This window comes from Paroedura picta, chromosome 13 (assembly GCF_049243985.1).
Source record: "Paroedura picta isolate Pp20150507F chromosome 13, Ppicta_v3.0, whole genome shotgun sequence".
In the NCBI taxonomy this organism is placed as follows: domain Eukaryota; kingdom Metazoa; phylum Chordata; class Lepidosauria; order Squamata; family Gekkonidae; genus Paroedura; species Paroedura picta.
In genome coordinates, this window is record NC_135381.1 from 47,080,577 (window position 1) to 47,368,934 (window position 288,358).

Below are 288,358 nucleotides of genomic sequence, written 5' to 3' on the forward strand. Positions count from 1 at the left end.
TGTGATTTTGATGTGATGCCTCTGTTGATACAGCCCAAAATGGGCTTTGCCTTTTTTACCGCTGCATCACACTGCCTGCTCATGTTTAGTTTACAATCCACAAGTACCCCAAGGTCTCGTTCACACACAATGTTACCTAGAAGCATATACCCTATCCAGTAGGATGCTTTTAATTTTTCTGACCCAGATGCAGAACTTATCTTTATTAAATTGCATCTTGTTCTCATTTGCCCATTTTTCCATTGTGTTCAGATCTCGTTGAACTCTGTCTCTATCTTCTGGAGTATTTGCTACTCCTCCCAATTTGGTGTCATCTGCAAACTTGATGAGTAGTCCCTCCACCCCCTCATCTAGATCATTAATAAATATGTTAAAAAGTACCGGGCCGAGCACCGAGCCCTGCGGTACCCCGCTACTCACCTCCCTCCAGGCTGATGAAACACCATTGACAACAACTCTTTGAGTGCGGTTCTCTAACCAATTCCCTATCCACCTAACTATCTGAAAATCCGGATTGCAGTCCTTCAATTTATCTATCAGAACATTATGGGGAACCTTATCAAAAGCTTTACTAAAATCCAAGTAAACGACATCAACTGAATTTCTACGATCCAGCAAACCTGTTACTTGGTCAAGAAAGGATAACAGGTTGGTCTTACAGGAACTGTTAGAGACAAATCCATGCTGACTTCCTTGGATCACCAAATTGTCCTCCAGATGTTTGCAGATCGCTCCCTTTAATATCTGCTCCATTATCTTACCCACAACAGAGGTCAGACTCACTGGTCTGTAGTTTCCCGGGTCATCCTTCCTCCCTTTTTTTGAAGATCGGAATAACGTTTGCTCTCTTCCAGTCCTCTGGGACATCTCCAGTCCTTAAAGAGGTCCCGAAGATGATGGACAAGGGTTGTGCAAGTTCTCCAGAAAGTTCTTTGAGCACTCTTGGGTGCATTTCATCCGGCCCAGGGGATTTGAACTCATCCAGTGCAGCTAAATGCCTCTTGACAACCTCTCTGTCCATGTCAACCTGCTACCCAGACACTATCCCTTGGCTACTGCCATCTCTAGATGTGCCTAAACACTTTGACCTGTGGGAAAAAACAGATGTAAAATAGGCACTAAGCCTATCTGCTTTCTCTGCATCTTTCGTTAGAGTTTGTCCATCCGCACCCAACAGTGGGCCTATTGCCTCCTTTACTTTACGTTTGCTCCTCACATAACTGAAAAATCTTTTCTTGTTACAATGGGCTTCTCTGGCCAATCTTAGCTCACTCTCAGCTTTGGCCTTTCTGATGATTGATCTACAGTGCCTAGTAACCTGTTGGTACTCTTCTTTAGAGCTCTGTCCTTCCCTCCATTTCCTGAACATTTTCCTTTTCTTTCTTAGTTCCTCTTGAAGTTCTCTGTTCATCCAAATAGGCTTCTTAGAGCTCCTGCAGTGTTTTCGTCTTTCTGGGATAGTCATTGATTGAGCATGCAGTAGCTCTTGTTTGAGTAGCGCCCACCCTTCACATGCTCCCTTCCCTTCCAGCATTCTCGTCCATGGTATGACACTCATCATGTCTCTGAGTTTATTAAAGTTTGCCCTACGAAAATCCAACATCCGCGTCTGGCTACAAGCTTCCTTGGCTCCCCATCTCAAAAGGAATTCTATGAGGACATGGTCACTTCCCCCTAGGGTCCCCACCTCCTTCACCCCATCCACCAACTCTTTGCCTTTTGGTCAGTATTAAGTCCAGTTTGGCTGAGTACATCAGTGTTTTACCATTCCCATAGTTGGTTGGTTCCAGTGTTTGCTTCTTGGGGGCCCCACACGTGTTAGTATTGGTCGCGTGCCAGAAGAGCTCCTTTTTGTAGACCCTGCAGAATTGATCTAGCTCTGCCAGTGCCCTGGTCTCCTCTGGGAGCCCATTCCCCTAGGTGGGGACCAGGTCAGAGAATGCTCTGGCCCTCGTTGAGTTTAGACGAGCTTCCTTGGGGCTTGGGATTTGCAGCTAGTTGGAGGTGGCGGAGCATAAAGCTCTTTGAGCAGTGCAGCAGGGAGGGAGTCCCTCAGGCACAATGGGCCCTGACCACGTATGGCCTTGAAGGTGATTACCAAAACCTTGAGCCTGATCCAGAATTTGACTGGCAACCAGTGCAGTTGTTTGGAGAATGTGCTGTATGTGGGGCCTCCATGGTGTATTCATGAGGACCCTGGCCACTGCATTCTGGACCAGCTGTAGTTTCTGGGTCAAAGTTAAGAGTAGGCCTATGTAGAGTGAGTTGCAGAAGTCCAGTCTAGAGGTGACCGTCACATGGATCACTGTGGCTAGGTGTTACAGGGCCAAGTAGGGCGCTGGTAGTTTGGCTTGGCAAAGGTGGTAGAATGCCAAATGCACTTCTCCTGTGACCTGGGCCTTCATAGAGAGAGGCATTGAGGATCACACCCAGGTTCCTGGCAGAACAAGCCACTGATAGCTGTACACCACCCAGGTTGGGCAAGTGTGCTTCTTTGCTTGGATCCTTCCCAGCCACAGGGTTGAGCTTCAGATGACTCTGCTTCAGCCATTTTGTCACTGCTCCCTGATATCTGGCTGATACTTCTGGGGGAGGATCAAGGCAGCCATGCATCAAGAGGAAGAGCTGGGTGTCATCTGCATATTGATGACATCCCAGCCTGAACTTCTGCACCAGTTGTGCAAGAGGGCACATGAAGATGTTGAATAAGATTGGAGAGAGGACATCTCCTTGCAGGACTCCTCATGTGAGCTTATGGCAGCTTGATAATCTCTCTTCTATTGCTACCTCTCTCTGAGAAAGGAGATCAGCCATTGGAGGGCTGTCTCCCATATCGTGGCGTCAGTGGTGGTGAACTAAAAGCTCATGTCTGACTGTATCAAAAGCTGTTGAAAGATTTCATATTACAAACAGCACTGACCCATCTCGGTCCAGCTGGCAATGAAGGTCATCCATCAGGGCAACTAGCACTGTCTCTACCCCATGGCCAGGCCAGAAGCCTGACTGGGATGGGTCTAGGACTGAAGCTTCTTCCAGGAAGGCTGATGTTTGGTCTGCCTTGGCCCTTCCCACCATTGCCCCCAGAAACGCTAAGTGCAAGACAGGCCAGTATTTGTCAGGCTCTTGAGGGTCCAGAGATGGTATTTTCAGCAAGGGGCATTTCACTGCCTTTTTCAGCCCTTCCAGCAATTCTCCCATTGAGAGGGAGAGACTGATCATTACCCGGAGGGGGGGGGAGTCCAAAGAAAAGGAACCAATCAGTTGCATTCTGACCCTAGCCCTGCCCTGGAGGGTCCAGGGCTGAATCTGCACGGAGCTTTTATTCCAATCCCAGGTCGATTAAATCCTTGCCGTCTCCAGTGAATGCGATTTCCATTTTGATTTTGTCTGATTTAAATTTTCCCTCTGCAACAAGCACGATTGATCTGGAGTGACCCTACCTTTCCCCTGCAATATCCTAGAGTGGATATGACCCTCGCTATTTGAAAAATCAGCATAAGAAATCGTGCAGCTCTCTGCTTGCCGCTGAGCCTCCTGAAGGATAGTAATACCTCCGACTTAGGAAAGCCCCAATGGGCCAAAGCTTCAGTTCAAAGGCTTCCTCAAGGGCCCAATTCGTTCCTTGCAGGCATGTGATAGAGCGGCCAAAGGGCTGGGGAAGGGCAGCATTTAGCTCAGCCAGGCAGTGCCTGGGGTGCCTTTGGGGAGGGGGGGGGTGCAGGGAGGCATGGGGCAGCCCCCTCATAAGGAGCAGTCTGGCCTAAGGCCTGCCAGACGCATCAGTGATCACGGAAGGCTGTGGGGCGGGAGACTCATCGGCCTGGCTCTGAAACACGTCTGCCAGGCAGATGGCAGGACCAAGGGGGCAGACAGCAAACTGCCTCTGTGGAGGTACCCAGGGCGCAAATCTAGATAAAGGGTCTGAGGAAAACCACAATGGAAGCGGCCACACCGAGCTGGACATCTATTAAGTCAAAAGGACAAAGTCAGCTGCTGTAGCTCACTGAGGACTATTTCCAGTCAGTGTCTTGGTTAAAATATGCCGCTTAACATGTTGCCCCCCCCCCTGCTCCCCCACCCCACCCCACGATACTTTGGTGCTGAAAGGAGAGAAGAAGGCATGTCGCTGAAAACAGAAGAAGAAATGGTTTTTTTATACCCTTCATTTTCCTACTTGAAGGAGTTTCTAAGTGGTTTACATTCGCCTTCTGTTCATCTCCCCACAACTGACACCCTGTGAGGCAAGTGGGACTGAAAGAGCTCTGAGAGAACTGCATCACGAGAACAACTCTAACAGGGCTGTGACTGGCCCAAGGTTGGCTTGGCTGCATGTGGAGAAGTGGGGAATCAAACCCGGCTTGCCAGATTAGGACCGCTGCTCTTAACCATGATGCCCGCTGGCTGTAAAGACAAGGGATTCACTGGAGGTAGATAAGAGCAGCATCAACATCAGGGAGAAGAGCTGAGCAGAGTCAGACAGGCAGTTCCCTGCAGACCCAGTCAGGAAGTAGTCCAGCACAATGGTGTTTATAGAAGTCGGGGGCGACAGAGCCTCCAGAAGCAAGTAGTGGACAGACGTTGTCACACGCAACCATTTCTGTCTTCTGGTATCAGGTATTGGAAGAAGTGAGCTGTGACCCATGAAAACTGTGACTGTGCCACAAATGTTTGTGGTCTTCAAGGTGTTCCTGGACTCTTGCTGGTCTCTACTTCTAGAGAGAGACCAACATGTCCACCCACCCTGTTCCCTTTCTTGAAGTCTGAGTCCTGACATTACTCTCTTCCTGTTTGTAAAATGCAAAGGATTATTTCATGGAATGTTTTGGGTACTTTGAAGCCGAGGCGACCTCAGGAGCCTTTCTCCAAGGTAAGCGGTTTTCCCTTTTCCTTGGAGGAAGGCTTCAAAGGTTCAAGCCAGAGGAGGGGCAGCAGTTGCATCAAAGCAGAAGGCAATAAGCGCTGTCATCTCTTCTGCACAGTCAGATGTGGCTTGTATTCAACTTTTGGCTTCTGGTAAGAGAACCTGCAAAGCTGGACATGAGCCAAACCAACAAGTGATTGAACAACCCTGAGCATTACCATAACATTTTTGAATGTTGATGTCTAGAATTTATAGCCATAAATTAGAGTAGTAATTAAAAGGCATTCCTTTTTATTTGAAAAAGGAACTTACAGCTGGCATTGGAAGGTCTATAGCAGGATTTCTCAGCCAGGGTTTCTTGACCGCCCTGGAAGGGTTTCCTGAATGGATGGGAGTTAATTAGTTATATCTTAGCCATTAGTAGCCCTATAATAATTCAGAAAAGCCCCACTGGGTGGAGCATGTTCGGGGCCTAGATAGTGTCTGGCCTTGTTTTCTGGCCAGCCGGACATGCTCCACGGGCCAATCAGGGTGTGGCCAGCTTGAATAAATGGCACAGAATGCAACCATCAGTCTTTAAAATAGTAAAGAATTCATTAAAAGCAAAAAACCCCACAAAAACTATGCAAACTCAAACTCTGTATGGGCCTTAGCTGGTCTTATTTAAAGGCAAGCTCTTTGAGCAGAAGTTCTAATGATCTAAAAGATCCTCATGACTTTGCCTGGGCAGCCTGTTCTTTGTGGAGCTTAGGTGAGAATCAGGCAAAAGGGACCACGCTCCCTCTGTGCCAAGGGATTGTGCCTTTTCTTCCTGCCCATCCCCTGTGGGGGTGGAATTTTTCTTTTTGGGGGTTGCCAGATCTATTCTCTCTTCCTGCACCCCAAGTCTCTCTGGCCACATGGTTATTTGCATGTGCAAAGTTTTGATGACTCCATTGGCATACTTGGGAGCAATTAACTTTCCCCTTCTGGCTTGTCTTCTGCTGAGAAAAACCTTTAAAACCAAGTGTGAGTGTTTTTCAAAGCCAAAACATCAAAATGCAGCTCTCCAAATACCCCCCACAAATACACTTCTGCTCGTATGGATTCTATCCACAATGCGTCCTCAGTGGGCATTTATGGGCGGAGACCGTCTTTCAAGTACTTTGCAACCAAACTATTTAGGGTTTTAAACATAAAAAAACAAACAAACATAAACTAATATGTTTTATTGGGCTTGGAAAGCCAATATAGTGAAAAGTTTCCTGCTCATTAGGGATAGCCCTTTAATGTTCAGAGTGCTGCAAGATGGACCAGCTGACGTTCCTGGCCCGTCTTCAAAGGCAGTCCCACACAGACTGGTAGTTGAGCCTGGATGCTGTTACTGAGGCATGTATGACTATGACCAGGCTCATCTTCTCCTTTGCCTATGATGGTCAAAATCTCTTCTAGCCTCTTCCACAATCTGACTATCAAGGGTCAGAAAATAATCTGTTTTATGTAGATTAAACTATGGTTTGTTGACATATAATCTCTCCCTGCTGCTTCGAACTGCTGCTTAAAACCACATCTGCCATCTCTCTGGAGTTCTATGGAAACGAGAGAGTTGTGAGTTGTCATTTTCATATTTATGACAACTCACTCCAAATTTCTACATAATGCCTCCTGGTGGTTTCACATAGATGTTACAGTCCAGGAGGAAGGTAAGCCATGTCTTTCACAAGAGTCAGCCTTTCATTGTCAGAAAAGGGGTTAACTGTTTGTTGACATTAATTGCTAATGGGAACTGGCAAAGAGGGCCTTGTGATTTGTTTATTGGTATATAAAGTGTTTGCACCATTGTCTACATGTCTACCTATTCACAGGTAAGCAACTGTAAATGGGGGAGGGGGGAGGGGAAATCTACTTCCTCCCTTTATACTCTGAAACTGCCTTAGGGTGGGGAGAGAGAGAAAGAGAGAGCCAATCTTGGAGTTTAACCATGAAACAGCCAGGGTTAAGAACTCCACCATGAGCTGTTGGAAGCTATGCATTTTGGTGTTTTGTATGCCAGTTCCCCTCCCCTAGTAGTTCTAGTAAAATACTTCATTGTACTTTAATACGGCCATGTCTGGTCTCCTCATTTGTATAGAATCATAGAATCATAGAGTTGGAAGGGGCCATACAGGCCATCAACCCCCTGCTCAACACAGGATCAGCCCTAAGCATCCTAAAGCATCCAAGAAAAGTGTGTATCCAGCCTTTGCTTGAAGACTTCCAGTGAGGGGGAGCTCACCACCTCCTTAGGCAGCCTATTCCACTGCTGAACTACTCTGACTGTGAAAAACTTTTTCCTGATATCTAGCCTATATCGTTGTACTTGAAGTTTAAACCCATTACTGCGTGTCCTCTCCTCTGCAGCCAACAGAAACAGCATCCTGCCCTCCTCCAAGTGACAACCTTTCAAATACTTAAAGAGGGCTATCATGTCCCCTCTCAACCTCCTTTTCTCCAGGCTGAACATTCCCAAGTCCCTCAACCTATCTTCATAGGGCTGGGTCCCTTGGCCCCAGATCATCTTCGTCGCTCTCCTCTGTACCCTTTCAATTTTATCTATGTCCTTCTTGAAGTGAGGCCTCCAGAACTGCACACAGTACTCCAGGTGTGGTCTGACCATTGCCGTATACAATGGGACTATGACATCTTGTGATTTTGATGTGATGCCCCTGTTGATACAGCCCAAAATGGCATTCCCCTTTTTTACCGCTGCATCACACTGCCTGCTCATGTTTAGTTTACAATCCACAAGTACCCCAAGGTCTGGTTCACACACAGTGTTACCTAGAAGCGTATCCCCCATCCAGTAGGCATGCTTTTCATTTTTCGTTTTTCTGACCCAGATGCAGAACTTTACACTTATCTTTATTAAATTGCATCATGTTCTCACTTGCCCATTTTTCCATTGTGTTCAGATCTCGTTGAACTCTGTCTCTATCTTCCGGAGTATTTGCCAGTCCTCCCAATTTGGTGTCATCTGCAAACTTGATGAGTAGTCCCTCCACCCCCTCATCTAGATCATTAATAAATATGTTAAAAAGTACCGGGCCGAGCACCGAGCCCTGAGGTACCCCGCTACTCACCTCTCTCCAGTCTGATGAAACACCATTGACAACAACTCTTTGAGTGCGGTTCTCTAACCAATTCCCTATCCACCTAACTATCTGAAAACCCAGATTGCAGTCTGCTCCATTATCTTCCCCACAACAGAGGTCAGACTCACTGGTCTCTAGTTTCCTGGGTCATCCTTCCTCCCTTTTTTGAAGATTGGAATAACGTTTGCTCTCTTCCAGTCCTCCGGGAGATCTCCAGTCCTTAAAGAGGTCCCAAACATGACGGACAAGGTTTGTGAAAGTTCTCTGGAAAGTTCTGTGAGCACTCTCGGGTACATTTCATCCGGCCCAGGGGATTTCAACTCATCCAGTGCAGCTAAATGCCTCTCGACAACCTCTCTATCCATGTTAACCTGCCACCCAGACACTATCCTTTGGCTATTGCCATATCTAGATGTGCCTAAACCCTTTGACCTGTGGGGAAAAACAGATGTAAAATAGGCACTAAGCCTTTCTGCTTTCTCTGCATCTTCCGTTAGAGTTTGTCCATCCGCACCGAACAGTGGTCCTATTGCCTCCTTTACTTTATGTTTGCTCCTCACGTAACTGAAAAATCGTTTCTTGTTACAATGGGCTTCTCTGGCCAATCTTAGCTCACTCTCAGCTTTGGCCTTTCTGATGACTGATCTACAGTGCCTAGTAACCTGTTGGTACTCTTCTTTAGAGCTCTGTCCTTCCCTCCATTTCCTGAACATTTCCCTTTTCTTTCTTAGTTCCTCTTGAAGTTCTCCGTTCATCCAAATAGGCTTCTTAGAGCTCCTGCAGTGTTTTCATCTTTCTGGGATAGTCATTGATTGAGCATGCAATAGCTCTTGTTTGAGTAGCGCCCACCCTTCACATGCTCCCTTCCCTTCCAGCATTCTCGTCCATGGTATGACACTCATCATGTCTCTGAGTTTATTAATGTTTGCTCTACGAAAATCTAACATCCGCATCTGGCTACAAGCTTCCTTGGCTCCCCATCTCAAAAGGAATTCTATGAGGACATGGTCACTTCCCCCTAGGGTCCCCACCTCCTTCACCTCATCCACCAACTCTTGCCTGTTAGTCAGTATTGAGTCCAGTATGGCTGAACCTCTTGTGGGTTCATCTACCATTTGATAAATGAAATTGTCAGCCAGGCAGGTCAGAAAGTTGCATGACTGAGGACGCTTTGCAGAGTTTGTTTCCCAGAACACATCTGGGAAATTGAAGTCTCCCTTCATGACAAGGTCCTGCCGCTTGGATATTTTCTCAAGCTGCTCACAAAGTGCAGCATCCACAGCCTCTCGTTGGTCAGGCGGTCGGTAGCAGATACCAACCACCACACTGTTTGTTTTCCCCTCGCTTATTTTCACCCAGATGCTTTCCACTGTAGATATGCTCTCCTTCACTAGAATTTCCTGACAGGTAAGCCCTTTCCTCACATACAGTGCCACTCCTCTACCTCTTCGATCTATTCTGTTTTTTCTGAACAGTTCATATCCATCCACCATTACATTCCAGTCATGAGAATCATTCCACCAAGTTTCTGTGATGCCTACTAGATTATACCTTTCCATCAGCATGAGAAGTTCTAGCTCTTCCTTTTTATTGCCCATGCTTCGGGCGTTAGTATAAAGACATCTGAATCCTTTTACTTTTGGTTCCCTATGAGCTGGCCTTGCCGGTTGGGCTGCCCCCGATAGTTTTCCTTCCATACACTCCCTATGTTGATCGTCTCCTTCCCCTTGTGGCTTCAGTTTAAAGCTCTCCTGATGAATCTCCCCAGGTTCCTGCCAAACACATTCTTCCCCAGCTTTGATAAGTGCAGTCCATCAGGTGCTAGTAGGCCTTCCTCAAGAAAGCCTATCCCATGGTCCCAGAAACCAAATCTCTCCTGCCGGCACCAGCTACGCAGCCAGTGATTCACCTCCATTATCTTCCTCTCCCGACGCATTCCTCTTCCCTTGACAGGCAAAATTGAAGAGAATACCACTTGTGCCCCCATTTGCTTGAGCTTCCTCCCCAGATCTTGACAGTCTTTTTTAATAGGAGTGATGGTATTCAGGGACATGTCATTCGTTCCCACATGGACCATTACAAATGGGTAGTGATCCGTAGATTTGAGGAGTTTGGGCAGCCGTTCTGAAATGTCTTTAATTTTTGCCCCTGGCAAGCAACACACCTCTCAGGTTAGGGGGTCGGGCCCAGCCACATGGCGATCCATTCCTCTTAGCAGGGAGTCTCCAATTACCAGTACTCTCCTTTTTTTTTTCTTCTCAACTCCATTTCCTTCTGTCCCCGTGGCCTCTTCCCTTTGTCTTAGAGTTTGTTTTGGGACCTCTTCCCTCGTTGACCCTTGCACCTCCTCTGCAAGGGCCTGAAATCTATTCTGGAGCTCCAAAGGCCCTGAGAACCGTCTCGCTCTACGCTGTTGAGTCTTTTTCCGAACTTTCTGCAGAGGCTCCGTAGTGAGGTCAATCTCTTTATCCTCTTCAGGACTGGTTGCATCCTCTTTATTCCGAGTTGCACGGCTGTGGTCTATGAACTCCTCCCCTTTCTTACTTTGGATCAGAGTAATTATGCTGTCTTGTAATCCCCTAATCCTTTCCTCCAAATGTTTTACCAGCTTACACTTGGGGCAGATGTAGTCAATCTTGTCTTCTGGGAGGAAGGCAATCATGTCACTCACTGCAGATGATGGGATCACTGTCCTGGAGGTCCATTGTATGTTCTAGGCAGTGCAAGTACTAGGGAAATTGTATCAACAGGGGCATCACATCAAAATCACAAGATGTCAGTCCCATTGTATACGGCACTGGTCAGACCACACCTGGAGTACTGTGTGCAGTTCTGGAGGCCTCACTTCAAGAAGGACATAGATAAAATTGAAAGGATACAGAGGAGAGCGACGAAGTTGATCTGGGGCTAAGGGACCAAGCCCTATGAAGATAGGTTGAGGGACTTGGGAATGTTCAGCCTGGAGAAAAGAAGGTTGAGAGGGGACAAGACAGCCCTCTTTAAGTATTTGAAAGGTTGTCACTTGGAGGAAGGCAGGATGCTGTTTCCATTGGCTGCAGAGGAGAGGAGACGCAGTAATGGGTTTAAACTTCAAGTACAACGATATAGGCTAGATATCAGGGGAAAAAATGTCACAGAGTAGTTCAGCAGTGGAATAGGCTGCCTAAGGAGGTGGTGAGCTCCCCCTCACTGGCAGTCTTCAAGCAAAGGTTGGATACACACTTTTCCTGGATGCTTTAGGATGCTTAGGGCTGATCCTGCGTTGAGCAGGGGGTTGGACTAGATGGCCTGTATGGCACCTTCCAACTCTATGATTCTATGATTCTATGAAATATAATCTACTGATTCTCAGTAGATTCTCAGGCCAAGAGCCCTTTGTCTTTTAGCTCGCGCCAAAGGCTTGCGCCTCTGGCCAGGAGCCGCCTTTTTTAATCCTCCCAGCAATCACCCAGCAATCACCTCACCCAGTCAGCACAACAGCCTCACCTGGTCAGCAGCAACTCTCCCCAGTAGCTCTCTCCACGTGCTCTCAGTTGTCTGAGCTCTGCCTCTGGCGAGGAGCAGCCCTTTTTAATCCTCCCAGCAATTACCCAGCAATCACCTCGCCCAGGCAGCACAATAGCTTCACCTGGTCAGCAGCAACTCTCCCCAGTAGCTCTCTCCACGTGCTCTCAGTTGTCTGAGCTCTGCCTCTGGTGAGGAGCAGCCCTTTTTAATCCTCCCAGCAATTACCCAGCAATCACCTCGCCCAGGCAGCACAATAGCCTCACCTGGTCAGCAGCAACTCTCCCCAGTAGCTCTCTCCACGTGCTCTCAGTTGTCTGAGCTCTGCCTCTGGCGAGGAGCAGCCCTTTTTAATCCTCCCAGCAATTACCCAGCAATCACCTCGCCCAGGCAGCACAATAGCCTCACCTGGTCAGCAGCAACTCTCCCCAGTAGCTCTCTCCACGTGCTCTCAGTTGTCTGAGCTCTGCCTCTGGTGAGGAGCAGCCCTTTTTAATCCTCCCAGCAATTACCCAGCAATCACCTCACCCAGGCAGCACAATAGCCTCACCTGGTCAGCAGCAACTCTCCCCAGTAGCTCTCTCCACGTGCTCTCAGTTGTCTGAGCTCTGCCTCTGGTGAGGAGCAGCCCTTTTTAATCCTCCCAGCAATTACCCAGCAATCACCTCGCCCAGGCAGCACAATAGCCTCACCTGGTCAGCAGCAACTCTCCCCAGTAGCTCTCTCCACGTGCTCTCAGTTGTCTGAGCTCTGCCTCTGGCGAGGAGCAGCCCTTTTTAATCCTCCCAGCAATTACCCAGCAATCACCTCGCCCAGGCAGCACAATAGCTTCACCTGGTCAGCAGCAACTCTCCCCAGTAGCTCTCTCCACGTGCTCTCAGTTGTCTGAGCTCTGCCTCTGGTGAGGAGCAGCCCTTTTTAATCCTCCCAGCAATTACCCAGCAATCACCTCGCCCAGGCAGCACAATAGCTTCACCTGGTCAGCAGTAACTCTCCCCAGTAGCTCTCTCCACGTGCTCTCAGTTGTCTGAGCTCTGCCTCTGGCGAGGAGTAGCCCTTTTTAATCCTCCCAACAATTACCCAGCAATCACCTCACCCAGGCAGCACAATAGCCTCACCTGGTCAGCAGCAACTCTCCCCAGTAGCTCTCTCCACGTGCTCTCAGTTGTCTGAGATCTGCCTCTGGCGAGGAGCAGCCCTTTTTAAGCCTCCCAACAATTACCCAGCAATCACCTCACCCAGGCAGCACAATAGCCTCACCTGGTCAGCAGCAACTCTCCCCAGTAGCTCTCTCCACGTGCTCTCAGTTGTCTGAGATCTGCCTCTGGCGAGGAGCAGCCCTTTTTAAGCCTCCCAACAATTACCCAGCAATCACCTCACCCAGGCAGCACAATAGCCTCACCTGGTCAGCAGCAACTCTCCCCAGTAGCTCTCTCCACGTGTTCTCAGTTGTCTGAGCTCTGCCTCTGGCGAGGAGCAGCCCTTTTTAAGCCTCCCAACAATTACCCAGCAATCACCTCACCCAGGCAGAACAATAGCCTCACCTGGTCAGCAGCAACTCTCCCCAGTAGCTCTCTCCACGTGCTCTCAGTTGTCTGAGCTCTGCCTCTGGCGAGGAGCAGCCCTTTTTAAACCTCCCAACAATTACCCAGCAATCACCTCACCCAGGCAGCACAATAGCCTCACCTGGTCAGCAGCAACTCTCCCCAGTAGCTCTCTCCACGTGCTCTCAGTTGTCTGAGCTCTGCCTCTGGTGAGGAGCAGCCCTTTTTAAGCCTCCCAACAATTACCCAGCAATCACTTCACCCAGGCAGCACAACAGCCTCACCTGGTCAGCAGCAACTCTCCCCAGTAGCTCTCTCCACTTGTTCTCAGTTGTCTGTTTTTCAAAGGGCTGCCTTCAGGAACCTTCCCTGGTTTTGAACAAAACCCTCAGAGTGTTCTTTTTTAATTGTTTTTAATGCTTTTGTACATTTGACATCCATAAATAAAATGCCACTTTCTCAACCTTTTAAGGTTGTCAACTCTATTCCAGTTGGGCTTCCCCTCCCCTTTTTTGTTTATTGCAAGTCCTAACCCTAACCCACAGGAGCCGTCTGCTCCTCCTGCCAGTAGATAAGGGTAGATCCTCGCAGCACAAATGGAGGACCCATTCAGGCAGGGAGACAGGTAGGAGAACGGGCGGAACTGCAACAGGCTCTGTCACAGGGGCCAAACACAAGGCATAAGCGGTCAGTGGACACGGGACTGGCTGCCTGGTCTGGGCGGTGAAATCATGGCAGACAGAGAGACCCACCTCCCTCCAGGCAGCTGGGCCGAACCTGCTGTTGTGCTGAGAAATCTGGCAGGCGCTCCTTCCTGGGGCAGTTCGAGTGCACTGCACCACTCGTGTCCATCCAGGTATCGGTAACGTGTGCCAGGTCAGCTTGTTCATTCGCGGTTGTCCTCGATGATGGATGTTCTACTATTTACTGACCTGGCTCTCAGCAACACAATTTTCAGGTCTGGTGACTCACTGTTACGGCACTCAGACCGGCTGCGGTGGGCCAGGGGATCAGTGGGGAAGAAACCCCATAACTGGCTTCAGTTTCCTTCTCCTCATTGGGCCTGTCTGATCCTGCCTCACCATCTCTGTGTCAGCTCGAACCTCGGTCCACGTTGGTAGAAGCACTGCCCCATCGTCCTTGGTGCATTATCTCCTCAAGAAGATAAGCAGCGGGAATACAAAATCCAATGGTTAAATATGTTTGTTTAACCTCCCCCCTACAACAACCACTACAAATTCACCCAACTCTCTGGGCCTCAGCATGAGTTGAATTCAATGCTCTTCCCTGTATTCCACCGCTCTATAATGTTGTTATTGTAATTACTATGTTAATGTTATCACCATGTTATTACTACAAATGGAGTTACTTGTATCATTCTTGTTTCATGTAAACCACCCTGATCCTTCAGGGAGGGAGGTATATAAAAACAACAATCAATCAATCAATCATTAAATAAATGTTTATCAGAAGAGATATAACAGCCTAACCTTCAAATAGAAAGGGGGGGGCCCCGCTAGCCAGAGGCCAATGCCTTACAAAATAAAGTCTATAGTTGAATGAGGATTCATAGAAATATAGAGTTGGAAGGGACCACACAGGCCATCTAGTCCAACCCCCTGCTCAATGCAGGATCAGCCCAAAGCATCCTAAAGCATCCAAGAAAAGATACTGACAGAGCGGTTTCTCAGTGGAACAGGCTTCCTCGGGAGGTGGTGGATTCTTCATCTTTGGAAATTTTAAAACAGAGGCTAGATAGCTATCTGATAGAGAGGCTGATTCTGTGAAGGCAAAGAGGTGGCAGGTTACAGTAGATGAGCGATTGGGATGGGAGTGTCCTGCATAGTGGTTGGATTAGAATCTATGGACTAGAATGGCCCCAGATCATCTTGTCGCTCTCCTCTGTACCCTTTCAATTTTATCTACGTCCTTCTTGAAATGCAGCTAAATGCTTCTCGACAACCTCTCTGTCCATGTTAACCTGCCACCCAGACACTGTCCTTTGGCTATGGCCATCTCTAGATGTGCCTAAACCCTTTGACCTGTGGGGAAAAAACAGATGTAAAATAGGCGCTGAGCCTTTCTGCTTTCTCTGCATCATCCGTTAGAGTTTGTCCATCCGCACCCAACAGTGGGCCTATTGCCTCCTTTACTTTACGTTTGTTCGTCACATAACTGAAAAATCTTTTCTTGTTACAATGGGTTTCCCTGGCCAATCTTAGGTCACTCTCAGCATTGGCCTTTCTGTCCAGGTTTCTCTCAATCCACTGAGCCTGGCTGTTTGGTGGTACCAGGTGTTATACCAGGAGAGCCAGTTTGGTGTAGTTTGGTGTAGTGGTTAGGAGTGCCGGGTTCGATTCTGCACTCCCCCACATGCAGCCAGCTGGGTGACCTTGGGCTTGCCACGGCAATGATAAAACTTCTGACCGAGCAGTGATATCAGGGCTCTCTCAGCCTCACCTACCTCACAGGGTGTCTGTTGTGGGGAGATGAAAGGGAAGGTGACTGTAAGCCGCTTTGAGTCTCCTTTGGGTAAAGAAAAGCGGCATATAAGAACCAACTCTTCTTCTTCTTGTGCTGTCCTTCCTGACCCCAATTTTGTTTCACAGGCAAGAGAAATCTGCTTCCTCTTCTATGTGCTGCCAAAAGGCACCGACAAGCCACCGAGTAAAAACTATTTTTTATTGGTCAACAGCTTTTGTTTAGACATATATATAGGGAAAGTTGTGCCTCGTGTATCAGCCAGAAAGGGTTCCAAGAAAGTTAATTATAATAATCTCAACTATAACCCACTCATCATTAAAACAAGAGCAGAAATATCAGTTTAGCAGAAGGTGCTTTCAGGGGGAAGCCATATTGGTCTACACCACAACACCTGGATTTGACCTGAGCCCCAGAAGACTGTCTGGAAGGAGGAGCTTTCAAGAGTCAAGTTCACATTCCCACCACCAAATCTTGTCTGACTCTAAAGTTGTACTAGACTCAAATATAAACACGTTTTTGCTGAATATCCAACCAACAGAACAACCATGGATGTAAACACTTTAAGCACTGCAAAATGAAAAAAAATGAAAACATTAGAAATGAGGGGAAAATCTTTCAAATATTAAAACCCACAGTCACCCACCCCACCCGCTGCCAGCCTGGATTATCAGGATCAATTTCACTTATATGTTTTAATCCAGCCCTCGACATGAGGGACATGAGAATATTCTGGGCTTTGGCATGACTGCGGTGTTTGGCATAACCTTCAGCAAACCAAAAAGTGATCAAAACTATTATGAAACACAGTCATAGTTTGCTCAATTAATTATTGTGGTTTGTTCTGAAAGTCTTGTGATATGTAGCATAACATTCTTTGTGTCTTAAAAACATTTGAAACAGTCTTGATAAATGCTGGATCATAAAAACCTCCAGTTACGCCGAAAAAAGCTCAATTGTGAGAGTCAGCTCAAATGAAGGAGAGAAGCTCTCTGCACGTCGGAGGGTTCCCAGTTTAATCCAAGGCTGCTTCAAGCAACAAGGCTAGGACAGAACTCCCTTTCAGATCTGGCAAGCTATGGTTATGAAGAAGAAGAAACAATTTGGTGCAGAAAGAAAATAGTCTTTAATTCTTTAACAACCTCTATGCGCATTAATGATTCTTTTCCTTCTCTGCCAATTGTTTCTTCTTCCTTTTGCCTTGGTACAGCCCCCTTCTCTCTTCAGCAGGCTGTTATTACCCCCTGACCTTGTTATAGCATAGAACAGCCTCTGCCCCAAACAGGTTAGTGTGAATGGCAGCCCCTCCAGGGTCAGCACCCAAGCTATAGCTCATGGCTGCTGCAGTGATTGTCAGGTCTCTTAACAAGATCTTTGTTTCCCACCCTTTGTTTCCGTCTCCTTCCACCCAGATCCGTAGTTTTTCCCATTCAACCAGATCTTGAAAAGGGGCAGTCCTGTTTGTGTGTTATAGAAAAGAAAACTACCTTTAATTTTTTCTTAATTTCTCTGTCTGTTTTCCACACTTTTCTCCTCCTCAATTTTGGCCCATTCTTATCATGATTCCCTCATTCTGCTCCCACTTTTCTTATTTTTGTTCCCAATTTCGCATTTGTCAATCGTGGCCATTCCCAGGTTGGCAATTTAAAATGTACTTAATAGCAATAGAAGTTCAGTATCTGTACATATTATCAGCTGAAGCATTTTTTGAGGGGTGATGATTCAGTAACCCACTGAATGCTCACAATAACTTTGAGGTCTTCTGCACTCCATTTTTTATTTGTACAAAAAAACCTATCAGACTCAATATTACTGTGCGTTCTGGGAATGATTTGGTATGTTTTAAGTCTGCAACACTCTGGCCACTTGATAAGATTTATTTCTGAGCAAATGAAGATTACCCTTTAAACCCGCAGTCTTATTCACGCTTCATCGACTGTAAGTTTCTTGGAAACTAACTACAATCAATAGGCGGGAGGTGTGCACAGACCAGCCCCAGTCTTCTGACTGTGAGGACTTTTTCTGCTCGAAGGCAAGAACGTTGCATGGCATGTTAAGATGTGGGTCCATCCCGCATTTAACTTTCAAGGGTCCAGGACTTGGGAGAGAAACATACAAGAGCCTCCTTCCCACAAACCTCTCTGCTAAAAAGACGTTTCTGGATCAAACTAAAGCAGCAGGGCCAAGCAGTTTCCTCAGTCTGTTTCTTTACCCAACAAACTTTGCTCCGGTCTTAGAAGAGCCTTAGAAGATCCTGTCAGGAGCAGAGGATCAGGTAAAGGGATCTTCTCTATGACTTTTGTGGTAGTTAACAGGACGAGATGCTAAGTTACTGGTAGAAGTCAATTAACACACCTTTTTCATAACCAGTGCTTTGCATAATCAATGCACCGAGGCTGCTTGCAGTAGGGCAGATTTCAATAGGGGCAATGGCCGTGGGAAGAAAGAAATGTTGCCCGTTCAAGGGGGGGAGAGGAGGGGCCTTTGCTCAGGGTGCAGAAGTTCATTCCCTGCTATCTCCATTAAAAAAAATAAATCTGGCAGGAGATATGAAAGGGCCCCACCGAAGACCCTGGACAGCTGCTGACAGAGGTGAAAGTGACTCCGTGACACTCACCAGCACGTTAAAACAAGTCCAGACCAAGGAAATAATTGAAGCCTGAATCCATCCCCAGCATCCTGCATTTCATGGGCTGGTTGAAGAGGAAGAGTCTGGTATGGGCTTGAATTCTGTATGTGGGTCCAGAAAAAACACATGTTGTAGGAAGGCAGGAAGACTCTCTCCCTTGACATTCTCTCTTCACCCCAAAGGAGAGCTGGAAGTTGTTTTGAAAGATCTTTTTTATGGCATTGTATTTTCTGAACACATGACTTAATTCTATATATTGCTTCCATAAACTTTTACTGTGGTATTCCCCATGTGTAGCTGATAAAAGGCAGACAGGGATGCAAACCAGTCGGACTGAATCTCTGCTAAAAGGAAGTTCAGTGTTTCCCTGCGATTTGTGCACAATAATCAACAAGGAAATGGCAGAACACTTCCTGCTAAAGTCTGTTATATTCTCCCATCTGAAATTCAATCTCACTCATTGTTTACCTTTCAGCATTTACAACATCTTCCTCGAGACCCAGCAGAGATGGTCCCAGTATCCTGAGGAGCTAGTTTAAAAGCAAGGGTTTCTAATTAGGGGGGAAATCCTTGCTATTAACAGTTAGCAGTTAAGGCACAGCATAGCCAGTTATTACTTTGGTTAACCCGGGGTTTGCCCAAACAGGGTATTTTGGGGCAGTAACTGAATGACGTTTTCCCCTGGAATTGCTTTGAGCTTTGGAGATTGGGCCGCTGTTGGATGTGAGGCTTCCCCACTTCAAGTCCCCCTCTAAAGGCCACCAGGCAGCTCTTGCTGGTTCTCACAGGTGCAATCCAGCTGTGCTGTTCGGTGCCTACACCTGCTGCTCCTGCCCTCCTTGCAGCAGTTTCGGTTGTGGCAAACTGACTCTCAAAGATTGCTTCCCTCTGGCCACTAGAGGGAGGCCCAGGAAATATATAAGCCTGGAGAGGGGGGGGGGGGAGCCTGAGGAAATTGGAGGATGAATTCTCTCCAGATGTGTACAGCTGCATTCCAACCGAGCAGAGCAGCTGTGGCTGGCCTTTCGAAGGAGGGTGCTTTCAGCATCATAGCAATGTTTTTACAAGATGGAAAAACAGGCTGCTTACCTGTAAGTGGGGGTCTTATTACTACTAGTGGCATCTACCGCAGCAGCGACACGCAGGACTGTGGGTGAGAGCATTGCAAATGTGCTTTCCCAAGTGCCTGGCCCCAAATTCAGCAGTCAGCTAGCTGTTCTGTATACCCCAAGGTTAGCGCTACCCTTCTTTCTGTGGTGGCTCAGTCAGAGGAGCCTGTTAAGGGGCCCCACTTTCCACAAATCGCTTTGCGTGACGTTGACAACAGGTGCGTCACTTTGGGGGTGGGGTGCACATTGCCAGGGACAGTCAGTGAGTCAGGCCGGGAATCAGAGAGCGGGTGCAAGGCGCATCAATAGACTGGTGACTCTGGCTTTTCCTTCAGTCAAGTTCAGATGGTGGTGGAAAATATCCATGGGCTATACTGACAAGCTCATTCATCTACCCTGTGTAACCTTGCATGCAATCTGTGGGCACAGTGCATGCAATACAATGACGAGGGAAACAGAACACCTTAGCACATGCTTTAAGCAGACAGGGGTATATGGTTCACACACTATACTGGCCTAAATGGCTGTAATGAACTCCTCTCTCTCTCCCCCTCCCTCTGTCTCCTGAGTCCTGACAAAATCTGCTCTGTTGGGACTGTCAGTTTGCCAATGAATTACAAATATCCCATGTCTTACACAAGAGGGGAACCAGGGATGCATTCCCAGGGAAGTGAGCAGGGGAATTGTTTTCCATGTTCCCGCCTCTGCCCATGGTGTTAAAAGTGCCTTACAAAATAAGAGCAGACAGGAACAATTGCATCCTAGTTGCAGTGTTCTGGCCAAGACCGTGAGATTGTTCAAAGATGGAGGCTTTGTACTGTGCGTGGTTCAGAAACATTCCACAGGGGGTATTGCAGGAGATGTATCGTTAGCATAGATTGAATAAGAACCTACTGATGTTTTTCCAAATAATATCCTGGCCCATTTGGAGACTTCCTGCTCCTCTGAGCCCACTTCCTCCCTGCTTGCCTCCATGACAGAGAGAATGCATGCAGAACAACAGTTAGACAGTTAGGACTTTCTCTTCTTTTTCTATACAAAGGTTTGTTTTTTTCTAAATGAAGCTATTTTATTATTTTAAGCAGTTTGGGGCTTCAAACTCTTTGCATATTTAAACTCTGCCAGCAGTGGTTTCTGACTCTACTACACTTGGTTGAGGGGACAGTATCTGCCTCTTCTAAGAATCAGGGATTTACCATTTCAGGACAGAAGAAAGTTATTGCACCCAGACATGGCCAAAGTACATCTGTCAGCATAGAAAATCACTTAGCTTTTGCCCCAGTTCACATGGAGAAAGTGCTGGCTGATGCAAGAAAGCTATTGACTAAGAAACTGTATGATGCTAAATGGATGTATTTGAAAGAAGGTCAAGGTTTGGGTCTCCTGGCCTGCTCTGTGGTGAACCCGTGTGAGCACCTCCTGGACCCCCAAACAGAAGGTTAGGCATTTCCTCAATGCGGGTTCATTCAGTCATCATTTTATCTTCTGTTTTTTCCTCATTTGTTGATTACACAGGTTTTATAGGTTTAGCTTAAATTTACCCCCAACTCAAAATCTGGGGCCTTTCCGCACAAGGACCAATGTTGCTAAATGTTTGCAGTATGCAGAAACGCTATATTAAGTAGTGGAAATTTGTCATTCCGCATACCTTTAATTATAGTGGAATATTGAAGTCCCAGTAGTGTTGTATTCATTCCCCACAGGTTTCCGGTCTCGCTGGAATCGCAACGGATATTTTTCCATGCTTCTTCCTGCCCCTGGCCATCAATCAAACTGAACAGCCAATGAACTGTTGTGTTCGTGCTCGCAGAAATCCCCTTTCCCATTAAAATCTGTTTTTAAAAACCCAAACACATCAGTTGCATAGGAGCTGGCGCTTAATCGTTTACACGCTCTTCAAGTAAAAAAAAAAAAAATCCCCCCCCATAGGCACGATTTGTGGCTGAAATTATGGGCAGTGTTGAACAGGGGGCTGTATTGTGCTCAGAAAGTTTAAAAACAATTGCAGAAGGGAGCTTTGCTTTACTGTTAAGTACTTCTGTGGAGGGACTTTAGCTAGAGGAGCCTCGCTTGTTCGTTGCTTTCCCCGGTCTAAGGGGAAAAAATGGCGATTGCTTCTCCGGAAGCTCAGGGGCGAGAGTGAGGGAGGGACATTCTTTGTACCGCTACATTGAGAACGCACATGTCTTTCGTTGATGTGTTGCGGCTTGTGCTCAGAAGTGTAGCGTTTTTTTCGGTGGGAATCCACTTTTCTGGATTTCCCCCTAAGCGCTATAAAATTCCGATTGTTGCTGGAGTTTGGCGGGAGTTTTGCGGTTTATTTACGATGTCATGCGGAACGTTTAATTAATGGCGTTTACGAAAGGTAAGACTTTGGCTACATTTAAGTCGTGTGGAATGGCCCCTGGTTTCCCCTTAGAGTTTACAGTTGGTGTTTATCAGTTTTAATGAAACCACCCTTTGGCCTTTGGCTATTTGTAACATAAAGTTGCTGTCTCTAACTCTGTCATTTTTTTTAGTTGCAATAACTTCTGCAAGAAGGGGAGGAGAATTGTAGGCATTGCAAGCAGATACTGTTTACATGCAGATAAAATAACTTCCAGATCAGACCTGTTCTGGTCTGAAGAAGCAAGCGGGGTGGGGGGGGAGTAGACCCCCCTCCCCCTGGATCATTTGCAGGGTGCTGCTCACTGTTTCTGAACCTCAGCCTGAGACCAAGCAATATGCTACAGGGAACTGCCGTGGCGTCAGCCAGCCTGCATCTTTGCATGGGACCTGTGCATGAAGTGATGACCTGGCATTAGCTAGTCTCTTTCTCCTCCCCAGCTAGTGGCATTCAACAAGAGGGAATGGGGTGGGGGGAAAGCTACCAGTTGGGCATGTCTACCTTTCCCCCAGGCAGACTCTTTGGGTCTTTAGTCTGGAGATCAGTTGTAATTCTGGGAGAGACTGTCAACCTCTCCCTGGCTTCAGGGGAATTCCCAGAGGTGCTAAAGGAGGCAGTGATTCATTCCTTGCAGAAAAAAAAACATTGCTGGATCCGTGGGACCCGGCTAGCTACTGTCCAGTTTCGCACCTTGCATTCCTGGGAAAGGTAATTGAAAGGGCTGCAGCAGACCAGCTCCTGGCACTCAATCCATACCAGTTGGGCTTCTGTCCTGGCCATGGGGTGGAGATGTTGCTGGGTGGTTAGAGCAGAGCTGCATGAAACTGAACCCCTCCAAGACGGAGGTCCTGTGGCTGAGCAGGAAACGGGCAGGATGGGAAGCACCTCTCCCCACCTTTGCGGGGGGCTAAACTTAACATCTTGCCCACAGCAAGGCATTTGGGGGTGATCCTGCTCCCATACTCTTGACAAAGCTCTCCCATACCTGCGAGCTGAAGTCTGGTATTATACGTATAGAGTTCATGCTACAACCTTGAGTTGGATATATAGTAAAAAGACGTGATTGTCAGCAATATAGAATAGGAGAAATATTGGAAACGTGCAAGGATAATTTCCACAAACACAAGAGGAAACAACCACTGATGAAAATTCAACATTGAAAACGGCACAAATCTAGAGTCCGTTTTGTTTGCTTCATTCATGATTAAGAGATAAGACACATTTTGATGTTTGAGTCAACATCTTATTAATGTGCATTGTATCAATATTATACTGTATGACCTGGGACGGGTTCTCTCTCTTTTCTGTTGGCACGTTTATTCAGAACTGTATGTTCTTTCATGTTGCCATCGCGACACTGACAAAATAGGATTCACGGAATCACAGAATTGGAGCGTACTCTAGGGTAATCTAGTCCACCCCCCTCTTCAGCATAGGCCTATATGTTTATTTTTTAAAATTCTATGCTGCCTCTCCAAACAATACAAATGCATTCAAAATAAAGTATGCCTAAGGTAATTAAGCAATCGACTAAAGCAGATGAAGACAAACCTGCAGCCACACAAGTTTAGGATTGCTCACTGTCCACCTCCCAGGCCTCACGTTAGAACACCCCTGAGAACTGGCCAAGGAGATAGCTGGAGATTCACAGACAACCATGACTGGACAACTGTTTAATGTTGATTATTTTAAATGTTTTAATATTGTTTTAGAGTTACAATGTTAATTTTATGTGAATAATTTTTATGTACTGTATTGTTTGTACTGTTGGTCACCACCCTGAGCCAGCAATGAGGAGGGGGGAGTACATAAATTTAATTAAATAATAATAATAATAATAATAATAATAATAATAATAATAATAATAATAATAATAATAATAATAATAATAATAGTTGGGCATGTCTCATCCCCATGAATGAGTAAGCACGTCAATTTTTGGAATGGAACTGTTTAGAAACTGCCCGTTTTCATCTTGTATTGATAAGGCCTGCTGCGTTTTCATTCCAATTCATCTGCTGAAGTGAACACCTTCTCATAAAACCTTATATTAAAATTAATTTTGTTGGTCTCTGAAGTGTGTTTACACTTCTATTTATACCAGGGGTAGTCAAACTGCGGCCCTCCAGATGTCCATGGACTACAATTCCCAGGAGCCCTTGCCAGCATTTGGCAGCGAATGCTGGCAAGGGCTCCTGGGAATTGTAGTCCATGGACATCTGGAGGGCCGCAGTTTGACTACCCCTGGTTTATACCCTTACGTCAATGGTCTTGACTACAAACTTAAATATAAGCAAAAAAATCATTCCTGTCTCTTGCGAGTCCCTTGGACTGCAAGGCGAACAAGCCAGATCCTGAAGATGAAACTCAAATACTTTGGCCACCTCATGAGAAGGAAGGACTCCCTGGAGAAGAGCCTAATGCTAGGAGCGATCGAGGGCAAAAGAAGAAGGGGACGACAGAGAATGAGGTGGCTGGATGGAGTCACTGAAGCAGTCGGTGCAAACTTAAATGGACTCCGGGGAATGGTAGCGGACAGGAAGGCCTGGAGGATCATTGTCCATGGGGTCGCGATGGGTCGGAAACGACTTTGCACCTAACAACAACATATAAGCTGTAAGAGCCTCTTGTGGCGCAGGATGCTAAGGCAGGAGAAATGCAGTCTGAAGCTCTGCCCATGAGGCTGGGAGTTCGATCCCAGCAGCCGGCTCAAGGTTGACTCAGCCTTCCATCCTTCCGAGGTCGGTCAAATGAGTACCCAGCTTGCTGGGGGGTAAACGGTAATGACTGGGGAAGGCACTGGCAAACCACCCCATATTGAGTCTGCCATGAAAACGCTGGAGGGCGTCACCCCAAGGGTCAGACATGACTCGGTGCTTGCACAGGGGATACCTTTACCTTTACCTTTTTATCACTTTCATTATAAACAATACTGTTTGTTTCTGTACATCATTTGCAATACGTTCGAAGACAATTAAAGCAAAAGAATGGGACCATTGCCTTTATATGAACCACACAGGAAAATTATTCTGCATTTTTCCAAAATACAAAGCATTTCCCCCTACCCTGTTGGGCAGAAATTTGGCACTGAGAATATCCTTGGTATTTTTGTTCCTTTTGAATGTGGTTAATTGCTAACCACTCCCTCTTTTTGCATAAATACAGGTGCAGGCACCGAGTCATGTCTGACCCTTGGGGTGATGCCCTCCAGCGTTTTCATGGCAGACTCAATACGGGGTGGTTTGACAGTGCCTTTCCCGGTCGTTACCATCTACCCCCCAGCAAGCTGGGTCCTCATTTTACTGACCTCGGAAGGATGGAAGGCTGAGTCAAGCTTGAGCCGGCTGCTGGGATCCAACTCCCAGCCTCATGGTCAGAGTTTCAGACCGCACGTCGGCTGCCTTACGACTCTACACCACAAGAGGCTCTTGCATAAACATAGCACACCCTAAATACCTTATTCCTCCAGTTTCAGTTAACTCAGAATTGTTCCAGAGATGGTGCCATGGATGGTCCTGTTAAAAGCTGTTGCATATTAATAAAGTTATGAAGCTTCAGTCACGGCAAGCTAACAATGGCCGAAGTAAAAGTCTTTTATATGGAATGGATACCCTAAAGAAAAATGGAAAAAGAAGAGCTTGGGTTTTTGTACCCCAGTTTGTACTACAAGAAGGAGTCCCCAAGCGGCTTGTGAGCACCTTCACTTCATCTCCACACAACAGCCACCCTGTGAGGCAGTTCAGGCTGAAAGTGCTCTGAGAGAACTGCTCTGCAAGAACAGCTACAAGAGACTTGTGACTAGCCCAACATCACCCAGCTGGCTGCAATTGGAGGTAGAGTGGAGAATCGAACCCAGTTCTCCAGATTCAAGGTTTCCATTCTTTACCACTACACCAAGCTGCTGCTAGACTCTAGAGAAGACAACTCCCAGCATAGTAGTTGAACCGTTCCCCTCCCTTATTATTATTATTATTATTATTATTATTATTATTATTATTATTATTATTATTATTATTATTATTATTATTTGTGAGTGCCTCCCATCAGCATCTGCAGTGATATCATAAAATCTCCATTTTGGAGCCTTAGCTGGCCCAGATTCTGCATTCCTTACAGGGTGTGGTTTCTATTACTAAAATCAGTTTATATGAAACCAGGACGGCCAAGTCTGGTGCCAAATCATAATAGGTATTTTCAGATACAAGATTTGAGTTGGAAAAAGGCAGACAGTGTTATTTGTATAGGACATTTCCGCCCTAGATATGGAGTCCTTGGGGAGAGATCTCTGCCCACCCTGTGTGTGTGTCCAGGCCAGAGTGAGAATTCCCTGGCAGAGACCCGGTGCCTCTGGCCAGCTACTTATTGTGGCTCACGGAACCTCAGGCAGACGTTCATTAGCAATGTATGTGCAATTGATGATGATTGGTAAAGCTTTCTGGGATATTTTTTCTTTCTTTTGTGTGTCCTCTGGGGTGATGTGTGCCATGCTGCCTCGTCACCAGCCTTGTTTTCACTCCCATCAGAGTGAAATTGCATTAGAATTTTTAGCTGGACCCAAAGAATAGGATGACGTCTTTGTAGATGGAAGAAGGATCGGAGCATGGGGGTGGCTCTGAAGTAAAAGGGGATCCTTTAATCATTGTGAATTTTTCACTTCATCGTTATTAGACTCTGTTTGTAAGTTAAGCAGCATCATGATTTCTGTCTGGTTGATAAACGTGACGTCCCTTAAAGGGACCTCCCCATGCAGACTTATCTTCCTGAGTTGCCACTCAGGTCCAGACTCCCACGCAGACTAGTTTTCTTCACTTGCCCCTGCGTTCCCATTGCCTGAGTCAAGGTGGGCAGTGGTCATGGAGTGTGGTGCTTGGGGGCGAAGTGGCAGGGCATTGCTTCAGTCCGTGTGAGTTCTGTGAATGGCGGTCCAGCAGTGATGGCATCTTCCAGCTTCTTTGAAAAAGTGACCTTTCTTGGTGAAAAGACAGTGCTGGGTCTGCCATCCCGGAGTCCGCAGACTGGGCGGTCTCACAGCGTCTCTTCTAGGTTCATGGACATGAAGCTATGTTGTGGAGAGCAGTGATGAAGTCAGCAATGGACTACTGGATCCTCACTGCTTGCCTCCAGCTTTGGACTTCAAGCTTGACTGTGGGCAGACCCACATACACAACACCCACATATACAACACCTTGCTTCAGGAGTCTGAGTATGATCCTGGGTGCTGGATCCAATCAGGGGAAGCCCCTATCAAGAGCGTCGCTCGCCTGGCATATTCCCGTTGGCACCAGGAGTGACAACTTGCATCCCATCTCTTGGCATCAGACCTTGCCAGGGTGATCCATGCAATGGTCGCCTCTAGATTAGACTTCTGCAACTCCCTCTATGCGGGGCTTCCCTTGAGGCTGCTCCAGAAACTTCAGCTGGTTCAAAATTTGGCAGTGGATGACCCTGTTGCTCTCCCAGCTGCATTGGCTCCCGATTGGAGACGAGTCCGGATCACATTAAGATTTTGCTGTTAACCTTTAAGGCCCTAAACAGTCTGGGATTGGCGTACCTAAAGAACTATGTCCCCCAAAGGTCTCTGGGATGACCTGACCCAAAGCTGCTCAGGAGGCCCAAGGGAGGTGAGACTGGCCTCAAGACAGGTGAGGTATGGAAACCAGTCTTCATCCTGAGCAGTATTTTGTGTTAAGACTCTGCAATTCATTCAGCCAGGATTTCCATCTCTGGATTCGTATGTCAAGCACTACATAAAAAGGGGAGGCAGACAGGGGGAAAAAATTGTTTTGTCTGGTGGTAAGTGTATCTTACAATAAATCCAGAAGTCTTTTCCCCCCTGAATGCAAATAGCATAGAAAATTAGCACATTTCCTCTGCCTTTTTTACAACCTTACTATAGACAGTAAAGTTTATTGCACGTAATCATAGTTGGAATTGCAAGTCATTCCAGTATGAAATCTTCATGCCTCTAACTAAAACGGAGAAACTATAAGGCAACTAAATTTTGTCCACATATCTGTTGTAAACTGCCTCGTTGCCACTGTTATATGGTCCCACCAGACATTTCCTCACAGCTTCGACTTATCAGGATGTCAAAAGGTGACCATCTGAGGCACATGACATTTAAACAACACTGACCATCACCAGAGGCATATGTGTGTCTGCCTAGGCCAGCCCCCCCCCCCACTCTGGAACTCCTGCATAGTGTGGTGTGTGCAGCAACAAGTTGGATGCCAAGAATGGCTGGCCCAGGACATAGAGCCAGCCACAAATTACTACTGTAGCTTACCTTCAGTTATACAGTTAAAATCCTCCTGCTATGGGGGATGCTACTACTAAAACAACATTTCAAAAAATCTGCACGGCCGATTTGAAGCCTTGATAGGCAAAATTGGGTGGTAGATAGATGGGTAGTTTACCATCCACCCAATGCTCCCCCAGATAGTCTGCTGGAGGCGGTAATGGCTTGGGTGATTCAGGACCCCAAGGATCTAATCCTGGGGGACTTCAACATCTATGCTTATTTCCCATCCTCAGGGTCTGGTTTGGACCTGGTGTTGACCACGGTGGCACTAGGGTTTTTCCACCAGGGCAGCCAGATGCTCGATTTGATCTTTGGTGCCAGGGTAGAGGTGGGTCAGGTGACAGTTGACCCCATCCCATAGTCCAACCACCATTTTAGCCTGCCCACAGAGACTTATGGATTCGAAGGGATTCCTGAATGCTCTGCAGGATCTGTTGCCTCCTGGAGGCTCTCTGGTGGTGTCTCTAGTGGAGGACTTGCCGTCCCAACTGACTGCCGCCATTGATGAGTTCACTCCCAAGCACCCTCTTGAGTTTCTGGGAAAGGTAGTTGAAAGGGCCACGGCAGACCAGCTGCTGGCATACTTGGAGGAAACTTCAGTGCTTGATCCGTACCAGTCAGGCGTCCATCCTGGCCATGGGGCAAAGACAGAGTTGGTCATCTTGGTGGATGATCTCTGGTGCCAACTGGATTGGGGCGGATGGGCCATACTCGTATTGCCGTGGTGCCAGCTTTTTTTTTTTTTTTAAGTAAAACTTCTCAGTTGAGATGCCTATGCGTCTGTTCATAGATGCATAGTGCTTTTGGAATTATGCCTTGAAAATTTTAAAAATTAATCTTGAGTCTGATTTTTTTTGGGGGGGGGGTACTTTAGAGAGGCATGCATTGCATTTTAACTGGGAGAGGGGATTTTTTTTTTTTGCTTAAATGATTTAACACCTATTCCTTGCTCAAGGCAGTTTGCTTCAAAAAGAAAAAAAACGTCCCTGGGAGAAGGGAAATGGAGGCAGTTGTGAGGGCGGGAACTGGAGGCAGAGATAGCGCTACTTCAGCTCCGCACATTTCCTTGGCGTGTGGCTTGCTGGTTGCTCTCCTCTGGCTACCAATGCAGTTTGGGGAATCCACTTCATATGATTCCTCAGCTAGTGCTTTAAAATAGAGGATGTAGCTACCAGTTTGCTGCTGGGTCACTGAATGTTGGTGATATGCAAAATGCCAAAAATATGGCATCTGCAGAAGCTAAGCATTTCACTATGTTTAACAGGTGCGGAATAGCCCTCCTGAATGAGTTTGGCGACTCCTGTATGAGTGGAAAAGGGGCGTCATGCCCTACTAGGTCCAGGCCAGGAAGGCCTCCGTGCTTCCATCATTCTGCAGAAGATGTAAATTAGGACTGTTCAAGATGGCATTTTTATAAAGGTTTGTAAGTTTATTTATTTAGTTATTATATTTATACCCCACCCTTCCCTGGAGGCTCAGGGCTGCTTACAAATAACTAAGATACAGCGACGAAAGCTGATAAGAATGCTGAGGAAAGAACTGGGGGGCCCAAAACAAAAAGGCCAGCCTCCAGGTGGGCCCTGGGGATGGATGCTTTGGAGGGGGACTCAACATTGCACCCCACTGGGGTCTAGGGTTCCCAACCTCCAGGTGGGCCCTGGGGCCCCCCAGAATTACACGTCATCCCCATGGCACAGAGATCCGTTCCCATGAAGAAAATGGGTGCTTTGGAGTGTGGATTCTATGGAATTATGGTCCTTCCCCTCCCTAAACCCAGGTTTCCACTTCAAAATCTCTAGGAATTTCCAAGACAGAAACTGGTCCCTGTCCTTCCCAGACTCCACCCCAATCATAGAATCATAGACTAATATATCTGGAAGGGACCTCCTGGGTCATCTAGTCCAGTGGTCCCCAACCCCCGGTCCGGGGACTGGTACCGGTCCATGGACCAGTTGATACCGGGCCGCGGCTCCTCCTCGTCCTCCTCTTCAGCTGCTGCCTCGGGGGCTGCCCTGCCATTCTCACCTTTGGTGCTCTCCAGCGGCCGCCATGGCTGGGGCTCCTCCTCGGCGCGGCACTGTACAGCTGCTGCTGGCAGCACCCCCCAGCAGGCGGTGGGAAGTCAGGGGCACCGGCGGGAAAGCAAGTGGAGCAGGGGCTCAGGCGGCGGTGACATCCCCCGGCAAAAGACTACCCCCCTCCCCGGGCCTCAGTAAAATTGTCAAGTGTTGACCGGTCCCCGGTGATAAAAAGGTTGGAGACCACTGGTCTAGTCCAATCCCCCTGCACTATGCAGGACATACACACAACCCTATCGCTCACCCACTGTCACCTGCCACCCCCTTGAACCTTCACAGAATCAGCCTCTCCGTCAGATGACTATCCAGCCTCTGTTTAAAAATTTCCAAAGATGGAGAACCCACCACCTCCCGAGGAAGCCTGTTCCACTGAGAAACTGCTCTAACTGTCAGGAACTTCTTCTGGATGTGTAGATGGAATTTCTTTTGAATTGATTTCATCCCATTTGTTCTGGTCTGTCCCTCTGGGGCAAGAGAGAACAATTCTGCTCCATCCTCCATATGGCAGCCTTTTAAATATTTGAAGATGGTTATCAGGTCCCCTCTCAGTCCTCTCTAGCTAAACAGACCAAGCTCCCCCAGCCTTTCTTCATATGTCTTGGTCTCCAAACCCCTCCCCATCTTTGTTGCCCTCCTCTGGACACGTTCCAGTTTGTCAACATCCCTCTTCAATTGGGGTGCCCAAAGCTGAACACAGGACTCCAGGTGAGGCCGAACCGGAGCAGAGTAAAGTGGTACCATCACTTCCCGTGATCTGGACACGATGCTCCGTTTGATACAGCCCAAATCCCATTTGCCTTCTTAGCCACTGAGTCACACTGCTGACTCATGTTCCATGTTTAACAATGTTTTAAAAAATGATTTAACCCCCTCCCTCCCATTTGGGAATACCTTCCTAGATCCCCAAGAAGCCCCAGGGTTGAGAAAGCCTGACACAGACAAACACTGAACAATAAGTGTTTTTTAAAAAGTGTTTGTTTATAATCACTGACTGACTGGTTTGCTCAGTCTTTATGTTAATGGTTGCCAAGTAATTCCATGTTTGGAATGGGGGAGGAATAAGAGCTCCTACTGCTTGTATGCTGCACTGTACATTTTGAGTACTCAGAAAGGAACTCGCTGAACAATTGAACCACTTGAAAAATTGCTCAGGATCGGTGAGCAGACTGTGATCCGTACTTCAAATGAGCCCCTCTGCCAGCACAGGGGCTCATGGGAATTGTAGTCCATGGACATCTGGAGAGCCACAGTTTGGCTACCCTTGCCCTACTTATAAGTCAGCTGCAACTAGACAGCACCATACACCCCTTAGTACTGGGCTAAGGTTTAAGCCCCCTGCAATGAAAACTACTATGGGGAAACTGAACTGAAAGAATGGCGCCATAGGCAGTCTTGTTGCCTTGCGACCTGTAGCTGAGGTACAGCCACGGAGCCCCATGGGAAGGGCACAGAAAAGACAAGCATGGCTTTGGGTCAAAAAAAGTAATGCAATTACTGTCTGGTCAGCTTGTTAAACATCTCTTCTAGATCTATGGTAAATTTTTACTCAAAATACTGGAAGACCAGCTTGATAAAAATAATGTAATCTTTCTACATCAAATAGGGTTCAAAAAAGGACATTCCACAATAGACCACTGCCAAACTCTTTACCATCTTGCAGCTTCTGGAATGAATGGTCTAACCAAAGTTTCATATGTGGCCTTTATTGACTTAGCATCAGCTTTCGAGAGGCTCTGGCAGAGACTGGAAATGACAAATTTGGATAAGCCCCTCTTGTTCCTCTTGTGACAATTACATTCTGACACATTTGCAAAAATGAAAGTGGGGCCATCAGGATTGTTAACAAAGGATATACTAATCAGAAAAGCAGTTAAGCAAGGATGTGTCTTGGCTCCTTGGTTTTTAATTTGTATATTAATGACATCATGCAGAAATTAGGCAGCCTATAATTTGTGGCAAATTCTATAGGCCAGCAGAAAATCTCAGTCTGGCTTTATGCGGATGATATGGCTCTTTTTCCTCTGACTAGAGTAGGATTAAATAGGCTGCTGGATCGACTAGGCGATTACTGAAGGGAGGAAGCTTTATCATCATCATCATCATCATCATCATCATCATCATCATTAAAATTGTTACCCGCCACTCCCCAAAAGGCTAATGGTGGTTACCAGAAAGTCCAGCTAAAAATCCTAATTAAAACCCCATTAAAATGACAAGTAACAGTTCAATAGCATTGCAACAACAACATGGCAGAAACTCCAACCCCTCCCTGTCTTTACCTCTAGAGGGAGGAGGGAGGAGAGACAAAAATCACTGATGAAGTTTAACATCAGAGGGACCCATTGATCTTCCTCCACTGCCCCAGCCTCAACCATAGACCTGGCAGAAGAGCTCTGTTTTACAGGCCCTGCGGAATGCTGGAAGGTGTAGACAATCATTTTTGCCAGAGTTTTGAAGCTAAGCATTTGGAACCAAATGACAAAAAGCAACATTTGGAAAGCTGGCACTCAGCATCTACCAGTGCTTGGTGGGCTTTCCAAAGGGCCAAAAGCTAAACATTTTGCTGATGCAACCTGGACTGAATTTGATAGTCCTCTCAGAAACTCAAGGCCCATCTAACTGGGATTTTAGTGCACGCTCATTGCTCTTCAGTGCTTACAATCTCTATTGGGTCATTTTCAATTGACCGTATGCTGTTCTGCACAAAGTAAGACTTGGAAGAGTCTATGCCATTCTAAAGCTGTCCCTGACTACCCCCACCCACCCAGTGATGCATGAGGCAAAACAGTGTTTATATGACTTTCTGTAGCTTTTCTGGCTCCTCTGTTGTATGGACAGTAATAAAGACGGCTGCTGGCTCGCCTGCAGCCCAGCATTAACAGAGCGGCTGGACTGGGCCGCAAGGAACATTGGTGGCTGGGGATTTCCCACGCCCCGCCTCCCCAACTCTACCTGCAGCAGGCATGCCTTACCTGGTTGATGGGGGGGCGGGGCCAAGGCCTATTTAACTGGGAGCCGCATGTGGGATCCTTCTCTTCGGCGTGCGGCTCGCAGCTCGTCCACGTTTTCCCACCCTCCCTCCCTTGAATTGATAAAAAGGCTTCTTGTGGTTTGTTTTTGTCTTGCATTGTCACAGCTGGCGGTTTTGGAAGGGGCGGATCCTAGTTTTGGGGGAGACCGCGCCTGCGTGCCGGGCTCTGAGGTTATCGGGAGCCTCCGTAAGAGGCTGGGTGCACGCAAACAGCAACTCCAAAAGGGGGGGCGGATCTGATCGCCGTGCGGGTGAGGGTTGGAGCCCTAAGAGAGATGAACGTCCGTAGGGCCTCCACCAGCATCACCCTCCCGTGGGACCCGGCAGGCCTAGCGGAGGGGGAGCACAACCGCGGATGTCGTGGGCTCCCCAAGACAAGGGTTGGCCTGCTGGGTATTGGTGCGTGGGGCTTCGAATGGTTGGTGTGCCATTCATGCCCGGATCCGCCCCTTAGTATGCCTACGCTCACGTGTTAATAAAGCCGTGGCCATTTTATTTGCCAAAAGTATGGTGCCTTGTGTCAATTAATGGGTATGCTCCGCGCGGTCCAAAAGTTCCAGCCTGCTGGTTAATTCAATTTTTTAAAAAAGCAATCATGACTTAAATGACACAGGGGGTACTCTACCCAAAGCTAATTTTATAAAGATCTTGACCCAGAACCCACTGGAAAATGCTTACTGTCAAGTTTTAGAACTTTAAAAAGTACTCTTGGCAGCAAACACTTAAAAAATGTCTTTGATTGACCATATTGCAAGCCAGTGTGTTCTAAATTTTCTTTTGTTCCCCTGTCAATGAACCCACAAGTATATTTCCAGAAACACAGCTGTCCACTACTCATTACTGTTGGAGCATGCAAAGTCAGTAGTATGCATGATTCACAAACCTATGAAGAATGTCCTGCAGGGGGCATTGGAAAATATGTGTTTTTAATTTAAGAACTGAGCGTGTAAAGATTTGTAACACAGTCTACATTGACTATAAGGAAAGCCTACAATCCCAGAAAAGGTGAACATCAAAGAATCCACCTTGTTGGAGGAAAGCAGAGTGCCTTGGCAGAGGTCACAGTGGCAGAGCCATTGCCAAAACAAGAACAGCTGTTTTTTGTAGCCTGATTTTCTTAACCTGAAGCAGTCTCAAAGCGGCTTCCATTCGCCTTCCCTTTCCTCTCCCCACAACAGTCATCCTGTGAGGGAGGGAGGGGAGGGTGAGAGAGCCCAGAGATTACTGAAGAAGAAGAAGAAGAAGAAGAGGAAGAGTTGGTTCTTCTATGCCACTTTTCTCTACCCAAAGGAGTCTCCAAGCGGCTCCCAATGGCCTTCCCTTCCTCTCCCCGCAACAGACATGGTGAGGTAGGTAGGAATTCTGAGAGAACTGTGATTGGCTGAGAAAATTCTGAGAGAACTGTGATTGGCCCAAGGTCACCCAGCTGGCTGGATGTGGAGGAGGAGTGGGGAATCAAGCCTGGCTCTGAACCACTGCACCATGATGGCTCTCAAGAGCAAAAACAACAACAAAAAAATTCTATGTGCTGTTGCAAATGGAGCTTCAGGCAAGAGGCTTGTCTGCATTGATTTCTCTATTTAGTTGTGAGCCACCTGTTGTTGAGGAAGTGTGATCTCCACTGATAAAGATTTGGGTCACTGTGCATTTTCTTTGGCTTTAGAATGGTGGTTATGTATAAAGACCAGTTATCAAAGTCTGTGGCACTTCTGTTTGGTTTAGAGGCATGGCAGGCAAACTGCAGATACAGTCCGAGTCACAGGTCGATCTGCACAGGATGGGCTGCTGTGGGGTGTAGCAGGTGCTGCCAGTCTGCAAAGGGGGTGGCCTGGAAGGGATTGGCCTGTTGGTATCCAGGCAGCAGGACGTCATGAGAACTGGACGTGGTTCCGTGGGCTGGATCCACCACTTTGGCCAGCCTTTCCCATGCTGCGCTGCTTCCTGGGCGAGGAAAAGAGAAGAGAGAAGCACAAGGAGGAACAGAATACTGCATATGAACCAAGGAGGGAGGATGCTGGTGGCCACACTGGTCCATAGCAATCCATTTGAAACCTTCTGCTGAGGCCAGCCAAAACAGCACAACTCATTGTGAAAGGTTTTGAGAATCCAACTGAGTGGCACATAGCTGGGGAAATTGCAATGAGACCCCCCCCCCCAATTGATTGCAGGAGAACCTCCTGTGCAGGGTAAGCAGCAGCCACAGTGAGGGAGAGCAGCCTGGTAGGCATTGCACAAGCAGGGGGGACCTTATGCACAGCATGCTCAGGATATCAGACAAGTATGGGATGGGGCATTCTAGAAGCTGCCCTCTGGCTTTGACTGGGCACCATCTTCTGCTTTACTCGGAAAGAAAGCCATGGGTAGAGTAAAAACCTTAACATATCCAACCATTATAGCCAGGATGCTGCTGTGGGGCTCCTGCGTCCTAAATCGCCTGGTCTCTGCTGCCACGAGCTCCTCAGGGGAGTCCTGCAGCCCTCATCAATCAGAGGCAGATATTTTATTCTTCCAAAGCATCATGAAACCAGAGAAGGCAGAGAAAAAGAAAAATCACTTTCCCATTTTGAAGGCAGTGGGATTTCGCCCAGGCTGAAACTTAAGCATGTGCATAAGAGCTTTCCTGGACCTCTGCCCAACTGGACAATTTAACGATACAAATAGGACAGTGGAGGGGAGGGAAAAGGCTCTGTTGTTCCCAGCTAATTCCTCCCTCCCCACACACACACACACACACACACACCACACACGCTGCAGATTATTATTCTCAGACATGCCCAATCAAACATAACTGCAGCAGCTGCAAAACATTCAGTTAAAGGAAATTTAAGAACATGACTTGAGCACTGCTGGATCAGACCAAAGAAGGTCCATCTCACTCTGCATCCAATTGCTAATGGGGGCCAGGCAGATGCCTCCAAGAATTCTTCAAGAAAGATAAAAATACAACAGTCTTCCCCCACTGTATATCTCCAACATGTGATATTCAGAGGTATGCTACCCCTAAACATGGAGGTTCTGTTTAATTATACCTGATAGTCAGGGTCTGGAGTTCTTGGGGAATCTTGGCAAGTTGGAGGCTATCAGCACTCATAGCCAATGCAACAACAATACAATTTCCTAACAATCAAGAGTTCATAAATTGGACAGAATAGGATCCATTGAAATGGCTCTTCAAGGAAATAGTACTAGCATGCAAGAACCCACAGGGACTTGTGGGAGGCATCTAATTTACCCCCTCCCCACTCTTTCCTCTTTCCCTTTTCTGAAATTTCCTAACATGGAGCTGGCAACCCTAGTCAGGCGTAGTGATGAAGAATGGTGGACTCTAACCCTGAGCAGTGAGTTTGAATCCTCATTTCTCCTCCACATGCAAAAGATCTGTTTTTTGTACCCCGCTTTTCACTGCCCAAAGGAATCTCAAAGTGGCTTCCAAATACCTTCCTTCCTCTCCCCATAACAGACACATTGTGAAGTTGGAGGGGCTGAGAGAGCTATAAGAGAACTTCTCTGCAAGAACAGCTCTGAGAGAACTGTGACAAGCCCAAGGTCATCCAGCTGGCTGAATGTGGAGGAGGCTGCTGCTTTTAACCACAACACCACACTGGCTCTTGAAGCCTGCTGCGTGACCTTGGGCCGGCATAGCTCTTCTGTAAGAACTCCCTCAGCCCCACCTGCCTCACAAGGAGCCTGTTGTGGGGAAAGGGAGGGGATGAGATTGTAAGCCACTTGGAGACTCGCTAAAGTGGGGGGAAACAGGTTATAAAAATCTACCCTTCTTCTTCTCTGCTTTGCTTGGTGGCATGGTATTGCAGATTGGTCCTGCCTCTGGGAGAGGACTGAGCACCCCGTTGCAAGGCCTTTCTGTCGTGATGAGCAGACTCTGTACCCTCTACTGCTTGGACAAGGACAGATTGGTGTGTGTGAATTCCTATTTATGTGAGAGAATCCAACCCTTTGGCTAGTCAGTGAAAACCACTTTGCACCTGTGAAGAAATGCATTTTTTTCCTTTGGAGGCTTGAAATGAGCCAGCCTTGGCTCTGAGCTTAAGAGTTGTTTTCCTCTCTCCAGGCAGTGAGCAGGCAGGGAAGGGGGAAGTCCACTTAAATGCTTCCCACACTTGCCTCAGCCCATCTCCTTACAAATATTAACAGGTCTCGGCGGCTGGAATGGTCAAGCGCCTCTGCCCCAAGCAGGGAACAGAGCTCTGGAGAATTTAAATACTTTGATGAAAGCCCCCGTCTTGATATATTAATGTTATATATATTATAGTTATAGATTATGTTATAGTTACTGTTCTCATGTACTAACTGGAGAAGTACTGTTTTACTTCTGCATATGGTCATGTTTGTTTGTTTATGTTTGGAGTTATTTCCCACAATTCCCAGCCAAAGCTGGTGCATGACAGGTTACAGTCAATATCAAAAAGCATAATACATTCCAATTAAAACTTTCAAAAACCCAAATTACAATAATACCCAGTAGATAGCAGCAGAAATATAACCACAATATTCCCCTCTCATGGTAGACTCTGGCTCGACGATCTCCCTCATCACAGAGCCTGTAACATAGAGGGGACGAAGATGTCCAGTGTCTGATTATACTGACATTAGGAGGGCAGGAGGGGACCCAAGACCTCCCAGCCCTAGCCTCAACCAAATGCCTGGTGGAAGAACTCCCCCTCCCCCAAGAAAAGGCCAGTGATGGACCAGGAAGGGGTGGGAAGTGGAGGGGCCTTGTGTGGGCACGTGCACAGCTCTGCTTCCCAACCCTATTCTGCATGATTGCACCACTTCTGGGGTTCCTCAAAGCCTGAAGAATGTTTCAGAGGTTTCCAAAGGTAAAAAAGTTGAGAAAGGTTGATATAGACAGACGGTTTCAGTTGGGTTGCCCTGTTAGTCTGAAGTAGTACATTCAGGTCTGGTAACACCTTAAAGAGCAACACAGTTTCTCAGAGTATGAATGTTGTGAGTCAAAGCTCAATCCATCAAATATAAGTAGGTTTGAAGATCCTGTAGGCCTCATCTCCTGCTTGGAGGGTAGACAGGACTGAGAAGGGCCAGTTGGAGAGAAACAGGATGCAGAGGAACAATGCAAAATGTAATCAGTTGGATTAGAGCAAGGAGATAAAAACATATTTTCTGGCCCCAAGAACACCAGCCAGTCCTCACGCAAAGGAACAAATGAGTATAAATATGACATTAAAAATCCACAATATGCATAAGCAGGTGAGAGAACAGTTTTGTTGCTCCCTCAGGTGCTGCTAGACTAATCCATAGATAATATACATTGTAAGTACTAAAGACATCCGGATTGCAAAAGCTTGATATTTAAGTTTGGAAAGATATCAGCAAGTGAGGGTTGTCTGTCTTCAGGTTGGGCCGGGTGTCACCCCACACTGCAGAAACTCAGCTCCTCTGGGGAAAGTGGATGCCTTGGAGGCTAGATTGCATGGCCTGCTGAGAATCCTTTCCTCCCCAGCCCCAAGCTTCCCCAGGGGCTGCCCCTCGAACAGAGAGTAGGCACCCCAACCTTTCCCCCCACCCTGGTTAATGCTTCAGCCACTCCTGCCATTCCTGCCACAGACCCAAGGCTCCTTCTAGCACGGAATTCTATGGGTATAGATGTGGGGACGAAATGGTAGAGGATTCATCAGCTGGTTCCTTCTTTGGATGCAGTCAGACCGCATGGGATGGCCCTAAGCCCCAGACCAGACAGATGAGCAGAGGTAATGTGGCTCATGGCTGATCAATGTGGATAGTTCATGGGAGACGCACTTGTTTTGGCTCACACAAGATGAAGGTTCAGGGGTTCAAAAGAGGCCGGTCCTGCTTGCTGCCAGCAGCCTGCCCAGCCAGCAAAGCTAATGCAGCGTGAAGCCCTTCCTGAGGAACAGGCCGGCTGTGAGCTGTGAAAGGGAGCAGCTCTGGCTGAGTTTGTAATAGCTGGTTAAGTTTGGCCAGTTTTTATATCGTTTTATAACTGTACCATTATTTGATGTAGAAACGGCATCTTTCTGGAGCAGTAGCATGCATTTTTTTCATGTTTATTTATTTTGCTTTACTTTTTATTTTATATACAAAACCATTAGCATCCCTTCTAAGGCACTTTACAACCAGTGTTTCATTCTCTTAATAATACCCTTTTATTTTAAGTCTACCCGGGGTATACCTCTCGTTTTCAACAATTCAGATAATTTTACATGTAATGAAAGGGATTTAACTAACTTTTCCAACAAAATCTCTGCATTTCCCCCAAACCTTCACAAATTCTATTATCAGTGCAGTAAAAGGAAAAAGATTTGAGGTCCAATATTTCTTAGGACAAGACTCAACATTAACAGAAATAGTTCAGGAGATAACTCTACCATATGTTAGATCCCTCTTGAAAGCATTAATTTTAATCATGCTCCAATAAATTTTTTTGCCCATATACAATTCCACTACATGTGGATGTAATCAGCATTCCCTTTACCACACTACCAACAATTATGGTACTGTACAAGGTTGGCTGGAGAACAGTGCTGCAGAGGTAATATTTTAATTGCATTCTGATACAAGGTGAGGCTAGAAGAGAGGGTTAAACCAACTGGAAAAAAGAACCACATTGCCTGGGAGCTTTGCTCATGTCCTAAAGCCTGATATTTTTTGGCCAGGGCCTCAGACAAGACTATGTATTATTTTATACGATTTAAGAAGTGAACAGTTTTTTTTTTTAAAGAAACAAGAAATAATTTAAAGGGGTGTAGAGCTGTATCTAATTTGTGCTTCCTTCCTCTGGCAGTTATAAAGATCTTAATTTGTAAATTTTCGAACATTAAATTGCTCCCATTACAACACTCAGATATTGCAGTATATTGTATTTCTTGGTTTTTAACTCACAATATCTGTCTAAACCAGCCCTTTTCAACCTTTGGACATTGGGGGAACACCAGAAATACTTTTCAGGCTTTGGGGAACCCCGGAAGTGGTTACATGTCCCTTCAGAGAAATGGGCACAGAAGTAAGATGAAGGAGCCAGCCAATCAATTAATCATTTACCGTTTCCACAATTCCGCAGGGCCTGCAAAAAGGAACTCTTCCTCCAGGCATTTGGTGGGGCCGACTGAGCCATAACACCTACAGGTGCCCCCCACCCCCCAGACTGAGGGACCGGACCTACTGAAGGATTGTCAAGTTATTGTTGAAGTGCTGTTCTAATTGTTCCAGTTGGTGTGTTGTTGTCATTGTTATACTGTTATATTCTAGGTGAATGTTCAAAAATGTTTTATGTAAACCGCCCAGAGCCATAGGGAAGGGCGGTATAAAAATATAAATAAATAAAGTAAAATAAATAAATACATTTTTCCATTGTGGAAAATGCCTTCTTAAATGAACAGTGCAAACAGATAGAAGAAAACAATAGAATAGGGAGGACCAGAGATCTCTTCAAGAAAACTGGAGATATGAAGAGAACATTTCATGCAAAGATGGGTATGATAAAGGACAAAAATGGTAGGGACCTCACAGAAACAGAAGAGATTTTAAAAAGGTGGCAAAATTATGCAGAGGAACTATACAAGAGCAAGCTTAACATCCCTGATAACCACGATGGGGTAGTTACTGACCTGGAGCCAGACATCCTGGAATGTGAAGTCAAATTGGCCTTAGTAAGTCAGAGCAACAATAAAGCTAGTGGAGGTGACAGCATTCCAGTTGAACTATTCAAAATCTTAAAAGACAATGCAGTAAAAGTGCTACACTCAATATGCCAGCAAATTTGGAAAACTCAATAGTGGCCACAGGATTGGAAAAGGTCAGTTTACATTCCAATCCCAAAGAAGGGCAATGCCAAAGAATGTTCAAACTACCACAGAGGAACTAGAGATCAAATTGCCAACATATGTTGGATCATGGAGAAAGGTAGGGAGTTCCAGAAGAACATCTACTTCTGCTTCATTGACTATGCTAAAGCCTTTGATTGTGTGGATCACAACAAACTGTGGCCAGTTCTTGAAGTGATGGGAATACCAGAGCATCTTATCTGTCTCTTGAGAAACATATATGCAAGTCAAGAAGCAACAGTGAGAACCAGGCATGGAATAACTGATTGGTTCAAAATTGAGAAAGGAGTTCGGCAAGGCTATATACTGTTGCCTTGCCTATTTAACTTGTATGTGGAGCACATCATGAGAAAGGCGGGATTAGATGAGTCACAAATTGGGATCAAGATTGTAGGGAGAAATATCAACAACCTCAGATATGCAGATGATACCACTCTAATGGCAGAAAGTGAAGAGGAACTAAAGAGCCTGTTGATGTGGGTGCAGGAGGAGAGTGCAAAAGTTGGCTTGAAACTCAACATCAAGAAAACGAAGATCATGGCATCTGGCCCTCTCAATTCCTGACAAATAGATGGGGAAGAAATGGAGGTAGTGACAGATTTTATTTTCCTGTGCTCCAAGATCACTGCAGATGGGGACTGCAGCAAAGAAATTAAAAGACGCTTGCTCCTGGGGAGGAAAGCTATGGCAAATCTAGACAGCATCCTAAAAAGCAGAGGCATCACCCTGCCAACTAAAGTCCGTTTAGTCAAGGCTATGGTCTTCCCAGTTGCAATGTATGGCTGCGAAAGTTGGACCATAAGGAAGGCCGAGCGTCAAAGAATTGAGGCTTTTGAACTCTGGTGCTGGAGAAGACTCTTGCGAGTCCCTTGGACTGCAAGGCGAACAAACCGGTCAGTCCTAGAGGAGATCAGCCCTGACTGCTCTTTAGAAGGCCAGATCCTGAAGATGAAACTCAAATACTTTGGCCACCTCATGAGAAGGAAGGACTCCCTGGAGAAGAGCCTAATGCTGGGAGCGATCGAGGGCAAAAGAAGAAGGGGACGACAGAGAATGAGGTGGATGGATGGAGTCACTGAAGCAGTCGGTGCAAACTTAAATGGACTCCGGGGAATGGTGGAGGACAGGAAGGCCTGGAGGATCATTGTCCATGGGGTCGCGATGGGTCAGACACGACTTCGCACCTAACAACAACAACCTGGAGAGCAACAGAGGAAGTGGGCTCCAGTGATGTCAACGGCCATCTGAACTTGTGGGAAAGGCTGCATCATCTCTGGGGAGATCTCACATAATCTCAGGGTTCTCCAAAGCCCTTGTTGGGAGTCCCTAGTCTAAACCAGCTGATTTCCAATGCTTGTTGTTCTGATCACTCCATCCTATCCTAAAAGCCAATTGCCTTACTGCAGAGTTGAGGTGAAAAACCTAGGGATAATGTGTTACCATATTTATCTATATGACAATTGTTACTGTTGCAAAAAAATTGCACATTAAAGTCTTTGTACCATAAACGAACTCTTTATCAGTATCTCAATATAGCATTGCTATAACAACAACAACAAAATTTATTTATAACTTGTGCTTCCCCAATGACTCTGGGCAGATATTTCTGTGTTTCCCGGTATGCTGTGTGGGCCAACGGGACCTATCCTGGCGCAGGCCCATGTGGATGGGGAAGAGGAGACATTCCGGAGGGGATAGAAAATGCCCCACTGAGCTCTGCGGCATTTCACGGTGCCACAGGGCTGACTGGGGTATTTTAAAATTTTGCATTGTTGTCACCTCTCTGTATACAGCAGTCTTGGCCCATAGTCAGGTTTATGCACACCTAGGTTGTGTGGAATACCAGAACATGAGCCTACAGCAATCTGGCAACCCTCCCTCCTCTCTGCAATGTTTTCTTGACCTGAAAGAGGTCAGGGGGTGCTAGGGGGCCGTGGGGACATTACACACTTTTGAGGCCCCACTTCCTGACTTCAAGGTCTAGGTGGGGCCTGGAGATCTCCTGGAATTGCTGCTCCTCTCCTCCCCAAGCAAAAACGGCTGCTTCGGAGGGGTGACTGTGTAGCACTGTATCCCAGGGAGTTTTAGGGAGGCCAGCCTCCAGGTGAGGTCTGAGAATCCCCTGGAAGTACAGCTCATCTCCAGGAAGGTAGGCTGAAGGGAAAGTTCTTTCCCCTCACATTTCAAAAGGATCATCTCAATCTCTAAGGATTCTAGCTCCCATCTGGCCACCCTTAATTAATTAATGACACCTTGACTAGTTTTAGCTTGTAGCATTCTTTCAAAAGATTTTCTTATCTTTATCATCAATTATATGCTGCGGCTTTTCCCCTATATTAAGATTAACTAATATTCCTCTAATCTAAACATTGCTAGTCACCCAGACTGCTAATAAAGAAACTTGATGGATTGTGTTTATCCTAAAATAGTCATCTAATACTGCAACGAGCAAACAGAAACCCATTACTTAGTAGACTATTATCCAGCCTCCAACTCCGATCTCTGACTAGATGCTTGAACTATCAATGGTCTGAATCCTAACACCAATATTGGCTGACATATTCATTCTATACCCTGATTTTGATTAACAAATCTATTCTTCCATCTGACTGATGTACATGAGAAAAGTAGTCATAATCTTTTTCATCTGGATGTGTTTTACACCAAAAAAAAATCTTCTAACTTAAAGGCTCTGGCAAATAACTGCTTAGAATCATAGAATAGAATCATAGAGTTGGAAGGGGCCATACAGGTCCAACCCTCTGCTCAACGCAGGATTAGCCCAAAGCATCCTAAAGCATCCAAGAAAAGTGTGTATCCAACCTTTGCTTGAAGACTGCCAGTGAGGGGGAGCTCACCACCTCCTTAGGCAGCCTATTCCACTGCTGAACTACTCTGACTGTGAACATTTTTTTTCCTGATATCTAGCCTATATCGTTGTTCTTGAAGTTTAAACCCATTACTGCGTGTCCTCTAGTCTGCAGCCAACGGAAACAGCATCCTGCCCTCATCCAAGTGACAACCTTTCAAATACTTAAAGAGGGCTATCATGTCCCCTCTCAACCTCCTTTTCTCCAGGCTGAACATTCCCAAGTCCCTCAACCTATCTTCATAGGGCTTGGTCCCTTGGCCCCAGATCATCTTCGTCGCTTTCCTCTGTACCCTTTCAATTTTAGCTACGTCCTTCTTGAAGTGAGGCCTCCAGAACTGCACACAGTACTCTCCTTCCTTACACTCCCTATGTTGATCGTCTCCTTCCCCTTGTGGCTTCAGTTTAAAGCTCTCCTGATGAATCTCCCCAGGTTCCTGGCAAACACATTCTTCCCCAGCTTTGATAAGTGCAGTCCATCAGGTGCTAGTAGGCCTTCCTCAAGAAAGCCTATCACATGGTCCCAGAAACCAAATCTCTCCTGCCGGCACCAACTACGCAGCCAGTGATTCACCTCCATTATCTTCCTCTCCCGACGCATTCCTCTTCCCTTGACAGGCAAGATTGAAGAGAAAATAGTAACTGCTTTTTTCTTAGAGTAGACCTATCAAGTTAATTGGTCTTTACAGCCATTATAGCATTGAAGTCACCTCCAATATTCAACCTGTCATCTGAGAAAGATACCTGATTATAAAATCCTTTTTACATGAGTTTCTTGTAGAAGATGATATCAGCTTTTTGCTTCAAAAGGGAATGCAGCCGTTCTCTCATCCACAAGGCCCGTTCAGTCAATTAACACTCACACTTAGATACTTGATCACTTGAACAAACAGACTTCAGTTAAACATCCTACTATTCTAGTATGGGTATAAAATATCCTAATATGATTATTCAGAGTTATTTTTAAACAAAAACTTCAAATGTGCTTTCGTCTGTTCAACAAGTTTTAAAGAACAAGTTTTCACCTTAGCTGTGATGAATAATTCTTACGGAGTCTCTTTTCAGCTTGAAGCTTTTCCATAAGGAATTTTAAGCTCCTGCGCGTTTGTAAGGTTAGTGATGAAACATCAGGATAAATCTGAACCATCTCTCCCTCAGCTTTTGAAGGCCCATCCCACAAGTTCTTTAAATGTTAGAAATCACTGCTCTATCTGTAGACTTAGTGACTTCTGGCAATTTCAGAGTCAGCTCTGAAGACTTTGGCTGTGCTAATTGGCTCAGGAAAATCTGAGCAAAAAGGAGGGGGCACCTCTGAGTAGTGAAAAGTGCTCTCAATTGTCATCGCTGACTTGTGGAGCCCCCAGAGGGTTTTCAAGGCCAGAGAGGTTCCGAGGTGGCTTACCAGGGCCTGCCTCCGTGTCACAAGCCTGATATCCCTCAAATGGGGGTCCACTCAAACACTCATCAGGGCCACTCTGTTTAACTTCTGAGACCCGACAAGATTGGCCTCACCTGGGCTGTCCAGGTCAGTAGGAAACCATAGAAGGTGCTGAGTACAGAGGCCACACAAAAGGGTGTGGGGGGGGGAGCAGATGCTTAACTGTGTAACTGTGATGGTATGTACAGTGTACAGTGCAATTAATGAAAACAATCCCTTTACACCGTGCATGATAGAGCGAGGCATGGCCATTAAGTTATAAAAATTCAGTACATGATAGGATGACGTATCACAAGTAGTAATACCAGTTGACTGTCTGCTGGCTGAAGAAAACGCTGTGTTGACATCTTCGCCAAACCTGTTTCTGCTAAGAGTCCCCTTCCAGATTGGCCTTGTACAGGAGCTGCAGACGATCTGCAAAAGACAAGAGCCAAGACATCTTCATTAGGACGCAGTATCTCAGTGGACTTACAGCAGAAAAAAAATGCCACTTTCTGTTTATGTCTGGTCATCGTAGAAGGGGAAAGCCAGGGGTATTTGTAACACATAAAGTAGAAACCATTTAGTAGAAACAAGTAGAAACACTAGCCTGATCCAGCTCATTGTGAGAGCAGTATAAAAATTAAGCTAATGAATTAATAAATAAGCACAAAGAAAAAAGAAAGCATGGAACAAAAACAAGTTGAAGAGCTCACACTTAGAATTCTAAGAAATAACTGTGATCTGATTTCTAGTAAACAGATTAGAAAATCTTTCATATACAGCTCTGATTTTTAAAAAGGCCAACATGAATGAGAATGAAGTCAGACGCACTTATATGCAAGCAGTGGAATCAACATTTTAAAGGGACAGCAACATTGCCATGTCTTGGATCAAAAAACGAAAGATATTTCACACAAATGCCCATTGTGCTTGGCAGCAGCCATGCCGGACTGCTGCTGCGCATTACATCAGGGCAGCGTGCCCTGGTGCGTCCCATGTCTGCACGGGGGAGGGAATCCCCCGATGTATGCAAACTGCTCGGGCGTAGTATGCCCATAGAATCATAGAATCATAGAATCATAGAATCATAGAATCATAGAATCATAGAATCATAGAATCCTAGAGTTGGAAGGGGCCATACAGGCCATCTAGTCCAACCCCCTGCTCAACGCAGGATCAGCCCAGAGCATCCTAAAGCATCCAAGAAAAGTGTGTATCCAACCTTTGCTTGAAGACTGCCAGTGAGGGGGAACTCACCACCTCCTTAGGCAGCCTATTCCACTGCTGAACTACTCTGACTGTGAAAATTTTTTTCCTGATATCTAGCCTATATCGTTGTACTTGAAGTTTAAACCCATTACTGCGTGTCCTCTCCTCTGCAGCCAGCAGAAACAGCATCCTGCCCTCCTGCACGTGACAACCTTTCAAATACTTAAAGAGGGCTATCATGTCCCCTCTCAACCTCCTTTTCTCCAGGCTGAACATTCCCAAGTCCCTCAACGTATCTTCATAGGGCTTGGTCTTCGTCGTTCTCCTCTGTACCCTTTCAATTTTATCGACGTCCTTCTTGAAGTGAGGCCTCCAGAACTGCACACAGTACTCCAGGTGTGGTCTGACCAGTGCCGTATACAATGGGACTATGACATCTTGTGATTTTGATGTGATGCCTCTGTTGATACAGCCCAAAATGGCATTTGCCTTTTTTACCGCTGCATCACACTGCCTGCTCATGTTTAGTTTACAATCCACAAGTACCTCAAGGTCTCGTTCACACACAGTGCTACCTAGAAGCGTATCCCCCATCCAGTAGGCATGCTTTTCATTTTTCTGACCCAGATGCAGAACTTTACACTTATCTTTATTAAATTGCATCTTGTTCTCATTTGCCCATTTTTCCATTGTGTTCAGATCTCGTTGAACCCTGTCTCTATCTTCCGGAGTATTTGCCAGTCCTCCCAATTTGGTGTCATCTGAAAACTTGATGAGTAGTCCCTCCACCCCCTCATCTAGATCATTAATAAATATGTTAAAAAGTACCAGGCCGTGCACCGAGCCCTGAGGTACCCCGCTACTCACCTCTCTCCAGCCTGATGAAACACCATTGACAACTCTTTGAGTGCGGTTCTCTAACCAATTCCCTATCCACCTAACTATCTGAAAATCAAGATTGCAGTCCTTCAACTTATCCATCAGAACATCATGGGGAACCTTGTCAAAAGCTTTACTAAAATCCAAGTAAATGACATCAACCGAATTTCCCCGATCCAGCAAGCCTGTTACTTGGTCAAAAAAGGAAACTAGGTTGGTCTGGCAGGACCTGTTGGAGTCAAATCCATGCTGACTTCCTTGGATCACCAAATTGTCCTCCAGATGTTTGCAGATCGCACCCTTTAATATCTGCTCCATTATCTTCCCCACAACAGAGGTCAGATTCACTGGTCTGTAGTTTCCTGGGTCATCCTTCCTCCCTATTTTGAAGATCGGAATAACGTTTGCTCTTTTCCAGTCCTCCGGGACATCTCCAGTCCTTAAAGAGGTTCCGAAGATGATGGACAAGGGCTGTGCAAGTTCTCTGGAAAGTTCTTTGAGTACTCTCGGGTGCATTTCATCCGGACCGGGGGATTTGAACTCATCCAGTGCAGCTAAATGCCTCTCGACAACCTCTCTATCCATGTTAACCTGCCATCCAGACACTATCCTTTGGCTACGGCCATCTCTAGATGTGCCTAAACACTTTGACCTGTGGGAAAAAACAGATGTAAAATAGGCACTAAGCCTTTCTGCTTTCTCTGCATCTTTCGTTAGAGTTTGTCCATCCGCACCCAACAGTGGGCCTATTGCCTCCTTTACTTTACGTTTGCTACTCACATAACTGAAAAATCTTTTCTTGTTACAATGGGCTTCCCTGGCCAATCTTAGCTCACTCTCAGCTTTGGCCTTTCTGATGATTGATCTACAGTGCCTAGTAACCTGTAGGTACTCTTCTTTAGAGGTCTGTCCTTCCCTCCATTTCCTGAACATTTTCCTTTTCTTTCGTAGTTCCTCTTGAAGTTCTCTGTTCATCCAAATAGGCTTCTTAGAGCTCCTGCAGTGTTTTCGTCTTTCTGGGATAGTCATTGATTGAGCATGCAATAGCTCCTGTTTGAGTAGCGCCCACCCTTCACATGCTCCCTTCCCTTCCAGCATTCTCATCCATGGTATGACACTCATCATGTCTCTGAGTTTATTAAAGTTTGCCCTACGAAAATCCAACATCCGCGTCTGGCTACAAGCTTCCTTGGCTCCCCATCTCAAAAGGAATTCTATGAGGACATGGTCACTTCCCCCTAGGGTCCCCACCTCCTTCACCTCATCCACCAACTCTTGCCTGTTGGTCACTATTAAGTCCAGTATGGCTGAACCTCTTGTGGGTTCATCTACCCTTTGATAAATGAAATTGTCAGCCAGGCAGGTCAGAAAGTTGCATGACTGAGGACGCTTCGCAGACTTTATTTCCCAGCACACATCTGGGAAATTGAAGTCACCCATGATGACAAGGTCCTGCCTCTTGGATATTTTCTCAAGCTGCTCACAACGTGCAGCATCCACATCCTCTCGTTGGTCAGGCGGTCGGTAGCAGACACCAACCACCACACTGTTTGTTTTACTCTCGCTTATTTTCACCCAGATGCTTTCCACTGTAGATATGCTCTCCTTCACTAGAATTTCCTGACAGGTAAGCCCTTTCCTCACATACAGTGCCACTCCTCCACCTCTTCGATCTATTCTGTTTTTTCTGAACATTTCATATCCATCCACCATTACATTCTAGTCATGAGAGTCATTCCACCAAGTTTCTGTGATGCCTACTAGATCATACCTTTCCATCAACATGAGAAGTTCCAGCTCTTCCTTTTTATTGCCCATGCTTTGGGCGTTAGTATAAAGACATCTGAATCCTTTTACTTTTGGTTCCCTATGAGCTGGCCTTGCCGGTTGGGCTGCCTCCGATCGTTTTCCTTCCATACACTCCCTATGTTGATTGTCTCCTTCCCCTTGTGGCTTTAGTTTAAAGCTCTCCTGATGAATCTCCCCAGGTTCCTGCCAAACACATTCTTCCCCAGTTTCGATAAGTGCAGTCCATCAGGTGCTAGTAGGCCTTCCTCAAGAAAGCCTATCACATGGTCCCAGAAACCAAATCTCTCCTGCCGGCACCAACTACGCAGCCAGTGATTCACCTCCATTATCTTCCTCTCCCGACACATTCCTCTTCCCTTGACAGGCAAGATTGAAGAGAATACCACTTGTGCCCCCATTTGCTTGAGCTTCCTCCCCAGATCTTGATAGTCTTTTTTAACAGGAGCGATGGTATTCAGGGACATGTCATTCGTTCCCACATGGACCATCACAAATGGGTAGCGATCCGTAGATTTGAGGAGTTTTGGCAGCCTTTCTGAAACATCTTTAATTTTCGCCCCTGGCAAGCAACACACCTCTCGGGTTAGGGGGTCGGGCCCAGCCACATGGCGATCCATGCACAGAACACCAGGGCTGGAAAGCCCGGTAGGTTGCCTGGAGGTGGCAGCAGCCGAAGGAGGAGCGGGGAGCATGAGGCCCCCACTGCATGATGGTGGGGAGCAGTATGGCATTCTCCCACCCAGGTGGGGGTGGGGGAAATCCCCAGCCAGCTCCACAGCGCCACGGAGTTGACAGGGGCATGAGGTGTCCCTGCTGGACACCGTAGGTTGGGGTAAGAGCTGGACCCAAAGGGCCAAGTCTGCTGGCCTGACCCAGCCCTTGCTGGCCCCCACGGAATTCCAGGGAGCGCGGAAGATTCCATGTTCCCTTGCTGTGGGCCTTCCGGGGCCCTCTACTGGGCCAGGGCTGGGATTGAGGCAGCGTCCTGAGCTATCGGGGCTGCCCTTCTGCTGCTGCCACCCTGGATTACCTGCCCCGTGTATAATCGGTCAAAGGCAGTCAAACCCAAATTATCACAGAGGTCCTTAGGAGATAACGTGTTTCATGTAAAAAACCACAAACGCCTCTCCCCGAAACAGCCTGTCAAAATTAAGGGACATGAAGCTTAATTATCTTTTCGATAACAAACATGCTTTAAATGAGTGGTTTAATGATATTTGTCAATGGGTTAGCAAACGAGGTTCAAAACTGAGAATCCTAATTCTGCTACAATGTTTAGAGCAGGGGCTCATGGGAATTGTGGTCCATGGGCATCTGGAGGGCCACAGTTTGACTACCCTGGTTTAGACAATCTGTTTTCCAAAGGGCATTTTGTTGCTGCCACATACAAAAGAATAAATGGGCATATTAGTACTGGGTAGATGGGCATATTAATACTGACCAACAGGAAAGAGTTGGTGGATGAGGTGAAGGATGTGGGGACCCTAGGGGGAAGTGTCCATGTCCTCATAGAATTCCTTTTGAGATGGGGAGCCAAGGAAGCTTGTAGCCAGACGCGGATGTTGGATTTTCATAGGGCAAACTTTAATAAACTCAGAGACATGATGAGTGTCATACCATGGACGAGAATGCTGGAAGGGAAGGGAGCATGTGAAGGGTGGGCGCTACTTAAACAAGAGCTATTGCATGCACAATCAATGACTATCCCAGAAAGACGAAAACACTGCAGGAGCTCTAAGAAGCCTATTTGGATGAACAGAGAACTTCAAGAGGAACTAAAAAAGAAAAGGGAGATGTTCAGGAAATGGAGGGAAAGACAGAGCTCTAAAGAAGAGTACTTACAAGTTACTAGGCACTGTAGACCAATCATCAGAAAGGCCAAAGCTGAGAGTGAGCTAAGATTGGCCAGGGAAGCCCATTGTAACAAGAAAAGAGTTTTCAGTTATGTGAGGAGCAAAGTAAAGGAGGCAATAGGCCCACTGTTGGGTGCGGATGGACAAACTCTAATGGAGGATGCAGAGAAATCAGAAAGGCTCAGCGCCTATTTTACATCTGTTTTTTTCCCACAGGTCAAAGTGTTTAGGCACATCTAGAGATGGCCGTAGCCAAGAGATAGTGTCTGGGTGACAGGTTGACATGTAGAGAGAGGTTGTTGAGAGGCATTTAGTTGCACTGGATGAGTTCAAATCCCCTGGGCCGGATGAAATGCACCCAAGAGTGCTCAAATAACTTTCCAGAGAACTTGCACAACCCTTGTCCATCATCTTCGGGACCTCTTTAAGGACTGGAGATGTCCTGGAGGATTGGAAGAGAGCAAACGTTATTCTAATCTTCAAAAAAGGGAGGAAGGATGACCCGGTGATCCAAGGAAGTCAGCATGGATTTGTCTCCAACGGGTCCTGTCAGACCAACCTGGTTTCCTTTTTTGACCAAGTGACAGGTTTGCTGGATTGTGGATATTTAGTTGATGTCGTTTACTTGGATTTTAGTAAAGCTTTTGATAAGGTTCCCCATGATGTTCTGATGGATAAATTGAAGGACTGCAATCTGGATTTTCAGATAGTTAGGTGGATAGGGAATTGGTTAGAGAACCGCACTCAAAGAGTTGTTGTCAATGATGTTTCATCAGACTGGAGAGAGGTGAGTAGCGGGGTACCTCAGGGCTCGGTGCTTGGCCCGGTACTTTTTAACGTATTTATTAATGATCTAGATGAGGGGGTGGAGGGACTACTCATCAAGTTTTCAGATGACACCAAATTGGGAGGACTGGCAAATACTCCGGAAGATAGAGACAGAGTTCAACGAGATCTGAACACAATGGAAAAATGGGCAAATGAGAACAAGATGCAATTTAATAAAGATAAGTGTAAAGTTCTACATCTCGGTCAGAAAAATGAAAAGCATGCCTACTGGATGGGAGATACGCTTCTAGGTAACACTGTGGGCCATTTCGCACGGCTTCAAAGTAGCAGGATGGTTGCCAATTGGAAACGCTACAAATTTGCCATAACCCACGACGTCGTACACAATCTGCAACAGTCCTGCAACCGACCCGCAAAAAGCGCTTCGTTGTAGCGCTTCTAGGGGAATCCAGAAAAGTGGATTCACCCTCCGGATAGCGATACACTCCTGCAACCAATCTGCAACAGTAGCGCCACAGACTTGTGCGTTACCATTGTTGCGGTTTCTTCAAAGTCCCTCCTCCCGAGCCTTTCCTCCTAACTTCCGGCGAACTGTCCGCCATTTTTTTTCTCCGAGCGAGCGGGGATCTACGAGGCAACGAGACAGCGACTGGCTTTCAAGCACGATCACTTTCTGAAATTCTGCCCGGACACCACAATAGTTTTTCAAAAGCACAGTGGCACACACCGTCACGTTCCAAACATTTGCCCAAAGCTTAAAACCCCGTCTACCTTAGGCCAGTACTAGCGGAGTCAACGTACGGGGATCATTTTTAAAAACTTTCCTCTGAGCGTGCCAACGAACGTTCGCCGCTCGCAGTCTCCTGTTTAGATTACTGGGGTTCAATAGATATGATTCGAGGTGATTTCATGAGGGGCGGTTTATGTGTAGTGGGTCTTTGTGTGGTTCCGGGTGCGTGGTTGTGCTTGGGTGCGGACAACCCCTTCCATCGGCGGCTAGACCTCCGGCAAGCGGAGTCGCCGTCCGCCGTTCATTTTAAAAAACCTTCCGCTGAGCGTGCCAACGAACGTTCGCCAGTTACATGTCATTGATTTATGCTTTGGTTGGTGAATATTATTGGGGAACTGTCGCGTACCACTGCAATTGCTCTTGGTTTTACACCGGCATGCGTTTTTGTAATGGCGGACATCTCACTAAAATGGCTCCCGCTGCATGTTCAAACTGCTCTTCCCGCGTGTGGACGAATCAGCGCATGCGAGAAGTCAAACAAAAGGCGGTAATCTGGCCATTAGGAGCAGATCCTGTTCCCGCGCGAGGAGTTTTGAACGTGACATGTGACCTAATGTGGCCAATGCGCGTGTCCCCTACTGCCCTCTACCAATCAGGAGCCGGCTAGTCCCTTTGTCTTTGTGTGCGGGAAGGTATATGATCCGTTGCACCCTGCACCTCGCACCACCATTTTGCTCAGCTACTAGCGAAAGCACCATGGAATCCTCTTCGCAAGCCTCGTCCGTCCCTGCAACCGGCTGTGGCCCAACTTGGAGGGACGCGGAGATCAGGGACCTGATCGCGATTTTCTCGGAAGAGAAAATCCAGGACGCCTTCCAGTCCTCTCACAGGAATAGGGAGGTCTTCGAGCAAGTGGCCATAAAGATGCGTGCCCTGGGCCACAACAGGACCGGCCTTGAATGCCGGTCGAAAACCAAAACGATGCGGGCGGAGTACATGAGAGCCGTGAACCATAACAAGGGTTCCGGCAACGAAAAGGTGACCTGCCCCTACTTCGAGGAGCAGCGCCAGCTGTACGGAGACGGGGAAGGAGCCGGCAGGCCGAAGCGCGTCGGGAGGAGCCTTAAGGTGGTTCGGCAACCGGCTGCCCCGGTCGAGGAACCACCCGCTGAGGAGGATCCCGGCGAGGGCACCTCGTCTAGCTTTCGGCCTCCACCCCCCGTCCAGCAACGACCAGCGGAATTGGTAACGGTGGACCTGATGGCCATCGCTCCTGGGGAGCCAGAGGAGGTTCCTGAGCAAACGCCCCTTGCCTCCGGTAAGTAATTTTCTTTTTATTTTATATTTTATTTTTTTTATATTTTATATTGAGCAAATGTGTGTTCTGACGTTTGGGAATCGTTTTCTCGTGTGTTCGTTGCAACGCATAATATGATAGGATGTTTGTGGATTGCTTTGGGTGGCTTTTTAAAACGGTTGTGTTTAACCAACAACCCAAACAGTTTTGCAGCATGCCTCAGCCATAGGCCTTCTGCAGCGCTCTAGCCACTACTTTGGGACCTTGATGTGTGGTTCAGGTTGTATGCTTGCTCCTTTTTCACTATTGTATGCCTTGTGTTCGTTGCAACGCATGCTATGCTTGGATGTTTGTGGATTGCTTTGGGTGGCTTTTTAAAACGGTTGTGTTTAAACAACAACCCAAACAGTTTTGCTGCATGCCTCAGCCATAGGCCTTCTGCAGTGCTCTAGCCACTACTTTGGGAGCTTGCTGTGTGGTTCAGGTTGTATGCTTGCTCCTTTTTCACTATTTTCTGCTCTTTTCCACAGAGACACAGATGCCTGGGACGGTGGTCCTCGAGTCCCCTGCAGCAGTAGCAGAGGACAGTGATTCTGGGGCGTCCACAAATGTTGGTAAGTATCAGTTGCAATAAGGGGGGGGGGGGTTAACTGCTTTGTGCTTTTCTGTTCGTGCAGGGCAGCAGCACTGCCAAGAGACAGAAGAGAGTCCCTCAACGTTGCTGCTTTAGGGTTTGAAGCTTGCTTTGCCACACTTTGGTCCTAAATCATGTTCTTTTTTCCCTTTTTTCAGATTTCATACCCGGGACACAGGAGGAGGAGGAGCGTGGGGTGGCTGGACCTCCTGCCGTGCGCAGGCGTATACAGATACAAGATGGTGAGCGTGCATGAACTGTTCCTTTCGAGCCATGGCTGCAGGGCAATGTCTGTGTGCAATAACTGTGTGCTTCCTTTTCATTTTTGTGCTCCCCTGGCATTGTTCTGAGTCTTGGTTTAACAATATGTAACCAAGAAAGGCCACCATGGGCAAACAAACAATAACCATGTGCTCCCCTGGCATTGTTCTGAGTCTTGGTTTAACAATATGTAACCAAGAAAGGCCACCATGTGCACCAGGGTGGGTTTTGACTGTCTCGTTGTTACTAACAGTTCTGTTTCTCTTTTTTTGCCAACAGAGGTCCTTTCAGAAGACGACGAGCCAGCTGGCTCACCACCCAGGGGTGCTCTCCCGGCTGAGGAGAGGCTGGCCAGGGAACGCGGCAGGCTGCGGCGCGTCTCCGTCCTGACTAGTGTGGGAGAAAGGATCCTGGAGCACTGCCAGGAGGAGTCCAGGCGTGCCGCTGCTGCAGACCAGGCGATGCTCTCCCTCGTGGCCCAGGAGGGCAAAAAATTCCGTGCCATCCTTAGAGACTCGAACAACTCACTACGCGAAAGCGTGGAGGAGGTTCGAATGATAAGGAGGCTGATGGAGAGGGCGGTCGCGGTTATGGAGGCGGCCACCCCTCCTCAGATTACAGTGCACGTCCCCCCCCCCACACCCACACCCCCCCCACCACCTCCAGCACCCACCCCACCCACCCCCTCTCAGAATGCCGCGACCCAAACGAGAAGGAGGACTGTTCTGGGGAAGAGAGTCGTTAAACCCGCGGACAAGTTCTCCCCCTCCTAGTTTGGGCCAGTTTGTCTGTTTATCTGTGTTTGCTGTTGTCTGTTCAATAAAGTTTATGTTTTTGACTCTGTCTCTGTGTACCCTCTCTAGTGATTGTGCCTATTCTGGCACCGTTGTGTGGGTTGGAGGTTGGAGGGTGTTTTAAAGGTTAAAGGTGTTTTAGGAGTTTGGGGTGAAAGGTGTGCAAGGAGTCACACAGGAGTCTTTTTCAGGAAATTTAAAATAACATTTTATTTTCAGAAACAGTTCAACAGGGGAAAAAAACAAGGGAATGTAACTTGGACCCCCCCACCACCACCCCCACCCTCCAAGAAAGCCAACTGTGTTTTAACAAATTCAAATATTTAACAGGGATAGAAAAATGGGCAAAGTAACTGGGAACCCCCCCAACACCCCCCACCCCAAAACACAAAAAGAAAACAAAACTTAGGTCCCACCGCTCCCCTCCCCAGCCCCTTCCATCTCCCTCACTCTCCTGCACAACCGTCCCATGGTCCCCCTAACTTTGCGGCGGAAGAGGTCTTCGTCCTCCTTCTTCTTAACTGTGTGGGGAGGGAGAAAAAGTACACATTAGTGCCACACATATTTTCCAATTTTTTTAGTTTACATGCATACACTTTTTGGTGGCCTTAGCCACAGTGTGAGAAGAGTTGGGCAGTGGGGAACATAACCTACGTTCTTCCGCCTCCCTCTGCTGCCTTTGCTGCTCTAACTCCCCTTTCAGGTCTGCCACTTCAGCCTCTAAGGCAGTCACCCTGGCCTCCATGGCACGCATCCTTGCCTCCATAGTTTCTGCTATAGAAATCAAACAAAGAATTTAATAGCACTTCAAATGGAAGCATCACAGCAGGCTCCCATATTGCTCCATGGGGGTCCACACACATGGGTCTCCCGCACAGACATAAAACTCTCACCTGCAGCCTGTCCTGAGGTGGAAGGTCCCTCTTCCTCCCCCTCCTCACGCTCAGGTGCTTTTGCCATCTTGGATGGTGATTGTGTGGCTGGGCAAAGAAAAAGAGAAATCATAATTAAAAGCACACAAACCAGAGATGAAACACAGCTGGTAGACACACCACAGTTAGAGTCAAAGCGCATAACCAAAGTGGTTCTACACAGTACTGGCGGGCTAAGTCAGAGGGGGTTGACAGCATCTAAATACTTTCTCGAATTTCATTGGGGACAGTAGGGGAAAGAGGCAGCTAGTCATGCCATGCATGTTTAAGGGCAAAACACAACGAGGGCAGCACTCACCCATATGCCTCCTCATTTCCAGGGGGGGCTTCCCAGCCTTCTCCCATATTTTCACCATCTGGTCGTGGAAGACCGTCCTCCCGCTTGGCTGCGGGACCCCCCCCCCACTGTTCCAGACTGTTGAGGAAGTCCAGCTTCACTCGCTTAAATTTTGTCCGGACCTGCTCCCAGGTCCGGACATAGCCCCTCTCCCTCAGCTTTGATGCCAACACCAGGTAAGCACCCTTGGTGTGGCAGTGGGTGCTGGCCATAAGGCGGCCAACACTTTTCGATTGGAGCACCAGCTCCAGAAGTGCCTCAGCCTCGGCGCGCTGCCAGAAGGAGCCCTTCCGTGGCTTCGGCATCTTCGGAATGACGGTTAGGGAACGAACGTACGTTGCTCCGATCGACCACCCCTATTTTAAATGTATCAAAGCTGCCCACCAATAAAATTATTCCTTGGAACATAAGTGGATTGATCCTCCGGTTTGACAGGGGTCGCCAATACTTCCTGGCTACCCGCCTCCCCGAACTTTCCCCGTTCAGCGCTTCCGTATTGTGTGTGTCAATTTCAGTGGGGAGTTAGCATTTAGGGCTGTCAAAGTGCTTTTGGACCAGAGAATCCCCGTTTTTTTGCTGGCAAAGTACACAAACCGCACAAGACAAGGTTAAACAAAGAACACAAAACTTTATTCAACAACAGAGTGGGAAAAACAATTAAACACGCCTCCTGTTTCTGTAGATGTGGGTGGCTATGGCGTCCCGAACCTTGCACCCCTCAGCATAGATCCTTTTTCTCCTTGCTTCAGGGATGTCTTGAGTGTCCTCAAGGACTACAGGATCAGGTTCATCCACAGGGAAGGGGATGTTATGTCCCTTGTCCTCGCATATGTTGTGCAAAATGACACACGCGATGATCAGCGGAGTCACATTGTCTATATGCACATGGAGTCGGGACATCAGGCAACGGAACCGGGACTTCAGACGTCCAAAGGCACGCTCCACTACATTCCTTGCCCGGGAGTGACTGAGGTTGTAGTGGCTCTGCACGTCTGTCCTTGGCCGCTTGTAGGGAGTCATGAGCCAGCGTCGTAATGGGTATGCTCCGTCACTGAGCACCAACGCCGGCACACGCACGCCCTCAATGGTGGCGGTGGGGTTTCCTGGAACAAAGACCCCTTCGTCCATGGCTTTCCTGAGGTTCGATTCCCTGAAAACAAGGGCATCATGCCTCCTGCCACTCCACCCCACCTCGGCATCGATAAACCGGCCGGAGAAGTCCACAGTTCCTTGCAGGAGAACAGAACAAAAGTCCTTCCTGTTCCCGTACTCCTTTATGCTTCCCCCGGGGGCACGGATAGGGATGTGGCTTCCATCGACGGCCGCAAAACAATGCGGGAATCCAAGCCTGGCGAACCCGTCCATACTCTGGAATAAGGGAAATAAAAGAATATAAGCCATGGCATGCCAGCGTGGGGTGTATCGCGTCTTCGTTGCTGACCTGTCAAACAAGAAAAAAAATTTAAAGGGCAAAGGGGATCGAATGACACTCACCGCTCCAAGCCGGTCTCCGAGGCACACGACTTTGCTGAACAATTCCGCCTCCATGGCGAGGCAGAACTCCTTAAGGATATCGCCAACCGTAGTGACTCCGAGTCCGAATTGCTGGGCAACTGTCCGGAAGTACTGAGGGGTGGCCAAGTACCACAATGCGACCGCCACCCTTTTTTCCACTGGCACGGGGCGCCGCATGCCAGTGACTTGCCTCTCCATGCGTCCACGTAGAGCCTCCACGAGTTCAAAAAATGTCCCCCTAGACATTCTAAAGTTGGCAATCCAGTGGTCATCATCCCAGCGAGCCCACACAAAATTTTCCCACCAGTCAGAGGATCTTTCGTCCGCCCAGAAACGGGGGGGGAACCGGACCTCTTCCAGAGCTTGCCAGTGCCTCTTTGCCGCCATGGTTGCCCGTAGAGAACGTCTTGTGCTGCTGGTCATCGCTCTGGCAATACGTTCTCGGTATTCCTCTGAAGCAGCCCTCCTATGCTGCACAGTGGTGCGGATACGCTGGACCACCGCAATCATCTGAGCCAACAATTGAACAATAATCCTCTCCATTTCAACGTTAACCTGTGATGCGGGCAGTAGGCTACGCAAACAAAGAGAGGCCGACCGCGTGTCTGCCCAGGTGCATATAAGCAGGTAACCTGTGGGCGTGTACTGTGGGCGGGGATTAACCAATCAAACACATCAATGCATCAACCTCTGGTTCATAGAAAACAATAGAAAACACGTTCCAAGGGCGCCAATGATTTGACGATAACGCGTTGCTACGGGTTTTCCAGGGTTTTTTTTTAAAAAAAGGGAACCCCGACAAGTCCGGCTTTAGGGTCGAGGTCAAAGGTGTGCCCGCAGTTTGATTGACGGGCACGGGAGGCCAGAAGCGCTAAAAAGGGACCTCCTTTGTAGCGAAAAGACGGAGAACCGGAAGCCTGTGGGTTACGAAAGTGACGAGAAGTGAAAGTGCTAAATTCCGCAAAAACCGCAGCTGTGCGTTACGGGCACAGCTAGTTACATTTCGCTAGTTGAAGTGGCGATTTCGCTAACAGCAAACAAATAGCAACTTTGAGCTCTGTGCGAAATGGCCCTGTGTGTGAACGAGACCTTGGGGTACTTGTGGATTGTAAACTAAACATGAGCAGGCAGTGTGATGCAGCAGTAAAAAAGGCAAATGCCATTTTGGGCTGTATCAACAGAGGCATCACATCAAAATCACAAGATGTCCTAGTCCCATTGTATACGGCACTGGTCAGACCACACCTGGGGTACTGTGTGCAGTTCTGGAGGCCTCACTTCAAGAAGGACGTAGATAAAATTGAAAGGGTATAGAGGAGAGCGAAAAGGATGATCTGGGGCCAAGAGACCAAGCCCTATGAAGATAGGTTGAGGGACTTGGGAATGTTCAGCCTGGAGAAAAGGAGTTTGAGAGGGGACATGATAGCCCTCTTTAAGTATTTGAAAGGTTGTCACTTGGAGGAGGGCAGGATGCTGTTTCCGTTGGCTGCAGAGGAGAGGACACGCATTAATGGGTTTAAACTTCAAGTACAACGATATAGGCTAGATATCAGGAAAAAAAATTTCACAGTCAGAGTAGTTCAGCAGCGGAATAGGCTGCCTAAGGAGGTGGTGAGCTCCCCCTCACTGGCAGTCTTCAAGCAAAGGCTGGATACACACTTTTCTTGGATGCTTTAGGATGCTTAGGGCTGATCCTGCGTTGAGCAGGGGGTTGGACTAGATGGCCTGTATGGCCCCTTCCAACTCTATGATTCTATGATTCTATGATATTAAACCACAAGAGCAGATAAGCTCTTGGAGAAATGATTTTTGGAGTGAGTTTTTTTGGATTTTTTTTATTGCTAAGTGGATGTATAAAGCTTTTATTTTGAGCTGCCTGGACATGTTAAAAACAATAATGGGTTGTGTTTCTAAAGATGGAATAATATTTAGAAAAATCATGCGGGGGGGAGAAATTCCAATTAAAAAGTATTGCACCTTCCGTGTTAGATTTAAAATGAACAAGCCATTCCCTCCTTGGTTTTCAGTTAGCACAGTCCACGGCTGAGGTGACCAGTCCGCGAGGAAGTCTACGATGATAAACTTTCTGAGCCAAGGACTCAGCTTCATCAGCACAGACAGGATATTCAGAGCCTCATTGGCCAGTCAATAATATTCAGTTCTTGAATAATTTTTATCCAATTTTATTCTCTGTTTCAAGTCTTGATTCATCAGACTTATGTAATATATATTTTTTTGACACTTCTGAAATTCTGAATAGGGGAGAATTCTAATATTTTCGACTGAGAATGATGTTGATTCTTCCTCAGAAGGTGTGCTATCACCCTTCCTCCCAGCTATAACTAGTGTTGCTTCACGATATTTAGAGAGCTCCCATATCTATGTTAAAAATTAATACTATAATTTGCCCCATTACCTCTGAATTGCTTATTTTAATAAGTAAGGTAGTCATCTTAAGATCTTAATCTTAAATTAGGTAATTTAGAGGTAATAGAACAAATTAGATGTAGTATTAATTATTACTAGAAACAAAACTACTTAGCTCCCTACCAGTAGAAGACACAGCTATAATATTACAGCTAATGTTAGAGCCGGCTTGGTGTCATGGTTAGGAGTGTGGACTTCTAATCTGGCGAGCCCTCTTTGATTCCCCCTTCCTCCTCCACACGTTGCCAGCTGGGTGATCTTGGGCTAGTCACAGCCCTGATAAAGCTGTTCTGACCGAGCAGGAGTATCAAGGCTTTCTCAGCCTCACCCACCTCACAGGGTGTCTGTTGTGGAGAGAGTAATGGGAAGGCAATTGTAAGCCACTCTGAGACTCCTTCAGGTAGAGAAAAGCGGCAAATAAGAACCAACTCTTTTTCTTCTTCAGGAATATCAGGGTTCTCTCAGCCTCACCTCCATCACAGGGTGTCTGTTGTGGGGAGAGGAAAGGGAAGGCGATTGTAAGCCATTTTAAGACTCCTTTGGGTAGAGAAAAGCAGCATACAAGAACCAACTTTTCTTCTTCTTCAGGAATCTCAGAGTAGGGTTGTGCGATTCGGCCGCCGAAGCGGCCGTTCCGTCCGGGCGCAGCCAGCGCCGCGCCGCGGGGGGGGGGAGGGCGGTGCCGGCAGCGGCGTGACAACGGGCGCAACCACGCAGGCGCGGAGTTCCGCGCCTGCGTGGTTGCGCCCGCTGTCATGCCGCTGCCGGCACCGCCCTCCGCCCCCCGCGGCGCGGCGCTGGCTGCGCCCGGACGGAACGGCCGCTTCGGCGGCCGAATCGCACAACCCTATCTCAGAGCTCTCTCAGCCTCATCCACCTCACAGGGTTTCTTTTGTGGGGAGAGGAAAGGGAAGGCGATTGGAAGCAGCTTTGAGAGTCCTTCTGGTAGAGAAAAGTGGCATATAAGAACCGACTCTTCTAGTAGTAGTAGTAGTTGTTGTTAAGTGCGAAGTCGTGTCCGACCCATAGCGACCCCATGGACAATAATCCTCCAGGCCTTCCTGTCCTCTACCATTCTTCTGAGTCCATTTAAGTTTGCACCGACTGCTTCAGTGACTCCATCCAGCCACCTCATTCTCTGTCGTCCCCTTCTTCTTTTGCCATCAATCACTCCCAGCATTAGACTCTTCTCCAGGGAGTCCTTCCTTCTCATGAGGTGGCCAAAGTATTTGAGTTTCATCTTCAGGATCTGGCCTTCTAAGGAGCAGTCAGGGCTGATCTCCTCTAGGACTGACCGGTTTGTTCGCCTTGCAGTCCAAGGGACTCACAAGAGTCTTCTCCAGCACCAGAGTTCAAAAGCCTCAATTCTTTGACGCTCGGCCTTCCTTATGGTCCAACTTTCACAGCCATACATTGCAACTGGGAATACCATAGCCTTGACTAAATGCACTTTTGTTGTCAGGGTGATGTCTCTGCTTTTTAGAAGAAGAAGAAGAAGAAGAAGAAGAAGAAGAAGAAGAAGAAGAGTTGGTTCTTATATGCCGCTTTTCCCTACCCAAAGGAGGCTCAAAGCGGCTTACAGTCGCCTTCCCTTTCCTCTCCCCACAACAGACACCCTGTGGGGTGGGAGAGGCTGAGAGAGCCCTGATATCACTGCTCTGTCAGAACAGTTTTATCAGTGCCATGGCAAGCCCAAGGTTACCCTGCTGGTTGCCTGTGGGGGATCGCAGAATCAAACTTGGCATGCCAGATTACAAGTCCGCACTCCTAACCACTACACCAAACTGGCAAACTAGCTTTTAGGATTTGCCATAGCTTTCCTCCCCAGGAGCAAGCGTCTTTTAATTTCTTTGCTGCAGTCCCCATCTGCAGTGATCTTGGAGCCCAGGAAAATAAAATCTGTCACTATCTCCATTTCTTCCCCATCTATTTGCCAGGAATTGAGAGGGCCGGATGCCATGATCTTCGTTTTCTTGATGTTGAGTTTCAAGCCAACTTTTGCACTCTCCTCCTTAACCCGCATCAACAGGCTCTTTAGTTCCTCTTCGCTTTATGCCATTAGAGTGGTATCATCTGCATATCTGAGGTTGTTGATATTTCTCCCTGCAATCTTGATCCCAATTTGGGACTCCTCTAATCCCGCCTTTCTCATGATGTGCTCTGCATACAAGTTAAATAGACAAGGCGACAGTATGCAGCCTTGCCGAACTCCTTTCTCAATTTTGAACCAATCAGTTATTCCATGCCCAGTTCTCACTGTTTTTTCTTGACCTGCATATAGGTTTCTCAAGAGACAAATAAGATGCTCTGGTATTCCAATCTCTTTAAGAACTGGCCACAATTTGTTGTGCTCCACACAATCACAGGCTTTAGCATAGTCAATGAAGCAGAAGTAGATTTTCTTCTGAAACTCCCTAGCTTTCTCAATGATTCAGCATATGTTGGCAATTTAATCTCTAGTTCCTCTGCCTCTTCGAAATCCTGCCTGTACTTCGGGAAGTTCTCAGTCCACATATTGCTGGAGCCTAGCTCGTAGGATTTTGAGCATAACATTGCTAGCATGAGAAATGAGTGTGATGGTGCGGTAGTTTTAACATTCTTTGGCACTGCCCTTCTTTGGGATTGGAATGTAAACTGACCTTTTCGAATCCTGTGGCCATTGTTGAGTGTTCCAAATTTGCTGGCATATTGAGTGTAGCACTTTTACTGCATTGTCTTTTAAGATTTTGAATACTTCAACTGGAATGCTGTCACCTCCACTAGCTTTATTGTTGCTCAGACTTCCTAAGGCCAATTTGACTTCACATTCCAGGATGTCTGGCTCCACGTCAGTGACTACCCCATCGTGGTTATCAGGGAAGTTAAGCTCGCTCTTGTATAGTTCCTCTGCATAATTTTGCCACCTTTTTAAAATCTCTTCTGTTTCTGTGAGGCCCCTACCATTTTTGTCCTTTATCATACCCATTTTTGCATGAAACGTTCTCTTCATATCTCCAATTTTCTTGAAATCTCTGGTCCTCCCCATTCTATTGTTTTCTTCTATGTTTTTGCACTATTCATTTAAGAAGGCATTCTTATCTCTTCTAGTTTTTCTCTGGAATTCTGCATTCAGTTGGGTGTATCTTTCTCTTTCTCCCTTGCCTTTCACTTCCCTTCTCTCCTTAGCTATTTGTAAAGCTTCCTCAGACAGCCATTTTGATTTCTTGCATTTCTTTTTCTTTGGGATGGTTTTAGTTGCTACCTGTTGTACAATGTTGCGAACCTCCATCCATAGTTCTTCAGGCACTCCGTCTATCAGATCTAATTCCTTAAATCTATTTGTCACCTCTACTGTATATTCGTCGGGGATATGATTTAGATCATACCTAAGTGGCCTAGTGCTTTTCCCTACTTTCTTCAATTGAAGACTAAATTTTGCAACAAGAAGCTGATGATCTCAACCACAATCAGCTCCTGGTCTTGTTTTTACTGACTGTATAGAACTTCTCCATCTTTGGCTGCAGAGCACGTAGTCAATCTGAATTCCGTGGTGACTGTCTGGTGATGTCCATGTGTAGAGTCGTCTCTTGGGTTGTTGGAAAAGAGTGTTTGCTATGACCATTGTATTCTCTTGACAAAATTGTACCAGCCTGTGCCCTGCTTCATTTTGTACTCCAAGGCCAAACTTGCCTGTTATCCCGGTTATCTTTTGGCTTCCTACTTTAGCATTCCAATCCCCCATGATGATAAGCACATCATTTTTTGGCGTTGCTTCTAGAAGGTGTTGTAGGGCTTCATAGAACTGGTCAACTTCATCCTCTTCAGCAGCAGTGGTTGGGGCATAGACCTGGATTACTGTGATGTTGAATGGTTTGCCTTGGATTCGAACTGAGATCATTCTGTCATTTGTGGGATTGTATCCTAAGACTGCTTTTTCTACTCTCTTATTGATTATGAAGGCTACTCCATTTCTTCTGCGAGATTCTTGTCCACAGTAGTATACCTGATGGTCATCTGAATTAAATTCACCCATTCCTGTCCATTTTAGTTCACTGATTCCTAAAATGTCGATGTTCAGTCTTGTCATCTCTTGTTTAACCACGTCCAGCTTGCCTTGATTCATGGATCTGACGTTCCAGGTTCCTATGGAATAAAATTTTTTACAGCATCGGACTGTCTTTTTGCCACCAGTTACTTCCACAACTGAGCGTCCTTTCGGCTTTGGCCCAGTCGCTTCATTCATTCTGGCGCTACTCGTACTAGCCGTCTGCTCATCCCCAGTAGCATATTGGACACCTTCCGACCTGAGGGGCTCATCTTCCAGCATCATATCGTTATGCCTATTGGAACTGTCCATAGAGTTTTCATGGCAAAGATACTGGAGTGGTTTGCCATTTCCTTCTCCAGTGGATCACCTTTTGTCAGAGCTCTCAGCTATGACCTGTCCGTCTTGGGTGGCCCTGCACGGTATAGCTCATAGCTTCACTGAACTACGCAAGCTCCCTTGCCACAACAAGGCAGCGATCCTTGGTGGGTAGTAGTAGTAGTAGTAGAAGTAGTAGTAGTAATAAGGCACAAAATTGAGTCTTGGCAAGACCCAGTAATGGTCTCTGCCTCAAGCTTCCTCCTTAGAGTCTATAACTTCAGCAGTTACGGAGTTGATCATGGGGCTCCTTTTCCAGTAAATCTTGCTGGCTCAAAACCACCCGGCAGCTCTATTTTCTTCATGTGTTTCACAACATTTCTTATGACTGTGCTGTTGTATTGTTATTTGACTGTGTTGTTATGTATGGCAGGACCCTGCCTCATATTCTGGCACACTGTTTGTCCACATCCTGTAGCACTGTTCATTGTCTAGGCTTATGCCCAAGCCAGACACTGTTAAAAACCTGACAAGACACTGCTGGAAACCCCCCTCTTCACCTTGCCCTTCACTACAGGTTAGCAATGACAGAAACTGCCTGGAACATGTATTGCTCTCCTCCTTCTCCTGCACTCCACTGTATTTCTGATTCAGTGGCCTAGCAGAAACCTGCTTGTCCTGGGACTCCTAGGCAAACTCCTTTGTCTCACATCTGTGACTCCTGCTTGGCCCCTCTGCCCGGGGGGGGGGGGGGGGGGGGGAGGGGATCTCTTTCCCAACCTCAGCAGCTAGACCCATTGAGACATGATGGTTCCCTTTCTTAGACCCATCAACTCCTTTGTCCAAGCCCATCAACACCCATCTCCGGACCTGGCCAGGGCATTGCCCTGGAATGGCCAATTCAGACTCCACCACACACAACTGTGACCTATAGAAGCAGGTTTGGTTACAAGAAAGATACAACAAAGGCAAATTAAAGTAAACACTCTGAAGGAGCAAACACTTCCACCTCTTTTCACAGGAAGTGGTGGTGCGTTTGGCTAGGGAGTAAAGCTTATTCCCCTGGCTCTGTTTGGCTCTGTTCCAGGTAAACCAATAAAACTCAGTTCTGTCAAGTAGATAATATTGGCAGTGAAAAGACAGTAATCTTTCAGCCCTGCCAGATTTTGCCCAGGGCCAACCAGTTTCGGCTAGAGTTTTATTCACATGCCCTGCTGACACCCTGAAGTGCTTGAGTGCCTGACCTTGCCTTTAACCCTTGGCTGGGCCACGATTTGGCTGGTCCTTGGGAAGCAAAAGTCGACATCCCTTCCCCTTCAGTTCGCTTGATGATCGAGCCAAAAGTTGGGGCACCGTTTTTTATTCTAGCAGCAGGATATTGATCATGATGCTCTTTCACTATGCTGATGGTGGGTAAACTTTCTATACCCAGATTTATGGCCCCTTTGTTCGTTATTGCCATGTACAGCAGCAAGGGAGGGGAAGAATATGCCTGGTAACCAAGCAACCAAGAAGGAAATACAGATCTGCATGGGGGAGTGGGGGTGGCAGAGCATTACTATAACCTTTAAGACCCTTTATTAGCACATTTTCTAACTGGAAAAAAATGTTCATCCCTTAGATTAACACTAATCACAGCAGCTATTTGGTAAATTTTCCTGGAATTGTTACAATTGCTTAATTTCTCTTTTCCTTTAGGAAATTAAGTGCTATCAGCTTCATAAACGTGTTCTTCCTATTCCTACTTAAAATGAGAGTCTGATTTTCAGATGCATTCACATGGGGGCAATTTGTCACTGTAAAATCTCAGCAGCACCTATGATGCCCCATCTTCCATACTGAAATACCAGATTGGTTTGTCAAAAATATCCAATAAGCACAAGACACAATAATTAAAGGTATAAATGTGGACGATACAGAATTTACAATGAAAAGCTATGCAGATGATGTGGTCTTAAGAGTCTTAGAACCTCACAAGATCACTGCAGTAGAAAATGGAATATATCGAAGAATTTGTATCATTTTCAGGATACAAAATTAATAGGGAAACGACAAATTGATGAAATTTTTAATGCACCAAGAAAATATTATAAAGAGTACAGAATGCACAGTAACCAACAACTCCACCAGATATTTGGGGATGAATGTGACTAGGCAAAACTGTAATCTTTTTAGAATCAACAAGCAGAAGATTTGGAAGATGATACAAGCGGACTTATCTAGACAGAAAACAAAATTAAAATTTCATGGCTGGGAAGCATCTCTGCAATCAAAATGAATGTACTGCTGGAACTAATTCTTAAATTTCAAACACTAAAGTTCTCACAATTTGTTGCCAGTATCACCCATCAAACAGGCCACACCCCTTGGTGCAGGGTTAGAGCTGGATATATATGTGACAGAATACTGAAAGAGTTGCAGAGACAGATAAACAAATTTATTTGGAATGCTAGGAAACCAAGAATAAGCTTTAAAAATTGCAAGATGAGAAAAAGAGAGGAGGATTAGCAGTTACAAATATAAAATTATATAATCAAGTGACAGGCCTAGTCTAGATAGTGGACTGGATTAAAAATCCAAGACAAAGAACAGTAAATCTTGAATCAGCTTAAGTCCTCACTTGAAGCTTATCATGGTAAATACACAAGAAATAAGAATGATTTTCTAAACACGTGGCAGCATGGTAAATGCTGAGGGGAAAATGCTCAGGAGAAAATCAAGTCTTGGCAAGACTTGGGCCAGATGAAAAAGAGATTAATGATGAGGAGATAAGTTTTCAATGGTTGCTATGTTATCAATTAGTTTCACATCTAAGGAGGATCACCAGCATGGAAAGTAGAGCTCTAAGAGAGATGACCAAATTCAAACAGTTAAGTACAAAAGACAAGGATCATTTACTACAATGGATATAAAAGATACTCCAGCTAGAAACAGAAGAACAATTGAAAAATGTATGATCACATAGATGCAGAATTTTAGAGAAAAGATATCCTGGTATCTGAAAAGACTGCATTTGACTCAATTAAACGCGGACTGTTAGTCATAGAATTGCAGGAACTTAGCAGTAAAGCTAGAAATGTTTGCTCACCATTGAGCTTGGGGATCTCACCAAGCTGCGTATTTCTACCATCTTATCTAATAAGAATATATTAAAACTTAAATTCCCTATGGAAGCTAAGAATATGCTATTAGGTGTAAAGGAAAAGATAAAGGTATCCCCTGTGCAAGGACCGAGTCATGTCTGACTCTTGGGGTGATGCCCTCCAGCTATTAGGTATACTGCCTGATAAATTATCAAAAATTCTAGAAGAAATGTTCAGATGAATGGTGACCAGCTAAAATTATCTACACAGCAATATAGAAACTATATGTCTAGAAGAATAGGAAAATAAACTTGCTGAATATGGTGTAATGGTGAAATTAACAAAATATTTCAGAACTAGATCAATGACAAAATGTAAGTACTGTATGTGTTATGCAAGCAGGAGACAGATTTAGAATGAGAAACAGTTGAAATATAGCAGAATAAGAATAAGATTTAAATGTAACATTTTGAATATAAAGGTATAAAATGGACACTGAGCAGAAATATCTTCTACTTTTGCATTATGAGATATGTAATAGATTTTCATTCTATACTCCGTTATATTGCCTATTGTTAAAAATTACAGTGAATAGGTAGAAGTGGCAAAAATATACAATACTGAATATATGGTAAAGATAAAACCAATAATGGAGACATAAAAAAGATCAGTTAAGAAATTTAAAATCTGAAATGTTGAATATAAATGAACCCCAACTGAAATAAGCAAGGGGAGACGTTCAACACAGGGAGTGTAAGGAAGGAGACCGATCGGGGGCAGCCCTACCAGGAAGGCCAGCTCATAGGGAACCAAAAGTAAAAGGATTCAGATGCCTTCATACTAAAGCCCGAAGCATGGGCAATAAGAAGGAAGAGCTGGAACTTCTCATGCTGATGGAAAGGTATGATCTAGTAGGCATCACAGAAACTTGGTGGAACGATTCTCATGACTAGAATGTAATAGTGGATGGATATGAACTGTTCAGAAAAAACAGAATAGATTGAAGAGGTGGAGGAGTGCCACTGTATGTGAGGAAATTCTTACCTGTTACCTGTCAGGAAATTCTAGTGAAGGACAGTATATCTACAGTGGAAAGCATCTGGGTGAAAATAAGCGAGGGGAAAACAAACAGTGTGGTGGTTGGTGTCAGCTACTGACTGCCTGACCAACGAGAGGATGTGGATGCTGCACTTTGTGAGCAGCTTGAGAAAATATCCAAGCGGCAGGACCTTGTCATCATGGGTGACTTCAATTTCCCAGATGTGTGCTGGGAAACAAACTCTGCGAAGCGTCCTCAGTCATGCAACTTTCTGACCTGCCGGGCTGACAATTACATTTATCAAATGGTAGATGAACCCACAAGAGGTTCAGCCATACTGGACTTAATACTGACCAACAGGCAAGAGTTGGTGGATGAGGTGAAGGAGGTGGGGATCCTAGGGGGAAATTACCATGTCCTCATAGAATTCCTTTTGAGATGGGGAGCCAAGGAAGCTTGTAGCCAGACACGGATGTTGGATTTTCGTAGGGCAAACTTTAATAAACTCAGAGACATGATGAGTGTCATACCATGGACGAGAATGCTGGAAGGGAAGGGAGGATGTGAAGGGTGGACGCTACTTAAACAGGAGCTATTGCATGCTCAATCAATGACTATCCCAGAAAGACGAAAACACTGCAGGAGCTCTAAGAAGCCTATTTGGATGAATAGAGAACTTCAAGAGGAACTAAGAAAAAAAAGGAAAATGGCACTGTAGAACAACCATCAGAAAGGCCAAAGCTGAGAGTGAGCTAAGATTGGCCAGGGAAGCCCACTGTAACAAGAAAAGATTTTTCAGTTCTGTGAGGAGCAAACGTAAAGTAAAGGAGGCAATAGGCCCACTGTTGGGTGCGGATGGACAAACTTTAACGGAGGATACAGAGAAAGCAGAAAGGCTCAGAGCCCATTTTACATCTGTTTTTTCCCACAGGTCAAAGGGTTTAGGCACATCTAGAGATGGCAGTAGCCAAAGGATAGTGTCTGGGTGGCAGGTTAACATGGATAGAGAGGTTGTCAAGAGGCATTTAGCTGCACTGGATGAGTTCAAATCCCCTGGGCCGGATGAAATGCACCCAAGAGTGCTCAAAGAACTTTCCAGAGAACTTGCACAACCCTTGTCCATCATCTTCGGGACGTCTTTAAGGACTGGAGATGTCCTGGAGGATTGGAAGAGAGCAAACGTTATTCCAATCTTCAAAAAAGGGAGGAAGGATGACCCGGGCAACTACAGACCAGTGAATCTGACCTCTGTTGTGGATAAGATCATGGAGCAGATATTAAAGGGAGCGATCTGCAAACATCTGGAGGACAATTTGGTGATCCAAGGAAGTCAGCATTGATTTGTCTCCAACAGGTCCTGTCAGACCAACCTAGTTTCCTTTTTTGACCAAGTGACAGGTTTGCTGGATCATGGAAATTCGGTTGATGTCGTTTACTTGGATTTTAGTAAAGCTTTTGATAAGGTTCCCCATGATGTTCTAATGGATAAATTGAAGAACTGCAATCTGGATTTTCAGATGGTTAGAGAACCGCACTCAAAGAGTTGTTGTCAATGGTGTTTCATCAGCCTGGAGGGAGGTGAGTAGCGGGGTACCTCAGGGCTCGGTGCTCGATCCAGTACTTTTTAATATATTTATTAATGATCTAGAAGAGGGGGTGGAGGGACTGCTCATCAAGTTTGCAGATGACAGGAAATTGGGAGGACTGGAAAATACTCCAGAAGATAGAGACAGAGTTCAATGAGATCTGAACACAATGGGAAAATGGGCAAATGAGAACAAGATGCAATTTAATAAAGATAAGTGTAAAGTTCTGCAACTGGGTCAAAAAAATGAAAAGCATGCCTACTGGATGGGGGATACGCTTCTAGGTAACACTGTGTGTGAACGAGACCTTGGGGTACTTGTGGATTGTAAACTAAACATGAGCAGGCAGTGTGATGCAGCGGTAAAAAAGGCAAATGCCATTTTGGGCTGTATCAACAGGGGCATCACATCAAAATCACAAGATGTCATAGTCCCATTGTATACGGCACTGGTCAGACCACACCTGGAGTACTGTGTGCAGTTCTGGAGGCCTCGCTTCAAGAAGGACGTAGATAAAATTGAAAGGGTACAGAGGAGAGTGACGAAGATGATCTGGGGCCAAGGGACCAAGCCCTATGAAGATAGGTTGAGGGACTTGGGAATGTTCAGCCTGGAGAAAAGGAGGCTGAGAGGGGACATGATAGCCCTCTTTAAGTATTTGAAAGGTTGTCACTTGGAGGAGGGCAGGATGCTGTTTCTGTTGGCTGCAGAGGAGAGGACACGCAGTAATGGGTTTAAACTTCAAGTACAACAATATAGGCTAGATATCAGGAAAAACATTTTCACGGTCAGAGTAGTTCAGCAGTGGAATAGGCTGCCTAAGGAGGTGGTGAGCTCCCCCTCACTGGCAGTCTTCAAGCAAAGGTTGGAGACACACTTTACTTGGATGCTTTAGGATGCTTAGGGCTGATCCTGCGTTGAGCAGGGGGTTGGACTAGATGGCCTGCATGGCCCCTTCCAACTCTAGGATTCTATGAATCCTCATTCAACTATAGACTTTATTTTGTAGGTAAGTCCCATTCTATCTTATCAACAGTTTTTTAAAAACTATAATGAAGGGGATGATGAAGAGAAATGGTTTTTGTTTCATATACTCTGAGTTGCATAATTATTTATGATATAATTAATTGCATTATGTAGCCCCTCTTTTTGTTTCTGTATCCCCTTCACACCTTAACTTTATTTTCCCCAATAAAACACATTTTAAAATGTCCAACAACCTTGCAAAGTGGTTAGAAATCTTTATGTTAATTTTGCAGTGTTAATTCTCTGCTGCTATAAGTGTTGAGAGATTTCCTTTGGGAAAGGGGATGCTAATTTCTGAGCTGAAAAACCGGAGTGCTTCACAAACTGTAGAGACCACAAACACGCTCCTGCCCCTCCTAATTCATTTTTGCTCATACAGGTGTTTGGCAGCTCTTTTGTGTCAGGTGACCCCAATTTTTCATTAAGAGCAGCAGGATGGAATCCCACTACTAACCTCTGGTCAGTGCTAGTTCAGGGGTAGTCCTAACTGCGGCCCGCCAAATGTCCATGGACTACAATTCCCATAAGCCCCTGCCAGCTAACGCTGGCAGATCTGGGTGTACCTATAGTCTCACTATGTTAACTTGTTGGTAATTCTGCTGAGAAGTTAGTATAATCAAGGCCATGTGGTAAAGGAATGCCAATCAGCCATTTGTTAATTGCTGCCATGCATCCTAACTCTAGATCAAAGTTTGCACCCAGTGGCTCCTTAAGACCAACAAGTTTAATTTTGTGATTAAGTGATGCACACAAAAGCTTACACCCCAAATTAAATTTTGTTGGGCTTAAAGGGAGACATGTTTGAGAAGGCGTATCAGTTTTCTTCTGCTGGCGTCACCCCTGGAAGAGCTCTGTTGTTTTCGAAGGACCTGGAGTCTTGCCAGACGCACAGATTTATTCGTATCCACTGATCTTTTTCTCTTCTCAAGATGCTTCCATGAAAATATTACATTTCAAGTGTTATTTCCCTGAGGAAATAAATAAGGTTGATCTTTATTGTAAATATCTTGGTTTTTTTAAATTAATTTATGGATTTCCTTTTAGAAACAAACTTTCCGCTGTTTACAATACAAGCTACAGCACAATAGGAGAAACACATTCTGTCCCCCTTTGATAGTTAAAGAAGCAGATACATTACAAAATTTGACATTAAGATTCAGAGGTGCTGTTTTAAAATATGTCAATGCTATTATTTACAAAACACACATAAAGTTATCAGGAAGAGGCCTGCTTGTTAAGAACAGGAGAGATGCAAAGGTGGGGGTGCTGTGCTTGCCTTGACTAGGTAGCATGCACCTGACAGTTGCAGACTCTGCTAGGAATTTAGGCATGATCTGCCATGTCTATGGAGGCTCAGATCACTACAGTAGCTCATTTTGCCCTGCCTGACCCCAGAACACTGGCCACAGTGATCCATGCAAGGGTCACCTTCAGGCTGGATTACTGCAACTTCCTCTATGTGGGCCTGCCCTTGTCCCAGCTGAATTCCAGATCAGGTTCAAGGATATCCTCAATCTGGGCTCGGAATACCTGAGGGACCGCCTAGCTGACTATACCCCCTGAAGAGCACTCTGCTCAGCCAATACAAACTGGCTCGTAATCTACGTTCCTAGAGATATATGTTTGGCCTGAGGTTTTTCAATATTGGCCTCAACCTGGTGGAATGAGCTTCCCGAAGAGCTAAGAGCCCTGACCGAGCTGTATCAGTTCCACAGGACCACAGGCATTTGGTTGGAGGAACCACTAAGAATAACAACAACATCTGAAAATGGGCCCTCCCCACACCAATTCACCCCCCTGAAGAGGAGAAGGAACCAAGAAAAGGCAGATAATGGTGGTCAGTTCAAGTAGTGGCTATGGCCGATGACTGATCTTACTGTTTTAAAGGTTGTTTATGGATCTTATCAAATGTTAATAATATGATGTAAACCATCCTGAGCCAGAAATTCTGGAAATAGTAGTTACATACATACATACATAATACATACATAATACATACATACATACCTACATACATAATACATACATACATAACACATACATAATACATACATACAGACATACATAATACATACATAATACATACAGACATACATAATACATACATAATACATACATACACACATAATACATACATACATAATACATGCATACATAATACATACATAATACATACATACATAATACATACATACACACATAATACATACATACATAATACATACATAATACATACGTACATACATAATACATACATAATAATACATACATAATACATACATACATAATACATACATACATAATGCATACATACATACATACATACATAATGCATACATACATAATACATACATACATACATAATACATACATAATACATACATACATAATACATACATAATACATACATACATAATGCATACATACATACATACATAATGCATACATACATAATACATACATAATACATACATAATACATACATACATACTACAGACCAGTGAGTCTACAGACTACAGACCAGTGAGTCTGACCTCTGTTGTGGGGAAGATAATGGAGCAGATATTAAAGGGAGCGATCTGCAAACATCTGGAGGACAATTTGGTGATCCAAGGAAGTCAGCATGGATTTGTCTCCAACAGGTCCTGCCAGACCAACCTAGTTTCCTTTTTTGACCAAGTAACAGGTTTGCTGGATCGGGGAAATTTGGTTGATGTCATTTACTTGGATTTTAGTAAAGCTTTTGACAAGGTTCCCCATGATGTTCTGATGGATAAGTTGAAGGACTGCAATCTGGATTTTCAGATCGTTAGGTGGATAGGGAATTGGTTAGAGAACCGCACTCAAAGAGTTGTTGTCAATGGTGTTTCATCAGACTGGAGAGAGGTGAGTAGCGGGGTACCTCAGGGTTTGGTGCTCGGCCCGGTACTTTTTAACATATATATTAATGATCTAGATGAGGGGGTGGAGGGACTACTCATCAAGTTTGCAGATGACACCAAATTGGGAGGACTGGCAAATACTCCGGAAGATAGAGACAGAGTTCAACGAGATCTGAACACAATGGAAAAATGGGCAAATGAGAACAAGATGCAATTTAATAAAGATAAGTGTAAAGTTCTGCATCTGGGTCAGAAAAATGAAAAGCATGCCTACTGGATGGGGGATACGCTTCTAGGTAGCACTGTGTGTGAACGAGACCTTGGGGTACTTGTGGATTGTAAACTAAACATGAGCAGGCAGTGTGATGCAGCGGTAAAAAAGGCAAATGCCATTTTGGGCTGTATCAACAGAGGCATCACATCAAAATCACAAGATGTCATAGTCCCATTGTATGGGACTGGTCAGACCACACCTGGAGTACTGTGTGCAGTTCTGGAGGCCTCACTTCAAGAAGGACATCGATAAAATTGAAAGGGTACAGAGGAGAGCGACGAAGATGATCTGGGGCCAAGGGACCAAACCCTATGAAGATAGGTTGAGGGACTTGGGAATGTTCAGCCTGGAGAAAAGGAGGTTGAGAGGGGACATGATAGCCCTCTTTAAGTATTTGAAAGGTTGTCACTTGGAGGAGGGCAGGATGCTTTTTCTGCTGGCTGCAGAGGAAAGGACAGGCAGTAATGGGTTTAAACTTCAAGTACAACGATATAGGCTAAATATTAGGAAAAAGTTTTTCTCAGTCAGAGTCGTTCAGCAGTGGAATAGGCTGCCTAAGGAGGTGGTGAGCGCCCCCTCACTGGAAGTCTTCAAGCAAAGGCTGGATACACACTTTTCTTGGATGCTTTAGGATGCTTAGGGCTGATCCTGCGTTGAGCAGGGGGTTGGACTAGATGGCCTGTATGGCCCCTTCCAACTCTATGATTCTATGATTCTATGATTCTATGATTCTATACATACATAATACATACATAATACATACATAATACATACATAATACATACATACATACATACAAGAAGGCAGGCATGGTTCTTCTAGAACAGGATGGATGCTACTCACCAGATGTTTGCTCAAAGCTGACTATTACACCACCTTTAACCAACTTGTTTAGCTGAAGTGAATGTCCAAAGGTCCTTCAACCAATGTTCCTTAAGTACCTGGAGGCCAGGCAGTGGCATAGGCTCTAGTACTAGGCATAGGCTCTAGTAAAGAACGTAAAAAATCAAAATTTTTATAGTGGATCAAAATTGTCTAGGAGGAATGTTTTGCAAGGTAAGGACAGGAGAGATTTAAAAAGGAAACATCTCTCAGTTCTAAACACTCATTGGGCTGGAACTGCTTGTTTGACTGAAGAGACCATCAATGTGGGGAAGCAAACTAAGCCAATGTCAGGCCAAGCTGCTACTAACAAGCTCCCGTTGGATAGTGATGGCTCTTCTTTTCTGCCTACCTTCATTTGTGCAACTGTTTTGCATTCTTGTTGGGTCCCCTCCATTGTGGGTTGATATTAACCTTGCCTGTTTTCCTTTGTCTTGGCACCCAAATGCTCCATAAACATGTTTTAAGTGTATAAAAGAAGAGTCTCTTCAAGAGTAAAGGCATAACAGGCCTATGTTAAGTGTTGTTAAGCACTCATTACTGGTAAGCACATAGGTGTGTCCTGCGGTGTCTGGCAAGGTTCACACCGGTCAGCAACTTTTGCAAGAAGCCGTCACAACTGGCAGGCTGTGATGGCCCCTGGCCCATCAGTAAACTCTGCCCACCTTTGCAATGAAACAGATGGGCCCATATCAGCTATTGGATTGTTGTCAGCCACACTGAGCCCTTGATATGAGACAATATTTGAATTCAACTACATGCCCACAAAGACTTTGACCTTTCGAGTGCTGTGCTTCTCCTCTACCACTCAAAAGAACTCGGAGCAGAATTGCTTAAAGGCAGAGGGGGTAGAGAATCTGTCCTGTGCCCCAGAGAACTGCAGGCTCATAGCTGTAGGCTCATAGACATGCCTGCTTCAAAGGCTGGCAGCCGTACATCTTCATTCCCTCAGTTCACCAATCTTCAGGGAGAACAGAACAGTTAGATTTGAGTCCCACAGCCCCTTAGATACCAACAAGATGTTCAGCTTTTGAGAGTTAATGGTCCCTTCAACAACTAATGACAAAGATCGGAAAAAGGGAGTTTACACTCTCCGGGATTTATGCTCTCAAGGTTTTGTTTGTTTCTACAGTGCTATTGGGCTTGAATCTAGTTATACTTCAGAAACAATTAAGTGACTGTGTTGGAACCTTTGGAGTTGACTTGGTCCTGAGATCCTCCAGAGAAATAGAGTTGCAGAGCAACAGAGCATTTTGAAAATTTGCAATTATTAGTTACATTTGTGGATGAGGCATATATCCAGACGCACACTGCTTAGAGGTTTAAACATGAGTAATCTTTACTGGAAATATTCTTTATAGAAATATATATCATATTCATCTGCTTCAGTCTCCTTACTGAAATAGAGTACAAAAGCTTAAAGAGTAGTTACAAAAGCAGCACTGCAAGCCTCCTGTGGGTAGGCTGCAAGCAGACTGCATGTGCACACACCAGCAGATGGAGAGAGCAGAGCCTTAATGTCTGCTCCTTGCTTCCTTCTGTAAAAAGCACACACTGAACTATTCTTCTTGATGAAAGAAGAAGTGAGTGGGAGCCCACCTTAAACAAAGGGAATCCCAGCTATGTGCCAGGGATTTTCCATTGCAACTGCAGAGTGACCATTAGGTGTCACTAGTGAGCACACAGGTACAGCTCACCTGCTTAAACAGATTAACAACAGCCCTTTGAGGCTGACTTCACCAAATTACTTGCTGTAACAAGACCCAGTCTGTTGGAATCAGCAAGTAATTCTAAAGGAAAAAGGTGGATATTTGCTTCACATTTAAACCTTCACACATGTGAAGTGTGGTAGAAGAAAAAATAGAAGAAGAAGAAGAAGAAGAAGAAGAAGAAGAAGAAGAGTTAGATCTTATATGCTGCCTTTCTCTACCCAAAGGAGTCTTGGAGTGGCTTACAGTTGCCTTCCCTTCCTCTCCCCACAACAGACACCCTGTGTGAGGTAGGTAAGGCTGAGAGAGCCCTGATATCACTGCTCGGTCAGAACAGTTTTATCAGTGCTGTGATGAGCATGTACAGAATCGAACTCAGCATGCCAGATTAGAAGTCCGCACTCCTAACCACTACACCAAGATGGCTTTCTAGAACAGTGGTCCCCAACCTTTTTATCACTGGGGACCGGTCAATACTTGACAATTTTACTGAGGCCCGGGGGGGGGGATAGTCTTTTGCTGAGGGACATCGCTGCCACCACCTGAGCCCCTGCTCCGCTTGCTTTCCCGCTGGCACCCCCTGACTTCCTGCCACCCACTGGGGAGCTCTTGCCAGCAGCAGCTGCGCAGTGTCACGCTGAGGGGGAGCCCCAACTATGGCGGCCGCTGGAGAGCACCAAAGGTGAGCCGGTGGCAGAGTGGCAGGGTAGCCCCCGAGGCAGCAGCCGGGGAGGAGGATGAGGAGGAGCCGCGGCCCGGTACTGGCCTTCGGACTGGGGGTTGGGGACCCCTGCTCTATACTACTATAATACTTTGAGCCAAAGGTTTCCCCTCCTGCATGAACCCAAAGGGGCCCACTGTTGCTCTGAAGAGTACCAAGATGTTCACACTCGGCGGTGGCAGCAGATGTCTTGTTCTTTGAGAGAACCGTCAAAAGGGCAGCTTTGCAAACACATCACTTCTTGCTTCCTCCTGAGCATTGAGTGTGAAGACCAGTTCTTGCCATTCTTTCCCACAGTAGCTATTTTCCTCTCAAGAAGAATATGGCATTTCCGTCCCCAAGGACGGAACCTGGTGTCCCACCAGGTTTCCAGCATGCAAATTATTTCCTCATCCATGTTCACATTTGGGAAAGGGACAACTCTCACCCAAGAGTTTCTTGCTGGCTCCTGTTCTTCTGCTGTTTCCATCACCATGGCCAGCCATCTGTGGGCTTCGTTTCCTTCCTCCCTGCAGTAGTTGAAAGCTGCTTAGCGTTATGGCCCCTCAGGGGTTCTTAGTCACAGTCTTGCAAACATGTAGGCTGGGTGGAATGGGAAGATCATGTAGCTGAGCCCCTGGGCTGAGGCAGAGGCATTCAGGCAAATGGTGATGAAGACGTCATCCTGAAGCTTCCTGTGCAGGGAAACATCAAAGTATTCCTGAGGCAGGGAGGGAAGTCCTCGCTCCGTCCAGCAACAGGGCGGGGAGGGTTCCTGTGAAGTAGCAGGTAGTCCAAAGAAACTTTACTAGAGGGAATTGCCTCTTTGAGGGGTGCCAGTTTTAGGTCAAGGTGGAGGTTGGCTCTCCATCCAGAACACGCCGTGGTCAGGAACAAGACTCTTGGGTGACTCTTGGGACAATAGATGTGGATTACTAAACTAATTTTATTGAATTGTCTTTGGATATGGCCGTAGCCAAAGGATAGTGTCTGGGTGGCAGGTTAACATGGATAGAGAGGTTGTCAAGAGGCATTTAGCTGCACTGGATGAGTTCAAATCCCCTGGTCCGGATGAAATGCACCCGAGAGTACTCAAAGAACTTTCCAGAGAACTTGCACAACCCTTGTCCATCATCTTCGGAACCTCTTTAAGGACTGGAGATGTCCCGGTGGACTGGAAGAGAGCAAACGTTATTCCGATCTTCAAAAAAGGGTGGAAGGATGACCCGGGAAACTACAAACCAGTGAGTCTGACCTCTGTTGTGGGGAAGATAATGGAGCAGATATTAAAGGGAGCGATCTGCAAACATCTGGAGGACAATTTGGTGATCCAAGGAAGTCAGCATGGATTTGTCTCCAACAGGTCCTGCCAGACCAACCTAGTTTCCTTTTTTGACCAAGTAACAGGTTTGCTGGATCAGGGAAATTCAGTTGATGTCATTTACTTGGATTTTAGTAAAGCTTTTGACAAGGTTCCCCCTTCACTTCAGGAAGGACGAAGATAAAATTGAAAGGGTACAGAGGGGAGTGACGAAGATGATCTGGGGCCAAGGGACCAAGCCCTATGAAGATAGGTTGAGGGACTTGGGAATGCTCAGCCTGGAGAAAAGGAGGTTGAGAGGGGACATGATAGCCCTCTTTAAGTATTTGAAAGGTTGTCACTTGGAGGAGGGCAGGATGCTGTTTCTGCTGGCTGCAGAGGAGAGGACACGCAGTAATGGGTTTAAACTTCATGTACAACAATATAGGCTAGATATCAGGAAAAAGTTTTTCACAGTCAGAGTAGTTCAGCAGTGGAATAGGCTGCCTAAGGAGGTGGTGAGCTCCCCCTCACTGGCAGTCTTCAAGCAAAGGTTGGATACACATTTTTCTTGGATGCTTTAGGATGCTTAGGGCTGATCCTGCGTTGAGCAGGGGGTTGGACTAGATGGCCTGTATGGCCCCTTCCAACTCTATGATTCTCTATGATTTTATGATATCCTTTTATTGTTCCATGTTTTATTATCCACAGTTCTGAAGGATTTGAAATGCTTTCTCTGCAGTCACTTTAATTGATAGAAATGTTAGAAGTTTTATGTTGGTGCTTTTGCAGTTTGATTGGGTTTTGTGGTCTCGGGTGAAATGTTTTTAGACTTGGTTTTTACACCCTGTTCTTCACTGCCCGAAGGAGTCTACAAGCGGCTTCCAATCACTTTCCCTTCCTCTCCCCACAACAGGCATCCTGTGAGGTAGGTAGAGCTGAGAGAGCTCTGACAGAACTGCTCTGAGAGAACAGCTCTAAGAGGACTGCAACTAGCCTGAGGTCACCCAGCTGGCTGCATGTGGAGGAACAGGGAATCAAACCCGGTTGTCCAGGTTAGAAGCCGCCACTCTTAACCACTCCTCCACCCTGGCTCCCGGGGGGTTATTAGGAATTGTGGGGAGGAACAGTTGGTCAGATCTCAGTCAGATCTTGAGCTGCAGTACACACAGGACAGATCCGTGAAAGTGTCCCTAGCCAAGCAGTTGCCAGGGAAAGATTCGGTTCACCTCAAGGCCCAACTGCATGTGACAAGGACACTAATCTATTCATGTGTAATCTTAGGGTAAGACCCCCCCCCCTTCTTCAGAAAAAAGTACCAGAAGTGTGCTCAGTGGGGGGAAAGTGCTTGAAGGAACGGATCCCTGTGGGGGAAGAGCAGGGGCTTGTGCTTCCCCTGCGAACACACTTTTCAGTTTCCTTTCCAGAAGGACCCCCCACTGTTTACATGTCAGGAGATAACAGGCCCTTCGCATCTGGTGTGCCCTTCAGGAGGACTGCCGGGTGGAAAACACCTGGACGTGGCCCCACAGTTTCCGTTTCTCAGCATCTCTTCCATCACAGCTCTTCCGCTTCCCAAGGGCTTTTGAGATTTACTTATTTTGCCCCACGGCTCTTTCTGTGGTCCCGGAGCTTGCTTTGACCTCAAGAGCACGGCGCTCCTTCTGGAGGGGTGTGTGGATGCGACCGGCGGAAGAAGAGGAGTCTGCTCAGAAAACACAGGTGAGGGGAGCTGGGAACCCGCAGAGAAAGCACAGATAGTTCGAGGTCTGTTTGCTTCTCTCGTTCTTGCGGTGAGCCTTAGCCTTCAGATTTTAAAACATGTATATGTCACTCATATTGCCTATCTTTCCTTGGCTCAGTGCTGGAGCCATAATCTGTTCATGGCCTCGGTGTCTTTGGAGGAGGCTCTTTCCTTCAGACACAACAACCGGCCCTCTTCTCCAGCTGCTGTCCTGACGCCCTCACATTCCTCAGATCCCGTTTTCCTTTCTCACTGGAATATGCCGAAGCTCGAAGATTGTTCACAGTGGGTGGCCAAAGAGGTGCCTCAATCCCTAAATCTTGCTTTCCTTGCAAAGCACAAATCTACCCATGGAGGGGCAGAGATGAAATGAACAAGAGGTCAAAGTGCCAGCATGTCAGAGAAGTTAAAATTCGGGCCAAGGAAGTAGGGAACGCAGGTTCAGATGCCCACTCGGCCTTGGACCTTTCTGAGCGTTGTTGGGCCAGTCATGCCTAACCGGCCACTCGAGGGTTTTGTAAGGAGGCGAAGACAATATACACCACGCTGAGCTCCTGTTAGGAAAGGGCAGATTGAAATCAGAGAGGCAGAAGGCCTGCAAGCTAAGCACATGACATGGCAGCACTTGGGGAAGGAATTGTCTCAGGCATCTTGGACGAGCAGCAGCCTCTGATCTGGAGATGAGCTAGCGGGGGCCCTGGGCCAGTCCCTGTTCTTTCTCAGAGCTCTCTCAGCCCCACCCGCCTCGCAAGGGGTCTGTTGTAGGTGAGACTCTTTCGGGTAGCAAAAAGTGAGGTATACAAAAAACAAAAACAGGTTTTCATCACTGTCAGGTTGGATAGAAACAGAAGGCCATGATATGGTCTGGGAAGTAGAAACAAAGAGCAAATGTGCAAAAGACCCCCAAAACAATTCTGCAGCACCTTAAAAACAAACAGATTTATTCTCTGTTTAGATAAATAATATGGGCCACTAATATTTAGTAGTAGCCAATATTAACTCAATACTGGATTTGAACCAAGTCCTCCCTGAAATAGTCCCTGGGGACATATTAAGAGTGGTTGTGTGTGTGTGTGTGTGGGGGGGGGGTCCTTCTCAAGGGTCTCATTTAGTAGCAGGTTTTCTTGGACTGTGCTGTGTATTCAGCACATATTAAAGCTGCCACTGATTTCCCCTTAAACAGGAACCAATATAGAAGCTTTAGTGATTAATTTGCCCTTAGGGAGCGATCAGGAGCCGTTTCATTCATCACTGCTGTGCTCCTCCTCGGCCTTGTCTTCCTCCTTCTCCTCCCTCAAATTCACTTCTGAAGTGGCTAAACTCAGATCTTTGTTGCCACAATCAGCATGAGCCCCTGAGTAGGCATGACAGTCTGGAGGAGGCTTTGCATCGTGGAAGCTCAGGGGATGTTGTTTCCCTGGATTTCAGTAAGGCTTTTACAGGGGCCCCCAGGATGTCCGGATGGATAATGGAGGACAGCAGACTGGGTTTTTGGAGGGCTAGGTGGATAGGGAACTGGCTAGAAGATCACATCCAAAGAGTGGTTGTCAGGGGTATTTCATCAGAGTGGAGGGGGTGAGCAGCAGGGTCCACAGAGTTCAGTACTGGGTCTGGTACTTTTCAATGATCTGGACGAGAGGGATTGGGGAACTCCTTATTAAATTTGCCGATGACACCAAATTGGGAGTAGTAGTGAACACCCCAGAAGACAGAGATAGAGTTCAACGAGATCTGAACATGCTGGAAAAGTGGGCAAAGGAGAAATGTAGAGTTCTACATCTGGGTCACAAAAATGGGAAACATGCAACCGGGAAGGGAGAGACACTTCTCAATAGGTGCTTAAAACTTTGATGGCTCAAAGCAGTGGTCCCCAACCCCTGGGCCGAGGCCCGGTGACAGGCCGCGAAGGCCTCGGCACTGGGCCACGGCTCCCTCTCCCCACCCTGCAGCCGAAGCGGCCGACTAGTTTGCGGCCCGGCAAGCTTCTTGCTGCGGGAGGGGGGGAGGGAGAGGAAAGCGCGGCCGCTGGCATGCCAGCAACGCAAACACGCATGTGCAGACCTGCTGCGCATGCACGTTTGCACCTGGTGGGGCCGCAAACATGCACGTGTGGTAGTTTCGCACATGGGTGCATGCACAGAGCCGCCACACATGTGTGTTTGTGCCCCCGCCAGGAGCACAAACACGCATGCGCAGCAGGCCCACGCATGCTTGTTTGTGCGGGGGTAGTTGCGCATGTGCGGGGCCCCGGATCACCCTCCCCCCCACCTCTTGGCAAAAAAGTTTGCGAGCCGCTGGCTTAAAGAATCTAATTTAGTTGTGATGTCTTTCTTCCAAGATTTCAGAATAGGGCACGGACTCTGAGTGAGGGGAAACCAAGCTCTGTCCTCATCAGGGCTGCAGGAGACCCTTTTGGAAGAGCCAGGATACGTCTGAAGAAAAAGTTCTGAATGGGCTCCAAGCTGTTGGTTATTTGTTCTTTCCAGCCCCAGATGTCGATGCCGTATAGTAGGTGAGGAATGACCTTGGCTGCGAAGAGCTTTAGAGCTGGGTCAACTAGAAACCCTCCCCTGGTGTAGTAAAATCTCAGAATGGCTCCAATGATTTTTAGACCAGAGGCCTTTATAGTTGCAAGGTGGGCATTCCAGTTTAGGGCCTCACTGTAAGTGATTCCAAGATATTTAAATGCACTACACTGTTCTATAGGGATACTGTGTATACTCCAAATACATATTTTAGGTCTTTTCCCAAAAAACATAACTTTTGTTTTTGGGTAGTTGATGGAAAGGAACCCTTCCTTACAATAAGTACCCAAGTTGTTAAGGAGCTTTTCCAGACCAACCCTTGGAAGGGAAACCAGATTGTCAGCCTTCCCTTTCAGCATTTCCCTTGACTAACATGCAGCTTGGCATCCTTTGAATCTAGTGGATCTGTTTCTCCCACAAAGAGTTGTCTCCAGCTTTTCCTTCCCAGACTCAAAGCCGCAGAGGGAGCCTCCTGGAGAGCTGCCCATTGTTAATTCCTCTTGTATGTAGACTGGCAGCGGCAGGAACAAGAATGTCCCCAGAAACATATTCAGTGGAGGGATTCAGGAGTCCGCCCATTTGGCTGATGGGTACAAGGAAGAAGGGTCTTGATAAAAGAAAAAAGAATCTCTTTGTCTGGTTGAAAACAGGGCCAAGCAGACAGGAGCAAAAATTGCCAGAAACAGTTGCACAGTAAATCACCTGCACAAAACAACCTGGGTGAACCGGCTCAGTGAGGTGGGGCAGGAGTCTTCCTCGTCTGTCCCGTGCTGGCTGGAAAGCAGGCATTTCCTAAATGCCCTTCCCACCTATGGAGCTGGAATCCAGAAGCTGCTGGCCTTTGCACTTCGGGAAATCAGCTGGCAATTTTGCTGGACTTCAGGAACAGGCAGTTCCTCTGCAGTGTGCTTTGCAGGGGGAAACAGAGAAGGCTGGGTTACTCTAAACTGAGTGCTGTGGTTGCTCATCCTTTACAGTGTATTCTTTTATTCATAGAATCATAGAATCATAGAGTTGGAAGGGGCCATACAGGCCATCTAGTCCAACCCCCTGCTCAACGCAGGATCAGCCCAAACCAAATTTTTCACAGTCAGAGTAGTTCAGCAGTGGAATAGGCTGCCTAAGGAGGTGGTGAGCTCCCCCTCACTGGCAGTCTTCAAGCAAAGGTTGGATACACACTTTTCTTGGATGCTTTAGGATGCTTAGGGCTGATCCTGCGTTGAGCAGGGTGTTGGACTAGATGGCCTGTATGGCCCCTTCCAACTCTATGATTCTATGATTCTATCCTAAAGCATCCAAGAAAAGTGTGTATCCAACCTTTGCTTGAAGACTGCCAGGGAGGGGGAGCTCACCACCTCCTTAGGCAGCCTATTACACTACTGAACTACTCTGACTGTGAAACACTTTTTCCTGATATCTAGCCTATAAGGTTGTACTAGACGTTTAAACCCATTACTGCATGTCCTTTCCTCTGCAGCCAACAGAAACAGCATCCTGCCCTCCTCCAAGTGACAACAATTCAAATACTTAAAGAGGGCTATCATGTCCCCTCTCAGCCTCCTTTTCTCCAGGCTGAACATTCCCAAGTCCCTCAACCTATCTTCATAGGGCTTGGTCCCTTGGCCCCAGATCATCTTTGTCACTCTCCTCTGTACCCTTTCAATTTTATCTACGTCCTTCTTGAAGTGAGGCCTCCAGAACTGCACACAGTACTCCAGGTGTGGTCTGACAAGTGCCGTATACAATGGGACTATGATTTCTTGTGATTTTGATGTGATGCCTCTGTTGATACAGCCCAAAATGGCTTTTGCCTTTTTTACCGCTGCATCACACTGCCTGCTCATGTTTAGTTTACAATCCACAAGTACCCCAAGGTCTCGTTCACACACAGTGCTACCTAGAAGCGTATCCCCCATCCAGTAGGCATGCTTTTCATTTTTCTGACCCAGATGCAGAACTTTGCATTTATCTTTATTAAATTGCATCTTGTTCACATTTGCCCATTTTCCCATTGTGTTCAGATCTCGTTGAAATCTGAGTATTTGCTAGTCCTCCCAATTTGGTGTCATCTGCAAACTTGATGAGTAGTCCCTCCACCCCCTTATCTAGATCATTAATAAATATGTTAAAAAGTACCGGGCCGAGCACCGAGCCCTGAGGTACCCCGCTACTCACCTCTCTCCAGTCTGATGAAACACCATTGACAACAACTCTTTGAGTGCGGTTCTCTAACCAATTCCCTATCCACTTAACTATCTGAAAATCCAGATTGCAGTCCTTCAACTTATCCATCAGAACATCATGGGGAACCTTGTCAAAAGCTTTACTAAAATCCAAGTAAACGACATCAACCGAATTTCCCCGATCCAGCAAACCTGTTACTTGGTCAAAAAAGGAAACCAAGTTGGTCTGGCAGGACCTGTTGGAGACAAATCCATGCTGACTTCCTTGGATCACCAAATTGTCCTCCAGATGTTTGCAGATCGCTCCCTTTAATATCTGCTCCATTATCTTCCCCACAACAGAGGTCAGACTCACTGGTCTGTAGTTTCCCAGGTCACCCTTCCTCCCTTTTTTGAGGATCGGAATAACGTTTGCTCTCTTCCAGTCCTCTGGGACATCTCCAGTCCTTAAAGAGGTACCGAAGATGATGGACAAGGGTTGTGCAAGTTCTCTGGAAAGTTCTTTGAGCACTCTCAGGTGCATTTCATCCGGACCAGGGGATTTGAACTCATCCAGTGCAGCTAAATGCCTCCCGACAACCTCTCTATCCATGTTAACCTGCCACCCAGACACTATCCTTTGGCTACGGCCATCTCTAGATGTGCCTAAACCCTTTGACCTGTGGGAAAAAAACAGATGTACAATAGGTGCTGAGCCTTTCTGCTTTCTCTGCATCCTCCGTTAGAGTTTGTCCATCCGCACCCAAAAGTGGGCCTATTGCCTCCTTTACTTTACGTTTGCTCCTCACATAACTGAAAAATCTTTTCTTGTTACAGTGGGCTTCCCTGGCCAATCCTAGCTCACTCTCAGCTTTGGCCTTTCTGATGATTGATCTACAGTGCCTAGTAACCTGTAGGTACTCTTCTTTAGAGCTCTGTCCTTCCCTCCATTTCCTGAACATTTCCCTTTTCTTTCTTAGTTCCTCTTCAAGTTCTCTGTTCATCCAAATGGGCTTCTTAGAGCTCCTGCAGTGTTTTCGTCTTTCTGGGATAGTCATTGATTGAGCATGCAATAGCTCCTGTTTGAGTAGCGCCCATCCTTCACATGCTCCCTTCCCTTCCAGCATTCTCGTCCATGGTATGACACTCATCTCTGCGTTTATTAAAGTTTGCCCTACGAAAATCCAACATCCGTGTCTGGCTACAAGCTTCCTTGGCTCCCCATCTCAAAAGGAATTCTATGAGGACATGGTCACTTCACCCTAGGGTCCCCACCTCCTTCACCTCATCCACCAACTCTTGCCTGTTGGTCAGTATTAAGTCCAGTATGGCTGAACCTCTTGTGGGTTCATCTACCATTTGATAAATGAAATTGTCAGCCAGGCAGGTCAGAAACTTGCATGACTGAGGACGCTTCGCAGAGTTTGTTTCCCAGCACACATCTGGGAAATTGAAGTCACCCATGATGACAAGGTCCTGCCGCATGGATATTTTCTCAATCTGCTCACAAAGTGCAGCATCCACAGCCTCTCATTGGTCAGGCGGTCGGTAGCAGACACCAACCACCACACTGTTTGTTTTCCCCTCGCTTATTTTCACCCAGATGCTTTCCACTGTAGATATGCTCTCCTTCACTAGAATTTCCTGACAGGTAAGCCCTTTCCTCACATACAGTGCCACTCCTCCACCTCTTCGATCTATTCTGTTTTTTCTGAACAGTTCATATCCATCCACCATTACATTCCAGTCATGAGAATCATTCCACCAAGTTTCTGTGATGCATACTAGATCATACCTTTCCATCAGCATGAGAAGTTCCAGCTCTTCCTTTTTATTGCCCATGCTTCGGGCATTAGTATAAAGACATCTGAATCCTTTTACTTTTGGTTCCCTATGAGCTGGCCTTGCTGGTTGGGCTGCCCCCGATCGTTTTCCTTCCATACACTCCCTATGTTGATTGTCTCCTTCCCCTTGTGGCTTTAGTTTAAAGCTCTCCTGATGAATCTCCCCAAGTTCCTGCCAAACACATTCTTCCCCAGTTTCGATAAGTGCAGTCCATCAGGTGCTAGTAGGCCTTCCTCAAGAAAGCCTATCCCATGGTCCCAGAAACCAAATCTCTCCTGCCGGCACCAACTACGCAGCCAGTGATTCACCTCCATTATCTTCCTCTCCCGACGCATTCCTCTTCCCTTGACAGGCAAGACTGAAGAGAATACCACTTGTGCCCCCATTTGCTTGAGCTTCCTCCACAGATCTTGATAGTCTTTTTTAATAGGAGCGATGGTATTCAGGGACATGTCATTCGTTCCCACATGGACCATCACAAATGGGTAGCGATCCGTAGATTTGAGGAGTTTTGGCAGCCGTTCTGAAACATGTTTAATTTTCGCCCCTGGCAAGCAACACACCTCTCGGGTTAGGGGGTCGGGCCCAGCCACATGGCGATCCATTCCTCTTAGCAGGGAGTCTCCAATTACCAGTACTCTCCTTTTTTTCTTCTTCTCAACTCCATTTCCTTCTGTCCCCGTGGCCTCTTCCCTTTGTCTTAGACTTTTTTGGGGGACCTCTTCCCTCGTTGACCCTTGCACCTCCTCTGCAAGGGCCTGAAATCTATTCTGGAGCTCCAAAGGCCCCGAGAACTGTATCGCCCTTCGCCGTTCAGTCTTTTTCCGAACAGTCTGCAGAGGCTCCCTAGTATGGTCCTTATCCTCTTCAGGACTGGCTGTATTCCACTGTGCTCAGTGCAAAGCCCACCCCACCATCTGGCCCTAGCAGTTCTACTTTAGAGAAAGAGCCTCCATGGTAGGGTTGCTATCAATCCAGTGTGGCCTGGAGTTCTCCTGAAATTACAACTGATTTCGAGAACCCAGAGATCAATTTCTGTGAAGAAGACGGATGCTTTGGAGGGTGGAGTCCCTCACCTTACCATAATCCCCCCCCCTCTGCAGACACCATCCCCAAATCTCCAGCCATTTCCTAGTTTGCCAGGTCATGTAGACCAAGTTCCCTGAGGAAAATGGCAGCGGACTCATGTCCCCATGGTGTACCCTCCCCCCCGGCCTAAACTCCAGCCTCTCCATGAGCTGTTCTGTCCTGGGAAGGGGTCAGGCAAATGGACAAAAAATGCCCTTTCTTGGTTTCAACACTTTCAACTCAAAAACCTTATTCAAATTACGCAAGCTTAGGTGGACACTTTTAGACCTTGAAATATTTTTGAATAAATATTGGCTCAATTTAAAAGTCATGACAGTTAAAGTGCATGGCATATTGAGAGTTGAAAAATCCACGGAGACAGTGCATGAGATTAAGTGGCAATTAGATTTGGTAAGACAAATGTCAAATCAAATCTAGGTTAAAATTCACAATGCTGTATTGAACCCATGAAAGGCACATGATAAGAGCCGTTGTCCTGAAATTTACATACAGATGGTACTCACCAGACGGGATTTTCCAAATGACCACATATAGATCTGATGTGTACTTTTTCATATTTGGCGGGGTCACTGGAGGGAATAAGATGTATACAGAATTATTAGCAAAAGCTTGGTGTATAAAGTGGCATATAATCCAATGTTAAATTTACTACAGAGTAGGAGAAAATTTGGTTAGCTGTTAGATTAATGCAGAAGGTCAGAATGAGAATTACAGACCAGCCTTAACCCTGGGCTTTCGTGATGGCCCTGGAAGGGTTTTTTGATTGGGTGGGGTTAATTTTTTATATATTTTTAAAATTTGTTAAATATTTATCAGGACCATGTATGGCCCCCCTCCCCAAATGGCCAATGATGGGCCTGGAGGGAGTGGGAAGGGGAGGAGCCCCAGGTGGGCGTGTCCACAGCTCTGCTTCCCAGCCATATTCTGCATGACGGTGCCACTTCTGGGGTTTGTTGAAGCTTTAAGAATATTTCAGGGGTTTCTCACCGGTAAAAAGTTTGAGAAAGGCTGGTATAGACAATTAAAGGTAAAGGTATCCCCTGTGCAAGCACCGGGTCATGTCTGACCCTTGGGGTGATGCCCTCCAGCGTTTTCATGGCAGACTCAATACGGGGTGGTTTGCCAGTGCCTTCCCCAGTCATTACCGTTTACCCCCAGCAAGCTGGGTACTCATTTTGCCGACCTCGGAAGGATGGAAGGCTGAGTCAACCTTGAGCCGGCTGCTGGGATTGAACTCCCAGCCTCATGGGCAGAGCTTCAGACTGCATGTCTGCTGCCTTACCACTCTGCACCACAAGAGGCTCTTAATAGACAATTGAAAGGGAAGAAAATGCTGCTGGAAACTATCATTTTTCAAAGATGGTGGTCTTTTATTTCTTACGGGAAAAACAAAACCAGGAAAAATGTTAAAGTAGAAAGATTTTGTGTGTCTAAATATGTGGATTAAGATGTGCTTTTTACATTAATAAACTAAGAAAAAAACCTAAGTGGGCAAAGAAATACCGCCCTTTTGATGACATCAGGTTTTCAGTTAGTCATGAAAGGTACATCTGCCCATCAATCACTGATTTTGATATATGTTTCCCCCTAGAATTAAACCCAAACAACTGGTCACATATAAACTAAGCATGTAATTCCTGTTTGGTCCTTGAATCTGTTAAACACTTTTATTATGCTGTATGCTGATTTGCTGCTCATCCCATACCTATGTGTATGGACTGGTAGCTTCCATTTAAATGTACCCCTGGACTCAAACTTTCTCCTGCTGTTTCAGAACAACATGGCAACCCACCTAAATTTCTTCCTTGTATGAAATATATGCAAATAGGCCTGAGATGAAGACTGGAATTAGTCTAATGGCTGCTGATGTCACAAAGTGACTCCTGATACAATTTTTAGGAGAAAATACTATTTATGAGTCCGTCTCCCACATATAAGGCTGCAGATTCCCACAGTATTGCTCTATCCTCACTTCTCTGTCAGCTTTTCCACCTTTATGGGGAAAATGAGTTAAAAACAGAAGATTGACAGGCAGACTCACCTTATTATAGATGCACCCCCCCCCCAGCTGAAGCTGGCTCAGAAGACACCGGCAGACATCAGGAAATGCTGCCCTGAACAGTGGCCCAGCTGCATTAGGTCCCATAACACTGCCCTGTGAGGTGATGTTTTCTTCCTGTTTGCCTGGACCAAGCTGCATTCTGATTTAGTATGCGGACTGAACATAAAAACTCCATCTTGTTATTACACAAGGAGCAAACCTATCATTGTGCATCAACTTCCTCCAAGTCTACACAGGAGGAAATTGTTTTAGCAGGAAGAGCATTGAAACATTTTATGGAGATGAAACTGGAGCCAAAGATATGCATTCTTTCTCCCATGCACTTAGGGCATTCTGAAAAATATCTTATTTTGATGATTTCACAATTTTCTAAGGAAAATGTTATTGTCCCTTTAAATTGCCTTCAACGTGCTTTCCCTGCCATTTGCCATGTTGCCTGGTACACGTACCAACTTTATTGCACCAGGCCACAGGCCTCCGCAAGACTAAATGCATAGCCCGGATTGACCGTAAAGCAGACAAAACTGTAATATAGCAAACGTACAACACAACATGATCGACTCATTCTGTACGAATTGGATAATTCACTTTCAATGCACTTTAAGAGGAGATTTTTCAGGAAAATCCAGCTGTGCAGGCACATTGAATGTGCATTATCCAGTGTGTGTGGAATGAGCAAAAAGCCCTGACAGGGTGGAGCCTCCCATGTGACACGTTCAGAAAGAAGGAGATGGTGACCGGAATGAGACAAAGAAAAGTGGCAGCAAGAACAAGAATAACCAGATGTTGCAATCAAGTTTTCTTGGCATTGGGTGTGTGCGCCTCTGTGTGTGTGTGGGGGGGGGGGTCTTAATTTCCACCAAATTGCTGCTTATGAACAGCTAGATTTGAGGCCAGCAGCCTCCTTGATACTAACAAGATTTTGGGGCTAGAGGTGTTCAAATGTTCCTTTGTCAAATATGAATATCAGGGATGAGTTGGCCCCTAAAGTGATTACTGGACTTGAGGCGACCAGCAGAAAAGAGCAAGAATCCTGTAGCATTTTAAAGGCTAAATTTGCAGCAGGGAGAAGCTTTTGTGAGTCATTCCACACATGCTTTGGATAATGGAAAGGGTTGGAAGCTAATCCTGCATTGAGCAGGGGGTCGGACTAGATGGCCCCTTCCAGTTCTATGACTCTAGGATTCTATGACCGTTTATGCACTGGAGGTTTCATGCCAGGCGGCAGGCTGGAGTTTTAGTTGTGGCGGGTTGCCCCGACTTCCTGCACCCATGCCAGCAGGCTCACCATTTTGCAGGTCCTGAGGAACTGGGACAGATCCTGTAAGGCTTACAGTTCTTCTGAGAGCTTATTCTACCAGGTCAGAGCCAGGACTGAGAAGGCCCTGGCCCTGGTTGAGGCCCAACATATGTCTTGAGAGAGAATCCTCCTTAGGTTACCATAAACAAACCAATCATGTTTTGGACCAACTGGGAACAGGGACATAATAGCATTTCCAGCGCCATACCCCAACCCAGCAACAAACAAACCCCCAAATTCTTGGTTCTGATGTGGTGCAGATAATTTACACCAACAATGCAGGAGAAAACAGCAAAGAAAACTCTAATATGCAAAGCTGACAGGCATGCCCACCACTGACAAAAATGGGAGTTAAATCTGAGAGCAGAAAGGATCACTATTTACTCCTTCAGAGTTCTGAAGAAGCGAGCAAAGCTCTTCCCACATTTTTGGTCTTTAAGTGCTCCTGGACCCTTAAGCTTTTCGACTGCTTCGGATAGACTAACCCATCTTGGATCTGGGTGTTTTACTGCAGACCAACACAGTTGCCCTCTGAAACTGCTTTTGAGTCCAAAGGCAAAAGCAGAGAATATTTGGTGAATTCTGAAATGAAATCAGTGAGGGTAACATGCTGTGTATCTGATGAAGCCCACTGATTCCTGATTCCTTAAAGACCAGTGAGTGGGAAATAGCTACAATTACCCTGGCTAGTTACCCAGTAGAAGGTATTTCCACAAATCTTAATTGTTTTCATAATCTTTATTTCCAGGAGAACACTTTTCCTGGAGACGTTGTACAAAATGTTCTAAATGCATGAAGGAATAAATAAAATAGAAGATTTTATTTTGTTATTAAAAACCAGTCTCCTGCCTCAGTGATCTTTTGGGTTTCTGCAGGAAACAAATGTTTTCATTAAAAGGACCTCCATTGGCTTAGAAATCACCCTATGCATTGAAGGATCAATTCCCATGGTTGGTTGCCCCTGAGAGGCTGACCCAGGCCTCTCTCTGCAGTCAGCCGGAGGACGTCAGCTGAAACCACCAGCCCCATCTCTGTCCTGTAGCCCGGCCTGAATAAAGACTGAGAAGGGGACAGCTCAGAACGGCCCTCACAGAAGGTGTGGAGTTGGCTGTGACAGCCGTCCCGCCCACTTGGCCTGGAAAGGACAGATTAGAGACTGGGGCAATAATTTGCCATATCATAACAATGGTTTGTCCTTGTGGTTGGTCTTGGGGGGGCTCACAACATAAATAAAAACAAATAATAAAACATCATCAATAGAGCATCAATCAAACCACACTAAAACTACATTTCAAAGCTTCAGTCTATAATTAATTGAACATGGAAAAGCTAGGACTGAATCCAGACTACCAAGTGAAGATTAGTTGATCTATCATATTTCTAACAGCCACTTTTGGCCGTGAAAGTTGGATAATGAAAAAACTGAACCAGAGAAGAATTGATTCATTTGAACTCTGATGCTGGAGAAAGCTTCTGTGGGTTCCATAGTCAGCCAAAGTCACAAACAGGAAATACTGCAGCACATAAAGTCTGACTATCACCAAAGTCTGTCTTACTTACTTTGGCCAAATCATGCAATCCAGCTCAATGGAGAGAGCAATTCTGCTAGGATTGGTGCATGGAAAAAGGAAAGCAGGCCAACAAAACAGCATGTTGGTTAGACACAATCAAAATGGACACAGGCCAGAACATTACACAACTAAAAGAAGCGGTCCAGGCTCGGAAACTGTGGTGGCAGTTGAGCCGAGGGATCGCCAAGAGTCAGACTCGACTGAATGGCTCACGTCATCAACATTAGTCCAAACAAGAGAAGGATCCCCCTCCCCAGACATTCCCCAACTAGTTTGCCTCTTTCCCTTTCCCCTTATAAATAAATGGACACTAATTTCCACTCAGCACAAATCCTTTTTGCCAGAGCAACACAACACTAACCACCAAACTTCTCAGTTTAAAAGATAATACCCCCCCCCCCCAGTTCTCACATGCTGTTCCTCCTCCTTTGGAATTTCAAGCCAGTGGTTAATATTCAGAATGCAGTGGGGACCACAATGTTTGATGGTTGATCGCTTTTATCTGCTCAAGGCAGAAGGAGAGGGTGGGGTCCTGGTGTGATGGAACGGGACCATCTGACGCCACACAGAGAGAATTACAGGTTTCAAAACTCCCCCTCTGGCTAAAAGGCATATAAAGAAAGTGGAAAGCAGGGAGGAAGGCGACTGAGATGTATTTGTTTTATCTCAGAATGGCTAGCATCATGCTGTGCCTAATAAATTCATTCATTCATTCAGATTCAGTGTAAACCAACCTCATGTGTTCAGCTAAAATTTGACTGAAGTGCCAGGTCAAGCAGAATTTATAGCTTCTTGACTGTGTGAAATATCCAGGAATTTTAAAGTCACAGAAAACTGAGTAAAGTAATTTCTGGTGGAACCCTCTACTCCAGGGGTAGTCAAACTGCGGCCCTCCAGATGCCCATGGACTACAATTCCCATGAGCCCCTGCTCTAATCCCTCCAAGCCGAGACCCAAGTGACATTTCAAGAGGAGAAACATTGAGAGCACCTGAGGGAACTCAAAGAGTGTTGATGGTTAGTGAAGGCGCCCTGCTGGGGGGCCTGGGCTCTGTGGGTGCATCTCTGTGTGTCGCGAGCGAAAACAGCTCCAGCTGCTCTCCCCTTTCTCGAAGAGACTCTCTCCCTCCTTGAGAGGCAGGAGGCTCCCTGGTTCTCAGAACTGCACAGGCAACAAGAGCAGCCAGTGAACTTTCCTCCTCCTCCATGTGTCACTGGGACCCCAGAAATGTCACTGGTTGTTTTTTTTAATGGTTAGTCCCATGACCTGCCCACAGCCTGGCATGGAACAAGACACGAAAAGGGTGGGCCACAGCGATGCAGCGAGGCCATTTCCCTGCATGTGGGAGGCTGGCAAGCCTAAAACGTCCTTGTTTATTTCTGTCTGCTATGGAGACAGAGCGGGCAATTCTATTTGAACTAAAGAATCGTTGTAATTTAATTACCCTCCCTGTAAACAAAGGGTTTTAATACACTGGAGGGAATTGACTTAGCCTGGGCCATTGACAGATTTATGGGTTTTAATGGAATGCTAGGAGGTTGTTGGCACTTAGGGAGTCCTGGTTTGTTATTTCATAATCACTTATTTATGGTTCCCACAGTGGATGGCTCTCCTCGTGTAGCTCATTCGTTTAGATCTATTAAGCTGTCAGGGCTTTTTTCGAGGCATTGTGAGCTGGAGTTCACCCTCAACCATTCCTAACTGGGGATTTTTCATTATTTTATAGATTTCAGCATTGCTACCTGTGCGGGGAAGGGGAGAGTGGATATGTTGATCACTGCAGAACTCCCTGCTGGTTTTGGACAACACTTTTGAAAATAGTCTAAGCACCTCTTTGAGTGGGGGATGAGCCCTCCTTGTGAATCGTGTTCTTTCCTTTCTGGCTTGTTTTGGCTATGAGTCATGACTAAACCTTCTGAGAAGGGACAGGAATTGCAAAAGGCAGTTGGTCATGGAGTCAATTTGCAAGTGATGGTTAAACTAGTCTCGGTCAGGTTCAGGGCTTCTTTTGTACCCAGCTGCAGGTGGTGGCATGCTCGGTCAGATGAGATCAGGGCCCTGCGGGACCTTAACCATGCAGCAGGCCCTGTAGGACCCTATGGCTGAGGCCTTGAATTAACAGCAAACCTGCTGGCCTCCCTGCCCCAAATCTATCTAATCAACCATCAAGTTATATATTATGTGCTCTCCACCTCCTGGGAAAAGGGGATGTCTTTTATGCAAATAAGTTTTTAATGGTTATACTTTCAAAATTCTAAATGTTATCTTATTTACTGAATGAATATCCTGTGTGATGTGATCTGTCCTAGCCCCTCAGGGAAAGACAGAATATAAATATAAAAATAAATAAAAGAATTCTGAGTACAGAACTATGTGGGAACAAGGATCAATCCAGGCTGATCTGCAGGACCATGGATAACTCTGGGAACGGACTGGCCTAATAGACCTCGATTTTAGAGCCAAATTTATCTGGTTCTCAAGAAGGGGAATGGGGTGGTGGTGATGGTGATGGTGGGGAGAGGCCAGAGGGAAACAATTGCAGCTCATCACTCTTTGAGAAATGACCACCTCTTCACAAGACCTCAGTCAAGCAGAACGCTGTAAAATGACATTTATTTAATACTACAACAGCAAAAAAAAAAGTTTGTGTGTACAAGATGTATACAATAATATGTAAATGAAAAAAGTCCTGTTTATTGTCCAGTCCTTGGAACCCAAAGGAGAAATTCGCTATCATGCATGCTGAACAGGATTCCAGGATAACAAAGCCTGTTTCATGACTTTCTTCAGCAGGATTGACCAAATAACAGAACACAAGCTTACAATATAGATAAAATCCATTAAAAAGCTAAAATTTAAAATTCCAGATTAGGACAGCCTGTGAATTAATCCAATGCATTCCTAAAAAAACTATTTCCAACTGCCTCCTAAAGATTGAGAGGGACAGGCTAGGCACACTTCCCTGGGGAGATGGCTGTATAACGGGGGGGGGGGGGGGGGCTGTCACCAAAACGGCCCTCTTTTGTGCTTCCACCAGATGACCTTGTTTGATTAATGGGACAGTTAGGGGGCCTCTCCCTGCCGTCTTAATACCCCAAACAGAAAAATTATACTGGTTGGCTATCAAAATAGTAATCTGTTTTTGTTTATAATTGTTCCAATTTATTGGTGTGTGTGTGTGTGTGTGTGTGTGTGTGTATGTAGGTATGTATGTGTGTGTGTGTGTGTGTGTGTGTGTATATATATATATCTCACTTCAATAATTAGTATTCAGTAGATATAATATTCATATCTGTGATATCATAGTTATAGGCATGAAAACATACATCAAACCAAAACGGGTTCCAGATAAACACCATTTTTTCTCAATAGCCCATTTTCACCGTTTCCTTCTTCCTCAGTGGTTTTATCTAAAACAAATTTTGACAACACGTTAGTGAGTATTTACATGTGTAATATTCTGGCCACAACGAAGATTTGAGCCAAAGCATTTGTACAGGAGTCTCCACCTTGGCACATTAATTTTTTAAAATCTTACTGTGACTCAGTAGCCCATGTTTTATGTATGTAATATTGGAGAAATTTTGTTTTGTTTGCATCTGTATCCTACTTTTTTAATTGCGCTTTGTGATGGCCTTTGGCTACATACAATAAACATTATCATATCATATGTGTAATATTCCCTAGAATAGAGCGGACAAAGGTCCACCCACTTTTAAATGAGCCGTGTCTCAATGTCATCAAGTAGTTCATATAGACAGTCCCTCAGCCTCAGCGTTCCATGGAGGGCTCTGAGCTGCTCAGTGGCTATGAGTTTCGGGGTTGCCGCAGCCACTGAGCAGCTCTGAGCCCTCCATGGAACGCTGAGGCTGAGGGACTGTCTATATGAACTACTTGATGACATTGAGACACGTCTCATTTAAAAGTGGGTGGACCTTTGTCCGCTCTATTCTAGGGAATATTATACATGTAAATACTCACTAATTATCAAACAGTCAATCCTCACTTGTAAGTGGTTTGTCATCTTCTTGGAAAGGAGTGACAAGTGGAGTTCCCCAAGGATCTGTCCTGGGGCCTGTGTTGTTCAACATACTTGTAAATGATTTGGATGAAGGAATAGAGGGGGTTCTTATCAGATTTCCAGATGACACTAAACTGGGAGGGGTAGCAAACCCAACCGAAGACAGAGTCAGAATACAAGATGATCTTGACAGGCTGGGAAACTGGGCTCAAATGAATAAAATGAATTTCAGTAGTGATAAATGTAAAGTTCTTCACTTAGGTAGGAAAAATCAATTGCATCACTAAGGGTTGGGGGAGTCTTGTCTTGGCAGTAGTACGTGTGAAAAGGATCTGGGGGTCTTAGTAGACCAGACACTGAACACGAGTCAGCAGTGTGGCTCGGTGGCTAAAAAGGCATACAGGATTTTAGGTTGTATTAAAAGAACAATAGTGTCCAGATCATGTGAGCTAATGCCACTGCTTCACTTTGCTCTGGTTTGGCCTCACTTGGAGTCCTGTGTTCAGTTTTGGGCACCATAGCTGAAGAAAGATGTAGAGAAACTGGAGTGAATCCAGAGGAGGGCTGCGAAGATGGTGAGGGGTTTGGAGACCAAGACATATGAGGAAAGGTTGAGGGATCTTGGTCTGTTTAGCCTGGAGAGAAGACAATTAAGAGGCGATATGATAACCATATTCAAACACTGAAGGACTATCATATAGAAGATGGAGCAGAGTTGTTTTCTGTTGCCCCAGAGGGACAGAGCAGAACGAATGGCATGAAATTAATTCAAAAGTAATTCCATCTAAATATCCGGAAGAAGTTCCTGACAGTTAGAGCGGTTTCTCAGTGGAACTGTTACGCCAAATGCGTGTCTGTAAGGACACGTGTCTAAATTTAGTTGTGGGGAATCAGCTAGTAGAGCCAGCAAGAGGCAGCGTGGCGTAATGTGGGACCTTGTTTTGCACAGTTTACTGGGTAATTATGTCACTGAGATAGAACCAAGGCAGACAATGTTAGTTAGTTGGTTAGTTAGTTAGTTAGTTAGTTAGTTAGTTAGTTTTATTACGGTCATAAACCAGCATAAGATGATACAGAAACATCCATTAAAACCAGGAATTAAAACATCTTAAAAGATAACAATAGAAAATAGAATAAGGTAGATAAACATAGCTGTCCGGTTCACTTAGAACAGACCATTCTATTACGAATTTTGATCACTGCTGTGCAGAACTTGGCATCTCTATAAGCTGTATTATTTTCTATATCTGCAAGCAGCAGAGAAATGTAAAATTCTCCTGAGCGCCCTGGGAATCTGCCTAGCAGCAGAAGAATTAGACTAGTTCGAATCTCATTATAGAATCAACACTGAAAGAGAACATGTTCCATGGTTTCTACATGCCCAGAGCCACAGGTGCATTTCCTTTCGGTATAGGGTATTTTCCTATATCTTCCTTCTAATACTGCCGAAGGGAAGGCATCACAGCGTGCCAAAGTGAAGGCCCTCCTATGGCTAGGTACTTCAAGCTTGACCAGATATGTCATAGGGTAAGATGAATATCTATTGGGTTCACTAATAATGAAAGATGGGTTATTAGCTAGGTCCTGTTGGCGTTCTATGTCGGTCAATCTCTGCTTAACAACTTCTTTGGCCTGATCATATCCCATACTCAGTAGGAACTCAGGAGAGAACCCCAAGAGTGTGATTTTAGTTCTGATGTTTCGTTGCCAAGATGATTGATAGCCATCCTCAGTTGTTAGTGGGGCAAGGCCACGAGGGAAAAAGGACAGTCTAAGCCAGTAATTGAAAGCAGTCAGCCCTACTCTAGCCTCCATCTTCATGAAACCTGTCTCAAGTCTCAGAGTAACATTGAGGACACACTTTGGCACTTGAAGAGCAGATCTTAAAATTTTTGATTGAACCCTCTCTAAGGGGGCCACGTTTGAGGGGGGGCCCAACTGTGTGCCACATAATAGTTGTGACACTGCCTTGGCTTCAAATAATTTGAGTGCTGCAGGTATATATTGTCCACCTTTTGATTTAAAAAACTTAAGAATGGCATTTGCACTTTTCTGTGCGTTGTTGGCCACATAGTCCCCATGGGCTTTCCAGCTACCAGAGGTCTGAAAGACCACCCCTAAGTATTTGAAATGACAGACCAGTTCAATTCTGTGCCCATCAATGATCCAGGAATGTCTCTTAGGTTTTTAGCAAATGACATAATTTTGGTTTTCTGGTAATTTAGTTCTAAATGGTCCATTTTACAGTATAGTATTAAAGCTTTCAGGGCTGTTTTGGATAAAATTACTGCATCATCTGCGTAGAGCAGGGTTGAAAGAGCAGGGTTGAAAGATGTCTTCCAGCAATTTTTTGGGGGTAGAAATTAATGTTACAGAGCTGGCTCACCATATTATTGATACAGAAGTTAAAAAGAAGTGGGGCCAAGATGCATCCTTGTTTAACACCTTTTTGGGTTTTAATATCTCTGGAGAGATGACCTTCGGGGTTGCATCGTACTTTAAGGGAAGTTTCCTTATGCAGTGTGCGTATTAAGTAAAGGAGACGGCGATCAAGTGAGGAGTTCTCCATTTTCCCCCAAAGTTTGGTTCATGAGATGGAGTCAAAAGCAGCTTTAAAGTCTATAAAAGCAGCATAAAGGGGAGAAATATTGCAGGAGAGATGTTTTTCGATAAGATGGTGCAATACCAGGCATTGGCCGATAGTAGATCTGCCCTCTCTGAAACCCGCTTGCTCCTCTGCAAGTATGTTTTCCTGTTCTAGCCAGTCTCGAAGTTTGGATTGCAAATGTCTTGCATATAATTTGCTGATAATATTGAGAAGGCTAATGGGTCTGTAATTTGCAGGATCATTTTTCTTCCCTTTTTTATATATTGGGACAATAATTGCAAGTCCCCAGTCCTTAGGAATAAGTCCGTGGGTATCAATGCAAGTAAAAAGCGAGGCCAAAATAGGAACCCAAAAGTCCAGGTTGTTTTTTATAGCCTCTGCAGGAATTAGGTCTTCCCCTGGAGCTTTCCCTGATCTTAGCTGTGCTATTAGGCTCTTTATCTCTGCCTCAGTCACTGGTGCCCATGCTGGTAGATTTTCTATAGATTGATTAGGGCATCCTCTATCACCTGGAGAATCCATATAGAGTTCCTGATAATGAGTCTCCCAGGCTTCAGGGGAGATGTGACACTCCATTATAGATGATCCCTTTCTTTGGGAGCATGATGTCAAACGCCAAAATGAGGCTGAATCTTTGGATTTAACAGCTTGTATAAGACGTGACCAATTATTTTTCATGGCTTCCTTTTTCTTATAAGCTAGCAATTGCAGACAATGATCTAAACATGAAAGGATTTTATTAACACACACTAGTTAGACAAAAGACAACAGATGCACACTCTAGCATAGAAATGTACATTCCTAGCCACTAGCACACAAGGAAATGCTTATAGGGGAGGAACCTATAAAGGGTTGATTGGAAGTGATATCTACCTGTCTTCTGGGTGGGGCAGAATTCTGGAGGTCCAGCGAAGCAATTTGGGGCGACGGACAAGGGACCAAGATGAGCGTTGGACAGAGTTTCTGTAACCTGGAAACTGGCTGCCCTTTGTGGCTGTGGGAGCCCAATATTTAAAGGAAATTTGTGACCTGAGGTGATAGGGGGCTGATCCTATCTGGTCCAGGGCTTGGACAAAGAGTTTGATGGCCAGTAACGATTGTGGCCATGTCCCAACAAAGAAACGGGTTGCTGAGACAAAGAAACTAGCTGCTGGGAATATGAAGAAATATTTCCTGTCTAGAAGGGCTGATGGCCCATTTCTGGCAAATCCTGGATGATTGCTTGTGCCTGGGGATAGCGGTAAGGGAAAAGACAAAGACCAAATCTTGGATTAGATTTGGTGTTGAAAGAGAGTGGCCAGTTCCCTTTCCAAGACAAAGTGCTTGGCTGAATTCAACCGAATTCAACCGACATCAACCGACATCAACCGGATGACCCAGGAAACTACAGACCAGTGAGTCTGACCTCTGTTGTGGGGAAGATAATGGAGCAGATATTAAAGGGAGCGATCTGCAAACATCTGGAGGGCAATTTGGTGATCCAAGGAAGTCAGCATGGATTTGTCTCCAACAGGTCCTGCCAGACCAACCTAGTTTCCTTTATTGACCAAGTAACAGGTTTGCTGGATTGGGGAAATTCGGTTGATGTCATTTACTTGGATTTTAGTAAAGCTTTTGACAAGGTTCCCCATGATGTTCTGATGGATAAGTTGAAGGACTGCAATCTGGATTTTCAGATAGTTAGGTGGATAGGGAATTGGTTAGAGAACCGCACTCAAAGAGTTGTTGTCAATGATGTTTCATCAGACTGGAGAGAGGTGAGTAGCGGGGTACCTCAGGGCTCGGTGCTCGGCCCGGTACTTTTTAACATATTGATTAATGATCTAGATGAGGGGGTGGAGGGACTACTCATCAAGTTTGCAGATGATACCAAATTGGGAGGACTGGCAAATACTCCAGAAGATAGAGACAGAGTTCAACGAGATCTGAACACAATGGAAAAATGGGCAAATGAGAACAAGATGCAATTTAATAAAAAAATGAATAGAAAAATTAATAGAAAAATGAAAAGCATGCCTACTGGATGGGGGATACGCTTCTAGGTAACACTGTGTGTGAACGAGACCTTGGGGTACTTGTGGATTTTAAACTAAACATGAGCAGGCAGTGTGATGCAGTGGTAAAAAAGGCAGATGCCATTTTGGGCTGTATCAACAGAGGCATCACATCAAAATCACAGGATGTCATAGTCCTATTGTATACGGCACTTGTCAGACCACACCTGGAGTACTTTGTGCAGTTCTGGAGGCCTCACTTCAAGAAGGATGTAGATAAAATTGAAAGGGTACAGAGGAGAGCGATGAAGATGATCTGGGGCCAAGGGACCAAGCCCTACGAAGATAGGTTGAGGGACTTGGGAATGTTCAGCCTGGAGAAAAGGAGGTTGAGAGGGGACATGATAGCCCTCTTTAAGTATTTGAAAGGTTGTCACTTGGAGGAGGGCAGGATGCTGTTTCTGTTGGCTGCAGAGGAGAGGACATGCAGTAATGGGTTTAAACTTCAAGTACAACGATATAGGCTAGATATCAGGAAACATTTTTTCACAGTCAGAGTAGTTCAGCAGTGGAATAGGCTGCCTAAGGAGGTGGTGAGCTCCCCCTCACTGGCAGTCTTCAAGCAAAGGTTGGATGCACACTTTTCTTGGATGCTTTAGGATGCTTAGGGCTAATCCTGCGTTGAGCAGGGGGTTGTACTAGATGGCCTGTATAGCCCCTTCCAACTCTATGATTTTATGATTGCCACAATGGGATGGTAGGTAAATTCTCTTCAGGCCAGAATGAAATCTGGAGATTTTAGGTAGGGGGATCACTTGGCTATGAAATTGGGCCACTGTGGGTGGGCAGGTAGTTGTGATTCCTGAATTGTGCAGGGGCTTGGACTAGATGATCCTGGAAATCCCTTCCAACTCTATGATTCTATGATCATAGCCCTACAGAGTGGTCAAATCAGGGGGGGGATTCTGGAGCCCCCATAACTATTGTTGGTTTCATTGGCATCAACCAAATGCTTGGCAGAAGTGCTCTATTTTGCAGGCCCTACAGAACTGTGCTGCCCCCATCTGGGTCTAGATCCCCTCTGGGAAATCATTCTACCAATTGGAGGCCAGGACAGGGAACAACCTGGCCCTGGTTGAGCCCAGATGTTCTTCCTTGGGGCCAGGGATCACCAGCTCTTCGTAATTGGCCAAGTGTAATGCTCCTTGAGGGGTGTAGGCAGAGAGGCATTTCATCAGGTATCCTGTAACCAGACCGCGGATAGCCTTAAAGGTAATTACTCAGACCTTAAGCTTGATCTGGGATTCAACTGGTAACCAGTGCAGCTGTTGGAGCACAGGCTGGATATGGGACCTCCATGATGTTGCTGTGAGAACTCTGGCTGCTGTGTTCTGGACCAGTTGTAGTTTCTGGAGCAGGGATAGGCCCACATAAAGCAAGTTACAGACACCCAGTCTAGAGGTGATTGTCACATGGATCAACGTTACTGTGGGACAACGGGGGGGGGGGGCTGAGTCAGGCTGGCCCCAGCCCAGATCTGGGCCAGAGCCTATGTCATCTGGAAGCAGGCTTGAGCCCCGCAGCCAGACGAGCACCCGGGCTGAATTCCCCCTGCGCAAAAGGTAAGAGTGAGAAGAATGATACCATAATGCTGTTTAGCTGATCAAATTGGCTGATGCTGACATCTCCCAGGGTGGGGGAGGGAGAAGAAAAGTGACCACAACCTTCTGCACAGCCTCCTTCATTCGTATTGTACATCTTCCAGGAATGAGTGCTGCACATCCCCCTCCTTGAAATTATTCCTAAAGGTTCCCTATAATTTTTGCTGTCTTATTCTCTTCATGTGACGGTCTTCATAAGCAATTAAACAGGCCCGTCTACTGGAAATGCAGGTCAAAGGAGGAAATCTATTGCTTGCAAACAAGGCTGCTCTTTCAGCCTGCTGTGCCCGTGTTGAATGCCCCCTTCTGACTCCCATAAAGGATACGCAGAGATCTCCGTTCCTACCTTTCTCACAAAGGGAGCCTTGACTACAACAACTGATCTCCTGACGCTCTGCTTGTTCTCAAAGGTGTCGCAGAATCTAACGGAAGGATTGCCACAGGGATTGTGAATGTAGGCAAGTAGTCACAATAAAAAGGATTCTCTTCAAAGACACAGATTCCTTGTAATTTAATTATGAAGATGTCTTGAGGCCCTGCTGAGTGTCTGAGAAAAGGCATGTGCATTTCAGCCCACTTTGGGCTGAAATTGACCTGAAAATGGCTTGTTTCAAGCACAAAATGGCCTAAAATGGTCGTAAATGGGAAGTGCCATTAATTTAAATGGCTGAAACTTAGCCCTCTGAAATGCCTGAAATGCATTTTGGAGCATTCTGGGTGTTCCATTTAAAGTTTAAAGGGGGAAGCAGAGAGCCATGGGGGTCAGTCGATAAAAAGTCCATAGTCATTTCTTGGTGAGTGGCCGGCAGAGCCCCCTGAAGAGGCACAACTAGGCACTGCTGCATCAGGTGGAGGGACAGGCTGGCTCTGGGGTGCTTGCGCAGGCAGCAGCTGGCAGAATGGAGAGCTGCCCTGTGGCCAGCGGAGATGCTTGTGGGGGTATCACCTAGAGGGGAGATGGCCGCAGCACAAAAGCCACAAACGGCAAGCTTGTGACAATGATGGCCGTGGGTGGGTACCCCTTTTCCCTAGTGGACGATGGGGTTATGCCATCACATATCAACCTGGCCCATGCCTCCTAGTTGCATGATGATTAGAAGGAAAGTGTTGCCAGCTTGGTGTAGTGATTAGGAATGCGGACTTCTAATCTGGCGAGTGGGTTTGATTCCCCGCTCCTCCACCTGCAGCCAGCTGGGTGACCTTGAGCTTGCCACAGCGCTGATAAAGCTGTTCTGACCAAGCAGTGATATCAGGGCTCTCTCAGCCTCCCCTCCCTCACAGGGTGTTGTGGGCAGAGGAAAGGTAAGACGATTGGATTAAAAATTTCCAAGCTTCTTCCTGACAGAGCGTTTCTTAGTGGAACAGGATTCCTCAGCAGGTGGTGGGTTCTCCAGCTTTAGAAATTTCTAGAGACTGGGTTTGATTCTCCACTTCTCCACATGCAGCCAGGTGGGTGGCCTTGAGGCAGTCACAGTCCTGTTAGAAGCTGTTCTCCCAGAACAATTTCTTTAGTGCTCTCTCAGTCCTACTTGCCTCAAAGGAGTCTGTTGTGGGGAGAGGTGTTTGTTAGCCTCTTTGGGTAGTAAAAAGCGGGATAGTAAAAACTAGCTCTTCTCTTCTTCTGCTACCATTTCTATATTTATTGCACTTCCCCCCTGGCTGAACACAAGGTTATTTCCTGAGCATGTGACCTAAACAACCATCCTGTTAGTGAGGTCAAGCTAAGACCATATGGAATCTGCAAAAGCAAAAGTAGTCTTGGGTTTAAAAAGAATAACTAGGCCAGACATTGGTAACAGATATCACAGGCAATATTCACTTCCAGGCCCTTCAGAAGTTTTTCAGAAGAATTCCAATTCCAAGTTGACCCTGTTTGTTTAAGAACTTCTCCAGCTCAGACACGGCCCCCTTCCCTTCCCTCCCCTCCCCTCCCTTCCCTTCCCTTCCATTCCCTCCCCCCCCTCCTTCCCTTCCCTTCCCTCCCTCCCCCTCCCTTCCCTTCCCTCCCCCTCCCTTCCCTTCCCTTCCCTCCCCCTCCCCCTCCCCCTCCCCTCCCTTCCCTTCCCTTGCTTTCAGTTCAAACAAAACTCAGAAGAATCTCTTTCCATCCAGCTCTTCGACTGGCAGAATTAGTGACGAGATGTGAACTGAACGGTTTTATGTCAGAGAGATGTTTTTATTGCACTGAGTAATATCCCATAAAACAGAGCGCATTGTGTTTCAAGCATTGTTATCGGATCTCAATTGCTGTGCAGCCATCTCTGTTTTCCGCCTTTTAGCACAAAGGCTCCCCCCCCCCCCGAAACTGGGTCTCAGTACAGAAACTGCTTCCCTCCCAGCTGTAAAGGGCTCTCTTGGCTTTGTGGGAATGGATGGAGCACTTTTTACCAAGTCCTCTGAGACTCTGCAGCCGGATAATTAAGTTGGACCTGGAGGAGTCCAGCTCATTTTGTACCAAGGTTTCAGCACTTGATTGGAAAGCGTTTCTCCAGAGATTCAGGCTGCCCCACACTCTGTGCCAGGAAAGTTCCCAGAACCACATCAATGGGGCATGGGCAGAAACCTGCCCCCCCCAGAAGGGGAAGAAAGGGGGAGACAGAAGCCCTTCACCTTGCTGCATTCCTGTTCTGCTGCTCTGCTGTGGATCAGGAGGAGCATTCCTGGGGCTCTGCTGGTTCTGTGTGCTGTAAAATGGCCAAGGAATTGTTGGCAGGCGCCATATAAATGGTCAACACCCCGATGAGCGGTAAACATTATTGTTTGTCATTGCTTCTCTAACTGGTGCTGGCCCAGGAAGCAGGGCACGTTCCTGCAAGATTACTCCCCTTGTCCAGCTACTTTATTTATTTTATATATTTATAGCCCACATTTATCTCCAATAGTGTCCGAAGTGGCTTATCTCATTCTGCTCTCCATTCTCTCCTATTCCAAAAGTAGCACCAGGGAGAAGGGGGAGCAAGCAGCTATCCCCCCCCCTCCCCATGGTCTGTAAGCGTAGGGAGCCATCCCTGAGCACCCAGGCGCTGAGTAGCCAGAGGTGCAATTGTGGGGTCAGGGTTTAGAATGGGAATGGGAGCTGGGAGGCTAGCCTTATCGGTGAGCAGTTTTTCTTGGAATAGGCAAGGTCTGTGGTGTGCTTGGTTGAAAAGCATATGAAGAATATCCTGCAGGACAGGGGGCATTGGAAGAGATGTGCATTTGGCATATTTAGATTAGGAACTTCTGGATATTTTTCAAATAGTCTCCTCCTGCATCCTGATTGGCTCATTTGGAGACTTCCTGCTCCTTTGAGCCCACTTCCTCCCTGCTTGCCTCAAGAACAGGCAGAATGAATGCAGAACAACAGAATTCTCTCTTTCTCTCCTTTTGTTCTATGTAAACCTTGTTTCTCAATAAAATTATTTTTATTTTTTAAGCAGAGACTGGCTGCTGACATACACACAGGGAGCCGTCCTTTGTGCCTTGGGCCTGTGGTTCCGGCAAGAGAAGGAAGAGGAGGGTTCTGGCTTTGTGCGATGAATTATCTGGCTAAGGGGCTGGGGCCCTGTCACCACCACGGCAGGAAGCCTAAGACTACCAGCTGCAGGCTGCCTTGTGTAGGCCCATTTAATGGTGCTGGGAAAGGGAGTCCAGGGGAAGAAGCCTCCATCAGCCCATCTGGGGCTATTGATCGGTGGGGAAATTTGCAGCCAGCAGCAAGGAAGGGCTGAGGTGATTCCCAAGGGGCCCCTTTACCCCCTCCTTTCTGCTGGCCAGGGCTCTCCTCCACACGGCTGTTTTTGGGGGCTGTCAGTTGCATTCCCACATTAAAGGGGTGGCAGAAGACAGCCTGAAGCAGGTGGATGCAGATCTGATTCAAAGGGACAGTGGTCCCATTCAATGGGGTTTGCCGGACCACAAACTGGTTTGGTTTGTGAAGGAGCCTTCCGGCTCAGTTCCATTCATGGTTGGGTTCATGGTTCAGCTGCAGATCACGAACCAAAATACAGCTCATGCCCATCCCTAGTTTTCCTTCCGTCTGTCTCCCTGCCACTGCAAAACAGGCTCCCATCCCGCCCTTGTTCCAGCTGGCCCAAAGGTTCGGGTTGGTTCATCTTTGAAAATCTGGAAGAGGAAGTCCCTTGAGCATAAAGCATGTGAGATATGGGAGATATAGATATATAAAATGTATTGGGTTATATGACCATCTATGGTTATGTTGACCCCCCCCCCTCCAATATGGCCAATGATGGGCCTGGAGGAGGTGGGAAAGGGAGGGGCCTGCTCTTAAAAATCCTGGCTGGCCAAGGCTTGTTGCACATAGTAGCAACCGGAGTCCAGAGAGGTAAGTACTCTCATTTTAACTTACCTGCACGGGGGTGACAGAGGGGCAGATGCCTGCCCCAGCCCTGTTCCTGGCCCAGAGGACTAGGCAGGTGGACTGCCTCTGGTGCTGGAGGGGTGGGGCTAATGGAGCGTGATGTCACATCACACCTGGGGGATGCCACTTCTGCTGGCAGGGAGGTCTGGTCTGCCAGGGTTTCTTAAAGCCCGAGGAAGGTCTCAGGGCTTTCTCAAGAGTAGAAAGGTCGAGAAAGGCTGGAGCAGAGAAATGAGAGATGAGCATTTTGGTTTCTGGCACTTTCAAAGCCGCAACCATTTCTCGCCTGTGGTGTCTACACCTTGGCTTTCAATCCCCAAATCGCTATAAATACTTTTTGTGTGTGTGTTAAATGGACTCTTTCCCTCAATTGGTCCTTCATATTTTTTAAAAGGCAAGAAAGGGACATCCCTTTCCAGGAGGCTCAAAGCAACTCCCTGCTTGGGCTGCATTTGTTCTGATGGAGACCTTTGATATAGTTAAATGGATTCACATTCATGGGTGGGCACATTCCTGCCTTGCTGAGGTTCTGCAGAATGCCAGCTCCCCACTCCCGCAGCCCTCTCCCCGCTCGGAAAATAAGCGAGTGAAGTTTAATTTCTCTTTAATTCTCCCATCAATGCCTTGGGAGAATAATTTAAAAGTTAATGGATAACCTGAGACTGCACAGTTTTTCCCCCCAAGGGGGTAAAAATGAAATACCAGTTATTCCTGTCTGCCAAAGGGAAGAGAAGGGCTCTTAACCATTCATGAATGATTGTAAACCAGCAACTTAGAGAGGCGGGCCCTGCAAAACGACCCCACTTACAAGCAGAAGTAAATCAAACTGTAAGAAGCATGTGAAAAATATCAGGACAATGAACTATAATTTCAGTAAGGTGTATAAAAGTGGTAAGAAGGAAACAGGATGAAAAATCACAAGCTATTTGGGCCACGCTCCAGCTCTGATAATGAAAGCTTTTCCAGAGCTTGAGACCAAATTTACTTTGATAGCCCTGCCTGTGGGACAGAAAAATATAAAGAGATTGCTTTCTTTTCCACACTCCTCTTCTGAGGGGAGAATGATCTCCATCTCCACAGTGTTTTCAAGGATTAATTAAACCTTATACAAAGGAAGAGCAAAGTGCCCATTCCACAGAACTGATATGCAGAAGCTTTTACCCATCTGGTCCAGTGTCCACTTAAATGGATGCGCCTGCAGGCAGAGGGATTCTGCAGCTGCAGTTTTTGACATGGAGCAGTGGAGTTATAGAAGGTGTCCCTTGAAAGCTCTACCCAGCAGGGTGGCAGAATATCTCCTGCCCTTTTCACAGAGGCTTAATCTGGCAGTATTTACCAGGGGAGCTGGCATTACTGCTGTGTCCTGAAAGCTGTCTATTTCCATGTGTTGAGCCTCTGTTAAAGGGCGAGGGCATCTATTATCCGGGCTGAGTGTCCTGGGGGCATCCCTGCAGCATGCATGCACTTCCTACTACCACTCGGCTGGTTGTCAGGGGGGTGGGATGGATGGAGACTTGAGGGGGGGCAGCACTCTGATGCATATATGGTAGTACCCATTCCCGTGAAAGTGCCATCGGCATATCGCTAAGGGTGTTGGAAACCGTCTGGCTATAAACGTTTTGCCCCAGGCATCCCCAGGCAATATATAAGAAGGGCTTTCAGAAGCAACCCACACCTGTTTGGGTACTGATTGTGCATTAGGTCCCCAAAGTACTTAATTTCTCCAGCTTTTGTGGAGAACTATTTGTCTGGCGATTGCAAATCACCATGAATTCCATAATCTTCCGTTTCTGGAAGCAACCCTTGGACATTTTGCTGAGTGCAACATCGATTTTGTAGTTTTGGGACTGCACAGACTTTCTCAGGCATGGACATTTTCTTTGCAAAGTCAAGAAGATTTAGTGCAAAAGGACAAAACCGAAGGCTTAATATGAAAATAACTTCTGGCAACGTAACTTTTGTGATAATACAGAACACTGAAATGACCCCATGAAGCTGTCTGATGCTGGCTCTGATGCTGGGCTCATCAAGGACAATAATGCCTGCTCATTTTAAAACCAGAGTCCAGCAGGGGCACCTTTAAGACCAACCAAGATTGATTCAGGGCGGGAGCTTCGTCAGACTATGGACTCCTTACATGACAGGGAATATATAGCAGAAATCAGTTCTGTTACATCTGTGTCACAACCAGATACAGCCAATGATAATCCTTTGTCAAAACAGCCAATCAGTCCCCTAGAATTCAGTGTACTTTACAAAGAGAAACCAAAGTGTTGCTGGTAGGGAGATCAAAGGCTCTCACCTCCCCATATGTTGCTTGCTCCATACAGCTGTGAGACATTCCTGCCAGGGAGTTGCTGGTCACTTCCCAGGGACAGGGAGTCAAACTCAAAGTTCCATTGCAATGCCAAACCTTACAGTCATATTATTATCACAAATAAAATACATAGTGAGGAATATGGATACACGAGTTGAACAAGGTTAGCATGAATTTAAAAAGCCTCTATTGAGTCCCGGGTCTGTCCTAGTATAGAGTTTTGTAATAACAGTCGCATAATCCCAATTAAAGAGCCTCTTGTGGCGCAGAGTGGTAAGGCAGCCGCCTGATAGCTTTGCTCATGAGGCTGGGAGTTCAATCCCAGCAGCCAGCTCAAGGTTGACTCAGCCTTCCATCCTTCCGAGGTCGGTAAAATGAGTACCCAGCTTGCTGGGGGGTAAACGGTCATGACTGGGGAAGGCACTGGCAAACCACCCCGTATTGAGGCTGCCCTGAAAACGCTAGAGAGCGTCACCCCAAGGGTCAGACATGACTCAGTGCTTGCACAGGGGATACCTTTACCTTTACCTTTAATCCCAATTAAAATAAATTGTGAGGAATGTGGATACACAAGTTACATAAGGTTAGCATGCACAGTGAGATTAAAAAAAACCTTTGTCCTTGTTGAGTCCAGGATATGTCAAAGTATTGAGTGTTGTAATAACTTGCATTTCTGCAGTCTCCCTTTCTAGCCTGTTCTTGAAGTTTCTTTGTAATACAACAGCTACTTTCAGGTCCCTTATAGAATGTCCTGGAAGGTTGAAGTGTTCTCCTACAGGTTTTTCAGTCTTGTGGCTTTTGATGTCAGATTTGTGTCCATTAATTCTTTGGCGGAGGGTTTGACCTGTTTGCCCTGTGTAGAGAACAGAGGGACATTGTTGGCACTTGATGGCATATACCAAGTTTGAAGAGAGCCTCTTGTGGCGCAGAGTGGTAAGGCAGCGACATGCTATCTGAAGCTCTGCCCATGAGGCTGGGAGTTCAATCCCAGCAGCCGGCTCAAGGTTGACTCAGCCTTCCATCCTTCTGAGGTCGGTAAAATGAGTACCCAGCTTGCTGGGGGGTCAACGGTAATGACTGGGGAAGGCACTGGCAAACCACCCTGTATTGAGTCTGCCATGAAAACGCTGGAGGGCGTCACCCCAAGGGTCAGACATGACCCGGTGCTTGCACAGGGGATACCTTTACCTTTACCTTTACCAAGTTTGAAGATGAGCAGGTGTATAAGCCTTTGATGGTGTAGGTGACGTTGTTAGGTCCAGTAATTGTGGCATTGGAGTGAATGTGGCAGCAAAGTTGGCATCTGGGTTTGTTGCAAGCTCTAGTACCAGTGTGCATGTTCCCATTCGATGCTTCAATGTTGTGGGTGAGGAGTTGTTTGAGATTGGGGGGCTGTCTGTGCGAAAGAAAAGGTTTACCCCCCAGTGCTTGGGAAAGAGAACTGTCATTATCCAGTAGGGGTTGTGAGTCACTGATGAAGCGTTGTACTGTTCTGAGCTGAGAGCTGTATGTAACCACTAGTGGTGCTCTGTTGTTTTCTCTTTTGGGTCCGTCTTCTAACAGGTTTTCTCTTGGTATCCTTCTGGCTTTGTTAATCTGTTCCTTGACCTCCCTGGCTGGGTATTTTAGTTCCAAAAAGGTTTGTTGTAGACCATTTGACTAGCAGGGGGCGACTATTCCAGTAACGTCGCTACCCCAGTTTCTTGGCGTAACATGGCCGCAGCCGTTTATTAACATGAACGTAATGTTAATAAATTAACATAACCCTCGAACGGAGGGTTGGCCTGATGCCTGTAGGGATGCCTGAACCCCGGTCAGCCGTCCGGCTGCACGACATTACCGTGGCGCTCCAGCTCCTCGCCTCACTCCCAGCCGGGAGGATGGGACGCTTTTCGCCATGGGAATAACGGGAAGCGACTAGCCAGGATCCAACGGGCGTCCGCCTCCATTGCAATCCCCCCAGCCGCCTGGCCCCGGGCCCCTGGCCTCCCAGCCGGGTAGGCCACGCCCGGTTCCCGGCCGGTCCCTTACGGGGACCCACTACCTCGGGGATTCCCGTACGCAAACGGGTCTCCCCGCCAAACAGGCTCCCTACTGAGCATCCCGCCAGCTGCGACAAGTAAAACATAGGGAGGGAGGGAGGGTGACTGTCCTGAGCAGCGCGGCGCGGGAATGGGGGCCCATGCATGCGCCCGGCTTTATAAAGGCCGGCGCTCCGCCCCCCGCCCCCGGCACGTGCCGGGGGCCGCCAACGTCACTGGGGCGTGCCGCCTGGGCGCCCCCGCTGCATCAACGGCGGCCGCGGTACAGCCGTGGCCGCTATTTAGATGGGAATCTCTGTCTGTGGGATTGGAGCAGATGCGGTTGTAACGTAGGGACTGGCTGCATACAATGGATTGTTTGGTATGTTCAGGATGGTAGCTGGAGGCATGCAGGTACGTTTGCCGGTCAGTAGGCTTCCGGTATAAGGTGGTCTCTAGACATCCATTGTTTATTCTTACAGCAGTGTCCAGAAAATGTATTTCTTGCGTAGATTGGTTCATTGTCAGGTTGATAGTGGGGTGAAAGTCATTGTATGCCTTGTGGAAAGTATCCAGGGCTTCTTTACCATGTGTCCAGACAATAAAAATGTCATCAATGAATCACAGGTAAACGAGAGGTGTGAGTGGGTGAGTATTCAGGAAGCGTTGCTCCAGGTCTGCCATGAAGATGTTCGCATATTCAGGCACCATGCGGGTGCCCATGGCTGTACCATTGATCTGAAGGAACAAGTCATCACCAAATCTGAAGTGGTTATGGGTGAGAACAAATTGGCACAGTTTGGTGGCTGGGTCAGCTATGGTGTTGTTAGAAATTGTATTCCTAATGGCTTGTAATCCATCTTTGTATGGGATGTTGGTATATAGGGACTCCACATCCATGGTGGCTAAAATGGTGTTCTCTGGAAGGTTGTTCAAAGATTGTATTTCCCTCAGGAAGTCTGTGATGTCTCGAACATAACTAGGAGCCTTGATGGCCTAGGGCCTCAGAACAGAGTCCATATAGCCAGATACCCCCGTGGTGATGCTGTTTATGCCCGAGACAATTGGGCATCCTGGGTTGCCAGGTTTGTGGGTCTGGGGTAGAAAATAAAAGGTACCTGGACCTTTGGTGTGTCTGAAAGGATTTCTTCCCGAATGCATGGGGGTAATTCCTTGATAATCTCGTGTAGTTCTTTTCTGTATTCCTGTGTGGGGTCTGCGTCCAGGTGTTTGTACAAGGTGGTATTGGAGAGCTGTCCTTGAGCCTCCTGGATGTAGTCTGATCTATTCATGATGACAACAGCTCCTCCCTTGTCAGCTTCCTTAATTGCTATATCCGGATTGCTCCTAAGGCTCTCTATGGCCTTCCTTTCAGCATAGCTGATATTCTGCTGTGTGCGATGTTGTTTGTTGATCACATCGGTTTGGACCCTGCGCCGGAAGCAATCTATGTAGAGGTCCAGTGTGGCATTGTGTCCCTCTGGGGGAGTTCATGTGGAGTCTCTTTTCTTGTAGCATTGTTGTGTTAGGGATGGTACTTGTTCTCCAGTGGCTCCTGTGATGGAATGGTGTGTAGAAGCTGTCTATTCTTGCTTGTTCTGTTCACGTGTGTTTTGAAAGAATTCCTTTAGGCGTAGACGTCGGAAGAATGCCTCCAGGTTGCCACAAAACTGAACCATCTCTGTGGATTTGCTGGGGCAGAATGATAGTCCACGTGTGAGAACTGAATGGTCTGCAGGACTGAGCCTGTGCTGTGACAGATTGACAATATTGTTGGAGGAGTTATTGTTCTTGGTAATGTTCACCTGTAGGCCCAAAAGTTTTTAAAGCTTTTGTTCTTTCAGTAAATCCAACTGAGAGTAGTAGATGGCTTGGCTTTTTTTGTGGAATTCTTGCCAAGTGGGTAGATTCCTTGTAGAAATGTCCAGTTCCGAAAGTTTCTCTTTGAGCAGCTTCTGTTTGCAGTATAGAACACTGATCAGATGTTTGAGTAGTTTCTTGGAGAAATTGGCACAAAGCTTTTCTGCATGCTGCGTAGGATAAGTAGATTGCAGTGGATTCCTAATCCTCAGCCCTTTAGGTATAATGCCCAGGTGTTTGCATTTAGTAAGAAAGGAAATATCAGTCTGTACCTGTGCAAGTTTCTTTGTAAGGTTGATAGAGTTCCATTCCAAGCGGCTAAATGTGGTGCCTTCCATAAGAATAGATTCAAATGAATAGCCGTGTTGGTCTGAAGTAGCACAATAAAATCAGAGTCCAGTAGCACCTTTCAGACCAACAAAGATTTCATCAAGGCGTGAGCTTTCGAGTGCAAGCACCCTTCGTCAGACTATGATCTTCTTACATGACAGGGAATATATAGCAAAAATCAGTTCTGTTACATCTGTGTCACAACCAGATACAGCCAATGATAATCCTTTGTCAAAACAGTTGTAATAACTTGCATTTCTGCAATCTGCCTTTCTAGCCTGTTCTTGAAGATTCTTTGTAATACAACAGCTACTTTTGTCCCTTATAGAATGTCCTGGAAGGTTGAAGTGTTCTCCTACAGGTTTTTCAGTCTTGTGGCTTTTGATGTCAGATTTGTGTCCATTAATTCTTTGGCGGAAGGTTTGACCTGTTTGCCCTGTGTAGAGAACAGAGGGACATTGTTTCTGTTTTCTTTTTGACATCTGGAGAGTTCCCCGGGGGGCTTAAGGAAGCCGTGGTTCGCCCTCTGCTGAAAAAACCATCGCTGGACATCGCTGGACAGGCCCCGCCAGCTACCTCCCTGTCTCGCACCTTGCGTTTCTAGGGAAGGTAGTAGAGCGGGCCGCCGCAGACCAGCTCCTAGTTTTCTTGGAGGAAACTTCGGCCCTCGACCCATACCAGTCTGGTTTCCGTCCTGGCCATGGGGTGGAGACCGCGCTGGTCGCTCTGACGGATGATATCCGACGCCAGCTGGATCGAGGAGGGTCCGCCATTCTCGTGTTATTAGATCTGTTGGCCGCATTTGATGTGGTCAACCATGAGCTATTGGTTCACCGCCTCGCCGGGATCGGAATTAGGGGGACTGCGCTGCAATGGCTGGCCTCCTTCCTCCGGAACCAGATGCAGAGGGTGGCAGTGGGGGATGAACTATCGGATCCCTGCGAGCTCCCCTGTGGGGTTCCGCAGGGGGCAGTACTTTCCCCCACGTTGTTCAACATCTACACGCGCCCTCTGGCCCAGTTGGTTCGGGGTTATGGGCTAGGGTGCCACCAATATGCGGATGACACCCAGCTCTATCTCCTAATGGGCGGCCGGCCGGACTCCCCCCCAGATACATTCGCCAGCTGTTTGGAAGCAGTGGCTGGATGGCTCAGGCAGAGTCGCCTGAAACTCAACCCCTCCAAGACGGAGGTCCTGTGGCTGGGCAGAAGAGGGCAGGACCAGGAAGCACACCTCCCATGCCTGAATTGTGTACAATTAACTTCTACACCCGTGGTCAGGAACTTGGGAGTGACTTTTGAGGCCTCCCTGTCTATGGAGGCTCAGGTCACGAAAGTGGCCCAGACAGCTTTTTTCCATCTTTGCCAGGCCCGGCTACTAGCGCCCTACCTGTCCTTGGAACACCTAGCCACTGTGATCCATACAACGGTCACTTCCAGACTAGACTACTGTAACTCGCTCTACGCAGGCCTACCCTTGACTGATTGGGAAGTTACAGCTGGTACAAAATGCGGCAGCTAGGGTCCTCACTAGGATACCTTGGAGGGCCCATATTCAGCCGGTACTCCATCATCTCCATTGGCTACCAGTCTGTTTCCGGGTGAAGTTTAAGGTGTTGGTATTAACCTTTAAGGCCATATGCAGCTTGGGTCCTACTTACCTGCGGGACCGTTTGGTTGCTTATGCCCCCCACAGGGCTCTCCGCTCTGCGGGTATGAATCTACTGATTGTCCTGGGCCCCCGGGACATTCACCTGGCCTCCACCAGGGCCTTGTCTGTCCTGGCCCCAACCTGGTGGAATGAGCTCCCAGAGGAGCTAAGGGCCCTGTCGGAACGACCATCTTTCCGCAGGGCCTGTAAGACGGAGCTCTTCCGCCAGGCATATGGTTGAGGCCAGGGCAGAGCCCGGGTTCCATCCAAGATCCCTAATCCATCGGCCAGTCTTTCTCTCCTCTCTCTCTTATGGAACTAACATCTGACCTCTCTCTGAACAAGTGGGGAAAGTGGGGAGAGTTACAGAATAGAATGTCATCTTTTTATTGTAATAATGGGGTATTTATGGGGTTAAGAGCCTCTTGTGGCGCAGAGTGGTAAGGCAGCTGTCTGAAAGCTTTGCCCATGAGGCTGGGAGTTCAATCCCAGCAGCCGGCTCAAGGTTGACTCACCCTTCCATCCTTCCGAGGTCGGTAAAATGAGTACCCAGCTTGCTGGGGGGTAAACGGTAATGACTGGGGAAGGCACTGGCAAACCACCCCGTATTGAGTCTGCCATGAAAATGCTGGAGGGCGTCACCCCAAGGGTCAGACATGACTCAGTGCTTGCACAGGGGATACCTTTACCTTTACCTTTTATGGGGTTTTATGTGATTTTACTTTGAATTTATATTTTATTGTTAACCGCTGTGAGACCTTTTGGCGAACGGCGGTATATAAATCCAATTATAAATAAAAATAAATAAATATATTTTCCCGTGGCTCTACTTTAGATATCATAAGGCGGGGTTTGCTGATGTCATCGTAATTATTTGTTCCAAGACAGCCGTTGTAGGTAGGTCTACTCAGCATCCTACTTGGGTCTATTATGTGGGGCTTTCTCCTACGAGAGGCCATTGTTGGTGTGATGAGTGGACCTACTGTTTAGAGATGTTGCAGGGCTGAAAACTGCAGGGTAGAATTCAGAAATATACTGGCAAAATCAGGGATGGGGGAGATGTCTATAAATCAGCGTCTTAATTACTAAAAGGGGATATTCTTAATTATACTTGATTGGCAGCCTAGGCAATATCCCCTAATAACAAATATGCATGATGCATAAGTGCGGAGGCAGAGATGCATGAGATTATCACATAGTGCTGACAATATACTTTGTACATGGGCAGAGTGCTCAGAGTCTTTGCAGTTAGTGGTGCAGGGTGGTTGTTGTTTTAAACCTCCTTAAGATCTTGCTATTTCTGTAGTGACAGGTAAGGGTTTTTCATGCCCCTGGGATATTTTGCTCCCTCATCTTAGAATCATAGAATCATAGAGTTGGAAGGAGCCATACAGGCCATCTAGTGGCGCTCACCACCTCCCTAGGCAGCCTATTCCACTGCTGAACTATTCTGACTGTGAAATTTTTTTTCCTGATATCTAGCCTATATCGTTGAACTTGTAGTTTAAACCCATTACTGCGTGTCCTCTCCTCTGCAGCCAATGGAAACAGCATCCTGCCCTCCTCCAAGTGACAACCTTTCAAATACTTAAAGAGGGCTATCATGTCCCCTCTCAAACTCCTTTTCTCCAGGCTGAGCATTCCCAAGTCCCTCAACCTATCTTCATAGGGCTTGGTCCCTTGGCCCCAGATCATCTTCGTCGCTCTCCTCTGTACCCTTTCAATTTTATCTACGCCCTTCTTGAAGTGAGGCCTCCAGAACTGCACACAGTACTCCAGGTTTGGTCTGACCAGTGCCGTATACAATGGGACTATGACATCTTGGGATTTTGATGTGATGCCTCTGTTGATACAGCCCAAAATGGCATTTGCCTTTTTTACCGCTGCATCACACTGCCTGCTCATGTTTAGTTTACAATCCACAAGTACCCCAAGGTCTCGTTCACACACAGTGTTACCTAGAAGCGTATCCCCCATCCAGTAGGCATGCTTTTCATTTTTCTGACCCAGATGCAGAACTTTACACTTACCTTTATTAAATTGCATCTTGTTCTCATTTGCCCATTTTTCCATTGTGTTCAGATCTCGTTGAACTCTGTCTCTATCTTCCGGAGTATTTGCCAGTCCTCCCAATTTGGTGTCATCTGCAAACTTGATGAGTAGTCCCTCTACCCCCTCATCTAGATCATTAATAAATATGTTAAAAAGTACCGGGCCGAGCACCGAGCCCTGAGGTACCCAGCTACTCACCTCTCTCCAGTCTGATGAAACACCATAGACAACAACTCTTTGAGTGCGGTTCTCTAACCAATTCCCTATCCACCTAACTATCTGAAAATCCAGATTGCAGTCCTTCAACTTATCCATCAGAACATCATGGGGAACCTTGTCAAAAGCTTTACTAAAATCCAAGTAAGTGACATCAACCGAATTTCCCCGATCCAGCTAACCTGTTACTTGGTCAAAAAAAGAAACCAGGTTGGTCTGGCAGGACCTGTTGGAGACAAATCCATGCTGACTTCCTTGGATCACCAAATTGTCCTCCAGATGTTTGCAGATCGCTCCCTTTAATATCTGCTCCATTATCTTATCCACAACAGGGGTCAGACTCACTGGTCTGTAGTTTCCTGGGTCATCCTTCCTCCCTTTTTTGAAGATCGGAATAATGTTTGCTCTCTTCCAGTCCTCCGGGACATCTCCAGTCCTTAAAGAGGTCCCGAAGATGATGGACAAGGGCTGTGCAAGTTCTCTGGAAAGTTCTTTGAGTACTCTCTTCTCGAGTAAAATGCTTCTTTTCTGCTGTGAAGGGTGTTGAGATTTGACCGAGTTTGGGATTATTATCAGTCTTGCATATCTGAGGGGCCGTCTCGCTCCAGAGAGAACTGCCTTCATCAATGGCCAATTGGTTGGTAATCCCTGTCCCCAAAGAAATCCACCTGTCTCCGCCCAGGGCTGAGGTCTGTTCAGCCCTGGCTGGCTCCAGCCTGGTGGGGTGAGGTGCCATCTGAGATCAGGCCCCGATGGAGCAGGGCCTGTAAGACAGCCCTCTTCTGCCAGGCCTATGGCTGATGCCAGAGTGGCTTAGCATCATCTGGGCTCCCACCTCTCCTCTCCAGGCTCCTCCTGCCTTTTCTTCTTGGCTGGACATTTGTTCCCAGCCAATGGCTGATTTGGAGGCCAGGTGGGTGATGGCTGGGCAGGGTGGGAGTTTTAATTGTGAGAGGTTTTAAATTTAGATTATTTAAGTTTGGTTTTTATCAGAGTCTAGACTTGCTACATCAAAATTTCGTTTCCTAAAGCAGTGTCCTATTCCAAGCCAGGTATTTGGCCTAATCCGGATTATGGATCAAGCTGTGTGGCCTGAGCACATTGGCTGCAACTTCTGGTACCCTAGTAACTTTACAATCCATTACAAATTTTTGAGCTCAGTATCTTGCATTGGCCGTGTCATTATTCCCCTGAGTCCATCAAGGAGTACCAATTGTATTATTCAAAGAAAGAACCATTCTCTCAAGCCATTTTCTTCCCTGGTGAATGCAAAGAGCTAACTCCAGGGAAGTAGGGGGGGGGAGTAATTCATTCACATGTGTGAAAAAAGGTTAAATCCTACTTCAGAGTCTTGAAAATAAATTGTAGCAATCGTTGTTTAAATCCTGCCTAAGAATCCTATTAACCAAACAGAAGTGGCGAGCAATCTATTAGCGCTCAGGAAATGAAGAATGATTTCCAGTCAGATGTGTAGAAGTGCTCTCTCCCTCTCTCTCTCTTTCTCTCTCTCTTTCTCTTTCTCTGTCTGGGGACACATTTTGCATTTTGCATTTACATCCTATAGTGGAGAGTAGTATTGAGGGCATACCTTTCTTCCATCATGACAAGTGCCCCAGCCAATGAACGTGCAGTATTTTCTGACCAATGAGAGAGCAGAGGAGGCAGGTGTAAGGGCCTGCCCATGTGGTCAGGTTGCCCCTCCCCGTGAAAATGGGAGGGAATGCAATTATGTACTGTTGTAGCAGCTTTTCACTATGGAGGCAAAAGAGGAAGAAGGTGTGAATGTGGATTGTAAACTAAACATGAGCAGGCAGTGTGATGCAGCAGTAACAAAGGCAAATGCCATTGTGGGCTGTATCAACAGGGGCATCACATCAAAATCACAAGATGTCATAGTTCCATTATGTACACCTGGTGTACTGTGTGCAGTTCTGGAGGCCTCACTTCAAGAAGGACATCGATAAAATTGAAAGGGTACAGAGGAGAGCGACGAAGATGATCTGGGGCCAAGGGACCAAGCCCTATGAAGATAGGTTGAGGGACTTGGGAATGTTCAGCCTGGAGAAAAGGAGGTTGAGAGGGGACATGATAGCCCTCATTAAGTATTTGGTTCTATGATTCTATGTGTGTACAGAGCCCAAGAGAAAATATGAGGGTGTACAATTCACTGAGAGTTGCCCCTCCATGAACCAACAGGTGCAGAATACGTTTGAGGTGCATATTAACAGAGTCTCTGGTGTTTTTGAGTATATATAGGGGACAACTATGGGGCAAAATCATGAGCAGGTTTTCAAAATTTATTTTGTTTGTATTTTAGAAATGTCCCCTTTTGGGTTTGACAGGCGCCGTGACCCTGTTTCACAGAACCATGCGAGAATATTCAGGATTGACTGATGAAGACATCACTTTCAGCAATTTGCAGAAACGATCGAAGATGACAAATATTTTAAGGGCCACACTTTGTTCAATTATTAAGAGATGTTCGATGGATCTTCGACATGCAAAATGTGAACTCTGGAATGTTTCACATTGAATCAGAATCACATTATAGCGCTGAGCAGAATGATAGCTGGTATACATGATTCGCTACCCCCAGAGAGGCCTTGAGCTGCCTTTTGCAGAAATGCCACCCGAGATTTTTGTCTCTAGCTGACCAGTTTTTGAATAAAACATTCTACAACCATGACTGCTTATCAGTCTTCCTGTGATGTTGTGTATAAATGGATATTAAAAAGATCACTTGTTATAAAATAAAAGCCATTTGGACACCATCTGTGATGTATTTTCACTGGTGCTGGAAGATCTTAGAAGATTGTGAGATAGAAATTCATTATGCTTGTGGTAATGATAAGAGATGATTCTTTGTACCTTTTGCTACCTCCTCTAGAAACACTAAAATGCTGCTTCTCTTTTGTCCAACATAGCCTAGCAATCATGGCTTTTAGATTTTCTAACGAGATACCCACTGCAAACAGGTGAGGACAGACAGCTCTCAGCACAACACGCTGACTTCTAAAATGCTTTTCAATTGCACTCAGGCTTGAGGGGAACATGAAGATGCCGTTGTTTTAGAAGATGTGTCAGGGCTGGGGTGGGGAGCGAATAGGCTGAGGCCCATGGATTTGTTTTAGTATTGATGAGAGACCAATCCGAGAAAAGCAGGGTATGTGTCTTAATGGTTCCTCCAGAGTGTCCACTCCTCTGAAAAAAACAGCCCCCCTCCCTTCAAACACAATGATGGGTTTGCAAAACCCCTAAGCTGCCCCCCACAAAATAATAAATGCCACAACATAGAGCATAAAAGAGCACAGACCTCACCAACACTTCCTCAAATATCCTCACCATACTGCATCTAATCATGAATTTTATTTATTTATTTGGGTTTTTATACATTGTTTAAACAAACTAGACTCCCATGTGGTCCTGTATGTCAAGATAAGAAGTGACATGTATGAATCATTGAATCATAGAGTTGGAAGGGGCCATGCAGGCCATCTAGTCCAACCCCCTGCTCAACGCAGGATCAGCCCTAAGCATCCTAAAGCAACCAAGAAAAGTGTGTATCCAACCTTTGCTTGAAGACTGCCAGTGAGGGGGAGCTCACCACCTCCTTAGGCAGCCTATTCCACTGCTGAACTACTCTGACTGTGAACATTTTTTCCTGATATCTAGCCTAAATCGTTGTACTTGAAGTTTAAACCCATTACTGCATGTCCTCTCCTCTGCAGCCAACAGAAACAGCATCCTGCCCTCCTCCAAGTGACAACCTTTCAAATACTTAAAGAGGGCTATCATGTCCCCTCTCAACCTCCTTTTCTCCAGGCTGAACATTCCCAAGTCCCTCAACCTATCTTCATAGGGCTTGGTCCCTTGGCCCCAGATCATCTTCGTCGCTCTCCTCTGTACCCTTTCAATTTTATCTACGTCCTTCTTGAAGAGAGGCCTCCAGAACTGCACACAGTATTCCAGGTGTGGTATACAATGGGACTATGACATCTTGTGATTTTGATGTGATGCCTCTGTTGATACAGCCCAAAATGGCATTTGCCTTTTTTACCGCTGCATCACACTGCCTGCTCATGTTTAGTTTACAATCCACAAGTACCCCAAGGTCTCGTTCACACACAGTGCTACCTAGAAGCGTATCCCCCATCCAGTAGGCATGCTTTTCATTTTCCTGACCCAGATGCAGAACTTTACACTTATCTTTATTAAATTGCATCATGTTCTCATTTGCCCATTTTTCCATTGTGTTCAGATCTCGTTGAACTCTGTCTCTATCTTCCGGAGTATTTGCCAGTCCTCCCAGTTTGCTCTCTTCCAGTCCTCCGGGACATCTCCAGTCTTTAAAGAGGTTCCGAAGATGATGGACAAGGGCTGTGCAAGTTCTCTGGAAAGTTCTTTGAGCACTCTCGGGTGCATTTCATCTGGCCCAGGGGATTTAAACTCATCCAGTGCAGCTAAATGCCTCTCGACAACCTCTCTATCCATGTTAACCTGCCACCCAGACACTATCCTTTGGCTACAGCCATCTCTAAAGGTAAAGGTAAAGGTATCCCCTGTGCAAGCACCGAGTCATGTCTGACCCTTGGGGTGACGCCCTCTAGCGTTTTCATGGCAGACTCAATACGGGGTGGTTTGCCAGTGCCTTCCCCAGTCATTACTGTTTACCCCCCAGCAAGCTGGGTACTCATTTTACCGACCTCGGAAGGATGGAAGGCTGAGTCAACCTTGAGCTGGCTGCTGGGATTGAACTCCCAGCCTTATGGGCAAAGCTTTCAGGCGGCTGCCTTACCACTCTGCGCCACAAGAGGCTCTTACTGCCATCTCTAGATGTACCTAAACCCTTTGACCTGTGGGAAAAAACAGATGTAAAATAGGCACTAAGTATTTCTGCTTTCTCTGCTTCCTCCGTTAGAAATTGTCCATCTGCACCCAACAGTGGGCCTATTGCCTCCTTTACTTTACGTTTTCTCCTCACGTAACTGAAAAATCTTTTCTTGTTACAATGGGCTTCCCTGGCCAATCTTAGCTCACTCTCAGCTTTGGCCTTTCTGATGATTGATCTACAGTGCCTAGTAACCTGTAGGTACTCTTCTTTAGAGCTCTGTCCTTCCCTCCATTTCCTGAACATTTTCCTTTTCTTTCTTAGTTCCTCTTGAAGTTCTCTGTTCATCCAAATAGGCTTCTTAGAGCTCCTGCAGTGTTTTCGTATTTCTGGGATAGTTATTGATTGAGCATGCAATAGCTCTTGTTTGAGTAGCGCCCACCCTTCACATGCTCCCTTCCCTTCCAGCATTCTCGTCCATGGTATGACACTCATCATGTCTCTGAGTTTATTAAAGTTTGCCCTACGAAAATCCAACATCCGCGTCTGGCTACAAGCTTCCTTGGCTCCCCATCTCAAAAGGAATTCTATGAGGACATGGTCGCTTCCCCCTAGGGTCCCCACCTCCTTCACCCCATCCACCAACTCTTGCCTGTTGGTCAGTATTAAGTCCAGTATGGCTGAACCTCTTGTGGGTTCATCTACCACTTGATAAATGAAATTGTCAGCCAGGCACGTCAGAAAATATTGGGGTTTCCACTTTATCTCTAGCACCTTTAACCCCGAAATTTCTTTAGCTATGGTGATGAAACCACAGTGCCAGCAACAGGTGGGGTTGATATCAGCATGAACACTAGTAGCCAGAATGTTAAAATCAATAGTACTGTCCCACTCCTGTGTTAAAAGAAAAAAACATTTTTTTTTATAAAAGTTCAGTTATTCTAAAAATGATCATATTAGCTCCAGAGTTCTTTTTTTGCCACACTTACATTGGGCAATAGAGTCTGAACGCAGGCCCGCATCCCCTCCTCGTCCTTTATGGAATCGCCACCCCTCGGAGGCTCTGGTGTCTGTGCCCGTGATGGCCGTGGTTCTTTCATCTCTCCCGCCGAGTCATCGCTTGTATCGGCCCCGGAATCTCCCATCACTGCTTGTTGCTTCATCATCTGGATCGGAGGAATCCTCCTCTTCGGCGGAGGGGCTCTCTCCCAGACCACTGTGCTCTTGACGGATGCAATTTCCTCACAGCACCTGCAGCCCACGCCCCACACTCTCGGGTGGGCAGCCGCCACTAGGTCTGCAAACAGCCGGGGTTCCACTTCGTAGTTCTCTAACTATAACATATTTTTAAAAATCATTTTTGGTTCTCAGCCGATATAACATTCTCCCCCTCCCCCCCTTGTCCCAACCCCTCTCTCACTACTTACAGCCGGTATTAAATCCGCCACACACGTTGGTGCACCTTCAGCTCTACCTTTCCGGTCAGGATGATTAATCATCTCATGCACAGCATCTAGAGATATGTGGCATTCTTTACAAAACGCCCTAAAAAAGCCCTGTGATGGTTCTACAGTTGCATCATTGCATGTGACCCCGCTGCATGCAGCTTGTAGAGGCTCGTGCATTTCTTCACAAATTGTTTCTTCAGCTATCTCATGTTCTATAGGCCTCCTAAGTTGGCTCTTCCACGGCCTCCGACCCCGTCGGCCGTGGATTCGTTTCCTCATAAATTGGCTCTTCCATGGGGCATAAAGACCAGCAACAGCAGCAGTAGCAGAAAGCACCCTGGATGCCTTCCCTCGCTCCCATTTTAAAGACATCCTGGCAGCCCGCCCCCATACGCTCATTGGCACACTCAGATGCCACCAGATATGCCCGTTATGGCGAAGGAGACCGGCAGCACATGCACTCCCCTGTACCCCCCACCCCCCAAAAGACCCCTCCTACCAGCCCCCCTGGCACACTCTCTGAGACTTCTTCCAGCCACACAGAGAACCCCTTTGGAGTCCCAGAGCCCTCCCTATGTGTAAAACTGCGCAGCAGGCAGCACTGCTGAAGGATGTCTTTTTTTTTTTTTTAGCATCAAAGATCCAAAATTAGTCTGCTTATTTTAAGCAGGCTATGATACTTTTGAAATTAACAAGGATAAAAAATACAGCCAATGCTTAAGCACCATCCAGGGGCATTCTGATCGGCTTTTACCCTATGTTCTTGTGCTAGGAGGCTCTGCTTGTAAATCCTTACATGTGCCTGCCCTGCAGGGTTGGTTTTTTAGCATCAAAGATCCAAAATTAATCTGCTTATTTTAATTAAACCATAAGCTACCACAAGACATAATTCCACTCCCTCCCATTTTCACGGGGAGGGGCAACCTGACCATATGGGCAGGCCCTTACACCCGCCTCCTCTGCTCTCTCATTGGTCAGAAAATACTGCACGTTCATTGGCTGGGGCACCTGTCATGATGGAAGAAAGGTATGCCCTCAATACTACTGTGGAGGTTTCTGCATAGGGATCCTTCCTTGTCCTACTGCCTGCAAGAGGGTTTGGGGCCAGGTCATACTGGCCAAGGCCTGTGACATTTGCACTAGGTGGGCAGAGGGAGATGGTCAAGAGCTCCCTGGAAAGCTGACGTCACTCAGAAATGGTGTCAGCCTGTAGGAGGCAACAAGCTGACTTTGGGGCAAAACTCTATAGTCACACCTCAGGTCCACTTCCCCGCAAAGTCACAGACCCAGTGCCTGTGGCTCTGTCCCCAGCACCCTCTGCCACCATCATACTCCCCTGCTTTTGAGTGGGTGGGAGGAGCTGGCAGATTGCCAAACGCTGGCTCTGAGAGTTCCGGTGGGAGGAGCCAGTGCTCTCGTGTGGTCAAAAATTGGCTCCACAAGTTCTGGGGGAGAGGAACAAGTACAAGTGATGGTCTCTTCTGCAGGTTTCAGGTGGGGGATGAGGAAGGTTCCTCTGCTTGACTGAAGCTCTAAAGTGGGGAGGCAGAGGTGCCAAAGCAGGAGCTCCCCCAGTCCCAGTGAAGCCTGGCATCCCTACTTTGAGTTCAGGACACCACATAAGTCATGTATGGCTGGATCTCTGGGAGGGATTTCTCTGTTCCATGACTTCCAGTCACTCGGTGGCCTTGCAGAGGCCAAGCACAAAGGGCAGTGCTCTGTCGCCTGCCTCCAGCCCCAGCAAGACAATCAGACCATAGCTGGCAAATAATATGAATGAATGAATGAATGAATGAATGACAGCCATCCCTGCCAGCTGGGGAGAGCCAGGCCTGCTGACACAGCAACTAAAGCCCTTTGCCCCCCCCCAATATGTCCAGGTGCCAGCTATCCTGGGGAGGGTGAAGGTGAGGCAGCACAGGTACGAGGATCAGCCTCTCAGTGCAGCGATTGGCATCAGATTCGCCCCCCCCCCTGGCCCAGCCTCTGCACTGCTTCAGGACTCTAGCTGGGGTCGGGTCTCCTCATTTTGCTGCCCCAAGAGGCAAGAGGAGGAGCACAATGTGGGGGGGGGGAATGCCTCCCCTATGCCCTCCCATCAGCCTTGCTCACTTATAGGCAGCAAACCAGAACTTGTAGAATTGCCAGGTCCAATTTGGGAAATGCCCAGCTGCTCCAAGATTTTAGGGGTGGAGCCTGGGGAGGTCAGGATTTGGGAAAGGAGGGCCATCAAAGGGGCATATTGCCATAGATAATGCCACCTCCAAAGCAGCCATTTATTTGTTTGTTTGTTTGTTTGTTTGCTTACTTATTTATATTTAATTTCTGTTCACCTGAGAATTGTTCACCCGAAGATCAGTTGTAATCCCAGGAGAAAAATGTCAGTCACCACCTGGAGGTTACACAACAAGCAAAAAGCCCCACTGTATACATTCACCCAACTTGATTAAATCAAACGTGCCATACACATTTTTTAAAATCATGCGCATATTCCTTTAAGAAAGTGCAAAAGTATGTTAACAGATGCATCAAAATGGAAGAATGAAACTCCACCCGATCTTCTGGACTGGTCAAACAAGATGGCTGAATATACGATAAGGGCAAAACTCACTTATCTGACACCCAGTAGACTACCTATTAGAACAGAGTCCGATATAGTCCAGTAAAATCTGATGGAAAGGAACAACTGAGTATAAATTGTAATATTATAGGGGCCATTCCGCATGACTTCAGTGTTGCAAAAGGCTTCCAAATTGTAAATGCTACTAATTTGTAGTTATGCATGACATCGCACACAATCTGCCACACTCCTGAAACCGATCCGCAAAAAGCGATTCGTTGTAGCGCTTAAAGGGAAATCCAGAAAAGTGGATTCACCCTCCAAAAAGCGCTACACTCTTGCAAATAATCTGCAACACTAGCGAAAAAGACCTGTGCGTTCCCATTGTTGCAGTTCCAGCCAAGTAACTCCCCCTGGCTCTCTCCGGCAAAGCGATCGCCAATTTTTTTTTCTCAGAGCGAGTAGAAAGCAACGAACCAGCGAGGCTTCATTCACCCAGCGAGGCTTCTCCGGCTGCAGTCCCTCCACAGAGCTGCTTTAAAGCTCCCCTAAGTCCCCAAGCACAACACAGCCCCGTTTGCAAGTTCCCTTTATTTTTGGCTGAAAATCACACTTGTGCCGGGGGGGGGGGGGTTCACTCGGGGGAGCGTGGCAATGATGAATCGCCAGCACACATGCCAGCTGCCAGCTAGATGGGTTTTTACGTTAGGAGGAATCAAGGAATCAAGGCATATTTGTTGCAACTTGTGTTTTTCTTTTTTAAAAAAAACCTGTTCTTAAAGGGAAAGGGGCTTTTCGGGAGCATGATAACGGCCTCCCATTGGCTGTTCGTTTGATTGACGGCCAGGGCCGGGACAAAGCACAGAAAAAATTGCTTCCTTTCTAGCTATTTTTGGCAAGACCAGAAACCTGTGGGAAACGATTGAAACGCAACTGGATTCCACTACAAAGGCAGGTATGCGTAACTCGAGACAGCACTATTAAAAATAGTGTTTCTGCTTTCAGGAACCACTTGGCAGCATTAGTCCTGGTGCGGAATGGGCCTGGGTCTTTCCTCTCCTCTCTTCTCTTTCTAAAAGCTGTTTTCTAGAAAAAGATTTGATACTTTATTTTTTCAGTTCTGTTTTGTATTATACAATAGTAGTTTAATATCTGAGAAACATTAGTTCTGTAATATGTAATAGTCTTTTAAAATACTTTTTAAAAAAGAAAGTGCAAATATAATCCAATTTTCTGGCTTTTCTTCCCCCTCTTTATAGAAACATTGCCCCTTTGCAGGTGATGGTGCTCCTGAGGATGTTACTAATCTTATCACCCCTTAATTGCTTCTTGCTTCTTGTTGCACCTATAAAATGCCATGATTCATTGTTAACATACCTGCTGCTGCTCACAGCACATTTCCCCTCCTCTGATCCCAGGGGAAGTGGGCTGTGCCATTAAGCCATTTTGTCTTGTTCAAGAGATGTAGACACATTTTTATCTTTTGCCTGGGAAACTCAACAATGGTCAGCACAGGACAATCATAGGTATTATCACGGCCCTGAGAAACCTCCGGGACCTCACTCAATGTTTTGTCTATGTCACCTACCTTCTAGGTTATTATAAACGTACAGTGTCTTCAGGCCCATGGCTCTTGGGGCTCTATGAGACAAGGGTCAAAACCCCTTTCAGTGTATGTATTCTCTGGGATTCTTCTCATACAAACACTGCCTGTGGGCCCACTTTTCAAGTGTCTGTCTTCTCAGATCCTTGCATCTTTTCCAGATGCACTCATACTGCTCATTTCTCCTTTGGCTTCTACACATAGCAAATTCTTTTCTTTCCTCCCCTAGATTCCCCTATCACATCATCTTAACTCTGTTTTTCTACTTGTGTGAATACTTATTTCTGTGCAAGTCTGCTAGCTTTATTTTTAAGTTGTGTTTCAATAAAAAGTATTTTCATTTATTGCAAACTGGTAGCTGTGACCTTTTCAACACCTGGAATGTGGCCCAACTAGCCGCTTGTCCAGGGCCAGGGTGAGGTCCCAGATCTGCATGGTATTGGCACTGGCCTGGGGCCACGTCAGACCTGGCTTGACTCGGGCTCTCAGTTGCCCCGGGGTGAGGGAACATGGATGAATCAGCACCCCATTTTTGGCCCCAGGTGGCAACAGGACCTATGTTGTGGCTGGGCCATGTAGCTGAGGAAGGGTTGGGCCATCCTAGCCCAGCTCGTCTCCACCCTCGTCAAATGTACGGCATCCCAGAAGAGACAAAATATGTCCCAGCTGGTTCTGCCATGCTGGTGGAGCTGCTTGGGGCATTTTTTTGTTTAAGAATGTGGTATTGCACACCAATACAATAATGTGTTCTTAAACAAACAAACAAAAAAAAAGACCCACACCATCCTGCAGTGCAGTGGAACCTCGTCACCCTGGCTCCCATGCAGGAGCACAAATCCAGGGCAGATGAAGTGCAGTGGGCCAAATGCTCACCCATGAGGAAGTGGGAAGAGGTGGGGCAACCTCCCCTTGCTAAAAAAGCAAGGTGCGGTCTAGCATGGAGCCTTCCGTGCAGTAAGTGTCCAGGTGAGTTGGTGCACACAGGTAGAGAATCCCATTGTTACCCCTTGGGCATGCTGAATTCTCCAGCTGAATTCTAATTTGGGGAATAGTCTGTTGCCCCACAAGGACAGCCTGTGTGGAAGCCCTGATGCCTGCAGAGCCAGCCCAACAGCTTCCCAAAGCTTTCCTCTGAGGAAGGCTCCTTCTGCTCAGCTCAGACACAGAACAGTCCTGCCTGTTTTCCAAAGTGGTTTCCATTACTTCTAAATGGCTTGGCAGGAAGGAATTTCAGAAATGAACTTGATACATCCATAACTAGCTTGCCTTTCTTGTCACAACCGTGTGGGGGGGGGGGTTAAATTAGGGAAAGGGGCAGTTTTGCAGAATTCCCATTTCTTTTCCTAAGACAACATTTGAACAATGATCTTAAAGCTTCTTTTAAAAACCCACCAGCACTCCTGGGACTGTCCTTTGGAATTGTTCTGGGCAGGCCCAACATCTGCTCCAAAAGAAGAACAACCCCCCAAATTAAGAGGCCTCTTGGGGGGAAATGGAGACAGCAAATGGCTAATCAATCGGCCCTCCTGGCCCACCATGAAGAGGCAGAGGGAGCTGGGGGGGGGCAGTGATGTTAACTTAATTAATAACTCATGAATGGCGGCTTCTGTCTTGCCTGGTAGCCTGAGGGCCCTGCGGGAGCTTTGCGCATTCTGCAGGGCCTGCAAGACGGAGCTCTTCTGCCGGGTCTGAGGTTGAGGCCAGACCTGGGAGGCCTGACAGCCCCCATGGCAGGAAGAACGAGGAAATGGGAGAGGCAGAGACCAGTAGAGTCTCCACCAGCACACTGTCGGCCCTGGGGAGTCCCCTGACACCAGATTACAGCTAAGGATTATGGGATTGGACTAGCACCGTTTTAGGGAGTTAACTGTAGTTTTATTGAGGGCACTGAGGGTATGTTTTATTGGTTTTTTTACTGAGTTTTTTTCTTTAACCTGTCACAAGACAGCATGTTGAGAGCAGCGGGATATAAATTAAATAAATAAATAATAATAATGACACACCTGTATGCCATCCCTTCCATGCAAATCAGATAACTATTTCACGTTGCCTTAAATTTACAGCCTTCATATCTCCCTGTGTGCAATGGATCAGAAGATCAGTGGCCGCATATAAATGCATAATTTTCTCAACACCATAGAAAAACCAAGGCCTGCCTGTCCTGCTTCAGCACTCTATTCCAGTTAAGTGACCAGAGTCATGACACAGATAATTTCTCTCTCGCTTCTATGGTGGTTTATGGAGTTATGAATCACATACTGGGTCAAGTTTGAGTGGTATGAAAAATAATGCATGTATTGCACAGGCCTCGTTTCTGGCTCTCAGCACAGGTGAAAATCCCACGGTTTTTATTGCGTGCTAAACATAATCCCATTCATCAGGAAAACTTCAGTGGTTTTGCAAGAGAAGGTAAGAGATTTATACACTGGTGCCGGGGGGTTCCAAAGAGCCATAAGTCAAATTTTTTTAAGTGCTCAGTTTCCACTTAGAAAACATCAGCAACAGAGTTCCCATGGCCGGGCTCTTGGCATTTTGTGTGCTGTATCTCCAAGCCCTTTGGCTGCTTTTACTGTTTCCAGGTCTCAATTCATTTTTCCAGAATTATCAGCTTAGTCTAGTTAAATATATTGTGGCCCATAAACGCTGTGTGTGCATACAGAAATCCCGCAAGTGGATAAACAAAGAAAAAAGTAGAAGAGCTTGACAGTGTGGATGAATAGCAGAGAGGGTGGTGTCAGGATGACAGAGTGTATTAAGCTGATAATGGGGTGTATATATGGGCCGCATCAGATATCGTACCAAGAAATGTAGGGGGAGATGGAGAAATGGATAAGTGGGACCCGTAAGAGAGAAAGGGGTTTGGGAAAAGAGGAGTATTGCAGTGTGGTAAGGCATGATGTATTTGGACCATGGCACTTTCATAGTGGAGAGATGTTCGGTTTTAAAGAAGTAAGTTCAAGGATGAATCTGCCAAACATAGAAAGCAGTTTCATAGCATACACAGAAGCAAGCAAGCAAACAGCCAGAGGGAATGAGCCTATGTTGTTCAATAGGGTTTATTCCCACGAAAGTGACCTTATAATTGTAGCCATGTGCCTTATCAAAGCTCTAGCTAAGGCTTAGAGATCATAGAATCATAGAATCATAGAATCATAGAGTTGGAAGGGGCCATACAGGCCATCTAGTCCAACCCCCTGCTCAACGCAGGATTAGCCCTAAGCATCCTAAAGCATCCAAGAAAAGTGTGTATCCAACCTTTGCTTGAAGACTGCCAGTGAGGGGGCGCTCACCACCTCCTTAGGCAGCCTATTCCACTGCTGAACTACTCTGACTGTGAAAAACTTTTTCCTGATATCTAGCCTATATCGTTGTACTTGAAGTTTAAACCCATTACTACGTGTCCTCTCCTCTGCAGCCAGCAGAAACAGCATCCTGCCCTCCTCCAAGTGACAACCTTTCAAATACTTAAAGAGGGCTATCATGTCCCCTCTCAACCTCCTTTTCTCCAGGCTGAACATTCCCAAGTCCCTCAACCTGTCTTCATAGGGCTTGGTCCCTTGGCCCCAGATCATCTTCGTCGCTCTCCTCTGTACCCTTTCAATTTTATCGATGTCCTTCTTGAAGTGAGGCCTCCAGAACTGCACACAATACTCCAGGTGTGGTCTGACCAGTGCCGTATACAATGGGACTATGACATCTTGTGATTTTGATGTGATGCCTCTGTTGATACAGCCCAAAATGGCATTTGCCTTTTTTACCGCTGCATCACACTGCCTGCTCATGTTTAGTTTACAATCCACAAGTACCCCAAGGTCTCGTTCACACACAGTGCTACCTAGAAGCGTATCCCCCATCCAGTAGGCATGCTTTTCATTTTTCTGACCCAGATGCAGAACTTTACACTTATCTTTATTAAATTGCATCTTGTTCTCATTTGCCCATTTTTCCATTGTGTTCAGATCTCGTTGAACTCTGTCTCTATCTTCCGGAGTATTTGCCAGTCCTCCCAATTTGGTGTCATCTGCAAACTTGATGAGTAGTCCCTCCACCCCCTCATCTAGATCATTAATAAATATGTTAAAAAGTACCGGGCCGAGCACCGAACCCTGAGGTACCCCGCTACTCATCTCTCTCCAGTCTGATGAAACACCATTGACAACAACTCTTTGAGTGCGGTTCTCTAACCAATTCCCTATCCACCTAACAATCTGAAAATCCAGATTGCAGTCCTTCAACTTATCCATCAGAACATCATGGGGAACCTTGTCAAAAGCTTTACTAAAATCCAAGTAAATGACATCAACCAAATTTCCCCGATCCAGCAAACCTGTTACTTGGTCAAAAAAGGAAACTAGGTTGGTCTGGCAGGACCTGTTGGAGACAAATCCATGCTGACTTCCTTGGATCACCAAATTGTTGTCCTCCAGATGTTTGCAGATCGCTCCCTTTAATATCTGCTCCATTATCTTCCCCACAACAGAGGTCAGACTCACTGGTCTGTAGTTTCCCGGGTCATCCTTCCTCCCTTTTTTGAAGATCGGAATAACGTTTGCTCTTTTCCAGTCCTCCGGGACATCTCCAGTCCTTAAAGAGGTTCCGAAGATGATGGACAAGGGCTGTGCAAGTTCTCTGGAAAGTTCTTTGAGTACTCTCGGGTGCATTTCATCTGGACCAGGGGATTTGAACTCATCCAGTGCAGCTAAATGCCTCTCGACAACCTCTCTATCCATGTTAACCTGCCACCCAGACACTATGCTTTGGCTACAGCCATCTCTAGATGTGCCTAAACACTTTGACCTGTGGGAAAAAACAGATGTAAAATAGGCACTAAGCCTTTCTGCTTTCTCTGCATCTTTCGTTAGAGTTTGTCCATCCGCACCCAACAGCGGGCCTATTGCCTCCTTTACTTTACGTTTGCTCCTCACGTAACTGAAAAATCTTTTCTTGTTACAATGGGCTTCCCTGGACAATCTTAGCTCACTCTCAGCTTTGGCCTTTCTGATGATTGATCTACAGTGCCTAGTAACCTGTAGGTACTCTTCTTTAGAGCTCTGTCCTTCCCTCCATTTCCTGAACATTTTCCTTTTCTTTCTTAGTTCCTCTTGAAGTTCTCTGTTCATCCAAATAGGCTTCTTAGAGCTCCTGCAGTGTTTTCGTATTTCTGGAATAGTCATTGATTGAGCATGCAATAGCTCTTGTTTGAGTCGCGCCCACCCTTCACATGCTCCCTTCCCTTCCAGCATTCTCGTCCATGGTATGACACTCATCATGTCTTTGAGTTTATTAAAGTTTGCCCTACGAAAATCCAACATCCGCGTCTGGCTACAAGCTTCCTTGGCTCCCCATCTCAAAAGGAATTCTATGAGGACATGGTCGCTTCCCCCTAGGGTCCCCACCTCCTTCACCTCATCCACCAACTCTTGCCTGTTGGTCAGTATTAAATGCCAGCCAGCCTCCAGGCAGGACCTGGAGACCTACATAATTCCAGCTCAGTTCCCTTGGATAAAAGGGCTGCTTGGGAGGGGAACTGAGGGATGCCAGCCTCCAGGTAGGGCCTGGGGATCGGTAGGCCCTGGAATTCCAGATCATCTCCAGACTGCAGAGATCAGTTCCCCTGGAGAAAAGGGATGCTTGGGAGCATGACTGAGGGATGCCAGCCTCCAGGTGTGGCCTGGGGACCCCCTGAAATTCCAGATCATCTCCAGACTGCAGAGCTCAGTTCCCCTGGAGGAAAGGGCTGCTTTGGCCTTGTGCCCCACTAAGGTCCCTGATCTCCCAGGCTCCATCCCCAAATCTCCAGGTATTTCCAATCCTGAAGCTGGTAACCCCACACCATCATACCCTGCTGGTGGCAAGAAGGGACCTGGGAACCCTACTAAGGATGTGCTCCAAAAAAGAGCCAAAGAAACTTGCTAGTGCCCACCCAACAGCTGAAGTAGACCTACACAATACCCCAGCATGGTGCATGTCAGGTAAACACAAGGCTGCAGCACAGAAACACAAACCCAGAAAGGAAGCAGAGAGACGAGAGGACAGCAAGACCACCAGTGTAGTGGTGCAGAACAACCCCTTTGTATGACGCACCCGTGGACTGACCCAGAAAACCAAGGAAAGCCACACACACACACCAGATTAAAGAATCTAAATAAAAAAAAAAAACTAGGGCCGAAAGGGGGAAAAGGGGCTGGAGGCCTCTACTGCTCTACCAATCGCATCTGCAAAATGCATGGCAATGATTGGCTCCAGCTCCCACTGTCCAGCTTCTGCCATTGGTCTGTCAAGATACTTCTTCCCCTGTCGCTCCGTTGCCCAGGAAACCAGGGCAAAAGGCTAAAAACACCAGCTTTTTTTTTTTTAAGTCTCTAGTATTTTCCCTCACACAGATGTGTCTTTTTCTTTGTATCCCTGTGAGAGAAGAGGCTCAAGATTTCCTTACAAAAAAAAAGTTGTGAATTCAGAAAATTTGCTTAATCTGTCATTACAAGGATATATTGATATTTCAGTTCCTTTAAAAATATGACAGAAATGAAACTAGTCACCTTCAGGGCAGGGGAGGACAGGGAATAGTTTGACACAGGAGGCGGATGGGAGTGTGCGGGACAAGGGAAACTGACGGGAACTTTACCTTTGAGGAAGAGGGGAACTCAAAATCAGCTTCCAGAAAGTAGATCAACGTAAAAGTCATTTCAAAAGACCAAGAAAAAACCCAGGAGGGGGAAGAAATACCAAAGGGAAAACCGAAGGCACAAACATGGGCCCAGAAATCAGGAGACAAACTGAAGCAGTCCAAGGCCAGAAACAATAAGAACAACAAAACATGCAGAAAGGCCTAGATTACAAACTCATGGCCATCCATCAAGGTGATGACTCAGCGATAGAAAACATTCCGAATTTTAGACTCAACGTTCTGAATTTAAGACTTAAGATATCAGGCTCCTACTGTCTCATTAGTCCTTGCCTCTACAGGGACTCCCACCTTCAAGAAACCCATTGGTCTCCTAGCTGTGCTTCAAGTAAAGGTGGGTAATGAACCTGATCATCTCGCAGAAAAGTGCAAATGAAAGGCAGTGATACCAGTTGTCTCACCAGTGGAGGACAATCTGTGGTGACCAAGGTTGCCAAGTCCCCCTCCCCAGCCACTGATGGGGGAGCGGGCAGAGATTTGAGGATGGAGCCTAGGGACAAGTGGGGTGGTACAGGGCCACCTCAGTGGGGTGGTACAGGGCCATAGAGCCCACCCTCCAAGGGTACTGATCCTTGTAGTCTAGAGATGTACTGTAATTCTGGGGGATCCACAAGAGGCTTGCATCTGTAATGGTGACTACAAGTGGAGTGTCCCATAACAAAGCCCTGTAAAAGCACCCACGTCCGGCCCCGCAAACAGGACCTTGCACAAGTAACCCAGGTGTGGGATACCCAGACCATTGTCACTCTCCCCATTTCCCAGAGGTGCATAGAAAACTTCCAGGAACAGGAGATGACCCTCAAGTTTTCCAGGACAGGGACACGACTGTACCCAACAGAGAGTATCACTGTCATGTGACAGCAAGAGGCAGAACCAGAGCCTCTTAACATTCCTGCACTAAAAAGAAATCCTCCCCTCCCCCTCCGAGAAACTCTACTTCGCCAGTCTGCTGCTGCTCTCAGTGGGCACGCAAAGAGGGCCGGGAAGTGGTGGCCCCCTGCAGAGGTGCATTGGCGGCAGGTTGACCTGAAAGGCAGCAATAAGAGTAGCAGGTCTCACAAGAACAGGCCCAGCATGTGGGGCTCCACAACTCTCCACACAGAAGTCTACTGAGCTCTTAGGAAGGGGGCACCTCCTGAAGTCTCACCGAAAGCACGATATCTGGGAAAAGTTGGAAGTTCACAGAATCACAGAATCAAAGAATCATAGAGTTGGAAGGGGCCATACAGGCCATCTAGTCCAACCCCCTGCTCAACGCAGGATTAGCCATAGCATCCTAAAGCATCCAAGAAAAGTGTGTATCCAACCTTTGCTTGAAGACTGCCAGTGAGGGGGAGCTCACCACCTCCTTAGGCAGCCTATTCCACTGCTGAACTACTCTGACTGTGAACATTTTTCCCCTGAAATCTAGCCTATATTGTTATACTTGTAGTTTAAACCCATTACTGTGCGTCCTCTCCTCTGCAGCCAATGGGAACAGCATCCTGCCCTCCTCCAAATGACAACCTTTCAAATACTTAAAGAGAGCTATCATGTCCCCCCAAGGTCTCGTTCACACACAGTGCTACCTAGAAGCGTATCCCCCATCCAGTAGGCATGCTTTTCATTTTTCTGACCCAGATGCAGAACTTTACACTTATTAAATTGCATCTTTTTCTCATTTGCCCATTTTTCCATTGTGTTTAGATCTCATTGAACTCTGTCTCTATCTTCCGGAGTATTTGCCAGTCCTCCCAATTTGGTGTCATCTGCAAACCTGATGAGTAGTCCCTCCACCCCCTCATCTAGATCATTAATAAATATGTTAAAAAGTACCGGGCCGAGCACCGAGCCCTGAGGTACCCCGCTACTCACCTCTCTCCAGTCTGATGAAACATCACTGGCAACAACTCTTTGAGTGCGGTTCTCTAACCAATTCCCTATCCACCTAACTATCTGAAAATCCAGATTGCAGTCCTTCAACTTATCCATCAGAACATCATGGGGAACCTTGTCAAAAGCTTTACTAAAATCCAAGAAAGTGACATCAACCGAATTTCCACGAACCAGCAAACCTGTTACTTGGACAAAGAAGGAAACTATGATGGTCTGACAGGACTTGTTGGAGACAAATCCATGCTGACTTCCCTGGATCACCAAATTGCAGATCGCTCCCTTTAATATCTGCTCCATTATTTTCCCCACAACAGAGGTCAGACTCACTGGTCTGTAGTTTCCCGGGTCATCCTTCCTCCCTTTTTTGAAGATTGGAATAATGTTTGCTCTCTTCCAGTCCTCCGGGACATCTCCAGTCCTTAAAGAGGTCCCGAAGATGATGGACAAGGGCTGTGCAAGTTCTCTGGAAAATTCTTTGAGTACTCTCGGGTGCATTTCATCTGGACCAGGGGATTTGAACTCATCCAGTGCAGCTAAATGCCTCTCGACAACCTCTCTGTCCATGTCAACCTGCCACCCAGACACTATCCTTTGGCTACGGACATCTCTAGATGTGCCTAAACCCTTTGACCTGTGGGAAAAAACAGATGTAAAATAGGCGCTGAGCCTTTCTGCTTTCTCTGCGTCCTCCGTTAGAGTTTGTCCATCCGCACCCGTGGGCCTATTGCCTCCTTTACTTAACGTTTGCTCCTCACATAACTGAAAAATCTTTTCTTGTTACAATGGTCTTCCCTGGCCAATCTTAGCTCACTCTCCGCTTTGGCCTTTCTGATGATTGAATGAAATATCCAGGGAACTTGGGAAGAAATAAGGAGGAAAGAACCTTTTAAGAAAATTGAAATGCCGTGAGGGACCAATCCTGGCTGAGTCTGCAGTGTGGTGCTCACATTCCAAGTGCTGAAACAAGTGTGTGTGTGTGCGCACGCAGACATTTTGACACTTGATCAGGCAGAGTGGGGCAAGGGGGTGGGGGAGAAAGGACCTCAGCCCACTTGCTGGAGGTGCAATCATGTTTGTTTGTTTGTTTGTTTGTTTGTTTATGCCGCCCTTCCCTACGGCTCTGGGCGGTTTACATAAAACATTTTTGAACATTCAAATAGAACACTATCAAAATCAAATATAACAGTATAACAATAACAACAACATATCAACTGGAACAATTAGAACGGCACTTCAACAATAACTCGACAATCCCTCAGTAGGTCCGGTCCCTCAGTCTGGGGGGTGGGGGGCACCTGTAGGTGTTATGGCTCAGTCGGCCTCAAGAAAATGCCTGGTGGAAGAGCTTCTTTTTGCAGGCCCCGCGGAATTGTGGAAGTTCCGGCAGGGCCCTGATCTCTTCGGGGAGCTCGTTCCACCAGGTGGGGGCCAGGACCGAGAAGGCTCTGGCCCTTGTTGAGGCCCGACGTGCCTCTTTAGGGCCAGGGATCCGTAGCCAGTTGGAGGCGGCGGAGCGTAGAGCTCTTTTGGGGGTATAGGCAGGGAGGCGGTCTCTCAGGCACACTGGGCCCAGACCGCGTATGGCCTTAAAGGTGATTACCAAAACCTTAAGCTTAATCCGGAATTCAACTGGGAGCCAACCAAGTTCTTGGAGTACCGGCCGGATATGAGATCTCCATGATGTTTTCGTGAGAATCCTGGCCGCGGCATTCTGCACCAGTTGTAGTTTCCGGATCAAGGCTAAGGGCAGGCCTGCATAGAGCGAGTTGCAGAAGTCCATTCTGGAGGTGACCATCGCATGGATCACTGTGGCTAGGTGCTCTGGGTCCAGGTAGGGCGCTAGTAGCTTGGCTTGGCGGAGGTGGTAAAATGCCAGCTGCGCTACCTTTGTGACCTGGGATTCCATTGTAAGGGAAGCATCCAGGATCACGCCCAGGTTCCTGGCGGAGTGAGCCGTAGAGAGCTGCACACCGTCCAGGGTGGGCAGACGCGCTTCCTCCCATGGTCTCTTCCTACCCAACCACAGGACCTCCATCTTTGGAGGATTGAGCTTCAGTCGACTCTGCTTGAGCCATCCCGTCACCGCTTCCAGGCAGCTGGCTAAAGATTCTGGGGGGGAGTCAGGGCAGTCATTCATCAGGAGGAAGAGCTGGGTGTCATCTGCGTATTGGTGGCAACCCAGCCCAAACCTCCACACCAGCTGAGCCAAAGGGCATATGAAGATATTAAATAGGATAGGAGAGAGCACTGCTCCTTGTGGGACTCCACATGTGAGCTGGTGACGGCTAGATTCTCTCTCTCTCTCTCCTATTGCTACCCTCTGTCCGCGACCCTGGAGGAAGGAGATCAGCCATTTGAGGGCTGTCCCCCGTATCCCAGAGTTGGCAAGGTGGTGAGCTAGGAGCTCATGGTCGACTGTGTCAAATGCTGCCATCAAGTCTTATAGTATCAGCAGCGCTGATGCGAAACGGAGCGGTAGTTGTCAGGCTCCTGCGGAGCCAAGGATGGTTTTTTGAGCAATGGGCCTGTTGTTTTTAGGAGCCACGATGGACACGGGTCTAGAGGGCAAGTGATTGGCCTTGTTGTTGCTAGCATCCTGTCCACTTCATCTAATGAGAGTCGTCTGAAATTACTCATTGTTCTCTCCAAAGATGGCCAAGGAGCCTCCAGTTCACTTTCTGTGTCCAAAGTTGGAGGGAGTCGAGATTTTGTCTGTGAAGTGACTCGCAAATGCCTCACAGCTAATGTCCAATTGGCTATTGTTTTGGCACCCTTCATTGAGGGCGGTGAGAGATCGGACTACCCTAAATAGTTGTGCTGGGCGTGAGTGCGCAGACGCGATGCGCGGTCACTGACTTCACCGCCATCTCATAGGCTCTTAACTGCATTCTATAAGATGCTCTCGATTCTTCGTTGCGATTCTTCCTCCAAACTCACTCTGGTCGTCTCAGTTCCCGTTTGTTGGGGCCTTTGCAGCATTTTCAAATGATTTTAAAATGGCTGCAGCATCTTTGTGGTGGTTGCTGGTCCACCCTGCACTCCTGGGTTGATTTATAGCTCAACATTCTGCATTAGATATTTATTATTATTATTATTATTATTATTATTATTATTATTATTATTATTATTATTATTATTATTATTATTATTATTATTATTATTATTATTATTATTCAATTTATTTCCCGCCTCTCCCTATAGGCTTGAGGCGGGTAACAATAATCTCAACCCCATTAAAACCCATTAAAACCCCCATTAAAACTATAAGATACTAACATGACGGCAGAAAATCCTCCTCCCTCTCCATGCGAACATCGGAGATAATGGAAGAGCGTGATGTACACTTCCTAACTCCCGGGGTGGGGGGCCTGCATAGAGCGAGTTACAGAAATCTATTCTGGGGGTGACTGTTGCATGGATCACTGTGGCCAGGTGATCAGGGGTCAGGTAGGGCGCTAGCAGCTGAGCCTGGCGAAGACGGAAGAATGCCTGACTCGCTACTCTCTTGACCTGCACCTCCATAGTCAATTGCAAGTTCCTGGCTTGGGGCACGATGGTGAGTTGCGCCCCTGCCAGGGTGGGTAAGCACGCTGCCTGATCCCGTCCTCTGCCTCCCAGCCACAGGACCTCCGTCTTGGAGGGGTTGAGTTTCAGGTGACTCTGCTCGAGCCATCCAGCCGCTGCTTCCAAACATCTGGTGAATGGTTCCGGGGGAGAGTCCAGGCGGCCATCCATTAGGAGATAGAGCTGGGTGTCATCAGCGTACTGATGGCAACCCAGTCCAAAACTCCGTACCAGCTGGGCCAGAGGGCACATAAAGATGTTAAACAGTGTGGGAGAGAGGACAGTGCCCTGAGGGACCCCACAAGGGAGTCTGTAGGGCTGCAAGAACTTCTCCCCCACAGCAACCCTCTGGGACCGGTTCTGAAGGAAGAAGCGTATCCAGCTGTGCTCCATATCCCCGTGCTGGCTAGGCAGTGGACCAGCAGCTCATGGTCCACGATGTCAAAGGCTGCCTACAGGTCTAGGAGAACCAGCACGGCTGACCCGCCTCTATCCAGCTGGCGACGGAGGTCATCCAGCAGGGCGAGCAACACCATCTCCACTCCATGGCCAGGACAGAAGCCAGACTGATATGGATCGAGAGCCAAAGTTTCCTCCAAGAATCCCAGGAGCAGGTCTGCCGCAGCCCTCTCCACCACCTTGCCCAGGAACGCTAAGGGCGACACTGGGTGGTAGTTAGCAGGGTTCTGCAGATCCAGTGATGGTTTCTTCAGGAGAGGGCGAATCACCGCCTTCTTCAGCCTCTCAGGAAACTCACCCGAACTCAGGGAGGAGTGGATGCTATCTCTGAGCTGACCTCCTATCTTCTGGCCACCTCCCTTGAGGAGCCAAGAAGGACAGGGGTCAAGGGGGCAGGTGGTCGCCCTAACCGACCCTAGCAACTTGTACACTTCGGTGGAAGAGAGCCGCCTGTTGCCCAATTTTCAGATCAAATGTTGCCCAGTTGTCAGATCAAAACAAATACCAACCAGGTGCCTCCTCTGTTGACACAGTCAGAGCTGAATAATTTTGTCAGTAGATGGGCCAGAAGTAAGACAACTTGATTTTCTTTCTGCTGCCTCCATTTGAGATGGCAGGTCCTCAGCTCTTGCCCAAGCCTTTCTGTTTTCTTTCTTCTTTTTCTTTTTCTTTTCCTTTTTTGCACTCTTTTAGCTGTTGGACATTTGCTCCTGAAACCTCAGATGCACATGGTCTCCTCTGACACACCATCTGCAGCAAGATCTCCTGCTTCTGTGTCCTGGTTTACTACAACCCAAGTAGACAAAACAGTTTGTGTGTGTGTGAGCGAGAGCGTTACTTCCCTATTTTTCTCCAGCTCCATATGGAGGCTCCAAAACAAGTGAAAACATCTCCAGTGCTGCGTCAGAGCAGAAAATGACTGTGGGAGAAAGTCATGAGCCCTCCCACCCCCCTGCAGGGTTGTTCTGGGCCCCACCAGGCCCCACGTTTGTTTTCACGGTCGTTCGCTGCTGCTGTTGTGTGGCACCCTGGCTGGGTCCAAGAAACCTGGACCCAACTTTTTGAAAAAGAGCACCTCTCTTTTGGCTCTGTATTGCAGAATGAGTCCAAGCCACTTCCCTCCCACGGCAGAGAGACAGAGAGAATGATTCAGCTATATGCATTACATATAAATGCTGTTTCCATACATTTGTCTTAGAATACAGAAGAAGACTGTTGATACCCAGAATGATATTTAGGGCTGCGTCACAGTAGCGGAGCTGTTTCTTTTGTCTGGGTATCTATCAGGGCAATACCAAGGCAGACAAAATATTAGTTTAGTGAGCTCAGGAAGAGCAATAAAGGACCCCCACACACGCATGTGCAAGCACACAAGGGAATGTGGAGAAGCAGAATCGTTTTGTTTAATTCTGACTAAGCCTTGGCGTCCTTGACAGGAGCATTTCCAGTCTCAAGGCAGCCCACGGACACAGTGAGGCCAAGGAATGTTTTTCCTCAAAGAAATGAATGAGAAAACCCAGATCAGTGGTGGAGAAAGCAAAGCATAAGACTGATAAGATGACAAATTTGCTCACAAGCCAGTCTGGGGAAAAGTACTTTCACTTTTGCATGATTCCTCTCATAGGCCACTTTTGTAGGATGAGAGGGGACAAAAGGATGCTTTTAATCCTCAGCCTCCCATCATTTTGGGGACGTTTTCCCCAGCACTATACAAAGAGAAGAGTCTAAGAAAAAGGGCTTTCAATGCCAAGCCCCTGTGGGCACACGGGATCCCCTCGAACTACAGTTCATCTCCAGACTACTGAAACATTATTTAGGCTTTGAGAAACCCCCCAAAGGGTGTGCTCATGTAGAATAAGGTTGGGAAGCAGAGCTGTGTATGTGCCCATCCAGGGCTCCTCCTCTTCCCACCCCTCCATGCCCATTATGGGGGCGGTCATATCACCTGATAAATGTTTGACAAAGTTAAAAGCTATATTAAAAATTAATTAACTTCCATATATTCAGGAAAACCTTCCAGGGCCATCAACTAGAATCATAGAATCATAGAATAATAGAGTTGGAAGGGACCTCATGAGTCATCTAGTCCAACCTCCTGCACTATGCAGGACACTGACATCCCAATCGCTCATCTACTGTAACCTGCCACCCCTTTGCTTTCACAGAATCAGCCTCTCCGTCAGATGGCTATTCAGCCTCTGCTTAAAAATCCCCAAAGATGGAGATCCCCTCCCCCCCCCCCCGAGGAAGCCTGTTCCACTGAGGAACCGCTCTAACTTTCAGGGACTTCTTCTGGATGTTTAGGTGGAATTTCTTTTGAATTAATTTCATTCCATTCGTTCTGGTCTGTCCCTCTGGGGCAAGAGAGAACAATTCTGCTCCATCCTCCATACGGCACCGTTTTAAATACTTGAAGATGGTTATCAGATCCCCTCTCAGCCATCTCCCCTCCAGGCTAAACAGACCAAGCTGCCTCAGCCTTTCTTCAAATGTCTCCAAACCCCTCCCCATCTTTGTTGCCCTCCAGTTTGTCTACATCGCTCTTCAACTGTGGTGACCAAAACGGAACACAGTATTCCAAGTGAGGCCGAACCAGAGCAGAGTAAAGTGGTACCATCACCTCCTGCGATCTAGACACAGCTCTCAGTTCCAGCTGCTCAAGGACAGAGTGTTCGATTATTTGTTCCAAAATCTTGCCAGCTACAGATGTCAAGCTGATGGGTCGATAATTACCTGGATCCTGCTTTTTCCCTTTCTTGGAGATGGGGACAATATTTGCCCGCCTCCAATCGTCTGGCACCTCCCGTTCTCCAAGAAGTGTCAAAAAGAATGGACAGAGGTTCAGAGATGACACCTGCAAGTTCTCTTAGTACCCTTGGATGCAGCTCATCTGGCCAGAAGACTTTGTTTCATTTAAAGAAACTAGGTGTTTGTGGACTGCTCCAACAGTGATCCTAGGCCTCCATTCCTGTCCCCCTTGTTGCGTTACGTTTTTGCCACATTGATAACTATTTTCCTCTAAAGAGAAGACCGAGGAGAAATAGGAGTTTAGCAGTTCAGCCCTCTCTTCATCATCATCTGTTATAATATCACTTTCTTGTCCTCGCAGCGGTCCTACGGTGTCCCTATTCTTTTTCTTGCTTGAAATATAATTAAAGAAGCCTTTTTTTGTTATGTTTAGCATTTCTTGCTAGCCTAAGCTCATATTGAGCTTTAGCTTTTCTAACACTCCCCCTACAATTATTGGTTACTTTAAGTCTGTGAAAATCAGCTTTCCTGAAGTCCAGTCTATACATACGACTACGTAAAGATTTTCTCTTTCCCACAATTGAAAATTCCAAAAGCACACGGTGCTAACTAACCACAGGGTTTCTCAAAACCATGACTGAGAAAGTCTGCCCTGGAGTTTTGGAAAGTGTATGGCCTGGTACACCCCTGAGGCCCCCGTCCTCCCCAGGCCCCCCCTCCCAAGCCCCAGGAGTTTCCAAATATAGATCTGGTAGCCCACCCTCCCACACCCCACCTGTGGCCAGAGAGGACCTGGAAACATGAAGAAACCCATCCTGACACTCAATGTCTGTCACATAAAATGCACCTCAGTCCCCAAATAGGTCAAGAACTAGAGCTGCATTAGGCAAAGAAATCCGCCCTCAAAGGGACAGTCCGTAAAGGTGGCAGCACTGCAGGACAGGCAGAAGCACTGGCCCTGGGCTTCCAGGCCGAAGAGAGAGCAGAACGAGGCTTCGTCTTTGAGGCTTCTGTGCAGCCCCACATGGGCCTGTGCATGCGCAGGTGTGCGACTGAGAAAGCTCAGAACTTTGGAGGGTGCTCTCCCCACCTCACGGAGCCAGCTCTTCGCACTCCACCCGGCCACAAGACTGGAGAGGGACATCTTCTCCTTGAGACTAAGCATGGCGTAGTGGTGAAGAGTGGAGAACCAAATTTGATTCCCCACTCCTCCCCCACATGGAGCCACCTGGGTGACCTTGGGCTGGTCTAATCCTCTCAGAGCTCTCTCAGCCCTACCTGCCTCATAGGGTGTCTGTTGTGGAGAGAGGAATTAAGGGTGATTGTAAGCCACTTTAAGAGTCCTTCGGGTAATAAGAAATGGGGTATAAAAATGAGCTCTTTTGTTGCCATGAGGAAAACCAAAGAATACTAGAGTTGGAAGGAGCCATCAAGGCCATCTAGTCCCACCCTGCTCTAGGATTCTAGGAATCTAGTTCAGCAGTGGAATGGGCTGCCTCAGGAGGTGGGGAGCTCCCCCTCACTGGTGGTCTTCAAGCAGCGGCTGGACAGATCCTTCTCCTGGATGCTTGAGGCTGATCCTGCACTGAGCAGGGGGTGGGACTAGATGGCCTGAATGGCCCCTTCCCACTCTAGGATTCTAGGAGTCTAGTTCAGCAGTGGAAGGGGCTGCCTAAGGAGGTGGGGAGCTCCCCCTCACTGGTGGTCTTCAAGCAGTGGCTGGACAGATCCTGATCCTCGATGCTTGGGGCTGGTCCTGCATTGAGCAGGGGGTGGGACTAGGTGTCCTGTATGGCCCCTTTCCAACTCTATGAGTCTATGATTCTATAAATGCAAAAGCAGACAAAGGGGGTTAATTATCCAGGAAAACCTGTGCAAAGATCTACAAGGTACCATACAGCTATATACTATATATATTACCTCAGGGGGGCTGACAGCATGGCTTGGACCAATGTCACAACTCCCCACCCTTCATTCCATCTCCAAGCCAACCCCCAAAGTCTCCTGGCCAGCCCTGGAGTCTCTGACATGGCAAAGAGTTACTGGGTCAGGATCAGCCCCACCCCTAGCACAACACACTCATCCTTATGGCGCCAGCTCCTATCAGGCTCAATTCTATCTGGAAGGGGAAGTTACAACAACCCTTAATGTTTAGCCTAAACATTTAAAGCTATCTATAAGATGCTTCCAAAATAATTCTTCAATTTATCTAAAAACCTTGCATGGGATAGAGCTTTGCACAGGCTGTTTTCTCTATTTTGCTGTGGTTGAAATATCAGAAGCAGGCAGGATTTCTCCATGTAGAATACAATCAACAACTGGCCTCCCTACCAGCAACACCCCTACATCTTACCTTAGCGCCCCCCCCCCCATAATAGGAGTAAGGCTATTAAGGTAAAGGTAAAGGTCTCCCCTGTGCAAGCACCGGGTCATGTCTGACCCTTGGGGTGACGCCCTCCAGCGTTTTCATGGCAGACTCAATACGGGGTGGTTTGCCAGTGCCTTCCCCAGTCATTACCGTTTACCCCCGAGCAGGAAGCTGGGTACTCATTTTACTGACCTCGGAAGGATGGAAGGCTGAGTCAACCTTGAGCCGGCTGCTGGGATTGAACTCCCAGCCTTATGGGCAAAGCTTTCAGACAGCTGCCTTACCACTCTGCGCCACAAGAGGCTCTTGTAAGGCTATTAGGTTTTCATAAAATCTGGATTTTAGTATTTCATTGTTTTAACCTTTTGTTGTATTGAGGTGATAGTACCGCTTTACTCTGCTCTGGTTCGGCCTCACTTGGAGTCCTGTGTTCAGTTTTGGGCACCCCAGGGCAACAAAGATGGTGAGGGGTTTGGAGACCACTGTGTATGGGCAGATAGTTTGAGTTCCTGCTTTGTGTAGGGGGTTGGACTAGATGACCCTGGAAGTCCCTTCTAACTATGATTCTATGACACCTTCTCCCAACTCAAACCTGTTGTGGCTTCCAGAACTGAGGAATTTTATTTATTTTATTCATTTATTATTTATATCCCACCTCTCTTCTCGAGGCAGCTTACAAGCAATAAATACAAAATACCCATAAAACATTATTATTATTATTATTATTATTATTATTATTATTATTATTATTATTATTATTATTATTATTATTATTATTAGACTTATTGCCCGCCACTCTTGTGTCTGACTTGTGGCAGGTTACAGCTTGTCCAAATAAAACCCCCATTAAAACCCCATTTAAAACCGTACCGGAGAGGCTGAGAGACACCCCTGAAGAGCCAGGAGGCAGGAGCAGGGCAGGGATAGAGGCAGTGGGCGGGGGAGGGGAACCAAAGGGTCCCTCGTCCTTTTTAGCCTCCCAGATGGAACAGGTGGGAGAGGATTAGACCTAAGTCCGCTGGGCGTGGGGCCAGGGAATTCTGTAAAAAGCTTGGAACTGCACCTATTTTATTTGAGTTTTGTTTGCCGTTCCTGCCTGCAGGGGAGGGTAGGAGCAGTTAACATACATTATTGAACATACGAAATTATTTTTAAATTGTAATTAATTATTAATTAAAATACCTTTAAAATCAGTTCAAACAATTCAGTGTAATGCTCCATTTGACTTATACAGGATCTGATGGTTCACTCAACCCAAGGAGATAGCATTTGATACACTATTTTTTGGGGGGGGGATGTGGAGATGAATGGAAGAGACCCCTAGTTTCTATGGGTGTTGGCTGGTTCTGGCCTTAATCAACTGCCTGAAGGAAGAGCACCGTCTTGCAGGCCTTGTGGAACTGAGATATTTCAGCAGTGAAGAAAGCGGCAGAATGAGTGTGTGTGTGTGTGGGGGGGGGTGAGTTTGTAGCAAGATGTGTGTGTGAGATTTCAGGAGGGCAAACTTCAATGAACTTGGAGTCCTGTCACTTTCTCCGACAGGAAAAAATGTTCGGACGGGGCAGTCCCTGACATTCCTTTTCTAAAGGAATTTGTTGAAGCAGTTTTGTTTCCTTAAAAGGGGAAGAGGAATGAAACCTGTAGTTTACCTTCACAGATGAATGTAATCAAAAGACACATAACCAGACACAGTACCCACTTTCTACTGTATGACTGTGAACAAGGCAGTCCTGCATTGATGTAACTTCTCTACGAGTTTCAACCTTGGATATTGTGGTGAACCTAAGAGCCTCCTTCTACAATGATTTGTATGGTACTGATTAATCTGGAGGCCGGAGGCACTGGCCTTGTTGTGATTTTATTTACTTAAATTTATAATAATTATTTTTAAAACTTTTTAAATGTAATATTTAATGTTCATTTTTATATATTATAATCTTTCTGCAAACCTCCCTGGGTCTCCAGGGAAGGGCTGGGTATAAATCAAACAATCAATCAAACAATCAAACAAATTCTAAAGATGGCCATTTCATGGGCAAGAATGTGAAAGGGAAAGGATTGTGGGAAGACTTTCAATATTGTTGACCTGGATTTCAGTAGAGCTTTTGACAGGGTTCCCTGTGATGTTCTGATGGGTAGATTGGAGGATTGCAGACTGGACTCTAGCATGGTCAGATGGATAGGAAGCTGTTTGGAGAACTGCACCCAAAGAGCAGAGGACGATGGCATTGCTTTGCTTTCATAATTTCTATTCTCTCTCCTCTCTGAAGTCATCAGCAGCAAGTTGCTGATAGTTGAAAGAACATAAAAGAATTTAACAGGCAAGTATTAAAAAATGCCTCTGATTTAAATAGCAACATTAAAATAGATTTCCACTGCATTAAAATGGCAACCACAGCAGTGCATTTCTTAGTGGAACAACAGAAAATAAGCAAATAAAACAACCGCCAAAAAGAGCAATAAGACGAAAAATGAAAAGAGAGATTTGATGGCATGTTAAATTACTCAGAGCTGTCACAGGCTATTGCCTTGTACAGCCTGGCAATGGGCCCCGCCTTGCAACGGGGACTTGGCCTGTGAGATCTGCTCAGCTGACCTGCCAACCTGGATCTTTCCAAGGGGTGCTGCAGGACGTGGGCTGAGGAGTGTGCAGCTGGTTTGTGGACTGAAGGTCTCTGCTGAGGCTTCGCTGAATGATACTGGGCTTACCTCTGAGTAGACCTGCTTAGGATTTCTCCCTGCAAGGGGGTGCTAGGAGGAGATGCAACTCTCTTCCCGCAAGAGACTGATGTGTGGATGCCAGGATGGGCCACTCCAAATGTGTGCCTTCAGAACTGGCTGCCAGGTGAATGTGTAGCCACTGCATCTTTGTTCTCCCAACCCTTTCATGTTTTGTCCTGCATTCTGTGACGGGTTTTATTACAGACATGAGTTATATAATATAATTAAAGCACCATGCTGGGGCCAGGTGCCTTTGGGCAGCCGTTGCATGCTTGGAAGCCATTAGAAAGAATGCTAATGATAACAGAGCAAGGGCAATTATGATAATTTCCCCAGCTCTTTAATAAGCAGCTAATGATAGTACTAATGCAATGTATCTTCACATGGGCCGTCTCCCACAGGTGCCAGCCCTCCAAGGCCCATTCCGCCCGCTCTGACCCACTGCTTGGAAGTTCCATTTACATTCCTCAGATTTAATTGTTTTTTTAGTTTTCTTTTAAATAAAATATTTATCAATAAAAAGAAAGTTGGTTAGCAGGATGTACAAATCGCACAGATGACGTTAAGTTCAAGTCAGCATCCTGGTCAGAACCCCATTCAATACTTTTTGATATACAACGTACAGGTCGGTTTACTCCGCTGTGAAGATTGCTTTAGTTGTTCCAACCATTCATCTTTGTTTGGTGTTTTGTTCCTTTCCCAGGATCTAGCAAAGACTGAATTTATAAAAGGTGTACAATAAAATCAGAGTCCAGTAGCACCAACAAAGATTTATTCAAGGTGTGGTCTTAAAGGTGCTACTGGACTCCGATTTTATTGTGCTACTTCAGACCAACACGGCTACCCGTTTGAATCTTCCAAAAGGTGTAGCATTTAAACAATGTCTTGAGTTTGTTTGGGAAGGAAATCTACATAATTCATCAGGAAACATTTTATAAAGTTTGTGTCGGCAAGTCCGCAAATCCCAAAATCATGTTTAACCTCTTTATTAATATCAAATAATGATGGGTTAGATGCTACTGACAAAAGAATATTCTCTTCAGCAATGAGATTTACTGAAGATCTTAGACTTTTCAGTGTGGGTATCCAGAACTCAGGTTCACTAACATATTCAAAACCCCAAATCCACAGCTTTACACACTTTTAATCTGGTTGCTGTGTAAATCTAATAAGAACTTACACAGGTTAAAACATATCTTCCCCAGCTGTACGTAATGTTTCAAAATCTGTTATTTGTTTTTTTATTACTTCCTTTCTTTGTCTTAGATGCCCAAAATTAACACTGATGTGTACGGCATCATATACATTTAAGATTCAGGGTTGCATTCTTTCATGAGCAGTAGGATCCAAGATTGGTGTAGTGGTTAAGAGCAGCAGCTTCTGATCTAGAGAACTGAGTTTTATTCCCCACTTCTCCTCCACATGCAGCCAGCTGGGTGACCTTGGGTCAGTCCCAGTTCTCTTAGAGCTCTTTTAGCCCCACCTGGGTGTAAACTGCATGGAGCTTTTATTTCAATCCCAGGTCAATTCAGTCCCTGCCATCTACACAGAATGCGATTTTTGATTTTGGGTTTAAATCGCCAAACATTTTCCTTCTGCAGCAAGGATTGATCCGGAGTGACCCTACCTTTATTGTGCAATATCTTAGAGTGCTTTTAAATCTCAGTATTTTAAGATTCGGATTGAGAAAGCAGGCTGTTTTGAACCTCCATGGTAGAGACACCCTGATTGGCCAAAGGTGGCCATGTGACAAACTTGCCTTAAAGGAGAAGCCCCTAATTTCTCTCATTTTCTGTCGGTCTTGGATTTTTTCTCCATCCTCTGCCTTTTCGATCCTCTCCTCCCCTCCAAGAAAATTAAGAGGCTCCCTGCTTGTCTCCTCTCCCCCCCTCCCCCTTCAAGAAAAGAAAGAAATAGGCTTGGCTCCCCCCCCCTTCTGAACTACCCTAACCACGTGCAGAACACTTTCCTGCTTCAATGGGGAAGGGGGGAGAGTAAGACCCGAGTTCAAAGCGATCTGAATTCAACAGGATTGACAATTGAATAAACAAAGTAAGTGCAGACTCTGCCCTGGCCTCACAGGGTGTCTGTTGTTGGTAGACGGAAGGAAGGAAGGAAGGGGATTGTCAGCCACTATGAGACTCCTTTGGCCGGTGAAAAGTAGAGTATAAAAGCTGACTCTTCTTCCAGTGATGCCTTCCTGGTTTGTTCTGTTGTGCCTGTCCTGGACAGAACCTCTTTGGGGTACATTCTGGCTGTTATCTACAGGCAAAGTGTTTGTTACTAGAATGGGAGAGGCTGAGTAACGAGAGAAAAACCATTTGAGAGTTTTGCCTCCAATTTAATCATTTCGTTTCTTTATGTGGAAACTGCCTATGCCAGCTCTCCAGAGATCCCTCAATAGAACACCTGGGTGAAGGGAGTAGGTCCAGCCTAGCACCTAAAGGATACACGTTATGTATGTGAACAATTCGGTGCTAGCTTGAACCTCAATGCAAATGAGGGCTTGTAAAGGGACCAATTAGAGTCTCTAAATAAATCTAAATAAATAAAATAAATAAAATAATAAATCTTGGACAAATCAAAGGGCTATGCTAAGGGCCAATTAGAGCTCTTGGCGGGCTCCTCAAACTGTATATGAATCTGTGGGCCATTCCGCACAAGGACCAATGTTCCCAATTGCTTTCACAAAGCAGAAATGCTATTTTAGATAGTGGAATCATAGAATCATAGAATCATAGAGTTGGAAGGGGCCATATAGGCCATCTAGTCCAAGCCCCTGCTCAACGCAGGATTAGCCCTAAGCATCCTAAAGCATCCAAGAAAAGTGTGTATCCAACCTTTGCTTGAAGACTGCCAGTGAGGGGGAGCTCACCACCTCCTTAGGCAGCCTATTCCACTGCTGAACTATGCTGACTGTGAAATTTTTTTTCCTGATATCTAGCCTATATCGTTGTACTTGAAGTTTAAACCCATTACTGCGTGTCCTCTCCTCTGCAGCCAACAGAAACAGCATCCTGCCCTCCTCCAAGTGACAACCTTTCAAATACTTAAAGAGGGCTATCATGTCCCCTCTCAACCTCCTTTTCTCCAGGCTGAACATTCCCAAGTCCCTCAACCTATCTTCATAGGGCTTGGTCCCTTGGCCCCAGATCATCTTCATCGCTCTCCTCTGTACCCTTTCAATTTTATCGACGTCCTTCTTGAAGTGAGGCCTCCAGAACTGCACACAGTACTCCAGGTGTGATCTGACCAGTGCCGTATACAATGGGACTATGACATCTTGTGATTTTGATGTGATGCCTCTGTTGATACAGCCCAAAATGGCATTTGCCTTTTTTACCACTGCATCACACTGCCTGCTCATGTTTAGTTTACAATCCACAAGTACTCCAAGGTCTCATTCAAACACAATGCTACCTAGAAGCATATCCCCCATCCAGTAGGCATGCTTTTCATTTTTCTGACCCAGATGCAGAACTTTACACTTATCTTTATTAAATTGCATCTTGTTCTCATTTGCCCATTTTTCCATTGTGTTCAGATCTCGTTGAACTCTGTCTCTATCTTCTGGAGTATTTGCCAGTCCTCCCAATTTGGTGTCATCTGCAAACTTGATGAGTAGTCCCTCCACCCCCTCATCTAGATCATTAATCAATATGTTAAAAAGTACCGGGCCGAGCACCGAGCCCTGAGGTACCCCGCTACTCACCTCTCTCCAGTCTGATGAAACACCATTGACAACAACTCTTTGAGTGCGGTTCTCTAACCAATTCCCTATCCACCTGACTATCTGAAAATCCAGATTGCAGTCCTTCAACTTATCCATCAGAACATCATGGGGAACCTTGTCAAAAGCTTTACTAAAATCCAAGTAAATGACATCAACCGAATTTCCCTGATCCAGCAAACCTGTTACTTGGTCAAGAAAGGAAACCAGGTTGGTCTGGCAAGACCCGTTGGAGACAAATCCATGCTGACTTCCTTGGATCACCAAATTGTCCTCCAGATGTTTGCAGATCGCTCCCTTTAATATCTGCTCCATTATCTTCCCCACAACAGAGGTCAGACTCACTGGTCTGTAGTTTCCCGGGTCATCCTTCCTCCCTTTTTTGAAGATCGGAATAACGTTTGCTCTCTTCCAGTCCTCCGGGACATCTCCAGTCCTTAAAGAGGTTCCGAAGATGATGGACAAGGGCTGTGCAAGTTCTCTGGAAAGTTCTTTGAGTACTCTCAGGTGCATTTCATCCGGACCAGGGGATATGAACTCATCCAGTGCAGCTAAATGTCTCTCGACAACCTCTCTATCCATATTAACCTGCCACCCAGACACTATCTTTTGGCTACGGCCATCTCTAGATGTGCCTGAACACTTTGACCTGTGGGAAAAAAACAGATGTAAAATAGGCACTAAGCCTTTCTGCTTTCTCTGCATCTTCCGTTAGAGTTTGTCCATCCGCACCCAACAGTGGGCCTATTGCCTCCTTTACTTTACGTTTGCTCCTCACATAACTGAAAAATCTTTTCTTGTTACAATGGGCTTCCCTGGCCAATCTTAGCTCACTCTCAACTTTGGCCTTTCTGATGATTGATCTACAGTGCCTAGTAACCTGTAGGTACTCTTCTTTAGAGCTCTGTCCTTCCCTCCATTTCCTGAACATTTCCCTTTTCTTTCTTAGTTCCTCTTGAAGTTCTCTGTTCATCCAAATAGGCTTCTTAGAGCTCCTGCAGTGTTTTCGTCTTTCTGGGATAGTCATTGATTGAGCATGCAATAGCTCTTGTTTGAGTAGCGCCCACCCTTCACATGCTCCCTTCCCTTCCAGCATTCCCGTCCATGGTATGACACTCATCATGTCTCTGAGTTTATTAAAGTTTGCCCTACGAAAATCCAACATCCGCGTCTGGCTACAAGCTTCCTTGGCTCCCCATCTCAAAAGGAATTCTATGAGGACATGGTCACTTCCCCCTAGGGTCCCCACCTCCTTCACCTCATCCACCAACTTTTGCCTGTTGCTCAGTATTAAGTCCAGTATGGCTGAATCTCGGCGTTCTGCATACCTGCCTTTGTAGTGGAATCCTGTAGCGTTTCATTCGTTTCCCACAGGTTTCCGGTCTCGCAGGAATCGCTAGAAAGGAAGCGATTTTTTTCTGTGCTTGTTCCTGCCCCTGGCCATCAATCAAACGGAACAGCCAATGGGTGGTTGTTATCATGCTCCCGAAAAGCCCCTTTCCCTTTAAGCACAGTTTAAAAAAACACACACACACATGTTGCAACAAATATGCCTTGATTCTTCGCAACGTAGAGACCCATCTAGCTGGCATGTGATTCATCATTACTACCCAAGGGGAAAAAAATCCCCCCCCCCTGCACGGGCGCGATTTTTGGCCGAAAATAAAGGGAACTTGCAAATGGGGCTGTGTTGTGTTTGGGGACTTAGGGGAGCTTTAAAGCACTTCTGTGGAGGGACTGTAGCCGGAGAAGCCTCGCCGGGTGAATGAAGCCTTGCTGGTTCGTTGCTTTCCCCACTCCGAGGGGGAAAAAATGACGATCGCTTCGCTGGAAGTTCGGAGGAGAGAGCCAGGGGGAGGGACTTTGTTGCAACTGCTACATTGAGAACACACATGTCTTTTTTGCAAGTGCTGCAGGTTGTTGGCAAGAGTGTAGCGATTTTCTGAGGGTGAATCCACTTTTCCCAATTCCCTGGAAATCGCTACAACAAAGCGATTTTGATGCTAGTGTTGCAGGAGTGTTGCAGATTGCACATGAAGTCATGCGGAACATAGTTTTATTGGCGAAAACAAAATGCATCACTAGTGCTATCTTATAGTTGTGCGGAATGGCCCTGTGTTTGCCCCAGTTGCCTGCTCAGTGTTGGTTGGTGTTTGGATTGAATAAAGTGCTGTGTTTTCGAAGAACTTGGAGTCTGTGGCTACCGAACCGGCAGACTTATAAACACTAAGGCAGTAGGGAGGCATTCAGAAGCCAGGGCGCAACAACCAGTGCCCCCCCCCCCGCCACTCCTCCATAGGCCAAGCACAGGAGCAGGGCTCAAGTCAAGACAGGCAGGCAGGCAGGCAGGACCCTCCTGAGGCCTGTTGTCCCCCACTGACGTCACTGGTGATTGGGGCTGCCAGTTCTGGATTGGGAAGTCTTTGGGAATTATGAGGGTGAAGATTGAGGAGGGCAGGATACGGGAAACAGGACGACCTCGGTGGGGAAGGCCGGAAAGCCTGTCCCACCCAAACAGCTGTTTTCTGCAGGTGGACTGTTCTCTTTCGTCTGAAGGTCAGCCGCCATCCCCAGAGCTCTCCAGCCCCCACCTGGTCCCAAGACAAATCTAAGGGAACCACAGCAACGCTTAAGAAATCTAGACTGCAAAAACAAATGGCTGCAAGGTCATTACGGGGAATGGGGAAAAGCAAATATGAAGCAATGAACACAAAAAGTCTCCAGGGCAATAGATTAGCCAATGTGTGCTGTCAATGAAATCTAAGCATCAATGCATATGGCAACATTAATCTTACAAAGGACCTGTGTCTCTCCACAATGGCAACCTGCTCCAATATGAGCAGCAAACAAAGGGGGAAAGTCATTGACAGAAATCTTTCCAACTTGGAGTCCTGGTTAAGAGCAGCAGCCTCTAATCTGGTAAACTGGGTTTGATTCCCTGCTCCTCCTCCACATGCAGCCAGCTGAGTGACCTCGGGCTAGTTGCATTCCTGTTAGAGCTGTTCTCACAGAGCAGTCCTTTCAGGGCTCTCTCAGCCTCACCCACCTCACAGGGTGTCTGTTGGGTGAGGAAAGGGAAGGTGAATGGAAGCCTCTTTGAGACTCCTTTGGGTAGAGAAAAGCGACATATAAGAACCAGCTCTTCTTCAGTAAACTCAGGGCTCTTTGAGATTCCTTTAGGCACTGAAAAGTGGGGTTTAAAAACCAACTCTTCCTCAAGTTCCAAACTATGTAGCCTTCAAGTTTTTAGATACAATGCATTCCTGAAACTTTGATGGCAAGCAGCCAAAGGTGTGATGACAGACTCTCCAGGTATTATACTGTCTTATTCAAATAACATGGGTTGGACTAGATGGCCCCTTCCAACTCTAGGATTCTATGATTCTATGATTTCAAAAAGCCACAGCCCTCATTACCTTTAAGAATAGAATAAAGTATATATATATATATATATATATATATATATATATATATATATATATATATATATATATATATATATATATATATATATCCATCTTTACCTGTGATGGATGGGTAACTATTTCCCTACAATCATATTACAAACACATTTGCAAAGTTTCCACATCTTTATGCTAAAAATATCTAAAGATTCCAACCTCGCAAAAGTTGTTACAAAGGATGCTGGTGGGGTCATAAAGATTGCCAAGAAAGTGTCATTTAACTCTTACAGAAGCTGTATGGATTTAGCATTTGCAACTCTGGGTCCTGGTTGGAGTTGGTGTTACAGTTTATGGGCCAATCAGGCCCATCATTGGTGCCTGTAGGCCTCTGATTGGCCATCCACCCACTGGCTGCCTAATCAGATTAGAACTCCCGCCTCTAACCATCTTCCCACAATTGTGCTGCTCCTTTGCCGTCCCTGGCCCCTCTTGGGGGAAACGCCAAGGACAGGGGTGGGACCCCTAGAGAAAATGCCTTGCCTTGGGAACTTGCTGGCATCATGTGGGGAATGACCCATGGCTAAGTGGTAAATGAGGTTGAAGTCTGTCCCAAGATTATTTTGGGGTGCATCCTTGCCCCAGTGTCCTCCTGGTTGCTCTACAATTCCCATGAGCCCCTGCCAGCGCAGATTCTTCCTCTGTTTGGATTGCAATTCATTTGAATTGCAGGCGGGCACTGTTGCCAAACAAGACTCGACGCTGAGGAATGGAATTAACATGGCTGCAGCCTTTATTCCGTCCAACCATAACAGAGGGTTGGCACAATTTGGGGCACCTGAGAGGAGACCCGCCCCCCCCCCACAGCCGTCCGGCTGCATACACGCGGAGCCTAGAGGCGCCCTGAGACCGCCTTGCCCCGCCAGGAAGGCCGGCCCCTTGCCTCTGAGGCTCTCCCCGTGGGAAACAACCTGGCCAGGAGCCAACGGACGCCCATCTCTTTTGGCTCCCTCGGTTGTTTGGCTTCGAGCCTTTGGCCAACCAGCCGGATCAGCCATGCCCTTATCGGCCGGCCTCTTAATGAGACCCCCGACACCTCAGGGAGTCCAGTGGACATACTGGCTCCCTGCCAAGCGGGCTCCTCCTGTGCTCCCTAATCCAAGGCTGCGACGAATTACAACAGAACCCAAATAGAACTAAACCCCCTTAACTCCAAAGCTGCGGGGGGGGGGGAGGGGGGAACTGTCCGCGCAGCAGTCAGGGCAGAGAGGCTGGGCCGGGTCCTCGTGGCGCTTTCTATGGCGCCCTCCTGCCCGCCTGCTGACTGAGGCACGCACACACGATCCCGGGGCCGTCGCTTCCTTGTTCGGCAGCCCCGCCACATCTTCAATCGGCGGCTGCTCTTTCTTGTATTCATTAAACAATTTGATCTGGCCTTTCTTCACGGCTCAAGGCAGCCTATAATAACAATGGTCAAAAACATTGCCATTTAAAATGCAAAAATACAATAGCAAGTCCTAGGTCTTTCCCCCATCCAGGGATGCTGACTTGAAGGTGGGGCCTGGGGAGCCCCCAGGAATTACAGCTCATCTTGAGACTACAGAGATACTCCTGGAGAAAAGGGCTGCTTGGGAGGGGGGACTCCATAACTCTGTACACCACTGATATCCCTGCCACCCCCATCTGCCCCCCCCCCCAGCCTACACCCTCAAATCTGCAGGAGTGTCCCCACCTGGATCGGGCAACTATATTCGCCCATCCCCCGTCAGTGACCAGGAGAGTCCTGGTGCCCCTACACAATGGTCCTGAAGACCATGCTGGCGTCCTGTGCGTGCTCCCGGACAAAGATCTTCCCCCAGATTAGGCACTGTTAAAATATTAGAGCATTACTAGCAGGTTGGGAGCCAGTTTGATGTGGTAGATAAGAGCAGTAGCCTCTAATCTGGAGGACCAGGCATGACTCTGGGCCATTTCGCACGGGGATCTTTGTTGCAAATTGGTCACTGAATGAAAAATCGCCATTTAAAATAGTGGAATTCATCGTTTTGCATACCTGGCTTTGTAGTGGAATCAGTTGCGTTTTTTAGCGTTTCCCACAGGCTTCCGGTCTCGGCAGAAATCGCTAGAAAGGAAGCGCTATTGCCAAGCTCGTCCCGCCCCTGGCCGTCAAGCAGCCAATGGGCAGCCGTTAGCATGCTCCCAAACAGCCCCTTTCCCTTTAAGAAAGGTTTTTTAAAAAAAAAACACACCCATTGTAACGAATCTGAGTAGATTCGTTGCAATGGAGAGACCCATCCAGCTGCCTGGGGTGTTTGAGCTGTAGTTTGATTGTTTGATCGTTAAGACGCTGGCTCCGTTTGATTGTTGGATCGTTAACACGCTGGCTCCGAGTGAAAAAAAAAAAATCCCCCCCCCTCTCACGGCCCGATTTTCGGCTGAATGGAATGTGTGAAACTGAAGGTCACTTAGTGACTGAAGGGGAGGGACTGAAGCCGGGGAAGCCTCTGTTTGAGCTGTCATTTGATCGTGGCCATGGAGTGGAAAAAAAAAATCCCCCCTCCCCCCCCCCCACGGGCGCGATTTTCAGCCGAAACAGTGTGAAAAATAAAGGGAAAATACATCAGCAAACGGGCTTCTGCGGGCTTCTTGTGCTTAGTGACTAAACTGCTCTGAGGAGGGACTGCAGCCTGGGAAGCCTCATTGGCTAAACCGAGGCTCGCCGGTGCATTGATCTCCACTCGCTCGGGGAAAAAAAAATGGCGATCGCTTCGCCGGAAGTTTGGAGGAGAGAGCCAGGGGGAGGGACTTTGAAGAACCCACAACAATGGTAACGCACAGGTCTTTATCGCTATTGTTGCAGATTGGTTGCAGGAGTGTATCGCTATCCGGAGGGTGAATCCACTTTTCTGGATTCCCCTGAAAGCGCCACAACGAAGCGCTTTTTGCTGATTGGTTTCAGGATTGTTGCAGATTGTCTACGACGTCGTGGGTTATGGCAAATTAGTAGCGTTTCCAATTAGCAACCATTGTGCTATTTTGAAGCCGTGCGAAATGGCCCTCTCCTCTTCCCTCCACATGCAGCCAGCTGGGTAACCTCTCAGAGCTCTCCCTGCCTCACCCACCTCCCAAGGTGTCAGATGTGGGAAGAGGAAGGGAAGGTGACTATAAGCCAACGTGAGGCTCCTTCAGGTAATAAAAAACAGGTACAAAAAAACAGCTCTTCTTCTTCCACAAATATTCCCAACATGCGTCTGGCAATTCGGGCCACCAACCTCAAGTGGCACCTGAGTATCTCTCACTATTGCAACATCTCCAAACAATCGAAACCCCTCTTCGGAGGCTGGACTCCAAGGCGTTATTCCTGCTGAGGCTCACTAAAAACCCTAGCCTCTCCAATTGCCACCCTCCAAAAGTTACAGGTGTTTCCCATCCCAGAGATGGCAAATCTACTCCCTTCCCCTGTCTGTGAGTTGGGGGGGGGCATTAATGTTCCCCCTTTATAAGATGACTGCCATTCAAACTCCCTCCAAAGCCCTGGCAACGGGACTGGTTATGCAGCATCTCCCACAGATCTACAAGGGGGGGGGGCGAGTCTCATCCCTTTAGGGAGCCCATTCCACAGACGACCAGAGCGAAGATGGGAAAGGGCTCTGGCAGATGCCAGGTGGACCACCCTGGGTGGCTGGAGAGGTGACAGATGGGACACAGGGATGCAGGGAAGGGGGAAGCCCAGCCAATTTGATCACAAATTGTGAGCAGCACCTTCATGGGGTCAAAATATGCTTGCACTTTATCAAACTTTCAAAATTGTTATAAATTGTATTGCAAATGTTTTGCACCTGTAAGTTTTCTTCTGGTTTTAGAAAGAAAGAAAGAAAGAAAGAAAGAAAGAAAGAAAGAAAGAAAGAAAGAAAGAAAGAAAGAAAGAAAGAAAGAAAGAAAGAAAGAAAGAAAGAAAGAAAGAAAGACTTGCTTGGGAAAAAGCTGGAGATGAGGGCTGGGGGCTAGGAAGGCTGGGGTTGGGTCAAAATGACACAAAGCAGCCATTTTCTCCAGGGAACTGATCTCTATCTTTTGGGGGTCACTTGTAATCCAGAATTGACCCCCCCATTTCTTTACCCTCAAATGAGAAAGTGATATCAGTGCCAGGAGGCAGCCTCAGAGGAAAGCCTCACGCTCTTTGTCTCCAGAGGGTCTGCTTGACCTCTGTGTGACGCAGAATTCTAGACTATTTGTTTGTTTGTTTTTTTGTTTATTTATTTGGATTTCTTTACAGCTCTGGGTGGTTTACATTGAACATTATAATAATTTAATCAATAATATACAGTTCCAAAACATTATAACAATCAAGTAATATAACATAATAACATTATAACACAAAATAAATAACAACAACACTGGGGAGATCAAATTTGTTCAGTCATGGAAGGGAGTCTGAGAGGGGCCCAGCAGATGTTCTCAGTTGGTCGGCCTCAAGCGAATGCCTGGTGGAGGAGCTCCCTTTTGCGGGCCCTGCAGAACTGTGGGAATTCAGACAGGGCTCTGATCTCCTCTGGGAGCTCGTTCCACCAGGTGGGGCCAGGATGGAGAAGGCTCTGGCCCTGGTTGAGGTCCAACGTGCTTCTCTGGGGTCAGGGATCCGCAGCCAGTTGGAGGGGGCGGAGTGCAAGGCTCTTCTGGGGGTATAGGCAGGGAGGCGGTCTCTCAAGTACACCGGGCCCAAACCACGTATGGCCTTAAAGGTGATTACCAAAACCTTAAGCTTAATCCGGAATTCAACTGGGAACCAGCCAAGTTGTTGGAGTATCGGCCGGATGTGGGATCTCCATGATGTTTTCGTGAGAATCCTGGCCACAGCATTCTGCACCAGTTGTAGTTTACGGATCAATGATGAGGGTAGGCCTGCGTAGAGCGAGTTGCAGAAGTCCAGCCTAGAGGTGACCGTCGCATGGATCTCTGTGGCTAGGTGTTCTGGGTCCAGGTAGGGCGCTAGTAGCTTGGCTTGGCGGGGTGGTAAAATGCCAGCTGCACTACCTTTGTGACCTGGGCCTCCATTTTAAGAGAAGCATCCAGGATCACGCCCAGGTTCCTGGCAGAGTGCGTTGCTGAAAGCTGCACACACCATCCAGGGTAGGCAGGCACGCTTCCTCCCATGGTCCATTCCTACGCAACCATAGGACCTCCGTCTTTGCAGGGTTGAGCTTCAGGTGACTCTGCTTGATCCATTTTGTCACTGCTTCCAGACATCTAGCTAAGGATTCTGGGGGGGAGACAGGACGGTCATCCATCAGGAGGTGTCCTCCGTGTATTGGTGGCAACCCAGCCCAAACCACCTCATCACCTAAGCCAGAGGGCGCATAAAGATGTTAACTAAGATAGGAGAGAGGACTGCTCCTTGAGTCAGCATGGATTTGTCTCCAACAGGTCCTGCCAGACCAACCTAGTTTCCTTTTATTACCAAGTAACAGGTTTGCTGGATCGGGGAAATTCGGTTGATGTCATTTACTTGGATTTTAGTAAAGCTTTTGACAAGGTTCCCCATGATGTTCTGATGGATAAGTTGAAGGACTGCAATCTGGATTTTCAGATAGTTAGGTGGATAGGGAATTGGTTAGAGAACCGCACTCAAAGAGTTGTTGTCAATGGTGTTTCAATAAAGATAAGTGTAAAGTTCTGCATCTGGGTCAGAAAAATGAAAAGCATGCCTACTGGATGGGGGATACACTTCTAGGTAATACTGTGTGTGAACGAGACCTTGGGGTACTTGTGGATTGTAAACTAAACATGAGCAGGCAGTGTGATGCAGCGGTAAAAAAGGCAAATGCCATTTTGGGCTGTATCAACAGGGGCATCACATCAAAATCACAAGATGTCATAGTCCCATTGTATACGGCACTGGACAGACCACACCTGGAGTACTGTGTGCAGTTCTGGAGGCCTCACTTCAAGAAGGACGTCGATAAAATTGAAAGGGTACAGAGGAGAGCGATGAAGATGATCTGGGGCCAAAGGACCAAGCCCTATGAAGATAGGTTGAGGGACTTGGGAATGTTCAGCCTGGAGAAAAGGAGGTTGAGAGGGGACATGATAGCCCTCTTTAAGTATTTGAAAGGTTGTCACTTGGAGGAGGGCAGGATGCTGTTTCCGTTGGCTGCAGAGGAGAGGACACGAAGTACTGGGTTTAAACTTCAAGTACAACGATATAGGCTAGATATCAGGAAAAAGTTTTTCACAGTCAGAGTAGTTCAGCAATGGAATAGGCTGCCTAAGGAGGTGGTGAGCTCCCCCTCACTGGCACTCTTCAAGCAAAGGTTGGATACACACATTTCTTGGATGCTTTAGGATGCTTAGGGCTAATCCTGCGTTGAGCAGGGGGTTGGACTAGATGGCCTGTATGGCCCCTTCCAACTCTATAATTCTATGATTTTATGATTCTATGATTCGCCCCTGGCAAGCAACACACCTCTCAGGTTAGGGGGTCGGGCCCAGCCACATGGCGATCCATTCCTCTTAGCAGGGAGTCTCCAATTACCAGTAGTCTCCTTTTTTTTTCTTCTCAACTCCATTTCCTTCTGTCCCCTTTGTCTTGGACTTTGTTTTGGGACCTCTTCCCTTGTTGACCCTTGCACCTCCTCTGCAAGGGCCTGAAATCTATTCTGGAGCTCCAAAGGCCCCGAGAACTGTCTCGCTCTTCACCGTTGAGTCTTTTTCCGAACTGTCTGCAGAGGCTCCCTAGTGTGGTCAATCTCCTTATCCTGTTCAGGACTAGTTGTATTGTCTTTATTCCGAGTTGCAAGGCTCTGGACTATGAACTCCTCCCCTTCCTTACTTTGGGTCAGAGTAATAATTCTGTTTTCTAATCTCCTAATCTTTTCCTCCAAAAGTCTTACCAGCTTACACTTGGGGCAGCTGTAGTCCATCTTGTCTTCTGGGAGGAAGGTAATCATGTCACATGCTTTGGGCTGATCCTGCGTTGAGCAGGGGGTTGGACTAGATGGCCTGTAATTGGCTGAGTAATTAGAATCAGTAGATTATATTTCCCTAGTACTTGCACTGCCTACAATTTACAATGGACCTCCAGGACACTCATCCGATCATCTGCAGTGAGTGTGACATGATGACGGTTCTCGGGGCATTTGGAGCTCCAGAATAGATTTCAGGCCCTTGCAGAGGAGGTGCAAGGGTCAACAAGGGAAGAGGTCCCAAAACAAAGTCCAAGACAAAGGGAAGAGCCCATGGGGACAGAAGGAAATGGAGTTGAGAAGAAAAAAAAAGGAGAGTACTGGTAATTGGAGACTCCCTGCTAAGAGGAATGGATTGCCATGTGGCTGGGCCCGACCCCCTAACCCGAGAGGTGTGTTGCTTGCCAGGGGCGAAAATTAAAGATGTTTCAGAATGGCTGCCCAAACTCTTCAAATCTACGGATCACTGAGTCCATTTGTGATGATCCATGTGGGAACGAATGACAGGTCCCTGAATACCATCGCTCCTATTAAAAAAGACTATCAAGATCTGGGGAGGAAGCTCAAGCAAATGGTGGCACAAGTGATATTCTCTTCAATCTTGCCTGTCAAGGGAAGAGGAATGCGTCGGGAGAGGAAGATAATGGAGGTTTATCAGTGGCTGCGTAGCTGGTGCCGGCAGGAGAGATTTGGTTTCTGGGACCATGAGATAGGCTTTCTTGAAGAAGGCCTACTAGCACCTGATGGACTGCACTTATCAAAGCTGGGGAAGAATGTGTTTGGCAGGAACCTGGGGAGATTCATCAGGAGAGCTTTAAACTGAAGCCACTAGGGGAAGGAGACGATCAATATAGAGAGTGTATGGAAGGAAAACGATCGGAGGCAGCCCAACCGGCAAGGCCAGCTCATAGGGAACCAAAAGTAAAAGGATTCAGATGTCTTTATACTAATGCCCGAAGCATGGGCAATAAAAAGGAAGAGCTGGAACTTCTCATGCTGATGGAAAGGTATGATCTAGTAGGCATCACAGAAACTTGGTGGAATGATTCTCATGACTGGAATGTAATGGTGGATGGATATGAACTGTTCAGAAAAAACAGAATAGATCGAAGAGGTGGAGGAGTGGCACTGTATATGAAGAAAGGGCTTACCTGTCAGGAAATTCTAGTGAAGGAGAGCATATCTACAGTGGAAAGCATCTGGGTGAAAATAAGCGAGGGGAAAACAAACAGTGTGGTGGTAGGTGTCTGCTACCAACCGCCTGACCAACGAGAGGATGTGGATGCTGCACTTTGTGAGCAGCTTGAGAAAATATCCAAGCGGCAGGACCTTGTCATCATGGGTAACTTCAATTTCCCAGATGTGTGCTGGGAAACAAACTCTGCAAAGCGTCCTCAGTCATGCAACTTTCTGAACTGCCTGGCTGACAATTTCATTTATCAAATGGTAGATGAACCCACAAGACGTTCAGCCATACTGGACTTAATACTGACCAACAAGCAAGAGTTGGTGGATGAGGTGAAGGAGGTGGGGACCCTAGGGGGAAGTGACCATGTCCTCACAGAATTCCTTTTGAGATGGGGAGCCAAGGAAGCTTGTAGCCAGACACGGATGTTGGATTTTCGTAGGGCAAACTTTAATAAACTCAGAGATGAGTGTCACACCATGGACGAGAATGCTGGAAGGGAAGGGAGCATGTGAAGGGTGGGCACGACTCAAACAAGAGCTATTGCATGCTCAATCAATGACTATCCCAGAAAGACGAAAACATTGCATGAGCTCTAAAAAGCCTATTTGGATGAACAATGAACTTCAAGAGGAACTAAGAAAGAAAAGGAAAATGTTCAGGAAATGGAGTGAAGGACAGAGCTCTAAAGAAGAGTACCTACAGGTTACTAGGCACTGTAGATCAATAATCAGAAAGACCAAAGCTGAGAGTGAGCTCAGATTGCCCAGGGAAGCCCATTGTAACAAGAAAAGATTTTTCAGTTATGTGAGGAGCAAACGTAAAGTAAAGGAGGCAATAGGCCCACTGTTGGGTGCGGATGGACAAACTCTAACGGAAGATGCAGAGAAAGCAGAAAGGCTTAGTGCTTATTTTACATCTGTTTTTTCCCACAGGTCAAAGTGTTTAGGCACATCTAGAGATGGCCATAGCCAAAGGACAGTGTCTGGGTGGCAGGTTAACATGGATAGAGAGGTTGTCGAGAGGCATTTAGCTGCACTGGATGAGTTCAAATCCCCTGGTCCGGATGAAATGCACCCGAGAGTGCTCAAAGAACTTTCCAGAGAACTTGCACAGCCCTTGTCCATCATCTTCGGAACCTATTTAAGGACTGGAGATGTCCGGGAGGACTGGAAAATGGCAAACGTTATTCCAATCTTCAAAAAAGGGAGGAAGGATGACCTGGGAAACTACAGACCAGTGAGTCTGACCTCTGTTGTGGGGAAAATAATGGAGCAGATATTAAAGGGAGCGATCTGCACACATCTGGAGGACAATTTGGTGATCCAAGGAAGTCAGCATGGATTTGTCTCCAACAGATCCTGCCAGACCAACCTGGTTTCCTTTTTTGACCAAGTAACAGGTTTGCTGGATCGGGGAAATTCGGTTGATGTCATTTACTTGGATTTTAGTAAAGCTTTTGACAAGATTCCCCATGATGTTCTGATGAATAAGTTGAAGGACTGCAATCTGGATTTTCAGATAGTCAGGTGGATAGGGAATTGGTTAGAGAACCGCACTCAAAGAGTTGTTGTCAATGGTGTTTCATCAGACTGGAGAGAGGTGAGTAGCAGGGCTCGGTGCTTGGCCCCGGTACTTTTAAACATATTTATTAATGATCTAGATGAGGGGGTGGAGGGACTACTCATCAAGTTTGCAGATGACACCAAATTGGGAGGACTGGCAAATACTCCGGAAGATAGAGACAGAGTTCAACGAGATCTGAACACAATGGAAAAATGGGCAAATGAGAACAAGATGCAGTTTAATAAAGATAAGTGTAAACTTCGGCATCTGGGTCAGAAAAATGAAAAGCATGCCTACTGGATGGGGGATACGCTTCTAGGTAGCACTGTGTGTGAACGAGACCTTGGGGTACTTGTGGATTGTAAAGTAAACATGAGCAGGCAGTCTGATGCAGTGGTTAAAAAGGCAAATGCCATTTTGGGCTGTATCAACAGAGGCATCACATCAAAATCACAAGATGTCATAGTCCCATTGTATACGGCACTAGACAGACCACACCTGGAGTACTGTGTGCAGTTCTGGAGGCCTCACTTCAAGACGGACGTCGATAAAATTGAAAGGGTACAGAGGAGAGTGACAAAGATGATCTGGGGCCAAGGGACCAAGCCCTATGAAGATAGGTTGAGGGACTTGGGAATGTTCAGCCTGGAGAAAAGGAGGTTGAGAGGGGACATGATAGCCCTCTTAAAGTATTTGAAAAATTGTCACTTGGAGGAGGGCAGGATGCTGTTTCCGTTGGCTGCAGAGGAGAGGACACGTAGTAATGGGTTTAAACTTCAAGTACAACGATATAGGCTAGATATCAGGAAAAAAATGTTCACAGTCAGAGTAGTTCAGCAGTGGAATAGGCTGCCTAAGGAGGTGGTGAGCTCCCCCTCACTGGCAGTCTTCAAGAAAAGGTTGGATACACACTTTTCTTGGATGCTTTAGGATGCTTAGGGCTGATCCTGCGTTGAGCAGGGGGTTGGACTAGATGGCCTGTATGGCCCCTTCCAACTCTATGATTCTATGATTCTATGATTCTATGATTCTATGATAAAATACAGCGGGCGCTAGGCGTGGGAGCCCCTGGCAGCCGCGCGCCTCGTGACTGCCAGGGGCTCCCTTGGGCAGCGGCCTGACGCGGCGAGAGGCGCTTCGTGCCTCTCACCGCATCAGGCCACCGGCAAAGGAGCAACTGCGAGCCGCGCTCTACGCTCCTATGATGTCCTTTAGTTCTTTTGTTGTTTCAGCCTTGTTCTTTCATGACTTGGCTTGTTTTACTTTTGCAAGGCCCCCTTCAAGGATCGCTGCCTTGTTGTGGCAAGGGGGCTTGCGTAGCTCAGTGAAGCTATGAGCTATGCCGTGCAGGGCCACCCAAGACGGACAGGTCATAGCTGAGAGCTCTGACAAAAGGTGATCCACTGGAGAAGGAAATGGCAAACCACTCCAGTATCTTTGCCATGAAAACTCTATGGACAGTTCCAATAGGCATAACGATATGACGCCGGAAGATGAGCCCCTCAGGTCGGAAGGTGTCCAATATGCTACTGGGGATGAGCAGACGGCTAGTACGAGTAGCGCCAGAATGAATGAAGCGGCTGGGCCAAAGCCGAAAGGACGCTCAGTTGTGGAAGTAACTGGTGGCGAAAAGACAGTCCGATGCTGTAAAGATTTTTATTCCATAGGAACCTGGAACGTCAGATCCATGAATCAAGGCAAGCTGGACGTGGTTAAACAAGAAATGAGTAGACTGAACATCGACATTTTAGGAATCAGTGAACTAAAATGGACAGGAATGGGTGAATTTAATTCAGATGACCATCAGGTATACTACTGTGGACAAGAATCTCGCAGAAGAAATGGAGTAGCCTTCATAATCAATAAGAGAATAGGAAAAGCAGTCTTGGGATACAATCCCCAAAATGACAGAATGATCTCAGTTCGAATCCAAGGCAAACCATTCAACATCACAGTGATCCAGGTCTACGCCCCAACCACTGCTGCTGAAGAGGATGAAGTTGATCAGTTCTATGAAGCCCTACAACACCTTCTAGAAGCAACGCCCAAAAATGATGTGCTTATCATCATGGGGGATTGGAATGCTAAAGTAGGAAGCCAAAAGATAACCGGGATAACAGGCAAGTTTGGCCTTGGAGTACAAAATGAAGCAGGGCACAGGCTGGTAGAATTTTGTCAAGAGAATACAATGGTCATAGCAAACACTCTTTTCCAGCAACCCAGGAGACGACTCTACACATGGACATCACCAGACGGTCAACACAGAAATCAGATTGACTATGTGCTCTGCAGCCAAAGATGGAAAAGTTCTATCCAGTCAATAAAAACAAGACCAGGAGCTGATTGTGGTTCAGATCATGAGCTTCTTGTTGCAAAATTTAAGCTTAAATTGAAGAAAGTAGGGCAAAGCACTAGGCCACTCAGGTATGAACTAAATCATATCCCCGACGAATACTCAGTGGAGGTGACAAATAGATTTAAGGAATTAGATCTGATAGACAGAGTGCCTGAAGAACTATGGACGGAGGTTCGTAACATTGTACAAGAGGTAGCAACTAAAACCATCCCAAAGAAAAAGAAATGCAAGAAATCAAAATGGCTGTCTGAGGAAGCTTTACAAATAGCTAAGGAGAGAAGGGAAATGAAAGGCAAGGGAGAAAGAGAAAGATACACCCAATTGAATGCAGAATTCCAGAGAAAAGCTAGAAGAGATAAGAATGCCTTCTTAAATGAACAGTGCAAGCAAATAGAAGAAAACAATAGAATGGGGAGGACCAGAGATCTTTTCAAGAAAATTGGAGATATGAAGAGAACGTTTCATGCAAAGATGGATATGATAAGGGACCAAAATGGTAGGGACCTCACAGAAGCAGAAGAGATCAAACAAAGGTGGCAAAATTATACAGAAGAACTATACAAGAGCGAGCTTAACATCCCTGATGACCACAATGGGGTAGTTACTGACCTGGAGCCAGACATCCTGGAATGTGAAGTCAAATGGGCCTTAGGAAGTCTGAGCAACAATAAAGCTAGTGGTAGTGACAGCATTCCAGTTGAACTATTCAAAATCTTAAAGGACGATGCAGTAAAAGTGCTACACTCAATATGCCAGCAAATTTGGAAAACTCAACAATGGCCACAGGATTGGAAAAGGTCAGTTTACATTCCAATCCCAAAGAAGGGCAATGTCAAAGAATGTTCAAACTACCGCACCATTGCACTAATTTCTCATGCTAGCAAAGTTATGCTCAAAATCCTACAAGCTAGGCTCCAGCAATATGTGGACCGAGAACTTCCAGAAGTACAGGCAGGATTTCGAAGAGGCAGAGGAACTAGAGATCAAATTGCCAACATACGCTGGATCATGGAGAAAGCTAGGGAGTACCAGAAGAACGTCTACTTCTGCTTCATTGACTATGCTAAAGCCTTTGATTGTGTGGAGCACAACAAATTGTGGCAAGTTCTTAAAGAGATGGGAATACCAGAGCATCTTATTTGTCTCTTGAGAAATTTATATGCAGGTCAAGAAGCAACAGTGAGAACTGAACATGGAATCACTGACTGGTTCAAAATTGAGAAAGGAGTTCGGCAAGGCTGTATACTGTCGCCTTGCCTATTTAACTTGTATGCAGAGCACATCATGAGAAATGCGGGATTAGAGGAGTCACAAATTGGGATCAAGATTGCAGGGAGAAATATCAACAATCTCAGATATGCAGATGATACCACTCTAATGGCAGAAAGTGAAGAGGAACTAAAGAGCCTGTTGATGCGGGTGAAGGAGGAGAGTGCAAAAGTTGGCTTGAAACTCAACATCAAGAAAACAAAGATCATGGCATCCGGCCCTCTCAATTCATGGCAAATAGAAGGGGAAGAAATGGAGATAGTGACAGATTTTATTTTCCTGGGCTCCAAGATCACTGCAGATGGGGACTGCAGCAAAGAAATTAAAAGACGCTTGCTCCTGGGGAGGAAAGCTATGGCAAATTTAGACAGCATCCTAAAAAGCAGAGATATCACCCTGCCAACAAAAGTGCGTTTAGTCAAGGCTATGGTCTTCCCAGTTGCAATGTATGGCTGCGAAAGTTGGACCATAAGGAAGGCCGAGCGTCAAAGAATTGAGGCTTTTGAACTCTGGTGCTGGAGAAGACTCTTGCGAGTCCCTTGGACTGCAAGGCGAACAAACCGGTCAGTCCTCGAGGAGATCAGCCCTGACTGCTCTTTAGAAGGCCAGATCCTGAAGATGAAACTCAAATATTTTGGCCACCTCATGAGAAGGAAGGACTCCCTGGAGAAGAGCCTAATGCTGGGAGAGATCGAGGGCAAAAGAAGAAGGGGACGACAGAGAATGAGGTGGATGGATGGAGTCACTGAAGCAGTAGGTGCAAACTTAAATGGACTCCGGGGAATGGTAGAGGACAGGAAGGCCTGGAGGATCATTGTCCATGGGGTCGCGATGGGTCGGACACGACTTCGCACATAACAACAACAACAACTTTTGCAAGGCAGACAATAAAGGCATCAGTTGGGTTTGTTGCAGCCACTGAAATCCAGCCATGTCCTGCAGTTCGGGTCCCACGTGGGGATCCCCTGGAATTATAGCTCATCTTCACTCTCAAGAGTACAGTTCCCCTGGAAAAAAGGGCTGCTTCGGAGGGGGGACTCCATAGCATTATACTTAGGATCTCCCGCTCTCAGTTGGGAAATACCTTGAGACTTTGGGGGTGGTGGGGGCCATGGATGGGATCTGGGGCAGGGAGGATAACCTATGGAGACCGCCTATCAAAGGAGCCCTTTTCTCCAGGGGAATTGATCTCAGTTGCCTAGAGATAAGCTCTCATTCCAGGGAATACCCAGGTCCTGCTTGGGGGAAGGCAACCTTAATTATATTCCATCGAGGTCCCTCCATGGCCCAAATCCTACTCACTCCTGGCTTCAGGTATTTCTCAACCCATACCTGGCAGCCCTATCTAAATTCCCTCTGAGTTTGGTCCCATTTGAATGAAAGACCCTGAAGATGCAGACCTAAGAAGTATGTGTGTGTCTTCCACAGAAACAGGATCCTCAGACCTTTCCTACTTGTGAGCAAAAGTTGGATCTTCCAGTTCTATGGTATAGTTTGGGGAGAGAGACTTCTAGGGCAGAGTCTGCACTTACTTTGTTTATTCCATTGTCAAACCTGTTGAATTCAGATCGCTTTGAACTCGGGTCTTCCTCTCCCCCCCCCCCCACTCCCCATTGAAACAGGTACGTCTTCTGCACTTGGTTAGGGAGGCTCAGAAGGGGGGGAGCCAAGCCTCTTTCTTTCTTTTCTTGAAGGGGGGGGGAGAGGAGCCAGGCAGGAAGCCTCTTCCTTTCCTTGGAGGGGTTGGGGAGAAGATCGAAAAAGGCAGAGGAGGGAGGAAAAATCCAAGACCGACAGAAGTTGAGAGAAATTAGGGGCTTCACCTTTAAGGCAAGTTTGTCACATGACCACCTGTGGCCAATCTCAGGTCCTCTACCACGGAGGAGAGCCCAGATTCAAAACAGCCTTTAAAGATTGAGTGTTAAAAGCAGTCTGAGATATCGCACAATAAAAGTAGGGTCACTCCAGATCAATCCTTCTTGATGCAGAAGGAAATTTTAAATCGCCCCAAATCCAAACAGAAATTGCATTCTGTGTAGAGGGCAGGGACTGATTCGACCTGGGGTTGGAATAAAAGCTCTGTGCAGTTTACACCTAGAAGTCACCTGTCAGGAACTGAGGTGTTTCTGGGAATGTATGAATTGTTGTCTCCTTTGTGTTTCAGTGCTGATCACTACAGACTATTCTGTATGACAAGAGGAGGGGCTAACTAGCAATGCCCCTCCTTGCGTGCCTCAGCAGCTGGGAATAGATCACACCCCTAACCATCAGGACTGGCAACTGTTGGGGGAAGGGGTGACTTACTGAGAGTCGCAAGGAGGTCCACATTGTGTATACATCACTGCCCACATGACCTGGAAGTGATGTCACCATGTCCAGGATATCAGAGTGGTGCTCTGGCATTTGGGCAAAACTCTGTGGTAAATTTGGCTTTGACTTAGGTGGATCTCCTTCTTCTTCCTGGGTAAGTTCCACCCTCTCCACCAGCTGATGGGTGAGGAGGAGGAGGGGCTTGTCATTGAGGGATGCCTACCTCCACTGCGGGGGATAATTTGTCATCCTGCCAGAAGACCTCAGCTGAAAGGAAGAGGAGGCTAGTGTCTGTACAGCAGTCTGGGGTCTTACATGCTGCCCTACTAAAGAGAGAAGAGACACCAAACTGGCAGATGGAGGGAGCCATGACAGGAAACAGTTCACTGAGCACTTAGAATCCTAGAATCCTAGATTGGGAAGGGGCCACCAGGGTCATCTAGTCCAACCCCTGCAGAGTGCAGGAAACTCACAACTACCTTCCCACCCATGGGGACCCCAATTCCATGCCTAGACGATGCCCCCCTACCAAAGAAAATCCCAGAATCCCTGGCCAGTCTGTCACGGAAGAAATCGCCACCCAAAGCAGCAATCAGGATTTCCACAATCATCCAAGAAATGGCCACAAGAGCCACGCACAGACGCCATCCTAACTTGTGGGGTGCAAGATATGGTTGCCAATTCTGGGTCTGGAAATAATTGGAGATTGGGGGGATGGAGCCTGAGGGCAGATTTTAGGGAGGGACCTCAGTAGGGCACAGTCACGCAGTGGGACTAATCACAATTACCTGGAAACCAGTTGTAATTCGTAGATATCTCCTTCTACCTCCTGGAGACAGGCTCCCCCCCCATGAAGATGTGGCCTGGGAGAGTAGGGTATAAATGGGAATGAGCCAACCCATGGGTCTCTGCAAACCCACAAAATGAGAAGTTTGTGGATCACATACCAGGCTCATATGGCCACACCCCCAACGACCACACATGACCACAGACGGGTCTTACCCCTCTTTGCATGTTCACGGGCTTTGTTGGGGGTGGAGCTTCTTCCCTCGGCACATGCGCGTTGAGCATGTGAAGGGCATGAAAATCTCTCTTCCAGCATAGATGGGGCTTGGGAGGGTTGTTGATTGCCCGCCCTTGTAAGCCACGAGTGGTGCTCCCTTTGGTTTCCATGGGAATGCCTTGCCCAGGAGAGCTCATTGCGTTCTTTTGCTCTTGGTGGGAGAGGGCGAAAGAGTGGGAGAGGGCGACACGGAGTAGCTCTTTGGAGGGAAAGAATTTTGTGGCATAGGTGGGGGCTTTAGAGGGAAGGAGCACCTTCAGTGTGGGTCTCCAGCTGCTCATTTCTGGCCGGAATTCAACCCCCCCTGCCCCGAGGGCGACTGAGTGCAGGCAGAGGTCTTTTATTTTTTGTCTTTGAAGAGGGGGATTTCCTGGAAATATTTTCTGGGTTAAATTTCCTAATTTTCTTTCTCAAAGTGGGGTTAAGGATCAGAAATGAATCCTGATTTCTACTTTACTTTTCTACAACGTACTTTTGGGAGGGTGTGGGAAAAAGCAAGATCTAGATGATTTCAAATGGATCTTCATGAATTCATATAATTTTAACACTGAAATGAAATAAAATCACCTTCAATCTGTAGACCATGTGGTTAAAATACATGGATCATGATTTTTCCCCTGGGACACTCACCTTAAGATCCGTTCTTCTATTGATAGCCGCAATATATTCCACAAAAATCACAGATCCACGCCCTGGAGCAGAAACATGGTTCCAAAGCACAGATCCCCATGGATCCATGGAGTTTTACTTTTAGTCATACCCATATAATTCCCCAATTACATATCTTAGCTTTGGGGGCCTTTCCACACAAGGACCAGTGTTGCCAATTGGTTCCACAAAGCGGAAACGCTATTTTAAATAGTGGAATCTCGGCGTTCTGCATACCTGCCTTTGTAGTGGAATCCAGTCGCGTTTCATTCGTTCCCCACAGGTTTCCGGTCTCGCAGGAATCGCTAGAAAGGAAGTGATTTTTTTTCTGTGCTTGGTCCCGCCCCTGGCCGTCAATCAAATGGAACAGCCAATGGGCGGTTGTTATCATGCTCTGGAAAAGCCCCTTTCCCTTTAAACACAGGTTTAAAAAAACACCCACATGTTGCACCGAATATGCCTTGATTCTTCCTAACATAGAGACCCATCTAGCTGGTGCGTGAGCTGGCGAGTCATCTTTACCACGCTCCCCCAAGTGGAAAAAAAATCCCCCCCCCGCATGGGAGCAATTTTCGGCCGAAATTAAAGGGAACTGGCGAACAGGGGGCTGTGTTGTGCTTGGGGACTTAGGGGAACTTTAAAGCACTTCTGTGGAGGGACTGTAGCCGGAGAAGCCTCGCTGGGTGAATGAAGCCTCGCTGGTTCGTTGCTTTCCCTGCTCACTCCAAGGGGGAAAAAATGGCGATCGCTTCACCGGAAGTTCGGAGGAGAGAGCCAGGGGGAGGGACTTTGTTAAAACCGCTACATTGGGAAGGCACAGGTCTTTTTCACAAGTGTTGCAGGTTGTTGGCAGGAGTGTAGCGATTTTCTGAGGGTGAATCCACTTTTCTGGATTCCCCGGAAATCGCTACAACGAAGCGATTTTGGCGCTAGTGTTGCAGGAGTGTTGCAGATTGCTCACGACGTCATGCGGAACATAGTTTTAGTGGTGAAAACAAAATGCAAGACTAGTGCTATATTAAAGTTGTGTGGAATGGACCTGGGTATTTGCTTTTTTGGCCCCACAGAAATCTCCAAATGCACGTCTCTGTGGCTCTGTCATGGTGCTTAGTTTTTAGCCAAGGTATCCACATGGATCCTTGCCCAAAACACAACTCTACATATTGTTTGGAAGGCTTTTGGGAGAAGATCTAGTTTGCCACCCCCACCCCCCATCCAGGGTCATTTACTTGAGTAATCACGCTTTTTGGGTTTCCTCTCTGGGAGCAACAGATCTTGGGCAACTGGTGGAGCCTGTTCATCTAGGCCTTGTGGAGGGATAACTGACCCCAGTGGCTCCCTAGCAGTGCTGGCAGCAGTACTGGGAAGTGTGGGTGGGTGACAGGAGATGGAGAATTCCTAGAGATGAGGAGTGCAGCCTGAAGAGGCTGAGGTTTGGGAAGGGAGGCGCCTCATCAGCCCACCCCTCTTCCCAAGCAGCCATTTTCTCCAGGAGAACTAACCCCCTGTGCTCTAGATTTTTTTTGTAATCCCATGAAATCTCAAGGCCCCGCCGGGAGAAAGGCAACCATAGAGTCTGGAGATAAAGCAATGGGGTCAGCCCTCAGTGACCTGTCAGAATGGCCTCCTCCTTTTCTGTGCTCCTCGTGTGGCAAATTTTCAGTCCGCGTCATTCTGTGGTAGCGGCATGCGGCTGAGGGTGTCGGCATGCCTGATAGACTTCCCAGGCCGGTACAAGAGGCTGAAGTTGTAGCCATGCAAGAAAATGGACCATCGCAGCATCCACGGTGATAAGATCTGGAGCGTTTGGCGGTCTGCCATGAAGAGGCCGAGCAAGGGCTTGTGATCCGTGATGATCGTAAACCAGCAGCCATAGAGGTAGTCGTGGATTTTCTTCATTCCTGCGATGATACCGAGCACCTCTTTGTCGATTTGCACGTAGTTTCGCTCTGGTGGGGACAATGTCCGTGAATATTAGGACACCGGAGCCTCACGGCCATTGGGCAGGCAGTGGCTTAGGATGGCGGTGATGTCATGTTACGAGGCATCACAGGCCAAAATGACTGGCTGCGTCTTGTCGAAGTGTGCCAGTACACTGTCGAAAATGAGGAGACGCTTGACTGAGACAAAAGTGGCCTTCTGTTTGGGACTCCAGACCCAGGGGGTCTCCTTATCGAGGAGCCTGTGCAGAGGCTCTGCAACGTTGGCCTTGTTTGGCAGGAACAAGTGATAAAAGTTCAGGAGGCCCAGAAAGGCTTGGAGGTCGTGTTTGGTTTCTGGTGGTGGCGCTTTCTGGATGGCCTTCTTCTTGTCCTCGTTTGGGTGGACTTCTGTCGTGCTGATGAGGAACCCGAGGAACTCCACCTCGGGGATGCCCAGGTGGCATTTCTCTTGCCTCACCTTCAGCCCGGCCGCAGCGAAACAGCGCAGGACCTCCCTGATCCAGCTGGCGAGTTCCGGGACTGTGCTCCCCAGTAGGAGAACCTCATCAAAATATGGAATCACCCCTGGAATTCCCTTGAGGAGATCTTCCATCAGGTTCTGGAAGATTGCAGGGGTGACACTGACCCCGAATTGTAGGGGTTTGACTCTAAATGCCCTTCAGTAGGTAACGATTGTCTGGGCCACTGCTGCTGCCCTATCGACGGGCAGATGTTGTTGTTTTTTTTTAAATTTTATTTAAAAAATTAAACCAAATCTCTCCTGCCGGCACCAACTACGCAGCCAGTGATTCACCTCCATTATCTTCCTCTCCCGACGCATTCCTCTTCCCTTGACAGCCAAGATTGAAGAAAATACCACTTGTGCCCCCATTTGCTTGAGCTTCCTCCCCATTGCTCGGCCAAGAACCCCAGGCCAAGAGCCCCAGGCCAAGAGCCCTTTGTCTCTCACCCTTTGGCTCGCACCAAAGGCTCGGGCCTCTGGTGAGGAGCAGCCCTTTTTAATCCTCCCAACAATTACCCAGCAATCACCTCACCCAGGCAGCACAATAGCCTCACCTGGTCAGGAGCAACTCTCCCCAGTAGCTCTCTCCACGTGCTCTCAGTTGTCTGAGCAAAATTAAAGATGTTTCAGAAAGGCTGCCCAAAATCCTCAAATCTACGGATCGCTACCCATTTGTGATGGTCCATGTGGGAACGAATGACATGTCCCTGAATACCATCGCTCCTATTAAAAAAGACTATCAAGATCTGGGGAGGAAGCTCAAGCAAATGGGGGCACAAGTGGTATTCTCTTCAATCTTGCCTGTCAAGGGAAGAGGAATACGTTGGGAGAGGAAGATAATGGAGGTGAATCACTGGCTGCGTAGTTGGTTCCGGGACCATGGGATAGGCTTTCTTGAGGAAGGCCTACTAGCTCCTGATGGACTGCACTTATCGAAACTGGGGAAGAATGTGTTTGGCAGAAACCTGGGGAGATTCATCAGGAGAGCTTTAAACTAAAGCCACTAGGGGAAGGAGACGATCAATATAGGGAGTGTATGGAAGGAAAACGATCGGAGGCAGCCCAACCGGCAAGGCCAGCTCATAGGGAACCAAAAGTAAAAGGATTCAGATGTCTTTATACTAACGCCCGAAGCATGGGCAATAAAAAGGAAGAGCTGGAACTTCTCATGCTGATGGAAAGGTATGATCTAGTAGGCATCACAGAAACTTGGTGGAATGATTCACATGACTGGAATGTAATGTTGGATGGATATGAAGTGTTCAGAAAAAACAGAATAGATCGAAGAGGTGGAGGAGTGGCACTGTATGTGAGGAAAGGGCTTACCTGTCAGGAAATTCTAGTGAAGGAGAGCATATCTACAGTGGAAAGCATCTGGGTGAAAATAAGCGAGAGGAAAGCAAACAGTGTGGTGGTTGGTGTCTGCTACCGACCGCCTGACCAACGAGAGGATGTGGATGCTGCACTTTGTGAGCAGCTTGAGAAAATATCCAAGCGGCAGGACCTTGTCATCATGGGTGACTTCATTTTCCCAGATGTGTGCTGGGAAACAAAGTCTGCGAAGCGTCCTCAGTCATGCAACTTTCTGACCTGCCTGGCTGACAATTTCATTTGTCAAATGGTAGATGAACCCACAAGAGGTTCAGCCATAGTGGACTTAATACTGACCAACAGGCAAGAGTTGGTGGATGAGGTGAAGGAGGTGGGGACCCTAGGGGGAAGTGACCATGTCCTCATAGAATTCCTTTTGAGATGGGGAGCCAAGGAAGCTTGTAGCCAGACGCGGATGTTGGATTTTCGTAGGGCAAACTTTAATAAACTCCGAGACATGATGAGTGTCATACCATGGACGAGAATGCTGGAAGGGAAGGGAGCATGTGCAGGGAGGGGGCTATTCAAACAGGAGCTATTGCATGCTCAATCAATGACTATCCCAGAAAGACGAAAACACTGCAGGAGCTCTAAGAAGCCTATTTGGATGAACAGAGAACTTCAAGAGGAAGTAAGAAAGAAAAGGAAAATGTTCAGGAAATGGAGGGAAGGACAGAGCTCTAAACAAGAGTACCTACAGGTTACTAGGCACTGTAGATCAATCATCAGAAAGGCCAAAGCTGAGAGTGAGCTAAGATTGGCCAGGGAAGCCCATTGTAACAAGAAAAGATTTTTTAGTTATGTGAGGAGCAAACGTAAAGTAAAGGAGGCAATAGGCCCACTGTTGGGTGCAGATGGACAAACTCTAGCGGATGATGCAGAGAAAGCAGAAAGGCTTAGTGCTTATTTTATATCTCTTTTTTCCCACAGGTCAAAGTGTTTAGGCACATCTAGAGATGGCCATAGCCAAAGGACAGTGTCTGGGTGGCAGGTTAAGATGGATAGAGAGGTTGTCGAGAGGCATTTAGCTGCACTGGATGAGTTCAAATCCCCTGGTCCGGATGAAATGCACCCGAGAGTACTCAAAGAACTTTCCAGAGAACTTGCACAGCCCTTGTCCATCATCTTCGGAACCTCTTCAAGGACTGGAGATGTCCCGGAGGACTGGAAGAGAGCAAACGTTATTCCGATCTTCAAAAAAGGGAGGAAGGATGACCCGGGAAACTACAGACCAGTGAGTCTGATCTCTGTTGTGGGGAAGATAATGGAGCAGATATTAAAGGGAGCGATCTGCACACATCTGGAGGACAATTTGGTGATCCAAGGAAGTCAGCATGGATTTGTCTCCAACAGGTCCTGCCAGACCAACCTGGTTTCCTTTTTTGACCAAGTAACAGGTTTGCTGGATTGTGGAAATTCTGTTGATGCCATTTACTTGGATTTTAGTAAAGCTTTTGACAAGGTTCCCCATGATGTTCTGATGGATAAATTGAAGGACTGCAATCTGGATTTTCAGATAGTCAGGTGGATAGGGAATTGGTTAGAGAACCGCACTCAAAGAGTTGTTGTCAATGGTGTTTCATCAGACTGGAGAGAGGTGAGTAGTGGGGTACCTCAGGGCTCGGTGCTTGGCCCGGTACTTTTTAACATATTTATTAATGATCTAGATGAGGGGGTGGAGGGACTATTCATCAAGTTTGCAGATGACACCAAATTGGGAGGACTGGCAAATACTCTGGAAGATAGAGACAGAGTTCAACAAGATCTGAACACAATGGAAAAATGGGCAAATGGGAACAAGATGCAATTTAATAAAGATAAGTGTAAAGTTCTCCATCTGGGTCAGAAAAATGAAAAGCATGCCTACTGAATGGGGGATACGCTTCTAGGTAACACTTTGTGTTAATGAGACCTTGGAGTACTTGTGGATTGTAAACTAAACATGAGCAGGCAGTGTGATGCAGCGGTAAAAAAGGCAAATGCCATTTTGGGCTGTATCAACAGAGGCATCACATCAAAATCACAAGATGTCGTAGTCCCATTGTATACGGCACTGGTCAGACCACACTTGGAGTACTGTGTGCAGTTCTGGAGGCCTCACTTCAAGAAGGATATAGATAAAATTTAAAGGGTACAGAGGAGAGTGACGAGGATGATCTGGGGCCAAGGGACCAAGCCCTATGAAGATAGGTTGAGGGACTTGGGAATGTTCAGCCTGGAGAAAAGGAGGTTGAGAGGGGACATGATAGCCCTCTTTAAGTATTTGAAAGGTTGTCACTTGGAGGAGGGCAGGATGCTGTTTCTGCTGGCTGCAGAGGAAAGCACACGCAGTAATGGGTTTAAACTTCAAGTACAACGATATAGGCTAGATATCAGGAAAAAGTCGTTCAGCAGTGGAATAGGCTGCCTAAGGAGGTGGTGAGCTCCCCCTCACTGGCAGTCTTCAAGCAAAGGTTGGATACACACTTTTCTTGGATGCTTTAGGATGCTTAGGGCTAATCCTGCGTTGAGCAGGGGGTTGGACTAGATGGCCTGTATGGCCCCTTCCAACTCTATTCTTCTATGATTCTATGATTCTATGATTCTATCTTCCTTGGCTGTGGGTTGTAGAGCTCTTGGAGACGGCGGAGGATCTCATCCAGGTTCACGGTGTCCACATCGTCGGGTGAGAAGAGGTCCTGTGCTAAGTCAAACATGGCTCAGGCACATGCTCGGGAACACTGCCCGTCTCTTTGCTGCATCGGTGATGTTGTTGGCCGCGAGGAAGTTCCGGAAGTGCTTTTCATAGCTTCGCCATCGGTTGGGGCGGCTGGAGTCAAATGGCTGAATCTGCCCCAAGGTAGCCATGCTGCGGCATGCGTCCTCTCTGCTTGCCGGCCCGGCTCAAGCAGTTCCAGCTGCTGGATGGTCCCCCCTTCAGACGGCTGGCCTCCGCTCCAGTGGGTCACAATTTCAGCTGGCAGTGGGTGCCCCTTGGATGGAGGGCTCCGTCCAGATGCGTCATGTGTGTTGTGTGGGAGGTTGTGGTGGCATGGTGGCAAATGAGGCCATGGGTGTGGAGATATGGCTCATTTGAATGCTGTACTCTGAGGCATTGTACAATTTTGAAGTCCCACCTCCAAACCTCCAGGAATATTTCCAACCCAGGGGTAGCCAACCTACAGGTGTGGCCTGGAGAGCTCCTGGAATTACAGCTCACCTGCAGAGTATAAAGATCAGCTCTCCAGGCAGAAAGGGCTACTTTGGAGAGGGTTGTGGTAGAGAAGAAACATTTAAGGCCTCCCACACAGGTTGTTGTTGAATTGAAAGACTTGAGGCCTACTGCACAGGGTTGTTGTGCAGATGAAACAGGAGACAAAATAACCAGTTTTGTCTGCAGAATAACGCTGTGCAGTGGCCTCAAATCTGCAGAGAGTTGCAAAGAAGAAAGACATATGGCTTGGCTGTGTGTAACCCCCAGCCAGAGCAGTATTTTAAGTGAGAAGGGGCTTTTCTGTAGCCTCCCTGCGTGGATCCTGCTCCAGACCCCAAGCTCAGCATACACAACACTGGGGATTGAACCAGGGACCTTCTGCATGCCAAGCAGAGGCTCTGCTGCTGAGCCACTGTAGCCCTTCCTCTTCCAGGGCCCTCTGAAGCCCCACTGCTTTCTCTCTTCACTGCAGCCCCCCCTGAAATGTTCTTCACCAGTCCTACTTTTCAGCAATGGGAAGGGGCTGCTGGAGACAGGGGGAGGGGGAGAGCTTGCACGTTTTGGGTGGCGTCATCCAAAGCGAAGGTGTCCTGGCACACAAGCAGCCCATTTTTATCCTCTGTTTTGATAGCCAGAGATGTAGCAATGGAGACTGCTTGGCGGGACTCGCTTTGGTGCAATGCTGCCTTGATCTCCCGGGCCTTTGATCTCTCGAAGAGCATGAGGGGAAGTACAGTCAGAGACACCCAACTGATCCTGGGAAGAGGGGAGAGGCCCGCTGTGTGTCGCTCACTAGGGGGTGAGAGGCTTTGGTGGTCCATTTTCAAGTCCTTTGCGAGGGACCAAATGGCACACCGACAGCGGGCCGGGCAGGGAGAGATGACGGTCGCCTGACACGCTGCCTCCCTGGTGCTTTCTCCGGGAGGATGGAGAGTTGGTATCTTGCCTGGGGTATTTTGTTTCTTTCAGATGTGTTAGCATTAATTACAGTTTTATCAAAGGAGAGCTCAGGGCTTTCTGGAAGTTAGGCTGCCAGCTGAAGTACTTTCCCACTTCTGATGGCAAGAGGTTCATATGAGAACAACGCGCTTTCCCAGAACCGAACCACATTGTGCAACACCCGTGCCTGAACATGTATGGCAGGCTCTCATTAGGTTGGGGAGGGGGGACAGAATCCGTGGCAGCAGCCGTGGCTACAAGAACACCGGAATGTCATAGCCGCAACCTGTACTCTCCTGGCGGTAGGGAATAACCTTTTGAATAAGATATAACAGTTTCAGCACTGCTCTGGATTCCATTTGTTCTGCACCGACGCACACGTGACAATAACCTTCTTTAGCACACGGTTGTATGTTTTATTCTTGCCCATCTCCATCTGCCCCACACAGGCACACTCCTCTGGGCTCTCCACACATATGAAGCCATCTCAGACCAACCAGGCCCCTGGTCCATCTGGGTCACATTGTCTGCTGCTCTCCAGGGACTGGGATGTCTTTCCCATCACCTCCTGCCTACTCAATCTCTGGTCAAGATGCTGGGGGTTGGACCTTCTGCAAGCCAAGCAGAGGCTCTGCCACGGAGCCATAGTCCTTACACAACTCAGTTGCTCAGGTCACTGCACTGTCACCAGGAAGACAGAGTTCTTATCTGCCTTTCCCTTATCCTCACCAGTGGGTTCAGGGGGCCAGAGGGTGAAATCGGTTCAGCGCCTGAGCCTCACTGGAGTAGGGGCTCTTATTAACGACATTTGGTAACTATGACCACTGATCGGAGGAGTGGTACCGCTGGTAGAGGATTCCTGGGGTCCAAAGCAGCTTGCGAACCAAGAAAAGCTAGAATCATCCTGCATTCAGCAAATGCATTTTGGTTTATTTAGCTTTTGATGCGGTTGTACACTGACAAGACAGGCACCAGACAAGGTGGAGCAGAACAGACAGACAGAAGCCCTGGTTTCCTGGTTTGGTGCCATTTGCTGCTGTTTTTAAGTTTTTTAAACGTATTTTATATATTTATATAACGAGTTACATTTCTATACCACCCTTCCTTGCAGCTCAGGGTGGTTTACAATAAAACTTTATGGCTTGTAGCTCATAGTATATAGAACATAATAATTGTTTAGACATGTAACAACTTTTTGGTAGGAAGATCTCCATGGCTCCAAAAAATTTTAAACTATGAGGCTGAGCCAGCACAGTGTCCTGGTTAAGAACAGCAGCTTCTAATCCGGCAAGCCAGTTTTGATTCCCCGCTCCTCCTCCACATGCAGCCAGCCTAGTGGCCTTGTCCTTGTCCCAGCCCTGATAGTGCTGAGCAGTTCTGTCAGAGCTCTCTCAGCCCCACTTACCTCACAGGGTGGCTGTTGTGGGGAGAGGGAGGGAAGACGATCATAAGACTCCCACAGGCAATGAAAAGCAGGGTATAAAGAAGAACTCTTCTTCAAATATATGTTAAACCTAAACAAGATGCTGTTAAACCAGGTATGCTTTCATTTCTCCACCAGCCTGAATGTAATTCTGTGTTTGTCCCTTTGCCACTGCTTCTCAGCATCATTCCTTCTCATCCCTTGTCCCTAACCTGGCTAGGAAGCTAAAGCATATTTATTTATTTGACTTCCAGACCGGCCCTTCCCTCAAGCAGGGTTTGAGCAGTTTACAATAATCAAAACACAGTTAAACCTCAGTAAAAAGTCAGCCTCCCTCCCCCGCCCACTTAAATGCCCTCCACAGCTATGCAGACCGGAGATGACGTGACAGGGGAGAAGCAAGGAGGCGGAGGGAAGCCTGCATCATTTCAGACTGCCTAGTAATAGTAGAACCAAGAATCTCTGCTCATATTATGGATAGATGGGGGGGGGGGTGCATGCAGTTGATAGTTCCCAAGAATCTGTCAAAGAACTGAAAAGGGGATTTCCCCACTTGATGCGCACCCTTAACCCTCACTGTGATCCGTGCTCATCTGTGCGCAAGAGTGGGTGCCTGAGTCTCCTGTCAAAGCAAACAACATTGCAGCTTCAACACGTGACTATAATTTATATTTGAAGTTTTAAAATACACCTTGTTTTAGACTGAATGTGAAAAGAAAGGAATCAGAGATTCTAAGGGAGGACTAGAAGTGTTTCCTATATTGACAGACATCTGTGTGTAAATATCCAATTACAAAATTAGATACAGCGTCAAAGAAAGAAATATTCAGAGAAACACACTATGCAAGCTGAGTAAATGAATAAAGAATTCTCAGGACTCATGCAACGAGAACAATGGAGTTTTCGGAATCTTTAATAAACAGGGTGGCATTTTTGGCACAAACCGTTTGGCAATTATTTAGTGCAATTATGAATGTTTACATAGGTATACAAGCTACATAAATATAGAAGTTAATGAACTATTGAATACTATGAATAAAATCTATTATTTAATACTCTGGTCCCTTTTCCTTGAATGTTTCCTGCCTAATAAACCATTACTACTCCTTTCACAGTACCAGAAAGCCAAGTGATTTCTTTTGCTCTATTTGTTTTGGATCCTGGTTATGGGAGAATCTGGGAACCCAAAACCGCAGGCAGGCAGGCAGGCAGCAATGCAAAGTGGGCAAACGTGGTGCCAGGGAGGGATCTCTGAGAAACGCAGGGAAGGTAGTGGTTGATTCCAGGCATTTCATGGCACAGAGTCTGGCGGGGACTGTGCTCTGACCGTTGCAACCACTCCCAAGTCCTCATCTCACCGCCATAATGTTGCTACTTGTGGCTTGGGAAATACCAGGAGAATTTGGGGCTTGGGGGGGGGGCAGGGGAGGGCGAGGGGGAGGGAAGCAAGCGACTTCCGTGGGGTACAATGCCCTGGAGTCCACCCTCCAGAGCAGCCATTTTACCCAGGGGAAGACATCCGTGTTGTTTGGAGACTGGTTGTAACTTCTGGCGAGCTCCAGACCCAACCTGAAGGTTTGTATTAACCCCACCACTGTCCATCTCAGGCTTTCGTAGCGAGAAGAAAAGTTAGTAGCTGTTCAAGAGAGCAATTAAAATGTCTCCAAATCCCAGACAATCCAGTACTTTTAACTTCATGGATTATGTCTTTCTTCCAATTCCCTAGAAATGCATATTTTTCTTTGTTGATGACTGGATTGCCTAAATAGAAGACAAAAAAGAATTGTTTTTTCTGCCCTGCTTTTCACTGCCCAAAGGAGTCTCTAAGTGGCTTATAATCACCTTTCCTCTCCTTACAACAGACACCATGTGAGGTAGGTGGGGCTGAGAGTGCTCTGACAGGACTGCTCTGTGAGAACAGCACGATCAGGACTGTGACAAGCCCAAGATTACCCAGCTGGCTGCATGTGGAGGAGTGGGGAATCAGTAGTCCTTCTCATAGCTTTGTATAGCTCTAGGCTGAAATCCTAAGGTGAGAAAGACCCTCTGAATAACCTTTCTGACACTGAATAAATCATTTCTCAGCAGAATTGCTTAGGACTGCTTGTCTCACGTCCCGTTCCCATCAGCCTGACAAGCCGCAATTGCTTCTGTGCTATTGGTGTAATGGCATCTCCCCAAGGAGAAAGGGAGAGATCTGGTAGTGGAGCATCAGGGTGGGGCAAGCTTTATTGGCACCCATCTACAAATCTTCTGGGGAAGTCCTGGAAGCCGTTCAAGATCCCAGACTCCTGCCGAAGCCGCCGTTTTATCCACAGAGAAAATGTTTTGTACTCTGGAGATCAGTTGTAATTCCAGAACGTCTCCGTGCCCCATCGGTAGGCTGGCCACCCTGCTGATCGAGTGATCGACTGATTGGATTTAAATGCCATCCTCCCAGTGGACCGGCTCAAGGTGGTGTACAACGTATTATCTAATATCAACAAAAAAAAAATTAAAAATCAGTTTTAAAATATAAAATAGGTAAGTTTAAAACTGGGTGGTATTTTATTTAACATCCGATGCCAAATGTCAGAACTGCAACATCAACCAACCCAGCTGTCTTCTGTGGTCTCCCAGGATGAGCGCATGGTCCGAGGGTGTCTCATTCAACAGATGCTGGGCATAAAGGGCAGGGAAGTGCAGACCTGGTCATGTTGCTCTGGCAGCTCCTCCAGGGTAGTGTAGTGGTTAAGAGCCGCAGCCTTTAATCTGGAGGACCGAGTTCAATTCCCCATTCCACGTGCAGCCAGATGGGTGACCTTGGGCCCATCACAGTTCTCTTAGTGCTGTCTTGCAAAGCAGTTCTCTGAGCCCCACCGACCTCACAGGGTGTTTGCTGTGGGCAAGCCACTCTGGGTTTCCTCCGGGTATTGAAAAGCAGGGTACAAACCCCTCTGCTCTTCATCTTCTCCTTCTCCCTCATATTTTTCTCCAGAAATAGATGAATAGAAAGAAAGGATTGCAGAAAGTTCATGTAACAATCACCAACAGTCTTGAAATTCTTCCGGCGGCCCCTGGTTGAATAGGTTAGATAATTTGCCATCATTGCACGTTGTCTGGTTTTCCCAGTCCCCAAGTCCACATCACGTGGTTCTTGTTGCTTCCACCTTGAAGCGATTTGCAGTCTAGCTGTGGTAGCTGCTTTTACATTTATCTGGCTGGTTTTGATAGTAGGAAAAAGCTTGACAACATATTTTTCAGGCCTAGAGGGAACGTAAATTTGAAAATGGTCTGTAATTTATCATGCACTGTTATAACTTGACAAGACCCCCACATATGGAACAAGAACCTGTAGTATCATGGCATCTCCAATATCTGCCATCAGATTAGCTTGACATTCTACAGATAACTGCATTTATTTTATTTACTAGCTGCAAAGCCCGCTCCTAAGAACGGGTCTTGAAAGGGCCCCCTTAAGGTGGCTTTGGGCAGCAGCTTGCAGCCAGATCAAGTGGGGCGGGTGGGGGCTGGGAGGCCCTTGTCAGCAGGCCAGGAGGCCCTCATTAGCAAGCCCTCCACCATGACCCTTTGCCCAGGGCCTCTCCTCTTACCTGCTGCTGGCTCCAGGCACTGAGGTAACTGAGAGCAAAGAGGCTAGAGTCCAGGGCCGGAGGGCAGGAGCTGCAGGGGCAGGGCCAATCAGGACAAAGCTAGCTGCACCCTGATTGGCCCTATTCCAACTTGGACAGCCGGACACATCCCACCCCCTAGGCTCAGGGTGGTTTACACTGAATCTATCATGATAGATAGTACATGATAGTACAATATAGTAGACATCTTATTTTGAATATGTAACAATAGGAACTTGAGTAAAAAACGTTCTTAACAATAATAAATTGAGTCTGTTTGTTTGTCTTTATCCCCATTGATAAGTCTTTCACTGTGTGGATTTGGTTTGTTATTATTGTTCTTCTCCATATGGGTTGGCTCTGATAATCAACAACAGCTGGCTTGGTGTAGTGTTTGGAGTGTGGACTTCTCATCTGGCGAGCCGGGTTTGATTCCCCGTTCCTCCTGCATATGCAGCCAGCTGGGTGACCTTGGCCTTGCCACAGCACTGATAAAGCTGTTCCAACCAAGCAGGAATATCAGGGCTCACTCAGCCTCACCCACCCCACAGGGTGTCTGTTGTGGGGAGAGGAAAGGGAAGGCGACTGTAAGCCGCTTTGAGACTCCTTCGGGTAGAGAAAAGCAGCATATAAGAACGAACTCTTCTTCTTCTTCAGCAATTTCAGGGCTCTCTCACCCTCACCTGCCTCACAGGATGTCTGCTGTGGGGAGAGGAAAGGGAAGGTGAATGTAAGCCACTTTGAAACTCCTTCAGGCAGAGAAAAATGTCAAATAAGAACCAACTCTTCTTTTTTGAGTTGTTTAACTTCCTGATTTGGGTGCATGGAGGAGGTGTCAGTATGTTTTGCACCATATTGAGGTTTTGTACTGTGTGGTGGAATGGATAGTTTACTTGGGTAATAGTTAAACATAGGTCAAGTTAAGCAAGTATGATTTGAGTGGGTTTAATATGTTTTTCCCCTTCCCCCTCCCCCTCTTTCCCCAATAGGTGTTAAATACCATCTAGAAAATATTTTATACCAATTTTCCTGTAATATCTGACATTTTGTCAACCTTGCATTCTTACATCATAAATGTTCCCAATCATCAAATAACATGGCCACTCCAAATTGTGCATACAGGTTCTGTTTCAGTATATAATCTTTAAACTGCCCGCGGTGCCAGGGCGCTGCGGACTAAATAAAACAGTAAAGGCTGGTGGGGAGGAGTTAGGGCGGGCTCTGTCTGGGATAAAAACTCAGAGGAGCGAATCAGGAGCCGCGAAGTGGCTCCTGATTCGCTCCTCCAAGTTGCACTTGAGGGCCAAGTGTCCAATTGGGAGGCGCACGAAGCATGCCTCCCTACTGGACACTTGGCCCGTCTCGAGGACAGCCTGCCGTGAACTCCACACTCCGCCCGACCCGCCATCCTTGCCGGATGGCTGCCTGGCACGAGCATTGCCCCACGGCCGAGGACTTCGGGGAAAAACCTTCCCCTTTGCTAACCGCATGCCCTACCCCGCCTACGCGCCTCCACCCGCCACCCCAGCCCTTCCCACCCCCACCCTGAACGTCTGTCCCTGCCTGCCACAACCCCTTCCCTTCCCACACCACTCGACTACCCACGTCCCCAGCCCCACACGGCCACGCCCTTCCCACCCCCACTCCCCCACTTGCCGCTCCTCACCTCGCCTCGCCGCCTTTCTCCGCTTCTCCGCTGCCGCTGATGGCCGTAGCCTTCCGCCACCGCCTCCCCGCTTGTTACACCCTTCGCCGCCCACAACACATCCCGCTCACCCAAGATGGTGATGCGGCCTCGGGGCACGCCACCGAGCTGATCCATGGCCCATGCCACACCACCGCCACCACCGCTGCTCTGCCGCCACCCCCGCAGCCCACAACATGGCCGCCCACCTCCGCCCCGCCTGAGCAACGACCTCCAGGAACCTACGGCCAGCTGAGGAGCCTCCGCCGCCTGAAGGTAAGCCGCTTTGCCGCCCTGTGGCCCCGGGCCCGACAACACCTTCTGCGCTCCACCTGGGGGGAGGGGGGAGAACGCATTCTGCGCCCCCACGGACGGCGCCGCCACCCTCGCTGGGCCGCCCCACACCGCCCAGCCCTACCCCTCCACAGTACGCTGCCGGATGCCGCTGCAATCTAGCGCCCATTTTATGGCAAGTAAAATGGTCTTTAAATCTAGTTTCAATAAATATTTTTGTATTAGACCCAAAAGGTATGGCTTGTTTTGTAAAATTTGTTTCTCAAATTCTGTCTGTTCCCTAATAGTTCTAGCCGTCTGTTTCATCTCTTCTTTTAATCTTGAAACTAATTGCATATGAGTTAACAAATCTATTGCTTTACTGTTTCAATTGGTGCCAGTTTTTTAATTTACCATTTAGATTGATCAGATCTTGAATCTGTAATAGGTCCACACTCTTCTGTTGTGTTTTATCAAAGTATGCTTCTGACAAGGATTTCAAAGGTGCAGTCCCTTAACTAATTCTTGATTTAGATTTCTTCCAAATATTCAGTAGACTGTTTCTCCACAGATCTTTTGGGTCTGATTTCTTAATACTTGGCCATAATAAATTATGAAGGTCCTAGCTCAATCCAGTTCTTTTCCAATTTCAAATCTTTCTGCATTGGATTCTTAATCTAGTCTGTTACTCAGACCAATCTAGCTGCATGGTAATATAGCTTAATATTTGGAAGGCCTAAATCTCCTCTCCCCTTATTGTTTTGTTGAACTTTAAAGGCAATCCTAGGACACCTTTTCTGCTCTTTGTCGGAGTCCTTCAGATGTGCTTGCACCTTCACATCTCCTTGCATGCCCACCAGTTCTATTCATGATATGCTTTCCACTCATGAGAAAAAGTTGGGGCTATTCCGCATGCCATAAATTTACCATGATACTTACCCCACCCCCCGAAGATACTATATTCTGGGCACTCCGCATGACGTTGCCAACCTCCTGTGTCCAGCCAGCAAATTTCACACTAAATCTGCCATTTTAAACGCAAATTGGTGGAACCCAAAATATCATCAACCTAAAAAGTGCTGGGCCATGGGAGAACAATTTTGCTCCATCCTCTATACTTGAATATGGTTATCAGGTCTCCTCTCAGTCTCCTCTCCAGGCTAAACAGACCAAGCTCCCCCAACCTTTCTTCATATGTCTTGGTCTCCAAACCTCTCACCATCTTTGTTGCCCTCCTCTGGACACGTTCCAGTTTGTCTACGTTCCTCTTCAACTGGGGTGCCCAAAACTGAACACAGAACTCCAAGTGAGGCCGAACCAGAGCAGAGTAAAGCGGTACCATCACCTCCCTTGACCTGGACACGATACTCCGTTTGATACAGCCCAAAATCCCATTTGCCTTTTTAGCCACTGAGTTGCACCGCTGACTCATGTTCAATGTATGGTCTACTAAGACTCCTAGATCCTTTTTGCACATGCTACTGCCAAGACAAGTCTCCCCCATCCTATATTGGTGTATTTGGTTTTTCCTACCAAAATGCAGAACTTTACATTTGTCCCTATTGAACTTCATTTTATTCAGTTTATCCCACTTCTCAAGCCTATCAAGATCATCTGTATTCTGTTGCTGTCTTCAGTTGTGTTTGCTACCCCTCCCAGTTTAGTATCATCTGCAAATTTAATAAGTATCCCCTCTAATCCCTCATCCAAATAATTTATAAATATGTTGAACAACACAGGCCCCAGGACAGATCCTTGGGGTACTCCACTTGTCACTCTTTTCCAAGAAGATGCTGAGCCATTAACAAGCACCCCCTGGGTACGATTTGTCAACCAGTTATTGATCCACCTGACAGAATTAGGATACATAGCGCATTTTACCAATTTGTGAACAAGAATATCATGTGGAACCTTATCAAAAGCTTTACTGAAATCCAGATAAACTATGTCCACGGCATTCCCCGGATGCAGCAATGGAGTCACTTTCTCGAAAAAAGAGATAAGGTTGGTCTGACATGACTTGTTCTTGCGAAACCCATGCTGAGTCTTAGAAATCACAGCTCTCAGTTCCAGCTGATCAAGGACAGAGTGTTTGATGATTTGTTCCAAAATCTTGCCAGCTACAGATGTCAAGCTGATGGGTCGATAATTACCCGGATCCTGCTTTTTCCCTTTCTTGGAGATGGGGACAACATTTGCCCGCCTCCAATCGTCTGGCACCTCCCGTTCTCCAAGAAGTGTCAAAAAGAATGGACAGAGGTTCAGAGATGACACCTGCAAGTTCTCTTAGTACCCTTGGATGCGGTTCATCTGGCCCAGAAGACTTTGTTGTTCCCCGGGAGAAAATGGCAGCTTTTGAGGGTGGACTGATGGGCATTCTACCTTGCCAAGGTCTCCTCTCCAGGTTCCCCCCCCCCTCAGCATCTCCAGGAATCTCCCTACCTGGAGCTGGCAACCATAGGAATTCAGCTCACAGCTGGAATGGTCGGCTGATTTGTGATACTGTGGGCTTAAGAACACAGAAGGGTTCCTCCTGGGAAGACAGGCATCCCTTCCTCATTCCCGCCTGCTGTTTGGTTCATGCCCAGCCGCAGAGGCCACCCTGGAGGCCATTCCCAGGCAGTTCCAACTGCAGCACCCCTTTCCAAAGCCTCTTGCACTCTGCAGGCCAAGAGAAGGCCTATTTGATTGCCTGCAGGGTTGTCCTCGAAGATGCTGCCGCTTTTAGCTTGGGGTCCCCGACCTTTTTGAGCTGGAGGGCACCTTTAGAATTTTCATAGGCAATGCAGGACGTGAAGCCAGAAGTAATACCCCCCTCCTTCATTTTAGATGGGGCGGGGGGCGGCTCTCTTTTCCCGAAGTGGACAAGTTGCTGAGCTCGGTCAGGGCGACCACTTGCCCCCTTGATCCCTGCCCTTCCTGGCTCCTCAAGGGAGGCGGCCAGGGGATAGGAGGCCAGCTCAGAGACATCATCAACTCCTCCCTAAGTTCGGGGGAGTTTCCTGAGTGGCTAAAGGGGGCAGTGGTTCGCCCTCTCCTAAAAAAATCAATGCTGGACCCGCAGGACCCTGCCAAATACCGCCCAGTATCGCATCTGGCGTTCCTGGGCAAGGTGGTGGAGAGGGCTGCGGCCGACCAGCTCTCGGCATTCTTGGAGGAAACTTCGGCACCCGATCCATATCAGTCGGGCTTCCGTCCCGGCCACGGGGTGGAGACGGTGTTGGTCGCCCTTTTGGATGACCTCCATCACCAGTTGGACAGAGGTGGGTCGGCCGTGTTGGCAGGAACGCAACTTACTATCGCGCCCCAGGTCAGGAATCTGGGGGTGACCATCGATGCCTCCCTGACTATGGAGGCTCAGGTCAAGAGAGTAGCGGGTCAGGCGTTTTTCTATCTTTGCTAGGCCCGACTACTAGCGCCCTACCTGTCCCCTGACCACTTGGCCTCAGTGATCCATGTGACAGTCACCTCCAGAATAGATTTCTGCAACTCGCTCTACGCCGGCCTACCCTTGTCCTTGATCCGGAAACTCCAGCTAGTGCAAAACACAGCTGCCAGGGTCCTCACTGCTACACCTTGGAGGGCCCACATTCAGCCAGTGCTGAGGCAGCTGCACTGGTTGCCAATTGCCGCCCGGATTAGGTACAAGGTTCTGGTTTTGACCTTTAAGGCTATACGCGGGTTGGGACCCACATATCTGAGGGACCGCCTACCACCCTATATCCCCCGCAGGGCTCTACGCTCTGCGGGGGAGAATCTCCTAGTCGTTCCTGGCCCCAGAGAAGCACGTCTGGCCTCAACCAGGGCCAGGGCCTTTTCGGTCCTGGCCCCTACCTGGTGGAATGAGCTCCCGGGTGAGCTGCGGGCCCTGCGGGATTTACCAGCTTTCCTCTGGGCCTGCAAGACGGAGCTCTTCCACCAGATTTTTGGTTGAGGCCGGGGTCAGCGAATGAGTGCCAACAATCCCCCCCCCCGGACCTAGTAAGTTAGATCTCCTCCCCACCCTTCCTGCCGCTCTGATAGCAGGGGGTGAGAATAATGAGAGCTTCCACCATATTGGGATTGTTTTAAAGTCTTTTAATGGGTATTTTAATGGGGATAGGACTATTGCGACCCGCCACGAGCCTATGGGGAGTGGCGGGAAATAAATCTAATTAATAATAATAATAATAATAATAATAATAATAATAATAATAATAATAATAATAATAATAATAATAAAGATGTCACAAAGACCATTTACGCACTGGGAACTTCACTGCTCCACCCCCCTGACAGGAGCACAGATCAGGGGCGGATGAGGTGCACCAGGCCAAATGCTCCCCCGTGTGGGTGCAGGAAGAGGTGGGGCAACCTGCCACGACTAAAACTCCAGCCTGCAGCCTGGCATGAAACCTCCAGTGCATAAACGGTCAAAGAGAGGGGAGAGTAAAAAGGAAGAAAAGCCTGAAGGGAGGGATGGAGCCTACAGCGTGGGTGCCTAGGCAGCTACCCTCCAGCGTGATTGCCTACGTGGCCAGGATTGCAGTTGTAGACACCCATTGAGCTCCCATGAGGGCAGCCAATAACAAGCCTTATTCTACCACTATCCAGCTCACTTTCCAAAAACCCTGGCAGGTGCCAGGTAAAGACTAGGCAGGTGCCTTGGAACACACGCATTGCCACCCTATAGGGGGACCATGTTTTAGCTTTCCTTCACATTTTACAGTTTAGAAACTGAAGATGCCAATGACTTGCTAAGGATGAGCAACACCAGTTCCTGCAGAACAGCAGCCAGAGGGAGAGCAGCAGAGAGGGCTCTGGGGGACGCCTCCGCCTCGTCCCTTGACACTGACCAAAGGCCTCTTGAACAGCAGGGTCTCATTCTGGCTGTCAATGGTGTGGGTGTTGAAGTCACACCTCCAGCCCTCAACTAAGCTGGTCTCTTTTGTGCCATTCCTGATTTACTTCTGGGCCAAAGAATATTCCCATTTCTGGCTATTGCAAGAGTCTTCAGTTGCAATGAGGGCGTTTCTTCTGACAACAGATACCAGCAAAGCAGCACCTGTTAGCCAACAGAAGAAGGTTTTCCTTTGTGAAAAGCAACCTGCCCATGCTTGATTTTAATTGTTAATGGCTCTACACCAAAATATAATTACTCCACAGTAATTGTGCTATAAATCATTTAGTCTTGTGCAAGGAGAAGTCAGGGAATGCAACCTGGTTCTTGCACTGTCCAACAGCTGCTCCGAGGGCATCTCCTAGGTCCCTCTTTCTCATCAGAACAAAGGAAATGTTTCCTGTGACACTTCCAGAAAAAAAGATAACCCTACTCTGAGCAGCCCTGCTTTACAGCATGTTGCAGACAAAATTATTCAGATTTTGTTGACATCTTAAATGTTTGCTCTGCTGGTTTGTGGTTGACCATATGGGGTGTGAGCAGCTCCATTTACCTACATCAGGAAATCATGCCGTCACTAAGCAAGGACATTGTATGCATGTGCTCTTGTGGGGAACAAAATGCACAACCATGCGTAACATTTACCAATTTCATTCATCAGGGCTGCGTTTTCATTCCCAGGTTTCCACTTCAAAGAGCTGACTCCTTCTGATAGAGAGAAGTGGCATACAAGAACCAACTTTTCTTCTTCTTCTTCTAGGCCTCTGACTTAATGAGCTTTCTCTAAGCAAAGGGGGGGGGGTCTGAAAATGCACCAACCCTACAGTTAGTTGCAGAGAGGCTATGAGTCATCTGTAACTGGTATTTAACTTTGCATAAATTAAATAAGAGATGAAAAATGAGTTCAGTGGCTCCTTTAAGACCAGCAAAATTTAATTATGGGTATAAGCTTTCATGTGTACAAAAGTTTATCCCCATAATTAAACTTTGTTGGTTTTAAAGGTGTCCCCATACGTTGTTCTGCTGCTTCAGACTGACACAGGAATAAGATGTATCATGCAAACCAAATGTCAAGAATAGAAGAGCTTATCCATATGTGTGGGCAACGTCCAGTGGGGAAAGCATTCTGGTCTAAGGATCGCATAGAAATCCATTGCATTACAAAGTCCCTCAGGGGGACTACTTAATGCATGTAATCCCAAAGTCTGTGTAAGGTGATCACAGCTGCAAAATGGCTGCGGGCAAAAAAAGAAAAGGGGGGGGGGGGACTAGTAAACATCTCACAAGTTTGGACTGAAAAAATCTGGGTATTGCAAAACTATGAAAACAGCCAGGACTTGTTCAGCTAAGCAACAGTCGTATTAAACAAGCATATCTTTTCTGACAGCTGGAAATACTTTTTCAAATTTTGGAGGAAGGAATTAAACTTGTACAATTGTGCCTCACATTGATATTAACTGGGATAATAGTCAAGACTAGGTGTTAATGAATCACTATATCAACAAGACTTAAGCTTTGTATTTGTAATATTGTGATGACTATTTATATTTTTTTGTTGAGGACAAATTGTTTAAAATGGAAAAAATGAGATAAGATCTTGTATTATAATTTTCTTTCTTTTTGAAATTAAAAAAGCACTTTAAAAAGAGTAGATTTCAAGAAAGAAGTGAAGGAGCCGCTGGATCTTCCTAATCAGTAGCAACTGGGCATGAGGAAACACTGAAGATCACAGTTGAAAATGTAGATTGTGGTGTGGGACTTAAAATGCAAACCACCAAAAATACTGAGCCGGTCTGCCTAGGGCTGGCATCTGCGCAGGGGTTCACTACATGTTCTGTCGCCCCTTATTCTCTTGAAGGCCTGTGATTCTAAAAATTTCAAACGTCCCCTACAACCTAATGCAGAGTTATTACAATCTAAACCAGGGATGCCACAAGTTCCATGGCCAATATGTTCAGTAGTCAACCGAACTCTGCTTGAAAGCTGCAACCACCTCCGAGCCAAATACCCCGTTTGTCTGCCTGTCCACTGGCCATTCAAACAGCTACCGAAAAGCTTCTGCTAACCAACCCAAGAGGGTGGGCAACCTTTAGGGGGGCAGGAAGAGGGAGTGGCAGACATGCCCCAGCGAGTATTCCTCATGAGGGCCAGAGGCTCTGGGTGGGGAGGACAGGTAGTCTTCCTGCTAGCCAACCAGCTACAGGAGAGGGCAGGAGAAAGACAGAAAGACAACCTAGGTGTTGTTAAAACCTTCCCACTCTTGAGCCTGTCCAGGTATCTCGGGGAAGGTTCTGGTGGATGTGTTGATAGATGCTCACAGGGGTATAATGCCATAGAGTGCAGACTGGAAGCTGTCATTTTATCCAGGTGAACGGATCTCTGTGGTCCTGAAATCAGTTGTAATTCCAGGGCCCATTCCGCACCAGGATCAATGTGGCAAATTGATCACGGAAAGAAAAATGCAATTTAAAATAGTGGAATTCGTCATTATGCATACCTGCCTTTGTAGTGGAATCCAGTTGCGTTTCTATCGTTTCCCACAGGTTTCCGGTCTCGGCAAATATCGCTAGAAAGGAAGCGATATTACCGAGCTGTGTCCCACCCCTGGCCGTCAATCAAACGAGCAGCCAATGGGCGGCCGTTATCATGCTCCCAAAAAGCCCCTTTCCCTTTAAGGCAGGTTAAAAAAAAACCAACACGTTGCAACGAATCTGCATTGATTTGTTGCAACGGAGAGACCCATCTAGCTGGCAGGTGGCGTGTGAGCTGCCATTTCATCGTTGCCACGCTCCCCCCAAGTGAAAAAAAATCTCCCCCCACCCGTGCACGGGTGCGATTTTTGGCCGAAAATAAAGGGAACCAGCAAACGAGACTGTGTGGTGCTTGGTGACTTAAAACAGCTCTGTGGAGGGACTGCAGCCGGGGAAGCCTCGCTGGGTGAATGAAGGCTCGCCGGTTCGTTGCTCTCTGCTCACTCCGAGAAGATCAGAGGAGAGAGCCAGGGGGAGGGACGTTGCTGAAACTGCAACAATGGTAACGCACAGAGCTTTTTCGCTAGTGTTGCAGATTGGTTGCAAGAGTGTAGCGCTTTCCAGAGGGTGAATCCACTTTTTGGGATTTCCTTGAAAGCGCTACAACAAAGCGCTTCTAGTGGGACTGTTTCAGGAGTGTGGCAGATTGTGTACGACGTTGTGCATAACTGCATTTTAGTAGTGCTTACAATTTGCCACACTCCTGCTACAATGAATCTGTGCGGAATGGGCCCAGGAGTTCTCAAGGCCCTGCCAGGAGAGTAAAAATGAAGACCAGTCAGCCAAAGAATCATAGAATCATAGAGTTGGAAGGGGCCATACAGGCCATCTAGTCCAACCCCCTGCTCAACGCAGGATCAGCCCTAAGCATCCTAAAGCATCCAAGAAAAGTGTGTATCCAACCTTTGCTTGAAGACTTCCAGTGAGGGGGAGCTCACCACCTCCTTAGGAAGCCTATTCCACTGCTGAACTACTCTGACTGTGAAAAACTTTTTCCTGATATCTAGCCTATATCGTTGTACTTGAAGTTTAAACCCATTACTGTGTTTTGATGTGATGCCTCTGTTGATACAGCCCAAAATGGCATTTACCTTTTTTACCGCTGCATCACACTGCCTGCTCATGTTTAGTTTACAATCCACAAGTACTCCAAGGTCTCATTCACACAATGTGTTACCTAGAAGCGTATCCCCCATTCAGTAGGCATGCTTTTCATTTTTCTGACCCAGATGGAGAACTTTACACTTATCTTTATTAAATTGCATCTTGTTCTCATTTGCCCATTTTTTCATTGTGTTCAGATCTCGTTGAACTCTGTCTCTATCTTCCGGAGTATTTGCCTGTCCTCCCAATTTGGTGTCATCTGCAAACTTGATGAGTAGTCCCTCCAACTCCTCATCTAGATCATTAATAAATATGTTAAAAAGTACCGGACCGAGCACCGAGCCCTGAGGTACCCCGCTACTCACCTCTCTCCAGTCTGATTAAACACCATTGACAACAACTCTTTGAGTGCGGTTCTCTAACCAATTCCCTATCCACCTAACTATCTGAAAATCCAGATTGCAGTCCTTCAACTTATCCATCAGAACATCATGGGGAACCTTGTCAAAAGCTTTACTAAAATCCAAGTAAATGACATCAACCGAATTTCCCCGATCCTGCAAACCTGTTACTTGGTCAAAAAAGGAAACCAGGTTGGTCTGGTAGGACCTGTTGGAGACAAATCCATGCTGACTTCTTTGGATCACCAAATTGTCCTCCAGATGTTTGCAGATCGCTCCCTTTAATATCTGCTCCATTATCTTCCCCACAACAGAGGTCAGACTCACTGGTCTGTAGTTTCCCGGGTCATCCTTCCTCCCTTTTTTGAAGATCGGAATAACGTTTGCTCTCTTCCAGTCCTCCGGGACATCTCCAGTCCTTAAAGAGGTTCCGAAGATGATGGACAAGGGCTGTGCAAGTTCTCTGGAAAGTGCTTTGAACACTCGCAGGTGCATTTCATCCGGACCAGGGGATTTGAACTCATCCAGTGCAGCTAAATGCCTCTGAAAACCTCTCTATCCATGTTAACCTGCCACCCAGACACTATCCTTTGGCTACAGCCATGTCTAGATGTGCCTAAACACTTTGACCTGTGGGAAAAAACAGATGTAAATTAGGCACTAAGCCTTTCTGCTTTTTCTGCATCCTCAGTTAGAGTTTGTCCATCCGCACCCAACAGTGGGCCTATTGCCTCCTTTACTTTACGTTTGCTCCTCAGATAACTGAAAAATCTTTTCTTGTTACAATGGGCTTCCCTGGCCAATCTTAGCTCACTCTCAGCTTTGGCCTTTCTGATGATTGATCTACAGTGCCTAGTAACCTGTAGGTACTCTTCTTTAGAGCTCTGTCCTTCCCTCCATTTCCTGAACATTTTCCTTTTCTTTCTTAGTTCCTCTTGAAGTTCTCTGTTCATCCATATAGGCTTCTTAGAGCTCCTGCAGTGTTTTCGTCTTTCTGGGATAGTCATTGATTGAGCATGCAATAGCTCTTCTTTGAGTAGCGCCCACCCTTCACATGCTCCCTTCCCTTCCAGCATTCTCGTCCATGGTATGACACTCATCTCTGAGTTTATTAAAGTTTGCCCTACGAAAATCCAACATCCGCGTCTGGCTACAAGCTTCCTTGGCTAGGTAAAGGTAAAGGTATCCCCTGTGCAAGCACCGAGTCATGTCTGACCCTTGGGGTGACGCCCTCTAGCGTTTTCTTGGCAGACTCAATACGGGGTGGTTTGCCAGTGCCTTCCCCAGTCATTACTGTTTACCCCCCAGCAAGCTGGGTACTCATTTTACCGACCTCGGAAGGATGGAAGGCTGAGTCAACCTTGAGCCGGCTGCTGGGATTGGCTACCCATCTCAAAAGGAATTCTATGAGGACATGGTCACTTCCCCCTAGGGTCCCCACCTCCTTCAACTCATCCACCAACTCTTGCCTGTTGGTCAGCATTAAGTCCAGTATGGCTGAACCTCTTGTGGGTTCATCTACCATTTGACAAATGAAATTGTCAGCCAGGCAGGTCAGAAACTTTCATGACTGAGGACGCTTTGCAGAGTTTGTTTCCCAGCACACATCTGGGAAATTGAAGTCACCCATGATGACAAGGTCCTGCCGCTTGACTATTTTCTCAAGCTGCTCACAAAGTGCAGCATCCACATCCTCTCATTGGTCAGGCGGTCGGTAGCAGACACCAACCACCACCCTGTTTGTTTTCCTCTCTCTTATTTTCACCCAGATGCTTTCCACTGTAGATATGCTCTCCTTCACTAGAATTTCCTGACAGGTAAGCCCTTTCCTCACATACAGTGCCACTCCTCCACCTCTTCAATCTATTCTGTTTTCTCTGAACAGTTCATATCCATCTACCATTACATTGCAGTCATGAGAATCATTCCGCCAAGTTTCTGTGATGCCTACTAGATCATACCTTTCCATCAGCATGAGAAGTTCCAGCTCTTCCTTTTTATTGCCCATGCTTCGGGCGTTAGTATAAAGACATCTGAATCCTTTTACTTTTGGTTCCCTATGAGCTGGCCTTGCCGGTTGGGCTGCCCCCGATTGTTCTCCTTCCTTACACTCCCTATGTTGATCGTCTCCTTACCCTTGTGGCTTTAGTTTAAAGCTCTCCTGATGAATCTCCCCAAGTTCCTGCCAAACACATTCTTCCCCAGTTTCGATAAGTGCAGTCCATCAGGTGCTAGTAGGCCTTCCTCAAGAAAGCCTATCCCATGGTCCCAGAAACCAAATCTCTCCTGCCGGCACCAACTACGCAGCCAGTGATTCACCTCCATTATCTTCCTCTCCCGACGCATTCCTCTTCCCTTGACAGGCAAGATTGAAGAGAATACCACTTGTGCCCCCATTTGCTTGAGCTTCCTCCCCAGATCTTGATAGTCTTTTTTAATAGGAGCGATGGTATTCAGGGACATGTCATTCGTTCCCACATGGACCATCACAAATGGGTAGCGATCCGTAGGTTTATTTGGGAAGTGATCATGAGTTTGTGAAGTGAATTACCTGTTGTGGATAAGGAATTCCTTTGCATTGTCAATTTGTGTTGAGAGGAAAGCCCAAGAACCTTCAGGACGCAAGGGCTGGACCTGTTTCTCTACATGGACCTTGACGTTATCTTACCATTCGTAGCCTTGTGGGCTGTTTTTGAAAATGAAAAATGCTCCTCAGACACTTCTCTGGTAGGCAGGGGGAAGCTGTGCTTTCCCAAGGAGAAAAGAGTCTGTCTTGTGTTGCAGGGGTGGATCCACGCAAGCAGTGTGTTTGCAAGGGTTATCAGGGGATCTGCCAAGCCAAGTGTTACTTCCCAGGCTGGGGGCAGAGCAATGACTGCAATGGCATTAGCTGTGCTTCTGAATGCACAACATCAAGGCAGTTGTGGAGAAACACCACAGTGCATTGTGCATTAGGTAGGGGTGCCAGCTTCCAGGTGGGACCTGGAGATCCCCCAGAATTACAGCTCATCTCCATACAGAGACCAGTCTCCCTGGAGAAAATGGATGTTTTGGGGGGTGGGCATTGTGTCCCACTGAGCCCGCAGCCCAGGCTCCATCCCCAAATCTCCTGGAGCTTCCCAACCAGGATCTGGCAACCCTACCCCTCCCCTCATTCCCTGCCAGGGGCCAGAAGGGACTTGGCAAACCTGGCAGTCCATGATGATTCTGAGCCACTGTGTGAAGGCTTTATCCCCTCTCCAAGGGCCAGACGGAGAGCTAGATGCCAGTTTTGTCATTTGCAATTTCAAGGAATCCTTCAGGTATTGCTCTGACCTGAATAAGCAACACCTTTGGATGCCTTCCATGAGGCAACTGGTCCCAACTGGAAGGAAGACTCTTCATTACACATATCTCACAAATAAATCAACCTCAAGCCTCAAGAAGAATTATTGTTGTTTATTTGCTTCTAAATTTATGTTGGTTTCATCCAGCCGGCAAAGGCAAACTTGAAGGGGTTTCACAAATATGCTCTAAAACAGTGGTCCCCAACCTTTTTATCACCGGGGACCACTCAACGCCTTTGACTGAGGCCCGGTGGGGGGGGGGTAGTTTACTCCTCTACTCTCAACCACTGCCCTAACGCTCTCTGATCGCTATGGTAATGTTTAAACATCCCTTCAAAATAAGATACAGACACGCCACAACAAGGAACATAAGGAACATTTTATTTTCATGGAAATTTTAACTCATGACAATGACAAATCAATGGGAATCCTGAGGTTGTTTCTCTGCAACGAGAGAGTCCCCTCTGGGAGTGATGGGAGACAATGACACCGAAGTGTGTTGTAAAGGGCCGGGGGGGGGATGAAGTAAAGGGCCGGGGGGGGGGGGAGAAGGCGTCCTTCGGGGCCCACCTCCAATTAGTCAAAGGACCACATGTGGTCTGCGGCCCACAAGTTGGGAATTGCTACTCTAAAACATTTTCTTCTCTGCCAAGGGCCAGCAACATGTGCTGCGCATGGCAGAAAACGATTCTGGCAAAGTTTCCTAGACCACCATAAGAGCAGAAGGCCTATGCATACCTGCCCTGCAGAGATGGACATATTTAAGAATTCTGCTAAGAAAAGTAGCATTTTGCAACATGTTTGTAGCATGGGAATTAAATTTGTGTACTGAATGCAATCTGTAAAGAGCTCTGCCAGACACTGGCCCCCATGGCTTTCTCGCTCGACTCTTGGGCTGGTTTTGAGTTTCACCTCTTGTGACTAGCTCTACTTCCACTGCATTTCCCATATCACAGTTCCTCAATAGAGGGGGTGATGCAGAGGCAGGAACTTTTGAGAAATAAACAAGAGGATCTTGAGGACTAGCAGCACAGAAGGTTTTTGCTAATCTTCTCTGTATCATTCCAATTTTAGTATATGTGCTGTGAACACAAGCACAAGATTTTTGCTTAGCAGGGGCTCATCCAGTTACATTTTTGGTGCCCATTGAGACTCTGATGGGTGACGTGTTGCTTCAGTCACAAGAATCACATGTGTACTTGTTTCATTTCATTTATTTTAAATGCTTTTGCTCATATTTTGTGTGGGTTGATTCTAATGGCTGTTGAGATGAAATTTCAAGCTGTACATTTTATTTTGTTAGTCACCTTGGTGGCCATATGAGGGCATAATTGCATGGTTAAAATGTTAAATAAAAATAAATAAGTAAAATATCTAACTACGCTGAATGTATATTATTATTGTTGTTATTATTGTTGTTATTGTTGTTGTTATTGTTGTTGTTGTTGTTAGTAGTATTGTTATTATTAAATTTATTACCTGCCACTCTCGAGAAAGCCAGCTCGTGGCGGGTTACAAAATAAAACAGTATAAACTCCTAAAATCCCTATTTGCTCTAGAACCAACAATTAAACTACGAACAACAACCGGTGGCAACCAACCCCCCCCCCCACCTTGCTGGAAAAATCAGGGAGAGGATGACTACAACCGAGGACCTATGGTGGGCTACTCCTCCTTTGGGGGAGGCCCGTAGATCTTTAGACTAAAAAACAAAATCCTGCTGTGTTGGGTGGTAATAAGGCAGTCTCCTATCCCTGAATATTTTATTATAAGAGTTTCAGAATATAAATTGAGATTTAAAGTTTCTTGAAATTTTGAAACAAGGAATGGCAGGGGGATAGAAATGTGGAGAAAAATTAAAATATATGCAATACTTTCTTAGCTATACTTTGGTACCTGACAAATTCATTTTACTTGTTTAACTGGTTTAGTCTTGTAAAATGCCTCATTTCAAATTTAGTTAGCCATGCATATCAAATTATAACATTTGGCATATTAGTGGAATTTAAAAGTATAAATCACTGAACTTCCTACAAGAATAATTATACTTCAAAGAGAATTGTAAACTGCAGCACTCAATGCTACCTTTAGCACAGGGATTTTAGGTTTTTTGTGTTTGTTTGTTTTTTGTCATCTGAACGTAGGAAACAATCCAACAGAAAAGTATTATTGGACAGAAATGGTCTCAGGAAAACTAGCCACAAAGATACATCCCAAGTTAAACTTTATAACACTGAAGTTTGATCTCTAGCAGCGTATTCTGCATATTGTAGTATGTAAACTGTAGATAAAATCAATCACATTTAAACAATATACATATTTTTGGAAATAAGTTGAACATATATACAGCATACATTTAAGCAATGCTGCCCAGTCTTTGGATACTTAAATCCAGTGACTAGAACTGTGAATAGACAAGGCAAATCTTCTGTATAAAAACCTGAAATGGGCCTCAGGTATGCTGGAAAATGTAAAATCTTAAAAAAAAAAAAAAAAAAACATTAGAAGGCTTTAAAAATCTGAAAATAACAAAACGAGCATCTGTGGCTTTAAACAAGAGATCCCTTCAGTAGGTATTGCTAGGCAACCACACTGTTCCAAGCTGGGTTTATGTGCCGAAAAGGTCATGGGGGGGAGGCTGTTTGGCCTTTGAGGAGGACTTGGCCTGGCTCTGGTTGCCAGCTGCAAGTGAGGAAATTCCTGTATATTTTGTGGCGGAGCCTGAGGAGAGCCTGGCTTGGGGAGGAGACAGGCCTCAGCTGGCATGGCAGACAGTCCATCCTCCAAAGCAGCCATATTTTCTGGGGAGACGCTGGAAACCCGACACCTGGAAGCAACCTGGGTGACTTGATACCACTCCGTTCATGTGATCAAGGCCTGGCTTTTTGGGACTGTTCAACAGCAGCCACCCTATGAGCATGAGTGCGAAGGAGCACTTAGAGCTTCAGAGTATGGTCTGGGACCACCCAGGTTTGCATCCCTGCCTTGCTGTGGGAGAGGACTGTGGGATTTTGGGCCAGTCACAGTCTTGCAGCCTAACCCACTGCAGAGGGTTGTGAGGAGAAAAATGTCAGCTACCTTGGTCCTTGCTGCCAAGAAAGATAGCGTATGAATGAAGTCAATAAAGAATAAATATAGGTGAAGATGGGAAGCAGATAGAAGGGCTGGTTGGTTGGTGAATGAGTGAGAAGGCGAGAGTGAGGCAGGGAAAAGAGAGAGGATAAGGGAGCTATCCAAGGAAAGGAAAGAGGAAAGAGTACAGGGAGGAGGATGCAGGGGGGAGTGAGGGGTCACCCCACAAGTCCTTGAGGGTTTCCTACCTGGTCCAGTGGCCAGCAAAGTGGGCTACAATTTCCTTAGCTGGGGGCTGTCAAGGGAGGGAAAAGAGGAAAGGGTTAAGACAGAAGGAGCCGATAAAGGTAGGTTAGCTGCTGGGTAAGAAAGAGAGGCAGTGGCCAATCCCAGGAAATTCTTAGAGACTCGGGGGGGGGGGCTTTCAGGAAACGGAAAGAAGAAATAGTGGGGAAGGGGGAAATGAGGGGTGTTTCCGCACAATGACCAATGTTGCCAATTGGTCCCACAAAGCAGAAACGCTATTTTAAATAGTGGAATCTGGGCGTTCTGCATACCTGCCTTTGTAGTGGAATCCAGCAGCGTTTCATTCGTTCCCCACAGGGTTCCGGTCTCGCAGGAATCGCTAGAAAGGAAGCGATTTTTTCTGTGCTTGGTCCCACCCCTGGCCGTCAATCAAATGAACAGCCAATGGGTGGTTGTTATCATGCTCTGGGAAAGCCCCTTTCCCTTTAAGAAAAAAAAAAAACACGTTGCAATGAATCTGCGTTAATTCATTGCAACAGAGAGACCCATCTAGCTGGCTGCTGACATGTGAGCTAGCGATTCATCGTTGCCACGCTCCCCCGAGTGAAAAGAAAAATCCCCCCCCCCTGAATGGGCGTGATTTTCGGCCGAAAATAAATGGAACTGTGTTGTGCTTGGGGACTTAGGGGAGCTTTAAAGCACTTCTGTGGAGGGACTGTAGCCGGAGAAGCCTCGCTGGGTGAATGAAGGTTCGCCAGTTCATTGAAGAGAGAGCCAGGGGGAGGGACTTTGCTGGAACTGCAACAATGGGAACACACAGGTCTTTTTCGCTAGGGTTGCAGATTGTTTGCAAGAGTGTAGCGCTTTTCGGAGGGTGAATCCACTTTTCTCGATTTCCCTTTAAGTGCTACAACGAATCACATTTAGCGGGACTGTTTCAGGAGTGTGGCAGATTGTGTGTGACGTCTTGCGGAACTGCAAATTAGTAGTGCTTACAATTTGCAAGCCTTTTGCAACATTGAAGTCATGCGGAATGGACCTAAGTGTCCACATTTCATTCTTGATCAGAGATTCAATGTCTTCTTCTGCAGCTTTTCATTTCCATTTTTCTGCTTCTTTGCCAGGCATCCTTTCTACCCATGTGGAAGGCTCGGGTATAGCTTCTGACTTTACTAGATAAGAACAATTCTCCAGTGGTACTCCTTTGTTTGATCTGGTTGATTTTCTGACACCCTTATAAGGCTCTGTAACCCTTTCTGGTTCTTGAGGTTCTACTGTTGTGTCTTCTGCATTGTCGATTGTACTCAGAAACACTGTTTCTGGTTGTGGTGCTTTATCCTTCTCTGTAGATGTAGATACACTGATGTCCATTGTCTTCATACTTGTGTACTCATCCATGTACACCACATTGCAGATCTTGTCTGTGTCTATTTGTGGGTCAAGGATTCTGTATCCTTTGGCCTTCTTCTGCATGAAGGTCCATCTTGTCCAGCTTTTCTTTAGGAATGTAGGCCATACGCGGTCAGGGCCCAGTGTACCTGAGGGACCGCCTCCCCGCCTATGCCCCCAAAAGAGCTCTGCGCTCTACTGCCTCCAATCAGCTAAGGATCCCTGGCCCTAAAGAAGTCCGCCTGGTCTCGACCAGGGCCAGAGCATTCTCTGTTCTGGCCCCCACCTGGTGGAATGAGCTCCCAGAGGAGATCAGGGCCCTGACGGAGCTTAAACAGTTCCGCAGGGCCTGCAAAAAGGAGCTCCTCCACCAGGCATTTGGCCGAGACCAGACGTAATCAATCAGCGACCAAGGGCCCCTGCTCCCCCCCCCCTCAGAATCCCATCAATAAGCCCTGGACCTGTTTGTATTACTATATTGTTTACTGTTATACTGTGTTGTTATTTGGTTACAATTATTAGTTATCAGTTATACATGTTCTACAGACTGTTTTATGTATTGTTTTCTGTTATAATGTAAACCGCCCTGAGCCTCCGGGGAGGGCGGTATAGAAGTATGATTAAATAAATAAATAAATAAATAAATAAATAAATAAATAAATAAATAAATAAATAAATAAATAAATAAATGCCTTTGATCCAAACACCTCTAGATGATTTACACTGGGCTTGTGCCCATACCATGGTTTGTATGGTGTACTAATAGCACATTTGGTAGGTAATCTGTTCTGCCGGTAGGTAGTAGTATTGATTGCTTCTCCCCAATAATTTTCAAGTAGCTCTGCTTCAAGGAGCGTGCATTTGCACATTTCAGTGCGAGAACTAATTGTGACTCATTAGGATGCAATTGCTTTTCAAACATTCTGTTCTTATACACTTCTTCCAATAGGCTCAAGACTTCATTGAGGGTTTGAGTTCCCTTTGACTCAGTTTGAAATACTATATATTGATATGAATGCAAGAATCATAGAATCATAGAATCATACATAGAGTTGGAAGGGGCCATACAGGCCATCTAGTCCAACCCCCTGCTCAACGCAGGATCAGCCCAAAGCATCCTAAAGCATCCAAGAAAAGTGTGTATCCAACCTTTGCTTGAAGACTGCCAGTGAGGGGGTGCTCACCACCCCTTAGGCAGCCTATTCCACTGCTGAACTACTCTGACTGTGAATTTTTTTTCCTGATATCTAGCCTATATCGTTGTAGTTTAAACCCATTACTGCGTGTCCTCTCCTCTGCAGCCAGCAGAAACAGCATCCTGCCCTCCTCCAAGTGACAACCTTTGAAATACTTAAAGAGGGCTATCATGTCCCCTCTCAACCTCCTTTTCTCCAGGCTGAACATTCCCAAGTCCCTCAACCTATCTTCACAGGGCTTGGTCCCTTGGCCCCAGATCATCTTCGTCGCTCTCCTCTGTACCCTTTCAATTTTATCTACGTCCTTCTTGAAGTGAGGCCTCCAGAACTGCACACAGTACTCCAGGTGTGGTCTGACCAGTGCCGTATACAACGGGACTATGACATCTTGTGATTTTCATGTGATGCCCCTGTTGATACAGCCCAAAATGGCATTTGCCTTTTTTACTGCTGCATCACACTGCCTGCTCATGTTTAGTTTACAATCCACAAGTACCCCAAGGTCTCGTTCACACACAGTGCTACCTAGAAGCGTATCCCCCATCCAGTAGGCATGCTTTTCATTTTTCTGACCCAGATGCAGAACTTTACACTTATCTTTATTAAATTGCATCTTGCCAGTCCTCCCAATTTGGTGTCATCTGCAAACTTGATGAGTAGTCCCTCCACCCCCTCATCTAGATCATTAATAAATATGTTAAAAAGTACCGGGCCGAGCACCGAGCCCTGAGGTACCCCATTACTCACCTCCCTCCAGTCTGATGAAACACCATTGACAACAACTCTTTGAGTGCAGTTCTCAAACCAATTCCCTATCCACCTGACTATCTGAAAATCCAGATTGCAGTCCTTCAATTTATCCATCAGAACATCATGGGGAACCTTATCAAAAGCTTTACTAAAATCGAAGTAAATGACATCAACCAAATTTCCCCGATCCAGCAAACCTGTTAGTTGGTCAAAAAAGGAAACTAGGTTGGTCTGAAGGACCTGTTGGAGACAAATCCATGCTGACTTCCTTGGATCACCAAATTGTCCTCCAGATGTTTGTCTTGTGTAGGGCAGGGGTAGTCAACCTGCGGTCCTCCAGATGTTCATGGACCACAATTCCCATGAGCCCCTGCCAGCAAACGCTGTCAGGGGCTCATGGTAATTGTACTCCATGGACAGCTGGAGGACCACAGGTTGACTACCCCTGGTGTAGGAGATTCTGAGGCAGGTAAACTAGAAAAGGAGTCTGTGGCTCAATATATCTGTGCCCCAGATCCAATCCTACAATCTGACTGGATATCAGGCAGCTTCAAGACGAAGATTCTTCCTGAGATCCAGCCCTCTGCGAAAAGTAACACACAAGGCACAGAGGCCAGCTTTAGTAACCTCGACTAGTGTGCAATTGGATGGAGCTGTGATTATGATGTCAACATTGTACGTGTAAACCTTTGGGAACAGACCCATTTCAGAAAAGCTGGGTAGCCAATATACCACACCTCTGGACTCTTATTAACTGACCCCCAGAGACAGAAGAAGACCTGGTTGGTTGGGCCCCACTTTTAACTACCTGGAGGAGTTTCAGAGCGGCTTACAATCGCCTTCCGTTCCTCTCCCTACAACAGATGTTTGGTGATAGCTCAGAGAGAACTGTGACTGACCGAAGCCCCCCTGCCCAGCTGGCTGAATGTGGAGGACCAGTGGAGAACCAAACCCAGTTCTCCAGATTAGAGGCTATCTCTCTTAACCAAGACACCCTGCTGGCTCTCGGAGATTAAACATGGGGGAACCTTCCTCATCCATGCACATATTTCTCTGGCACACACTGCCCAAGCCAGCAGCAGCAGCATTTTGCTTCACAAAACAACCACCAGCCTAACAGTGGTGGAAGGAGAAGGGCCAAGCCACCACGTCCTTATCTCTAATCCTATGATAAGGGCTTGAGTAGATAGACTGTGCAAAACGGGATGCCCACAAGTCTATTCCTGCTTCTCTTAAGCCCGGCCTGGTAGATATGCCTTATGCTGCTTCGTGTCAATGTTCGTTTGGTCTCCTCTGACTTGCAGTGGCTCTCCACAGGGGGGTCTTTCACGATGTCTATTGCCTGTGTCATTAACTGGAGGTATCAGGGATTGAACCTGCAACCTCCTGCATGCCAGATCAAGGCTCTACCCCTGAGCCATGATGCATCCCATCCCGCAACAGAGTGTTGTGTTGGTAAAATAACTTACTAGCAGATTTGGCACTCACACAGCACCTCATCTGTCTTCATGCAAAGCATGACAGAGGACCATAAATTGTGTTCAAAATAAACAAAGGGAGCTTCGTTGGTTGGGCAGCCACCCAATTTCAACTGGAAGCTAAATAAGGGCAATGTTACAAGACTGTATGCATTTGCCCCAATGGATCATACTGAAGTTCAGCCTCAGCTTAGTCTTTGACCCCCGCCAACCCCCCAAGTTCCTTTGTTTGGAAGCTGGCAGAACTTCTCCTTCAGGGAATAAAGAAGGGGGGGGGTGGCACTAAAATGTAGGACATGAAGGGGACCCAGAGTCCTCCAGTATGGAAAGCCACAGGCCATTAGAAATGTGCATTTAGATTTTAATTAAGAAATCTGAACTGGATTTGTAAACATAATTGTTATTCAAAACGAAAACATAATAATGGGTTAACTTTTCAGCAACAAGGATCTGATGAGCTTCAGTCTTACCAAAGTTTCTCAAAGATCTTTCTCTGAAGAGCTCTGAAAAACCAGACTCACTACAAAGAGCACGAGGGAAATTATCTCCCACTTACTTTGTGGAGGAGAAAGCCAAGAGAAAAGTGTTTGTACCATGCCCGCTTATCTCCTTCCCTGACTTGCGCTGATGAGCATCTGGGGGAATGTTGTGTGTACGTAGACTTGTTCCAGCCATGAAATAGTAGGGAAAAGTGAATAAAAATGGAAGTGGAACGAGGAGAGAGATTGCAGTCCAGAGGAAGACTAAATGGGTCATTTGCTATTCTGGTCTTGGTAGCCAGCCCATCTCTCAATAAATAAATACAAATAGACTCTCTAGTGACCTGGCAAGAACCAAAGGCGATGAGGCACCATCAGACTCAGTAGAACTGGAAAGAGTTTAGTGGATCACACTTACTTCATCCAAGATTAAGTTACTCAAGAGGAATATGGAAACTGAGATTATTTGAGGGGTGGTATTATTTTTGTAGAAAGCAAATTCTTGGATCTTGGCCCAGCTTCTCTTCAGAATCACTGCTCCTTCCTGGCTTATTTTGATCCCGCACTTAAAATTAGGGAAATCAGAACTCCTTTATAGGCACTGGATCCTTCCTATCTGTCAGTCTGAGGACTGGCAAAGCCCACCCCTAAAGGGGAGGCCATCCCCTCATGTCTACTGACTACATATTACAAACCAGGGATGCATGCTGGACATCCCAATTCTATGCATGTTCCATCTAACTTTTGGAACTGGGTGGTGTTGGCTTTCCCCCAGCAGAAACCGGCAAGCTCCCTTGAAGAGGAGGTATTTCCTGGGCCTCAGAGACCCCAGTCACATGCTCTCCTTAATCTGCAGCTGGTCCCTGTCCACCAGTGCTTCTTCCCTGCCCTATCAAAAACCATCTCCCACTTGTGGCTAATAGCCCTCATCACAACCTTGACAAGTTTTACCTCCCTTTGGCTCCGCTTCATGGTCTGTGACTCTTCCACATATGTTGGATAATGCAGTTTCGATGCACTTTAGAAGCAGGCCTTCCTGGAGGCATTCTACACGGAGCCAAATAAAACATTTAAAAAAACAATCAGTTTAGACTGCTTTATTATATTACAATTGTTGTTCTGCATTGAATATAGTCTATTGAAAAACTACCTTGCAATGCTCTCTGCACGAAACAATTCATAGCCCTGCCCCCTGTAGTTTTGCCAACTCCACTTTGTTCTCTAATGCAGTCACTAATCTGCATAACTAAAGAACTTCTCTGCATGGCTAATAGAGCAGGTAAGAGAGAAATGAATCGGTGAAAAGCATCTTTCAGAAACAACACTTAAAAGACGCTTAAAGCACCAAAGAGGCAGTTCACCCTGCAGAGCAAAATCAGTTTTGCGGAGTAAAACTCTTCTGCGCAGAGATCAGATGTATTTAGTGAGTTTTCATCAGCTTATCCATCATGCAGAAGAGGCCCTGTTTTGCACAGGGAAATCCAGCTGCAAAAGCACCTTGAAAGATAATTGTCTAGCATGTGCAGAATGAGGAAATGGGCCTCTTCTGTAGCAACATCTCCTCCTTCAGATTGACCCTTCAAATTCACCCACTGTCTGCTGGTCAAGGACTCGCCTGCAGTTTCTCAGTCTGCGTCCAGGAGGATTAGCTTTATTCTGTGATTGGAGGTTCTGTTGGAATAGGGATTGCCTGGTTTACAAAGAGGAAGACTGTGCAGGGGGCAGCAAGAAGAAAATAAGACAGGCTGGGGTGGTCAGCCCCTTCTCTCTCCTGTCAGTCCTCATCTGTCTCCAGATTGCTACTCTCAGGGCAAATTCCCCCTCCTTCTTTGAAGTCCCACCCTCAGACTTAGCCTCTCTCTCGGCTAGAGAGATGTAGTTAGGAATCTCTCGCCGTCTCTCATCTGCACTATCAGGCAGGTCAATTCCTAAATAAACTTTTATCCACTTTTTTAATCAAGTTGTGCAATGCCACTATGTTAATAACTCTGCCAACAGGCCCTGGGCTTCAACAAAAACTGTTGATAAAAATATTTGTCAAAACACACACACCATGATATGGGAAGAAAATATCAGAAAACCTTTTAGTAGAATCGTAGAATCATAGAGTAGGAAGGACCCCGGGGTCATCTAGATGAACCCCCTGCACTATGCAGTATAGAAGATTGTTCAAGGCAAGAATCTGACACAGTAAAGTCCCTCCGCATTTCTGTCAGTTTTCAGCCCTTAATTTCATAATTATTCAGTTATCAAATAGTCAGTGCCACGGAGTACCCCCTCAGGCCCATTTTGGGTGGATCTCTTCGCATACCTGCCAACTGTCACACTGGCCTGTTTGCGCTTGTCCAAGGGGGCTCAAGGAGGCTATACTGGAGTCAACCAGGACCAGGGCTTTTTGAGCCATGGCTTTGGCCTGGTGGGACTCTCTTCTGAAACAGAGCTGGGCCCTGCGGGACCTTAACCAGGGCCTGTTAGACAGAGACCTTTTCCACACTGGTGCAACTGGGCCAGGCTGCTGCCAGGTGTTTCATCTGGGCCTGGGGGGAACATTTTGCCTGCCGGACCCGATATGCCCACCCCACGGGGCCGTCAGTATGTTACAGTTAAATGGATGTTCTTATCATGTTTGTTCCATTATTATATTGTTCTACCTTTATGGCTGTATTGTTATTATTCAATTTATCATATTATCTGTACTGTTTTTCTTTAGTTCCATGTAAACCACCCTGAGCCTCAGGAGAGGGCGGCAGACAGACAGACAGACAGACAGACAGGACCTCCGTCTTTGAAGGATTGAGCATCAGGTGTCTCTGCTGGAGCCACCTCGTCACTGCTTCCAGGCAGTTTAAACCCTTTTAGAGGAGATGAGCAAATGCAGACATAGAACAAAAATGTTTCATTTTCCAGAAAAGTCTCCCAGGGCCTTCTTTTTGATACCTTTCCCAACCCTACAGAGGAAAGCAGCAGGAGTTCTGAGCAGCTGACGCACCTTAAAAGATATCAGGGAGTTTTCAGCAACCCCTGCCACAAAGGAACCGTTTTCCTTTGATCAGATTATTTATGAATGGAACACCACAACTGACAGACCTGTCACATGGAGGATTTATGAACGTTGTTTGGCAGGATTAAGAAATTTGGATTAATTAAAGGCTGAATACTTTAGAAATAACAGCAATTCATAGCATCTTACAAACCACTAAAAATCATTATTCTTCACAAGAGCTCTGAGTAGCAGATAAGAAGCAGAAGAGCTGGTTTTTCTCATTACCCAAAAGATTCTCAAAGTAGCTCACAATTGTCTTCCCTTCCTCTCCCCACATCAGGGACTCTGTGAGGGAGGTGAGGAGAGGAGAGCTCTAAAAGAATTGTAACTGGCTGCATGTGAAGGAGGAGAAGAGGGGAATCAAATCTGGTTATCCTGATCAGAGGACACTGCTCTTAACCACAACACCAAACTGGTAAGGAATATTACTGCTAATTACCGCTTTGTTGGGGCTGCATATTTGAAGGCAATTAGAGAGAAGGGCACACCCTTGACTTCAGGTGCCAAAACTCCAGATGGTGACCCAGGAGTCAGCTGAGTCCCACGATCTTGCTGATGCCCCTGTAATTTCTTGCCCCATGTAGGCTGAGATGCCTGTCTGTTGGATCCAGGTATCTAGGTAAGGGAAGACCTGGAACAAAAACGGGGAGGGGGGGTTATGGAAAGTGCAGGTTTCTACTCCCCCTGGAAGTGGACTAAAGAACTTGTGGAAACATCTCAGGCCATTCCACACGAGTTTAATGTAGCAGAAGGCTTTCATATTGCAAACGCTATTAATTTGCAGTTCCGCAAAACATCACACACAATCTGCAACACTCCTGCAAAAGTTCCGCGAAAAGCGATTCATTGTAGCACTTCTAGGGAAATCGCGAAAAGTGGATTCACCCTCCGAAAAGCTCTACACTCTTGTGAACAATCTGCAACACTAGCGTTCTGATTGTTGCGGTTGCAACAAAGTCCCTCCCCCTGGCTCTCTCCTCCGAACTTCCGGCGAAGCGATCACCATTTTTTTTCCGGAGTGAGCAAAAAGCAACGAACCGGCGAACCTTCATTCACCCAGCGAGGCTTCTCCGGCTACAGTCCCTCCACAGAAGTGCTTTAAAACTCCCCTAAGTCCCCAAGCACAACACAGCCCCATTTGCAAGTTCCCTTTATTTTCGGCCGAAAATCACGCCCATGCAGGGGGGGGGGTTCTTTTCACTCGGGGGAGTGTGGCAACGATGAATCGCTAGCTCACATGCCAGCAGCCAGCTAGATGGGTCTCTCTGTTGCAACGAATTAACGCAGATTCATTGCAACGTGTTTTTTTTTTAAACTTTTCTTAAAGGGAAAGGGGCTTTCCCAGAGCATGATAACAACTGCCTATTGGCTGTTCGTTTGACTGACGGACAGTGGCGGGACAAAGCACAGGAAAAATCACTTCCTGTCTAGCGATTTTTGCAAGACTGGAAACCTGTGGGAAACGAATGAAACGCTACTGGATTCCACTAAAAACGCAGGTATGCGTAACCAAAGACACATTGGTTGCTAAAGGATACTCTCAGAAGTATGGAGAAGACTATGATGAACCCTTCATATCCATGAAGATGGCTAGGGGGTCTTTTACCTCATTCTCCTTCCATGATGGTCCCCTTGTGCCAGCAGTAGGAGGAGTGGAGGAAGAGGACAAAGCCGATTCCATGGCAGCTAGCAGCTCTTTGCTGGAAACGGGCAGCAGGCTGTGAATGTGAGCTTTTTGTTCCCACCTTGGTCTGCCCAAGGGGAATGTAGAATACTGATAGGCTGGAGAGGCTTGCTGGCCACAGTGATTGGACCCTGAAGATCATGTGGTTGCATTTTTAGTGCCCAGCAATATTTCTCCCCTCCATAGAGCACATGTAGCTTCCACCACTGAAGTTAAAAAGCCCTTCTTGTATACAGAATAGAAATACGGAGCACTGACACCACACTAATAGGGAGAAGCCTCCACCATAACAGCCCCACCCCCTGTTCCCCTTTAATCACCTCCCACCAGGAGAAAAAGTGTTTTAGATAGGGTGGCTGACCGCTCCCAATAGATAAATGTGCACTTTTGAAAGAACATGACAAAATATTTTACTTCTACCGGTACATGGGCATGTAGGTTTGTGTTTGCATACCAACGCGGACCGGGCCATTTTAAGATTTTTTTTGTGTGATCTGAAAATGGAGAGGGGAGGGCAGGAGTGAGGGCGAGTACAATGCTCCTGAGACTGTCACATGTTTCTCCTTTCAGATAGGCTTGTCACGGTTTGCACCCCAGTTTGCACCACGACAAGAAAGGGGAAGCAGATTTATCCGCTCTGCCTCATAGTGGAGCAAACAGGACAAAAACTCATGCCAGCCCCTGCACAGCCACGGGTTGCTGCTGATGTCATGAGGAAGCAGCACTAAAACCCATGAGCAATGAGAAGGTGTGCAGGGGCAAATTCCTCGTGTGGAGATGGTCCTAGTAAACTGGTGTAAAATGTTATATATTGACAAAAAGCATTTATGGTCGTATTGCACAGATTGGTCACCATGGGTGCGGCTGCCGCTCTCGTTGAGAGCCCACTGATCTACCATACTTCTTTAAAGAAAACACATCGGAGAACATTACTGGAATAAATAGACTTCGTTGAACAGCCGTAGCTGATTCTCTTCTCTGCCCTATCTGGAGACTGGCAACCTTCTGTTCAGCCAGCCTCCTTCAGAGAGGAAATAATAAGAACTAACTGTCCTGTGAGACAGGAAAGGAACTGCATCATCTCTGAGGGTCAGGCTGGACTCCCAACCCACATTTTGCTCCATGTATCCATTTTCCTCAGGCCAAGAAGAGGCTGTTGCAACGGCATTCTGTCCCCATTTCAAGCGGTGATAATTTTATCATTTCCTTCGCTGCTGGCATCATGATTTAAAAGCTATATCTGTTTTCCAATTTGATTTTCTTTCTAACTTGCTTCAACAAAATCAAACCTCCCAGCTTTCTCACTTTGTTGAAATGTTTGCAGAAAGAAGACAGGGTTCCAAGCTGGCCTGGAGGAACAAGAGAAGCATGTTGACCACGTGATATTACTAACCTCCATACCGCAGAATACTCCATACCTCCACACCCATTTGCCAACAAGCCCTCATTAGACAAGGACATGTGCCTCTAGGCCTAACAATAGCCCCAAATATTTCTAGATATTGATCTAAACTACGTGGAAGGAGTTTTATTTATAGGCCAGCTTGCTCACCTCTTTTAAAATATATTATAGTAACCTTAAAATGCTATAAATTGTTATATTGTTATCTGTAAACCGCTCAAGGAGCGGTATAAATAATTCGCTAAGGCTAAGGGGGGTGGGCTAAGTCCAGGATAGGAAACAGGGGCCATTGGCCCCTTGGCCCCGGACTGACAATTGGAGGGGCCAATCGGAAGGCGCGAAGCTCCTTTCGATTGGGCCCTCACCAGGACAGACCAGAGTTCCATCCTCTCCCATACCTCTCCCCACTGCAGGGAGAGGAGGTCAGCAGGGCTGCCAAGGGGAATGAGAACAGAGGCTTGGACAGGCTGCGCCAGCCCTTTTCGCCCCAAGGCTGTCCTAACTGTCAAGTCCAACTGCAAATGGCCTCAGAGCCCTGACAGAGCTGGCAGGAGGCTGCAGAGTGCGCCCCCTCCCCTCCCTCCCTTCAGGCCTGCTGCGAAGGAACCTCTGACAGGCCCTGACTGAGGGAAAGAGGCCTTTCCAAGAGCAACGCAGGGGAGCCTGAGGGCCTTCCTTTTGAGGGGGGGGGGACTTACCCCTTCTGCCAAACAGCTGGCTGACATGGAGGCCACAGAAAAGCCCCTTCTCACTTAAAATACTGCTCTGACCGGGGGTTAGACACATAGAATCATAGAATCATAGAATCATAGAGTTGGAAGGGGCCATACAGGCCATCTAGTCCAACCCCCTGCTCAACGCAGGATCAGCCCTAAGCATCCTAAAGCATTCAAGAAAAGTGTGTATCCAACCTTTTCTTGAAGACTGCCAGTGAGGGGGAGCTCACCACCTCCTTAGGCAGCCTATTCCACTGCTGAACTACTCTGACTGTGAAAATTTTTTTCCTGATATCTAGCCTATATCATTGTACTTGTAGTTTAAACCCATTACTGCGTGTCCTCTCCTCCGCAGCCAACAGAAACAGCATCCTGCCCTCCTCCAAGTGACAACCTTTCAAATACTTAAAAAGGGTTATCATGTCCCCTCTCAACCTTTTCTCCAGGCTGAACATTCCCAAGTCCCTCAACCTATATTCATAGGCCTTGGTCCCTTGGCCCCAGATCATCTTCGTCGCTCTCCTCTGTACCCTTTCAATTTTATCAACGTCCTTCTTGAAGTGAGGCCTCCAGAACGGCACATAGTACAGGTGTGACCAGTGCCGTATACAATGGGACTATGACATCTTGTGATTTTGATGTGATGCCTCTGTTGATACAGCCCAAAATGGCATTTGCCTTTTTTACCGCTGCATCACACTGCCTGCTCATGTTTAGTTTACAATCCACAAGTACCCCAAGGTCTCGTTCACACACAGTGCTACCTAGAAGCGTATCCCCCATCCGGTAGGCATGCTTTTCATTTTTCTGACCCAGATGCAGAACTTTACGCTTATCTTTATTAAATTGCATCTTGTTCTCATTTGCCCATTTCTCCATTGTGTTCAGATCTTGTTGAACTCTTTCTCTATCTTCCGGAGTATGTGCCAGTCCTCCCAATTTGGTGTCATCTGCAAACTTGATGAGTAGTCCCCCCACCCCCTCATCTAGATCATTAATAAATATGTTAAAAAGTACCGGGCCAAGCACCGAGCCCTGAAGTACCCTGCTACTCACCTCTCTCCAGTCTGATTAAACACCATTGACAACAATTCTTTGAGTGTGGTTCTCTAACCAATTCCCTATACATCTGACTATCTGAAAATCCAGATCGCAGTCCTTCAATTTATCCATCAGAACATCATGGGGAACCTTGTCAAAAGCTTTACTAAAATCCAAGTAAATAACATCAACCGAATATCCCCGATCCAGCAAACCTATTCCTTGGTCAAAAAAGGAAACCAGGTTGGTCTGGCAGGACCTGTTGGAGACAAATCCATGCTGACTTCCTTGGATCACCAAATTGTCCTCCAGATGTTTGCAGATCGCTCCCTTTAATATCTGCTCCATTATCTTCCCCACAACAGAGGTCAGCCTCACTGGTCTGTAGTTTCCCGGGTCATCCTTCCTCCCTTTTTTAAGATCGAAATAACATTTGCTCTCTTCCAGTCCTCCGGGACATCTCCAGTCCTTAAAGAGGTTCCGAAGATGATGGACAAGGGCTGTGCAAGTTCTCTGGAAAGTTCTTTGAGTACTCTCGGGTGCATTTCATCCAGACCAGGGGATTTGAACTCATCCAGTGCAGCTAAATGCCTCTCGACAACCTCTCTATCCATGTTAACCTGCCACCCAGACACTATCCTTTGGCTACGGCCATCTCTAGATGTGCCTAAACACTTTGACCTGTGTGAAAAAAACAGATGTAAAATTGGCACTAAGCCTTTCTGCTTTCTCTGCATCCTCCGTTAGAGTTTGTCCATCCGCACCCAACAGTGGGCCTATTGCCTCCTTCACTTTACGTTTGCTCCTCAGATAACTGAAAAATCTTTTCTTGTTACAATGGGCTTCCCTGGCCAATCTTAGCTCACTCTCAGCTTTGGCCTTTCTGATGATTGATCTACAGTGCCTAGTAACCTGTAGGTACTCTTCTTTAGAGCTCTGTCCTTTCCTCCATTTCCTGAACATTTTCCTTTTCTTTCTTAGTTCCTCTTGAAGTTCTCTGTTCATCCAAATAGGCTTCTTAGAGCTCCTGCAGTGTTTTCGTCTTTCTTGGGTAGTCATTGATTGAGCATGCAATAGCTCCTGTTTGAGTAGCGCCCACCCTTCACATGCTCCCTTCCCTTCCAGCATTCTCGTCCATGGTATGACACTCATCATGTCTCTGAGTTTATTCAAGTTTGCCCTACGAAAATCCAACATCCGCGTCTGACTACAAGCTTCCTTGGCTCCCCATCTCAAAAGGAATTCTATGAGGACATGGTCACTTCCCCCTAGGATCCCCACCTCCTTCACCTCATCCACCAACTCTTGCCTGTTGGTCTGTATTAAGTCCAGTATGGCTGAACCTCTTGTAGGTTCATCTACCATTTGATAAATGAAATTGTCAGCCAGGCAGGTCAGAAACTTGCATGACTGAGGACGCTTCGCAGAGTTTGTTTGTACTGACTGAGGTGATTGCTGGGTGATTGCTGGGAGGATTAAAAAGGCCTGCTCCTTGCCAGAGGTGCGAGCGTTTGGCACGAGCCGAAGGGCGAGAGACAAAGGGCTCTTGGCCTGAGGCTCTTAGCCTGGGGTTATTGGCCTAGCAATTAGAATTAGAATCAGTAGATTATATTTCCATAGTAGTTGCACTGCCTAGAAGTTATAATGGACCTCCAGGACACTCATCTCATCATCTGCAGTGAGTGTGACATGATTGCCTTCCTGAAGAGGATAAGGGGATTGACCTCATTACGGAGCCTCTGCAGGCAGTTCGGAAAAAGACTCAACAGCGTAGAGCGAGATGGTTCTCGGGGCTTTTGGAGCTCCAGAATAGATTTCAGGCCTTCAGAGGAGGTGCAAGTGTGAATGAGGGAAGAGGTCCCAAAACAAAGTCTAAGACAAAGTGAAGAGGCCACGGGGATAGAAGGAAATGGAGTTGAGAAGAAAAAAAAAAGGAGTGTACTGGTAATTGGAGACTCCCTGCTAAGAGGAATGGATCGCCATGTGGCTGGGCCCGACCCCCTAACCCGAGAGGTGTGTTGCTTGCCAGAGGTGAAAATTAAAGACGTTTCAGAACGGCTGCCCAAACTCCTCAAATCTACGGATCGCTACCCATTTGTGATGGTCCATGTGGGAACGAATGATATGTCCGTAAATACCATCGCTCCTATTAAAAAAGACTATCAAGATCTGGGGAGGAAGCTCAAGCAAATGGGGGCACAAGTGGTATTCTCTTCAATCTTGCCTGTCAAGGGAAGAGGAATGCGTCGGGAGAGGAAGATAATGGAGGTGAATCACTGGCTGCGCAGTTGGTGCCAGCAGGAGAGATTTGGTTTCTGGGACCATGGGATAGGCTTTCTTGAAGAAGGCCTACTAGCACCTGATGGACTACACTTGTCGAAGCTGGGGAAGAATGTGTTTGGCAGGAACCTGGGGAGATTCATCAGGAGAGCTTTAAACTGAAGCCACAAGGGGAAGGAGACCATCAACATTGGGACCAAAAGTAAAAGGATTTAGATGCCTTTATACTAACGCCCGAAGCATGGGCAATAAGAAGGAAGAGCTGAAACTTCTCATGCTGATGGAAAGGTATGATCTAGTAGGCATCACAGAAACTTGGTGGAATGATTCTCATGACTGGAATGTAATGGTGGATGGATATGAACTGTTCAGAAAAAACAGAATAGATCGAAGAGGTGGAGGAGTGGCACTGTATGTGAGGAAAGGGCTTAGCTGTCAGGAAATTCTAGTGAAGGAGAGCATATCTGCAGTGGAAAGCATCTGGGTGAAAATAAGCGAGGGGAAAACAAACAGTGTGGTGGTTGGTGTCTGCTACCGACCGCCTGACCAACGAGAGGATGTGGATGCTGCACTTTGAGCAGCTCTCAACCTCAGACTCTGCCCCTGTAATTCCGGGGAGATAGAGTCAATCTCTCACGTCCTCTTAATGTGCCCCACCTTCAACTCTGTAAGAAATAAATTCATCCTCCCATTACTCAGGAATTCCTCCAAAGAAAAAGTTAAATTCCTCCTGTGGAATAGTAGGGGCCATATTATTAAGCAGGTTGCCAAATTTTGTGTGCATGTGCTTACGGGATAGACAACTTAAGCTTAAGTGAAGATTTTTAGAGGAAAAATGGATTAGGATAGTCGAAGCCTGGAACTAACCTGAGAGAACAGAAACATGGCATAAGTATCAACATGACACACGAAGCACCAGGATCCTACTTGCAATAAGCTATTTGCAGCAGTATAGACGACAATTTCTAATCATTGAAGCAAGCAAATCTGTGAACCATTTTGTACAGTGTAGCTCTATTGCCTGTGTGGACAAGACCTCTTGAATAATTCAATTTTGCATGAATTGTGGAAAGCCAGGAAACTGTGGGAAGCCAAATCTCCTTGGGCAGGCCATCCCACAAGGCCCACAGAGGAAGCACATCTACAGGCAGCTGGACTGATCGGGAGGGAGGATGAGGCAAAATGGCTCTTTTCACCTTCGTACTGCAGCCACCGGACGCAGAAGGCTCTTGTCTGCACAGGTCCCTCATCTCTGGGAAGAAACTTTCTCATGGAGGGGAGAGCAGGAAAGATCCCGCTGTCCTTGGACCTTCCTCTTACCATTCATGGGATCCTGCCCAATATTTATAATGTTATTGGGTATTACAAATACGTTGCCATTCAAAAATTTAACAGATCCATAAAACCATCTTTAAGACTAAATAATTTTATTAATATAGTATAAACTTTCGCAAGCTGCGGCCTATTCAGCTATCAAAAGAGTAACCACTGGCAACAACCAAGACTTGAAGGGAACTTTGCTGGTCCATTAACCTCCATCCAAGTCCCCCAAATGAGCCTCTTGTGGCGCAGAGTGGTAAGGCAGCCGTCTGAAAGCTTTGCCCATAAGGCTGGGAGTTCAATCCCAGCAGCCGGCTCAAGGTTGACTCAGCCTTCCATCCTTCCGAGGTCGGTAAAATGAGGACCCAGCTTGCTGGGGGGTAAACGGTCATGACTGGGGAAGGCACTGGCAAACCACCCCGCATTGAGTCTGCCATGAAAACGCTAGAGGGCGTCACCCCAAGGGTCAGACATGACTCGGTGCTTGCACAGGGGATACCTTGACCTTTACCTTTAAGTCCCCCAAATTGTTCATTACTTTATAATGTATTAGTTGGTTGTAATAAAATGACTTGTTGCTTGCTTGATTTTCCCCCCTCAATAGGCTATTTATGTCTGTCATCTGAAATAAAAACAACCCTAAATGTAGCCATTCAAAAGACAGATCCTAGAGCAGAAGCAAGAGAACTTTCTACCCTCTGACACCACCTGGGAGTTTGGCTCTCTGCCCACTAGGAAAGGTTGCTCTTTTATTGGCTTTTGATGATGTGGAAACACTTCTACTGGTGTGGTCAGAAAAAGGCAAATGAATCTGGACATGACCTGTGCATCCCTCCCTGCCCCCCGGCAGAGTGAAGCAGAAGGCGAGGGGAGGCAAGCAGGCACTGGCAACGAAAGCCAGAGCAGCAGGCCTGCAGGGCTGGCCGTGAGGGGAGGCACACAGGTGATGGAGATCAGGCATGTCTCTCACCTGCTGCTATGATTGGTGGAATCCCATTCCTCCTAAACTTGCATTCCAGATGGTGGGCCATGACCAATACAGTACATGATGGGATATTTAAAAATTCTTACGTGTGAACACATTCCCTCACTACCACAAATTATGCAGTCGAGTTTCCTGCATTTGGGGAAATTAGGGGAAATCGCAGGGGTCTGCACACCTGGGGTATAATGGATGAGCCTCACTCTGGAATGCCTCTTTTGTGATCAAGGTGTTTCCCCGGCCAGACATTTGATTAAAGCAGTGCTAAACTGTGGGTTTTCATTTGGAATTCTTGTATTATCTTTATATTGTAAGTTGCCTTGGCCTCCATAAGGAAGAAAGGCGGCTCACAACATTCAGATATACAATAAGCTAAAATATATTAAAACCACTCATAAAATAACTCAAAAGAAAAATAATACAGAATATAATAACAACAGTATAAATAGTTAGCCAAGCTGCGGTCTTCCAGCAGCATGAGGGGTCCAGATTTTGAGGTTTTGGGGGGGGGGCAAGATGGAATGTGTCACAGTCCTGGTCTCCACCACACACCTGCTGGCAGAGCTCCATTCTGAAGTCCCTGTGGAGCTGAGTCCGTTCTGTCAGGGTCCTCAACTCTTCTGGAAGCTCATTCCACCAGAATAAAATCAATAAATATATCTTCACAGTGGAGGACTGAGGCCCCACTCTGATTCCACCAGTAAATAATAAAATGTATTTGTATATGGCCATAAGCCTTTACATAATTACAATATAAACAACAAATGTATAAGATATATTTGATCAGATAAAAGCACTGGAAAATAATTTATGCATAAAACCACAAAGCGTTAAAAGTGGCATACAAAAGAATAAAATTTAAGTATTTGCTGACAAGTTTGTCTCTTGTTTTAGTTGACTAGCAGGTGGCGACTATCCCAGTAACGACGCGGACCCAGATTTGGCAACAAATTGGCCGCAGCCGTTTATTACCACAAACCCCTCCCACCGGAGGGTTGGCCCGCATGCTAGGTGAAAGGAGCCCCTGCCTTGTCAGCCGGCCGGCTGACCACCCATAACCGCGGCATTCCAGCTCCTCGCCTCACTCCCAGCCGGGAGGATGGGATGCCTTCCGCCGCGGGATCCCTGGGAAGCGACCCTCGAGGAACCCACGGGCGTCCGCCTCCATGGGGCCCTGTCCCTTCGCTTGGCCCCGGGCCCCTGGCCTCCCAGCTGGGTAGGCCGCGCCCGGTTACGGCCAGTCTCCTTAACGAGACCCCCTACTCCAGGGAGTCCCGTACGCAGACGGGCTCCCTGCCAATGGGCTCCTTACCTGCATGACCCAACGACTGCGACGAAACGGTAACGAACAAACTGGGAGGGCTGGGTGGGTAGCTGTTCAGGCCGAGGTCGGGGAAGAAAGAGGGCGGGCCACGTGCTCGCGGCCTTTTAAGGCCAGTGGCCCCGCCCCTCTCCCCGGTGCGCCGCGGCGCAGCCCGCCGACGCGGCCAGGGTCCACGCCGCTTCCGGGCGCCACCGCCGCGTCAACGGCGGCCGCGCTCAGTCGCGGCCGCTATTTGACTAGCATGTGGCGACTATCCCAGTAACGACGCGGACCCAGATTTGGCAACAAATTGGCCGCAGCCGTTTATTACCCAAAACCCCTCCCACCGGAGGGTTGGCCCGCATGCTAGGTGAAAGGAGCCCCTGCCTTGTCAGCCGGCCGGCTGACCACCCATAACCGCGGCGTTCCAGCTCCTCGCCTCACTCCCAGCCGGGAGGATGGGATGCCTTCCGCCGCGGGATCCCTGGGAAGCGACCCTCGAGGACCCCACGGGCGTCCGCCTCCATGGGGCCCTGTCCCTTCGCTTGGCCCCGGGCCCCTGGCCTCCCAGCCGGGTAGGCCGCGCCCGGTTACGGCCAGTCCCCTTAACGAGACCCCCTACTCCAGGGAGTCCCGTACGCAGACGGGCTCCCTGCCAAAGGGCTCCTTACCTGCATGACCCGCCACTGGACAGGAACCGCCAGGTCCCTGTTCCCGCCAACCCTCGGAAAAAAACGCCCTCAAAACATCCCGCACGTCAGACAACCATAGGTCACACCCCTGGTCAGAAAGGTGGACGCCGTCTGACCTGAACAACAGCGGGGAGCGAAAAGTAATCTTGGGGTGGGAAACAAGCACACCCCCCAAGGACAGAACGGTTTTTACGGCAGCCTTGTTCGGACGACCTGTAGCCCCTCCCTCATCGGCGTCTGGAATGCCGTCGCCCATGGCCCTGATCCCCCCTGCGCCCCCCGGAAAACCCCCGGGAAGGGCGCGGCGAGGAACCGCTGGACCCGCGCGCCGCCTGCCGGAAAGGCCGGCCCGGACGACGCAACGGGGATGGGGACCGGTAGGCTTCCCTGGCCCGTTCCCGGGGGCCCCCCAAACGATGGCGCATCCCACCGCTGGAGGCGGACCCCGACGTGCCGGGGATGCGAGCCGTCCCGGCTGCCCCACCCCGCGACTGGAGGGGACTTCCAGCTGTGGGGCGTCGTTCCCCCGAAGGGCTCCGCCTCGCCCTGCGACGTGCGGGCCTGGAGGACTGCCCCGGAGGGGTGCCCCTCCTCGGGGATCCACTGCCCCCCCGGCCCTCCCTGTCGCCCCGGGCCCGGGATGTCGGGATGGCCGACGCCCATGCCGGAGGCCCCCGGCAATGGCGCGCGCCTGGAACCACGGGGGAGCGGTCGGCTGACCCGCGCCGCTCCCGTGCCCGCCCGCCCCCCTGGGCGACCCCCCCGCGGCCCCCACGGGGCGCTGTCCTCGAGGCCCCGGACCCCTCCCCGCTGGGCCGGGTGAAGCCCGTGGAAGAGGGAGACCGGGCCAGGCCGCGGCGGCTCCTGCGCGGCATCGCCGCCGCGGAAGGCTCGGCGGGCCCGCCCGCCGCCCCCCAACCCTCGCTGTCCGAAGGGCCGGGCCGGCCGACGAGCCCAGGACCCGCGGTGGGGGACCCATCACGCCCCCTGCCCCCGTCTTCGACGACGCCGGCCGGCTCCTTGTGGCCGCGGCCCGCGGCGGCCGACTGACGACGGCAGGGCATGCTGCCTCGCCTCCCTCCGCCGACCCGGATCTTCCCGCCGGTATCGCGGCTCCGCTGGCTGCTGCCCTTCCTAGGCGGAGGCGGCCGCAGCGGGAAGAAACCCCGGAGAAGCAGGGCCCGGCAAGCGCCCGAAGCGCCGTCTCCGGCCGGCCGGCCCTGCCCAGCGCACCCGAACAGCACGCTGTTCGGGCCGAGGTCGGGGAAGAAAGAGGGCGGGCCACGTGCTCGCGGCCTTTTAAGGCCAGTGGCCCTGCCCCTCACCGCGGCGCAGCCCGCCGACGCGGCCAGGGTCCACGCCGCTTCCGGGCGCCACCGCCGCGTCAACGGTGGCCGCGCTCAGTCGCGGCCGCTATTTGCTGCCGCAGCAAATAATGACATCTTGTGTGTTACATAGTCGTCAGAATCTGATAAGAGACAGATTTTCAGTAAATGACCAGGAAACAAGGCCAGATGAAATCTCAGCAAGAAATTTGGCCCTGGGTCGTGTATAGAGTGAGAAGTCAACCATATAACGAGATAAGTCCTCCAAGGCTTGTATGCTACAAATGCAGAAGAGTTGATCCTTTGGTGTACAGGCATCAGAGTCAGCCAGTGATTAAAAGCTGTCCTAAGAGTTTGAGTATCTGGATTAAGTAGAAAGATCCATGGTGATCATTTTTTCAATAATTTGAACGTTGCAGATATAATTAACAGAGATCTGTCTATCAAAGCATCACTTTCATAAATCCAATCTCTATGTTGGATCTACTGAGGGATTTGGAAGGTCATCAGGAATGGAGTGTTATGAAAATATACTATTAAAAAGGCTGAGCCGAGTTGAATCCTTAGATAACTAAAAGTCAAATGACAATTGGCTACACATTTTAATTTAGCTATTCTATTTTCCCTATAATTTTAGGATTGGAAGGTGTACACAAGCTCTTAGTGAAGGTAAACCAGTTCCAACTCTCAACATGGCTGCTGGAGTTCCTCTATGTAAAACAAGAATATGCCTAAAAAATAGAATTTGAACTGTTTCTAAACTAGATAAGACATTCTTCTTCCATCCCCATACCTTCACTCCATACAATAAGTGAGGACTAACCTTACTGTTATGTAACTTAAGAACAGGATCAATAAGAAAACCACCTATTGTGTGGTAAAACCTCAAAGGAGAACCCAAGGAGAACTGTTGCAGAAGCCAAATGGATTTTCCAGTTCAAAGTCTCACCCCATAGCATAGTTGGTGACGGCAGGAGAGATTTGGTTTCTGGGACCATGGGATAGGCTTTCTTGAGGAAGGCCTACTAGCACCTGATGGACTGCACTTATCGAAACTGGGGAAGAATGTGTTTGGCAGGAACCTGGGGAGATTCATCAGGAGAGCTTTAAACTGAAGCCACAAGGGGAAGGAGACGATCAACATAGGGAGTGTACGGAAGGAGAACGATTGGAGGCAGCCCAACCAGCAAGGCCAGCTCATAGGGAACCAAAAGTAAAAGGATTCAGATGTCTTTATACTAATGCCCGAAGCATGGGCAATAAAAAGGAAGAGGTGGAACTTCTCATGCTGATGGAAAGGTATGATCTAGTAGGCATCACAGAAACTTGGTGGAATGATTCTCATGACTGGAATGTAATGGTGGATGGATATGAACTGTTCAGAAAAAACAGAATAGATCGAAGAGGTGGAGGAGTGGGACTGTATGTGAGGAAAGGGCTTACCTGTCAGGAAATTCTAGTGAAGGAGAGCATATCTACAGTGGAAAGCATCTGGGTGAAAATAAGCGAGGGGAAAACAAACAGTGTGGTGGTTGGTGTCTGCTACCGACCGCCTGACCAACGAGAGGATGTGGATGCTGCACTTTGTGAGCAGCTTGAGAAAATATCCAAACGGCAGGACCTTGTCATCATGGGTGACTTCAATTTCCCAGATGTGTGCTGGGAAACAAACTCTGCGAAGCGTCCTCAGTCATGCAAGTTTCTGACCTGCCTGGCTGACAATTTCATTTATCAAATGGTAGATGAACCCACAAGAGGTTCAGCCATACTGGACTTAATACTGACCAACAGGCAAGAGTTGGTGGATGAGGTGAAGGAGGTGGGGACCCTAGGGGGAAGTGACCATGTCCTCATAGAATTCCTTTTGAGATGGGGAGCCAAGGAAGCTTGTAGCCAGACGCGGATGTTGGATTTTCGTAGGGCAAACTTTAATAAACTCAGAGACATGATGAGTGTCATACCATGGACGAGAATGCTGGAAGGGAAGGGAGCATGTGAAGGGTGGGCGCTACTCAAACAAGAGCTATTGCATGCTCAATCAATGACTATTCCAGAAATACGAAAACACTGCAGGAGCTCTAAGAAGCCTATTTGGATGAACAGAGAACTTCAAGAGGAACTAAGAAAGAAAAGGAAAATGTTCAGGAAATGGAGGGAAGGACAGAGCTCTAAAGAACAGTACCTACAGGTTACTAGGCACTGTAGATCAATCATCAGAAAGGCCAAAGCTGAGAGTGAGCTAAGATTGGCCAGGGAAGCCCATTGTAACAAGAAAAGATTTTTCAGTTACGTGAGGAGCAAACGTAAAGTAAAGGAGGCAATAGGCCCGCTGTTGGGTGCGGATGGACAAACTCTAACGGAAGATGCAGAGAAAGCAGAAAGGCTTAGTGCCTATTTTACATCTGTTTTTTCCCACAGGTCAAAGTGTTTAGGCCCATCTAGAGATGGCCGTAGCCAAAGGATAGTGTCTGGGTGGAAGGTTAACATGGATAGAGAGGTGGTCGAGAGGCATTTAGCTGCACTGGATGAGTTCAAATCCCCTGGTCCAGATGAAATGCACCCGAGAGTACTCAAAGAACTTTCCAGAGAACTTGCACAGCCCTTGTCCATCATCTTCGGAACCTCTTTAAGGACTGGAGATGTCCCGGAGGACTGGAAAAGAGCAAACGTTATTCCAATCTTCAAAAAAGGGAGGAAGGATGACCCGGGAAACTACAGACCAGTGAGTCTGACCTCTGTTGTGGGGAAGATAATGGAGCAGATATTAAAGGGAGCGATCTGCAAACATCTGGAGGACAATTTGGTGATCCAAGGAAGTCAGCATGGATTTGTCTCCAACAGGTCCTGCCAGACCAACCTAGTTTCCTTTTTTGACCAAGTAACAGGTTTGCTGGATCGGGGAAATTTGGTTGATGTCATTTACTTGGATTTTAGTAAAGCTTTTGACAAGGTTCCCCATGATATTCTGATGGATAAGTTGAAGGACTGCAATCTGGATTTTCAGATCGTTAGGTGGATAGGGAATTGGTTAGAGAACCGCACTCAAAGAGTTGTTGTCAATGGTGTTTCATCAGACTGGAGAGAGGTGAGTAGCGGGGTACCTCAGGGTTCAGTGCTCGGCCCGGTACTTTTTAACATATTTATTAATGATCTAGATGACGGCGTGGAGGGACTACTCATCAAGTTTGCAGATGACACCAAATTGGGAGGACTGGCAAATACTCCGGAAGATAGAGACAGAGTTCAACGAGATCTGAACACAATGGAAAAATGGGCAAATGAGAACAAGATGCAATTTAATAAAGATAAGTGTAAAGTTCTGCATCTGGGTCAGAAAAATGAAAAGCATGCCTACTGGATGGGGGATACGCTTCTAGGTAGCACTGTGTGTGAACGAGACCTTGGGGTACTTGTGGATTGTAAACTAAACATGAGCAGGCAGTGTGATGCAGCGGTAAAAAAGGCAAATGCCATTTTGGGCTGTATCAACAGAGGCATCACATCAAAATCACAAGATGTCATAGTCCCATTGTATATGGCACTGGTCAGACCACACCTGGAGTACTGTGTGCAGTTCTGGAGGCCTCACTTCAAGAAGGACATCGATAAAATTGAAAGGGTACAGAGGAGAGCGACGAAGATGATCTGGGGCCAAGGGACCAAGCCCTATGAAGATAGGTTGAGGGACTTGGGAATGTTCAGCCTGGAGAAAAGGAGGTTGAGAGGGGACATGATAGCCCTATTTAAGTATTTGAAAGGTTGTCACTTGGAGGAGGGCAGGATGCTGTTTCTGCTGGCTGCAGAGGAAAGGACACGTAGTAATGGGTTTAAACTTCAAGTACAACGATATAGGCTAGATATCAGGAAAAAGTTTTTCACAGTCAGAGTCGTTCAGCAGTGGAATAGGCTGCCTAGGGAGGTGGTGAGCGCCCCCTCACTGGCAGTCTTCAAGCAAAGGTTGGATACACACTTTTCTTGGATGCTTTAGGATGCTTTGGGCTAATCCTGCGTTGAGCAGGGGGTTGGACTAGATGGCCTGTATGGCCCCTTCCAACTCTATGATTCTATGATTCTATGATTCTATGATTCATCAAACATATCTTCCCACGATGGCCAAGGGGCCTCTAATTACCCTCCATGTATTAAAGGTGGCAGGAAGATCCCGGCGAAGCAACAAGACATGATCTGTGGAAAAGCTCCTGGACGCCTCACAGCCAAGAGCCAGTTGACTGCCATTTTGGTGCCCTTCCTCTCAGGTGGTCAAGGATCGGACTGCCCTAAACAACAGGGCCAGGCGGGAGCTCAGGGTGCGACAGAGGCGGTGCAAAACTCAGGCTTAGATGTCCTAGCAGCCACCTCATGCGCCCTCATAAGCATGGGGTGAAATGCTCTTGCAGCTTCGTCACAAGATTTCCAGATGGTCGGATCAGTCCTTCAGCCAGGTGGTGATTCTATAAAAATGTTTTGCAGTCATCAACAGTCATCTCAAACCCATACTTATTAACCGTGGACCAGCCAAACCTATATCAGATACAAATAACGGATGGTTTCTCCAAAAGTGTTAAGGCTTCAAACAAGAAACAACTGTGCCCCCATAAGGAAAACCCCTTTCAGTGCTACATTAAGATCCACACAAGGGGAAATGAAAGAATGGACACGTTCTCTTCCCATCAGTGTGCATGTGGCAGAGGGCCTACTCTTTTCAAACAAGTATAAAATAATGTGCATAACGAAATTCATCCCACAAGCTGCCCCATTCCTCCGACCCTCCCCACCCCACCCCCAAACAGTGATTTAAATTTTAACATGCTGATGTCATGCTGATGTCCTGCTTGGGGGGGGGGGCTTGGGTTATTATCGGCTCTCGTCAGTGCCCACGCAAACATAAATATGCACTTTGTGGGTTGCAACACTGCTCCTCCAGGGCGCACGTAGCGACAGAAGCGTAGCTTTGATCGACTAACCGTTGCAACTAAGTCTGGTTATTTATTTATTTTGCCTCTTGCCTGGCCGAGGTGGTTTTGCAAGCAAAGGTCAGACAGAGGGAGTGAGCTGGCCTCTGGCCCAGGAGAAGAGGATTGGCCGGGAGACGAAATGTTCTACTGTACTTGGCACAAGGAGAGCTTGCACAGCCTCTATGGGCTTTAATTTTTATCAGTATTTTTAGTTATGCTTTTTTTTCAAGTAAGCCAGTGAAGTGGAATGCAGTTAATTTCTTCCTAGGGAAGTTTGTTTTCTATGGCTATTAGAATCATAGAATCATAGAATCATAGAGTTGGAAGGGGCCATACAGGCCATCTAGTCCAACCCCCTGCTCAACGCAGGATTAGCCCTAAGCATCCTAAAGCATCCAAGAAAAGTGTGTATCCAACCTTTGCTTGAAGGTATCCAACCTTTGCTATCATGTCCCCTCTCAACCTCCTTTTCTCCAGGCTGAACATTCCCAAGTCCCTCAACCTATCTTCATAGGGCTTGGTCCCTTGGCCCCAGATCATCTTCGTCACTCTCCTCTGTACCCTTTCAATTTTATCTACGTCCTTCTTGAAGTGAGGCCTCCAGAACTGCACACAGTACTCCAAGTGTGGTCTGACCAGTGCCGTATACAATGGGACTATGACATCTTGTGATTTTGATGTGATGCCTCTGTTGATACAGCCCAAAATGGCATTTGCCTTTTTTACCGCTGTATCACACTGCCTGCTCATGTATAGTTTACAATCCCCAAGTACCCCAACGTCTCGTTCACACACAGTGTTACCTAGAAGCGTATCCCCCATCCAGTAGGCATGCTTTTCATTTTTTTGACCCAGATGCAGAATTTTACACTTATCTTTATTAAATTGCATCTTGTTCTCATTTGCCCATTTTTCCATTGTGTTCAGATCTCGTTGAACTCTGTCTCTATCTTCCAGAGTATTTGCCAGTCCTCCCAATTTGGTGTCATCTGCAAACTTGATGAGTAGTCCCTCCACCCCCTCATCTAGATGATTAATAAATATGTTAAAAAGTACCGGGCCGAGCACCGAGCCCTGAGGTACCATAGAATCATAGAATCATAGAGTTGGAAGGAGCCATACAGACCATCTAGTCCAACCCCCTGCTCAACGCAGGATCAGCCCTAAGCATCCTAAAGCATCCAAGAAAAGTGTGTATCCAACCTTTGCTTGAAGACTGCCAGTGAGGGGAAGCTCACCACCTCCTTAGGCAGCCTATTCCACTGCTGAACTACTCTGACTGTGAAATTTTTTTTCCTGATATCTAGCCTATATCGTTGTACTTGAAGTTTAAACCCATTACTGGGTCCTCTCCTCTGCAGCCAACGGGAACAGGATCCTACCCTCCTCCAAGTGACAACCTTTCAAATACTTAAAGAGGGCTATCATGTCCCCTCACAACCTCCTTTTCTCCAGGCTGAACATTCCCAAGTCCCTCAACCTATCTTCATAGGGCTTGGTCCCTTGGTACCCCGCTACTTACCTCTCTCCAGTCTGATGAAACACCATTGACAACAACTCTTTGAGTGTGGTTATCTAACCAATTCCCTATCCACCTGACTATCTGAAAATCCAGATTGCAGTCCTTCAACTTATCCATCAGAACATCATGGGGAATCTTGTCAAAAGCTTTACTAAAATCCAAGTAAATGACATCAACCGAATTTCCCCGATCCAGCAAACCTATTCCTTGGTCAAAAAAGGAAACCAGGTTGGTCTGGCAGGACCTGTTGGAGACAAATCCATGCTGACTTCCTTGGATCACCAAATTGTCCTCCAGATGTTTGCAGATCGCTCCCTTTAATATCTGCTCCATTATCTTATCCACAACAGAGGTCAGATTCACTGGTCTGTAGTTTCCCGGGTCATCCTTCCTCCCTTTTTTGAAGATTGGAATAACATTTGCTCTCTTCCAGTCCTCCGGGACATCTCCAGTCCTTAAAGAGGTTCCGAAGATGATGGACAAGGGCTGTGCAAGTTCTCTGGAAAGTTATTTGAGTACTCTCGGGTGCATTTCATCTGGCCCAGGGGATTTGAACTCATCCAGTGCAGCTAAATGCCTCTCGACAACCTCTCTATCCATGTTAACCTGCCACCCAGACACTGTCCTTTGGCTACGGCCATCTCTAGATGTGCCTAAACACATTGACCTGTGGGAAAAAAACAGATGTAAAATAGGCACTAAGCCTTTCTGCTTTCTCTGCATCTTCCGTTAGAGTTTGTCCATCCGCACCCAACAGTGGGCCTATTGCCTCCTTTACTTTACGTTTGCTCCTCACATAACTGAAAAATCTTTTCTTGTTACAATGGGCTTCCCTGGCCAATCTTAGCTCACTCTCAGCTTTGGCCTTTCTGATGATTGATCTACAGTGCCTAGTAACCTGTAGGTACTGTTCTTTAGAGCTCTGTCCTTCCCTCCATTTCCTGAACATTTTCCTTTTCTTTCTTAGTTCCTCTTGAAGTTCTCTGTTCATCCAAATAGGCTTCTTAGAGCTCCTGCAGCGTTTTCGTCTTTCTGGGATAGTCATGGATTGAGCATGCAATAGCTCTTGTTTGAGTAGCGCCCACCCTTCACATGCACCCTTCCCTTCCAGCATTCCCGTCCATGGTATGACACTCATCATGTCTCTGAGTTTATTAAAGTTTGTCCTACGAAAATCCAACATCCGCGTCTGGCTGCAAGCTTCCTTGGCTCCCCATCTCAAAAGGAATTCTATGAGGACATGGTCACTTCCCCTTAGGGTCCCCACCTCCTTCATCTCATCCACCAACTCTTGCCTGTTGGTCAGTATTAAGTCCACTATGGCTGAACCTCTTGTGGGTTCATCTACCATTTGATAAATGAAATTGTCAGCCAGGCAGGTCAGAAACTTGCATAACTGAGGACGTCATGTTTTAACATGTTATTTAGCTCTGCCCCCCCCCCACGTCCCACCCCAGTAAAGCTTTGAGGACTCTGGCAGTGGATTCTTCGTTGCTTGAGGCCAGGCTGCTGTCACTGAGGATCCCATGAATTTGCACAGCAGGCTAAGGGACCACTGTCTGTAAGCGGGGGGGCATCACTCAGGACAATGCTGGACTTGTCGACCGGGGGTGGAGCCTGAGAAGGGCGGAGTCCGTGCAATACCATACAGTCCCCTGCGGGTGGCCAACCTCTGAGGTGAGGGCATCAGAATGTGAGACTCCGCAGTCCGCACCTGGAAGCCGGCCGTCCTAGATGCAGTTCAGCAACATCTTTCACACCACTTGCCAAGATCCCGCAGGGCCCAGAAGCAAGTTGTGCCTGTTCCAGACTTTGGTACCCCGAAACTGCAATCAAACATGGAGATAAAGACTATTAGAATTCCCCCACGGCAGAATGTTAAGCAAATATGATCTCACAGGCTTTGATTCTTTTTTTGGCTGAAGAAGATCTTACAGTGTTGTGTTGAAAGACTTTCTACCTGTAGAGATCCCAGCATGTTGGGGTTACCTAACATCTTTCATCGTCTAACCTCAGGTTTTTCACAGAATGTGTTTATTTATATATTAAACCATTTGTATCCTGCCTTTCCTCATGGTTCAGGAGGATGGATGAAGCTCAAATACATCCACCTGTGAGGATACAAAGGCTAGACTGGACCATTATCTGAGGCCCAGGTCATCCTGGCAAGGGACAGAAGAGTGCCCAATGGACTTAACATGCACAGCAAGTCCTGGTGCTTCTTGAAAGCCAGAGCGGTGTAGTGGTTAAAGGATGGTGGACAGTAATCTCGAGAACCAGGTTTGATTCCCCACTCCTACGCCACAAGCAGCCAGCTGGGTGACCTTGGGTTGGTCACAGTTCTCTTAGAGCTCTCTCGGCCTCAACTGGTTCACCGGATGCCTGTTGTAGAGAGAGGAAGGGAAAGGGATTTGTAAACTGCTTTGTGATTCCTCTGGGTAGTGAAAAGTGAGGTATAAAAAAACAACCCTTATTCTTCTTTGGTTTCCACAAGAGACCAAGATATTTCTGGGCCCGTCCCATTTCAAAATGCCAGAGCTAAAATGATCACTGCACACCTCGCAGGTCGTTTTGGCTGAGAGGCCACTGCTATGAGATGCTGAAATTTTGGAGGATCTCTCAAATATTATGATTTTTAGCTCAGCAGGCACCCCAATAAGTTTCCTTGAAAAATAACTAATATGCAAGATTTAAATGCCGAATTCTTGAAGCCAGGGGCCAGTTAAGTGGAACAGAGTTAATTTCTACCTAGGGAACTTTGTTTTCTGTGGCTATTGTTTTGACATATTAAATTATTTAATTCCCCATTCCCCCCCCAGTAAAGCTTTGACAAAACTGGCAGTGCAGGGGTCATGGACGCTTGGTGACTGGAGGCCAATGAAGTTTAATTATGGGCATTAGCTTTCATGTGCATGTTTATACCCAGAACTGAACTTTGTTGATCTTAAAGCTGCCCCTGGACTCAAAGTGTCATTGTTATTAAGGATACAGAGTTTGTTAGTTTGTTTTTCTTATTGGGTGTTCTTGCATGTTCTGCCCCCCAATTCTGTTTCACACCAGGAATGATGCTGGCAAACTAGATTCTTACATTTGGTGCGGCTTCAAATGTGTTCCTATCTGTTGCTTTTATCGTGGTGTAATATGGAAATCTGACTTCGTACCAATGTTGTAGGAAAGGAAAGGTGCTGATGACACGCACATTCCCCCAGAGGCCAATCCACTGAGGGGTCTCCTTGCAGGTATGTGCACAAGGGAGTCTCTGCAGGCCTCCCCCACCCTCATGCCTCAGCCTTTTCAGCCACTAGTGCAGCAGCAATTGAGCAGAGCATGGGCACTTTGCCATAGCTCCAGTGCATGGGTGGGAAGTTCAGGCCAATGGATGACACAAAGCACACACATATGGGGAGAGGCAAAAGGCAAAAGACAGGCATGAGCTGGCAGCTCCTTCCTCCTTTTTAAGGCACCATCAGGGCAGATGGGGAAGCAAAAGTGACCCTGGCCTCCTTGTGTGCTTCTGGGTGGTCACAACACACCACAAAACCCCCACCTCTGGGTCTGTGGCTGGGGCAGCTGGGATATGCAGGACGGCTGCTTCTGGAGATTTGGGGATATTGGCCTGTGAAAGAACACCTCCAAAGAAAATACTTTGCCTCTCTGTTTGCAGTGTTACTGTAGTGATGGCAGTACTGCATCATCATGGTTATTTTCGTGTAATCCTTTCCTGGGGCCTGCCAAGCACTCTTAAAATGAAGAGGAGGCAAGGTGGGATTCTGAGGGCTGTGCTCATGTTTTGACGGCTCCTTTGGAAACATATACTCTATCCACCCCTTTCACTGCTGGCAGAACATGAGCAGACAATGCTGGAAGGAAGGCACCTTCCGGTCTGTCCTTGGACAATGGCTAAATGTTGGAATTGCCATCATAAAGTAATTTGGTGAAGTCAGCCTCAAAGGCTGTTGTTCAGCTGTTTAAGCCACTGAGCTGTATGTATGTGGTCACGAGTGGCTTCAAGTGGTCATTAGTGAGGCTGAACAGAAGGCCAAGCCCAGGTCCCAGGGATTCCTTTGCTTAAGCTGGGCTCCTGCCCACTTTCTGCTTCTTCAGGAAGAGCAGATCAGTGTGTACTTTGCAGCCATTAGGCTCTCTTCTCTCTTTACATCTGCTCATGTGGGTATGTAGTCTGCTTGCAGCCTTACCATAAAGGCTTGCAATGTGTTTTCTTTGTAACTATCTTTTAAGCTTTTGTACTCCACTTCAGGAAGGAGACTGAAGCCAATAGATATGATAAATATTTTTATAAATAATCTTTCTCAGTAAATATTATTTTGTCTTTTAAACCTCAAAGCACTGTGCATCTATAGCTGTGCCTCATACATAAAAGAAACTACCAGATACCGACATATTTCGCATCTTGCGCTTCTCTGGAAAGACTCAGGACTAAGTCAAGTCCAGAAGTCACAACCCTAATTTGCAAGCAAGCAGTGTGTGTGTGTGTGGGGGGGGGAGCTGCAGCAGCCTTGGCACAAACATGTCAGGCAGCCTAACATGTGTGGAGAGGGGCTAGGGCTGATGCAATCTGAAAGACACCCAAGGACTCCAGGGGACGGGAGGCGAACCAGCTTTGGCCTTCACCCCTCACCTCTGGTGGGGCAGAGAAGTCCCTGAGAGGCCAGGAAGAGTAACAGAGCTTACACCAAATGTCTAGTGTGTGTGTGGTGTGTGTGTGTGGGGGGGGGGGGATGGCCAGGGAGGAGTGACACCAGCCTGCTCTCACTCCCAACCTCCAGGTATTTTGCATCCTGGAGCTGGCAACCCTAGCTAAAGGGATGAGGCTAAGAGGAATAGAATGGGAGTAGGGCTCCTGGCGCCTCCTCCCCTTCCAAACTGAAGCTCTTTCCGTGGGCAGGACAGCCCACAAGCCAAGAAGGAGGGAAGAAGAAAGAAGCAGACTTTCCTTGCTTTGCTTCTCACGTGGCCCTTCAACTATGGCCATGGTCAAGAGCAAAGAAACAGAGCTTCAGAAGAGAATTGGCTGTCCTCTAGATCTCCCTCCTCCTTCCAGGGACCCCCCCTGGCTTTGTCTGAATCGTCCCACTAGGAACACTTCTTTATGCCTAATTTCTTGCCCTTTGAAGCAAGTTATTGCCCTTTGAAGCGTGCCTTGTAAATCCGCCCACCTCAGCCTTCCCTTCAGGACACCTCAGCATTTCCTAAGGAGCGACCTCAGAGGGAAGGCTTCTGTTCCTGCCAGCTGCCTTTGATCTCCCTCCCCACCACACAGAGATGGGAGCAGTGATCCCGTGCACACACACACCTCCTTCTCTTTGACAGCTTATTAAAATGCTTTGAAGTTTCTTGGATGTCTTACAGATTGAAGCCAGCTATCATTTCTTCAGAGGTGAAACTTGGAAGCAAAAGGCCTGTAGCCATTTCAGGGGCGGGGTTGGCGAGGGCTATTGATTCAGAGTTTGATTGATAAAGGTTTATGGAAGCTTAAACGATTAACGAAGACAGCCAGAAGGGGGGGCTGTTTGGCATTGAGTGACAGGTCTGCTGTCCGGCATTTATAGTCTGCCTTTCTTACAGAAGGGCCAACACGAAAAGCCAGCACCAACGTAGTAAAAAGTGTTTACAGGCTCTCAACACACATTATTAGAAATATTTTCATAGACAGTTCCTTTGTGTGCATTCTGTGGAAATACACCTGACTAGGTCACGGCAGGTGTTCCAGAAAGTGACATACAGGTTGCTTGCTCTGCCATACAGGTAGAAAGCGTTGCCAACTGGGATCAGGGCCCTGCGCAACTTAAATCAGTTCCCAATCAGTTCCACTGGGCCTTCAGGACAGAACTATTCTGCCAGGCCTATGGGTGTTATAACACTCACAATATCTAATTGTGCAGCCACCCCCGAGGAAATATCCAGAGGGTAATTACACCTGCCACCAAAGGATCCCCTCCTCAATATTGAGTTAGTTGGCGGGTGGGTTTGGATACTGAAATGTTTTAAATGTAAAATTATGATTTTAAATCCTAATGGATGGATGGATGGATGGATGGATGGATGGATGGATGGATGGATGGATGGATGGATGGATGGATGGATGGATGGATGGATGGATCGATTGATGTTACCTGCCCTAAGACACATGGGAAGGGAAGGTTAGAAAAACAGCAGTTTATTTATTCTTTTATTCAAGTCTCAACAGCAGGAAAAGTATGGTTACCAATTCCTTTTGATGGATGTAACATAGTTCTATTTATCTGCCACTTTGTCTCCCATGACTCAACAAAATTAAACAAAACAGTTAAGAATAAATGGTAGCACAGCAGAAATTTGCTGCAACAATATTAAAACAAAACATTCAAATAATGTTAAAACACGGAAAAGTATGATCCCCAGGACATTGCTCTCAGAAACTCCATGAGCGTGGCCAAGAAACTGCAGGCCTGTTAACTTCACCCCTGATTTGACTAAGTGGCAGAAAGTATTGCAGTCTTCAAGGACAGAAGCACAGGGAAAACGTATCTTTGGTGAAGGTGAAGAAGAGTCTGTTCTTATATGCTGCTTTTCTCTACCTGAATGAGTCTCAAAGTGGCTTGTGATCACCTTTCCTTCCTCTCCCCACAACAGACACCCTGTGAAGGAGGTGAGGGCAGCTGAGAGAACTGTAGTAGTAGCACTATCAGGGCTGTGACTGTCCCAAGGTTAACCCTTCATTTTGGATGTCTCCTAGAGTACATTGTTATGTTGCGAGATTCTGTTTTTAATTATTGGCAGGTGCTTCCAGGGGAAATGGGAGCAGCTGAGGGAGCAACAGAGTTAGGGAGAAATGGGGTGTGAAATGGGGTGGATACAGGCAGGACCTTTAAAAGTGCAGAAAACTGTACAGGCTCCACAAATAATGCTGTAGGTGCATTCCTTCCAGAAACTTCAGCCCAAAAGTGTTTTTAGAAAAGGCAGGGAATGGGTGGCTGGAGCGGATGGGAAACGGATGCAGTTAGGAAGCCAAGAATAAAGCCCTGCTGCAAACAAGTGGATGATTCCAAAGAAATTCCCATTCCTCCTGACAAAGGGAGTGGTCACCTTGACAGGGGGTCAAAAACAGAAGTAAACAATGAAGGACACGTGAGAATTGTGGGCGTATCCCCTATTTCTCTCCACTAGTTCACTGAATTGAGGCACAGCTCGAGGCTTCTGCTAAGGGCAGAGCAGCTGCCCTCCCTGTTGAGTCTCCAGCCCCCAAGTTAGCAGAACTATCTGTTTTTCTGTTGGCGTGGCCCCAATCTGCAGAGTTAAGTAGTAGAAGGAGAGCTGGTTTTTTGTACCCCCTTTTTTCTCTACCTGAAGGCATCTCAAAGTGGCTTCCTTTCCTCTCCCCACAACAGACACCCTGGGAGGCAGATAGGGCTGAGAGAGCTCTGAGAGAACTATGCCCACCTGGCCTCCTGTATCTCATAGACCCATTATGCACATCAGCAGCCAGGCCGGGCATTGTGCGGGGCAGCATGTCCCAGCGCTTCCTACATATGTTGTATGCATCTTCTAAGATGTTGTTGGATGCTGCTGAGATGCCAATGAAAGCCACTAAGAAGGAGTTCTATATGGCTGCCATTGCCTCTGCAGTTAAATCGCTGACATCCTTAGGATCATCCTGAAGTCTGATGTTGGATATTAGCTGTGAGGCTTTTGCGAGCTACTTCGTAGAGAAAATCTTGTCTCTCCACCAGGACTTTCCCGCCAGGTTTGTTGCAGAATGTGAACCAGAGGCTCTTCGATCATCATAGAATCCTACTTTGGACCACTTCAGCCCACTCTCCTTGGGGGAGGTGGGCCCGGCCAGGTAGCTGTGCAGCCACCCACATGACCCTCCTGGATGGTAGATGCTGGCAGAGGGGAGGCCTGGGGCTCTCTCCAGGAGATTATCCACCTGTCCCCGACATCAAGCACTTTCCTGGAGAGGCTGAAAGAGGCTGTGGTGAAGCCTTTACTGGAACCGCACTGGCCCTGCCAGTTACTGCCCAGTTTCACATCCAGGGTTCCTGGGGGAGGGAACTGAACAGGTTGTGGCAGGACACCTCCAGGGTTTCCTGGAGGAAACTTCAGCACTTGACTCTTTCCAGTCTGGTTTCCAGCCTGGCCAGGGGTGGCTCTGGTCACCCTGAAAGATGATCTCCAGAGGAAGCTGGATCTAGGCGGATTGGCCCTGCTGCTCTTATTAGATCTCACAGCAGTATTAGACAGAGTAAAGCACAAACTCTTGACGCGCCACCTAGACACAGCCTGGAAACGGCTGGAGTCATTTCTCCGTAATCAGGGAAAGCGGGTGGCAGTGGGGCCCTTCACTATGTCCTCGGGTGGGGCCCTTCGCTATGAAGTGCTGCAGAGAGCTATACTCTCCCCAGTGCCACTTAGGATCTATATGCACCCCTTGCCCAGTTGATCCAGATTTTGGGCCTGGGTGGTCATTTTTGTTAATGGATGACCATCCGTCAACGCCCCCACGTAATCTGGTCAGGTGCCTGAAGGTCATGGCAGATTGGCTCAAGCAGTTGGCTGAAGATTAATCCAGGCAAGATGGAGACAGAGAAACGGGGGATCCAGCTCCCAAGGCTTAATGACACTGTTGCCCTTCATCAGGAGGCTGGGCATGACTTTGGATCCCTCCTTATTAAAGGAGGCCAAAATTGTGGAGACAGCCCACCTGGCAATTTTCCATCTGTGCCAGGTGAGGCAGCTGGCACCTTTTCTCTCAAAGCTGGACCTAGCCAGAGTGGTGAGACTCACCTCTAGAGGGTGCTTAGGACACCAGTTCTTGTCCAGCTGCGTTGGCTCCAGACCAGAGAACAAATCAGGTTCAGGGTGCTGGTACCAACCTTTGAAGTCCTAAACAGTCTGGGACTAGTGTACCTATGAGACCGTCTTTTCCTTTATATTTCCCCAAGAGCATTAAGATCTTTGGATCAATACCACTTCAGGATCCCTGGTTCCAAACTGGCCTTCATGGGCTAGGGCTTTTTCAGCCCTGGCCCCAGTTTGGTGGAATATAGTCCCAAGGGAGATCAGGGCCCTGCAGGATCTTAATCAGTTCTGCTAGGCCTGCAAGACAGAGATGTCCCACCAGGTCAGGACTCAAATAGCATCCACCTAAAGATGCTGGACTCATCCCTGGGGAAGAGGAGAGAGATGGGGAGAATCAGGCCCTGACACCAAAACCCTCCAGTGTGGAATTTTAATTGGAGCATTAGCTTAGTTAACAATGTGTTTGTTTGTTTTTTTTTACTTTGAATGATGTTTTTGTGTGATATTTTACAGTGCTGGTACCCGCCCTGAGCAACAAGGAAGGCTGGACTAAAAATAAAATGTTATTATTTATATTTCCTTCTCCGTCATCTTAACAGCTCTAAGAGTCATCCAAGTTTTGTTCAGTGAGCTGTCAAATGCTGTTTTGTTCTTTGGATGCCAGGACTTTTGTTATTCAGGAGCTTTGCCAACCATTTTTTTTCTTGGGCAATTAGCAGACATGACTACCTCATTACATGTCACTCAACAGTCAAGTGTGAAGCTGCTTCATACCAAGGCAGGCTGGAGTCTACACACCATGGCTGGCAGAACCTTCTATCCCCTTTTGGCTGCTGATTTGGATCCAGGTGCTGGTAGGACTGCCAGCTCTTGAGTTGAGAAATCTCTGGAGATTTGGGGGAACAGCCTGGGGAGATTGGAGTTTGGGGAGGGGCCTCAACAGGATACAATGCCTCAGAGAACATCCCCTGCCTGGAGGTTGGCAAGCCTGCAGTTATGAGCAAACTGTAAGAGATCAAAGGCAGGGTTTCAGGCTAACCTGTTTGCGGTCCATAATACTGTTGTCCTCATTGTTCTGTTTTCACACACAAACAAGTATATCACGTGGAACCTTATCAAAAGCTTTGCTGAAATCCAGATAAACTATGTCCGCGGCATTCCCCTGATCCAGCAAGGGAGTCACTTTCTTGAAAAAAGAGATAAGGTTGGTCTGACATGACTTGTTCTTGAGAAAGCAGTGCTGACCATTAGTAATCAGCATCTGCTGTAGCTGCTCAAGGACTGAATGTTCGATGATTTGTTCTAAAATTTTGCCAGCTATAGACATCAAGCTAGCAAGTTGATGTGCTGCCTCTGTTGATACTTTCCGAGACTGCATTTGCCTTTTTTGCTGACATATCACATTGTCTGCTCATATTTAGCTTCCAGTCCACAAGTCCTCAGAGGTTCACAGTATTCCAACATCTTGTTCAACAAAAGAACAAAACACCAGTAACCAGCCACAAACACACATACATGACAAACTAATGACTGAGCGACATCTCCTTGTGTATCTATTGCTTCTGGATTAATTAAACCACCTTCTGGGCTCCTTGTGATGAAGAACCTGAGCCAGGGTAACCTGATTCTGCCCAAGAAAGCCACCCACCCACATTGGCACGCCAAATGCACAATGTGGTATGACCACCACACTCTGGGGAAATACTGTTACTTTGGCACGTGGCTGGGTTCATTTGCTGGAATAACTGTGGTTTGTGTCATGTAGGTTAGTCAATAGGAGTTTGATTTGTTGCATGGCATTTCCCCCATTATTTTAGCTCTTTGATTTTCCACAGAATGAATCAGCTCCTACTATTCCACTGGCAATCATAGGTAAATTGTTGGTTATTTCCCCACAGTTTACACAACTGGAAGAGGAAATTATTTTCTTTCTTTGTTTCTTTGTTTCTTTCTTTCTTTCTTTCTTTCTTTCTTTCTTTCTTTCTTTCTTTCTTTCTTTCTTTCTTTCTTTCTTTCTTATTCAAAGTCTTGGCACTGGGGCCTCACTTGTTAGCAGTGAGAAGCACCCAGGGAAAGCTGTACTAAAAGATCAATTATGCAGTCAGTTGGTTCCTGGGGATCTATACCTGATGAAGACATTCAGGTCCATTCTGCACAAGTTTAATGTAGCAGGAGAGTGGCAAATTGTAATCGCTACTAAAATGCAGTTATGCACAATGTCGTACACAATCTGCCACACTCCTGAAACAGTCCCGCTAGAAGCGCTTTATTGTAGCTCTTCCAGGGAAATCCCAAAAAGTGGATTCACCCTCTGGAAAGCGCTACACTCTTGCAACCAATCTGCAACACTAGCGAAAAAGTTCTGTGTGTTACCATTGTTGTGGTTTCAGCAAAGTCCCTCCCCCTGGCTCTCTCATCTGAACTTCCAGTGAAGTGATCACCATTTTTTTTTCTTGGAGTGAGCAGAGAGCAACGAACCAGCGAGCCTTCATTCACCCAGCGAGGCTTCTCCGGCTGCAGTCCCTCCACAGAGCTGCTTTAAAGCTCGCCTCAAGTCACCAAGCACAACACAGGCCTGTTTGCAAGTTCCCTTTATTTTCTGCCGAAAATTGTGCCCATGCATGGGGGGGGGATTTTTTTTTCACTCGGGGGAGCGTGAAAACGATGAATCAGCAGCTCACATGCCAGCTGCCAGCTAGATGGGTCTCTACGTTAGGAGGAAGCAAGGAAGCAAGGAATCAAGGCATATTCATTGCAACGTGTGTTTTTCTTTTTTAAAAAAACTTAAAGGGAAAGGGGCTTTTCCGGAGCATGATAACAACCGCCCATTGGCTGTTTGATTGACAGCCAGGAATGGGACAAAGCACGGCAAATATCGCTTCCTTTCTAGATATTTTTGCCGAGACCGGAAACCTGTGGGAAACGATTGAAACGCAACTGGATTCCACTACAAAGGCAGGTATGCGTTACGCCGAATTCCACTATTTAAAATTGCGTTTTTTCTTTCCATAATAAATTTGCCACATTGATCCTGGTGCGGAATGGGCCTCAGAGTGTGCTCTTTCATATACGACATTGTTGAGATGAAAGAACCACTGCCATTTAAAAGGTCTTTGCCAGAGGAATCTCAGAGCCCTGGCCAACTCTGCTGGTTCCCTGGCCATATCCAAGTTCCAAGGGATCTGTAAAAGAACACCTTTCCACCCGGCGTGTGCCTGGGCCCAAAACGAGTAACAGAACCTTGAGATGCCCCCTTCCCCTCCAGAGGAAATAAGAACTGGAAACAATGATAAAATCTCACTAATGTAATGATTGGACTTCACTCTTTATCGGTTGCTGATAACAACGAGTCATCTGTGTATTGTTTTTTTGCTTATGTTTTATGATTTTAATCTCTGTATAAATTTCATGTTGTAAGCTGCCCCGAGCATTCTGTGCAGGGAGGGGCAGCCTAGAAGTCAAATAAATAAATAAAGGGGCATGTGGGAGCTTCAGAAGCCTCTACAAGACCTCCTGGCTTGATGTGGCAGCATGGCAAGTTGGCACATGTAGCCCAGAGGAGCGTTCCCTCTTACTTACAGAAAACAGACACTGCAGGCCTGATATACAAAAGTAGATTTGTCTGAATAAATGTTTCATCTCTTAATCCTGCTTTAAATGCAGGTTTCCTGACCAAAATGTACAGAGACTTATTTGAATTGCTTCTGCTTTGGAAGTGAGGGCCACACCTGGTGCAGTTTTCATTGCTCTTTTGGTGTTATTTTAAAAGCTTACTTTGCTTTTGAGAGTCAGTGTGATATTTAATTGTTTGTTTATTTGTTTGTTTAGATTTTTATACCGCCCTTCCCTACGGCTCTGGGCGATTTACATAAAACATTTTGGAACATTTACATAAAGCACTATCACAATCAATATAACAATATAACAACAACAATAACATACAAGTATTTATTTATTTATTTATTATATATTTATTTATTATATTTATATACCGCCCTCCCCAGGGGCTCAGGGGGGTTTACATAAGAACAAATATTAAAGGGAGCGATCTGCAAACATCTGGAGGACAATTTAGTGATCCAAGGAAGTCAGCATGGATTTGTCTCCAACAGGTCCTGCCAGACCAACCTGGTTTCCTTTTCTGACCAAGTAACAGGTTTGCTGGATCGGGGAAATTCGGTTGATGTCATTTACTTGGATTTTAGTAAAGCTTTTGACAAGGTTCCCCATGATGTTCTGATGGATAAGTTGAAGGACTGCAATCTGGATTTTCAGATAGTTAAGTGGATAGGGAATTGGTTAGAGAACCACACTCAAAGAGTTGTTGTCAATGGTGTTTCATCAGACTGGAGAGAGGTGAGTAGCGGGGTACCTCAGGGCTCGGTGCTCAGCCCGGTACTTTTTAACATATTTATTAATGATCTAGATGAGGGGGTGGAAGTTCAATGAGATCTGAACACAATGGAAAAATGGGCAAATGAGAACAAGATGCAGTTTAATAAAGATAAGTGTAAAGTTCTGCATCTGGGTCAGAAAAATGAAAAGCATGCCTACTGGATGGGGAATACGCTTCTAGGTAACACTGTGTGTAAACGAGACCTTGGGGTACTTGTGGATTGTAAACTAAACATGAGCAGGCAGTGTGATGCAGCGGTAAAAAAGGCAAATGCCATTTTGGGCTGTATCAACAGGGGCATCACATCAAAATCACAAGATGTCATAGTCCCATTGTATACGGCACTGGTCAGACCATACCGGGAGTACTGTGTGCAGTTCTGGAGGCCTCACTTCAAGAAGGACGTAGATAAAATTGAAAAGGTACAGAGGAGAGCGACGAAGATGATCTGGGGCCAAGGGACCAAGCCCTATGAAGATAGGTTGAGGGACTTGGGAATGTTCAGCATGGAGAAAAGGAGTTTGAGAGGGGACATGATAGTTCTCTTTAAGTATTTGAAAGGTTGTCACTTGGAGGAGGGCAGGATGCTGTTTCTGTTGGCTGCAGAGGAAAGGACACGCAGTAATGGGTTTAAACTTCAAGTACAACGAGATAGGCTAGATATCAGGGAAAAAATTTCCCAGTCAGAGTAGTTCAGCAGTGGAATAGGCTGCCTAAGAAGGTGGTGAGCTCCCCCTCACTGGCACTCTTCAAGCAAAGGTTGGATACACACTTTTCTTGGATGCTTTAGGATGCTTAGGGCAGGGGGTTGGACTAGATGGCCTGTGTGGCGCCTTCCAACTCTATGATTCTATGATTCTATGATTCTAAACAACAATACATAAAACAATCTATAAACATGTGAATACCTTTACAATAATAAGAAATGGTTATTAGACCAACTAGACCGACTAGAACAGTTAGAGTGTAGAACTAGGATCTGGGACACCCAATTTGAAATCCCAACAGTGTCACAAAGTTTGCTGGGTGATTCTCAGCCTAGCCGACCACCCTGTGGGGCTGGTTTATCCATGTAGCACATGCTACGGGCCTCACGCTTCCAGGGGCCCTTCACATTGCCTTCCCTCTGTGGATCAGGGCCATACCGTCTCTCCTCCCCCCTTTTCCCTCTTTGAGGACTCTCAGAGTGACATCCCTTCCCAGTGTGGGAGGCCCCCAGATTGGCCATTCCCATTGAAATTGTACACTGCTAGAGCCCCGCAATTCCCTAGACCACTCCTGCCTCCCTGGTGGTTGTTGTGAGGAGAGAAGAACAATGCATTCTGCTTTGGGACTCTGAAGAGAAAGCAAAGAGAGAGAGAATGCACAGAACGCTTTTAAAAAACATGTTCTTAAAGGCAAAGGGGCTTTTCCGGAGCATGGTAACAACCGCCCATTGGCTGCTTGTTTGATTGACGGCCAGGGGCGGGACACAGCTCAGCAATAGCGCTTCCTTTCTAGCGATTTTTGCCGAGAACGGAAACCTGTGGGAAATGACTGAAACGCAACTGGATTCCACTACAAAGGCAAGTATGCATAACGACGAATTCCACTATTTAAATTGGCGTTTTTTCTTTCCGTAATCAATTTGCCACACTGATCCTGGTGCGGAATGGGCCTCTCTCTGTCTCTCTCTCTGTCTCTCTCTCTCCCTCCCTCCCTCCCTCTCTCTCTCTCTCTGTGTGTCTCTCTCTCTCTCTGTCTCTCTGTCTCTCTGTCTCTCTGTCTCTCTCTCTCTCTCTGATGCATTATACATCAAGCTCTACTGGCTAATTTTATGCCATCATCTTCGGGACATCTTTAAGGACTGGAGATGTCCCGGGGAACTGGAAGAGAGCAAACATTATTCCGATCTTCAAAAAAGGGAGGAAGGATGACCCGGGAAACTACAAACCAGTGAATCTGACCTCTGTTGTGGGTAAGATAATGGAGCAGATATTAAAGGGAGCGATCTGCAAACATCTGGAGGACAAGGATCTGGATCCAAGGAAGTCAGCATAGATTTGTCTCCAACAGGTCCTGTCAGACCAACCCGGTTTCCTTTTTTGACCAAGTAACAGGTTTGCTGGATCGTGGAAATTCAGTTGATATAATTTACTTACATACATACATAAGACTTTATTGTTTCCAGCCATAGGCCATTACAATGCAATGCAGTCAATATCATATCAGTTGATATAAAAACAGTAAAAGAATTAGAACAATACATGCGGTAGTCCATAGATAATAAAAGACAATAAGAATTCAGGTTTCTAGCTCTCTGGTGGCATAAGTTTGGCTAGAATTTTCCTTGCGGTTAATGCAAATAGGGAAACATTATAACTAATGAGGGGGTTGGTATCAGATAATAAAAAGACTATTTTGTCCAAATTCATAGGGAAGTTTTGGCCAGTCAAACGTCTCTCAATATATTTGGTTCTTGGCTCCAAGTATAGTGGGCAATCCAAAACATAATGATAAAGGTCTTCTACAGCAGGTTCTCCACAAATACACAGGCGAAGGGCAAAAGGTACACCAGAAAAACAGCCTGAGAGTAGGGCTGATGGCATAACTTGAAAGCGTAAATGAGCAAATGCCATTCAAAGTTTTTGTACAGAGATGGTTACTAAGTAGTCTGATCTGAGATGGACCATTTTGAATTGTTTAAACAAAGGAGAACAGTTAGATTTTATTATTGTTTGTCTATCCAGTATGGCATCAGTATTAAAGATCCAGTCTCTCAGATTAGACCCATCAACTTGTGCTCTCAATAAATCATCTGGGATGGAATACCGTGATTGTACTTTATCATAACTGGCAAGTCGGAAAGGATCAGTATTCAAGGTTAGTTCAAAACATTGCTTGAATATTGAATTGGTAGTGTTTTTCCTATGTTTTGCCCAAAACTTTAACAAAGCTAAGTGGACTCGAGCCCTGATCGATGGAAGCCCTAACTCTGCACGCATATGTGCGGCAGGAGTTCCTTTAGGTAAGGCCAAGATACGTCTAAGGAAGTGATTCTGAATCACTTCCAAACTAGGAATCAGATGATCCCTCCATCCCCAGACTTCGATACCATAAAGGAGATGGGGTAAGGCCTTGGCTACAAATAGTTTTATTGCTGGATCAATAAGAAATCCACCCTTAGATGCATAGAATCTTCTTATGGCCCCAATTATTTTAAAGAGTGGAGGCCTTAATCAAGGCTAAATGGTTGTTCCAACTCAGTGTCTCCGTGAAGGTCACTCCCAGGTGTTTGAATGAGCTGCTTTGTTCAATGGGAATATTATGGATGTTCCATTTAAATCTCTTTGGCCTTCTCCTAAAGACCATGACTTTGGTCTTGTTGTAATTTATATTAAGAGCCTCCTCATTACAGTAATCTCCTAGTTTGACCAACAACCTCTTTAATCCAATGCAGGTACGTGAAATTAAAACCATATCATCTGCATATAATAAGATTGGTACTTTTTGCTGCCCAAAGGAGGGAGGAGTAAACTCTGGTCCAGTTAACCTCAAAACAATATCATTCAAATAAACATTAAACAGCATGGGGGCCAGGACACAACCCTGTTTAACTCCTCTCTGAATTGGAATCGGGTCAGTCACTGAGCCAGAAATACCAACTCTGACTTTTGCACCAAATTGGGAGGACTGGCAAATACTCCAGAAGGTAGAGACAGAGTTCAACGAGATCTGAACACAATGGAAAAATGGGCAAATGAGAACAAGATGCAATTTAATAAAGATAAGTGTAAAGTTCTCCATCTGGGTCAGAAAAATGAAAAGCATGCCTATGAATGGGGGATACGCTTCTAGGTAACACTGTGTGTGAACGAGACCTTGGGGTACTTGTGGATTGTAAACTAAACATGAGCAGGCAGTGTGATGCAGCGGTAAAAAAGGCAAATGCCATTTTGGGCTGTATCAACAGGGGCATCACATCAAAATCACAAAAACTCGTAAAACTTCAGTACTCCTGGTGTTGAGGAGCACCCACAGCTCATGGAGACCCCTCGGTGGCTGGGTGGGTTTCCTCCATCTTCCACACCCCTCCCCCCAGTAGGGAGATGCAGGAAAAGCCAGGCAGCCACCTCATGTGCTCCTCTGTGCTCTCTTCCAAGGCGGGACGTGCGGAAGACAGGCGTGGAGCAAGCTCTGATGGGCAAGGTTTTCTGTGGCTGGTAGTGGCAGTTTGCGGACCTGCGAGAGGAGGGAATGAGGAAGGCAAGGAAAGGTGAAGCCTCCTTCCCTCCGTGGGGTGGAGTGGAAAGAGTCACACTCTGCAGAGATGACTGAAGGGGATGGTGGCAAGGTCCTGACAAGGTAGCATCCACTTTGGGGGAGAGAAGGAGGGAAGGAGGGAGGGAAGGAGGGAGGGAGGGAGGAGGGAGAGAGGGAGGCGGGAGGGATGAAGGAAGGAAGGAGGGAGAGAGAGGAGGGAAGGATTAAGGAATGAAGGAGGGAGGGAGGAGAGGAGGGGGTAGTGAGGAAGGAGGGAGGGAGGGAGGATGTAAGGAAGAAGAAAGGAGGGAGGGAAGGATTAAGGAAAGAAGGATGAAGGGATGAAGGAAGGAAGTAGGGAGGGAGGGAGAAGGGAGGGAGGGAGGAGGAAAGGGGGTGGAAGGGAGGGAGGGAGGGAGGAAGGAAGAAAACCACAGCAGACACTTAGATTTCAGCTTGTGCAGACAGGTGTATAGTGAATGCACACAGCATGTGGGGAAGAGTCTTTCCCAATGTATAATAGTTGCGAGTACTTCCGATTGGTCAGTGATGTGTAGACATGTGTGCTACAAGTATACAGGGCTTGTGAAACATTGGGTCATTGTCATTATTTCTTTCTCAGTGTTTTTCTCCTGTGTATGCAGAGTATTTATCCCATCATACTATTTTGTAGCTTTAGAAAAGCAAATCCCGATCACATTATGCTATAAGCAATCATATGCATATTTAAGGATTGCTCATGGTTCTAGTTAGTTTCTTTCAGACATTCAACTTTATTTGGGCTTAGCAATGGCATAGCACAGCACCAGCATTTTTGCAGCTAACATGGGAAAAGATTATACTGGGGTCCTTCTCACAGACATCAAGTTTTTTTGCACTTACGGGTTGCTTGGTTTTTATTTTTATTCATTTTATTTATGCACCAACAGGAACCCAATGGGGAGCCAAAGTGGCTTCCATCATTCTCTCATCCTCCATTTTAACTTCACAACAATCTCGTGAGTTAGGTAAAGCAGAAAGGCTCAGTGCCTATTTTACATCTGTTTTTTCCCACAGGTCAAAGGGTTTAGGGACATATAGAGATGGCCGTAGCCAAAGGATAGTGTCTGGGTGGCAGGTTAACATGGATAGAGAGGTTGTCAAGAGGCATTTAGCTGCACTGGATGAGTTCAAATCCCCTGGTCCGGATGAAATGCACCCGAGAGTACTCAAAGAACTTTCCAGAGAACTTGCACAGCCCTTTTCCATCATCTTCGGAACCTCTTTAAGGACTGGAGATGTCCCGGAGGACTGGAAGAGAGCAAACGTTATTCCGATCCTCAAAAAAGGGAGGAAGGATGACGCGGGAAACTACAGACCAGTGAGTCTGACCTCTGTTGTGGGGAAGATAATGGAGCAGATATTAAAGGGAGCGATCTGCAAACATCTGGAGGACAATTTGGTGATCCAAGGAAGTCAGCATGGATTTGTCTCCAACAGGTCCTGCCAGACCAACCTGGTTTCCTTTTTTGACCAAGTAACAGGTTTGCTGGATCGGGGAAATTTGGTTGATGTCATTTACTTGGATTTTAGTAAAGCTTTTGACAAGGTTCCCCATGATGTTCTGATGGATAAATTGAAGGACTGCAATCTGGATTTTCAGATAGTCAGGTGGATAGGGAATTGGTTAGAGAACCGCACTCAAAGAGTTGTTGTCAATGGTGTTTCATCAGACTGGAGAGAGGTGAGTAGCGGGTACCTCAGGGCTCGGTGCTTGGCCCGGTACTTTTTAACATATTTATTAATGATCTAGATGAAGGTGTGGAGGGACTACTCATCAAGTTTGCAGATGACACCAAATTGGGAGGACTGGCAAATACTCCGGAAGATAGAGACAGAGTTCAACGAGATCTGAACACAATGGAAAAATGGGCAAATGAGAACAAGATGCAATTTAATAAAGATAACTGTAAAGTTCTGCATCTGGGTCAGAAAAATGAAAAGCATGCCTACTGGATGGGGGATACGCTTCTAGGTAACACTGTGTGTGAACGAGACCTTAGGGTACTTGTGGATTGTAAACTAAACATGAGCAGGCAGTGTGATGCAGCGGTAAAAAAGGCAAATGCCATTTTGGGCTGTATCAACAGAGGCATCACATCAAAATCACAAGATGTCATCGTCCCATTGTATACGGCACTGGTCAGACCACACTTGGAGTACTGTGTGCAGTTCTGGAGGCATCACTTCAAGAAGGATGTAGATAAAATTGAAAGTGTACAGAGGAGAGCGACAAGGATGATCTGGGGCCAAGGGACCAAGCCCTATGAAGATAGGTTGAGGGACTTGGGAAGTTCAGCCTGGAGAAAAGGAGGTTGAGAGGGGACATGATAGCCCTCTTTGAGTATTTGAAAGGTTGTCACTTGGAGGAGGGCAGGATGCTGTTTCTGTTGGCTGCAGAGGAGAGGACACGCAGTAATGGGTTTAAACTTCAAGTACAACGATATAGGCTAGATATCAGAAAAAAGTTTTTCACAGTCAGAGTAGTTCAGCAGTGGAATAGGCTGCCTAAGGAGGTGGTGAGCGCCCACTCACTGGAAGTCTTCAAGCAAAGGTTGGATGCACACTTTTCTTGGATGCTTTAGGATGCTTAGGGCTAATCCTGCGTTGAGCAGGGGGTTGGACTAGATGGCCTGTATGGCCCCTTCCAGCTCTATGATTCTATGATTCTATGATTCTATGTAAGTTTGAGACTCTGTGACTGGCCAGAGGTCACCACGAGTGATTGTCATGCAACAGCAGCTGTGAGCTTCCAGGGGCAACTCAGTTTAGAGATGCTGCAGGTGCTGTTCAGGCTTTGGGGGGGGGCTCCTGCCTCCTCCGGGTTGTTTTTGTTTGGGGGTGTCATTTGCATCACCTGCAGAGGAGGGGTCCTGTATACGTACAGGTGGAGTCTCCCAACAAATAATGCCTCCATGGGTGTAAACTGCTCGATGACCCTGAATCAGCTCCGTGAACATCTGCTTTTCTGTTTGGTAATGAATCCTTGGCTAGAGGGGAAGATGATAGACCTGCTGCTTCATTTCCCTAAACAGCTGCAAAAACCTGTTTCTCTAAAGTTGCATTAGGAGCAACCATGCAGAGAAAGTTTATGTATTCTGTATTTAGAGGGTCTATCTTCCTTTGATTTTTTTTCTTTGCCAAAGACTCATTCCTAACTGGCTGCACATAAAGAGTTGCTTGAACTCTCAGGGCCATTCCGCACAAGGACCAATGTTGCCAATTGGTTCCACAAAGCGGAAGCGCTATTTTAAATAGTGGAATCTCTGCATTCCGCATACCTGCCTTTGTAGTGGAATCCAGTAGCGTTTCATTCGTTCCCCACAGGGTTCCGGTCTCGCAGGAATCGCTAGAAAGGAAGCGATTTTTTTTCTGTGCTTGGTCCCGCCCCTGGCTGTCAATCAAACGGAACAGCCAACGGGCGGTTGTTATCATGCTCCCAAAAAGCCCCTTTCCCTTTAAGCACAGTTAAAACACACACACACACGTTTCAACAAATATGCCTTGATTCCTCGCAACGTAGAGACCCATCTAGCTGGCATGTGAGCTGGCGAGTCATCATTACCACGCTCCCCTGCGTGGAAAAAAATCCCCCCCCCCACATGGGTGAGATTTTTGGCCGAAATTAAACTGGCAAACAAGGGGCTGTGTTGTGCTTGGGGACTTAGGGGAGCTTTAAAGCACTTCTGTGGAGGGACTGTAGCCGGAGAAGTCTCGCCGGGTGAATGAAGCCTCGCTGGTTCGTTGCTTTCCCTGCTCACTCCAAGGGGGAAAAAATGGCGATCGCTTCACCGGAAGTTCGGAGGAGAGAGCCAGGGGGAGGGACTTTGTTGCAACCGCTACATTGAGAACGCACAGGTCTTTTTTGCAAGTGCTGCAGGTTGTTGGCAAGAGTGTAGCGATTTTCTGAGGGTGAATCCACTTTTCTGGATTCCCTGGAAATTGCTACAATGAAGCGATTTTGGCGCTAGTGTTGCAGGAGTGTTGCAGATTGCTCACGACATCATGTGGAACGTAGTTTTAGTGGCGAAAACAAAATGTAATACTAGTGCTATATTGACTTGCAGGCGGGCATTTTGCTCAGGAAGGAGACACACACACCATAACATTGGCAAAAAAAGGCCATAGCTTTTATTAACATCAACATTGTGTTGGCCAGCAAGGGGAGAGGGAGCCTGACCCTGGCCCTTCTGGCCTATTTAAACCCACACACCCCACAGCTGCCTGAAGACCCCAACCAGAATCCCCATGGATCTCCGGGGCTCCTTGCTGTGGGGTTTCTGACCCATAGAGTGGATGCCGGTGATGCCTCAGGAGGCGTAGACCTCCCTTGGCCCATCACAGGTCATCCACCCTCTGGATCCCGTTGAGCTACCGAGCCGGGTAAACTCAACCCCCATTTTACCCCTCAATCCTGAGGCGGCAACACCTTCAGGGAGTCTCCTCTTGCTTCTAGACTCCCTGACCCATCTTCAGGCTCCATCCCCTTGCAACCCCCGCCCAGCTGTGACATAAGAACAACATAAAGTGCCACTCCGGCACAACCAAAACACAGGGAGGGAGGGTGGGTTGTTGCTCGCTCTGCTGCCGGGGGGAAAAGGCCGGGCTCAGAGCACGTGGCGCCTTTTAAGGTGCCGTGAGCCCGCACCTCCCACGTGACGCGGCTCCCTGAGCCATGCACGCTGCCCCCTGAGCCGCACACGCTACCCCGACACTCCAGGGAGCGTCCTCCTTCCCTCCCACCACGCCGCTGTGTCAATGGCGGCTTCCGGTGAGTCTCCAGCCGCGTTTTAAAGTTGTGCGGAATGGACCTCAGTCTGTGTTGGTGGAGGAACGGTGCAAGCGGCCCATGGCAGGGTGAGAAATATCTCCTCACCGCGTTCTTTCAGGTGAGTCCATCTTTGCCAGATCTCAGAAGCTAAGCAGGGTCGGCCCTGGCCAGTCTTTGCCTGGGAGGCCTCCAAGGAACTCCAGGATCATGACGAAGAGGCAGGGCCTGGCCAACCACCTCTGAACACCTCTTTCCTTGAAAACCCCATGAGAGGTCGCCAAAAAGTTGCCTGAGAGTTGGCATCGCTTCCCTCCACCTTCAGTGCTACTCCACTCTGCAGCTGATGGTGAGAAGTCCGACTTTTCATTTATGGCATGAAATCCACTGAGGCCAGCTGTCTTGGCTCCTGCCCTTTGCCTTCTCCTGCTCTGTGTCAGCCATAAAAGCAGAAGCAGATGTTTCCTCCATTACAGCAGCGAGATACGTGCTTCCTCAGGGTACGCTTATAATACGAACCTTGCTTCAAAGTTATCCGCAGTCAGCTTCTAATGTGACCACAGAATGACAAACTGTGCAAGAATAAACACACAAAACCAAAATACAATTAGGAGGCAGTTAAATGGAGAGATATTTGCCAATTGGCCAGGGAGCATGCCCAGGGGGTAAGGCGCCAGTGTATGCCTGAGGGGTGCAGGTTCAAGCCACAGTTCTGTTACTGATTTCTGGAAGGTAAAGCTCCATCTGCATGGGCTGGCGTGCTTCTTATACTTGCCGGGAAGATGCTGCTGAACACAGCTGTGGGGTGGCAAAGAAGCTGTGCTTGGCCACTGTGCTTCAAATTGATCCCCGCCATCAAGTTCCCAATCAGCAGCAGGACCTGTCCAAAGCAGGGCAAGCAGGGAGGATAGCAGCCCTGAATTAGGAGCACAGAAGAAGAAGAAGAAGAAGAAGAAGAAGAAGAAGAAGAAGAAGAAGAAGAAGAAGAAGAAGAAGAAGAAGAAGAAGAAGAAGAGTTGGTTCTTATATGCCGCTTTTCCCTATCCGAAGGAGGCTCAAAGCGGCTTACAGTCGCCTTCCCATTCCTCTCCCCACAACAAACACCCTGTGGGGTGGGTGAGGCTGAGAGAGCGCTGATATCACTGCTTGGTCAGAACAGTTTTATCAGTGCCGTGGCGAGCCCAAGGTCACCCAGCTGGTTGCATGTGGGGGAGCGCAGAATCGAACCTGGCATGCCAGATTAGAAGTCTGCACTGCTAACCACTACACCAAACTGGCTCTACATCCTTAGCTGAGCAACCCTTTTATTGAATGCTACTGTTATTTTTTGAAGGTAAATGTATATATAAGACCAGTCTTTGTAAAATGCAAAAAGGAAACCTGAATTGAACCCTGCATTCTAGCGTCATAAGCAAATTGAATTAGAAAAAGAGTGAAGACTTGAAAGGACAACTGCTGAACGTTACAACAGAAAGCTTCAAAGCAGGATTACAGCTGAACATCGAGAAGATAAGAGTAATGACTACTGGGAGAAATTACCCAACATTAACAATGAAGAAATTGTAATTGTTCAAGGGCAGAATTCTGTGAACAATGTAGCTTTGATAGTCAGGTTTCTATTTTATATTTACCTTCACTACACTGTTTGAAAGATATTTCATCACTAGTAATCAAGCCCGCTGCAGGGGAATGCAGCGGGCGCTAGGTCCTACCTCAGGCGGTGGGTTGGTCGGCGGCGGGCTGGTCAGCGGCGGCAAGTTCGTTTAGTTGGCGGCGCGCTGATGCGGTGAGAGGTGGGAATCGGGTGGGAATCGGTGGGATTCAGGTGGGATTCAGGTGGGATTCAGGTGGGAATCGGAGGCTCCCTGGGTCGGTGGCCTGACGCGGCGAGAGGCGCTTTGCGCCTCTCGCCGCGTCAGGCCGGGAGGAACTGCGAGCCGCGCTGTGCGCGGCTCGCAGTTCCTGGAGCTGGGAATCGGAGGGGCCAATCGGCAGGCGCTTTGCGCCTGCCGATTGGTCCCTCCGATTGTCTGTCGTGAGGAAGGGTCCAATCTGGACCCTTCCTCATCACGGACTAATCCCACCTCTACCCCCCTTACCGAATTATATAGTCCGTGGCGCCCGTGGCGCCACGGGCGGTTTAAAGATATGCATTGTTGATTAGACTCCACCACTGTGAATGTCTGTTTGATCAGATTTATTTATTATTGATGATGTGGAACATCTACTGGTGCGGTCCCTACCATGGAAGTCTGCAGACATGACGTCTGTAGTGTCACCCCCAGGACCGCACCAGTAGATGGGCAGTGGCACTGGAGCACTGAGGCACACAAGGAGCAAGGATTCTCACCCCTCATGTGGATGTTCCGACATGGCATGAGAAGAGCCGAACCGCCTCTATCCAGCTGGTGCCGGAGATCACCTCCCTGGGAGCCCCACACCATCTCCACCCAATGGCCAGGATGGAAGCCGAACTAGTATGGGTCCAAGGCTGAAGTTTCATCCCAGTATGCCAAGAACTGATCTGCTGCTGCCTTTTCAATCACCTTGCCTGGAAATGCTAAATGCGAGACTAGACGGTAATTGGCTGGGTCACCAGGATCAAGTGATGGTTTCTTTAGTAATGGGTACACCACCAGCTCCTTAAATCTGTCTAGAAACTCCCCTGAAGAGAGTAATCCAATGTTGACTTGTTTAGAACTTACACAACTTAACTGTCAAATGTGTTTTTTATTTGTATGTTGGAAATTTGCTGTTCGATAACTATTAAACTGATTTAATCATAGAATCATAGAATCATAGAGTTGGAAGAGGCCATACAGGCCATCTAGTCCAACCCCCTGCTCAACGCAGGATCAGCCCTAAGCATCCTAAAGCATCCAAGAAAAGTGTGTCTCCAACCTTTGCTTGAAGACTGCCAGTGAGGGGGAGCTCACCACCTCCTTAGGCAGCCTATTCCACTGCTGAACTACTCTGACTGTGAAAATGTTTTTCCTGATATCTAGCCTATATCATTGTACATGAAGTTTAAACCCATTACTGCGTGTCCTCTCCTCTGCAGCCAGCAGAAACAGCATCCTGCCCTCCTCCAAGTGACAACCTTTCAAATACTTAAAGAGGGCTATCATGTCCCCTCTCAACCTCCTTTTCTCCAGGCTGAACATTCCCAAGTCCCTCAACCTCTCTTCATGGGGCTTGATGGATTGGTTGAAATTGTTCACGGCTGAAATTGTTCAAGGTTTTCTATTCCTTGGCTCCTTTATCAACCCAAGGGGAGACTGAAACTAACAAGGGCAGCCCTGAAGAAGTTAGAAAACATGGTGACATGTCAGGACACTACAAACCATCCCTTTTGTCTGCATTTGGCAACAGACATCAAGACAATTCGTACCACAGTATTCCCCACTCCTATTTCTGGATGGGGAAACCGGACAGTGAAGAAAGGCAACAGGAAGACAGTCAGTTAGTTTTGCAGTGTGGGGTTGGAGGAGAGTGTGAACGGAGACCCTGAACCACCAAAAAGTCAAATCAGCAGGTTCTTGATCCAATCAAGCCTGAGCTCTCCCTAGAAACTGAAATGACCAAGCTGAGGCTATCCTACCTTGGTCACATGAGGAAAAGGCAAGAGTCACCAGAAAAGACCATAATTAATGCTAGGAAAAATTGGAGGCTTCAGGAAGAGAGAAAGACCCAACATGAGATGGATTGACTCAATCAGACTCTTCCACACAGCAGACTCAGCCAGCCCTTATGCTACCCTGCCCCCTAGTTTTCTGTCATGGGCTCACTCTCCTGCTGTTTTCTGAAGAACACCTGTGGAGCCTTTGCCCCAATCTACTCCCGTTTGCCCCCAGGATTTTTGTACACACAGGGTAGCCAAGGGAGAAGACGTCGAAATATCCCACCATTTGTTGTACTCATCAATCATTGTCCCTCCATTCAAAATATATATTTTTAATTACCAATATTGCATTGTAATGCAAAACCATCACAATACAAAGAAGGGGATGAAAAACGGGCTGTTTTATTGCACGCTTGCCCCCCACCCCCGCATACTCACGCACACAGACTGTCCTCAATCTCACCAAAACCAAGAAAAAAGAAATACAGAAAGGTGCCAACCAAACATAGTGGCAGATGGAGGGGTTGATTTTTCATTACTTTGGAATCGGTCAGATTTCTTTAGCTCCATTCTTTCACGCTATACCATACCAGACGACCTACTGCATAAATCAGCCAATATCTCTGATGTACGTGATTGGGTGCTCAAAGCTGATTCATTGATTGATCACTCTTCAATTCAGCTATCACAATCAGCCCCATGGTATAAAACAATTTAAAAAGACCACTCAAGAGCATCATATTTAGTAAACATAACAACACGCAATCTTAGAATGGCCCTAACATCTTTGCGGTTTGAAATGATGCCATCAGCCATGCTCTTTGGACGATATCTCCAAATACCCACAGCCCAACGCCTGTGTATTTGTGGAAATTCATCTGTGGAGAACCTGCCCCACTATGTTTTGGCTTGTCCCCTGTACTCTGAACCCAGGGGCCAAGTTGCCAAGTTACTACCAAGTTACTCCTTGCCAAGTTACTACCAAACTCACACCCAACTTCTGATTTTGATAAAGTCGCCTATCTGTTATCAGATGTCGACCCCTATATTTCATATAGGGTGGCCCTTTTCGCTCTGGCTGCCAGGAAGATCCGAGCCAAAGCTGTTTCACAGGTGTCCCCACCTTGATGCACTGTGTTTCTTTTAAATTGTAGCCCTCAGTAGCCCTCGTCTACAATTTTATGTACGCAATATTGGAGAAATATTGTTTTATCCATATTTTTATCATATTGTTTTAAATTATGTTTTGTAATGGCCTTTGGATAAACACAATAAATGTTATCGTATCGTATTAAACAGGATCCCTTTTGGTCTCATTTGAATTTAATCAGAATTTCTATTTACTGATTGGATCTGTGGTACGGGACCATTCTGGTGAATATACGTATTTAGCAGGGCCTACAGCCAGATTAGAGCGTGGTGCAGGGTGGTAAAGGCAGCAGAAATGCTGTCTGAAGCTCTGACTGTGAGGCTGGGAGTTCAATCCCAGCAGCCAGCTCAAGGTTGACTCAGCCTTCCATCCTTCTGAGGTCGGTAAAATGAGTACCCAGCTTGCTGGGGGGTAAACGGTCATGACTGGGGAAGGCACTGGCAAACCACCCCATATTGAGTCTGCCATGAAAACGCTAGAGGGCGTCACCCCAAGGGTCAGACATGACCCGGTGCTTGTGCAGGGGATACATTTACCTTTACAGCCTGATTATATGGTGGCTGAGCCCCTAGAACCCCGTTCATAATTACCCAATGAGAGCATCTAGAGAGAGCTGGAATTAAAGACCAGACTGCTGCTAATTATGGTTTAAAATGTTTTAATAAATGTTTATATTGTAGTAATGAGAATAATTATTAGTATGAACTGTAATTTTTATTTTGTACTAGACTGTGATGTTCACAGCCCTGAGCAATATCTGGGAGGGCCTTAATAATAATGTGAGTCTTTTAAACCAGGGGCCATTCAAAGTAGCAGAAGGCTTACAAATGGTAAATGCTACTAATTTGCCGTTCCGCATTACGTCGCATACAATCTGCAACAGTCCTGCTACACTAGCACCAAAATCGCTTCATTGTAGTGATTTCCGGTGAATCCAGAAAAGTGGATTCACCCTCAGAAAATCACTACACTCCTGCCAGCAACCTGCAACACTAGCGAAAAAGACCTGTGCATTCTTAATGTGGCGGCTGCAACAAAGTCCCTCCCCCTGGCTCTCTCCTCCGAACTTCCGGTGAAGCGATCGCCATTTTTTTTCCCTCGGAGCGAGCGGAGAAAGCAACGAACCAGCGAGGCTTCATTCACCCAGCGAGGCTTCTCTGGCTACAGTCCCTCCACAGAAGTGCTTTAAAGCTCTCCTAAGTCCCCAAGTACAACACAGTTTACAAGTTCCTTTTATTTTCGGCCTAAAATCCAGAAGTTATATTATGACAATGTTCAATAAGAACTCTTTTATAAACAAAGGATTACCCAAATAGATTTCGTTGTCACAAAATGAGAATAGGGCTGAAATGTCATAACGCTCCAGGGATAGATGGCATTTCACCAGAAGCTCTTAAGAACATCAAGGATTGGTGGACACCCTTATTAACAGCCCTCAAATTAATAAAGGGTGGGAAACAATGGTTCTGCATTTAGGTAGGAAAAACCACCTACACCAATATAAGATGGGGGAGACTTGTCTTGGCTGTCGCATGTGCGAAAAGGATCTAGGAGTCTTAGTAGACCATATATTGAACATGAGTCAGCAGTGTGACACGTTGGCTAAAAAGGCAAATGGGATTCTGGGCTGTATCAAACGGAGTATCGTGTCCAGATCACGGGAGGTGATGGTACCGCTTTACTCTGCTCTGATTCGGCCTCACTTGGAGTACTGTGTTCAGTTTTGGGCACCCCAATTGAAGAGGGATGTAGACAAATTGGAACGTGTCCAGAGGAGGGCAACAAAGATGGTGAGGGGTTTGGAGACCAAGACATCTGAGAAAAGATTGGGGAAGCTTGGTCTGTTTAGCCCGGAGAGGAGACGACTGAGAGGGTATCTGATAACCATCTTCAAGTATTTAAAAGGGTGCCATATAGAGGATGGAGCAGAGTTGTTCACTCTTGCCCCAGAGGGACGGACCAGAACAAATGGAATGAAATTAATTCAAAAGAAATTCTGTCTAAACCTCCGGAAGAAGTTCCTGACAGTGAGAGCAGTTTCTCAGTGGAACAGGATTCCTCGGGAGGTGGTGGATTCTCCATCTTTGGAAATTTTTAAACAGAGGCTGGATAGCCATCTGACGGAGAGGCTGATTCTGTGAAGGCTCAAGGGGGTGGCAGGGTACAGTGGATGAGCGAGAGGGTTGGGAGTGTCCTGCATAGTGCAGGGGGCTGTACTAGATGACCCACGAGTTCCTTCCAACTCTGGGATTCTATGGTTCAATGAAAGTCTTCCAAGATAGTGAATTCACATGTGAACCATGGCGCATAACCTATTCTCCTATATATATGATGTTCTATTATCTAGGACACTTATAGGACTTAAAAGAATGCTGAGAAGGCTTACCAGGTATTGTGCCAACAAACAACTGGAAGGGAATCAATATAAGATGAAAGTCATGGTGTTTGGCAACATCCTAAATTAAGATCCTGGAAGCTGAATGGACATACTATTGAACAGGTTAGGAAGTTCAAATATCTTGTGTTTATAATTCAAGCCTCAGGAGCCAGAAACACCCAATATAAATATGTTCCAGAACTTGATCAAAAAGCAGCTAATAGCATTGTGTAATTTTTTTTATTTGAAGGGTAGGCAATATGTTCTGAAAGCCCTGGAACTCTTCAGGGCAAATTATTATATAGTACTTTCCCAACTATTATTTGGTCCTCCAATTGGTCCATAAACAACAGAATTGTAGAAAGCATTCAGTCAAAATTTCTCAGAGCCATTTTGCAGCTTCCATGGCATGTCTCAAATATATTATTTTTAATTAAAAAAAAATTATTTCTATACCACTGCTCACGGTTGTCTTGCGGTGCTTAACAATAAAATGATAAAAACACACTGAACCCCCTAAAAGCACCCCTAATATGATTAACAAGATGGCAGTTGATAGGATTTCCAAAAAAATCTCCACCCCCCCCCACCCCCTCCCCTAGTTTAGCACATCTGTCAAAAGCTCCTTCCATAGGAGCAAGGGCTTTGACCTGACACATACATTGGGGATCCACCCATGGACCCCGTTCTGACCTCAGCCATACAGGCCCTGCAGAAAGCTGACAATTCTTAGCTCTTCTGGGAGCTCGTTCCACCAGGTTGGGCCAGGACTGAAAAGGCCCTGGCCCTGGTCGAGGTCAAGCAGATGTCCCGAGGGCCTGGGACAAGCAGTAGATTCAAAGAGCCCTGCGGGGGGCATAGACAGATAAGCAGTCCCGCAGATAACCAAGACCCAGGCCGCACGGAGCTTTAAAGTTTAAAACCAATACCTTGAACTTGACCCGGAAGCAGACTGGTTAGAAAGCAGGGTGTTAGAGCTAAAGAAAAAAATTACCACGTCCTCTATCACCTTCTGCCTAAAACTCAAGCATCTCTCTATGAGTATGACCTGGTTGAAATCAGTAAGATACAAATCAGAAAGATTGGGATTATTGATGAACCTGCTACTTGAGCTAAATCTATGAGTATAATTAAGTCATGAGTATAATTAAGCAGAAGATCAAAGATATTTGCAAACAGTGGGATATAGCTAGAGCTCTTGGATTCCAGGTCCCATCTAGAAATATGTACGTTCTTGCCCCAGATTCTTATTTTCTTGGTCTGGAGAACAGCAAGCAGCGAAAAACCGTATCTTTAGTGGGATGTTCAGCCCTGCTCACAGCAGTATTAGAAGGCCATTTGAAGAAAATCCCTTTATCTCTATCCTCGTGCAAGTGGGCAGATAGACACTGAGGAAGTCTGCATGCACCTGAAAGCTCACACCTTGAATAAACCTTAAAGGTGCCTGATTGGACTCAGATTTTGCTAGAAACGGGAGCGTTTTTTAACTTTATTGTCCCATATGGACCATGCTATAAAATAAGTTATTACAACCAGCGCTGGAAAGATTTTTTAGCCTGTCCTCAGTAGGGCAGATGAAAAAAGCTGCTGAGTGCTGAGAAACTTTAAATAACAGCTTATGCAGCTCTATTTGTGTGGCTGTTATTAGGTTACATATTAATCTCAGAGTGTAAGCAGATATTTGTACACAGAGTTGTGTGGTTTTATGGCTTCTGTTTTACTGCTCATATGTTTTAACAACTTTTAAAATTATTTATCTTGATGTATATCTTATTTGAAGTTTCTCATCACTCGGCAGTTTTTTCATCTTTCTTAATGATGACAAGCCCAAAATTCTTCCCAACACAGGTTGCCCACTGTGAGAACCAGTGCATGGTGACACAACATTATGCACAACCTCTCTGAAGCATTTCCAAGGGCAGTGGTCCAATCTGGAGGTGACCTTTGCACAGATCGAGGTGACAAGGTCTGACCCAGATAAATAAGGAGCCAGATGGCTGACCGGATGCTGGTGAAAAAATGCTGACCACACTGCTATGGACACTTGACTATTCAACGATCGTGCAGAAGCAGCCACACCCAGAGGCCACCTCTAAAGGTGTGTTTTGACAGTTTCAGATGTCTTGAACAACCCAACGTTAGCAGGCTGCTAGTTACAATGCCTACCACTTGTCCTCAGTGGTCCCCAGCCTTTTTATCACCAGGGACCGGCCCAGGGGGGAGGGGATACCACCGCCGCCGCCTGAGCCCCTGCTCTGCTTGATTTCCCACCGGTGCCCCTGACTTCCTGCCAACCACTGGGGAGCGCTGCCAGCAGCAGCTGCGCAGTGCCACGTCGAGGGGGAGCCCCAGCCATGGCGGCTGCCAGAGAGCACCAAAGGTGAGTTGGGGGCAGAGTGGCAGGGCAGCCGCCAGGGAGGAGGATGAGGAGGAGCCGCGGTCTGGTACTGACTGATCCATGGTCCGGTACCGGTCCCTGGACTGGGGGTTGGGGACCACTGCCCCTGCCCCTCATGGCTCCTAAAAACAGCCAATGAGAAGGACCACTCTGGTAGATAGTCAATCTGTCCCTAACCACCAGAACCGGATGGCCTGAAAGAAGCAGTGTTCTGTCCCTTGTTGAAGAAATCAACTCTGGGACCCAGTCAGTTTCCACCCCATCTTGCATTTCTGGGAAGGTGATTTAAAGCAGTGGTCCCCAACCCCCGGGCCGCAGCCCAGTGTTGGGCTGCGAAGGCCTCAGGGAGAGGGAGCCGGGCTGCGGGTCCCTCTCCCTGCCCCCCCCCCACACAGCGAGAAGCTCGCCAGGCAGCGAGCAAATCGGCTTCCGAAGCGGCCCATTAGCTTGCGGCCTGGCGAGCTTCTTGCTTCAGGGGAACTCTGCCACCAGGCCTTGGATTGAGGGCAGGCAGAGAATGTACTGGAGCAGCAAAATCAGGCCACCCTTGCTCTCTGCCCCCAAACAACATCATCAAATGTACCATCATCATTAATGACATTAAGAGGTCCTAGGAGATTGCAGCAAAATGACCAGCATTTCATGGGAAGAGGAGGCAGGTTCACACAGAGGTGGGAGTGTGTGGAGTTCCATAACTCACACACACACACACACAGATGAGTGCTAGGTGTTCTGCTTAAATAGGAAGGCAAAGAACCTGGAAAGATAATGCTGGGCCTTTCTGGAGTGAGGACAAAGCCCGGGGGGGGGGGGGACCTTGGAAGTTTCCCAGGAGCCAAAAGCATAAACATGATTGTTTACAACCAGATATGTAAATATATGTTGACGATCCCTGGATTACAGATTGGGATACAATCAGCTTTACTGGCTGCTAATTGAGTTATATGGTATGACAGAAAAGGAAGGATTGCATGTTGATGAAATTAGTAATGCTTTACTGGAGATTCCCAGTTGTCCTATTGTCCCAAGTAGGGAGAGAAAGCAAGCAGTTAATCAGCCCCGAGCCATCTCACTAATATTATTAATTTATTTATTGGCCTTTTATGCTGCCACTCCTAGCTGTCAGAATCTCCAGGCATTTCTGCCATGAATTTATTCTGTCCATTCTGATACTTGTTAGAGCACTACATACATACATACATACATACATACATACATACATACATACATACATACATACATACATACATACATACATACATACATATCTTTATTACGGTCATAGACCAGCAAAATCAAAACAATTTCACATTGTTAGAGCACTGCTCTGGCCTGGCTCATCTGCCCTGAGGTAACAGAGATGCTTTAGTTTGACACCCCAAGGTCAATTCCCTGCCACTATATTTTATGCCTTCTTACCCTTCTTTTCACATCCCTCTCCCTGTCTTGTTTTGCTCTCTTGTTTTTCCAAGAGTTTTCTGTCCTGGATGGCCAAATGATTATCTCTATGTTTTGACTTCTTTGGAACCGTGCCTGTTTTGAGTTCCCAAGGGAGGGGAGATGAAACCCTATATTGTTTGCCCTATGCTTTGTACCTTAGTCCTATGCTTTCAATGTGGATGCTTGCATTTTCTTAAAACAAAGGTACTTTATTTGCATGAGTTTACTTATTTAGAAAGTCTTACACTAGCATCACTAGCCCACAGTGGCTTAAAACAATAAAATCAATAAAATTTGGCCTGGTGCACCTTGTCTGCCCCAGCTTTGTGCTGCCACCAGGGAGGTAAGGCGGTGAAGTTCCCAGTGTGGAAACGGTCTTGGTATGATGGTTGCTTGGGAGTAGATCATGTACCTTTTGCATCTAGATGCGGAGACCAATGACTCCACAGTCCATTTCTGCTTGGCAGCATGTTACAGAGTAAGGAAGGGTTTGGCTACTAACACCATGACTTTTTTGGACCATTCAGATCTCTTAGAGGACCTTGCCCCTGCTTAAAACAGCATCTGGCAAAATACAGCCCTACAGGACTTGGCCTGCATTCCCTTCCTCTGCCCTTCAGCCCCTTTACAGGATGAAATGAGCCCTGGGGCTCCAAAGTCTCACCCTTCGTCCCTTCCCAGATAGCCTAGAAACATTTCGGTATCTCCTGTGTACAGCTGCTGGGTTCCCTCTGTTGCCTCTAGAATTCCGAGGTCACTCTTTAGACCTACATAAGATACATGCTAGAGGAGATGGATGTTTCCCCGCCCCCTTTTGATTCTAGAACTCAGGGTCACAGAGAGCCTGGAGGCGTGAGGTACCAATCCATGAAAGAATTAACTCTGACAAACTGCCTTCAAAATAGGTCTTCCACCCCAAATGCCCAAGAGACATTCCTGCCTCCTGTTAAGGCCCTCCTACCTCTGTGACTTGCCCCAGCCACGCTGGTAGGAACACGCTGCCAGGGACCTTGAGAACTGGGTTCTACTCCAACCTACATCACCCCAAGACTCCCTTTAAGGACTCTGCTCACTCCAGTTCCTGTACTGTTTGGGGGAGTCTGCAAACATAAAATTGTGAAACATGATTTTGAAATACCTGATGATAACCATCAATAAAAGTGAAATAACAAAAGCTGTTACATTCAAAATACCTCTTCCAGGAAACAGATTTTAACTCAGCGGGTCAGGATAAATTGCAGATAAGAAAGGCATGCTTTGCAGAATTATGCATGTGCTTGATTAGCATGGCTGGCAAAGGCAGCAATTATCTAAGAAAACTAATTCACAAACATTTGGGCTCACAGAAACAGGCAATAAAATCAGAGTCCAGCAGCACCTTTAAGACCAACCAAGATAGATTCAGGGCGGGAGCTTTTGAGTGCAAGCACCCTTCCTCAGACTATGGACTCCTTACATGACAGGGAATACATAGCAGAAATCAGTTCTGTTACATCTGTGTCACAACCAGATACAGCCAATGATAATCCTTTGTCAAAACAGCCAATCAATCCCCTAGAATTCAGTGTACTTTACAAAGAGAAACCAAAGTGTTGCTGGTAGAGAGATCAAAGGCTATAACCTCCCCATATGTTGCTTGCTCCATAAACATCAACAGAGGCATCACATCAAAATCACAAGATGTCATAGTCCCATTGTATACGGCACTGGTCAGACCACACCTGGAGTACTGTGTGCAGTTCTGGAGGCCTCACTTCAAGAAGGACGTAGCTAAAATTGAAAGGGTACAGAGGAGAGCGACAAAGATGATCTGGGGCCAAGGGACCAAGCCCTATGAAGATAGGTTGAGGGACTTGGGAATGTTCAGCCTGGAGAAAAGGAGGTTGAGAGGGGACATGATAGCCCTCTTTAAGTATTTGAAAGGTTGTCACTTGGAGGAGGGCAGGATGCTGTTTCTGCTGGCTGCAGAGGAGAGGACACGCAGTAATGGGTTTAAACTTCAAGTACAACGATATAGGCTAGATATCAGGAAAAAGTTTTTCACAGTCAGAGTAGTTCAGCAGTGGAATAGGCTGCCTAAGGAGGTGGTGAGCTCCCCCTCACTGGCAGTCTTCAAGCAAAGGTTGGATACACACTTTTCTTGGATGCTTTAGGATGCTTAGGGCTAATCTTGCGTTGAGCAGGGGGTTGGACTAGATGGCCTGTATGGCTCCTTCCAACTCTATGATTCTACTAGATTTTAAGCCCATTTTAAGAAGTAAAAAAATGGGCGCTAGAAAGAGGGGAGGGACGGCGCGGTGGTAATGTGAGGCGGCTCTGGCAGCCGGGAGAAGGCTGCCCTGCCCACCCCCCAGCCCAGACTCAGCCGCCCCCCCCCACCCTCCCCAAGTCCCGAACGGCATTTTCTCTCCCCCGGGAGAGGCCTGGCTACAGCCAGGCCTCTCCCGGGGGAGAGAGAAGGCCAGAGCTGCCCCCCCCCACCCTCCCCAAGTCCCGAACGGCGGAGTGGGCCCCAACTCACATGGCTGTGGCTTCTCCCGGGCGCTGAAGCGGCCTGGAGAAGCAGGAGGAGGAGCAGGCCGGCTGGCTGACTGGACTGAGTCCCGGCCGGCCGAAGCAGCCAATGGGCTGCTGGCCCTGGATGGACACTTGGAGGGGCCAATCAGGAGCCGCTTTGTGGCTTCTGATTTGCCCCTCCGAGTTTTTATCCCGGACAGGGCCCGCCCTAACTCCTCCCCAACAGCCCTTACTCTTTTATTTAGTCTGTGGCGCCCGTGGTGCCACGGGCGGTTTACAGATGATTCTATGATTCTAAACAAGCAAAACATTCTGAAAAGCTTCCCCTCCTGCAATTTTAGCATTACAACATTATTTGAGATTGAGACAAATGGAGTTTGTAATGCAGGACCTTGAAAGAAAAACAAAGATATCAAAACTGCTTGAACAATTTTTCCAGCAAAAACTTTGGTGTGCACTAGTGCACCAGAATACTCACTATAGACTGAATTTGCCCCCTTGGCATCTGCTTGACAACTGGGAGGACTTGAGGAGGATGTATTGCCATGCTCGTTGTCCCATCTGCCACCCACTTTTAAGCCTGTGCATTTTGTATCACCTTATCAGGAGCTCTGATTGCAACCCTCACTGATGCTGGAATAATATCTGCCAGTCTTTCCGGTGCCAGTATAAACTGAAAAGGGACCAGTCTAGTGGAACACACTTGGTCCAGAAACTTAAGCAGGGCTGGCCCTGGCTTTGTGGTACAAAAATTAGCCCAGACCATGCTCTGAATAGGACCATGTGGGTTTTTGGTCCTGCACCATGACTAAAGGAGGGGCATGGCTATTGTCAAGGGGTGGTTTGACTACAGGGTGCCTCGTGTGCCTTGGCAACAGAACACGGGGTCAAGACCAGCACTGCGAGTCACTGGCATTTGTTGCTGGCAAATATTGCTTTATCTGGTACCAGTTTCCATGTTCCCACACCATGTTGCTTAATTTTCCTGGGCAAGATGGAAATGGGAGTCAGGTCTGCCACTTGTAGCCTGAGAAATCCCAGGTGGTTTGGCAGAGTGGAGTTTGGGGAGGAAGTTCAGCAGGGATGTCATTCTGTAGACCCACCCGCCCTCCAAAGCTGCCATTTTCTCCAAGGGAACTGACTACCTGTCACTAAATTCTGCTGACATACCAGAGGAGCTGGAGAGTAGCAATGTCAGGAGGAAGAAGAGAGGGAGTGGCTTGAGGGGACCCACAAGAAAGGCTTGTCTATAGTTTTGAAACTAACGTTGAACCCCAATTCTTGCAAGACATAAGGAGGGTTTATAACAATATAAATGCTTAAGCAGTACTGGAGTTTAGACAAGAAGATAATGATGGGAAAACCTACTAAGATGCTACCAGAAGTGAAAGCAGCTTTAAAAATCTCTTCTACAATTCAAGAGGCACCTTCTGCTTGAAACTGACCAATGAACAGATACTGCAGATCTGAATTTTTTCTGTCAGAGTCCTCCTTTCTGAGAAAGGTTAGCAACTGCTTGTGTCTCTGGTCAGTGCTTTTACCTCTGTGGAGAGCCCCAGGAACAGATTAGTGGAAGAAGGATCTGAGACCCTAGTGATGTCTTGCTGGTGCTGGCCTCCAGAAGGCTGACAGGATTAGTTTGGTGTACAGGGATGGGTGCCTGTGGGACACAGGGAGTGGAGGACTTCTTACCTCCACAATGGGCACCCACTTATACCCTCATGGCACAGAGAGGTGTTCACACTCAGGAAGGCTGGGAGGGTATAAATATGGGGTACATTTCTGGGAGATCCATAACTGAGGACAGACCCCTAAGTCTAATCTGTACATAACTTGGAAGGTATGTAGAGGAGCATCAGGGGGAGGACCCCTGAAAGTGTGATGACTCTAGCTTGCATAGTCCAATTCTCACTAAACGTGGAGGGCAGGTGAAAGAGGGTCACCTGGAGGCCCCTGACAAGTGTGGTCAGTTTAGCATTGCAGGGGTCTGTTCAACCACATCATGAACCTCAGGACCCAAACTGGTTCCTTTGGTGCCAAAAAGTTTGTGACAGTTCATGCTTCATGAACTAGACATGCCAAAAACTGAAAGACATATTCCTTGTTTGTGCCCATCCCTAATAAGGATCCTCAAGTAATCATCCAGTATTTTAAAGCATGGTATAAATTTAAAATTTGTCTTGATAGACGTTGGAAGAAGGACATTTCATAACATCCACAGAAAGTCTGAAAGGATTTGCAAGCCTGCTATGCCTCAGTTGTCATCGGCTCAGGGGTTTGGATTCTGATGCTTTCCAGGGTGAACAATTAAATGCACAAAGTCCGTCTTGCATCTACCGGCACATATGAGCACCCCCCCCCCCCCGTTAACATTGAATGTTGTGATAAACTAAGCCAGTAGAAAGGAATTTACTTGGAGATTACAACACCCTTGTCTTGGAGGGCCCAAACCAGAATGACAGGGATCACGGTGACCTTGCCATGTTCCCTCCTTTAGTTCTCTTTTCTATTGTCAAATATGGTAACAGCCCCCGGGTGGGGGAGGAACATACCTTGGGGGAGGTGAAGAAGAAGCTGCATTAAGTCCCTCCTTACTCTTCACACAGCAATCCTAAAGCAATTTCAACCCATTTGTACCACAGCAATCTGAAGCAGCCTAATAAACATGACTGAAGTGGAATACCTGAAATTTGGCAGACAAGCTTTGTGGCTATGAAGGTGTCTCTCTGGCATTTGCTTCTGGAAATAATGCAAAAAGGTATTTAGCTGAAAGGTTTGTCCAGGTAATGACGTCTGTCTACCTTTGTTCACAATTGCCAGTGGGATGTTTTTCAAGAGCTGGTCTGCTGAGAACACATCCTTCTCCGTCTGTAGGAGGCAGGAGAAGGGCTTTGATGGAAAGAGGAGGAGAAGAGAGCTATTAAGTCTCTTGGGCCGACTTGTAAGTGGCTGGCCAGGCACGCTCTGCCAGTAACATACCTAATCTATTTCGTGCTGAGGGCAGAGGTTTTTTTAACACCATGGCAAGAGATATTCAAAGGTGGCTTGCCATTGTCTGCCTCCATATTGGTCCTGCTGAACTTCTGAGATCACACAAAATAAGACTAGGCTATGGCTGTCCAAGTCAGGGCCCCTTCTCTATATGACAAAATTATTTTTCAGTAATAATCAGGACAATCTCATCACCCAATGCCATCACAAGATCCAGCACGGTGTGGTGCTTCAAGTGTCCAACTAGGATCTGAAAAAACTAGTTCAAATCGCTACTCACGCCATGGAAGCTTGCTGGGTGACCTTCGGCCAGTCAAATAACTTCCAGTCTAGACCTGACCTGGGTGTAAACTGCACGGAGCTTTTATTCCAACCCCAGGTTGATTCAGTCCCTGCCCTCTACACGGAGTGTGATTTCCGTTTGGATTTGGGGCGATTTAAATTTTCCTTCTGCAGCAATAAGGATTGATCCGGAGTGACCCTACCTTTATTGTGCGATATCTCAGACTGCTTTTAACACTCAATATTTTTCAAATCCGGATTGTGAAACCAAGCTCCATGGTAGAAAATCTCTGATAGGCTACACTTGGTCAAGCTTGCCTTAAAGGAGAAGCCCCTAATTTCTCTCAACTTCTGTCGGTCCTGGATTTTTCCTCCCTCCTCTCCTTTTTCGATCCTCTCCACCCCGCCTCCAAGAAAAGAAAGAGGCTCCCTGCCTGGCTCTTCTCCCCCCTTTCAAGAAAAGAAAGAGGCTCCCTGCCTGGCTCTTCTCCCCCCTTTCAAGAAAAAAAAGAGGCTTGGCTCCCTCCCCCCCTTCTGAGCCTCCCTAACCACGTGCAGAAGACTTTCCTGTTTCAATGGGGGGGGGGGGAGGAAGACCCAAGTTCAAAGCTATCTGAATTCAACAGGTTTGACAATGGAATAAAGAAAGTAAGTGCAGACTCTGCCCTGGGTAGCCCCATGATGGATCGATCTTGTCAGATTTCAGAAGCTAAGCAGGGACGATGTGATGGCAGACAATGGGAGACTACCTCAGACGGGATCTTGCCTTGAAAATATCTATAGAGTCTCCATAAGTCAGCTGTGACATGATGTCAAAAATAAAACAATCAATTCTACCACCCATGTTCTGAGAAGGGACTTGGGAGGGCTTCTGTTCTCCATTTTGAAACCCAAGAGCTGATCATCTCAAATTTCCACAATGCATTTTTGAGAGGAAATGCAGTGCTTTTGAGACAACTGAGAGCACGTGGAGAGAGCAACTGGAGAGTGTAGCTGCTGACCAGGTGAGGCTATTGTGCTGACTGGGTTAGGTGATTGCTGGGTGATTGTTGGGAGGATTAAAAAGGGCTGCTCCTCGCCAGAGGCAGAGTTCAGACAACTGAGAGCACGTGGAGAGAGCTACTGGGGAGAGTTGCTGCTGACCAGGTGAGGCTATTGTGCTGACTGGGTGAGGTGATTGCTGGGTAATTGTTGGGAGGCTTAAAAAGGGCTGCTCCTCGCCAGAGGCAGAGCTCAGACAACTGAGAGCACGTGGAGAGAGCTACTGGGGAGAGTTGCTGCTGACCAGGTGAGGCTGTTGTGCTGCCTGGGTGAGGTGATTGCTGGGTGATTGTTGGGAGGCTTAAAAAGGGCTGCTCCTCGCCAGAGGCAGAGCTCAGACAACTGAGAGCACGTGGAGAGAGCTACTGGGGAGAGTTGCTGCTGACCAGGTGAGGCTATTGTGCTGACTGGGTGAGGGGATTGCTGGGTGATTGTTGGGAGGATTAAAAAAGGCGGCTCCTCGCCAGAGGCGCAAGCCTTTGGCGCGAGCTAAAAGACAAAGGGCTCTTGGCCTGTGGCTCTTAGCCTGGGGTTCTCGGCTGAGTAATTAGAATCAGTAGATTATATTTCCCTAGTACTTGCACTGCCTAGAAATTACAATGGACCTCCAGGACACTCATCCCATCATCTGCAGTGAGTGTGACATGATTGCCTTCCTCCCAGAAGACAAGATGGACTACATCTGCCCCAAGTGTAAGCTGGTAAGACTTTTGGAGGAAAGGATTAGGGGATTAGAAGACAGCATTATTACTGTGACCCAAAGTAAAAAAAGGGGAGGACTTCATTGACCAGAACTGTGCAACTCGGAATAAAGAGGATACAACCAGTCCTGAAGAGGATAAGGGGATTGATCTCATTACAGAGCCTCTGCAGACAGTTTAGAAAAAGACTCAACGGCATAGAGCGAGATGGTTCTCGGGGCCTTTGGACCTCCAGAATAGATTTCAGGCCCTTGCAGAGGAGGCCCAAGGGTCAACGAGGGAAGAGGTCCCAAAACAAAGTCTAAGACAAAGTGAAGAGGCCACGGGGTTAGAAGGAAATGGATTTAAGGGGGGAAAAAAGGAGAGTACTGGTAATTGGAGACTCCCTGCTAAGAGGAATGGATCGCCATGTGGCTGGGCCCAACCCCCTAACCCGAGAGGTGTGTTGCTTGCCAGGGGCGAAAATTAAGGACATTTCAGAACAGCTGCCCAAACTCCTCAAATCTACGGATCGCTACCCGTTTGTGATGGTCCATGTGGGAACAAATGACATGTCCCTGAATACCATCGCTCCTATTAAAAAAGACTATCAAGATCTGGGGAGGAAGCTCAAGCAAATGGGGGCACAAGTGGTATTCTCTTCAATCTTGCCTATCAAGGGAAGAGGAATGCGTGGGGAGAGGAAGATAATGGAGGTGAATCAGTGGCTGCGTAGTTGGTGCCAGCAGGAGAGATTTGGTTTCTGGGACCATGGGATAGGCTTTCTTGAGGAAGGCCTACTAGCACCTGATGGACTGCACTTATCAAAGCTGGGGAAGAATGTGTTTGGCAGGAACCTGGGGAGATTCATCAGGAGAGCTTTAAACTGAAGCCACTAGGGGAAGGAGACGATCAACATAGTGAGTGTATGGAAGGAGAATGATCGGAGGCAGCCTAACTGGCAAGGCCAGCTTATAGGGACCCAAAAGTAAAAGGATTCAGATGCCTTTATACTAATGCCCGAAGCATGGGCAATAAGAAGGAAGAGCTGGAACTTCTCATGCTGATGGAAAGGTATGATCTAGTAGGCATCACAGAAACTTGGTGGAATGATTCTCATGACTGGAATGTAATGGTGGATGGATATGAACTGTTAAGAAAAAACAGAATAGATCGAAGAGGTGGAGGAGTGGCACTGTATATGAGGACATGTTGGATTTTCGTAGGGCAAACTTTAATAAACTCCGAGACATGTTGAGTGTCATACCATGGACGAGAATGCTGGAAGGGAAGGGAGCATGTGAAGGGTGGGCGCTATTCAAACAGGAGCTATTGCATGCTCAATCAATGACTATCCCAGAAAGGCGAAAACACTACAGGAGCTCTAAGAAGCCTATTTGGATGAACAGAGAACTTCAAGAGGAACTAAGAAAGAAAAGGAAAATGTTCAGGAAATAGAGGGGAGGACAGAGCTCTAAAGAAGCTCAGACAACTGAGAGCACGTGGAGAGAGCTACTGGGGAGAGTTGCTGCTGACTAGGTGAGGCTATTGTTCTGCCTGGGTGAGGTGAGGTGATTGCTGGGTAATTGTTGGGAGGATTATAAAGGGCTGCTCCTCACCAGAGGCGCGAGCCGAAGGGCGAGAGACAAAGGGCTCTTGGCCTGGGGTTCTTGGCCAAGCAATGAGAATCAGTAGATTATATTTCCCTAGTACTTCCACTGCCTAGTCATTCCAATGGACCTCCAGGACACTCATCCCATCATCTGCAGTGAGTGTGACATGATTGCCTTCCTCCCAGAAGACAAGATGGACTACAGCTGCCCCAAGTGTAAGCTGGTTAGACTTTTGGAGGAAAAGATTAGGGGATTAGAAAACAGAATTTTTACTCTGACCCAAAGTAAGAAAGGGGAGGAGTTCATAGTCCAGAGCTCTGCAACTTGGAATAAAGAGAATACAACCAGTCCTGTAGAGGATAAGGAGATTGACCACAATAGGGAGCCTCTGCAGGCAGTTCGGAAAAAGACTGAACGGCGAAGGGCGAGACAGTTCTCGGGGCCTTTGGAGCTCCAGAATAGATTTCAGGCCCTTGCAGAGGAGGTGCAAGGGGCAACAAGGGAAGAGATATCAAAACAAACTCTAAGACAAAGGGAAGAGGCCACGGGGACAGAAGGAAATGGAGTTGAGAAGAAAAAAAAAAGGAGAGTACTGGTAATTGGAGACTCCCTGCTAACAGGAATGGATCGCCATGTGGCTGGGCCCGACCCCCTAACCCGAGAGGTGTGTTGCTTGCCAGGGGCGAAAATTAAAGATGTCTCAGAAAGGCTGCCCAAAATCCTCAAATCTACGGATCGCTACCCATTTGTGATGGTCCATGTGGGAACGAATGACATGTCCCTGAATACCATCGCTCCTATTAAAAAAGACTATCAAGATCTGGGGAGGAAGCTCAAGCAAATGGGGGCACAAGTGGTATTCTCTTCAATCTTGCCTGTCAAGGGAAGAGGAATGGGTCGGGAGAGGAAGATAATGGAGGTGAATCACTGGCTGCATAGTTGGTGCCGGCAGGAGAGATTTGGTTTCTGGGACCATGGGATAGGCTTTCTTGAGGAAGGCCTACTAGCACCTGATGGACTGCACTTATCAAAGCTGGGGAAGAATGTGTTTGGCAGGAACCTGGGGAGATTCATCAGGAGAGCTTTAAACTAAAGCCACTAGGGGAAGGAGACGATCAACATAGTGAGTGTATGGAAGGAATACGATCGGAGGCAGCCCAAACGGCAAGGCCAGCTCATAGGGAACCAAAAGTAAAAGGATTCAGATGTCTTTATACTAACGCCCGAAGCATGGGCAATAAAAAGGAAGAGCTGGAACTTCTCATGCTGATGAAAAGGTATGATCTAGTAGGCATCACAGAAACTTGGTAGAATGATTCTCATGACTGGAATGTAATGGTGGATGGATATGAACTGTTCAGAAAAAACAGAATAGATCGAAGAGGTGGAGGAGTGGCACTGTATGTGAGGAAAGGGCTTACCTGTCAGGAAATTCTAGTGAAGGAGAGCATATCTGCAGTGGAAAGCATCTGGGTGAAAATAAGCGAGGGGAAAACAAACAGTGTGGTGGTTGGTATCTGCTACCGACTGCCTGACCAACGAGAGGATGTGGATGCTGCACTTTGTGAGCAGCTTGAGAAAATATCCAAGCGGCAGGACCTTGTCATCAAGAGATACTTCAATTTCCCAGATGTGTGCTGGGAAACAAACTCTGCGAAGCGTCCTCAGTCATGCAACTTTCTGACCTGCCTGGCTGACAATTTCATTTATCAAATGGTAGATGAACCCACAAGAGGTTCAGCCATACTGGACTCAATACTGACTAACAGGCAAGAGTTGGTGGATGAGGTGAAGGAGGTGGGGACCATAGGGGGAAGTGACCATGTCCTCATAGAATTCCTTTTGAGATGGGGAGCCAAGGAAGCTTGTAGCCAGACGCGGATGTTGGATTTTCGTAGGGCAAACTTTAATAAACTCCGAGACATGATGAGTGTCATACCATGGACGAGAATGCTGGAAGGGAAGGGAGCATATGAAGGGTGGGCGCTACTCAAACAAGAGCTATTGCATGCTCAATCAATGACTATCCCAGAAAGACGAAAACACTGCAGGAGCTCTAAGAATCCTATTTGGATGAACAGAGAACTTCAAGAGGAACTAAGAAAGAAAAGGAAAATGTTCAGGAAATGGAGGGAAGGAAAGAGCTCTAAAGAAGAGTACCTACAGGTTACTAGGCACTGTAGATCAATCATAAGAAAGGCCAAAGCTGAAGGTGAGCTAAGATTGGCCAGGGAAGCCCATTGTAACAAGAAACGATTTTTCTGCTATGTGAGGAGCAAACGTAAAGTGAAGGAGGCAATAGGCCCACTGTTGGGTGCGGATGGACAAACTCTAATGGAGGATGCAGAGAAAGCAGAAAGACTTAGTGCCTATTTTACATCTGTTTTTTCCCACAGGTCAAAGTGTTTAGGCACATCTAGAGATGGCCATAGCCAAAGGACAGTGTCTGGGTGGCAGGTTAACATGGATAGACAGGTTGTCGAGAGGCATTTAGCTGCACTGGATGAGTTCAAATCCCCTGGTCCGGATGAAATGCACCCGCGAGTACTCAAAGAAATTTCCAGAGAAGTTAGGTGGATAGGGAATTGGTTAGAGAACCGCACTCAAAGAGTTGTTGTCAATGGTGTTTCATCAGACTGGAGAGAGGTGAGTAGCGGGGTACCTCAGGGCTCGGTGCTCGGTCCGGTACTTTTTAACATATTTATTAATGATCTAGATGAGGAGTTGGAGGGACTACTCATCAAGTTTGCAGATGACACCAAATTGGGAGGACCGGCAAATACTCCGGAAGATAGAGACAGAGTTCAACGAGATCTGAACACAATGGAAAAATGGGCAAATGAGAACAAGATGCAATTTAATAAAGATAAGTGTAAAGTTCTGTATCTGGGTCAGAAAAATGAAAAGCATGCCTACTGGATGGGGGATACGCTTCTAGGTAACACTGTGTGTGAACGAGACCTTGGGGTACTTGTGGACTGTAAACTAAACATGAGCAGGCAGTGTGATGCAGCGGTAAAAAAGGCAAATGCCATTTTGGGCTGTATCAACAGGGGCATCACATCAAAATCACAAGATATAATACTCCCATTGTATACGGCACTGGTCAGACCACACCTGGAGTACTGTGTGCAGTTCTGGAGGCCTCACTTCAAGAAGGACGTCGATAAAATTGAAAGGGTACAGAGGAGAGCGACGAAGATGATCTGGGGCCAAGGGACCAAGCCCTATGAAGATAGGTTGAGGGACTTGGGAATGTTCAGCCTGGAGAAAAGGAGGTTGAGAGGGGACATGATAGCCCTCTTTAAGTATTTGAAAGGTTGTCACTTGGAGGAGTGCAGGATGCTGTTTCTGCTGGCTGCAGAGGAGAGGACACGCAGTAATGGGTTTAAACTTCAAGTACAACGATATAGGCTAGATATCAGGAAAAAGTTTTTCACAGTAGTTCAGCAGGGGAATAGGCTGCCTAAGGAGGTGGTGAGCTCCCCCTCACTGGAAGTCTTCAAGCAAAGGTTGGATACACACTTTTCTTGGATGCTTTAGGATGCTTAGGGCTGATCCTGCGTTGAGCAGGGGGTTTTACTAGATGGCCTGTATGGCCCCTTCCAACTCTATGATTCTATGATTCTATGATTCTATGAAGAGTACCAACAGGTTACTAAGCACTGTAGATCACCAATCAGAAAGGCCAAAGCTGAGAGTGAGCTAAGATTGGCCAGGGAAGCCCATTGTAACAAGAAATGATTTTTCAGTTATGTGAGGAGCAAACTTAAAGTAAAGGAGGCAATAGGCCCACTGTTGGGTGTGGATGGACAAACTCTAACGGAATATGCAGAGAAAGCAGAAAGGCTTAGTGCCTATTTTACATCTGTTTTTTTCCCACAGGTCAAAGGGTTTAGGCACATATAGAGATGGCCGTAGCCAAAGGATAGTGTCTGGGTGGCAGGTTAACATAGATAGAGAGGTTGTCGAGAGGCATTTAGCTGCACTGGATGAGTTCAAATCCCCTGGTCCGGATGAAATGCACCCGCGAGTACTCAAAGAAATTTCCAGAGAAGTTAGGTGGATAGGGAATTGGTTAGAGAACCGCACTCAAAGAGTTGTTGTCAATGGTGTTTCATCAGACTGGAGAGAGGTGAGTAGCTGGGTACCTCAGGGCTCGGTGCTCGGTCCGGTACTTTTTAACATATTTATTAATGATCTAGATGAGGAGTTGGAGGGACTACTCATCAAGTTTGCAGATGACACCAAATTGGGAGGACTGGCAAATACTCCGGAAGATAGAGACAGAGTTCAACGAGATCTGAACACAATGGAAAAATGGGCAAATGAGAACAAGATGCAATTTAATAAAGATAAGTGTAAAGTTCTGTATCTGGGTCAGAAAAATGAAAAGCATGCCTACTGGATGGGGGATACGCTTCTAGGTAACACTGTGTGTGAACGAGACCTTGGGGTACTTGTGGACTGTAAACTAAACATGAGCAGGCAGTGTGATGCAGCGGTAAAAAAGGCAAATGCCATTTTGGGCTGTATCAACAGGGGCATCACATCAAAATCACAAGATATAATACTCCCATTGTATACGGCACTGGTCAGACCACACCTGGAGTACTGTGTGCAGTTCTGGAGGCCTCACTTCAAGAAGGACGTCGATAAAATTGAAAGGGTACAGAGGAGAGCGACGAAGATGATCTGGGGCCAAGGGACCAAGCCCTATGAAGATAGGTTGAGGGACTTGGGAATGTTCAGCCTGGAGAAAAGGAGGTTGAGAGGGGACATGATAGCCCTCTTTAAGTATTTGAAAGGTTGTCACTTGGAGGAGGGCAGGATGCTGTTTCTGCTGGCTGCAGAGGAGAGGACACGCAGTAATGGGTTTAAACTTCAAGTACAACGATATAGGCTAGATATCAGGAAAAAGTTTTTCACAGTAGTTCAGCAGGGGAATAGGCTGCCTAAGGAGGTGGTGAGCTCCCCCTCACTGGAAGTCTTCAAGCAAAGGTTGGATACACACTTTTCTTGGATGCTTTAGGATGCTTAGGGCTGATCCTGCGTTGAGCAGGGGGTTTTACTAGATGGCCTGTATGGCCCCTTCCAACTCTATGATTCTATGATTCTATGATTCTATGAAGAGTACCAACAGGTTACTAAGCACTGTAGATCACCAATCAGAAAGGCCAAAGCTGAGAGTGAGCTAAGATTGGCCAGGGAAGCCCATTGTAACAAGAAATGATTTTTCAGTTATGTGAGGAGCAAACTTAAAGTAAAGGAGGCAATAGGCCCACTGTTGGGTGTGGATGGACAAACTCTAACGGAATATGCAGAGAAAGCAGAAAGGCTTAGTGCCTATTTTACATCTGTTTTTTTCCCACAGGTCAAAGGGTTTAGGCACATATAGAGATGGCCGTAGCCAAAGGATAGTGTCTGGGTGGCAGGTTAACATAGATAGAGAGGTTGTCGAGAGGCATTTAGCTGCACTGGATGAGTTCAAATCCCCTGGTCCGGATGAAATGCACCCGCGAGTACTCAAAGAAATTTCCAGAGAAGTTAGGTGGATAGGGAATTGGTTAGAGAACCGCACTCAAAGAGTTGTTGTCAATGGTGTTTCATCAGACTGGAGAGAGGTGAGTAGCGGGGTACCTCAGGGCTCGGGGCTCGGCCCGGTACTTTTTAACATATTTATTAATGATCTAGATGAGGGGGTGGAGGGACTACTCATCAAGTTTGCAGATGACACCAAATTGGGAGGACTGGCAAATACTCCGGAAGATAGAGACAGAGTTCAACGAGATCTAAACACAATGGAAAAATGGGCAAATGAGAACAAGATGCAATTTAATAAAGATAAGTGTAAAATTCTGCATCTGGGTCAGAAAAATGAAAAGCATGCCTACTGGATGGGGGATACACTTCTAGGTAACACTGTGTGTGAACGAGACCTTAAGGTACTTGTGGCTTGTAAACTAAACATGAGCAGGCAGCGTGATGCAGCGGTAAAAAAGGTGAATGCCATTTTGGGCTGTATCAACAGGGGCATCACATCAAAATCACAAGATGTCATAGTCCCATTGTGTACGGCACTGGTCAGACCACACCTGGAGTACTGTGTGCAGTTCTGGAGGCCTCACTTCAAGAAGGACATCGATAAAATTGAAAGGGTACAGAGGAGAGCGACGAAGATGATCTGGGGCCAAGGGACCAAGCCCTATGAAGATAGGTTGAGGGACTTGGGAATGTTCAGCCTGGAGAAAAGGAGGCTGAGAGGGGACATGATAGCCCTCTTTAAGTATTTGAAAGGTTGTCACTTGGAGGAGGGCAGGATGCTGTTTCTGCTGGCTGCAGAGGAGAGGACACGCAGTAATGGGTTTAAACTTCAAGTACAACGATATATACAACGATATATATCAGGAAAACGTTTTTCACAGTCAGAGTAGTTCAGCATTGGAATAGGCAGCCTAATGCAGCGTGATGAGGGACTTGGGAATGTTCAGCCTGGAGAAAAGGAGGCTGAGAGGGGACTTGATAGCCCTCTTTAAGTATTTGAAAGGTTGTCACTTGGAGGAGGGCAGGATGCTGTTTCTGTTGGCTGCAGAGGAGAGGACATGCAGTAATGGGTTTAAACTACAAGTACAGCGATATAGGCTAGATATCAGGGGGGGAAATTTCACAGTCAGAGTAGTTCAGCAGTGGAATAGGCTGCCTAAGGAGGTGGTGAGCTCCCCCTCACTGGCAGTCTTCAAGCAAAGGTTGGATACACACTTTTCTTGGATGCTTTAGGATGCTTAGGGCTAATCCTGCGTTGAGCAGGGGGTTGGACTAGATGGCCTGTATGGCCCCTTCCAACTCTAGGATTCTATGATTCTATGATTCTATCTCTATGGGAGAAGTTGGTACTACCGTAGAGTTCTTAACCAAATACTGAGGTGTCACCCGGAAGTTGCTGGCAAGAACTGCGCAGTGCTGGTGTGATGGCGTAGGCCCTTCTCCTTTCTAATCGAAAGTCCCACCACCACCACCATTGCCCACTGGCTGCCAGAAAGGGCAACCCTGAATTGGACTCAAACACAAAAAGGAAGCCAATATAGCCAATTTCAGATGGGCATCATGTGTCCCCATTGGCCACGCCCTGAGAGCGATTGGCCAGCTGTGTTCTGGGCCAGATGCAGTTCCGGACTTGTTTTCAAAGGCAGCTCTTCTTGTAAAAGTGCTGAGAACCAGGCTGCTGCCCATCTTTGTGATGAGCTGATGCAAAACCTCTGGGATCGAGGCCTGATTTCATGTTCCTTTATAGGGAACTATTGGCCAACAGCCCAGCCCGCAAAGCAGAGCTCCTCCGTTCATTTCCAGTGCTTGAGGGAAGGCAATCTGGGCCCTGGGCTTGCTTTCGTTTCTACACTGATCAAACCAGGAGGGGCAGAATAGAAGAAGGTGAGACGTCTCCATTTCATTTCATGCACGCCGACATCTACCTGCACCTAATGTCAGGGAAGAAATGTTTTGCATTTTAATTAGCAACTTTAATTTCAGTGCTAATCAGTGCATAACAAGGTAATGCAGCAACAATGCCAAAATTGAGGCAAGATGTGTTTTTTGCTGGTAATGTGTTTTTTGCTGATTACATCCTAATGAGTAGATAGAATTTCCTATTAATATTCCATGTTCTGTATTCTGCATGAACAATTTGAATGGTGATTTGTTGTTGTTATTATAGAGATCTGAGTGTTCAAGAAGGTGTGGAGTGTTCAGTAAATGTCTGCCCTCAAGTACAGGATTTAAAAGAAATAATAAATTGCTGCCATGTAGTGACTGGGGAAGGCACTGGCCACCTTGACCTAGTGATTGCAGATGAAATTATTTCTTTGCTAGAAAGCCCGGCCAAACAGCCCTGGGCTTTAGCATGGATGCCAAGGCTTGCCAGATCTTAGAAGGGTTAGTCCTGATTAGTTTTGGATGGGACACCACTGAGGTAGTCCAGAGCCACTCTGCAGAGACAGGCAATGCCACCCAGGTGTGTGTTTTGTGCCTTGGAAACCCTACAGGGGTCGCTAGACGTCAACTGCAGCTGGGCAGCATCCACCACCACTACGGCCACCACTGAGTGAAAATTGGAAGACAGGGACCAAATTTCCCAGTAATTACAGACTGCCCACGGGTGGGAGAGGCAAAGTCAAGTTCAGCTCGACATTTGGGATATAATGACTGAAGAGAAAATCTCATCCCAGCTGATAGAAATCGGGTAGAGAATCCTCCATGGACTTCCCAGTTGCCTGAAGGACAGCTTCCATCCCAAGGCCCAGGCAAGGATAATGCAGAACTAAATCTCATAAACAGACTTAAAAAAAATCCAGACAAGGCTTTTACGCTCACATGAATATGTTTATGAAGATGGTTTATTATACAGTAGCAATTGTTATGATCATTCCATTCTCTGGTTTGGGATCTTCTGTACCATATAACTTAATTGTACAGAGAGTATTGCTTAGTGCAGGGGTGGTCAAACTGTGGCGTTTGCTGGCAGAGGCTCATGGGAATTGTAGTCTATGGACATCTGGAGGGCCACAGTTTGACCACCCCTGGCTTAGTGTGTCTGCGTGTCATATACAGTTGTTCATTGTGACTATTATTTTTTATTTATTTATTTATAATTGGATTTATATACCGCCGTTCGCCAAAAGGTCTCACTGCGGTTAACAATAAAATATAAAATCAAAGTAAAATCACATAAAACCCCATAAATACCCCATTATTACAATAAAAAGATGGCATTCTATTCTGTAACTCTCCCCACTTTCCCCGCTTGTTCAGAGAGAGGTCGGGCGTTAATCCTGTAAGAGAGAGAGGAGAGAAAGACTGGCCGATGGATAAGGGATCTTGGATGGAACCCGGACTCTGCCCTGGCCTCAACCATATGCCTGGCGGAAGAGCTCCGTCTTACAGGCCCTGCGGAAAGATGGTCGTTCCGACAGGGCCCTTAGCTCCTCCGGGAGCTCATTCCACCAGGTTGGGGCCAGGACCGAAAAGGCCCTGGCCGTGGTCGAGGCCAGGCAAACGTCCCGGGGGCCCAGGACAGGCAGTAGATTCATACCCGCAGAGCAGAGAGCCCTGCGGGGGGCATAAGCAACCAAACAGTCCCACAGATAAATAGGACCCAAGCCATGTATGGCCTTAAAGGTTAATACCAACACCTTAAACTTGACCCAGAAACAGACTGGTAACCAATGGAGATGACGGAGTACCGGCTGAATATGGGCCCTCCAAGGTGTCCTAGTGAGGACAAACCTGTGATGATTCTATGCTTGGGAATAAAACGTAATTTTAAAAGCTACAATGTTTAATTTCTTATTAGAATTATAAGAAATAATTATAATAAACAAAAAGTAACAAATGGCCAGCATTGATAAACAACAACCAACACAACCACAGCTATGAAATAAAAACCTAGTAAAGAGTCAGGTTTAATTTCTAAGAGCCAATCTACATTATGCAAGACATGGCAACCGATGGCTAGACTGGGCCCTGGCAGGTGGCAGCCTGCGTTCTGGCTTCCTCTCCCCTGCAAAACGTCCACAGAATTCACCAAGAACCTACTCGGAAAAACACTTCAGGCCTTTCCACGGAACTTCATAGGAGTGCTGGATGTAGGCAGAGAGAGTGAAATGCATCACAGCGACCTGTGTTCATGGTAAGCTGTGCCCAGGCTCTGGGGGTGTACAGATGTTACCAGCTCTCCATACAGTTTCCAAGGCAAGGGTTCTGGTAGGTTTGACCCTTAGCAAATTACCACGAGATGTTGTGGGCAGTGCCTGGCAGGGTGAACTTTGGAGAGGATGTGCTATCACTTCTGGGTGATGTGGTGGGTATTAGGTCTGTGGGTTTGGTCGACAGACACAGCTCTTCGAAAAACAATCTGCTCTCTACTAATCCCGAACACCAACTAGAACACCAAACATTGAACACAGGAACACTACAACTTATATACAGTCAAACCAGCCCTGATTGGTCCTTAACAGGACAGTCCCGTTGCTCCATAAGCCTTCTACCAAGGCAGCCTGTGATAGGGTGAGTCACAATCCTTCGTTTGCTTGACTCCATGTAGGACCACGTTGTCTACATACATAACAGTAGGAGTTTCCCGTAATCAACAGCAGCTTCGCAAATTCTGCTTCCAACTCTCCAGGAATTTCTAAGGCCAGAGTTGGCCATTCCTGGGTCATCTCTGGGGGGCTTTTCGCACGCCTTCAAAATCGCACAATGGTTGCCAATTGAAAACGCTACTGATTTGCCGTTATGCACAACGTCGTTGACAATCTGCCACACACCTGAAACCGATCTGCAAAAAGCGCTTCCTTGTAGCGCTTTCAGGGAAATCCCCAAAAGTGGATTCACCCTCCGGAAAGCGATACACTCCTGCAACCAATCTGCAACACTAGCGAAAAAGACCTGTGTGTTAACATTGCTGCGGTTTCTACAAAGTCCCTCCCCCTGGCTCTCTCCTCTGATCTTCCGGCGAAGCGATCGCCATTTTTTTTTTCTCCGAGCGAGCGGGGATAAACGCACCAGCGAGCCTCTTTCTGTTTAGAGGCTTCCCCGGCTTCAGTCCCTCCCCTTCAGTCACTAAGCACAAAGAACAGAAAAGCCCGTTTGCTGATGTATTTTCCCTTTATTTTTTACACATTCATTCAGCCGAAAATCGGGCCCGTGAGAGGGGGGGGGGATTTTTTTTTTTCACTCGGAGGGAGCGTGGCAACGATGAAATGACAGCTCAAACACACCAGGCAGCTGGATGGGTCTCTCCGTTGCAACGAATCAACACAGATTCGTTGCAATGGGTCTGGTTTTTTTTTTTAAACTTTCTTAAAGGGAAAGGGGCTGTTTGGGAGCATGCTAACGGCTGCCCATTGGATTTTCAGCCGAAAATCGGGCCCGTGAGAGGGGGGGGGATTTTTTTTTCACTCGGAGGGAGCGTGGCAACGATCAAACGACAGCTCAAACACACCGGGCAGCTGGATGGGTCTCTCCGTTGCAACGAATCAACACAGATTCGTTGCAATGGGTCTGTTTTTTTTTTTAACTTTCTTAAAGGGAAAGGGGCTGTTTGGGAGCATGCTAACGGCTGCCCATTGGATTTTCAGCCGAAAATCGGGCCCGTGAGAGGGGGGGGGATTTTTTTTTCACTCGGAGGGAGCGTGGCAACGATCAAACGACAGCTCAAACACACACTGCTTGACGGCCAGGGGCGGGACGAGCTTGGCAATAGCGCTTCCTTTCTAGCGATTTCTGCCGAGACCGGAAGCTTGTGGGAAACGCTACAAAACGCAACTGGATTCCACTACAAAGGCAGGTATGCATAACGACGAATTCCACTATTTTAAATGGCGATTTTTCATTCAGCAACCAATTTGCTACAAAGATCCCGGTGCGGAAAGCCCCTGGAAATAATGATTTTGTGAGGGCTTGAAACTTCCCCAGAGAGAGAGGGATCAGCTTTGGAGCCAGTTCTTCCTGGCTAATAATTGAATAGTCCTGAGTGAGAAGGGATGTTCAGAAAAATGCATGTGGGCAGCTTGCTTTTCAGCCTCAATGAAAAAGAATATCATAAAACAACTGTAAGCCTGCAGTTTTTTCCTTCTTTCCGGGCAATTTGACAAGCTCTCCATTAGCTATCCCTCCAGCTGTGGATTTAGGGAATCCTGAAGCCTCCCAGGAGGGCCCGATCCTTCATCCAGCAGCCTCAGCACAGACGGTCTCCTCCGAGACTCTCACAGCATCAGCTGCTGACAGGACAGGGCAGGGCAGGGCAGGGCCTGTGTGGGGAATCTCCGAATGTGCTCACCATTCAGCTGAGAGCTGAAGGGAATTTGCTTCCCAAAATTCTCCTCAGTATTAATGCTGAATATTCTCCACATACATCCTTAACATACAGCGAGTATTTGTGGTCTTGTGATATTTGATTTCAATTTTTGTTATATGACAGTGTTTGATAGCTGATATTTAATGCTATTTAATTGCCTGACAGGATTTAATACCTACTGTCTAAAGGTATTTTATGGAGGGAGTTCAACAGCATTTCACATCTGACAACATTTGAAGAATTATGTGAAATGCTATTTGGTGTTTCATGTTATTTGACAGTTTACCTGTCGAAATCGTCAGGAGCTGCCAACATTTCTAAAAGAAATTGAATTTTGAGGTAAAATTCATACATAAATATGCAAATCCAATTACTGAACTGAAATTTTACACTCCAGAATTTAGTAGTGAAATGGGAAGTGTTAACACATTTTAAATATCCCCCCCCAGCTGTTGCATAATGGCTGTTAAGAAAAGTGTGTCCTTCCTCACATTTGAACAAGGGGTCGCATCAGAGCCCTAAGATTGGGTTGCCTTTATATGTTCAGGTTTAACAGTGATGGAAGTTGGGGATGGTATGAAATTATTTTAAGCCAGACCCACCACACAAGCCCTTCTGCCACCTGGTACACGGGCATCCGAAGGCGGTCCAGTTGGTACCAGCATTGTACCTGACATTTTCCCCAAGAAAAACAATGCAGCTTGCAGCCTATGGTTCTGACAGTAAGAGAGTCTAGAAAGAAAGAAGCACAAATGGTTTGACCCAGAGTAGAAGTGAAGCAGGCAGTCTGATACAGAGGTACGGCTTCCAGCATCATTCATCCACAAAGTCCAAGCCCAGCTCAAGAAAGTTCACTTGGCTAACTGTGCAGTTGCAAAAGGAGCTGCAGGATGCCGTTCAGGAGTTCCATATGCGGCTTATTTAACAAGGCAGGGTGCATTCACCTGCCTATGATACAAAAATTGTGTAGCACCACCTTCCAGTCCAACTTAGGGAAGACCCTGCTTTTGTACCTTAGTTCTGTGCATCCCTGAAATTTCAGATTGTACGAGATTCAGAGAAAATTTGGAATTTCCTCCTCAATTAGAGGATTTCAAATGAAACCAGAATGGTCCGATAATCTTTTCAAAGAACATCTCAGTGTGTTTCGCCTACAGCAAAACTGGAGTTTCCAAATGCACAAAACATCTGAAGAAATTTGAGGACTAAGACCAACAGCAACTCAGTTTGCACATCCCTAAAACCATAGGAATTTCAAGGGAAGCCAAATTTCTTGGGTTTTTTTGGGCACATCCCAGATTGTGACTCATTGTGAAGCAGAAGATCTTCAACTTCCAACAGAAGTTTTTGTATTGTTTGCATCTTTTCCACCAGCAGATGACCTCTTGCCTGTTTTGGAGCTTGTTTGTTTGTCGTCCCCATCCCCCCCCCCCCGAAGTCCTATATCTCCTGCTGCCGCATCTCTTGCTCACGCAACCATCTCTGCTTTGTGAAGACATTTGAAGACTTCCCGTTCCCTACAGTCTCAGCTACCTTGGCAGCAGCTAAAGAATACTCACTGCAGGTGTCAGCAGCACGCATCCTCTCTCCTTCCTTGCTGAGAAGGAAATGTTACTCTTCCTGAGGCTGCTGCACATGTTCCTGTTTCTCTGTGTCAGAACATCCGTGATGAGCAGTTCCCTTGGGAAAGCAGACAAGCAGGCAGCGGAGGTAGGCGGCAAGAGGCATGACCTCTGCATTCAGAGAAGAGCCGTGCTGGGTCAGACCAGCGAGGTCCATCTAAGTCCAGCCGCCTGCCTTGCAGAGCAGCCAGCCAGTTCCTCTGTGGCCAACAAAAGGGCCAAGAGGCCAAGGCCTTCCCCGGATAAGAACATGAGAGGAACTGTGCTGGATCAGGCCTGAGCCCTGCTGGATCAGACCAGGG

The 288,358-nt window shown here is 46.9% G+C and overlaps 2 protein-coding genes, 1 long non-coding RNA gene and 2 pseudogenes across 4 annotated transcripts; 2 read left to right on the forward strand and 3 right to left on the reverse strand.

Moving 5' to 3' along the window:
* The first annotated feature begins 17,501 nt into the window (after positions 1 to 17,501).
* LOC143822801 (uncharacterized) lies at positions 17,502 to 121,548 on the forward strand. 2 transcript variants are annotated; one of them, XR_013226262.1, is made up of 3 exons: positions 17,502 to 17,775; positions 29,190 to 29,344; positions 121,138 to 121,548. It is a non-coding gene; the product is annotated as an uncharacterized LOC143822801 (long non-coding RNA). The 2 variants fall into 2 exon arrangements; XR_013226263.1 differs by lacking the exon at positions 121,138 to 121,548 and adding an exon at positions 40,092 to 42,797.
* LOC143822800 (uncharacterized) lies at positions 52,011 to 55,429 on the forward strand. Its single transcript, XM_077308394.1, has 4 exons — positions 52,011 to 53,730; positions 54,240 to 54,323; positions 54,502 to 54,585; positions 54,884 to 55,429. The coding sequence occupies exons 1-4, from the start codon at positions 53,109 to 53,111 to the stop codon at positions 55,375 to 55,377; spliced, it is 1,284 nt and encodes a 427-aa protein (XP_077164509.1). The 5' UTR covers positions 52,011 to 53,108; the 3' UTR covers positions 55,378 to 55,429.
* On the reverse strand, positions 55,804 to 94,191 carry LOC143823029 (uncharacterized). The gene is made up of 5 exons (XM_077308828.1): positions 94,142 to 94,191; positions 89,301 to 89,366; positions 56,292 to 56,378; positions 56,053 to 56,172; positions 55,804 to 55,919 (listed from the first exon to the last, which is right to left on the reverse strand). Exons 2-5 carry the CDS (start codon positions 89,350 to 89,352, stop codon positions 55,804 to 55,806), a joined length of 375 nt encoding a protein of 124 aa, XP_077164943.1. The 5' UTR covers positions 89,353 to 89,366; positions 94,142 to 94,191.
* Positions 121,549 to 202,349: 80,801 nt separating the features above from the next.
* Positions 202,350 to 202,448, reverse strand: LOC143823279 (U6 spliceosomal RNA; annotated as a pseudogene).
* Positions 202,449 to 222,504: 20,056 nt separating this feature from the next.
* On the reverse strand, positions 222,505 to 222,681 carry LOC143823271 (U1 spliceosomal RNA; annotated as a pseudogene).
* Positions 222,682 to 288,358: the final 65,677 nt, after the last annotated feature.

What these genes read in the sequence shown, in the direction of transcription:
- LOC143822800 (XM_077308394.1), top strand. Translation starts at nt 53,109, where the DNA reads ATGATCCGTTGCACCCTGCACCTCGCACCACCATTTTGCTCAGCTACT. An exon ending in GCAAACGCCCCTTGCCTCCG is followed by an intron (nt 53,731 to 54,239) that starts GTAAGTAATTTT and finishes TCTTTTCCACAG; the next exon opens with AGACACAGATGCCTGGGACG. An exon ending in TGGGGCGTCCACAAATGTTG is followed by an intron (nt 54,324 to 54,501) that starts GTAAGTATCAGT and finishes CCCTTTTTTCAG; the next exon opens with ATTTCATACCCGGGACACAG.
- LOC143823029 (XM_077308828.1), bottom strand. Translation starts at nt 89,352, where the DNA reads ATGAAAAAGTACACATCAGATCTATATGTGGTCATTTGGAAAATCCCG. An exon ending in CATTTGGAAAATCCCGTCTG is followed by an intron (nt 56,379 to 89,300) that starts GTGAGTACCATC and finishes TTCTTTGCCCAG; the next exon opens with CCACACAATCACCATCCAAG. An exon ending in GCAGAGGGAGGCGGAAGAAC is followed by an intron (nt 55,920 to 56,052) that starts GTAGGTTATGTT and finishes CTCCCCACACAG; the next exon opens with TTAAGAAGAAGGAGGACGAA.